Source organism: Colias croceus, chromosome 19 (assembly GCF_905220415.1).
Source record: "Colias croceus chromosome 19, ilColCroc2.1".
In the NCBI taxonomy this organism is placed as follows: domain Eukaryota; kingdom Metazoa; phylum Arthropoda; class Insecta; order Lepidoptera; family Pieridae; genus Colias; species Colias croceus.
The window spans coordinates 7,711,077-7,980,313 of record NC_059555.1 but is presented as its reverse complement, the minus strand read 5'-3'; the positions used below and the strand labels follow the sequence as shown (position 1 = coordinate 7,980,313).

Sequence of the window (269,237 nt, the reverse complement as noted above, 5' to 3'; positions counted from 1 at the left end):
ATTGAGGAATATTGTAAATAACGTAAATATACACTTGCCTGTGAAATTCTATGCCAGAATTTGGTGTCCAAACACTTCTGCAATTTTTCACAATGCAATACATTATTTATATTCGGAAAATATTTATTAAATACGCAACAATATTAACTTAAATATTCGAAGCGACGCAATTTTTTTGACACTTATGCCATATTGTCAAAGTGAGAGTTGCTACAATTTTATTATGGTAACTACCCATAATCAGGGAGTATCGCTTTTTAATAATTGGTCCGATACTTATTTTATTTAGCAGAAATAATAATTGTCTCATCCAACAATGCTTCTGAATGACGTTGTTGGCAATTTATCAACAAACTCATGTACAAAAACTAACCTTTTGCACAGAATATTACGGCATACATAGTAGCCTTGGGAAAACTTCGTATTAACAGTGGCAATACCAAGTTAGGTGTGAAAGTGATAAAACACAACAATTTTCTTGTTACACGTCAAATGTTCATACCGAAATCTCCAGTGTATAAGATATAAGCTTCTTGATCTTGACCAATCTTGAGTCTTGACACTTGACAATAGTTGACATTGACATCACTGCCTTTTGCTGCGAAACCGCTGTTAAGACAGAGCTGTTAGAGCGTTTTCACATTATCCGATCCGATATCGGATATCGGACGCCGATATCCGATATCGGAGGGAAGTAAAATGTTGAAATATGTAACTGTCTTTCACATTGTCCGGTCCGATATCGGATATCGGAGCCAACACCGATATGCCAGCGGCTATCGGACGATAATGTTCAGTGTTGCCAACTCAATTTTCGAAAAGGCAGTATACCAACAGCAAAAAAGCACTACTTTGTGTATTTTCAGTCTTAAAGGGCGCTAAATCTTTAAAAAAATTCTTTGCTTTAGGCTAACCTTAGGCTTTAACCTAAAACCCTTTCTATTAAAAGAAACCTTTTTTTACTAAGAAAACACACATTTAAGTATTTATAGGCATTAAAAATACGATTTATACGGCAGCTATTTTAATTACCGTATTACAATATTTTAGACGGCAATTAGCTGAACTGAAGTAAACAAAAATAATATCTATAGGTATTGCGTTCTTAAATTCAAACATCTATCTTCGAAAACATTAGTGTCTATCATATTTATTGTACTCCTACTCGGATGTTGGTTGTGCTGTTTATTGTATTGTTGTCATTGAGTGCTTTGTTTTTAACCGACTTCAAAAAAAGGAGGAGATATCACACCGATTTTATATTTATTTTGAATTTACAACAAAGAATACAAAGTTTGAAAACTCTTCATTCTAAAATAATTGCTTATGACAATATTATTTTAGGATGTCTTCAGTGTAATAAGAAAAAGAAAAGAAAATGTGAACAAAGATTGTATCACTCAATAAATTTATCATAGGTACTACATGACTACTACATGAACTTTTGTAAATGTATATAGTGAAAAAATGACTAAATGACTAGGTACGTCTTGCTAAAAATACATTTAATAGATTTTGAAAGGTATTTACTAATATGTATCACTAAAACTATTAACTAATACTAGGTTGTAGTAGGTATTGATATAAATTTATTTAATTTATAATGTGTTAACGTAATATAATAATATATACTATACAAATGACCGCGGATATCAAAACTATTTAGTAAATAGCACATCTAAATAATATGCAATAATTAATGATATTAAATCTTTTTTACATTTTAGTTTCCTTTTTTTTAAGTTGTTTTTAGTTATTTTTAATGTATGTACAACTATGATTGATCATTTGATTTTTTTTTAATTATACCTTTTTTTATCAACTGGCAATTTAGTTTAGTTTTCTCCGTTTTCTCTAAAAATTTCTGGCAACACTCATGATGATATCGGAACGATTTTATCGGACAATGTGAAAGGGCAAATTGTATCCGATATTGGATATCGGCTATCGGCCTCCGATATCCGATATCGGATCGGATAATGTGAAACGTTGACCGACCGGCGACCATCAGTGCGTACGTGGTGCGTACCTACCTACCGTCGGTCCTGACGTACTCAGTTATATTAATGTACTCTGTGGACGATACGCATCAACAATTGTATGACTATGACACTTGCGCATGACAATACGCGTGCGTATGGTTGGTCCCTTGTAGATAGTTACTATACTCTTTGGGTTGGTCTAGCTATGAACGGTTTAAGGTTTTATGAATTTCCATACATATGACAAGCGCGACTGACGTACGCACTGATGGTCGGTTAAGCTCTGCAACCAGCCAAGTGAACGTATCTCATTTTTATAGATATAATTCAAAAAAAAAATTTAAAATAGATATAAAAGTCCTCAATACAAAACATCTTTAAAATCCAATAAAATCGATACCTAATTTATTCACAGACAATTTTGTTTCTTCATCTGTTGTCAAATTGTCTCTATGGAAAATTTTATAAAAAGAAACCTGACATTCTGACATTGACGCATCTAATAATGTTGCTAATGTTTTAAATTTTCCCTAAAGTTATGATAAAATTAACATTCACATCAGTTATTAGTTTAAGATACGAGGAATGATTAATTATTGTAAATAAAAAATAGATATTATATTCAGAAAGAAAACAAAGAATACAAGAAATTCGATAAAAATTATTCGAAACATTTTCTAGAGTTTTCTTTTAGAATTACAAAGTAATTAAGCATTAATTTTCAATTATCAGAATTGAATTGTTAAGCCATAAATTGTATTAAAATTAAACACTGTATTAAAATAAAATTATTGATAGCCCATCTACGCTAGTAATTTTTTGTTTTTGGCAAAGTGCAGAAGAGTCACAATTGTCAGATATACTATTTTATAACATGTACATAGGATATTATATTTATACTTATGTATGTTATATTATGAAAGTTAAATCATTTATAATACTAATATCTTTAATGCTCCTCTACACTACTCGCGAAGTTGAACGAGGTTAGACGAATAGAATAATGTGGAGAGGCAGTTCGGCTTACTTCGTCCAACTTTACCTCGCCTCGTCCGACTTCCGTTTCGCACGAAGATATCCGAAGTGCGTTCTGAATGTGAACGTATGCGCTCCTCGCAAACAAACAAACACCGCCGCGCCGATCGCGGACTTCGGCCGAGTACTTCGCCGAGGAACTTCGCGAGTAGTGTAGAGGAGGCAATAGATTCCATTAAACTTTAATTTTGGGGGAAATAATTTAGTATCTGGTCACCCTGCTATCAGTCAAAAATCAAATCTTCGGATAGATGTTGAACATACTTGACGTTTCGTGATAAAATAGAGCGATTATTTCGGAATATCTATTGTTAACGAATTTAGTAATATATGGCCTTATTTTGTATTAATTCGGTGTTAAATTGATGGCGAGAGGTTTTTGGTACCGGTATTATTAGTGTAAAGTGGTGATAATGTTACGTTACTTATTGGACAAATTTTGGGATGAAGATGTGTGGTTGCCGCCGAACACTACTTGGGAGGATATAGCTCCTGGTCCAGATAAAGAAGTGGTTTATAATGATCACAGGCACCTCTTATATCCCATACCCTTGGCCCTAGTAGTTATTGCCATACGCCACGGCTTAGAGAAGTGAGTTAAATTTATTTAGAAAAAAAATTTCAGGTGTCGGCGTTACTTCTTTAGTGGGTCACTGCCTTCTTATTATCAGTTGAAAGTAACATGATAAGAGAGAATATTGGTTATTACATTTTTAGTTAGTAGGTAACCACTAGTAACTTGATGATATAAAAGTTTTAAATATTTTGGAAATATGTATTTACATTTTATTATTTGTGTTATGAAATTAGCTAGGTTTGAAAGTATTCTGTGATCCTGCACACAAATTATTTTGATAAATAAGCCAACAAAAAGGTCACATTTAATTATTTAAATATTCAATAGGTAACAGTTTTTGCCTAATTTGAAGATTTCAAATATTCCTCAAAATAATGAAGATTTAAGTAGTTACAATAATATTAAAATGTTTCTATTATAAATAATTACCATGCCAAAATTATTTAATTGCAGTAAGCAAATATAAAATTATTTACAGCTAGCTTCCGCCCGCGACTCCGTCCGCGCGGATGTCGGTCTTCGCGTGGATGGTTATTTCTCCATTTTGAGTACCTCTGTCAATAACATCTTATAAATATCTATTGGTCCCAATTCCCAAATATGGCTAGGCCTATAATAATACGCAACGTGTGTTCGCGGTTCTACGGAACAACGTCTATGGATAAAACTGAAAAATTAAGATTAATTTTTTTCTACGTATTTTTCCAGGATAAAAAGTATCCTATTTTACGCCCAGGATAATAAGGTATAATTATACCAAGTTTCATCGAAATCGAACCGCTAGTTTTCACGTGATTCAGACAAAAATTTTTTTAATCACATATTTGGGTTTGGTATCGATCCAGTAACACCCCCTGCTATTTATTTTTTCAATATTTTCAATGTACAGAATTGACCCTTCTACAGATTTATTATATGTATAGATTACAATTACCTACATGACAAACTAAACTTTGAAAATTAAATTGAATCCACATTTTTGATTCATTTCAGTTTCAGTTTCAGTAGCAAAAAATCTTAAACACAACTTTTTTTCAGATATTGGTTCGCCCCATTTGGTAAATCGCTAGGAATAAAAAACACAAGGTCCAAGAAAGCGCCCAGTAATCCAAAACTTGAAGCGGCTTATCAGGAGTGCTCTAAAATTAAACACAAACAGGTGAGCTATCATTTATCTAAATGGAATATCTTATCTTATCTAAAGTACATAATATAGTAAATTTTTCAATAAAGAGTAATATATTATAAATGAAAAATGCATTAGGTTTTTAAACCCGTTAGATATTAATAGGCTTATCAAAGAAAAGTATAAAAGGTTAAAGATATAAGAATTAATGAACTTTTATCATATACATACCAGTTTAGAAAGCATCTCCAATGTTTCAGCCATATGTTCTTAAATTATTAATATTGACTACTATTTGTCTAAAGAAATATAGGATTAACAAAAGTTTTTTTCAAGGAAGTAAATATTATGCAGAATGTTAAAAAAAAAGAAGAAAATCGTAAAATTTTTTTGTTCAAAAAATTGTTTTGAAGTTGATTTTTTGTTCAATTATTCTCAATTCAGTATAAAATAAATTAGCTATTATAATTATGAGTGTATTGTTGCATGGTTTGTCTATGTGTGTGTGATGTGTGATTAGAAATAGTTGTGTGCACTATTTCAACGATTTTCCTTGTGGATATTATAGGATAATGGTATAAAAAATTAATGGGGTTTTAATGATTCAGTTATATTAACATGTTTCGTAATTAAGTTTTAAATAATACATTGTATTAAAATTCATTCATTGGTTTGGACATTTGTGACTAAAATGGTGTTAATGGTGCTAGAAGCTAGTTAAGTTTATTACTTGTGAAGATAAAGAATGGTTTGTTTTATAAATTTCGAAATAAATATTGATGAATTGTAAAAAATCGGTAATGTTCTTTTACAATGCTAGTCTTCCCCTTTCTCTGCCATTCTTCTGGTATTCTTACCCATTAAGCTATCCTCTCCTCTCCCGTAATTTCGACCATTTGCAAAATAATTTCGTTTCTTTTGTGTCCTTTGCTTGTTACATTAAAAAAAATGCTTTCAAACTAATCATCATCATCATCAGCCCCTAATGTTCATCAGGACGTAATCCACCACGCTGGCCAAGTGCGGGTTTGCAGATGTCGTCGAACTTTTTGATTCTTCGACATGTCGGTTTCCTTACGACGTTATTCAAAGTTACATAACGGTATACCCTTAGACACTTAAAACTAAAATAATGGAATAAATTCGATCGACTGAATGACCTTCAAGACGTACAACATCTCAGTCTCCCCGTGACCACGCTCGCTGTAAAGTGTTCGAAACGTCGGGAAAATAATAGAATGAATAAATCGCGTTTAAAATCCGTTAAAAAGTCTTTAATTTCTAAATGTATAATACTCGCGTAAAATCAAACCCTAGAAAATACTAAATTCGATCGCTCTGGCGGGTCACGGGTGGCCGAGTTGGTCAGGCATCCGCCCCGGATTGGCGTGAAAGGATATGCGGGTTCGAGACCCGCCTCGTGATCGATTTTTTTCTATTCTTTATAAATTTATATAAACTTATAATATTCAAATTTCAAAACAATGAAAATCTTCCAATTAAATCCTGGACACAATCCATTGTTAATGAAATCTTGCATCAAGTACCTACATATTATCGCGAATATACTTCCGTTTGCAGTGTCTGCGATTGTTCCTGATATAAGTGTAATATTGTTTACCACACTGCACTTTATGAACATGACTCATTAGAAACTTTAGATAAGATTATCCCGTATACGAACATTTTATAGATATGAGCACAACTGTTAGATTGGTATTAGTTGAAATTGAATTAAAAGAAAACAAATACATTGTAAAAATTGAAAAATTATATAAAAATATTTGCAAACATCTATTAAGTAGGGCTCAAAAAATGTTGTGTGGTTTTATGAAACCACGGTAAAAGTGAAAATTTTTTATAGACATTTAACTAAAAATTATCGTATTTGTACGATAATTATCGTACGTATCATGCGTCACGCGACATGCGCTACACAGACCAAAAAGTTTGAGACGATGACAATTATTAAAAAATTAATTGTTATAACATATATTTCGATGCATATTACTCACAGATAGGTAGTAGAAAAATGCATAACGTACATGAAGTAGGTATAGACGAATTCAAATCTACCTGAATGTCATCAAATTACCAGCAATGACAATTTGCACTAGAGCTCAAAAATATTATCATTATGTCAAATTAACACAGTAACAACTTGAATGTATTTGAATATTATTGTACCTAATTGTATGATTATACAGCCATAATATGATAGCGTAAAAAGAATTGGTCAAGTGCGGGACGCGGGTCACACTCGCGACGGTTCAGTACATCGCCGGTATGTTTTGCAAAAAAAGTTCCCCATTCAATTTTTTATTTGTTTAAAATCAGAAATACATAAGTATATCATCTCTAAAAAATTAAAATATCTAGCTATCATGGTTTACGAGATACAGTCTGGTGCCAGACGTATGTGCAGACAGACAGCGAAGTCTCACTAATAGGGTCCCGTTTTACCTTTAACCCTAAAAAGTGACGTGAAATAATCTAACTATTTTAGTTTATTAACTATCTCTTTTCTTTTTTCCTCTGCTAACAAATTCTTTGTCTTAGCATTCATTGGTTTCAATGCATTATATTTTAAAGAAAATATAACCATTCTATTTCTTCAGAAGTAATTAAGGTTTGGTGTCGTGTGGCTTGTGTAACCTCTAACTGTGCTTCCTTTCTTTTCAGTTCTTTTTGAGCAGGGAACAGGTAATTTTTGCACTATATTTACATTATATAAACAAATTTTAAGGTCCACAAAGATATTGGTCAAGTACGTAATTTTTAACGAATATTTCTCTTTCTCTTAGTCGCGATTGAATATATTGCTTTTAATTAAGTTTTTTAAGGTTTTTTTTACATCTTGTTCTTATAAAAAAAATGAACATGACTTGTAGGACCTCAAAAGTTGCTATAACTATATTATGTAATATATGTATAATGCACTTTATATCTTACTTCTCAGAAAAATGCTGTATATGTATTTGTGGCTTGATAGTTAGATTATAGTTTGCATGCTGTGTTACTTTAGTGATACAAATGAATGTACTAGAACTTTGGTCTGCTTACTGCATTATAAACAAATTAATCTTATTCACGTAACTTAAAATATGAACGTAATAAGTCTGAGTTTTTTGAACATATAAAAAGAATTTGCGTTAATTAAACCAAGTGTATCCAGCAACAGGAAAAATATCGTGTATTGTCTATTATTATTTTGATAAAAACGATTAGTTGGGTTATTATATTTTAAAGGATATAATATTATTAATTAACATTAACGAATGGAATATTAACGTATCATATTGCGAATATTTATTTTCAAAACCACCCAACTATGTCAACTGTCCAGACACTTTTAAAATTTTCAACAAATTAAAAAAATATCCAGTGGGGTTATCCACGAAATATTTTCGGAGCGCAAAAGTTTACGCAACGGTTTTTTATTAAATTGTAAAAGATGAATTATTTTAGTTTTTTTTGTCATTATTTGTCTGGTGTCAAGAATTTGTACACATTTTTTTTAATAATCGATTTTTTATTTATAAGTACATAACATAGAGATCTAGAGAGATGCCAATCGCTTGCGCTGAGTACGAAACCGGCGGCCTTATTAGCTAAAAATCAGCAGATAACGACCACCGCGCAACAGCAGCGCGACAGGTTCGCGACTGGTCGCAAAACGTCAAACAAATTCGTATTATGTAAGCAGTTGCGTCGCTGTCGCACAACATCTGCTTTCTTCGTCCGATGCACTTGATTTTGTATGGAAAGCAGCGACACTCACAATCAAGTGGCAACTGTTGGTACTACGTATGTTTATAAACAAGCACAGACACTCGTAGTTCTCCCTCTAACATTTATTAATTAATAAACATGTTCTTGCCATTGTTTATAAAACCGTAAATTAAGATATTATTAATGTATGCGACGACAAAATTTAATACCTCCTTATTGGTACAATGCTACAATTATGTTCGAAAACTTATCAAAATTTTTAACCTAAAACATTTTGCACACTTACCGCAATATATTTTAATTATATTTATAAATATTTGATGATCTTAGTTAACAATCAATAAAATACACTATATTTGTGAGTAATTTCGCGTTTTTATACACTTTAGTGACGATAACACAAGCAGCAACTAGTCAACAACAAGTATTAGACCTGTCGCATATTTAACAGATGAATTGCTAAGTTGTTGCTGTCGTGTTGCTGTCACAAGTCATAGATAATACCGCTTGCAAAGCAACCTTTGACTTTACATTAGCGACAACTGCATTTTTAGTTTTTCAGTTGCTCGACAGAGGCAGCACTGTTGACGGCAGATTATCTGCTTGTTGTCTGCTTTTACGTAATAAGAAATAGACGATTGACAACAGCTATTGTGCAATTTTTGGTTGTTGCTTGTCGTCTGCAAGATACGTAATAAGGCAGCTGGTGTCTCATAGCAAATTTACGCACACAACAGTAAACAAAATAAAAACAATACTTCGCGTTGTGTGCGTGTCATCACACAAAAATTTGAGAGCGACTATTCGTTCGCACACTAGATTGTAAGTGACGTACGTATACAGCACCACACAGCTGCAGGATATGCGTTTACGATAGGGATTGCTTGTCGATAAAATGAGAAACGTTAAAATTAAAACAATTTATAGGCAATACAGTAACTAGGTAGAAAATAGAAATGGACACCTTGATGGTAGCATTCATGGTGATGAAGTACATAAAGCATTGCCTATTGACTTATTGTAAAGTAATATAAGTATGAAATAAGTGACTTCTTTTTTTAATCCATGTATAATAATTATTAATTACTATAAAATTATTGCTCGAGTACCTATCAAATAATAATAATACAATCAGATATTAAGCTAATAGTAATACATTGTGATATAAAAATAAGGTAGTAAAATAATACATAATACGATAAAAAATCCGAATCTTATCGACATGGACACACTCGACGCGCATCCTCAACTAACGACCGCGAGCAGCGGCCTGTACTACACGATCGAACGTTTTGTTAGCTTTAGTATGTTCATTATACATTGCGGTATTCGAACTTCGCGTTTGAATAGAGTCACGTACAGAAGAAGCATTGTAAACTATTTACATAAATTATTGTGACTGTCGTTCTGTCACATAATGAAACCAATAAATCACTCTACGTAATATTGTTTTTCAAATTTTAGTAAGAAAATCGTATAATTTTCAGTACTTACCGATGGTATATGATTCCATTTGACTTAAAGTTGCTGGTTTCACTTCGATTTTTACAAACTTTAACGGAACAACACGGCATTGTCAAATAATACCCGGCCGACGGTCGAACGTCAACTGAATGCAACAAACAGCATGTGTTCTTTTTTTGGGCATATTGCTGCGACACCGGCCCCGCCCCCTAACCATATCTCCCTTTAGTTTCTGTGATCTGTGGTACATAATATATAATCCATCGATATTATAGATGGATCTGAAATTCGTGAAATCGCTTCTGGGTAATTTTTTGTTTTGAATCACCTTGCTTTTAAGTTCGGTTGCAAATAATTTCAATCTAAATGTTAGTAAAGAATACTAAAAGTAAACTGAATTCTTAAATGTATATACAATTGTATTAAATCTATCAAAGATTCTTTTATTATAGGTGTCTACGTTTAAGGTGTCTACCATACAGTTATAAAAATACGATTTTTTTTAATAATAAAGTAGTAAGTAGTAATATGCAGGCATATTAGAAAGTTATCAAGAAATCAGACGAGAAAAGTGTTGTATGAAATCTGATAGGGGTTCATTAATACATATTAAGAGGTCTAAATCAATAAATTATAATTGACGACCCGCATGGGAATTACTGAGCAATTCTTTATTTGTATTTATTAACGTAGTTAGTTCTTTATACAATTTTATATTTTTAGTGTAGTTATTCATTGTTTGAGAATGCGTTTAGTACACTTACAATAACGCTCAAAAACTTTGTTACTTTTTTCTTAAAAAACGTATGTACAAACATTTATAAATATCATTGTATGTCGCCGTAAGGTGGTAAAAACTATATATATTTTATTTATTAATCTAAGTCGCGTTTGATTATTTCGAATAAAGCCTCTGAAAAATACCTTCTCGAAAATTTTACTAATATTTTAAAACTAGCAAACGAATTACAGTTAGTAGGTGCGCCAAACCGCCAAGTAGATAGTTTAAAGTGTTTCTGTAATGTTTGCACACGAACTTGAAATGTCGAAGGTGTCACGATGTTGCTGATAAGTCATGTCTTCGTAGTAGTACATATGCGAATACTATTGATTATGAGAAGTATACAAGACTAAGCGCTTCTTCATGATTGGGTTGAGTTTAGTTAAAAATAAAAGTTAAGTATTATTATATGTAGTAAGGTTTACACGATTGACTAGAGCCGCACGATTTTTACCGCACGGACATCTTTTAAATTACCTCATCAAGTACTCAAAGTTGGATAGCATACTTTGCTGGCTGGTCACTAAAAAAAATTAAAAAAAATAAAATCGACCGTGCTTACTGACTACTGTATACGTACGATTTTTATCTATAAAATATGACGAAACAAATTGTTTTCATCACATGCCCCGTTGTATTGATGATGATTGTCTCAATTGTCTACTAGTTGATTCTATGATGTAATTGACATATTTTTTCCCATACTGTGCTAACAATATGTTATTGATTTTTATTACTATTTTATTAGTGTCGTTAAAATTGTAACGACAATTAAAAGGGGATTCAATTTAATACTGTATAATATAATCTTGATTTATTAATTATTAATTTGTTTTTAATTTTATTTGATTAAAATTAATAATTAATTTTATGCGTTTTCATGAATCCATATTGCTAAGTAGGTACTAGTATAATTTTATATTATAACTAGATTTTTTAACTAAAAATTAGCTGTTCAAAGTTCAAACTGAGGAATAAAGAATCCCTTCTACTGTTAAAAAGAATCAGTTTAGCCCTTACCAACATATTCAAAATCAAATTTCCATTCATATGTTCTTCCATAATATTATATACATTGTGTAAGAAATTAATGCGCATTTCTGAAATATACGATTTAATAAATGCCACTGCTCTGAAGGCCCTTCAAACTCATCGGCCTCATTCGCACTAGCGCTTTAGGCAAGTCCACACAGAGCGAGCAGCCTCGTGAAGCAATTACCAACACCACAAAACACAGGACAGTTCTTTAGCATATCATCTAAAAATAAAATGTAATATGGTCATGATTTTAAAAAGAAACTTTGCAGATTCTTGCCGCTTCTTCTCCGTAGAAATGAGAAGTCTAATTGAATTAATAATTAATGTTTGAGTTTGAGTTTAAATTAGTGCCCGAAACAGCTCGGTCTGTGTGGACATGGCTCAGCCGAGGAAAGCTCGTTTGACGTAAATTTATTCACTCGAGCCGCCCACAAGGCAAGTTGCAGCAACTTCGCATAGCAATTGCTTATTGCTTCGCGCGGCAGCTCGCTCTGTGTGAATCCCGCCTAATTGCGGAACGGTTAGTATTCCTGCACTTTTTAATTAAGCTCTGCTTTACCACATATCCGCTTTTAAATGCCCAGTGTGTGGAGGATATAGTGCGTAAAATTTCTTCGTATTGAAGCCAATTATACCTACTTATAATTTGTTTTGTTTGAGAAAGAGTTTTTTAATTGTTACTGCATTTTTGTGATCCAGTATTTTGAATACTGGTTCAGGAATTAAGTGACCCAAGCTTATTAAAAGTGTAGGTTCCATTTTAAACTATGCTATACATGAGACAACTTCGCCTGGTCTCAAAAGGATATTTTTCTAACTTTTCTAAATATCTTTATCAATGCTCCGATTGGTCATAGCATTACGTTATACAGCCTAATCTTTTTCGATAATTCAACACAAAAATAATTATTCCTAAGATACTTAGATTGTAGGCAGAAACAATCAATCAAAATTTACAAGAGAAGAAACAATTTGCCGAATTTATTTGTGACTGGTGACTGGTGTGGGTTCTGGGTGCTGCTCTAGTTGCATATTGCGATGAATTACAGATTGTGCATACTGTAGTATAAATACGCCTGATATTTATGTGTTTACTTAATATCTTTGTATTATTGGATCTTCAGTTTCCATAGCAAATTTGTGCGTTAATAGCGTTTTTTAGGGGCAATATAATTTCCAATTTGGAAAAGTTATCCTTTCGCAATACCAATATTTAGAAGTTCAGAATTTTAATGTTAAAAAATGTCATGACGACTCAAAAGTGCTTTTATGAAAAGTCTAATTGGATAAATAAATGTTTGAGTTTAGAGATACTTCAATATCAATAAAATGGAACTGAACCCTTCACTTTAAAAAAAGTCCAAACTAAAATCGCGGCGATTTCAAACGCCCAAACGAATTAGGAGCAAGTGTTGTATTGTTTAATTAGAGCTCCAAGATGTTATTTGTAATGCTGTATGTATAGTGCTTGTATTAATGTGTTTAATCATTTTTACGGTCCACTTTAATTACGTTAATTGAAGCATGGAATGCGTAAGCGTATCTAGAGAATAAACGTATGGTAATGAAAATAATGACGGCTTTCAAAGTGGAGATGGTTCAGTCAATGGAAAAGCCCATACATAAGAACCGAATTTTTGTATCCTAAAATTGAGTAAATAAATCATTTCATATAAGGCGCTAACTTCGGTTATATTTCACTCGAAGTTTTTGATCTGCAGTAAAACATGAGACATAAAATTATAATATTAAAATGATTTTTAAAGCTCTCCTTCATGCCGGTTGTTCTTCATAGAAACGTTGGTAAACCAAATAAATAAATTGAAGCTGTTTTCCGAATCCGTGGTAAATGGAAGAACTATGCTATTACGATTCAAAAGTGTTTCTTAGAGAAGTCTAATTGAATAAATAAATGTTGTTTGAAAGGTTTTTTGTATATTGCAATCTTTTAATAACCTAAAGACGCTGTGAATCGCCCTAAATATAAGAAAATAAAAAAGCAAGTAAAAAGACATTCTGCAGTAGAGCTGGACAGGGGCGCTTTCATTTTCGTTCCTACGTCACATCTGAATGCGGATCGCGGATGGATGCGGATTAGCGTATATTTGACCTACTTACGCTAAATATTTACCACCCGATTTGCAAACTAAGAAAAACAAAAGAAAAAAAGTCAGATGTGAAGCTTCTTGGACAATAGGTATTCAAAGATACGAAAATCGTCGCCTTACTCCATGACGTGACGGTATTTCCATGACGTGACCTTGTAATTTTACTCTTAACGCGCCTTTAGAAGTTTCGCTTCAAAAGATTTTAACGGATTATTATATTATTATCCCGACGTTTCGCACACTTTGCAGAGACCAAGGCAGAGACCGTAGTCACGCTAAAAATCAAACACAAGAAAATACCAAGACAAATTGAATATAGCATCTTCAAGAGAAAGTACGTAATGATTAGTAATTTTTCCAACGTATTGAATTAACGCAATTGTACAATCATGTTAATACAGTTATCGATTTATTATCTGATACTCGCGATCCACGTGTCGAAGATTTGCCGTGTGAATGGCACGCAAAACTTGCGCAATTTCAATCATATTAGTGGCAATGCATCTGTAAGCTGTATGTTGGTTCATGTGTGCATATATGAAACGTTGTGGGAATAAAAGTAACAGGATTATGTAATTTCTGATAATACTCGAGATACGTTATTTCTAATTTTCTATCATGAAACATCATTTTATAATAGATGTGACGCAGTGGGCACAAAATTATTTTAAAATTCACTAAAGTCGTTTCCGCATCCCTATAATATTTTATAGCTATATTAAATATGCACTATTTAGAAATGAATATTAGTTTTAAGAAAATAAAAGATATAAATGTAGCAGATTGTGCACAAGTGATAACTGCGTTAAAAACAACCGACTTCAAACTTGCACTTGCAACATTTACAAATAAATACAAAAATGCTCATAAAATAAAAACTACTGGGCCTATCAGGATAAAATTTTTATGGGACCAATTCGACACCATCCCGCATCGAACAAAAAAAGAATCACGTAAATCGGTTCAGAAACCTCGGAGTAATCGGTGTACATACATAAAAAAAAAACATACCGGCCGAATTGATAACCTCCTCCTTTTTTTTGAAGTCTGTTAAAAATGTGCCTCACATTATTCTAGAACTACATAAACTTAACGAAAGTACTCTAAAACTCCAATTAACTATGTAAGTGTAAATGATAAAACGGTCGTCCTTATGAGCATCGTTGAGATTAATGAAGCAGTTAAATAGTAAATTACTAAAGATAATACGGTTCTTGATTATGCATATTATTATAACGGAGCTGCATGTTCACTCAAAGGGAACTTTATTCATTGGACCAAATGTAACTGTTTTATTTTTTGTAAACGAATTTTTTTCTCTTGGAGTTGGAGAGGGTCTTGGAAGTTGAAATAATATAGTATCTATTTGTTTTTTCTATGAACAGTTTCCGCATATAAACGGAATAAGCTAAATATTGACTGGTTGTAGTATGATTTCTTAATCATTTTAAAAAGCCAAAGTCACTCAAACTGGAACGTATTTCCGTCTATTTTTATAGTGATCTTGAAATTAATGTAGGATCATAAAACGTGATCATTATACCAATCAGTTCAAACCCACTTATTTATCTAATATATAAAATTCTCGTGTCACAATTTTCGTTGCCATACTCCTCCGAAACGGCTGGACCGATTCTCATGAAATTTTCTGTGCATATCGGGTTAGTCTGAGAATCGGCCAACATCTATTTTTCATATGTACCACGGGCGAAGCCGGGGCGGACCGCTAGTATATATATAAAATTCTTGACTCGAAAGAAAATTCGTGTTCCAGGCATTTTCGACAATTTCATATCTACATATATCTCTTTCAATTGTGCCGTAATAAAGCAATTTTTAAACAATTTAGATAGCGATTTATAAACCCAATTTACAACAATTCATACATGATTTAACCGCGCGTGGCCGTGGCCTCTTTACGAGAAATTAGAGACACTTAGACACTGGAGCTTACAAGATAAATAGTGAAAGATTTACTATCGTCAAAGTTTTCTGATGTGTCTAAAATCTTAATGTTTGTTTGGGATGTGGCGTCTGACGGAAGTATAAATCACTTGGACGGTTGATGAGCTATAATGGGTAGTGGGATGTGGAATTGCAGAATGTTATGGATTCGGTATATTTTGCACGAGATTGCTAATGTATGTTGTACATATTTACCTCTTTCCTGGAGAACATCGAGAATTTAAAGTCGTAAAAGTTAAATAGAGAAGCCGCTGCTCAATCTTGTATTGTCGTTGAATTCATCGTTGTCGTAGGTGGATCTTAATCTAATAAAATTTATTTGTGTCTTTTTAATAGTTGCATTGCTTCACTGGATAACGATATTCTAACATATTTAAAATCACCGAATTCCTTACACGTGAGCGTTTAGTGCTCCACTTAGTACTAGCGCATTATACACAAAAGAGCTTTTGGTCCTTCGAAGCGGCTGGCAATAGCGCGCAATTAACGCAGCTATTGGATTCTGTGTAGTTTAGAAATCTCGACGTTTAGCACAATGTGCGTTCATTGAGCGACCAATTATCACGGCGAGTACTAAAACAGACCTTGGCTTACGACCCACTTTCGTAAGCACCTCCAATAAACGTTGGAAATGAAGTCGTGTGTGCACTTGCTTTCAGGGTTTCAGATCCAGCTGTGATGTAAATGTGTTATGCTTAGTGGTGATTGTATTTTATTTTGCGGTAGCATGGATGCTTGAGTTATTGAATTCAATTCGATATATATTTATACGTAGATTTTATAATCTGAGATTATTCTCAAAATTCCTTCACATTATATCTATTTTAGATTAAATTTTATCACACCTGTCTTACCAATTCGTCCGGTTGAATTTTTATATTTTACTTTATTACATACATTAATTACTTGCACCAAAATTTCTAAATTTATAATTACTGCAGTATAAATTTAAAAGCTGTTAAAAGCCGCGAACTTTGACTAAGGCTGCTGCTGCACATAATTAATATTCAAAAGTTGCATGCTTCGATTGAAACTGCTATCCATTATTCAGATTAGAATGTCGTGTTGCGGAAACATATTTCCTACATAATGTCACTATTACATTTTGCCACATTGTCCTAGTAATTTGACCCTGACGACTTAATACTTATATGCTAGTTTATATGGTATTCCATATAATCCTGTAATTGTAGGTCAATTTCTTCTGCAGACTGCACTAGAATAAAATGTTGTTAAAATGTTTATGAGTAATTGTGAATGATTCTGTACCTAATATGTCCGAACTTCCGGCCAAAACATTTGTCATTTATCTCCTTTGGGAACGAAGATAACGATTACGGGCTGTTTTTCATTAACAGGATAAAGATCATATATTTATAATTTTGCTCTGTTTATGTTTTAGTGATTATTTTGAACTTTATTTAACTGGCTAAAGCAACACAGGCTTTATAGCATATAATATCTACTTTTGCGTTATTAATTAATCTAAATTCGATTCTCAAATGTCACATATCTCACAAAGCATAAAATTACCTGGGTTCTATATCCGTAAAAGTGTAATAATATTCGTCGTATTTCCTGTTAAGAAGGACTGCACTGAAACCCATATATGTTATCTGTAATTTTGAAATACTGAACATGTTAAAATAATTCGGAAATATCAAGAACACAATATCGAAGCTATGTAGATATGGCAATCAGAATCAGGGCGTAACTCCCTTCCATGATGACGTCAGCAGATACTTAACAGAAAATATAACACAGATAATCGAGGATTACACATATTGCGCTTTTATTGTCAAAGTGACGAAGGCATGTTATAATCATAGGCTGCGTTGATAAGCAAATCTTCTGTCCCATATTGATAGCGAGAATGAATGGGCGATAACCAGTATCAGGTGTTTCTCTGCGTTCTTTTGATAACATTTTTAAAATACGAAACACGTGCCTATCAATTTTTCAAGTAAATTCTCAATTTTTGCGAAAAGATTTCTGAAAAAAGGAAAATCTCGCTTGAGATTAGATTGGTTTCGCTTGTAGGTAGGTGGTAACTACATCATACTCTTCTTCATGTATATTTTTATGAATCATTTCACATCCTCGGATCTATCTGAGGATAAGATATGATGATCCAGACCTAACTGAAGCACTGTTTAATTATTTCTTACTAGGTTTCTGCCCGCGGCTTCGTCCGCGCAGTCAAAGAAAAACCCCTATAGTTCCCGTTCCCGTGGGATTTCCGGGATTGCGTCATTTTCCCGGGATAAAAAGTAGCCTATGTCCTTTCTCGGGTATCAAAATATCTCCATACCAAATTTCATGAAAATTGGTTCAGTAGTTTAGGCGTGATTGAGTACCAGACAGACATTAGGTAAAATTAAAATTAATGCTAAAAATATGTTTTAAATAATAATTATACAACATATAAAAAGCAAAACATGTTGCAACCTCATTAGCACATACTGAAATAAAGTAAATTAAAACGTCTGCATCTGCAGACATGTTAATGTATGTTTTCGTATGTAATTATGTTTGATTTTATATTTTACTTTTTGCGTCGTCATATGGTATTAAATAATAATCATGTAGATGAGCTTTAAAGAAATATGATTGCAATTTATATTAAACAATTATTCTTACCTTAAATTTGCTTTGCTAGGTATTGTATTATCTGCAATTTGCCCTTAATCATGCTATACTTTAAAGTGTAATAGATTATTCAGTAGAATCCTAGATGTTTTAGCTATTTACATGTACTGCTTTTTAATGATACGCACTCAGCATATTTCCTTATTCATATTTTAATTTTTATTGTAATTCTTCCATCTTTTGAAATGAATTGTGCCAATATCCTACTTTCATCTGCAGCTATGTGCGTTAGCAAAGCAGCTGGACATGACGGAGCGGCAAGTGGAGCGCTGGTGGCGGCTCCGCCGGAGCCAAGACAAGCCCTCCACGCTCGTCAAGTTCTGCGAGAACCTGTGGAGGTGTTCCTTCTACCTGTACAGCTTCTCGTATGGAATGTTTATCCTGTGGGATAAAGAATGGTTATGGGATATTGACCAGTGTTATATTGGATATCCCCATCAGGTGAGTGATTGAGCAGACACATTCATGATTTATTTGCATAATATGAATAGGTAATGTTTACAGTCAGTTTAGCTCATGTATAATAATATATACGAACTAAACTCACAACAAAGAAGTGACAGAATCACCAGAAAAACTTATTAATAACTTTGTTAGTACTCCCACTATCTCTATATTTCTTAAGTAAATTTTACTATAGTTACGAAACTTCTTTTTGTAAGTTACCCATTGTGCTCTCTATGCCATTTTCAAGAAAATAGCTCTCGTGTTCTTTCCACAGGGCGTAACGAGCGATGTGTGGTGGTACTACATGATATCATCTGCCTTCTATTGGTCATTAACGCTGTCCCAATTCTGGGACGTCCGACGCAAGGACTTCTGGCAGATGTTCGTGCACCACATCGCCACCATCGCGCTGCTCTCCTTCTCGTGGGTCTGCAACTTGCACAGGATCGGGACACTAGTGTTGCTGGTCCATGATTGTGCTGATATATTCTTAGAGGTAATTTTTTCAACTTTCGCCAGATGTAATGAGTGTTGAAGAATTTTGTTAAGCGATTGTGTATGTGATGTGTTTTCGTCAGCAAAGTCTCAATTATGTTAGTACAAAGAGACGTTTTTACGGTACAATTATAATTTGGAGATTGTTGAAATATTTTTATTAAAAAAAATGTAAAAAAATGCAAATTCAGTCCAAAGAATGAATGGAGTCTTTAAGTTATTTATTCTTATCTGTTTAGTTGATGTGTCTCGTTGATCACATCTCACTGAGTCTCCCAGAATTCTAATTTAAATGAAGGAATAAATAAATGCACAAACATTCGCAGTAAACATGCTTTGTTTGGATAATTAGACGAACATACTTTCACAATCGACGTTAAGAGAATACGAACCAAAACCGCATATGCGCTAAAAAGAGTCAAATTAAAACTTTTTTACTAATGACTTCGCGTATTGTACTCGTGGAAAATACGCCAGAAAAGCGAATACACTTAAATCTTCCTAGTTAGTCGTGTTATACGGAAGTTTTCCGCACAACATCAGATTGCATTTTGTCAGTTTTAAACTTCAAACTACAACTCTTTTCTCATAATAAGTCTTACTAGATAGTGGGACATCTATTCTTTATCACTATTAACAACTAAGATACAAATAAATCCAACTACTTAGTGAAGCTTCACTTACTCGATTCCGACCTCATGAACATTCACATTCAAGGGTCAATTAATCTTGGTCCTTTTTCTTGTAATTGCACATTCAGGACCAAGAGTAATTGATCCTTGTTTCAAAGTAGTAGTATATAGTAGATAAGTTATAGATAAACAATAGTATAACTTGTATATCTTCTATTGCACGCAGTTCTTTATCTTATCCTCTTATCTAATTCCTCGATTTCCGTACGTTTTTCTTTGAAGCTAGAAGAGCAATAAGAATTTAAGGATGTTATATGACGATATTTTGGTGTTAATTTCAGGCAGCCAAAGCAGCGAAGTACGCGAACTATCAAAAGTTCTGCGATGTGATATTCACAATATTCACCGTCCTGTGGATCATCACTAGATTAGGGATATATCCGTTCTACATTATATGGAGGTAAGGAAAAAAGTAAAATTTAGGATATAAGGAAAGGGTAAGGTTTTAACAGGCAGGGCAAATTTGTCGCAACTGAACCAAAATGTTTTTTTTAATTTTGTTCCGGCTAATCTCTGGAAAGGCTGGAAAGACTTTGTCGGGATTTGAGACATTGACAGATTGCTGATGTTAAAGGTAACATTAGGATAAAAAGAAAACTCATTTTTGCGGGTGAAACCGCGGGACGAAGATAGTTCTAAATGACTATAAGGCAACGTTATTCTATGAAATATGTATAATTTTCTAGGAAATGTGTGTTTGTATTTAAAAGCAATGGATTGCTACCTGAAACAGATAGTGTTATTTCAATTTATACATTTCCTAGTATTACAGGTGATAAAATAGTTAGTCAAGTATTTATAATATTACTAACTGTGCCCCGCGGTTTTACCCGCGTTGCTCTGCTCCTGTTGGTCTGAGCGTGATGATATATAGATTATAGCCTTCCTCGATAAATGGGCTATCTAACACCGAAATAATTTTTTAAATCGGACCAGTTGACTGAGATTAGCGCGTTCAAACAAACAAACAAACTCTTCAGCTTTATAATACTAGTATAGATTTTAATATTATTATAGATTATTATTGGCCTATTTTTAGCGGTTTCTTAGAAACGTGAAAAATTTAATGCAATCTTAATTTCTCTGAAAAATATACACACCGCCTTACACTATCACTTCCGTTTGATTTCCTGATAACGAATTGACGAATTCTTTCATCACCTAATTAAATTATTATGAAAAGTTGCCTACTAATGACTATTCAAAATTTATAGTATTTGTTTAAAAATATACACGAACGAAATTAAATGTATCCAAAGTGGGTGTCATGATCAAATTTGGTAGACTGTAATAATCACATGCACATGCACAACTCCTACCCATGGTCTAAGTATAAAAACTTATATTAGGCTGACTTTTTATTAAATTGAAGTAAGAACGTGTACGTGTGCGTACGTGGATGAGTGCGTGTGAGTGCGTGTAAATGTGTGTACGTGTGTATAAAAATAAAACATTATTATTTACAATTCCAGTACATCAATAAGAGCGCCCATGCTGTTGCCGATGTTCGCCGCGTACTATATATTCAACTCCCTGCTTTGTCTATTATTGTGCCTTCACATGGTCTGGACGTGGCTGATACTGCAAGTCGCGTATAAGGCCATTAACGCGGGGAAGGTAAGATTGTGACGTCATACATGAAATAATTAATTAATGGAAAAAGTAGGGTAGTTTTTAAATACTTACTGATAATGTTCCGAAGCCTATTTGATGTTTATTTATTTCATTGTTACTATAAATTAAGGCTGCGAGACAATTATCAGTTGGCCCATTGTCATCAAAAATCATTTTGTATAAAAAAATAATTGCACAGTGCAAAGCAACCTAAAAAATGTTAGGCCCTTTTGCTTTTCTCTAAAAACAGATTTTTTTCTGTAGTATTTTTTATAAGCTTTACATAACATATCCCCAGGTTTAATAAAATTTTTATTTTCTTTTTATCCACATATGCGAAGCCTCGATACGATCTACTTAATACTTTATAACAAATAAAAATGTGTGCGTGTACTAGTGTACACACGTAAGAAGTGAAACTTCTTTATGAGCTTATTTTTCAAAAAATAATTTATTATTTGCAACTTTACAGAAATACCGAATCCCGCGTGGTAGGCATAAGAAAAAGATGTAACGGAAAAATGTCACGCGTAACGAAAAAATGTTACACTAAATTTTTTCCAACCCCGATAAAGAAATTTAAAAAAAAAAGAATTATAATAAAAGATATATTAATAAAATATTACAGATGGAAGGCGACATACGCAGTTCGAGCTCAGACGTTAGCGAAAGTTCGCATCAGTCGAACCACAGTACTCCCAATAGATTGAGTCGTAGGAAGTAAGTGTTTGTTTGTATGTTTTTTTTTGGGAAGAAATTCCTTTTCGCGCGTTGCGAAAGTAAGGCTAGATAGAATTAAGGCCAAAAGTTGTAACGACATTTTTCGCTATAGTTGTAGAGCTCTCTCATAGAAAGCGAGCCATTTATTTTAGTAACTTCGTTCTATCCGGGTGTCCCTTGATACCTCCCACCTTTGTTTTTTGTTATTTTTATTTATTTTTTGTTATATTTATGAAAATGGTTTATAAATATATTTTTTGCTTTAAAGAATAAGAAGAATCGATCATTATGCCTGCATCCTGATTTAATTAAACGTGCAAAAAATAAAGTTTTGATAAAAAATAAATATTGAAAATTTTTAGTTTGTTGCATACAGCATTATACAATTTGATGGGGTTCTTATTTAGAATTTGATGCTCATAATTGTATAAAACTCTACTAAGACATGGTCTGTTTTATAATCGTATCTAATATAAATGATGACTTTTACAGTTATTCAAATAATTATTTTTCTTATTCCAGGGAGAAATAAACATCTTCAAAGGATTCGAACGTTTCGCAAAGGTTTTTACGTGTTATACGTATTAAAATTACTATTATTTTTCTTGCAAGAGTTGATCTTGAACATGTACTGAGTTACTATTTTTTTATATAAGTTTTATCGGCCATGGATACAAAGCTTTCGGGCAGCATTTAAAAAAATGTTGCCAACTTAAAATATTACTGTGTACTTTTATTTAACTTGGTTTAAAAATTGTCTATTTTTACTATTTTGTGTTGTGAGAGATTAATAATTTGGCCTTTTTATGAACACCAAATAATTATATTGAGATCATAAAGATAATTAAGTCCAGTATATTTAATAATTCTATTAGCTTAATAAAAAAATAATTAAATATCATTGAGATACTACGTATGGAGGAGACACCACGAACAAAATCTGTGCGCAATTTTTTTGCTCTAACTATGTTTTAAAAATTATTATCTAGTTAGGTACTTACCGATGAAAGTTATTCCTTTGCACTTTTCCGTATTATTTGTGCAATATCGTAACTCATACGAAGCCTTATTTGATGCGTTTCACTTTAAAACAAATAAAAAATGAGCGTGCAGTTACGCCATATGGCGTATGTTGAGCGGAACATAAGTGATGTAGGCGGTGTCGTCTCCATATGTATATCTCAATGTTAAACATATAGCAACAATTCGGTCATGCGTCATTCTACTGGAAAAAGTTATTTAAAGCTATTTTGGTGAATCAAATTATAAATTAAACTTAATTTTCAAATCTTTCATATCACATTTAATATGATATCAATACGACTAGTTCTCATTTTAAAATAATAACCGAAATAGCTTTGATGAATGGTTTAGAGTTCTTACAGATGAACGGCAAGTTGTGAAGTAAGCCGTTCACAACTTGCCGTTCTGCCGTTCGTCTGTAAGAACTCTTAGGGAATGGGATTATACTTGCAATATTTTTTCTTTATTTGTAACATTTGTTATTTTTATTCAAATCAAAAGTTAAAACTATACACGCACAGTCGTACAAATAATAAAAAAAATATATACAATTATACATTACGATTGTCACAAATGAACACAAATTAGACTTTAAGTACTTTAGTTAGGGTTGTTTTTTGTATGAAACTGTGAGTTTATAGTTTTGTTTAAAACTGAGATTTATCTCCTAAGGTCGCTTAATGTCGAGTGTTGAGAGCTTGTTTTAATATTTTTTAATTTATTTTTATTATTTATTTATCACGTACTAAACTAATTGTACCAGCATTTATTAAAAATGTTAGCATTTTAATTAATTTTAGCGGGACCATTTGGACTTAATTTCTATAAACAACGTGTTAAAGGTAGTACGCTATTATTATACCATAACATAATAATTTATTAAAAAAAAATTATTATTTATTAAAATTTAAATTTATTAAAAGCTCTATATAATAATAAAACTGACGAACAATTACTAAACTGCTTAAAGAAAAAAAGTGAACAAGCCTACATCTTAAGAGGCCTACACAACCGAAACTAGCGCCACCGAACATTTTATTTTTTTACTCCTTAACCAGATCAAATTTAAAAAATCTAGCTCGGTACTTTGCTAGTATATTACTTGTAGTATTTTTGGTATTACTTTTCACTATTCTAACTGTTCATTATTCTAGAGAACTTTTGATTACCGCCAAAAGTGGCCACTTTTGGCGGTAATCAAAAGTTCTCCTAATTTACCGAATGCAAAATAATGAAAAGTAATACCAAAAATACTACAAGTAATATACTAGCAAAGTACCGAGCTAGATTTTTTAAATTTGATCTGGTTTAGGAGTAAAAAAATAAAATGTTGGGGGGGCGCTAGTTTCGGTGGTGTAGTCGCCTTAAGGCAAAGTTATGCTAAAAAAATATAAAATTATAGTTTGAAAATATATCAAATTGAGGCGTTGCGCTACTCGTTGTAAGATTGACAACATAAATATATCATTTTATCTTAATAATTTATAAATAATTCATAATCTTTCCTCCCCTTAGATATAATTATTCTTCAAAGAACAAGTATGCATGCCCTTAAACACATACTTATCAGAAAGTATGTTACCGCGTTGTTTTATAAACTTAGTTGTTTATTTATTTTTATTTTTTTGTTATATTATACACACTAAATGTCGCAAGGCAAAGACGCATTTGAAAGTATGCATCGAGCTTAACAAACATGTTGTTTCTTTCGTAATTATTATTCAAATAGAAATTTAAATAAGTTAAAGAGAGATGGCACTATGTTTGTGCATTAGGTCTATACAAGTTTTCGAGTACGCTTTTGGTATGATAACAATCATACGATAAAATAGTACCAAAAAGTCCATATCAATTGATATAAAAATCTTCGCACGTTATATAGTTAGGTAAGTAGGTAATTTGCTAAATCACCCCAAAGACGCTTTCATAGGATACAAATAGTTAGGTAATGTTATTGATTATAAATATATTACGGTTGTATTTAGGTAAATTTGTTAGTCTTTACTTGCATACTTAATTTTTTCCCAATATTTTCTCGAAAATATTGTAGACGGAACCCCTTACGTTATTTTGTATCTAAGTTCAATGAGACATGTTGTGCCAGCGCAGACCAAAGAAACTTAATGCGCATAGATTTAATTTTATTATACAAATTGTACTTTCTTGTCCTTAAGGACGCTGTCACAAATCTGCGTTACTCAAATTTAGGTATCTAACGTCGCCACGTGGTTCGCGGGAACATCGCGCTCACGTAAACATAGCGCATTCCATTTTATAGACCATCTTCATACTTGATATTTTTTTTTTTAATATTTTTATTGAAATTGATTCCAGAAGATTACTGGGAACTTTAAAAATTCATTTTGTTACTATTATTAGTAGGTACGATCCTTATAAGTATTTTAGTGTATTCAACCAACTTAAAAAAGTGTGACTATTTTACAACAATTTGAATATGAATTGTATTATTGTATACAATATCGAAGCTTTTTAAGAAATGTATAAAATACTTTTTTAAGAATTATTATCATACATAATATTATATGTTACCGGCAATATATTAAACCCGGCATTGTAAGCAATTCTTAGTAAATGTATGTTATTCCGAGAAACAGTCGGAATGAAATAAATTAAATTCGTTACCACACATTCACATTACCTATATCTTTAAATATGAACTTTTCCTAAGTAGCAAACACATTTGCAAATGTGGGTGGTTTTTGGGGTAGCTATTAACCAATATGAGGTCAAAACTAAAATCCAAGATGGCACCGACGAAAATTTGAAATCTTTTCGTCATGGGTGTCATTTTCAAGGAGTTGGAGTAGCTATTAAATAAGTATTAATCAATATGAGGTCAAATCTAAAATCCAAAATGGCGCCGACGACAATTTGACATCATTTCGTCACGGGTGTCATTTTCATGGTTTTTGGGGTAGCTATTAACCAATATGAGGTCAAAACTAAAATCCAAGATGGCGCCGACAAAAATTTTATATATTTTCTTCATGGGTGTCATTTTCATGGTTATTGGGGTAGCTATTAACGAATATGAGGTCAAAACTAAAATCCAAGATGGCGCCGACGAAAATTTTACATCTTTTCGACATGGGTGTCATTTTCATGGTTTTTGGGGTAGCTATTAACCAATATGAGGTCAAAACTAAAATCGAAGATGGCGCCGACGAAAATTTTACATCATTTCGTCACGGGTGTCATTTTCATGGTTATTGGGGTAGCTATTAACGAATATGAGGTCAAAACTAAAATCCAAGATGGCGCCGACGAAAATTTTACATATTTTCGTCATGGGTGTCATTTTCATGGTTTTTGGGGTATCTATTAACCAATATGAGGTCAAAACTAAAATCCAAGATGGTGTCGACGAAACTTTACATCTTTTCGGCATGGGTGTCATTTTCAAGGTTTTTGAGACAGCTATTACCAAATCCCCAATGTAACCGTCGATAATTAGGTATATTTTTCTTACTCCTTTAAAGTAAACTTAAATAAAATAACAAAAACGTTAACAACCACAGTTTTGTAGAAAGTCTTAAAAAAAACAATTTTAAAGAACATTGAAATGCATATTTAGAAATTTAATATAAAACGCAACTCTGTGGCAATCATGTTAATATTCTGACAGATATTAGTAACTTTAAATATATTCTTTAAATATATTCGCTAAACTTTATTTAAAATAAAGTTTATCTAAAACATTTAAACGAAGAGAATAAAATAAAAAAGAACGTGTGTGCCGAGAAAACGTGTCAGAAGTGAAACTTCTTTGGCGAGATTCATAGATACCAAAATCGCCGCCTTGCTCCATAACGCGACAGTATTACCATGACGCGATCTTGAAATTCGACGACCATCTTGGATTTTAGTTTTGACCTCATATTCGTTAATAGCTACCCCAAAAACCATGAAAATGACACCCATCACGAAAAATGTCAAATTTTCGTCAGCGCCATCTTGGATTATAGTTTTGACCTCATATTCGTTAATAGCTATCCCAAAAACCATGAAAATGACACCCATGATGAAAAGATGTCAAATTTTTCGTCGGCGCCATCTTGGATTATAGTTTTGACCTCATATTCGATAATAGCTACCCCAAAAACCATGAAAATGACACCCATGACGAAAAGATGTAAAATTTTCGTCGGCGCCATCTTGGATTTCAGTTTTGACCTCATATTGGTTAATAGCTACCCCAAAAACCATGAAAATGACACCCATGACGAAAACATGTAAAATTTTTGTCGGCGCCATCTTGGATTATAGTTTTGACCTCATATTCGTTAATAGCTACCCCAAAAACCATGAAAATGACACCCATGACGAAAAGATGTAAAATTTTCGTCGGCGCCATCTTGGATTTCAGTTTTGACCTCATATTGGTTAATAGCTACCCCAAAAACCATGAAAATGACACCCATGACGAAAAGTTGTAAAATTTTTGTCGGCGCCATCTTGGATTATAGTTTTGACCTCATATTCGTTAATAGCTACCCCAAAAACCATGAAAATGACACCCATGACGAAAAGATGTAAAATTTTCGTCGGCGCCATCTTGGATTTCAGTTTTGACCTCATATTCGGTAATAGCTACCCCAAAAACTATGAAAATGACACCCATCACGAAAAAAAGCCAAATTTTCATCGACGCCATCTTGAATTGTTTTACCCCACCAATCTATTCAACAACCCATAAAAAAGAGGATCTCAGGCAAGGTAATTTAAAAAACATAATTTTAAATTACAAATAATTGGAATATGAAACTTATACAGTTTACTCATAAAAAGTATCAAATATTTCAAATCACGAAAAAGACAGTGCACGCACAATATTCTTTTTTATTTCGATTTTATTTTTGGCACGAGGAGCGATACACCCGTCCTTCCAAGAGCGCTTCTGAGCGCGGTCTGACGAACCGCGAGAACAAAATGTATGAAGAAATCGACAAGTATTTTTAATTTAGCTCATTATTGAAATAAAATTTTGATTTAGATTCATAAAAATTACACCATATATAAAGGACTATATATCCCTCAATAAGATATAGTTAAGAAGATAGATTAGGCTCTTAATTTTCCTAAAATGGTACCGGTTTAGACCCCATTTTTTTGCATTTTATGCGTTTATTGTGATGGAAAAAACGTATTTCAGCGACAATTTTGTATGACGTCGTACAATTTTTATAAGATGAACGTAGAGCTGAATATATTATCTTTAAATTAAGATATTACTATGTTCTCACGTGTAATTGCTTTAAGTTAAAATGGTACCGAAAAACAGCGTGTTTTTGTAAAAATACGTTATAGCGTCCTTAAGGAACAGTGAACAAATTATACGAAGGCTTTTCTTTTTTTTAATTTTTAATAAAAAGAAAGAGGATATTATGTAAAAAGAAGTTTTTGGCGCCTATGGTTAGAGTAAAATATACAAAATGAAGATATGCTAAGGTATCTGTGCCTTTGTTAACATGTTAATCGTAATAATTATTATTAATGTAATTAGGCGTACGTTTGCTATTTGTAATTGAACGGTATCATGAATATTTGGGGATAGTAGCGCCATTAAAAAATTGTTAAAAGCGTTAATGAAGTTAATCAATAATAAATAAATAAAAACTCCGTGCCAAATCATTTTACAATAAAACATCCGAATTCTTGAAACATTTTAGTTCCCTCAAATTAAATTACGTAAACACTCAAAAAATAATATGTACTCATGTTCATTGATAGCAGGCGCACAATTAATTATATCGAGATTAAGATCAAACTTGGAACAATAATCATATAATAATGTAGACATAAGTTTGAAAAGAGATTGAAAAAATGTGAAAAAAAACTATTTTTTAATGGCGCGGCTTATAATTTAATAAAAAATGTACAAGTGACAACATACGGTCTTATGAATACTATATAGTGAATCCAATTATATAATTGTTGATTTAAATAAATTAGAAGTACATAGAGAATTGTTAAATGTTTGGTACTATGGTAAATGGAGATTTATAATTTAAGTACATACTTAATTAATTTTTATTCCAAAGATTTTTATTGATTGTGTTCAAAGCCATTATTTACGGAAAAGAAATTTATTGAAAGTAATAAAAATTGTTTTTTTTTTTATTAGGGAAAGAAATTTGAGCTTTTTGTTGAGTTTTATTTAAGAAGTGGAAGTGTTGTAGCGTCATAATGAAAATGTATGGATGAGCTTTGTTACGCACTTGTATTACTTTGTGTATGCAGTAAAAAGGATGGAAATAAAAGATTTGATGCTACGTATGACATGTTTGTTTCATTTTATGATTACCCACAGAGTAAGTAATATAGTATGATTACCCTAATTCCGATAAGAAAATTTTCACCCATATCAAAATATAGTATGTAAGTATGATCTTTATTGAAAATATCTGAAGAAATGTATGTAATATTAAAGTTATATGTATTCTGTGCTACTGCTTTACTTAACATTGATTTTTAATGAATTTTCTAATGTCACTTCGTGAAACGTTATCTCAAAAATTTCTGGCCAAGGATCACTAAATTATTGTGGGAGTATGATTCCAACTTGATGATGATGAAATAGGTACCTAATGAGTAAACAAGGTCTAGGAAGACCGATTTTGCTAACTCTTCTTAATTGTATTTTCTAAGTATTCCCTATTGTCCAGGGAAAGAGAATTGAGAAAAGCTAAAGAAATTGGCGCCAAAAATAAAAATAAAATTCGTACAACCTTGGTAGGTAGTAACTAATACTTAATCTGTGGGTACAACCTCATGCGTTTGACAGTTTGCGCGAATACAGTACCTACAAGTTACAATAGATTTTGGGTCAGCTAGTGTGACAAAAATAAATAAATAAAATATGGGTAGGTCAGATTGGTACTTAGTTTTACAGTTTTAAAATACATTTTTATAAAATTAACACTTAAATGAAGACAGAAGTGACCGAATGTACCTGCAGTAGCTGGCAACATTTGTTTCCGTTATGACTTATGTCTAATGTCTCTAGATTGTCTATCACTATCCGTCAAACGAATGTGGTGGTCGCCTGCGGTAGTGAAAAGTAATTTATTATTTTTAGTTATATTTTCGTTAAAACGAACTGTGTGGTGAATTCAGTAAAGTGATCAGTACGTGTTATAATGCTTCAGTCGGTAATAAATACATTTTGGAGTGAATATGTTTGGTTACCGCCTAATACAACTTGGGCTGACATTGCGCCTGGCCCGGATAAGACTGTAATTTATACGGACCATCGGCATGTTTTCTTTCCTATACCGTTAGCGCTTGCTTTTATAAGTCTACGCTATGTATTAGAAAGGTAAGTGCCAAATCTTTCAATTACTCGTCGAAAAAACGTGGGTTCATTCACGAATATTTTTCACGTTACAAGTCTGGGGGCGTAAATTTTAATTTTCGTAAATTGCCGAATGTGAAACCCGATTTATTTTTATTAATTTCATTCTTTAATCGCATCATTAGAAACACGTTGCTGCAGCTTTTTGAAATGGGAATCGTGCATTTCTTGGGATTCCTTAAAAGGATTAGAACAAGAAATCGTTAGCATGTTATTAGTTAGTTAGAATTATTATATTTTACTTATTAGGTACACTTAAAAAGTAACACAGAAAGGTGCCAATTCAGGTATCAAATATTAATTAACATGTTCATGTTTAACATAATATTATGTGCATACACATTATTAATTAATAATGAATGAATGAATGAATGAAATACTCTTTATTGTACATACACAGTAGTAAATTTTGTTACATAGATAAGATAGCTTATAATATAGATGTACAAAGAGCGGCTTTATCGCTCGTGAGCGATTTCTTCCAAGCAACTCTATGTATGTATAGATATAGTGAGCAAGAATTAAAGAGTAGAGTAAGACAAGGAAAGAAGAAAGAGTAAACATAGAAAAGTATTATACATAATGAAGGACACATAAGTTGATACATTAATATTACAATAAGATTAAAATTATACAGATGGAAAGCTTAAATTTAGATTTATTTTAATGATTTGTCAGTGATCGAGCGAAGGTAGTAGTTCTTCAATTGACTTTTAAAGGAGTGAAGGGTCTGTGCTTTTCTTATCGTGACTGGCAAGGAGTTCCACAAGCGGATTGCTTGAACGGAAAAGGAAGAATGGAAAAAATTGGAAGAATGGGAAGGTATATGAAGGGTAAGATTTTCAGCTGATCGTAAGTTCGTATTCCTAGTGCCAAGGAATTCAAAATTAGCTTTTAAGTAGGAAGGTGATGTGGGATTAAAGATAATGGAATAAAGAGAGGCAAGGATATGTGTATTCCGGCGGAAGCGGATGGGGAGCCACTGAAGTCTTGACCGAAATTCCGAAACATGGTCATACTTGCGCAGACCATAAATGAACCGCACAGCAAAATTTTGTAACCGCTCAAGTTTATTAAGTTGTTCTTGAGTTAGATTAGTAAGACATACGTCAGCGTAGTCAAGGATTGGCAGAAGTAAGGATTGGGCCAGCAAAATTTTGGTGGGAATGGGAAGCAAATTACGCAATCGACGCAAACTAGAGGCGGCAGCAAATACTTTGGAACTTATGTTTTTAATCTGCTGAGACCATGACAAAGTTTCGTCTAGTATAATACCGAGATTTTTAACAGATTTACTGTAAGGAACAGTAGTACCATCAAGTACAATCGGTGGCAGAGTCGTCCAATTAATCCTAGAAAGGAGACTTTGGCTGCCAAATATAATTGTTTGAGATTTTGAAGGATTTAAACTCAGTCCAAAAGATTTACTCCAATCAGATATGTGTGAGAGGTTACGATTTATACAGTTCACAGCTTCACTTCCAATATTTAATTTATAAGAGTTTAAATGACGACAGAATTGTTTTTTTGAATCTGCTGATTTAAATGATCTAAATTTTCATGAATTGTGATTTTCATGTGTTTAGTTCCAATTTATGTGTGACTAGTGGTCCGCCCCGGCTTCGCCCGTGGTACATATTTCGCAATAAAAGGTAGCCTATGTCCTTTCTCGGGTATCAAAATATCTCCATACCAAATTTCATGCAAATTGGTTCAGTAGTTTAGGCGTGATTGAGTAACAGACAGACAGACAGAGTTACTTTCGCATTTATAATATTAGTATGGATTTAGACAAAATAAAACTGGACAAAGTTGTCTCAATCACTAAGTACAAAATATTAAGACTAAAGTGTTATCTTGAATATTTTATAGCCACAAATACTTCCTTATAGTTAAAATATCAATTTGATTAAATAATGAGTAAATGATAACAGTTACTCTGATAATGTCAAGATAAAGAAAAAATACTATAAATCTCTCATACGATAATATATTTGCATGAAATCTTACTAGATATTTGCTTATCATAGGCTTTAGAGTTTAGATTATATCTATAGAATTTTAAATTAATTTTTAAAGTTTTAATTTGATACCTGGAAACTGGTATTAAAGTATATAAACATATTCTAATATGCCTGCTATTGAGTGTTCCTGATAAACGATAAGAGTAATTTAAATAATAAATGTTGTATTATTTTACATTTAACAGGTTTTCTTGTGATAAAATAATACATTTACTTTTAATTTTAATTAAAAATTAAATTTATAAAGAATAGAAAAAATTCGATCATGAGGCGGGACTCGAACCCGCATCCTTTCGTGCCATTCCGGGGCGGATGCCTGACCAACTCAGCCACTCGTGACCCGCCAGAGCGATCTAAATGTAATTTAATTAAATTGCATTCCCAGTCAACTTTTTACAAAAAAGAATTCACAATACTTTATTAAGTATAAGCTATTAAAAGTTACAAAAATCATTTTTGCTGACAGTAACACTGACCTAAATAAAAAAAAAATTGTCTGAGACAATAAGTAAAAAAAAAATTGTGTCAGACTCAGTATATCTATAGAATACATAGTCTGTATCATGTGGGAGTCTGAAGAATAATTCACAGTTGCATTTTCAAATCTTAAAACTATGCTTCCAAAATCTGTTTGTAAACATGAAATATGATTGTATGTACGTCTGTTGATTGTATGAACTATGAAGTCCAGTTGAGGTCTGTTTGTAAACATGAAATATGATTGTATGTACGTCTGTTGATTGTATGAACTATGAAGTCCAGTTGAGGTCTGTTTGTAAACATGAAATATGATTGTATGTACGTCTGTTGATTGTATGAACTATGAAGTCCAGTTGAGGTCTGTTTGTAAACATGAAAATATATGATTGTATGTACGTCTGTTGATTGTATGAACTATGAAGTCTAGTTGAGGAAAATGGTATTTATATGGTTTTAGCATTTGCATGCAATTTTAATGCAGATTTTATTAATGTGACATTTATAGGAATAGAGTAAGATAACATTATGGTACCATCTGTAATCTTCCATGCTTTCTTTTATATTTTCTTTGAATGTATATTTAAAGGAAATATAAAAGAAATATTTTAATTTTCAGTTATAATTTTTATTTTGAATGTATGTCAGCATTGGGGGGTTATAACGGTTATCCTGATTTTCAAATTTAAATAAATCTGTCTTTATGTCCATTATATTAACAGGCTTGACTGAAGTTTAGATATAAAAAGTTTCATATATTGATTACTTTAAAGTTTAAACAATATTCATCCATATTATTTTTAAACATAAATTATATATTTTAGATTTTTCTATGCTCCTTTCGGCAAGTACTTGGGCATAAAAGACAGCAGACCGCGACGGGCGCCAGACAACCCTAAACTTGAAGCAGCTTATAGGGCAGGACCTAAAACACCTAAGCAGGTTAGAAGATTTTTTTACTTATCACCAGCTGTAGAGAAGATATTAAACACTAGCTGTCCCCCGCAGTTTCATCTGCATTGCTCCACTCCTGTTGGTCTTAGGGTGATGATATATAGCCTATAACTTTCCTCAATGGGCTAGATAAATGGCCTATCTAACAACGAAATATTTTTTCAAATTGGACCAGTAGTTCCTGAGATTAGTGCGTTCAAACAAACTCTTCAACTTTATAATTAATATAGTTTTCCACCTGTTAAGAAATTACCTTTATAATTTGACAATTAACATAAATGGGGTAACATGCTTATAATAATTTCATAGTTTGTAATGCTATAGCAATAGACCGGTTTCTGAATTGAGTATTTGATGAAAGGTAAGAAGGTAAGAATTACTTGCACTGTTGCTTAAATATTTTCTAGCATGTGACATATGCTTTCTCAAACCTTAACCCAATCAGTACTCTTTTGAGAAACCAGCTTATAATAATCTATCTACTTATTCATGAGAACCCTTTAAAATCTGACCTGCAGGACTTGTTCTCTTATATTATTGACACGCCTATAAATAAAGAACATACTTACGTATTTATCTTTCTCGAGTCGACGAGTCAAGGTAAAACATTTATCTTAAATGTGATGATTTACTGTGCTATCTTTTTGCATTTCTCAGATATAAATAAGTTTATTTACTTACGAAAAACAGGATATATTTCTTTAAGGAAGTAAAGTTTTTTATTTTAATGGATAATAATATGATTATTAAACTAATCATTGAAGAATTATTTCCCTTCTTTAAAATAATTCACACAAAATTTATACCCTGTATTTGACCTAGTTCTTTTTCTTACTCTTCATGTTTGCATATGCAAGATTTATTTTATAATGTAAAGTATTAGAACAGAAATGGTTTATCCGCCTGCTTCATTAATAGCCCCTCATCGTCGTTAAATGGTCTTCATAAAAGAGATAGTTGCGACTACAAGTACTGTGTTTGATTCCGAGATGCGGGTCGTATTGTAATAATTATTATACTAGGTTTGTAAGGTTTTTATAAGTTACTTGCTGTAGTTAGCCCGTGGTTTTACCCGCATTATTTCGCTCCTGTTGGCCCTAGCGTGACGATTTATGGCCTCAATGATTTGATTAATGGGCTACCTAAAACTGAAATAGTTTTTCAAAGCAGACCTATAGTTCCTGAGATTATCACGTTCAACCAATTTACGATTTAAAATCTCAAACAAATCCATATTTTTACCTATGTTTATCCCATCTAATTTTTAAATCAGTACCTAATTTTATATTCATAATCCTTAAGACAAATACGAGGTTGAGGTTGTCAACACTCAACAGGTTCATTTGAGGCAATTTTCTACTTACCTATGTTCCGCTTATCATATTTTATAATAGGTAGGTATGTATTATAATAATGTATAATACATAATGTATTCACTAGCAAATATGCCCTCGAAATTCTCGGCATACTATTTATGATTTTATGAATGGCATGTACAAATAACTATGATGCTATTTAACTAACACGTTTACGTTGAATGTTATATTATAATTACATGCAGTTCTTAAGATAATTAGTATTGAAAACAGACCTTTTTATATGAACCTCGATCGTAAGATATAGTTGTTTGCATTGTGACAATATAAAAACCGGCTAAGTGCGAGTCGGACTCGCGCACGAAGTGTTCCTTACTATTATCTATAATAGAAAATAATTTATTTTACACCCCCTTTAATGTTTTCATTTTTAGTATTTGTTGTTATAGTAACGAAAATACATAGTTAATTTGTAAATTTCAGCTCTCTAGCTGACACGGTTTATGAAATACAGCCTGGAGACAGAAAGCGGTGGCTTAGTAATACGGTACCGTTTTACCCTTTGGGTACGGACTACCGAGCCCTAAAAATGGATTCGTAGGTATTAAATCTACTTACGAATACTATAAAAATACGTTAAATACAACAAACATTTACATAATTAACAATAAATTCTTACCTTAGTTTTTTATATGAAAAGGTGTTCTGTTAATCATTTGGGGGTAATAACATTAAACCTTTTTTATATTCATTACATTAATGTAAAAATAGGTACCGATATTTCTTTAAACAATTGTACTTACGTAGTTGACTTAAGTAGTATCAATTCAAAATCAATTTTGTTTACGTATTAACGTGAATGTAAATTGAGAAATTAACATGATACCTAAGTACTTGAAATTGGACATTGTAACTGTTTAAAATTTATTTTGTACTGCTTTTATTATCTGTATGTGTAAAAAACAAAGTCGTATAAATTACAACAGAATATTGCTGCAGTGCGGTTTTTAATTTTTGTTATCTCTTCTAAGTATGTCGGATTCCTTTGCACCAAAAATAGCAATATCTAACTATACATCACAAGTGGAAACATACAAAAAGTATAAAAGGATGATTCATGATTATGAAGAAAATTACTGAGGTCGTGTGAAAATTGCAGTTCGTCGTACTTTTACATAAATACCATAGTCGTACTACATGTTCTAACCATCCATCCATATTTTGTTCAAATAATTCAGTTTATTTATTCAAAAAAAAAAAAAAAAAAAAAAAAAATATATATATATATTCCCTTGTGCACCTTGATAGCTTGAGACCTGACAAAGGACACAGGATAGGAATTATTCCGAAAATCCCACGGGAACGGGAACTGCGCGGCCTTTTCTTTGACTACGCGGGTGAAGCCGCTAGCGGAAAGCTAGTAAAGTAATAAATAAAATAGCACTTTAGTAGGCACTAAGCCTTACAAATGGTTCATGTATTGTAATGGACAAAAACCTATTTTTCTACAACAAACATTGTCGATTCAATGTCAAACTTACATTCATATAAATAAGGTCGATTTCTGAATAAATTATGTTAGTTTTTATGTAGTCGTACGATTATGTAAGTATAAATGGCCTGAAACCGCTATTATAGAACACAAGCTATATTCTAGTTTATCATTCATAAAAAAGTCCTTTACGATTACCACTCCTCAGTACTTATAATGTTATTTATAAATTATATTAGTAAAACTATGTATGTAGGTCTTAGATGTAGGTTATGTGACTAAAAAAAATGTAACATATCCTACTTAACCTAAATAGCCATTTGTAACATTTTTAATTAATTCACGATGCTATTTATTAACACAGCTTACACAAGAAACAATAAAATGCCTCACACGATAGTAAAACTATGTTAAAATTCTTATAGTGCGTTGGAATACTGGTTTTGGATCAGTTAATTTAATGTATTTTTCATGTATCTATCGGTTGACTTAGTTGAGTAATACGAGGCTTAACTTTGCTTATCTAAGTTACGTTTCCAAAACCTATTAATATGTATGGTTTATGGTAAAGAACCTTAGCTGCCCTTCGAAGTGTTTCTCGTACAAATCAATGCTTTTTGACCTTTTTGTGATGCAAAATAACCTAGATTAGAGTTTAAGGTATACCAACGTTACCAACTTATAACTTATCCAATAACGAACATACACAATAATTATTATAATAATGTATTGTTGTACGGAGTACGGTAATAATATACGGAGGGAAAAAGATCGCGTGGTCGGTCACCAACACGATGGACAGACCAAGTCAAAAACTCATCTGCCACTAATTTTTACACGGTCGTAAGAGACGCCATGGACAGGGACCGGTGGAGGCAAATCATCCGCTCCAGATGCAACCATGATGCTGACCACGATCATCAGACATGAGGGACCGACAAGAGAGAGAGAGAATGTATTGTTAGACTGTTACCTTAAATAGATCTGGAATAAAGATGGTACCAAGTTTGAGCAAGTATGGTAGTGTTGTATATTTTACTCTTTATCTTATAAAGGTTAAACATTATATGCTATACATCATCAGCTCCTATTTATCCCCACTACTGAGGCAAAGGGATCTAACGAATGTTTAGGCCATTCGATTTTTTTTTTATCTGCGGGGAGTATATATTGGGTATGTCCTATTTCGTCGATTTTTTTTTCTTGGACATCTTCATCTAATTGATCAACTGGTCTTTAAAATACTACAAATTATCTTGTTTCTTTTCAGAAAAAAGCTTCAATTAATGTGGTCCAAATACCAAAGCATGTACATACATTGTACATATCTATTAATCGACTCCCACTAGTCTTATATCCACGTAGGATTTCAAGGGCATAACCGCATCTATACTATTATTATAAAGCTGATGATTTTGTCTGTTTGTTTGTTTGTTTGTTTGAAAGTGCTAATCTCGGGAACTACTGGTCCGATTTGAAAAATTCTTTCGGTGTTAGATAGCTCATTTATCGAGGAAAGCTATAGGCTATATTATATCATCACCCTACGACCAACAGGAGCCACGGGGATGAAACCGCGCGGAGCAGCTAGTTAGTAATATAAGGCATCTGAGAATTGGGTCACGAATTTTAAACATATTTCCGTTACAACAATTTGTTCCGTAATAGAATACTCCTACTCTGTAATCTCACGCGTGAAACGAGATCAGTCAGTGTGCCTAATCTTTTACTTAACATCTGAAGATGTTACTGTATGAATATTACGTTTTCTTCTTATTTATTTATTTGGTTTACCAACGTTTCTTTACATCACAGATAAACATTAAATTACTAGAAGGCACCCTTAAATTAAATTTTTGAAGCAATTGGGGGCAATCAATTTTACTATTGAATAATTTCAAGGCAAAGAGTAAATCAAGAAGTACCCGACGATTATCAAGAGATGTAATTTTGAAGTGAGATAGTTGCTTTTTATATTATATTAGATATTATTCGGTACATTAACATGGTTGGCTATCCTATTAGCTTCAGGCTATCTCCTTTATATTTTATATTAAGTTAGTAGATTCCTAAGGGTGCTTTTCCACCTATAATGGTTTTTACAAACACATTCCTCGCTACACATCCTCGCACATTATTAGTGGAAAAGCACCCTAAATATACACAAAAGATGTACATAAGGTTAAACAGTAAATATTTTTAAAAGTATCATACATTCATGAATCACAACGTTTTAATTAAATAACAATACAAAATCAAAGTCCAATAAGTGTTTGTTGTCTTTTTCCACTTTTGATTTTACACGTTTATTTATTCAGGTTTGGCCAGCGGGATTACCTCATAAAACAGATTAAGTTAAATAGTGCGTAACAATTTCTAATTATACTTTGTTAACGTACTGTTGTTTTGTCAAGGATGAAATACATTCAGTCAATCAAAAAAATATGTACCGGTGAAAAAACTAGGCTAGCAAATTTACAACAAAACATAATAACAAAGTTGAAACTACAGGCAATTTTATCGCTAAGGTAGCATTTTTTCCAGAAAACCAATTGGTTTACGAGAAGCCGTAAAAAATAATGTCTAGCCCTTATGCCGCCCATTTCCATTAAAACAGTCTAGACTCTAGAGGAATTACACCTAGGAATATATGATCAGTATCTCTATATTCCTATCTCCCTTGCTCTAACAATTCATTACAAACTTGCCTTATTATTAACGTTCACGTCGCTCAACCCTAAAAATTAAGCGATATCTAAAACTATTGGTCTTCAACCACGAGGTAAAGCGCCCGGAAGCTTGCTCATATAAAAATGTACTAAAACTTGATGCGCAAACTTCCCCCACCACGCTACTTTTTGGCCAAGAAGTTTTCCGGGCGCTTTACCTCGTGGTTGAAGACCAATAGACAGATATTTTCTATACTACTTAATTTTTTGTATTAATTTTCAACGATGAGGTGGCCTCAGGTGATGACCATACCACTCTATTCTCCTTATACTGATTTTTTGCCTATTTCCAGCTATGCGCGTTAGCAAAGCAGCTGGACATGACGGAGAGGCAGGTGGAGCGATGGTTTCGACTCCGCCGGAGCCAGGACAAGCCCTCCACGCTCGTCAAGTTCTGCGAGAACCTGTGGAAGTTCACGTTTTACGTGTGCAACTTTAGCTTCGGCGTGTATATACTGTGGGATAAAGTGTGGCTGTGGAATATCGACCATTGTTATATTGGATATCCGCATCAGGTAAAAATTGGAGTATTGTTATAGTTCTCTTGTGTGTATGTATTGACACGTAGACGTGTGTGTGTATGTATATTGTATGTGACTGCTCGTATGTTTGTGAATCGTGTAGTCTTTTATATCTATGTGTGTGTGTATCTGTTAATATTTGGAACTTTACATTACGCTTTAAGGTGCTTTTGGTAAGCTTAGCTGTTCTTATGCATAAACGATATCTATACTAATATTATAAAGAGGAAAGGTTTGTAATTATGTATGTATGTATGTATGTATGGTTTTCACGCATAAACTACTGGACCGATTTTGATGAAATTTGGCACAGACAATCTTTAGACCCTGAGAAAGAACATAGGCTACCTTTTATTGCGAAATATGTACCATGGGCGAAGCCGGTTTTTAATAAGTGCGAAAGGTAATAAAAAAATAGTAATTATTAATTAAAATGTACTCGTTTGGCTCGGAGGTCAAAACTTATCCCTCATATATTTGTCGTTTGCAAATTGTGCAAAATCCTTATCTAATGATAAGCGATACGCTTCCCATATATGTAAACATGGGGATATTGGTTATATAATAATGTAACGGTACAGAATTTGTTTATAATATTTACTTAACAGTTTACTTAGCCAACATGTAGGAGGAATGTTAACAGTTGTAGCTAACAATAACTTAACAGTTCCTACCTCATAAGCAATAAATTAGTCGTTGAAATATCGTGAAAAATCTCTTCTATGGCAAAATTTGCAAAACCATGGAGTAAAATAAATAGAATAATTGGAAATATATCATTTCAAATATAACATTAATTGTATTGTGTTATTGTGAACTAGCACTCCGCGCGTGGCTTCGCTTGCTATGTAGAAAAATTAACAAATTTCCTCAAGAACCTATCTATTTATTAAAAAAACCTCGTCAAAATCCGTTGCGAGTTTTAAAGATTATAGCGTACATACTTTGTGAATTTGTTTTATACTATGCAATGATACTATTTTACTATCACTACATAGTATAAAACAAAGTCGCTTTCTCTAGATAGAGTGATTCAAGAGGAAGGTTTTAGTATATAATTTATTAGGTTTTAGACAAAGCGGGCGAAGCCGCGGGCCGTAAGCTAGTTTCTTATAATGACTAGTAAATATGAGTTTTGTTATGCCCGACACTATTCCATTTACCTTAATGATATTTATAAAGAAACGATAACCTTAGGTCATATTTATTTACTGATAAATGATGACACGACCACCATCATAGGATAAATAAAATTATTTACTATCTATGCACACTATTTTATATAGTTTATAATTTATGAGTATGCTGGGAGTAATCTCCGGCATTGCTATATTGTTTTTGAAATACTACTTATTTTTCAAACGCATAGTTAGCGACATTCAAGCAATACCGTTTTAAAGGGGCTTCTTCATAAAGAATCCAATTAATACTCATTTATTCTATGTCATGGAGTTCCTCAATACTTTTTAACTAATTTCAAACTTAAATATTTATAAGTTGATCATGATAACACTTCAATGAAAATTTGTTACTTTACTAGGCTACCATTTTTTAGGAATTACCTACCAAGATTAAGACGATCTTGGCACAATTGTTTTTATCACAGCCGTAACGAACGGTTTATCGCAGCCAATAAATTCGGATCAGCTGTTTCGTTGACGTCACGGGACATTGAACTTGTCGCCGAACGGTGGGCTCGATTGCGTAATATGACTGAATATGGCTAAGATGTTTAAAATGTGTTTTTTGAAGTAAAGTTTACCTTTTCAATGGTCAATTAACGTTTCCTTGTTATTTTTGATTGGTAATGGTGACTATGGTTTAAGTCTTCTACTATGTATAAAATAAAGTTGTTAAACAACGCAAGGCACGATCATTTTATTGATCGGTTACCGTCCATTGATATTTTGGCCTATCTAATATAGACTTGGGAATAGTCAGTCCTAAATTTATTCAAGATATGAAAAGATTATATTATAATCTAGTTGAAGAGACCGAATTTTAATTATCTCACTGAAAAACAAAAGATTATAGCCCTGGCTTAATGCAAAAATGCAAAAAATATCTCTATTATATTTGCGCATTGCTAAATTTTCACTAAATCACGGCTCAGTGCGACCTCACGCGGTGGTCTTGACATCTATGGAATGACCTTTACTAAAATAATGACTAAATGAGCCCATTACAGTGTCGTTTCTTATGTTAAAATAGAAAAAGGTACGCTTGTTAGCCGTATTATATGGGAGTTGAATGATAAAGCAAGTTTGATGAACGAGCAGAAATATAGCATTGTGACTATGATTGTTCTGCTTGGAACAAATTGTTTTCCTATAGTATTTTATGTCCTTAAAATATAATGTGGTACATTATATTTCCAGGGACCTAAGGGTAGTGTGTGTTTTAAGTTTTAAAGTATGTATTTTTTTAAAGTATTTGCGAGTTAAAATGGTATAAATGTCAAAACGTACAAAGTAGGTTATCAGTAATTTTATCAGCAATCGCTGCAACCTTTTAGATAAAAATTCTTAATTTTATCAAAAAGATTTAAATCCAGCAGAAATCGGAGGGTCAAACGCATAAAACACGCTTGATTTCCAGTAACAAAATTGAAATTTCCTATGGAGATATTAATTTAAAAAAGAGCGTTTGAAGCTGGACACGTGGAGGAAGTGAAACTTTATTGGCAAGATTCAAAGATACGAAAATCGTCGCCTTACTCCATGCCGTGTCGATACGCCAAAAACTGGCATATCGCTACGATGTGCACAGTGCATCGTATACAATAAGAATACATATTCTCTTATTCATATTTTGGCCCGTTTAGTAACCCAACATGCAGTATAATGCATGTTGGGAACAAATGTGTTAATTTACACTATTGTTTTTTGTTGCATATTCTCAGAAGAGCCTTGACGCCAATTTTTAGTGTCTATCAACATTTTATTCCTATTAAATCTATACTGTATAGTAATATTATAAAGCTGAAGATTTTGTTTGTTTCTTTGAACGCGCTCATCTCGGGAACTACTAGTCCGATTTTAAAAATTATTTCGGTGTTGGATAGCCCATTTATCGAGGAAGGCTATACGCTATAATATATTATCACGCTAAGCTGCTAAGACGAACAGAAGCGGAGTCTCGCAGGTGAAACCGCGGAGCATAGCTAGTATTCGATAATTTACAAAAACTGATAAAAAATACAAAAAAATATATGTATTGATCATAACAAGAAACGAGTAATAATCTGTGAACTACATTTTTAAACATCAAAATAATAGCTTTTTACTATTTGCATTTGTAAGTGTGTTACAGTTATTCTCTGAAACAGCAAGACCCATTTTTACTTTCACAACTTTCACTTGACGATAGTTCATGACTAGTTAATTTCTCATGCATCATATTTTATCGCGTTATTTAAGCTACATTTGATACACAATGAGCGTTGGTCAAATTAAGATCAAAAATATTTTTTCTACAAAATACTTATAATTTAACAAAATTACAAAATCTATCGTGTCTAGTTGTTTTAAGCCAATACCATGCTTTTAAAAGAAAGGGACTGTAAGAACGCACGCATAATATATGTATATATAGTTATATATAAGTATATAGTTAAAATCCTAACCAAAATAGCTAAAAAATAATACGCAGTTCTCATACGTATGTAAGTGTCGCTTTCATGTACCGCGATAATGACACATAATGGTTCAAATTACAATGCACAAATCTATATATTTTACTATTAGCCTTCCTAATAAACAGCTAATCTCTATAAATATATCATATAAAATTCTCATTCAAATGAAACGGCTGGACCGATTCTCATGAGATTTTGTATGCCTATTGGTAAATCTGTGAATCGGCCAATATCTATTTTTCATACTTAAGTTATGAGCCAGGCAGAACAACGTTTGCCGGGACGGCTAGTATACCTATATTACCTCTAGGATAAACAGCTTTTAATATTTATCAAAATGCACCAAACTATGACCTAGTTCCACAAATCGGTACTAAAATTTCAATAACAATGTTATCCATAGCATAGCGTTTCACTAGAATAGCGTTAAGTGTTACAGGTCGTCAACCGTACACAACTTGGTCAATAATAGCTTTTATATGGCCGTATGAGTAACTCGTGGTTAGTACTACTGAACTAGAGAGGGTGCGGGTTCGATATCCGTAAAAATTGTTGAGAAAAATAGTTTGGTTGACATGATTGACAAAAGTTATATTTTTTTACTAGCGGTCCACCCCGTCTTCGCCCGTGGTACATGTTTACGTTTTCTCTCCATAAGAAGAAGAACCATCCTCCTACTTCAAGGAAAATTATAAAAAAAATATTAACAAAATATGGTCCAGCCGTTCTCGAGTTGTGCGACACATTTTGCGATTCATTTTTATATTATAGAATTGAATGTAGTTAATATGTCACTATTTCACTTATACTTTCAATACCTACTATGTATGTAATAATTTTTGATCAAATCTATGTTATTTAAAAATGATATTGGTATCTAATTTGTCATTTTTTTAAATTATATCTATACTATCTATGCTTAATATTATAAAGTCGTAATTATGTATGTATGTATGGTTTTCACGCATAAACTCAGGGCCGATTTCAAAAATTCTTTCACCATTAGAAAGCTGCCTGCATCTTCACTGAGCAACATAGGCTTGCTTGCTTTTTCAAAAAAAATAGAGATCCTTACCAAAAATGCAATAATGTTACCCAAGGTGTTAAAAATTCCTTTAAAAAAATGTAAACATGTAGGTACCACGGGTGAAGACGGGGCGGACCGCTAGTACATTATATGAATAAGCTCACATTTTCATTTCACAATACTATTAAGTACTCTATGTTAGATGTTTTTAAGTGTGACGTATTGTATGATTTCATGCAATATGATTCATTTTGTATTTTTGTTACAGGTTGTGTTTTTTATCAATTACCTAATAGATATAAACAACACGACTCAGTATTATTGAATCAATAATAATTAATCAAAGGATACAACTCGGTTCAACTGACTAATGTAACACATAGAATGTTTCCAGGAATATTATTTTTTAGGAAAATTCATAGTCATTTCCTGCCTTTGATTCAGTCATCACTTAGCAATTTTAAGATATATGAGTATACATTTTAATATACAAATAAATGAATATACTACACTATCTGGTAATGCATCAATATACTGTTTGAACAGTCCATTCCATAATTTAGAAGTGGAATATCATTTTGCGAAACGGCCAGTTGTAATCACTGCCATGTTGCCCGAATTTGAGCAATACTATATTTAGTATTTTACTAGCTTACCGCCCGCGGCTTCGCCCGCTTTGTCTAAAACCTAATAAATTATATACTAAAACCTTCCTCTTGAATCACTCTATCATTTTAAAAAAAAATCGCATCAAAATCCGTTGCGTAGTTTTAAAGATTTAAGCATACAAAGGAACATAGGGACAGAGAAAGCGATTTTGTTTTATATTATGTAGTGATGAAGGGAACCTCAAAATTACCTCCCAGCACTATAACATTAATCCTGCCCAAATCTATTTATTTACTTGAATTAGTTCCTGAATTGTCCAAATATTATAATTACGACTGTACGTCTCACACAAACAGTTTCAGAACTACTTTACATAAAAAGGTATGACAAGAATGTAACGTACTCAAATCCCTACTACACTAATTCCAGGGACTCACAAGCGACGTATGGTGGTACTACATGATATCGTCCGCGTTCTACTGGTCGCTGACCATATCCCAGTTCTGGGACGTCCGACGCAAGGACTTCTGGCAGATGTTCGTGCACCACATCGCCACCATCGCGCTGCTCTCCTTCTCGTGGGTCTGCAACTTGCACAGGATCGGGACACTAGTGCTGCTGCTGCATGACTGCGCTGATATATTCTTGGAGGTACGTGATCTGTGATTATCCTACCAATAAACGATGTAAACTACTATTTTAGACGTAACTACAAATAAAAAAAACGACGTGTGGCACTCGGGGACTGCCGCGGTTGCGCTATTGCATGCTATGCCTTCAAGCCACACCTCCGCCCGTCGGAGTGGGGAGCGTGAGGTTTTTTCGTTACGGAATTTCTCGATTCGGTCCCCGCGCTCAAGGCCCGCGATAGAAGCTATGCAATAGCTTAAAAATCAGTGTCTAGATCTGTGTAAATTCTAATTTTATGACGTCATCTTTCAGGCGGTAAAAGCAACTAAATACGCGAGCTACCAACGTCTCTGCGACAGTTTGTTCCTTATGTTAGTGGTTGTGTGGATCGCCACCAGGGTTGGAATCTTCCCATTCTACATTATATGGAGGTGAGTAACTGCAAAATCTTCCATTTGCTATCTTACTATGTCGTCTTTAGCAGAAGTTACGGCCTGCGCAGATATGACGTAGCGCAGTGCAGCGAATTTTTCGTTGTCAAACTATTATCGACATTGTCCGCATAAGAATAAAATTCAAAATCATAATATAATTTATTTCTGAGGAGTATCGAAACGTTGACCGCGAATTATAATTCGAATTTTGAATTTTATTTTAATGAGAAGAAAGTCGATAATAGTTTGACAGTTAAAAGTACACTGCGCTACGCTCCGCCATATCTGCACCGGGCCTTATTCTAGGGTGGGTAAGTAATGGTTCAAGCTGTAAGACGACATATTATTTAGACCTGTTTTTGTCCACTCTTGAAGTCCAGTTACTTTTTGAAGTTATACTTCTATTGGCGCGATGGAGAAAAATGATGAGAATGAATTTTTACGATGCGCGCGCACACCGACACCTAAATTAAACAGCATGAAGTTAGTTCTAGGTGGTATGAAAATTGATAACTATGTTCAAGTTGTATATTCTAGTACTTTTTTTCCGTACGCCAAAGAAGTATATCTTCTAACGCGTGTACATAAGTACACACACTCTTTTTTTTTCACTCTGTTTTAATTATATTTTTTCTGCAAATGGCGATCAGAACATTACTTGGTATTGATGTAATCGATGAATGCTAAATTTTAAATTGAAAAAATTATTAGCCGTTTAATAAATAACTATTTGTATTATCGATATCTATCGACTTTAATAATGTATGCTTTTACAATAATAATTATAAATCATCATATTTATCGAGTAATAAAGTCCATAAGTTATTTTCTCCATCAGCTCAACCCAGAGAAAGCATTGGCCAATGTTAATAAACGTTTTCAATAAATAAAAATTAAATTTTCAGCACGTCAATCCGCGCGCCGCAAATAGTGCCGATGTTCCCCGCGTACTATATATTCAACTCGCTGCTCTGCTTGCTGCTGATGCTGCACATCGTCTGGACCATGTTCATATTGCAGATTGCGTATAATGCTGTAAAGGCTGGCCAGGTGAGAGATGGGGATGAGGTGGTTCGTGTTATAGGGGATGGGGATGCTCGGATGCTACTTGTAGTATGGACAGTATTCATCAATAAAGCTAATTTATAATGCTCTTAAGATAGGGGTGTAAACTTTCTTCAATTTAGTACAGCACTGAAATTTTTTAAAGATGTGTGCCTGTTACTAGTTGGGAAGAACTATGCTACATTTTTTACAGGATAGCCAATTTCATCCTTTCTATCCAATAATCTTGAATATTAATACAAAACTATTATAATACTTTCTTATAATTTCAAATAAAACAATTTCAGATGGACGGCGACGTAAGGAGTTCGTCGGAAGTGAGCGACAGTCCAAACTCAAATCACAGCTCGCCCACGAGGAACAAAAACAAAAAGTGAGTCAATTGTTGTTGAAATAATTTATTTTATGACGTAAATGGCTGGTAGCGTAGAATACTTGATGATTTGGTCTAGTTTACGAATTATTTTGTACACGCAAAACCGTTATAAAAACTTTGCAAAATTAATAATCTTGCGAATGTCTTGTTTTTTTTTACAATTTCATTTTATAAATCTGAAAAAAATGTAGTCATTTTACATGGGCAATTCTTGTTAATATATTGATTCGTATTAGCCAGCTATCTCTTTCACTCGTACCAAAATCTCCGTACCATAGAAAAAGACAGAAAGACGCAATTCCTAAAAATTTATTGACTTTTATATTTTTTCAGGAACAAATAATACGGATAAACGATGGATCTCGGATACTTTATTTTTAAACACCACCTTAAATAAGTTACTTTTAAGTGAAATTCACCACTCAGCAAAGCAAATACACCGGTATTTCGTCGAAAAAAAATAAAAATAAATCTTTTGGAGGTTCTATCGCAGGTTCGATTCCACCACAGCAAAGGACTCAAAGATCTATAGATCATCTGAAGAATACTACCAGTGATCATACAAAAAAAATCTGTTCTGAAACGCAATAGTTTAAATAAATAAATTAGTCATTTACCTACACTAATTATTATTTATCAGTGTTTTGTCTCTTTCGCTCTAAGTAATTTGTCGTAAGAGTGAGTGAAACAAAACATTGAAATCTATAAATATAAAGAGTTATGCCTCTTAAAGCTATTCATTTTAATAGACAAAACCAAAGACAAGGAAAATATACTGAGGTTTTAATGCGATAGAGAGAGATAGAACGATTCCGCAGCTAAAAAGAGTTTTTGTGGAAAGATATTGATAAATAATTGTTATTAATTTTATAATTAATCGTATTGAGAAACATTATGGGATATGAATGTATGTAGTTGCGGAATTTTTGTCTCTTTTCCTCTTATAGGTGTGAACACTCAGTTCTATTGTCTATGTTTATTGTTTATACATTGATATAGTATTAAGTTCGGATTAAAATTGAACTTTATTCCTCGCTGATACAGTCTTATTTGGGATAATAACTTATTTAAAAAAAATCGTGTCACAAAAATTAAGAATTAAAATTTATTTACTTTTACATCTATTACGATTCTAAAGATATGATTTGATGTTGTTTGTTTTTTTTTTGTAACTAACGAATAATCTCAAACTCGAACAATTTTTTTATGTAAAAAGACATATTTTGCTCCTGGTCAATATTTTTTGTGTTAAAAAGAAATTCTATGAGTATATTTTTTGAAAAAAAGTTTTTGATCCACTACAAATACCTTTATACTATATCAATGATAAAAGAACTTATTGTGTATTCAGTGTGTAATATTAAATGTTAATACCTCTTTTGTATGTGGATATATTTTGTAAAATACGTTTTTCGAACGATACCAGTTTGGAAGATTTTTATTAGAAAATACTGCGAAATTTCGCATTTTATTTCTGGTTTAATTGACATTTTTACAACCAATTTGTAATCCCAGTGACTATCAAAATATAAAATGGAAAATATAGATATTTGTCTTATAATTTTTTTTTCTTCATTTAAGTTATTACATTAGACAAACTGGTTAAATATTTGTTTATGTGAGTATCGTTCGAACGTTATATAGTATTTTTATATAATATACTCTATATTATAATATGTATATTCTGTCTCTGTGATCGCTCTGTAGCTAGGAACATTTTGAGGCATTTCTGTAAATTCCGAGACACCTAGAAATCATGCCATCTCTTTTCCACAAATGTATATCTGTGTTAGATAGAGTGAGATGGCATTATTTTAAGGTGCACCTTACTTTAAGTGTAATTTTAATTATAAATATAATTTAATTTTAGTACTTTTACTCGCTAGGTTTTTATTTATTTCAATTTTCTTTGTCTAGAGCTTGCAGATGAATATACGATATTATTTTTTCTTTTTTTTGAAGTGAAACTTCTTTTACGGGGTTGGAAAAAAAATTTAGTGTAACATATTTCGTTATGCGCCATCCTTTTCTTATCCCTACCTTGCGTGATTCGAGTATTTCTGTAAAGTTGCATATAGTTAATTATTTTTTGAAAAATAAGGTTATAAAGAAGTTTCACTTCTTACGTGTGTACACTAGTACACGCACACATTTTTGTATGTTATGTACCACTTATTGTCTAGTCTTTAGATGTAATAATAATAAAGTAAATAAGAATTAACAATGGATTTAGATATGAATGTTTTCTCAAAAATTATCAGCTTGAATGAGTTTTATTTGTAATTTAAGGGCCGATTTTTCAATCCTTAGTTAAAATTTATCCGTCCAATTAAGTATTACACGAACATATTAAAATGTCAAATACGGACAATTACAATACATTTTTGAAATGGTAGTTTAATACGTCATTCGATGAATAAGTTTTAACCAAGGATTGAAAAATCAGCCCTAAATATAGTAAAGTACAATAAATTAAAATCTTGTAAATTTTTCGCAATGTTGCATTTAATTTTTCATCTGCAAGTTCTATTGTATTTTCTATGATTGCGGTTATTAATAATTTAATAATAAATCTGTGGGACCAGATACATTTTATTTTTCATTTGTATATAATATTTTTTAATAAATGAAAACAGAAAGTAAATAATGCATTATTCATACTTTGGGGTTTTACGTTTTAGGCCTTAGGGGAAACTACATGATACTTTGATACCCATATTTTTTACAAAAAAAATCGCAATTCTCTTTTTTTAAACTTAATTATTTATTTTCTCTTCGATTGACATAATCTGAATATGTTTTAAATAAAAATAATAATTTGATTTTGCCTTTTAGTTTTTTACTTATCTTCCAAAATTAGAGTATAATTTGTCTTTTTATATAAAATTCAAGCACTTCCATAACCTAAAAAAATATTTTATTAAAATTATTGAAAAAACTTCAGACTTCTTTCCTTACTATTTACTAGTTGCTAAAAATATACATAAGTATAATTTAAATATTTCAATGTACAACCCGCGCCAATAAAGGATTAAATTATAGACTCGTGTCATTCGTTTCGCACACTAGCATGCTATCTCGCTCGCACCATCATGTAAATTTATTCCTATATTGGAGCGGATTATAAATAATTAAACTATTTTCAGAATAACCTATCCTATTTATATACGTGTTTTATAGTTTAAGATTTGTAGGTATTGTGTCGATTTCGATGAATCAATGTTTTACTAATAACGCGATAGTATATTTAAATAAATATTGAATTATAATGTGAATGTAGATTTTCAATGTGTTTCCTAATAAAATAATCCCATATTTTATTAAAACTTGGTAGAAAAAATACCACCGTACATCTAACTGTATATTTTGTTAATGTTTTTTACTTCTTCAGTTGAGAATAATTTTTAAATAATTGCATTTTAACAAGTTTTTTATTGAATGCACAGTTATGTCGTTTTATGATTATGTTCATTTTAATAATAATTTATTTATTCACTAAACGTTCTTTTTAGTACCTAGTTATTTCGCTAGCTATTTTTGGATCCATTTGATGATAATTTTATCAAAGTTTTTGTTCAACAGCTACATCTAGATATTATAGTCTTAAATATTTGAGAAAAATTTACTTCAACATATAGAAACTGAATATTAGTCAAATATGTAAAACTAATTGTATGTACCCAGTGTATATTATTATAGTAAATTGAAATGTAGCGTATAACCCTTTTGAAATAAGGATATCGAAAATTTTGGATGTAAAACCTTGCTAGAACGAAACTCCGAATTGTATGTGTTTTATACTATATACATAGTTGGAGCACGTAGAGTAAGTAGTGGTGAGGCGTTCGATCAATTTTATTTTATTAAATAGAGATTTAGCAAAGCAAGCTGAACTACTTTCAAGTGAATTATATTTTACACAATATTCATTGAAAAAATGCTAAAAGTAATAACTTGTTTACTCTAGTACTGCAAATTGATCAAACGCTTTACCACGTTTTTGTTTTTAGCTTATAATTTAATAAAATATAGTGCGAATGTCAGAAGTTTTGATACAGAAATGTTATAGCCTAAGCTATTTATATGGATTGGTATTTCGCCAACAAGTTGCTTGTTATCCCAAAAAATAGTTTGTAATAGTGTTCCTACGAATGTCTACTTATGGTCATAATGTTATGTGAATGCTTGTGTTGGTGTTGTAATTGTTGTCTATGTCTACGCATCTCACAAAATAAATTGTCTAAGTTATCGCTAGACTCCACTCGGTAGTCATACTCAGTGTTTTGTAAGGAATTTCACAAAATTTGTTGTGCTTTTTGCTTCGAGTTTAAGATTGTTTTGTTCAATGTGTAAAGTTCGTCTGTTTCTATTGTAACTTTGTGGAATGCTCTCTGTTTGTGAATTTCTTGTGTCGCAAGGTTTATGTGAAGTCATCTTTAAACTTTAATTACAATGATATATTTAAAACATGTAAAAGTTACCTTTTGCACATTTACCTTGCGACATAGCAATATGTTATTCTGGTTGTGTTGGTTTTTGAGAAAATAAATACACGAATTAAGTTATGAAAGTCTTTTATTTCTATTACACGGTCAGTATTCAGTATTCACATACCTAATCCTAAATTCAGTTAATTACAAAATATCTACACTAGCGCGTTTCAAACGATAACGTAGTATGGAACGTAACAAAGCCACTTATGTGCACAAATATTGTTATAATCTAGAAAACGTTCTAGATTTTCCTAAATTTAAATTCTTACACTGATTACTACAAATCGTAGTTTATTTACACGTTCACCGACCACACTTTACACCGGTGGGTTATGCGCTCGTTAAGTCTCTCACGTACACACTGTCCGATTCATCTGTACTGACACTCTCGTCAGTGGCTAGGGGCTAGAGAATCGTGAGATTGATTCGTCTATCGAAGATGGTGTTCATCTGTCGCGTCTTGACAGCTCGCTGCGCGTCGAAGGGCGTGCGGAACGCGACCCGCGCGTCGCCCGTCGGCTGACCGCGCTCGTTGTATCGCCTTATCACGTCGTCTTGGGTCAACTCGAATTCCGTGAAGAACGTTAAGATGTCATCGACAGTAGCGCGGAAGGGCACGTTCTCCATGGAGACCACGCAGCCCGGCGCTCCGAAGTCCTCGAGCGCCGGGTCCTGCTCCTCTTGCTCGTTCATCGGCATCGGCGGGCGGGGTTCGCCGTTGGTAAAGCTCCCTCGGCCTCGCCCGAAGCCACGGCCCCGGCCTCTATCGAACCCTCTACCGCGATCCATCCAACCGCCGCGACCTCTGAACCCGCCCCTGCTCATGTCGAACCCGCCGCGTCCCTGATCGAAACCGCCGCGGCTCTTGTCGAACCCGCCCCGGCCTTGGTCGAAACCGGCTCTGAACCCTCCGCGGTCGAAGCCTCCTCTATCGAAGCCCCCGCGGCCTCTGAACGGTTGGCCGGGGCCGGCGAAGCGCGGCACTTCGAAGAACGGTGGAGCGCTGCCGAGTAGACTAGGTCCAGGAGGAGGATTTTTGCCCTCTTTCGGTCCCTCTAGAGCTTCTTCGACGACGCCACGAGTCACCAAATCGACTGTGACTCTACAGCCGTCTAACATTTGACCGTGCTTCGTGACGGCTTGCCTCGCTTCTTGCGTCGATCTGAATTCACAAAAGCAATCACCGGAAGGCATTCCGCTTCCGTCCAACATTAGATGTATCCTAGCCGGAACCGCGCCCGTATCTGATAGGAAATTTACGATAGTTCGATCTGTCGCTTCTCTCGGCAGACCTTTCATAAGAACCGAGTCGAGCGGCTCTTCTTCCATATTGACGGTGACGGCCCGTTGGTTGTTGATAGTGGGCGGTTTGGCTTGGAATTGAACGTTAGGTTGATTTGGGAACGGTGGCCGGTTGTTCCAGTTAGCTGCCGCAGTTCTGGGGTCTCCTATCCCGGGGGCAGGATATGCCCTGTATTGCGGCGCCGCGCCAGGGAACGGCTGCCCCATATTTTGTGGGAAAGAAGGATTTGGGAAAAAACCTTGGGGCTGCTGGTGCACTGGCATCATTGGCGCGGCGGGCACTGCGGAGCCGTTGTCGAGTTGCGGCCGGCGCTGGCGCGGGTCTCTCGGAATCGACATATTATTTTCTTGATTATTCTGCATTGCATCTAATTGCGGACCGTCAGCCTTCTCCGCTTTCGGTTTTATATTTTCAAATTCTTCTTGAGTCAATGGAGTGAGAGACACTTGACGTCTTCCAAATGTGTAGCTCTCTCTTCGTTCGAAAGCCACTTTGGCATCTTCTGGCTTTACGAATTGAACGTAAGCAATTTTTGTCCGAGTCGTTCTACAATCGTCTAATATTATGGACAGTAATGAGAAATCACTGAACACTTTAATAATTTCGTGTTCCTTAACAAAATTGGGCAATTCAGACAATTTTAGTATGCTGAAACTTTGCAAAGTATTGTTCTTCTCTGCTTCTAACTTTGCATGGTCTTCATCCGTGTCGTTCTCAGCCCTGAAGGGTAAAAAGGAATCGACTGCCGCATCATATACACTGTCATCTAAGCTCTCTACTATAACGTTAGCTCCCTTTAGCTCGTTGTTCTTACGTTGCAATGCTAACTGTTTGGATTGGGAATCACAAAACCGTACATAAATAGTTCCGGTGCGGCGACCCATGTTATCGTTGATCATTTTGATACCGTGTTTGTCGATCATGTATGGGAAGAAGCGGCGCACGTCACCGTAGCTCGTATGATTTTGAGCATTTTTTATGACAACGCAACAATCTTTGTTCTGGTCAATAGGATCAAATCTGCTCCTACGGAAGCTTCCTCCTCCCCGCGCCATGGTAGCACCGCCGCGAGGGCTTACGAATTTATTCCCATTCTGCGGTTCACCTTGAAATGCATTAGGATTTCTTTTCTTTCCTAATTCTTGCAGTTTATTTAATGTTTCGGCCATCGTCGGGTCGTTGAATCTAGTGGCCACGTTGACGCTGGCGAGGGGCCCGTTTGGGAGGGTCGTTTTAGGCAGGGCAGCAAGTTGAGCTTGGATACTCGCAGCCATGGCAGTGTAATGTGAAGGCGAGCGGCTCGCGTCGCTCATACCGTCCATGGTTCTCTCTTGAGAGTTCTGTGGTGGAGATTTCTTATCGAGGTTTCGTCTATCGCGGGATCGACGAGGTGATCGATCGCGGGACCGGCTGCGATCTTTCCTATCTCTCTTGCGATCGCGGCGATCTCTGCTCCTACTGCGGTCACGGCGCCTCCTATCCCTGGAGCGGGAACGATCTCTGCGATCTCTCTTTCTTTCTTTCCTGTCTCTATCCCGTGATCTCGACCGAGTGCGAGATCTAGTTCGCCGCCTATCATCCTTGCGTTTTTTATCCGATTTGTCTAATTCCTTCTCCTTTTCTTCCTCAGGCGATTGGCTACGGGTAGGGCTGAAGAGTGGAATAGGTGGTTCGATTACAGCGGGCTGAGGTATTTCTTGTGGATTGCCTATACCGGGGATGCCAAAGCCTGACATGGAGTTAGAGCCGAGTGCTGCAGAGAACGGGGTGATAGCAGGAGGGGTGGGTGCCGCTGGTTGAACGGGCGCGGCTGTCACAGGCGTGGGCACCGGTGAAGGAGCAGCAAGGCTCATGAGGGGCACGCTTTGGCGCGCCGCTTCTATGACCTTGTGCATCTCTGAGCGGGAACTCAGAAGCAGCTTCACTTGAATCTCTTTGATTTTACCGCCATCTAGCATCATTGCTTGCCGCGCGTCTTCATCCGTACTGTAACAAAATGAAACAATTCGTTATTAGTTATGTATTATGAAATATTAATAAACGTTTTGCCTGCGTTCATGACGATTTTAATACCTTATTTATTTCATTCATTATGTAATACAAAACACTATAGTGTTAAGGATTTCTGTAATTTCAGATTGTAAAAATCATTATTACCAAGTTACTAGACTTAAGTACCTGAATCTTATATGTAGAATTCATATATAATATAACATAGTAGTACACTAGGTACTAAAAGCAAGTAAATCTATGGCTTATATGATTTCTGAAAGCTACTAGTTCAGGATACATCGCCCATTTTTGCAAGTGACTACTATCAAGCTAATTTTCCGTTTGTAGCTTTATTTTGATGAGACGCCCAATAATTTCGTGTACGAAAGTCTCGATTGTGGTAGCTAACAGAGATAACAAGGATATAAATTTTTGATTTGATGGTTCTCAAATATTTATTACTAACTGATTTTTTTTTTGTTCAATCTCAAGATAATTACCTAAATTATTCGAAAAAATATTTGTCCTACAAAATCTATGGTTGGTTCAGAGTCCCCCTTTCCCAAGTGTATCGATAACGAGGTCATCATAAATGATTACTAACAAGCTGATTTTTTTGTATTCACTTAGTTAATGTTTATATATTTCAACAGACATATTGTCCTACAAATTGCGTAATAAATATTTGAGAACCATCAAATCAAAAAATTTTATCCTTGTTATCTCTGTTAGCTACCACAATCGAGAGTTTCGTACACGAAATTATTCGGTGTCTCATCAAAATAAAGCTACAAACGGAAAACCAGCTTGATAGTAGTCACTTGCAAAAATGGGCGATGTATCCTGAACTATACATGTTTCTTCAGTGTCTAGTGATTTCAAAATCCGTTCAGTAGTTTTCCCGTGAAAGAGGAACAAATATACATACATCCATCCATTCTCACAAACTTACACATAATAATAGTAGTTAGATTAAGATTTTTAAATCATTTAAATTGAATTTTTGAAAAATATTTGTCAATAAATTTCTCATGTATCTAGGTAGTTACTAATCACTACCTACATAGTTAGTATAAAACAAAGTCGCTTTCTCTGTGCCTATGTCCCTTTGTATGCTTAAATCTTTTAAACTACGCAAGGGATTTAAATGCGTTTTTTTTTAATAGAGTGATTCAAGAGGAAGGTTTTAGTATAGGTATAATTTATTAGGTTTTAGACAAAGCGGGCGGTAAGCTAGTTCTTTTATGTAAACTAAGCCCTTCCATAATATGATGGTCTAATTCTAACTAGGCTCTATACTTCAAAACGTATCCTGTTGTTATGAGGATGTTATGAGGCCTTACAATATTTATTTGTCACTAGCGGTGCGCTCCGGCTTCGCCCGTGGTAAATATTTCGCAAAAAAAGATAGCCTATGTTCCTTCTCAGGGTCTAAAGATTGTCTATGCCAAATATCATCAAAATCGGTTGAGAGGTTTAAGCGGGAAAGCGTGACAGACAGACAGAGTTACTTTCGCATTTAATAGGGAATAAGTGCAAGTGTTTACTTATCGATTATGTTTGATTTATGATTACTTATGATTATCAAGATTTAATTTCAGTGAAAAGAATACTTAAACACGTAGGTAGGTGTACCTATTTGAGAAACTCATATTTTTTGATATATTTCATGAACAATAGAAAGTTAGTATAATGAATCAATAATTCTTTTAATTATTAAATATGGAAACAGACTGAAATTTGTAGCGGTAGTCGGGAACTCTCGACACACGAAAAATACCGCGAATATGGGAAAGCTTATAGGAAGCCAATATTATTAGTTAACAAATATGTACTATTCTTCTATTCTATAAGTGAAGTCCCATGTCCCCTAGTGGGGTAAGATGCATTATACATCTGTTTCACTGATCGATTTTCTTTAAGGACAAGTAGGTGATCAGCCTTCTGTGTCCTGCCAGACCGAGACATTTTTTTTTTCTTCGTCTCCACCGGGAATCGAACCCAGGACCCCTCGGTTCTACGCTCACGCGTTAACCACTGCACCAAGGAGGCGGTCTTCTATTCTATACATTATAAATCTGTAGAAGGGTCAATTCTGTACATTGAAAATATTGAAAAAATAAATAGCAGGGGGTGTTACTGGATCGATACCAAACCCAAATATGTGATTAAAAAAATTTTTGTCTGTCTGTCTGTATGTGAAGACATCACGTGAAAACTACCGGTTCGATTTCGATGAAACTTGGTATAATTATACCTTATTATCCTGGGCGTAACATAGGATACTTTTTATCCTAGAAAAATACGTAGAAAAAAAATGTAATTAATTTTTCAGTTTTATCCATAGACGTTGTTCTGTAGAACCGCGAACACACGTTGCGTATTATTATAGGCCTAGCCGTATTTGGGTCCAATAGATATTTATAAGATGTCATTGTAAGAGTTACTCAATATGGAGAAATAAACCATCCACGCGAAGACCGACATCCGCGCGGACGAAGTCGCGGGCGGAAGCTAGTATATACTTACTACTATCATTAAAAGGATTCTAAAGCAATGAGCATTTACGTTATTCAAAAAGAGCAATGGCTCGCCCCCACTTGAAACGGAATAAAATATGTAGGTAGGTAAGTATTTGTAGTTATAACTTATAACCTATGCCTATAATTAGATATTCTGCATTTTGTCGGTGAGTTAGGTAATTTAAAAATCGTTTAGCTGGTGTTCACATCTTACTTCTACAATATGTATTTATGTAGGTAGGTACATATAAACTTATTTCTCCTAGATGTGTGTTTGTCACTAAACAATCGGTTGGACCAATTTTAATGAAATATTTTGTGTAACAATTGTTTGGATTTACAGTTATTTGAATCTAGAATTTATAAATAGTGTAAATATTGTAGTACCTAAAGTGCTATAAGACTTGCTTGCAAACCAGTAAAAAATCTTTAAATACCTAACTATTCACGCAACATCCATATGTTGAGACAGAGCAAATATAAAAATAATTATTAAAAAATTGAAGACCGTATCAACCTAATTATTATAAACAATTTATGAAATACTAGTTACTATACAGTTTCATCCACGGACAAGCATTTCCGTAGGTACTATATTATTCGGGTACATACGCTACATCACTGACGAGTATCATCAAAATACGTTCATCAAAAACATATTAGGTACCTAAAACATTCAGGTTAATATTATCTAGGTACTCGCTCGTAAGATCATCATCATCATCATCAGCTCATATTATATACCTATTGCCACAGCTGGGATACGGGCCTCCTATAAGGGTTTATGCGCGTTCATTAACCACGCTGGCCAAGCGCGGGTTGGCAGATAGTTATTTATCAAATCTTTAGAAAATTTTAATTATCGATAAGACTTATTTGTGTGAAGGGAAATAACTAATCCTTATTTAATTTTGCATTATTAATCGGCTCACTCGAAGCATCAGGGTGCTTTACAATGTAGGTAAAAGTTATGCCAATTAGAGCTTATCTGTTGAATAAAAGCTTAGCTAATTATGAAACAGCGCCCTTCAATTTAGCACCTGCATGATATTCAGCTATTTATTCAAACTATTTGATTAGAGAGGAAATGGTAGCGGGGTTTTGTCCTTACCAACGTATTCCCCTAATTTCTGAATATTAGCACTAAATAATTTTGTGGATGTAATGTAAAATATTTTTAATTTAAATACTTCAAAAGTTACCAAAATTGTCTAGTATTAGCCCGCCGTAAATAGACGACTAGTGTAGACTGTAGTAGTGTACAATTTTCTAAATCATTGTGAAAAAAAGAAAAACGTATAGACATAGAGCAAGTCCTTCACATACCAATATTGTTTTTTTAATCGGTTTAGGATATCTATACATATAATAAACTAGCTGCTCCCCCCCGTGGCTCCACTCGTTGCCCGTAGCGTGATGAAATATAGCCTATAACCTTCCTCGATAAATGGGCTATCTAACACTGAAAGAATTTTTCAAATCGGACCAGTAGTTCCCGAGATTAGTGCGTTCAAACAAACAAACAAACAAACTCTTCAGCTTTATAATATTAGTATAGATCTGTAGAAGGGTCAATTCTGTACATTGAAAATATTGAAAAAATAAATAGCAGGGGGTGTTGCTGGATCGATACCAAACCCAAATATGTGATTAAAAAAATTTTTGTCTGTCTGTCTGTCTGTATGTTCAGGCATCACGTGAAAACTAACGGTTCGATTTCGATGAAACTTGGTATAATTATACCTTATTATCCTGGGCATAAAATAGGATACTTTTTATCCCGGAAAAATACGTAGAAAAAAAGTAAATCTTAAATTTCCGCGCGGACGGAGTCGCGGGCAGAAGCTAGTTAATAATAAATTTCAATGTTCCGCACAGATATCCGTCAACCTATTAAACTTTTCTCCCCTCCGCTCCGTAGAATTGTCCGAGCTAAAAATTCCTTTATTCCTCGAAGCTGTCGGCTTGCAAACCAGTATAGTTCCAAACTAGACATCTTCAGTACAAAATCATTTCCACAACTCCGCCACGCATTTCTAAGAATTTTAAGTCCGTAAGCGCTCAAAATTTTATTTATTTCGATTGTTTTCCGCGTTAATCCTACTAGGCTGTACTATTATAAAGGCAAAAGTTTGTAAGTATGGATGTTTGTTACTCTTTCACTTAAAAACTACTGAACCGATTACAATGAAATTTAGCACACATATAGAGGGTAACTTGGATTAACACATAGGATAGGTTTTATCCCGGAAATCCCACGGGAACGGGAACTATACGTACGGGTTTTTCTTTGAAAACGCGGGCGAAGCCGCGGGCGGAAAGCTAGTATTCTATGTTTGTCTCTATTATTATGTTGTATAACATTGTAATGGTAATGCTTTGCTGTTGAATCTGTATTTTTTATTGTTTTTTTTTTTCAATTCTGTAATCTAAACGCATGTTGTGATTGCCTGTTAAAGGTGTGCATTGCTACCTATTTTTTAAACCTGTTTATTATATAGTATAAGTACCTACTACAAAATAAAACAATAATTGTGCGCGCAAGAGAGACGGGCCGACTTTTCATATTATTAACTATAATCGACGAGATACTTCGCGGCACGCGATATTTTTTTACTTCACCTACGTTAAATTATGTAATAATTTTAATAAATTTTGTAAACAAAATGTAAACAGTAAACACCGTAAGTTAAAATTTTCATACATATCTGAACAATACACCTTTTACTGTAATGTGACCTTATCTCGTGCTAGGGTTTCGCTTGTAGGTATTGTTTCTTAGGAGTGAGCGCACGTGTTATATGTATTGAAGTTTAATTATTATTTGATAACTAGCTGTGCCCGCGACTTCGTCCGCGTGGAATAGTGACTGCATAGTAGTTACTAATTAACTTAATTATTGAGTAAACACGTACTACCATAAATAATTAAAAGAACTGATAGTAAAATTTATTACCGAACTGTGCTAAAAAATAAAAAAAATAAATGCCTTATTAATTTTCTATGTATTTCTTTTACATTATGTCATATTATTTTTAAGCTCCAGGGGGGAGGCGAGCAAATTTCTTCCTTCCTTGTATGGATGTTATTAACAATGTATCGTGCAGCAACTGATCAGCTTAATCGATACTCAGTTCTTATCAAATCCAGCACCAAATCCAAATCAGATCTTTCCTGTCTCACGCCTGTAGTAACTAAACCGTTTAGACCGTGCAATAAAAATTAAATAAAATAAAACCCAACGCAACGAAGAAAAGTGCATAGAAAAAGGAATAAATAATTTCACAAACTTCCCGACGATCTTTAAAAATAAATACCATTTTAAATATTTATAAAAAAACAAAGTCGTCGGGGCTGCCATGCCAACATTATCATAATATAATATCATATATACATCTATAAATATTTTTTTTAGAATGGTACTTAATTTTTAAGATCGTCGGGAAGTTTGAAAAATGATTTATTCCTTTATCTTCGTTGCTTTGGGATTTTTTTTTTTAATTTTTAAATTTTTAAACTTCTGTTTCTTATTTTCATGTACCTAATATTTTCAAGTGAGCGAGACCGAACTATCAAATGTACCTCCATATTACATTCCTACATCATATTGATTTGGGCCGTAACCGTGCCCAAATTGTAATGGACCACAGTGGCAAAAGAAGTGGTATATTTAGGAAAAAAAAATTCCAAGGGCCAGGCCTATGTGGCTTTGAGTAGAGTTCAAAATTTCCAGGGTGTGGCTATCCTCTCGCTCCCATATCTTCTCTTCTTTCACAGATTTTTAACCCTTTCCTTTCCACCCCTAGTAAATGGCAGAACCGATTTTGATGTAAACCATATCTATACGTAATTGTTCCTATATGTACATTGTACACGTCATATCCTGTCGTTTGATGCTCCATTTGGTTTATTTATACCCACTGTCGCCCCTAAAGTGCCCTAAATGTAATAAACGGATGAACCGATTTCGATAAAATATGACTAATTGTAATTCACATTTTGCCCTTTCATATGTCCCGCTTGAGTATATTATTTGACCACATTCGATTATTGTTCATTTCCACTTTTACCGCTGTAATCTAATAAATGGATTAACCGAATTGGATAAAAATATAACTAACTGTACTTCACCCGTTATGCACTTTCATATTTGACAATATTCGTTTTTTTCATTCCCACTTTTACCCATATATAGGTATAATAAATGGATGAACCGATTTTGATTAAATATGTCTAATTATACTTTACACGTCATGCACTTTCATTTGATATGTCACTTGAGTATATTTGACAAAGTTCATTTTTTTATTACCACTTTTATACCTATATCAAATAAATGGATGAACCGATTTTGATAAAATTTGACTTATTGTTACTTTCATTTGGTCGTTCACTTTCATTTCACTTTTACCCCTATATACCTAGATATAATAAATGGATGAACCTATTTTGATAAGTACACTTTATCTAAGAACCAGCGTCTGAAAATATGCTGCCTAACAAAAAAAACCGCATCAAATTCGGATTACCTGTTAGCGAGCTACGGTAGCACAAACATGTATTATAATACACATATAGTTGTCAAACACTCATCACCCATCTTTTTGCGTCGGGAGTTAAAAATATAATACGACAATCGACATAATTTAAAGGACATTTTATGTATAAAATTTACCTAGAAAAAACATAATTCTAATTTGACCCCTTCCCCCCTACTACTTCAGCTTACCCCTCTCCCCCCCACCCTTGGGGACTTTCGATATGATCACCTGGACATTTATAGGAATAACTGTAACAGATAACTTATATCGTACACTGTACAGTGTACAATAAATAGAATGCCTTAGCAAATGTTCGCCGTGAATACTTAAATGGTCATAACTTTTTTGTTTACGAACCGATTGACATGAAATAAACACTAAATGTTAAATGAAGATTACTCCAATATATTAGTGAAAACCGCATCTAAATCGGATAAGCCGTTTCTGAGATTAGCGTGCACGAACATACAGACAAACAGACAAAAATTTTTTTAACTACAGTTTTGGGTTTGTGATCGATTTAGTAATAACACCTGCTAATTTTTTTTTTCCATATTTTCATTGTACAGACACCGCTTTTCTAGAATTTTATTATATGTATTGATTGATTGAATGATTATCAAACTATATTACAATTGATTATGTGAATAAATAAATAAGTCCATCGATTGAGTTACTTTTAAATTGTAATTTTACATATTATAAATTATGAGAGCTTTCATATTATCTACAACGCACCCATTTTAGAATTCAAGTCTACACTTAAACTATAATAGAGTCGCGTTTATTATTGAACATAATGTATAGTAAAATTGTATAAATGTGAGTACTGTGAAGATGCCAGCTTTCCCTAATCGGCCTGTACACAAACACAATTGCTCTTAATTTGTTTAAAAAGTTTTTATATTATTACGATGATGCATATTATATGATATTGTTGCTAACGGTAACGAGCACTAGGTACATACTACATACCCATAATAATGCAGATTTGAATTATTATGTTTCAGCGCCGATAGGAGTAATCCTTAGAGCAGTTGGTTTAAGGACGCTATAACGTATTTTTACAAAAACACGCTGTTTTTCGGTACCATTTTAACTTAAAGCAATTACACGTGAGAACATAGTAATATCTTAATTTAAAGATAATATATTCAGCTCTACGTTCATCTTATAAAAATTGTACGACGTCATACAAAATTGTCGCTGAAATACGTTTTTTCCATCACAATAAACGCATAAAATGCAAAAAAATGGGGTCTAAACCGGTACCATTTTAGGAAAATTAAGAGCCTAATCTATCTTCTTAACTATATCTTATTGAGGGATATATAGTCCTTTATATATGGTGTAATTTTTATGAATCTAAATCAAAATTTTATTTCAATAATGAGCTAAATTAAAAATACTTGTCGATTTCTTCATACATTTTGTTCTCGCGGTTCGTCAGACCGCGCTCAGAAGCGCTCTTGGAAGGACGGGTGTATCGCTCCTCGTGCCAAAAATAAAAACGAAATAAAAAAGATTATTGTGCGTGCACTGTCTTTTTCGTGATTTGAAATATTTGATACTTTTTATGAGTAAACTGTATAAGTTTCATATTCCAATTATTTGTAATTTAAAATTATGTTTTTAAAATTACCTTGCCTGAGATCCTCTTTTTTATGGGTTGTTGAATAGATTGGTGGGGTAAAACAATTCAAGATGGCGTCGATGAAAATTTGGCTTTTTTTCGTGATGGGTGTCATTTTCATAGTTTTTGGGGTAGCTATTACCGAATATGAGGTCAAAACTGAAATCCAAGATGGCGCCGACGAAAATTTTACATCTTTTCGTCATGGGTGTCATTTTCATGGTTTTTGGGGTAGCTATTAACGAATATGAGGTCAAAACTATAATCCAAGATGGCGCCGACAAAAATTTTACAACTTTTCGTCATGGGTGTCATTTTCATGGTTTTTGGGGTAGCTATTAACCAATATGAGGTCAAAACTGAAATCCAAGATGGCGCCGACGAAAATTTTACATCTTTTCGTCATGGGTGTCATTTTCATGGTTTTTGGGGTAGCTATTAACGAATATGAGGTCAAAACTATAATCCAAGATGGCGCCGACAAAAATTTTATATCTTTTCGTCATGGGTGTCATTTTCATGGTTTTTGGGGTAGCTAATAACCAATATGAGGTCAAAACTGAAATCCAAGATGGCGCCGACGAAAATTTTACATATTTTCGTCATGGGTGTCATTTTCATGGTTTTTGGGGTAGCTATTATCGAATATGAGGTCAAAACTATAATCCAAGATGGCGCCGACGAAAAATTTGACATCTTTTCATCATGGGTGTCATTTTCATGGTTTTTGGGATAGCTATTAACGAATATGAGGTCAAAACTATAATCCAAGATGGCGCTGACGAAAATTTGACATTTTTCGTGATGGGTGTCATTTTCATGGTTTTTGGGGTAGCTATTAACGAATATGAGGTCAAAACTAAAATCCAAGATGGTCGTCGAATTTCAAATCGCGTCATGGTAATACTGTCGCGTTATGGAGCAAGGCGGCGATTTTGGTATCTATGAATCTCGCCAAAGAAGTTTCACTCCTGACACGTTTTCTCGGCACACACGTTCTTTTTTATTTCATTCTCTTCGTTTAAATGTTTTAGATAAACTTTATTTTAAATAAAGTTTAGCGAATATATTTAAAGAATATATTTAAAGTTACTAATATCTGTCAGAATATTAACATGATTGCCACAGAGTTGCGTTTTATATTAAATTTCTAAATATGCATTTCAATGTTCTTTAAAATTGTTTTTTTTAAGACTTTCTACAAAACTGTGGTTGTTAACGTTTTTGTTATTTTATTTAAGTTTACTTTAAAGGAGTAAGAAAAATATACCTAATTATCGACGGTTACATTGGGGATTTGGTAATAGCTGTCTCAAAAACCTTGAAAATGACACCCATGCCGAAAAGATGTAAAGTTTCGTCGACACCATCTTGGATTTTAGTTTTGACCTCATATTGGTTAATAGATACCCCAAAAACCATGAAAATGACACCCATGACGAAAATATGTAAAATTTTCGTCGGCGCCATCTTGGATTTTAGTTTTGACCTCATATTCGTTAATAGCTACCCCAATAACCATGAAAATGACACCCGTGACGAAATGATGTAAAATTTTCGTCGGCGCCATCTTCGATTTTAGTTTTGACCTCATATTGGTTAATAGCTACCCCAAAAACCATGAAAATGACATCCATGTCGAAAAGATGTAAAATTTTCGTCGGCGCCATCTTGGATTTTAGTTTTGACCTCATATTCGTTAATAGCTACCCCAATAACCATGAAAATGACACCCATGAAGAAAATATATAAAATTTTTGTCGGCGCCATCTTGGATTTTAGTTTTGACCTCATATTGGTTAATAGCTACCCCAAAAACCATGAAAATGACACCCGTGACGAAATGATGTCAAATTGTCGTCGGCGCCATTTTGGATTTTAGATTTGACCTCATATTGATTAATACTTATTTAATAGCTACTCCAACTCCTTGAAAATGACACCCATGACGAAAAGATTTCAAATTTTCGTCGGTGCCATCTTGGATTTTAGTTTTGACCTCATATTGGTTAATAGCTACCCCAAAAACCACCCACATTTGCAAAATGTGTTTGCTACTTAGGAAAAGTTCATATTTAAAGATATAGGTAATGTGAATGTGTGGTAACGAATTTAATTTATTTCATTCCGACTGTTTCTCGGAATAACATACATTTACTAAGAATTGCTTACAATGCCGGGTTTAATATATTGCCGGTAACATATAATATTATGTATGATAATAATTCTTAAAAAAGTATTTTATACATTTCTTAAAAAGCTTCGATATTGTATACAATAATACAATTCATATTCAAATTGTTGTAAAATAGTCACACTTTTTTAAGTTGGTTGAATACACTAAAATACTTATAAGGATCGTACCTACTAATAATAGTAACAAAATGAATTTTTAAAGTTCCCAGTAATCTTCTGGAATCAATTTCAATAAAAATATAAAAAAAAAATAATATCAAGTATGAAGATGGTCTATAAAATGGAATGCGCTATGTTTACGTGAGCGCGATGTTCCCGCGAACCACGTGGCGACGTTAGATACCTAAATTTGAGTAACGCAGATTTGTGACAGCGTCCTTAATGCTCTAAGGAAGCACTTCGAAGCGATAAGGCGACTTATATGAACTGAGTCACAGAATATTAACTAGTAGCTAGCCAACCGAGTTGTTTCTGAGTTTAGTTTTTAATTTGAATTTGCGCATAAAATACCTACCTCCACCATTTGTAAAAACATCTCCAATTACATCTACCTAACTAGTTATCTACTTATCTATACTAATATTTATAAAGCTGAAGAGTTTGTTTGTTTGTTTGAACGCGCTAATCTCGGGAACTACTGGTCCGAAAAATTCTTTATGTGTTAGATAGCTCATTTATCGAGGAAGGTTATAGGCTATATATCATCACGCTAAGACCCACAGGAGAGGAGCCACGGGGGTGAAACCGCGCGGAGCAGCTAGTATGGTATAATTTGGCCTAAAAATCTGCAATGATATATTTTTTGTTTTATAATTTCATGTATATACACAGGCGCTGCGTGTAGTGTATGCACCTACGCCTTTTTTTTTTTTTTATAGTGGAGAATGCATTTAAGCATACCCAGGGCACTCGGGGGTATGCACCTACGCCTAGCATGTATACACGCACCGCAAGCTGATCCCCAAGCCGTATGCAACTGTGGACAAATCCGTCATCGTCTACAATCTACATGATATTCGCTCGCGGTTCCAGACGTCGAGCACCGTGCCGAGCCGTGAGCCGCGCACCAAACGAACGATTTTCTTGCGGAGTACTTGCCCACTGGCAATCAAATCATATGTCAATATAAATAAGCGATAATGAGTTAATACATCACATAGGGAAGACCGCTTGGTACATAGACCTTATTTTATGTCGAGATAGGTGCCCACATGAAGTTCAAGCTTATTGCGTTCACAATAAGTAAAATAAAATTAATTTTGTAAAACAAAATTAAAACGTGAAGTATCGTAGGTGTATATTCCCGATCTCGATGGTAATTTTTTTAATTGCAGCGTGTCTGTGTTGCAGCGTTTATAGGAGAAAAATTTATGAATTATTTATGGTTTTGCAGCGTACCATAAGAAATGTTTCTTGTCATTGCGATAGGAGGCGAAGCGTACTGGCTTAAAAAATGAATTGTTATATGACTGAAAAAGTAGCTTTATATATATGTGATCCTATTATGCTTAGAGCGGCCGTACACGGGCAGCTCGAGCAACGGCTGAGCGACGTACACGGACGGCTCGAGCGGTCGGTGTCAACTGCTCGAGCCGTCGGTTGTTGACCGCTCGAGCCGTCGCTACCAACCGCTCGAGCGGTTGATTTTCTGACTAGTCGAGTCATTGATTTTCAGGGGGGGCGGGAGCTGTAGCGCAGTCAACGGCTCGAGCAGTCATGTGTACGGCGGTGAATGAATGTCCATAGTTCACCGCGCGGTCGTGGCTTCAAGCCGTCGGTCTCAACTGATTGAAGCGGTCCGTGTACGGCCGCCCTAAGTAGAAATCGTCATCTCGTCGGCAGGAATATGTCATCTTATATTGTACTTTGTTTTATTTTTCAATTCAGACAGCAGATAGGAGCAAAGACCGCTCACACCTAGGTATACCAATCACGAAAAACATTTAACTTCCGATTACTTCAGCAGCCCATAGCTGAAGTAGTTGGATATAGATAACATTTATTTATTTGATTATTTATTGTACCACACTATTGAACATACCTATGTATTAATTTAGAACACTCAATTGGTGTAAAAGCGTACCTACAGTCCTCGACTCCGGGCCCTTTTATTATTTTATTTGTTTTTACTCATTAGTCAGTAGTCATCACTTTATAATAATTATATCTTCCTCAAGACCAGCTGAACGAGCGTAGATTAGCACACTCTTTATGACTCTACCTCGTAGGTAGGTACTAAGACTGTAATAAGAAAGTTTTAGGATCCGAAAGCAACACGATAATTATTAAACTCTACTTTTCCTACTAGAACGTATCATTTACGAATCAAAATCGTGTGTATCGGCTTCGAAATGTTCTCGTTATTGTTGACGCTCCGTGCATGCCACGTGGCGGTGCTGATCGGTGGCGGAAAGATGGGCATGGTCTCATACTTTCCACAACAATTTTTTTTTGTCTGACACCTTCCTGTAACGGTCCTAGTAAGTTGGATTGGGTAGGTTGTCTCATTTTATACTGGATAGGAAAGACACATAAAATAATGTCAGTTAGGTAGATGCAACTCATATATAAATGACTCACACAATTATACCTATATTTAAAAAGTTATCGAAAAAAATACGCCTTTACATTCCCCCAACATCACCAAAATAGATCTCTCGAATTTGGTTACAGACAATAAGTGAGATAAAAATAATACCTACCTATAACTACCCATACGAAATTTTTGTTCAAGTTTATTCTTATTTAAAAGTATCTACAATGTAGAGAGCATAATTTCAGGCGAGATCGTGGTAAAGCGCTTCCTTTTGCTCATAAAAATAACGGGAATATAAATAAGTTCAAGTTCTTTATTTTTTAAAGCTGGATAAAATAACAAATTCTTTCACGTGGATTAGCTTTTTATAAGAATGTTCTTTAAGATCTCGAAGAGATTTCGATCTAAGTATTTTTAGAAAACTGCAACACTGCATTGAAACTGCGTAGTTATTAAATTACAATGCAAATAAGAAACAACATGAATAATTATTTAAAGTGAGATGGTTGTAAATCGTCTTAATAAATGCCGTGGGGTGACTTACATACACATAACGAAAAAGTTGAACAAATTCGATTGCTGAGGCGGATTGCAGGTGGCAGTACCTATAACGAAAGGTCGCGGGTTCGAATCCTAGGCCTAGTTTATCCTAAAATAAGTATGCACATACCCAGGATAATGATAAACTAGTTTAGTTTAGCCTAGGCAAAACTAATATACAGTCCTGAAATCGGGTTTGTAAGTACTCCAGTCATTCAAGAAAATCAATTCACAATAATTCCAAGTTCGAATTTTTTCGTTTCGAAGTTTTCAAACTTCAGGTGAATGGTACATTGGGACGACAATAAATCTCATTTTGCAACCTTGCCCGCAGTCCGGAACATTGTTAAAATTGCAACTAAAATATTTTTTTGCTGTATGATCGTGAAAAAAGTTCTGCAAACTTGGGGAAGTTTTCAATATATGTAATAGGTATTTCATATCACGTATTAAATTTGCAACCAATCTCAATGTACGGAACATCTTTTGATATTGAATATTAATGTTTTTTTTTTTTATTAAACTGAATGAAAACGTTCCAAAAGTTCTGCAAACTTGACACAGATATCGGAAAATAATATATACCGAACGGTTGAATAAATTTGCAACATTTTTCGTTGACCGAAACATGTTTATTTAAAATTATTTTTAATTCGTATTCATTTTTTCGAGTAAGGTGGTCTCGGAATAGTTACAATAGTTTTTGAACTTGGTTGCAAGCTTCGAAAACATCTCAGTTTGTTATTTTCCTCTTAAAAGTTAAATTTCTTACAATTATTATCTCGACGTTTCGCAATCTATAACGAGCATGGTATGAACAGCAGTCTTCTTTACTCCAAATGAAAGGCTCGCGGAAAATCAAACTACTTAAGTAGGTAAATCACTAAACTACATAAAAGTAAACTAGTAGTTAGCAGTTAAAACATAAGAAAATAAATTTCCGATAAATTTCAAGGTCCATCATGGAATAAAAAAGAAGATCCAGTATCACGGTCAGCCGGATACATACACTAGTAGTGTCAGACCAGAGAAACTGGTCGACATATAAGTAGTTACTTAAGTTTCCTGAAAAATTTAGCTTTGAGTCATCTCTTGTTCTTGTCCAGAGATGAGAGACCAAGCGTTACCGCTTGTGTAGGATAGAATAGATATTTAAACGAAAATCAAATGCGCGGTTGTATTGACTATTGTTATCTACCACTCTGCAGATCCGCGTTCACAGGAAGAGGCAACTACATTTTACGAAAATAAAGTAGACCTAATGGCTAATACATACACCGTCAGAAAACTTAGAATTATTTTGTTGTTTAGTAGCAGACAGCATTAGAATTACAAACATCTCTTTGTAACACCGTGGCATACGTTGCGTCGTAGGTAGGTACTATCGTAGTTATGAATGAAGATCCAAGATATGATAGACTCTTGGTAGACTAGTCCGTCCGAGAATGTCAATTTTTATTTGAATTTAAACATTTTATGAGAAAATTCGAATTATTTCTCAAATATTCGGGCCGTAGGTTATGTCGGACTCCCACTGCCTACCGGCCGCGGCGGAACCATAGGCAGTGGACCTACCGACTAAACTCCACTGTGTTCCGTCTCGCCACGCAGTTAGCCGGGGCCGCGGGTACTCTTAGAAATCGTCCACGACCCCGGCAGAAAACCTACCTACCCAAAGGAGTCACAAATATTTTCATTTTTCAGGAATGTGTTACTTAACTAAGATAATTTAATAACTGTGTTCATGATCATATTATTATAACGTTTAGGTTATGTACTTAACTATGTGCAATCTGTTTCGGCTTAGACCTCACTGAAGGTTAGTACAGACTTTTTTGTTAGTTCTGGGTCCATTATGTTTCGGAAAATGGTTCCTCAAGGGTTCTATTTTCACACTGAAAATAAATTTCATCTAGTTGATTTTTAACTCTGCACAATGAAAATTAAAAATCTCTTATCGAAGAAAGTAAGATAGAAAATTCCAACTTAGAATTAAGTAACTATAAAAATAGATAACGTTAAAAAAATAACAGAAACAATATTGATAGGTATACTCTAACACTGCAAAAGATTTGTAGAAGGAATGGAAATAGATAGAAGCTACCTTGAAGATAAAGTTTTATGAGACAGATACTTATATATGGAAGCTGGAATAAATAAATTTATGGAAGATCTTACCTTCGATGAGTCTGATGAATAATCACGCATTGACACAGATTCAGGTTTAGATGATAGCGATTTACTAAATGATTAAAGAGCTTGGACAACAGAACTTATTGAAAGGCATATCTATTAGAATTCCATGGGTTTTAGCAGCTGAACGTTCTAAGATCCGATTCGGATACACTATCTAATTTCCAATATCAAAATATCACTTAGTCAAACATTAAGTAAAATAAGTTCAAATGTTGAAAAACAAAATCAAGACAGATTATGTACAGGTTCGTCAGTGGCAATATTCCCTTTACATGAAAGTAAATAAATAAAACGTGCAACATTCAGACGTGGTTGCGTGACTCTAAGAAGAATGCCTCCTTTTTCTATTATGTTGTCACATCTTCAGTTGGTTGCCTGGAAGAAATCACTTATAAGTGATAAGGCCGCCATCTGTGCTGTGTCTTCTTTTAGTATAAGTTTTCTTTTTGCAATTTTTGGTTGGCAGTACAATAAAGTATTTAAATAAATAAAATAAATAATGAAATAATAAAAAATTAGTTGCCTGTAAAGTCGGTATACGGGCGAAAGTTTTACGTGACAACGACTTTTTATGTCTGTCTCTCTCGCTCTTAGGCGGGCTAACCATGCCCGAGTGGAAGAGACGCGTGCCTCTCACTCGCTCTCATTGTGAGCGCATAACGTGAGCGGAGCGTAACGCAGTTTCTTGAAGTGTCACCCGGCAAACCAATTTATAAGACGTTGTCACGTCAATAATGATATCTTCTAGTTATCCATGTTAGAAACCTCGCTCGCTAGAACTTGCAGTCACAATATAGGCCCAAGTAGCCACTATGTAGATAGACTTTTGTTTATGAGACCGATATTATGAGCAAAAAAAGAGCGTCTGTGCCGAACACACGTGCCAGAAGTGAAACTTTTTTGTCAAGATTAAAAAATACCAAAATCGTCGCCTAACTCCATGACGTGACATTATTGCCACGACCTTGAAATTTTACTCTAAACGCGCTTAAACAAGTTTTACTTCAAAAAAATCCATAGATTTGAGAAGCGTAGTGTATTTTAAATTTGATAACACTGGTCTGCAAAGAAATCCTCCTTTGAATAAAAATATGATAAACATGGAGATCTCAACCTTAGATTACAAAATAAAAATATGATAAACATGGAGATCTCAACCTTAGATTACAAAATAAAGTACAGATGGAGCATGACAACCGCCCGTCGCCCTTGTCAAAGAAAATACGAAATCAAAAACAAATACGTCGCTGCACCAGTGCTATAGCGCATATAGTGTCATGCAATACGTCAAAAAGGGTTTGCAATTTAAGTAAAAAAATGCCGTCTTGTGATAATAAAACGCTGTAAAATTTGTTCCCGAAAACAAAAAAAAAGATAAAACATCGTTTCACAGGTTTTCTGTAGATAATTTGGCTGATTTATTTCTTTAATACGAATAATAATTTTACAGATATGAAGGAATACAAAACTTCAACGTATGTTGCCAGTATTTTGAAAATGAATTTGCCATTTTTATTGGTAAAACGGTAAAATGGTTAAAAGATCTTCAGGGTAATGCTGTTGGATTTTTCGATCGTGAATGTGATTATTTGTATAGTGCACTAAAGGTTCATGATAATTATCAGATTATTTTAATAAGTATAATACATTATTTTGTTACTTTTATAAAGCTTAAAAACGTCATAGTCGTTTTCGCTAGCGATTTCATTTATGTGAACTCCATGATGGACATGATGAAAATAAAATGTCCCGTATTCTCGACTAAAAACTACCGCTATTCGTATTCATATATTATGAAAAATAAAAAATAATATAATTAGGTATTATAGTTAATATTGAAACTTTTTTTATGTAATTTATTTAATAAAAAATTGAATACAATTATTTTGTCCATATATAACTTTAGTAGGCAGATACGTCTTTATGTAATAAAAGAATTTAAATAAAAATTAAAACTTGACTTCTCATTTACATATGTATATAGCCTACGTCACTACCGCCACTAACATAATAATTCAGATCATTGCAATGAAACCTCACAACTCAAAATCGGTCCAACGGTTTATACTGCAGGGCGTGTCAAAGAAATATTATACATACATACATAAACTCGAAAAACATAACCCTCTTTTTTCCGTAGTCAGGGAAAAATTTGGGAAATTTTTCAATATCTGGCAACATTACACGCACACAGAAGCACCGTGTACGTACATTGCAGCGGCGAAATGATAGCACACATAGCTTTATTGAAAATGACGATAAATTATTCGGTTTATAGTCGAGCCAATTTAATAGGCAACATTTGACGTCTATCAATTTTATCTTCGAAGGGAGGTAACCTGGTTAAAAACATCGATTAAAGTGAATTAATCGATACGGATTTGAAACATTTGTCAATCGAATTTATTAATTTATGATGATTTTTATTCACAAGTAATCAATGCATTCGATTCTAGATGTCGGATTTCGATTTTTAGAGTAACGTCCCTGGTATTTAAAAAGAAAAAAGGTTTATTGACACAAAATTGTAGCGACGTCAGTTCTTCAATTCAGAAATTGTTTATTATGTTTAGTATGGTTTATAAGTAAAATGAAATCTTAAAATTACTTGTATCGGTCATTATTATTACAAATATGTAATCGTAATTGAAAAAAGTTGAGCAAATGTGCAGTTCTAACAAAACAAAATATCATCTTATTCTATGTCGTCGTTACTAGGTTACTTACGTTGTTGAATTTTGTTGAACTGTCAAATGTTGCCTATTAAAATGGCTCTACTATAGTTCGGCAACGCTCCATCTGTCTTTTATTTTGTAATCTAAGATCTCAACATGCTGAATCTAGATCTGCTTTCAGTTTTTTTGTATCACGTCAAAATTTTTTTTTATTGCTGTTTTAAATACCCCAAAATTCTGTATTGTTTGGTAGTCTCTCTTGCAATAATGCTATTTTATTCGGTCTTTATTATATTTTTCATCACAAAAACGACTTGAATTTATAAAACTAGAACGATATCTACTGAAGACATTATTTTTACACTAATTTGTAGGGAATTTATGGGCTTCCGTAGTTCTTATCACGACTCCGCTGCGCTCAGTTCAAAGTAAAGTTTTAAGGTGAAGGTTGATGATTTTATCCTAATAATTTGGTAAAATTTTTATATTGTACTGATATATTGATGAAAATTTGTATATAATTTCAACCATAAAGCAAAATTGAATCACGTGTTATGAATTTTTAAACGACGCAACATCGAAAGCGCTAGTCTTTAGTGTGGTCTCTAGGGACTACAAATGCGGGAGCTTAGATAAGAATTAAATTATGAAATTAAGCAGACTAAAGCTGTCAAAAGAGTATCTGGTGACCACTATGAAACATTTCACCAGAAGTTTGAGAGGAGATACGGAAAAGCTAACTGAAAATATAGTAAAATATAGATAATAAGTTGACAGCAAAGCTTGCTGATTTTACTTGATCGATTCGTCGCGAAACTCCTTATAAAATATTAAAAGAAGAGAAAACTACTAATTGAAACAATATAAATAATGTGTAATTATATTATCTTATAGTTTTTAATAGTTTTCTTGACATTATTTGTAATATTTAAACCTAATTATCAAAATAACGATGTATTCTTAGAACAAAAAAAGGGGTTTCTTTCAAATTAAACCACAAAAAATCTAAGACGTAATACAAATTTTTTAAAACTTAATTTCTGTTCAGAAGTATCACTTCTATAATAATCTTGTGCAAAAATAAGGAGCGCGAAAAAAAATTTTTTTGCAGACCAGTGTAATTAATCCACCGGTACATACCTAATTTTTTTTAAACTAATCTCACAATTTCATTAATTAATTTATGTTTAACTACCTATAGTAGTGCACCTATATCGACATTGTTCCTTACCGGGAATTTTAAAAACATAGGTACTGAACATTTTATTTGCAGGATCAATATAATAAGTAATTTGTTCTATATAAAGTGCGAGTTCTGAAATTTATTGATGATCTTATTATATTATTGTCTACGTGAGACTGTTTGCTGAATTCCTGTAAAATAAATTTGTTTGCAATAGTCGTATCGATAGGTGTATCTTCTGCAAACTTCAGGTTTATGATAATCCTTTTCTTCCCGCCACATTCCTGGAATTAGTGTCATAATCTGGATTGTTCATGTACCCTACCATTTTATACCTTTTCATCATCAATGTTGTGCGAAAGACCTAATAGACTAACGACAAAACTACCTAAACACGGGGAAAGCGAAAACGAGATGATATTTTATAAGATTGTCTTGCATAAACGGGTAAGTATCGTTCCTAATGGCGGCAGTAATTTTTTGTGTTCGAGTGTGTAGTTCGAGAATGAAAATTTGACCAATTCAAGACAGATTTGGCCAAACGTTGAACATCGTTACAATTTACACAGTCACATTATTGCTATATAATATACCTATACGGTATACCGCTTTTCAAATTTCCCAGATCCACTGGCCAATTCTTCGTGGTCGTAATTTCAAATTGCTTATTATGAAGGCAAAGGCACCTAGGTAGAATCTTATCTAGACTAGAATATGTCTAGATGTAATTTTAGATGTCACCACATTTGCACTAACATCGAAATTCAGAATAGTGTGTGTAATTATTATTGTCCAACTTGTAACAAAATTCGGTTTCATTTGAATTGACCGTTTATAGCCAAACTACTATACTTACAATATAGGAAGGCGATTTGCCTTCCTATTTTACTTTCTTCGTTCTACTCTACTTATTACTCTCTATATTTTATTTATAACTACTATTTATTATTATTTTTTACCCTCCATATATTCTATTATTCCCTTGCTGTATCGTGTAGAGACAAGAACGAAACATTCCTGTTTACGAAGCAGATAATATTTTGATATTAAAATCATATAGTTAGGTAGTGCAAAAATCTTAAGACTACCTACCTATATCTTGACAAACTGTACAGTTAGTTACAATATTTTCATAAAAAAAGGATTGCCTGGTTTGGTTTGCAAAGAGATGCATTACAAGAGTAAAATACATTAACCACTTGCACTCGCGAGTACGTGTTATTGAAATTTATTTGTTAATTATTTTAGTTCTGCAAGAACTTTTTATATTGTTTATTAGAGCCATAAATCACAAGAACCTTCTTAGGGTAGGTTTTCAAAAATACTTGATTCATTTTTAAGTATGTAAGTACGAAAATGTAGAGACGTCGCTTTACGGTTAATTATTGTGTATTCCGAATAAAGATGGCGCGAGCTACTAAATAATAATTTTTATTTAACAAACAGCAGAATTTAAATTACACTGGTATCGCTATATATTATATTTTTGTAATTGTACTTTATTCTATCTTCGTGCGTTTTATGGGCTCTCATTGCTTCTTACTTGTTACTTACAAGTTACAGTTTCTGATATAGGTACCTCCATATTATGTAGCTATTCCAGTCACCTTGTTTGTCTTCCTTACTCAAAGTGGTGTGTCATCATAAACGCCACGAAAACACATATAAAATTGCTTTGTTTATTCCTGTTTTGTTGTTAATGTTTACCCGTCGGAATACATTTTTGAAATGAAGTGAGAGAGGAGATTTTTTTTCATTCGCAACCCTCATATCATACCTGCGTTTCCTGTCTATGTTTGTCATCCAAGTACCAAAATATACTACAACTGTACGAGCTTCGACTCATAAAAAGAAAATAGATTGATTTTTAAATTTTTCTCAGCGCGATCTACATAAGTAGGTAGATGAAAAATTAAGAGAGACAGTATACATCCCAGTGGTACTCTCATATCGATAATAGAACGCAAAATCTATTTCAACATATTGTTTACTTGATCCCCAATACTTTCAAATTCCTTTAAATATTTTGTAATTTGATTGACGTGAAACATAAAGAGATTACACGAATAGCAATAGCTTTTTACAATAAGTTATTTCAAGTGTAAAATACCATCAATGTTTTTTTAAATAATATGTAGCAGGATAGGGATTTTTAGTGTGTATGAAATGACAATACAGATAACGAAATCAATCTAGTAAAATAAAATGAAGAAGGTCCGATAACATACAATTAAATTGTATCCCCCAGAGTAATCGCCACGAAAGAAGTCCTGAATAAACTAAAACTCAAATGTGTCTAAAAATCATAATGATAATGAGGTGCTAATTAATAAATAGGTAAACTTTTTACCCTCCTCATATCAATTTACCCCAACTCTGGGGTCTTTTGAATTAAATACTAATATACGACCCTATTTTAGGCGCCCAAAGCATCACTTCCTTGGGACTTCTTTCGTGGCGCGCTCTCCAGAGGAAGGCGTCCATAGTGCAGAACCAGCAAAATCTTTAAATCCCGCTCCATACGTTCCCGACTACCTTGATTCTCGAAAATAATAAAAAGTACCTACCTATTTCATTTACAAAAAACAATTCATGCGTAAGATTATTCATTTTTGTAAAATACCGTCATTCGATAAGAAGTCATAAAATCAAAAGTTCGTCGTTAACAACTTAGATCAGCCATGAGCCATCCGAAATATTTTATATTGATTAGTTTCGCGTCATGTATTTTTGTTTGTAGACAGCACGCCTCGCCACCGACGCAGTCCATGAGTATGCATTGAGAAGTGATGTATAATTGTTAATCTCCAAGTATTTTTAAGACCTAATTACATTATAAAAATAACAATACCAAACACTATTAGAAAAAATGTTTGCTCATTACAATAATGTCACTATCGCTAAATACACCTAACAGGAAAAAAAACCAGAAGTCAGATCATTGAATTGTTTACATGTATTATAGCCGAGCTTTTATTAGATTTAAAATGGAATACATATTATGTGAAAGTATTCCAAGACGAAGAAAAGATTCAGGAGCCTATTTCTAAGCATTAGAAAGAAAGATGTTTAATTATATGTACTAAAAATATCATCCATTGTTTTTGGGAATAGGGTTAAAAAGACAGCATGTAGCAACATTAAAAAGTAGATTTAAATACAATTAAAAATGAACTACTGATTTACCTACTGCAAAACTTGTTTCTATGGTAATTTGAATATGACTTTGAGTAGGTATACAAAATGTTTATCGAAATATACTATGTAATGATGTTATAATTCATACCATGAAAGCAAAATATTATTATATATTAGTATTGAATTTCGAAAAAATTACTGGGAATTACTACATAATATTTATTTCTAGAATTAATTGATGCTGCATTTGTATACTAGAAGCTTGAAGAAGTGTAGTGCTAAGCACCCAAGTATAGTAAAATTAAGGTGTGAAGAAATTTTCGATAAATTCCAAGTAAATTTGTCAGGTCTGCCGGTAATCAGGTCTCTGCTCAGTTGATAAAATCTATATTTTATAATATAGATATAATATAGTGGCTTAGAATTATTTAAAAAATCTGTTGGAATAATCCTTGCTGCTCCAAGTTAATCTACTGTCCCATGCCATATTATTTAAATCAATCAACTTTTTATTAATTTTTTCCCAGCAGTTATAATCATATTAATTTGTTTTCATTAGTGGTAATTCAATAAATTTTAAAATCTAGCAGCACTATTATAATCTAGAACAACTTAGAGGGTTTAGCTTTCAAAGAAATAGACATACTTAAATATTGAATAGTTCATCATCATGTCAACAGCATACATACCCAAGCTTTTAAAACATACATTTAAAAAATATTTAAAGAGACATACATATTTAGAATTGTTATCTATACTAATATTATAAAGCTGAGGAGTCGGTTTCTTTGTTTGTTTGAATGTACTAATCTTACAAAGTACTAGTCCGATTTGAAAAATTATTTTGTTGTTAGATAGCCCATTCATCGAGGAAGGCTATATATCATCACGCTAAGACCAAAAGGAGAGGAGTAAAACCGCGGAGTGCAGCTAGTATTTTATAAATCCCAACTTACCCAACTATTGGTCTACTTTTAAAACCTATCATGATGCAATTCAGTAGAGTATCAACCTAAACACTAACCAACAACTAAAATTTTATATAAAAAAGATGAAATTGCACACTTTATTAGCAAACTTTATGCATAGAAACTACCTACATACAAGAGGAATATTTTTGTTTAAATTGATACTCCTATTAATTACTCATTGTCAACTTACCATTGACAAATTTAAAGAATAAATTATATTGGGTGAAATATCAAAATAATTTATAATTTCCTGTCCTAAAAAAGAAGTAAGGTAATCCCACTCGTAATCTATTTAAAAAAATCTTTCAAAATGTTTAATGTGAAGATTAAATTATAAATTTTTAAACAGTGTTCAATAGTGGTGTGATGCTTTTTCCATATAACACTAGCTCATGCTAAGTTTTGTGGCTCATATCCATTGATTTCAAAAGCTTGGAGTTGGATTTAGATGGCACCAGTTCACATTTTGCTACAACATTTCACACAGACTTAAGCTTGAGTCTATTAAGTTGATCAGGTGTGAAATGCTGTTTTAAACTTTAGATTTTAGGAATTGACAGTAATTGAGGTTTTCCGAGTATGTAAGACATTCAAGATGTAAATATAAATTTATAGAGAATAAATTTATAACTACAACTTTATTAACTCGCCCACTCATGGCCGAGATGGTCAGGCGTTGCCCCGGAATGGCACGAAAGGATGCGAGTTCGAGTCCCACCTCGTGATCGAATTTTTTCTATTCTTTATAAATTTATATTTATAAAGTATTTGAATGCCATAAAACTAAAAATATCAATTTCAAAATTCAAGATGGTTTACGCCACAAACAATGTAGTGTGTACAAGACATTTGGTAGAAAGATGAGTTATCTGTGATATTTATATAGTTAATTGTATTGTTTTGTCTCCTACTGCATATTCTTGAACTTCAAACTTTGTTAATAATTTTAAGTAGAGCCCAACTATAGCTTATGACTTAGAAGAATAAATTTACAACTAGACTTCTATAAATTCTTATCTCTATTAATTAGTTTTGTTGTGAAATATTTACAATTGTTATTTTACTTCTATATCCATCTACTTATATTACATAGGTACTTATTGTAAATACTTAAAAAAGTTCGGTTTAATGGTAATTAATCCCATAACTTACCATGGTTTTATATTTACTAGCATATTTGTCCTCTAATATTGTTTTGCATTATATGTAATTGTTTCTAAATTAATAGTATAAATAATAATTACTTTTATTTAATAAAAACATCCTTAAAACTATGCACACTTATAACAGAGATCACTGTAATATATTCAGTGAATGTTCAACGAAAATATTACAGACGTTTTAAATATAAATAATAAATATAGTCTATGAAGTTTTCGTATAGCTACCTGAAGGCTATGAACGCATCGCCAAGTTCGCCACCTACGATGTGTACTCCACCTTCGGGGATAGAAAGCCCACGGAAATAATTCCTAATGTCTAGCGCATTCGCTGACCAAGGAAGGTTCTGCAGTCTTATTATCACACTCATGATTATTTTTTCACGACAGCACCTACAAAAGAGAGAAAATGCTGTCCATTTTTCAAAAACATATCCTGTTGTCTGAATCGCAGTCGAGAAATTCAAGCAACTAGACAGGTTTGAGAACCTTAAGATATTCCATTAAACTTTGAAGTGTTTTTAAACTTATTAATATGAGCACGATGCAAATGAAAATTGATAATTCTTTGATGTGTAACTGAAGTGTAAAATAACACGTAACCTAGTCATGCATACGGCCTGAGCATACGGCTATTGTTTAAGTAATTTTACAGTATTGATAAATGGTGTAGTGTACGGTTAAATAGATTTACCCACAGATTAAGATACGGTGTATTGGTATTCAATTTTAAGATATTAACAAGTTACACACAGCGGGTTGTATTTTAAAATGTTTTGTTCAATAATTAATCTTATAGCGAGGCGCCATTTCATCGCCCGTATGTATTTTACTCACCTAACGAATTATAGCGATATTAAGGACGTCACGCACAATTAATTAAAATAACGACATTCTTAAACACATAAATTCACAATCTGTATCGTTAATGATAACTTAATTAAGTTGCAATATTTAACCTAAACACAGCTTTCGTAGGTTGAATGTGTTTGGTATAACAAGATGGCGTCTGAGTTCTGACGAATGGCGATTTGATTTCCGATTTCCGATTTCGCGTATTGACAGATGCCAAAAATTTTAAATTGTCTATGGTATGTCTACCAGTGTTGACTTCTTGGTGTTGACTTGTAAAAACACAACAAAAATAATTATTATTTCTTTTGCGATTTATTTAATCTTCAATAGGCTTTGCCATCTGTAATCCATATTAAATATAAGTTATCAATTTAGCCCACGTGTGGATTCATGTGTATACACAGGTTAAGTCGACCTATTCCTGATAAGAGCGTGTAGTATGGTGCAGTAGTAGTAGTAGTAATAAATTTCATCATGCTGAATGTGTGCTGAATTAACTGCTGTCTGCTGATTAAAATTGAGGCTAGCCAAATTATAAAAATGTATTGAAAGAATAAAATTAAAAAGATACAACATTCACATTTTAACGCTTATATAGTTTTTACGGTCAGTAAAAAATTTCAACTTCATCTAAAATACCTCGTATCACTGACATCTATAACTATACGCCTCGTATCCAACAGTCTTTTTCAATAAAAAATCACATTAAGATCGTGGAGCGATTTGACGTTATGGTTTATGGCAATTGGCAAATCTGTGATTCGATTCGTTAATTTTTCTATTTTGTGGGTTAAATAATAAGTTCTGAAATTATTTCAGTATTGTTGTTATTATTAATATAAAGGTAAATATTATTTTTTATACAAAAATATTACTAAGGCTTTATTTATGTTTTAACTATAAAAACATTGATTTACCGATTGAGTAAATATCTATCTACTTACATATTTCGTTTTAATTATCATTTCTTGTTTATTTCTATAAATATTGATTAAAAATAAATACATGTTATCATTCTGAGAATTCCTGATTTGCTCTAGATCTTCTAACGAGATGTGGTATTAATGTAGCGAGCTTCGTTGTAGGGATTCCCAATTACCGGAATCAATATATATTTTTATGTTTGAGATCGTTTTTACATTACATGTTTTATTTTTTATTAGAATATTGAGAATGAAACACAACAATCTTTAAATTTATTATTTTAATATTTGCTTCTGATTATTCTATGATATATCTCTGGTGAGTTTTATTTATTTCTTTTCAGGTAATATAAGAAAATATATAAGTGAAGAAGTACAATAAGTATTGTTACACGCTGTTAATAATGAATTATAAGAGTTTATAAGGAAGGCTATATTATTGTAAGCGAGGGCCTTAAAGTTTTTCAAATGTGTGACAGATACCCCGGTTATTTTTATGGAGGAACACCCTTTAGCAGTTGGGATAGGAGTTACAATTCCTTGGAGAATGTAAGTGATTTTTTTTACTTTATACTATAATGCACTGAATAGGCTTACTTTCATGAGCATGATATTTGCCTGAGTTTTCCGTAATTTATATTCTTTATAATAAACTAGCTTAACGGCTTCGCCCGCTTTGTCTAAAACGAAATGAATTATATACTACAACCTTCCTCTTGAATCACTCTATCTATTAAAAAAAACGCATCAAAATCCGTTGCGTAGTTTTAAAGATTTAAGCATACAAAGGGACATAGGGACAGAGAAAGCGACTTTGTTTTATACTATGTAGTGATTTATGACATTAAAATATAAAAGATAAAGAAATTTTAAAGATAAGATAAAAGTTTGAACATTTGGTGGGATTTGAAACCTTGTATTTTGACATTAATAGGTTTGGTACATTTACCATTTAACAAAAGCTTCTAAATTTTAGTCTTAAATATAGTATTTTTTTACTGTAGGTTATCTACTCTATATATGTATAATAATATAAAGAGGAAAACTTGGTTTGTTTGTTTGTTTGATTGTAATGAATAGGCTCATAAACTACTGGACCGATTTTAAAAATTCTTTCACCATTCGAAAGCTAGATTATCCACGAGTAATATAGGCTAGATTTTATCCCGGAAATCCCACGGGAACGGGAACTATGCGGGTTTTTCTTTGAAAACGCGTGCGAAGCCTCATGTGGAAAGCTAGTCCAAAATAAAATGCGGAAAAGGTTATGAGAAAGGTTTAAAAAAGATTTAATCTGTATCTACTTACTGTACTTTTTAAAATAAAATAAATTTAATTCTTGAAACATTAAAAAATATATTGTTTTGATTACTTTTGTATTTGCATTATCATTTAGTAAATAACAAATTAATTAGCAATATTATTTATTAATATTTGTATATAAATTAAATTTGATTGCTTTTTTTTCTCCTGGCAACCCACATAAACAAAAGAGGGTTGCTAGTATTTTAATTGAAAGAAAATTAATTTTAAAACAGTTCTTATAAATCTAGGTGGCTTTGCTGAGAATGTTTTAGTTTTTGTTTTTTCTTTGAGTGCATTAGTTTCGCATGAATAATATTTGTTTAATTGCTTTAATGTTTCAATATCTTTATTACTGTAACTAAGATCTAATTGGATTTTATATTGTAAGTAGTAAGTACTATTGAACGTCAAACTGTAAAAAGTCTATGAGTTGTTCTCTAGCTTTACATTGTTGTGGTTTTGTTCTTGTATTTTAAGAATAATATAAAAAAAATTTTTTTGAAGGTATTATGAAATTTAAATATTATTTTGTAGCTTGTTATTTAGCTGCTTAGCTGGCTAGACTATTAGTGTATACGGGAGTCATTTCATCCCTTAAAGATTTACTTATATATTTAATTTAAGATAGATAAGTAAAACTTTAAAGGATGAAATTACTCCTGTAATAACTCAGCCCCCGGAATCACAGACACAATAGAAAATCTATTGTGTCGTGGTCAGATCGGGCCGCTCGGGTCTCAATGGGTTATAGTTATATAGTTTTACTTTACCTAGCTTTATAGTTTTACTTTAAGTTAATTATTTGGATCCTATCATCTGAAATTTGATTTAAGGTTGGATGGTTCCCTACTTACATCTTATTTTAGCCCACATTCATTTTTCATATGTTAATTATTTTATTAAATAATATGCGAGTCAAATAAGCTTTTATAAAAATGAATAGATTTGGATGTATATAATAAGTTTTTTCAATATGGAAAAAAATCTATTATGTTTCTGATAATGTCGACGTATTGGCATTATGGCGTATTTTTGGAATCCATTAAAGCCCTCATAAAATATAATTGACAAGGTACATACATAATTAATGAAGTCCCAGTAAACCGCTGTGAAACTTAAAGAAGCAACGTGCATTTACGTTGGCAACGTGCCAGGGCTGTCAGCTTGAGAACGTTCAAGGGGATAGTTTTGTATGGGGGTACCTATGTGGGGCGGGCAACGGGCCGTAAGTTAGAATGCGAATATTGTTTGTGTTTTGTGTCCCGCTTCGCGCGCTCTCATCCATCTTGATATTACAATGGAATAAAAAAGCCGGGCGTGAAGTGGACGCCATTTTGCTTTTTTTTCGTTTCGCGCGCTTTTTGTAAACTGCAAAAATGTAAAGCGACATGATGTTTTCGTGTCACTTGTATCATGTATGTAGAATTGAAAAGAAAAACGTCGTATGCAATTAGATGGAGTCGGTTAATTAGATCAATGTCGTACCACTACGATTTAAAAGAGTTTTCCTATTGCGAAGATCGTTCGCTAGTCTGTATAATTGGATTATATTTAATTATTCTAAGTGCGATAACTAATAGTGCACACATGAATAGAAGTTTTATGTGTAGATATTTACTTACAAGGCAACATAGAATACAAAAAAAGCGGACTTGGACAGTTTGAGTTTATAAGTAACTACACGTTTATTTTTTAACTAAAAAATATTAGTGCAAGTTGAGTTTTAAGCAGTGAATAATAATTCACCATAGAACAGAAAATACATAAATCTGCGTTATTCGTCTAGATTTTTCCTATCTTATCGGCTAAAATATCATCGTGAAATTTTTAAAAACTAGATTTATGAATAATCGAGCGATTTATCTCATTTACGAACGTGACCTAAATCTTGGCTATATTTATGCCAAGTTTCAACCCGATCGGTGAAATGTAGGCTTTGTTGTTGAAAATTTGTTTTAAAACTTTTTCTCCAATAAGTTTTTAAGTGCTTTGCGAAATGTTTTTGGCTCGACTAATTTGGTTTCGTGGGTCAGGTACAAACCTACTTAGGTTTTTCTATAACCAGAAAGTTTGTTCTTTAGTGTTTTTGAATTGATATTTATCGGTAAATAGGGACACGGCTCCATAAGGGTGCTTAGAAAACTTATCTTGAAGGAAATTCTGTAGAAAATGATGTTTGTTGTACTCGCCTTAAATGTTTATAAGGCCTTTAACATAATATATTATAATCAGTATAACTAATATTTTTGAAGTGAAACTTCTTTATCGGGGTTGGAAAAAATTCAATTTCAATTTTATTTTATGAAATTGATTTTTTTCCAACCCCGATATTTTTTTCGTTACGCGTGACATTTTTCCGTTACGTGCCATCTTTTTCTTATCCCTTCCACGCGTGATTCGACGTATTTTTCTGTAAAGTTGCATATAGTACATTATTTTTTAAAAATAAGGTCATTAAGAAGTTTCACTTCTTACGTGTGTACACTAGTACACGCACACAATTTTTTATATATTTATTTAAATTTTGCTTTATTTAAATAATTATTTTAGGCAGATTTTTCAACGGGAGCAGCCCTGTGCTGGTGATTTTTCATCACTCGTACATTTTTCATTTGACTTTTCAAGTGACTATGTTTCTGTTAAGAACTCCTTTTCAAACCGGTGCCTTATTGTTTCATACACTATGATATCTAAGATCCCAAAAAACATAGGATTGGTAATTCAGAAGTAGCTAGAGCTATTGAGCTGCGGTATCCGTTGCGTGAATAAAAAATAGCGTGAATGCTATTCACGACTAATCTATCCTTGTAACAAATATCATTTCAATGAGTGTAATGAGTAAAGACATATTGCAGTATAAGAGATTACAAAAAACAATTATCCAAATTTACAAACACCGGTAAAGATGTAGACATTCTACTGTGAAAATAAATTTTTAAAATTGATCTATTATTTTTTGATTGCAAACGTAATATACGAACATTTCTTTGGAAGTATAGGTATTAGAATGTGCAGTTTGTTTGCTTGTACATATATTATATTTCGTGTGTTAAGTGGGAACTAATTACAAAGTAGTCCAGCCTGTGGTTAAATTAATGGCGAATTTTCGAATTTTTTGGTTTTCATATTAGTTTGCTAAAGTCCGAAATTTCATATTAGTTTGCTAATTGCATTTATATTCGGGGCATACATCCTAAAGTATCACTCATATTATAAATGAGAAACTGTCTGTATGTCTGTAAGCATGTCACGGTGGAACAGCGGAAGGGATTTTGAAACGTTGAAATAAGAAAAGCTGCAAGATAAAATACTTTTTGTCTTGAAATAACGTAAACGATGGTGAAACAGACGATGGAAATATGTTTCGGAAACGAACACGATAACGGATCGAAATCTTGATTATTATATGTATAGACGTTTGTCACATAATAACACAACTCTATTGAACCAAGAATGTCTACAATTTAGTATGTATAAACAGATTCCTACTGGAATCGTGCCTACTATCAGACAAACAAGAAAAACCGCTGTATGTATCTAGTGTTTAATAACATTATAATAGGGATAGAGAGGGGGCCATATATTTTTATATTCAGTTACAGTCAGGTCAAGATATACATAAACTAGAACAATAATACATTATGCAACAGATAGGTGGCCGGAATGCGAGACATTGAGTTTGTCAAGTTGCTTTACATTGCTTCAGTTTTGAAAGACATTTCTCGAAGCTTTTGTAGGTAAATAGGTAGGTATATGCCGTAATAACCTGATGATGGAAGGTCACGTAAAATCTAAACGCACTTGTTCATCAAGATGAACAGCTCTATAGCTGATATATACGATACTATTGTCGTAAAGAAGAATATTTGAGTGAATTCTCCAAGTTTTTTTGGTCAGAAGATTTCGAGTTGCATTATAAAAATAATAACGTATCCAGACATAACTAAGTATATGTTAAAATATGTTGCCTACACGTGAACCAGCAAGTCGATTGCCTACCTGACTCTGAACCGTGAAAATCTCTGCGTATACAATATACATGTTTATACCACCTCTTCATTGTATACCTAAAACAGGCGAAAGCATCAAATTTGCATAACCTTCGAATATCGATGGAACTAAAAAGTGTCATTAAAATTCACACATAGTATACGGTTGTGCTTTCGTATCTTGGCAGAGTAAGCGAGATTTTAGTGATTACCGAGGAATGCAGGCGCCATAGGGGTCACGGTCGAAACGACCCAATTTTTCGACCCATTTCATTGAACTAACGTGTTAATATATATGTTTTTGTTGGAAGTTTTAATCGAGGTTTGATTTGTCGGTTGATTGATTAGTTTATTTGTTAGAGTAACTTTTTACTTTTTAGTATTAAAATAAGAAATGAGGGTAGGTGGGTTACAAGGTCAGACTTGATCATAAGGGACTTCGATTTGAGAGGCCTAAGGGAATTGTTTATTTTAGATTCTAGAACATCAAAACGTATCTTCTGATTTTTGAAATGACTAATTAACTGACGGTCTGACGGTTCTTCGACCGGTCATTTTTGTGGCTGCAGCTTTTTATTTGACAAGTGCAACGGAGTAAGACGACATGTTACCAATATGTATTATGTATCTCTCTTCTCCGTTAAGATTAGTTGCTCTCGCAGTTATTCATAGTTATTTAAACTTATTAATTTTCTATTAAATAATAAAAATTTACTTCTTCAAGATACGTAAGTAACCATACAGAGGTTTAATATTTTCAGTCGTCCATTATCTGACCAGAGGCATCAGGCATGGAACTAAAATTTTTCATTACGTTTATAAATCGGAACTAACAGATAAATTATGAATTTCAAAGATTGGCCACAAATTGTGTCTAAGAATAAAAAAAGTTCTTTTCACAAAAATGTAATACATTTTTAAAATGTCGCTTGCAATGTTTTCTGATACAGATCGTTAGCGTCTTAAGGTCTTAAGCTTTGCCAAATTGTACGGTCATAACTCTTTTAAACATTTTACAGTTTTTTCTTCAGCCCGGTTTTGAAAGTATTTCATATATTTTGCAGCAGAAATTTTAAGAAAAAATGTTTTATGCGGTTTAGTTGGTATCGTTTTACGTATGTTATCAAGTTTTTTTTATGTTTTATTATTTAAATCAGATTGCCATAAAATGCGTATATCTGCCAAAATAAGTTGAAAAATGCTATTAAGATTTTCCTTCTTCACTATCTTATAAATTTAAAATTTGTTTTAGTATACTTTATGATTCGTTTAATCTATCAGCTCAAAAATAAAATGTCCCTCCACTTTTCTATTACCCGTAAGCTTTTTAGAACAATTCGTATCGTAGTTTTTGAACGAGTCTCTTTGTTTCAGCAAATCCAACAACAATACAGAGGTAGACCGAACCCGAATCAAGGGGCACACAGGTTCTGGGGCAGCATGTCGGACGGCGGGGGCATTTCGATGGGTCATGGCGACTCGAGCAAGACGAACCTGATCGTCAATTATCTGCCCCAAACCGTCAATGAGAAGGATCTGTACGCTATGTTTGTGAGCATCGGACCGATCGAGAGCTGTAGGGTTATGAAGGATTTTAAGGTTAGATTTAAGACAGTCTGTTTGAATTGGGTTTTTTAGGCTTGATAATAGTATAGGTATACGGTTTTTCGAAACGGTGATCAATGGTGGAGGTATGACGATTCAAAAGTGCTTGTAGAAGTAGTCTTATTGAATAAAAATAAATATTTGAGTTAGAATGCATCACAATAGTGTTTCTCACCTTTTCTAGACCACGTTTCATTTCATTTCATTCACGTAGTTCGTTTTTGGTTATTTAGTGTGATTGAATTACGTAATTTTGCCAGGAAAACTTTACTCTTGTTACTTTTATATACATTAGTACGATATAAAATAGTAAATAATCCAGATGAATATTTTTCCTGACGATTTTTCGAACATCGGTTGTATTTTACACTTTTGTTTTCTTTAATATATTTCCAACTATTCAGTCAAATATCTGCATTCTGCATGGATATAACAGTAATATTTTGTGTATTTATTCTGATTTATAATATTCCAGACTGGTTATAGTTACGGGTTCGGTTTCGTGAACTACGCCCGCGAGGAGGACGCGGCGCGAGCGATCGAGACGTTCAATGGATATCAACTTAGAAATAAACGGTTAAAGGTGATTATGAAATTAAACAATATCATCTTTATCAATAATATTTTTTTTATTAAATGCAACAATTTTGTCTTTAAATAAAAGTAAAATTAGTTTAATGCAAGCAATGCAAGTTCATTAATGATTGTATTAAAATGCAAAATATACTGAAGGTAAAAATATAAAATGATGGAAAAATGTAAAACTGCCTTATGATGAACTGAGAATAAAAGAATTTTTAAAAATACGTCTTATAGATTCTGAACTTTCACAGATGCAGTGTCATAGAAATAGATAATAAGCCAGCTTGCACATTTTTATTTAGTTATTCTCAATCACTTACCTATATAACTACAGGTATCATACGCACGTCCGTCCGGCGACGACATTAAGGAAACTAACTTATACGTAACGAACTTGCCTCGCGCTATCACCGAGGAACAGCTAGAGACGATATTCGGCAAGTACGGCAGGATAGTGCAAAAGCACATACTGAGAGACAAGAATAATGGATCGCCGCGGGGAGTTGCTTTTGTAAGGTAAGTCTGTAGGATAAGATCAGGGTATATTTAGAGATAGTATTCGGCAAGTACGGCAGGATAGTGCAAAAGCACATACTGATAGACAAGAATAATGGATCGCCGCGGGGAGTTGCTTTTGTAAGGTAAGTCTGTAGGATAAGATCAGGGTATATTTAGAGATAGTATTCGGCAAGTACGGCAGGATAGTACAGAAGCACATACTGCGAGATAAGAATAATGGATCGCCGCGGGGGGTTGCTTTTGTAAGGTAAGTCTGTAGGATAAGATCAGGGTATATTCAGAGATAGTATTGGGCAAGTACTGCAGGATAGTGCAGAAGCATATACTGCAGGACAAGAATAATGGATCACTGCGGGGCTTTTGTAAGATGAGTCGAGTGTATTTGGTAGCTAATATCTGCATTAGTTGTGGAAATGATTGGTGGATGATAAAGAATGAATTATTTTTGTTTTGTTGTAAAAAATATATATATACTTAATAAAGACAAGTTTATGGGAGATAAAAACAAAATGTTTGTAGCTAAGTCGCAATATCGCTGTAAAATAAGAAAAATCTGGTAATTAGTATGAACCACGTATCACTTTGTCAATCTAGGTCAATAATAATTTCAGATTCGACAAGCGGGAAGAAGCCCAAGAAGCGATAGCAGCTTTAAATAACGTGATACCAGAGGGCGGCACTGAGCCGTTATGTGTAAAGGTACATTACTTATCTTTTTAATATATATTTGTTAAAATATATTTTAAGTAATCGGTGTATTGACATGCGAAAGAATACAAAAAAGTCATGAGATGGGATAACGAGATATTTTTGAAAAAAATAAAGAAATATCATTTATTTTATTTATTTATATAGTAATATGTACCTATAGAGTAGGACGTTTAGAAAGAGAGAGAAAATCACGGTAGGTACTTTAAACAACTTTCTTTACGGCTGGTAATTATCTTGATACTTGCTCATGCGTGAAGGAGACAGACATGGTACTGCAATTTTCTTTCTCTTTCTAACTGATTTTCAGTTGTAAATCTGATTTAATGTTAATTATATTATCGTAACTTTTTACGCATTGAAAGCTTATAAAGGTGTAATCTCAATTGAATATTTTGTATTCTTTCGTAGTATTTTAATATGATAAAAATATACTATTTCTATGTTATCTGTGGCAAAAATGTGATGTCGGATAAACGCTAGTTTATCTTCAGCTAACGTTGTGCTAAGGTCTAGGGATGCACAATGCACATTGTGTCGATATGTTACGAAATACAACACTATTTGTTAATAAATAATAAGAAAAATATATAACTAGTAAGAAAAATAGGAATGCCAGTAGGCTTAATAATTCCTATTGTTACGTACTAAATGTTCATTAATTAATATCTATATAGTCTATATTATGTAAAAAACAAATACCTAAATTACGGTTGTTTTATTCAACATGAAAAATAGTGAAAGGTTTTTCAGCATTATTTTAAAAGCATGAAATCGTTTCGGCGTAGGAATGGTTTATGGTGTAGCGCACAATATTAAATGGGTCTACAAGAAATAATCCAAAGATATAATAACATAATGTGTTTATAACCTTTGTTGAAAGAAGTGGAACTCAGCGTAGAGTTAGTTGAAAAAATCCACTAACTTAATTTTAATTGAAAAAACGACTGATATTATTATGGTATTGGATCGGAAAACGGTCACTATAACCGGACAGTTCATTAAAAATGGGTTACAAATGACATGTCAATATAAACGAAGTCATTTTATTCGACTTTTTATAAAGAATTTTATATGATAAAAATCTGTGTAATGTGTCATAATACGCGGTGGGTCAATATAACTACGTATCTACTAACAAAAAATCTTACACGCAACTGGCCGAGAGCGAGGCCCGGCGGGGGGAGCGCGCGTATAACTGTCGCGTGAGCCTGAAAAACCAACTAATTTGATAGGTACCCTTAAGTAATTCGAGTTAAGGGTGTAAAAATTTATAAGATAGACACCCAATAATTACTTCGATTGTAAGGGATGAAAACATCGACAAATTTGCCATATAACCAAGTATCTAATAAAAAAACACGTTGCACGCAACTGGCCGAGAGCGAGGCCCGGCGGGGGGAGCGCGAGTATAACTACCGCGCGAGCCTGAAAAACCAACTAATTTGATAGGTACCCTCAAAGCGGCTACTCACGACCCTAAAATCACTGGCAATATCGGGACAGTGGTGGGGAGGACCCTAGATTGTATCATAAATCGCCTGGTGTGTAGGCAAATCGTACCCGATTTTTTTCGTCCCTAAATCGCTACGGGCGAGCTCACGATTCAGGGACGATTATCGGCTCAGGGAGCGTTGTCAGGACGTGTGTAGCGAAATCAGGACTGATTTTTGCGCAGTCTGCGCTCGAGTGCTGCGGCGATGCGACGTGCTTGCGGTTACTATTGTCGCCGCTGGCGATACGACGTGCTTACGGCTACTATTTTTTATTTCGAAAATATGGCGAAGGAAAATGAGCGAGAAGCGTGGACAAAAGTCATTGATTTATTTAAAGATTTGCCATATTTGTGGGACAAAAAACAAAAAGACTATTTCAACCGCGACATGAGACAGGAGGCATTCAAAATGCTAGTGCAAATTTTTAATGAAGAGATCGGCAGAGATACATCGCTGGCTGACTTCAAGAAAAAACTTGAGAATATGCGTACTACGTATGGAAGAGAGCTGAAGAAGGTAAGATCATGTAGAATATTATGAGCCTATAACCCTCTTTTGGCGGGAAAATGAGAAAAAGACAAATATCTCGTGATTGCTTTTTTTCGTTTGTTGCTTCATTTAATAATATAAAACTTTGTAAAATGTATTAAATAATTGTAAATACAATTACCCAGTCAATGAATAGAGCACTTTACTAAAATTCCTTCTCAATCACGAGATATTTGTCTTTTTCTCATTTTCCCGCCAAAAGAGGGTTATACGCTCTTAAATAGAGCTGCCTACTTTAAGCTCACGCTTTTTGGTACATCTCAATTCACGTGTTTCAGGTGAATGCTTCCAAGCAAACAGGATCGGGGTCCAATGACATCTATGTACCAGCGTTATGGTATTACCCCCTCTTCCAATTTCTAGAGGGGACGACGGAGCCATGCCGACCTGGAACGGATACTTTGGATGACGTAAGAAAAAAATATATGTAATTTATAAACTGATGTTTTATTTGTCAGATACACATACACACTAAATTTATGTAGGAACTACTCTCAACATATCCTCCTGAAAAGAAACTCTGCCGTTTCCATTGAAATAAGTTGTAAATTTATTTCGCACGTTGTTGCCTTCATTATTGCGCTCTTTTTCACTGATTTGCGCTAGAGATACAAGTCCTGTGGTTTCTTCCCGCCAGTCACCATAACGAAAAGTAGAATCATTGATATTTTCAGCATCGACACATGTTTTTGTGATATAATTTTTTGACTTTGTTCTTAAATAATTATGTAAGGCACAACAAGCGAGCACAATTTTGTCGACATTATCAATGTGCACACTTATTCTTTGACGAAATATCCTAAAACGTGCTGCTAAAATTCCAAACGCGTTTTCAACTACTCTCCTTGCTCGTGATAATCTGTAGTTGAAAATCCTTTTCTCGTGAGTTATGTTCTTAAATGGGTATGGCTTCATAATGTGTCTATTAATGCCGAATGCTGAGTCTCCCAAAAACGTGTAGGGCACTGAAATATTTGTGCCCTGTAACGTACACGATGGTGGTAGATGTAACTTATCTGTCATTAATTTATTATACAGTGATGTATGAGTTATGACACCGCCATCAGAGACGCTTCCGTTAATGCCAGTATGTATATACATAAACTCATAATTTGCATTTACTACGGCGAACAGAACTGTACTAAAAAAGCCTTTATAGTTATAGAATAACGTGCCACTCCTCGGTGGCTTTTCTATGGATATATGTTTCCCATCTATTGCACCAACACAGTGATCGAATTGCCACTTTTCTTCAAACATTTTAGCATTATCTTTCCATTCACTTTGCGTTGCAGGCATCTGAAACAGAAAGTAAAGGGAACGTTACGTCACCAGATATATCAGCATCGACATCATCGACACAAATTATAAATACAGAAATATGTGATAAAGAGGGGCCCGCGGACTCTGGAAAAAGTTCACAGCCCAAGAAGCAGAAAATGTCCATACAAAGTAAACAAGAAAAACTGTTGGATGCTGCTCAGACACTGATGACTCGACAAGACGATGATTGGGAGATAATAGGAAAGTCAATAGGCGTTCAATTAAAAAACCTGAGTACCCATCAACAAGTGATTGCCCAAAAAATTATCAATGATGCCCTATTTTACGGAAAACTTGGCAAATTGACAGACGAATCTAGTATCACTTTATCTCCACAACACACAGTATTACATCCTCGCATTCCACATCGCTACTATCATTATTCCTCTGGCTCTTCAGTGACAAATTCATCAACGCAGCCATATCAACAATATTTGGCACAACCGTCTCCTCAACCATCTCCACAATATGCGATACACCCGTCCCCTCAATCATCTACACAATTTATTATACCACAATCCCCTCAAACACCTCCACAGCATACGGTACAACCTTCTCCTCAACCACCCCAACATCATATGATGTCACAATTCCCTCAAGCATCTCCAGAGTATAACTCCACTGTACAACCATTTCTACAGTCTATCCCACAATATACATTTGAACAACCTTCTTCTGAATACGTAAATCTAACCAACGCGACACATTCATCGTCGACCGACATAAAACTTACCACTGAATTTCCAAACTGTACAAGTGACACAACAGTTCAAAGAGGAACTGGCTCAGACATGAAGGACTTTTTGATCTTTAATAAAAAATAAAATAAATAGTATTAAATACCTTGTAACTATGTTTTTGCTTAATATAAATAAATAAAATAAAACTTTTAAATTGATGTTTTAATTATTCTATAAGAATTCAGTCTACTTACCTTAATAAAGTGTTTCAAACAATTATAGATAGCACAACATGTCTCTGGAATCATTGTGGACATAAGTTGCGGCGATATTATGGCACTGAATTTCAAATCTTCATAGCTTTGTCCAGTTGCTAGGAAACGTAAAGTAACTGTAAGTCGTTCTCTCGGACTTATGGATTCTCGCATTACGGTATCCTGTTTCTGTATAAATGGTGTCACCATATTGAGGAGCTCTTCAAAACACTCAATATCCATTCTTAAAAAGTTTCTGAAATCATCTGCTTCTAAATGTCTCATGACGTTCATGTGGCTTAATTCATGGCGTTTCATTAACCAGTTTTTAACCCAGATCCTCCTTTTTCGTCTCTGATTAGGTGGCACCGTAGTAAGTGCCAAGACAATTCCTATTTTCTGCTGTTTTGAGAGCGTCGGCGGCATTTCGGAAAAACGAGCAGTCTGTAGCACGGTCGGTTACGTACTGACAGGCAAGGACGTGTGTAGAGTAGAGACAATTTTATCGCCGATTCAGCCCCGATTTCACTGTCTCGATATCGCCAGTGATTTTAGGGTCGTGAGTAGCCGCTTTTAAGTAATTCGAGTTAAGGGTGTAAAAACTTATAAGATAGACACCCAATAATTACTTCGATTGTAAGGGATGAAAACATCGACAAATTTGCCATATTACCAAGTATCTAATAACAAACACATTGCACGCAACTGGCCGAGAGCGAGGCCCGGCGGGGGGAGCGCGCGTATAACTGCCGCGCGAGCCTGCGCGCGAGCCGCCCGCGCCTGCACAGCGACACCACGGTGCGGGACTGCGCTAGTGTACGCACTGTGCGACACGCGAATGTGCGTTACTGTCTCGGGTTGTTGGGGGGGACGCGTGGTGTGTAGTGCGTATACGTGTACGTGTTTGTTGAGTGCTGTGCGGTCCAACTAAGAATAGAAGCGAAAAAGGGATAATACGATTTATGTATATTGAAGTCCTGTTTGCGATTGCGGTTTATTTCATTTTTCTTTAATCTGTTTTAAGCACAAACTTTCTTAACTTTTCAATACCCATGAATTAATACCAAATATGACGTCTAAAATGGCGTCGAATCGATCACACTCTCAGTTGAACTGCATAGTACACACACGTGCACACTTATATGCACACACAGTAAAGCGACACACGTGCGTGTATGTTTTCATGCGCATGTGTGCGTATGTAATGTACATGTGTACGTAAACTGACGCGTGCGTGTGCTTTTTTGTGAACGCGTCACGTCTCTTCATTAACAACCCGGCTTGAATGCGCAAGATTGTTTGATTTTAATTTTTCAAGGTCGATTGATAATATTTTGACCACATTTGCTGCATTGAACGAAAATGTTCTGTTTTAAATTATTGTTTTTGATATTTGTATATGTCTCTCTCTTTCTCTCTCCCCCTCTCCCTCTCTCTAAACCAGTACCACAATAATTTAAAATGTGTTTTAATTCATTAACATTGTAATTATATTTTTAAGGAAAACTGTTATAATATGACAAGAATTATTTATGAAATATTTTTTTCCCATATTAATGTACCTTTTATTCTGCCATAGTCTTAAAATGAACCAGGTTAAAGAATTACATATTTAGATATGTCTTGTCATTTCATTTACCACGATTTCGTTATACAATTACAAAGAATAAAAGCAAAGGTGTTCAAAATATTTGAAAATATGAGTGTCACTTTTAATCTTGACCATTCTGACGTAACGTATTTTCGTGATTCGTGCACAGCTCGATTTTATAGGCTGGGCTGCTCTTTTTTAGTTGGTTGGTTAGATAAGCTAGCGTGCTAGAGATTTTAGTGTATAGGTGCCAAATTACCATTTACCAAATGGGTTTTAGCTTGAGAGTGGATTTTGTTAGATATTTAAGCACTGCTAGTTATTTGATGAGTATTTTGAAATAATAAACATAGGTATACCTAAATATTACATAGAGACACGATGATCTTCTAAAAATGTTTTCTTTATATGAGTTGATATAAAAAAAAGGAGATATTTTTTTCTACATCTAGAACTCATAAATAATTTATTAGGACCGACCTTACACTACATATTATTAGTTTTTGTAGAGAAGTGTCTCATGTATGTATAAAAGTTTTTAAGACATTTTTCAACTTAAACATATTATTCAAGAGCATTAGATTTTTATTAGATAGTGTCATCAACTTTATTACATTACATTTAGTAAATAATATGATTAAAAAGGCTGATAAAACAGACACATAGAAAATAGACGTGCCAAAAAATTAGGGATTTTTGTAGTAAAAGCTACCTTGGAAAAAATGTTGCTAGCTATGTATAAACTATAGAAAAAAAGTGTGTTTCTTTGTTTCGAAAGTTTCTTGTCTGCTGAATGGATTTTTTTAGTATTTTAATTAGAATTTTTGTAAGAGTGATTGTAGGTGTGGTTGAAGCTTTTTAGATATTTTATATAATTGGTGTTTGTTTGTTTGGCTAAATAATGGTTCAATTCTCCTTTTAAATAACAAATGTGTGACTTGATTAATATCTAGTAACTAGAGTTATGAAGGAAAGATGTGCATTCCAAAGCAAGTTCTTTTGAAAAGTTAACCTTAATGTTAATAACATTAGGTTTAAATTTTAATAAAATTTTCATTGTATTCAAATTAAAACAGTTTTGTTTTGACATTATTATAGATGTCTATTTATAACAACATCAATGAGACTAACCTACTAAACAAAAACTAACCTATCAATAGTTTTGAATTTATGAAATTTACTATAAAATATACAATATTCTTATTATTATTTGCCAATATAAACTCACATATTAGATCCAGATCGTTTACAAAAATAGACTTTAAAGCTTGTGAAATAAAGTACATTTTCCTCTACAGGTGGCAGAGGAACATGGAAAACAAAAGGCTGCATATTACGCGGGTTGGTCAGCTGGTTTTCATCAGAGCCGAGGTGAGAAAACATCAAAATGTGTCTAATAAGTGCTTGAATATATGTTTATTTGTGTAGTTTATTGGGTGGTGCCTTTTATGTTTATTTTTATCATATTATGTGTTAAATGTTTTCTTATCTGTGTATTTGATTGTATATTTATTTTACGTTTACGTTACGGTGTGATTAAGTGCATTATTTTTCCTTAAATTAAAATTCTAAATTTTTTAAAGACAACAAATAGCAGTGTAAAATCTGCTCCGAAATTATTTTTGTAATGTTTTGATATTCACGGCAACAAATCTAAGAAATTTGAATATTAATGAACTAATTATAATTTAAGTTTCTTCTGTATTCTTATTATATGTGTGTTTCTACACGCAATTGCTATGTAGGCTAGTTTTTCAAAATAACCGTAATACAATGTGCTTTTGCACGAGCTTTGTTATATATAACTTAACAAGTAACATAAGTAAATCATCGCTTAAAATACCGATTTGTGTATTTTTTTGTTTTTTTTTTTATTGTGAATAGGGAAGCGCTTGACCACAATCTCGCCTGATGTTAAGCTGAGATGTGGTCTAAGATGGAACGCGCTTCCCTAGACCTGTTCACTTTACAGTCTACGCTTGAAGACCCATATTGTATCCTAAATTCGTACATCAGCTCGCTTGATTTGGTTCCAATTTAAACAAAAGGCTATTTAAAAAATATGATATGTATTATACCCCGAATGTTATGTGCACGCTGCATGGATAGCACCGCCCGCGATCCCCCAGCGCCACCACAGCCTCGACCAGCTCGACATGCTGCACAGCCGGCACGACTACACGGCCAACTACGGGATGTACAACACAATGAACAACAGAATGTACCGCCGCGACTATTACAACCAGCCGTCTTACCACCATCGTCCATTTTGAAAAGGGCTGTACTGCAAGAAATTCCGCCTGTCCGATACGAGGATATAGGCGGGGACTTTTGTTTTCGCTAGTGTTTAGTGCCGGTGTTGTGGGCGGTTGGGTGGTCCTTCGAGGCTCTGGGTCCAAAGGTCTGTTCTGTGTTCGCGACGGTTTGTGTCAACGAGTGTAAGTATAAGCTTTATTCCGCTGTGCCCCCATGTTTTGTCCGTGACGATCCCCCGAATGTTAATGTCGTGTATGCGATCGGTGTTTGAACGTGTTACCTCTGATTTGTCCCACAACACTGCGATATAGTCATCATTTGCTCGTACGTATATTTGCGGTCTTAGAATACTCATCACAAAATTGAATAGACACAAGTCAATTGTATTGTTTCATGACATAAAGACTAATTTTCTTTGCGGTACTACTCTATATTTGGAACGTGAAATAGTTGTTACGGAAGCTAGTTTTAGACTGATTAATGTTTGGAATGTTGAACGGATGGGCAAGTAACTATTACCGCTAGATGTCGTTAAATACATTTTTGTACTTCGGAACGTTTTAATTCTAAGCGTGTAAAAATTTAATTAGTTTACGAGGGATATTAGACAACTATACTAAGTAATAATTTCACGATATTATAACTGTCGTAGAAAATTTCTCAGCACTGTATTCGAGTAAACGTTGGGACCTTGTACCCGCACAAAATTAATTGTTGACTTTCTTCTAGAACTTTTTAAATTGTAAGATGTTCTTAAATAATTGGACGTTATCCTAAATGGAGTAATGGTAGAAGAGAGATATTAAAAGGTGAACAGTTATAATGATTCCAACTTGCTTTTTAATGACAAAGTGGCCATAGCTGTTGTGAAAATATCGTGGAAAGTAATTAAATGGGTCGTGTGATCTAGATTCTAGACTGTTTACAAAAGAAGAAGCTAAGAAGCAATAAGAGCTAGCGCGCAAGAGCAACTTTTGTGTCCGCAACTATTTTGTCTCTCCCATCAACTCTATGGGGAGTTGCGTCGCTACGTGCGCGCACTTTCTTACTAGCCCATAGAGTTAATGCGAGAGACAAAATTGTTGCGGCGACAAAAGTTGCTCTTGCGCGCTGACTCTAACTCTAAGTCTATAGAAGGAAATTTTACCATGAACCAATATATTGGTCCATGATTTTACTTCTTAGCTGAACGTTTAGTTCCATATATGTTATTCTTGCTTGCCCCGGAGAAAGAAAAAATCCTGAAATGTACAATTTTTGGTGTCATCATGACGCTCGGTGCTTCTCTCTGCCTTACAAAAAGTTTGTATGAGCGAATCATAAATAGAACTACACAATAATATCTCTTTTTCACCATTCAAAGATATTAAGACTAGTTACAAGTCTTATGAATTTTTAATGGCAATAGATGGATTACTGTTAGATAATTTTGGTGTATAAATTATTTAGCCGAGTTCATGATGTATGGCATTATACCTCTCAGTTCTAGATTAACTAAATGTCAATTTGTATTGTACAACACCGTTGCTCTATTTATTTTATACTAGCTTATCGCCTGCGGCTTCGCACGCGTTTTCAAAGAAAAACCCGCATAGTTCCCGTTCCCATGGGATTTCCTCGATAAAACCTAGCCTATGTTGCTCAGTGAAGATGCAGCTTTCTAATGGTGAAAGAATTTTTGAAATCGGTCCAGTAGTTTATGCGTGAAAACCATACATACATACTTACATACATACATAATTACAAACCTTTCCTCTTTATAATATTACTATAGACATGACAGTTTTATTTGGTCACCTTAAAATTGACCATCACAAAAAATGGCGCTTTAAACCTGTGTTTCATATCTTGACATCATTGGGTTTTAATTCGGTACGTCTGTAGAAGGAAGGTTTACGGTTATTTCATTGAGCCTAATGAGATAACTAGATAAGGGCAAATGCATTTAACAAGTATGAATTAAATTGAATATGGCTTCTTCAAGAGGACATGTATACCATTTTTTATGCGTCTATCTTTTCTTCCTCATATTATTTACTAGCTTACCGCCCGCGGCTTCGCCCGCTTTGTCTAAAACCTAATAAATTATATACTAAAAACTTCCTCTTGAATCACTCTATCTATTAAAAAAAACCGCATCAAAATCCGTTGCCTAGTTTTAAAGATTTAAGCATACAAAGGGACATAGGGATATAGGGACATAGGGACAGAGAAAGCGACTTTGTTTTATACTATGTAGTGATTTGAATTATAATAATAACTAAATTTAAATATTTTAATCCTAGTTATTTAAATTTTGTCTAAGAGCGACGGTGTTGCCACCTATCGGCTTATGAAATATGCTCAATAGTTACTATTGTATTTGACAGATGTCGTTAGCGGTTAGGTTAGATTCGTCTAGTGTTTTGCATATTTATATAGTTTACCTATAATTATTGTGTATAATCTAATTAACTTACATATTTTAGTATTATGAAATAATTTTTTGCAATATTCTACGGTTCAATACATATTCTATGTTTGAACATTTCCACGTAAGATAAATGTTTAATTTCATAGAATTTCAACCCATGGTTCATTTCATTGCATATTTTTTGACATTTTATAGGTTATTGTTATAGGCAACTTTTAGGAATGCGTTCACTTCAAGTTAGGTATTCTCCAGTTTTCACAACATATAGTAAATATATTTTCTTCATTCTTTATTATGGATATATTCACTAAGGCTTAGGCTGGTTGCAGAGCTTGACCGACCGTCAGTGCGTACCGTCGATCCTGAGTCTGACGATACGCATCAAGAATTGTATGACTATGACACTAATGCGCATGACAATACGCGTGCGTATGGTCGGTCTAGCTATGAACGGTTTTATGAATTTCCATACATATGACAAGCGCGACTGACGTACGCACTGATGGTCGGTCAAGCTCTGCAACCAGCATTATAGAATATTTTTCAACATTTTTCTCACACTTCATTGTCTTCCTTATAAATATTCGAAGTCATTATTTTCTAATTATATTTTTAAGTATTCATTATAGCTTAGATAATTTATAATTAATATTTTAAATAAAATCCAAATTAATCGTATTTTGCGTCTTGTTATCTACCACTTATAAAATAGTTTCAGAGTAATATTTATTCTATGTATTGAGGATGTAAATTTTATATTTTTAATAGTTCTATTTTGTAACAGACAAATATATATTTAGTCAGAGTTAATAGACATTTTATTTTGTTATGAAGTTTCGAATAGACATTGTATTAGTTGTTTACTTGCGAATTTGAAGTACAGTACAGTGTGTGTTGTTGGAAATATTGTTACCATGAGAAATAATAAGATGATAAGAAATATCTTGATTTTGAATATTTACTTGGTTTTTATCTGTCCATAATAAATATTCCACTTCGGGCGAGAAAAAGCTGGCACAGAGAGGGTAAAACGAACTCGATTCGGATCTTTGTGACCCTATAATACTTGTATGAATTCCTCACGTTTGATACGAAACTTCGCGAATAGTTAAAAGGCATAGATATTTAAGATATCATGCCGAATAATCAAAGGTTGCATATACATTTGGTACAGATAATATAACATGCACTGTAATTCAGTTCGTTACATTGACAATATTTAACGGTGATTGTAAATGTTCTGTAGGTGTTTGGAATATATTACTGTTGTCCCTTTTATTGTGATGGGTGCCATTTTATATTTCATTTAATGCTTTTATTGCTGCTTATTATTTATTGTTTAAAAGTAATATAGGGTCAGTATTATTTTATGTGCATATGCATATTCTATAGCTGACTATTTTCTTGGAGTAATTTTCTGACATATGTTTTATTTAAGATAGCTTAAAGTACGGCCAACGAGAAGCGATACCAAATGTAAACAAAACACATGCAAGGTCATTGGGAATTGCAGGGGTGCGTAACTTTTTGAAAGTTGGATTTATATAGTTTTAAAAAATATCCGGAAAATTGTAATAATACCAAAAAGGATTGTCTATTTTTATAAATTTTATCATAATTTGAATTATTGTATAATGTTAAATTAAATAACGCGATTACGCGTCTAATAATAATTTTCTGAATCATAAAATATAATAAGAATAATAAAATTGCCGCCCGAATGTTGGCGAATCCGTCTTGACGTTGTTATCTTTTGCCGGGAGAACGAGACATTACGACAAAGGCACGAGATGGAAAGAGATAGATATTAGATTGTCAACGCCACAGTTGTTTTTTAGGTGAATGACCTTTTGTATCGCTTCTTGTTGGCCTTACTTTACATCCAAATGAGGTTTAAATTTTATTATTATTATTTCTATAAGAGTTAGTAATAGTTATAAATAGGTAGATGGCGTTGTAATATATTATTGAATTATGGCATTCGTCACTGCTTTCTCCTTCATAGGTTAGTCCCTGTATATTTATCCATTATATTATAATATTACCTACGGTTATATTTAATTAAATTCGTGAACTAACATTAGGTTCGGTGAAATTCGGAAGCAATATGACATGTGAATGGATTTTGAATCTTATTGTTGTAGGTTAAAGGCGAATTTTCACTGAATGCGAGTGGTAGGTTAGATTGCTAGAACTAGTTTCCTTGTGAATTGTGCCTAAATATCTATGTAAGGGAATCACGACTCACCGTTTGAAATGTTTAGGCGTAAGCTTCTTAAGACTTATAGTTAATTTAATTTAAAATATGTTTATTCAGTATTATAATGTTTCTTGAAAATATATAAGATGATTACTTGTTACATAATATGTTTTTGAAGTTAATGTGTCTGTTGTCATATGTCCAATATGCGACTTATATTTGAGATTATTAAAGTTGAGAAGGAATTCAGAAAGGCTTATCATATGCTAAAACATTATGTCTTCTTCTTCTTCCAAGTTGTTGAATTTCTGATTAAATTTGATGCGAATATTTTGTTTAATTCAAGAACAATTTATTATAAAAAATAGATTACTCGCAGTCGTCCATTTTGAATAAAATACATTTGTTCTACTAACGATTATAATAATGCGAAGCCTTTCTGAATAACAATATGTGAAAATATAGGATTGAGACTCTTTTGTGGAACGTACCTAATTACTTTGACATCCAAGATAAGTCTTAGAGGTTTAGTATTATTAATTTAAGTTAGTAAGATACCACTACAGCCTTTCCAATCTTATTGCTATAACAGTCGGTCCATCTGTTTATGATAGACTAAAATAACTGGGGTTAGAAAAACATTTTGATGTTAAATCTTGCTACTTTAAATAATTTGTTTTTTGTTATATTTTGTGTGGGTATTGCGAGAAATGATATGGTATTGAAGGAGAATTTATTCGCAGTAAAAGATTTGTCTGATTGGCAATTCTCTATCTAGCTAAGGGGTTGTTTAGTTCTCTATGGGTTTATAATATATGAATGGTGTCTTATAGAGTGTTGAATAAACTACAGTTAAGAGATGTAGGGTTGTAAAATTTAAAGGAAAAGGTGGACCGGCTCTTATACACATGTTTTTTCTCGTAACTCTACTTACATCTATCAGTTATGTTTTAGGCAATTAAAACCCGAGCGCTTAAAACTGGGTTTAATGAAATTGTTTTTACAGAAGTTAACCTATAGGTAAATTAGCTTGGAGAAATTTTTGCGTTTGTAGTAGTGTATGGTCAGCAAATAAAATAAAACAACATTTTATTTTTAGTTATTATTTTATATATATATAAATTATATATAAGTATATTATGTGGGATTTTAAATTAAACTATATGTGTTTCTCCTCTTACAAAATGACAATGTTACTAAAATGAAAAATTTACTAACCTGAAAAAGAAACGACATTTAAAGTTTAATTCTTTAGTTTGAGAAGTCAAAGGCTTGCCTCGACCATGTTTTAACACTGGAGCCATTTTGAATTAACAATATAAAGTTACAACAAATACAAAAGATTGCCCAAGTGACTATGGCACTTGCTATCGCAATCAAACTTATTGTTTCAAGATGAAATGCTCAATTTAAAGCTTGATGTTAGTACTTTTAGAAACGATTAAAGTTTTTATATAAATAAGCCGCAGTTCGCGACAATAAAAATAAAACAATAGTTTTATTCAACACTTCAAAAAAATACTTTATCGAGTTTAAACTAACGATGAACGTTAAGTTTTACATTTATTACATAGGTAATATTTTAATTTACAAGACAAATGTGAAAAGTAAATCGTAATAAACATTACCTATTTCAAAAAAAATTACGTCGAACATTGCGTCGAACACATTCATTCAAGATTCATTTCAAATAGAAACTATGACATAAGACGCAGGACGCTTGCAAGAGAGATAGATATATGTGTCAAAACAAAAACTTTTACTTTTATTTCTATTTATTTGGTATAATTACGACTTAATAGTGATAAATATGATCATTATAAATACAAATAGGAATTAACAATATCACGAACACGTGACACAATTAGTATTTTACCGATTCCATACGTGGTCATACATGTTTCAAAACACAAACTTTTAATATTATTTCTATTTATTCGGTATAATTAAGACTTAATAGTGATACATATGATCATTATAAATACAAATAGGAATTAACAATATCACGAATACGTGGCACAACTCAAATTTTACCGATACCACCCGTGGTCATTCTCCTTTATCAATTAAACTACGTACATAATAATTATAATTTTTGAATGAAATGTGTGCTTTATGTTCTAACGGTACCAAACAACTGCATCTGGCACCTGCGGACAGCGTAAACTGGTTTATTCTGGTTTTGTGCGTGTTTCCACTTTCCACTATCAAGTGACGATTTATTTATTTGTTTTGTTTCGTAATTATTATGGTCAAATATTAATTATGAAACAAATTATAATGGACACGATATTTTATTGTTTCACGGTAGTCGCCTTGTCGTTTGCTCAAGGACGTGAAATTGAATGATATATTTTTTTTATAAAGTCAAAACCATTTTCTTTCAAATTAAAAGTTGTTTTTATTGAAAACAAAAGTGTTGCTAGGAATAAGTATAAAATTAAATAGTAATGTTAGGATATCGAAACATTTTTGTATAGGCCTGAACGATATAGTGGAAACGCGCTCTAAGATCTGAGTAATATACACACCACTACATATGCAAAAATTTCTCCAAGCTAATTTACCTGTAACAAGGTTTATTAAGTCACTAATAATGTTGGATTGAGGGAAAAAATCCCGAGGGAAAAATGGGTATAGCAGACAGTTTTTTTGCCTAAAGTCTTATGAATATAGGTACTCATAAACGCAATATTTTTGGCTCTAAAAAGTACATAGAAAAGCAAAAGGTGGTGTAAAATGTGTGAGCGTTTGATCAAAAAAATTAAAGTAATTGAATAACGTTTTAAGTGCTCGGTTGTAAAGGTTCTATTTTTATTTAGGGCCGATTTTTCAATGCTTGGATAAAACTTATCCGTCCAATAAATTATTACACGATAATATTAAAATGTCACGTAAAATGTCAAATACGGGCAATTAGAATACGTTTTTAAAATGGTAGTTTTATACATTATTCGACGAATAAGTTTTATCCAAGCATTGAAAAATCGGCCCTTAAAAAAATAACTATTTAATATGAAGAAACAGATTGTTGCCATATGTTATTTTCAACAACGATATTAAAATGAAAATGAAATATTAATATACATCCGTCACTTCTTTGACTTCGTGTATAGTTTAAGAAAGTTCTAGTCGTTATATTTTAATAGATAAATAAGTTGAACGTTATTAGTTATCGATACACTGACTATAGCAACGATGTATTTTTATGAAGGTGGATACAATAGTTTTTCTGGTAATAAATTAGATTTATTAAGGGAATATACATATTATGTATGTAGTGTAGAAGATGAAAGGAGGTTATAGACCTTTTATGATTTATTTTGAGCGTGATAAAATCGATTTAAATTATTTTATTATTTCGATTTTTATTTCCTGCACATAGATGTGCTTCCATTTGATATAATATGTTTAATGAATTAACATTATAGAATCTAGTCTGATCTCTCTCTAATCATCTCTCAGAAATCAGAAAAATGCGCTGAAAGATAAAATGTGGATATTTTATGATTTTGATATTAGTGCTGATAATTTTTATTGCTTTTGAGCCGCGTGTGTCAAGAATAATCACGTTAATTTAATGATTTCATTTAATACATTTAAATCAATGTCATTTTACTTATATCTTAGAGCTAGCGCGCAAGAGCAACTTTTGTTTCCGCAACTATTTTGTCTCTCCCATCAACTCTATAGGAAGTTGCGTCGCTACGTGCGCGCACTTTCTTACTAGCCCATAGAGGTGATGGGAGAGACAAAATAGTTGCGGAGACAAAAGTTGCTCTTGCGCGCTAACTCTTATGATTTCCTTATTAGAAAACTATTGTCTCCACCTTCAATGGTTGTAAGCAATCATTTGGTTGCAATTATAATATGTACGTGAAAATGCTTTAATATTATAAAACATTAAATTGTTACTTCACTTTTTTCTTAGTGATTTGATTGTATAAGATTCGTTGGCGTAATGAAATGATATAATCTTCCAGAATTGGCCAAAAATGGTAGTTATTATGTATAAATAAATATTATATTACAACGGTGTTGTTATTTATTATTATTATCTATAGATTTCATTGTGTATGATTACTAGAATTTCCAAATTTAAATTTCAGTTAAATTATATTACTGATAGATGGCTTTTTAATAGTCTTATGTTTCTTTTATCAAAAAATATGCCTGATGTAGAGAGCAACCACTAGTAATACTAACTTTAGTTTTGCTCATAAACTGGTAATTTTACTGTAGCATGACAAACATAGTATTTTTTTACCATACCGTAGCTAGTAAAAAAAAAATCACATTCACATTAACGCATCCAACTCTCCCAGGCGACTACACGTGGAGCTGCGGCACGTGCATGATGCCGAACGAGTGGGACTTCTCCCCCGCACTAGCGCCGAACGCACCCCGGTGCAGGCCCGGAGCGTGCGTTAACGTCCGCCCCCCGCACTACGGGAAAGCGGGCCCCCGGCCGCTCAGGGGCCGCGCGGGGCAGGGCTTCCCCTGGGGGCCCGGCGGGGGGGACGGCCACAAGGGGCAGCGGTGCAGGAACGCGCCCGCGCCGTACTGGTAAACTTTTTTTTTTTAATTTTTTTTAGTGGCCAGTTCTGTGTTTGGCGCCGAAATGGTGATGTTTTTTTTCATTTTTTTTCATGGTTAGTGCCAAGTTTATTTTTTTGTGTTTGGTGCCGTACTAGTGACAATTTTTTTTTATTTGGCACCTTACTAGTGACAAGTTTTTTTCTTTTTTTTCACAAGATCATTTTTTTATTTTTTTTTTCACGTGTTTGGCGCCACTTTGGTTTTTTTTTTGGTGTCAATGTGTTTGATCTCAGTGCTGTTGTGATATGGTGTACGGTGGTAAAGAAAGAAGAATGGAAAACTTTTTGTTACAGATGCAATTGACTGTGGGGGTGCGAGGATTTAGGCGGGAAAGGCAGTGCTCTGTTAGGTTAATGTAGGTTTCGAAATGAATTATTATCGTGTTATATGTGAATGGGGAATAAGACAATACGAATAGTTGATGTGGTTTTCTTGGTAATTATTAATGAAATTAATGAAAATGTTAACAAACAGACTTTTGGCAGGATCAGTTAACCAAAGTATCATGTTATGTCCTATATCATGGTATATTTTACTATAGAATGAACTAAATAATGAAATATTTGAGCATTTTTAAAATCAAAATAGTCCTAAGTCCAAAGTTGGTAGCAAAAATAATGCCTCATTACGATGCTATAAAGGGCAGAAAACCACAGCAAAAGTGCTAAAACAACGAACGACCAAAGGTGAATTGTGAAAGAACACCCCATATACGGGAGAATCACAAGTAATTTGTACTTGTAATGTTTTATATCAATAGAAATTTTCTATGTAAGTGCGGATTGGACGCTCTATAGTATAATTAGTGAAATATGCACGTATACTTGTGTAAAAATGAAATTTGTTCAGCATGTATGCTTTGTTCATTGTTTTTCCTCGAGAAGGCTGTATATTTTTGTGTGAAGACGGTTTTATTTCTTGTATTAGATTGTCTATGTTTTAACGCGACCTCTTTGGAGGGCTTTGTAAATTTCTTTTTTTCTTTATTTCTAATTTTAAAATATAGATATTATTGACGAGTTTGTTATTTTATTTTTCATTCTAATTTATGACTGCTTCTGTTCTATTCTTAATCACTACATAGTATAAAACAAAGTCGCTTTCTCTGTCCCTATGTCCTTTGTATGCTTAAATATTTAAAACTACGCAACGGATTTTGATTCGGTTTTTTTTTTAAATAGATAGAGTGATTCAAGAGGAAGGTTTTAGTATATAATTTATTAGGTTTTAGACAAAGCGGGCGAAGCCGCGGGCGGTAAGCTAGTTTTGTATAATAACAGTTTTTTGTCTTATTTTTGAAGAAACTAGTAATATAAGTTATTATGATAAACTAGCCTTTCCGTTACGACGTGAAATAATGAAATAAGTCATTCATATAATGCAATAAATAAAAATACATATTAGAATTCATAATTTTATTTCCATACTCTTACAACAGTATTAATAATTATAAGGTCTGTTATAAATTAAACAGTCAATTTTTTGAGCAAATAAAAAAAGTTATTTAAAACACAATTTTCTGTGCATAAGGTCTAGAAATAGGCTTTGATAGAAACTTCGATCTTGTCTTAAAATTTACTACGTATATTTTAATTCATAAGAAACAGAGAGCTTTTAAGGGCAAAGTGCAGTTAGAACAATAAGCTCAAGCTTATCACCCAAGAATCGATTTACAATTTTATTTAATAATCTCAGACGGTCAATTCTAATACATTAGTTACGAATCACGATAAAAGATGGCGCTGTTTACTTAGGATACATAAATTGACGTAGAAACGGTATATGCGAACAAACTAGCAGTTAAAGCCGTTCCACGTTAGACAAAGATAGAATATACATTTAAACCATTATCCGAAAAGAGTTAGCAACATAACCGACTAAACGCAACCAAGCTAAATTAACTGACTTCAAACAGAACATGTTTTTACGCGTATGCCGCTTCTACCTCAGGTTATCTAATTATATTTTAAGGCCGTTTAATAGTCGCTTATATGGTCCTTGATCCAAGGCAAGAACTTGGCTAAGTCGGTGAAGACAACGTAATGTGTGGGGTCGCATCTGAACTCGTTGTGCCTGGCCACAGACAGTGATACAAGACCGCGCAAGTACCAAATGTCGTGCATCTTGAAGACCATACCGCCGCCGCTGTCGCCGTTGCAAACTGATGTACCTGTGATGAGATGTTTATTAAATATACAGGGTGTCCCGCATGCGGTGTACTTAAAGGAACTTGTAGCTTTGCATACGCTGATTATTTATTAATTAAATTAATTATTGCACACACAGAAGAAATAGAAACACATAAAGAAGATAGAGTAAGAGAAATATATGCACAAACGGTGGCCTTATCGCTAGGTAGCGGTCGTTACGTAAAAATTTACGACAAAATGACGTAATGAAATTTTGTTGATTTTTTTCTTGCACTGTTTGCTTTGCAGTTTAAAGTATGTAAACGTTAGAATTGATCATAAAGAAAAAATAAGATTTTATGAATATTCCCAGCGTAATCAGCTTATGAAAAACTAAACGTTCCTTTTGTCTTAGTACATCACTTGCGGGACACCCTGTATATGCAACAAAGAGTACGATAAAACTATTTAGTTTTGATCTTTCAAAACTGCTTCATTACTATTGTTTGAAAAATCAAGTAGGTATTTTACTGACTTTATTGATAAGGAAAGGAAAGAAGTCACAAATACAAATAGTTGACAAATAGTTAATCCATCGGTTTATAAAGAGTAATGATTATCATGGGTTGAATGTTTTAAGATGGAAGATCACTATTGTTCCTTTATTCTGAGAAACAACCAAGGTATATACTAAGCTAGGAAAGCAAATTCAATCCCAGACTATGGAATTTTAAAATAATAATGTGTTAACAGCTAAAGCATAATATGTACACACACATTTGTAAACATCCTACAACACACTACAAGAGTTATAAATGTACTTGAATTATTAAAATACATATATCCGTTAATACCTAAAATAATATAGCTTATATACTTATTATAAGGCCGGTTGCAGAGCTTGACCGACCGTCAGTGCGTGCATCAACAAAATGTATGAAGATGCTAATACGCATGACAATACGCGTGCGTATGGTCGGTCTAGCTATGAACGGTTTTATCAATTTCAAAAAAACATATGACAAGCGCGACTGACGTACGCACTGATGGTCGGTCAAGCTCTGAAACCAGCGTAATTATTGATAATAATTGCGTCAGCAAAAATAGTTTAGGATCTGAATACGATTTAATAATGTTAATATTGATGCAAAATGGTTAATGAATATGGAGGGTAGATAAATCTTACGAGGATAATGTTGAAAGTCTCCGGTAAAATGAGGCGTAAATAACCGCTCAGAAACATTTCAAAATGGTGCTAAAAGAGGTATTAGTGTAGCAGTTGTTGCTGATTGGGAATACAATGATATAGTAGACTTAACAGTAGGTTTAACAACTTCTAGATATGTTCAGTTTAGCTTATCTGCCGAATGATTTACAAACATATACACGTTGGTAGTCCTGAAACTGGGCCTATATATTCTAAACCAATTTTTAACAAACATTACAGAAAATTTTCTGTAGTGACGGTGGATTTTGTAACTACCCTCCATATTTATGTATATATATAAAGCTCGGCGAAACAAGGTCCAGTGTGTGTTAAATAGCGAACAAGATAAAAAAATGTCTATAGTTAAATAGATATAGTATATAAAAAAGTTTAAGATAAACATAAATATTAGTTTAACTATAAAGAAATAATAAGAAGAGGGGAGAAGTATTTTACAGATAGTTAAAAGCCCGAACATGCCAGGTTAATAGTATAAGATTATATTATAGGGAACATACTTTTTTTCCTATTTCTACCGCCGCTGGACCCTGTAATAAATAAGCGGGAATGGTGAAATATATACCTCGTGAAACTGCGTTGAATATGTTGACAAATGCATGACCGTCTGGTTTGATATATAAATAAATAATCGTGATTTTGGATATGATATACTTCAGTGAATATAATACTGTTACAGGTAACTAACTGATAGCATTATTCCGTGCCTGCGTTTGTTCAACAATAAAAAGGTATTCTTCAATTGCTCCAGATATCAGAAAAAATTCAAAACAAAACATGCGACCAACAACTAGTTCGTTTCAATTCCTAGAAGTACAAATGTTTATTGCTACTTCACTTAAGAACTAATAAACTGAAAGTGACAATTTGGTATACTATATTTTGAAGATGCGCCTAAAAAAATTTCCATTACTCCATCAATAGTGCTTCTAGAAGAAGTCTTATTGAATAAATAAATGTTTGAGTTTGAAGCCTAAAGCGGTCTAAAGATAGCCATAAAATGCGACACTATCATTGGTAAATTAATGACCGAAACTTCACATCTGGGCTCTGGCTACAATTTGGTCAGACATACATTAAACAAACATACAGAGTAATTCCATTAACAGATTAACAGTCCATAAAATATGCACAGAGCCTTAACACAAATAGAACTTAGGAGTTAAAACGGTCACAAGTTAAAGTTACGAGGCTTGTCTTATTAGTTATTGACCACTTTTTGTCAAGTGTTAATGTGTTCTATTTGTTTTGTACAGAGATATATACATTCCTTTATATAAAGAAATCTACATAATCTATGAATAGGCCAGTTCATGTTTCTCTCGTTGCGATTCAAGCCTTGTAGAAAATTACTGTTAAATTATGCTTAGTCCAGTCAACTTACACTATTATTAGTACATATTTACATAAATATTATAATAGGTACAAATGCTTACCATCTCTATATCCGGCGCAATAAGTATAGTCTGAGGTGAACCTAGCAAAGAATTCGCTGTAGGAACGAATGCAAGTTTCCTGGTTGACCACGGGCATCTCGACCAGGGTCAACTCTTCTGTTGCTACGCCTGTCTCGTCGAAGCCCCAGCCAACAACCTAGAAATTATTTTTAGCTATGAAAATTTCGTTGTCTTTTTATTTTCAATGGAAACGGTACTTCGCTTGATGGAACTAAAATTTCCAGACCATTAGACATTTAATTTTAGTTTTAAGTATGATTTAATCGTTTTGCATATCGTGAAAAAAGTCTTTTTTGTCTAGGATGCAATATATGTATAAACATGGACATTACTGAATTTTAAAATTACGTAAAGTACTTTGTATTTCTATACAATTTGTTAGTTATTTCATCATAATCCTACTAGTATTATAAATGCGAAAGGTTGTGAGGATATGTGTGTGTTTGTTACTTTTCTACTGAACCGATTACAATGAAATTTAACACACATATAGAGGGTAACTTGGATTAACACATAGAATAGGTTTTATCCCGGAAATCCCACGGGAACGGGAACTATAGCCGCGGGCGGAAATCTAGTACAATATACATACCGATCCCTTCTTCCCAATGACGTTGTTCAAATCAACTTGGTTGTCTGGCCACAAGCACGCTGGTCTCACAAAGTCCGTGTACTGCACGGATTCTCTCAGCCTCAAGATGCTGAGGTCCCTGCTGAAGGAGGATGCGTTGTATTGTGGGTGCACTGTGATTTCTGCTACCTGAAATGTGAAATACAATTGATAGAAAATATACATTTCTACCGTTAATATATGTATATAACTACAGTAATTATTACAAGAAAATTGTTAACTTTACAGTACAAAATGGATATAGGTATCCACTCAGTGATTTGAGAATGTAAGGACGTTTATGAAATTTAGATTCGTAAATAGAGCACACAGGCTAGAAAACTGTACATAGGCTTGAAAATTCAATGCAGGGAATAAAAGCTTAATTTCTTTCTTTTTGTCTCTTTTGTATAATTGTAAATACATATTGTTTAATTTGACCATTCTTATTGATTGTGTCCTGTGCCTAATCAACGAACCGACCCAACTACCCTCAAGATATTAGTCATTGTGATTAGCTGTGATTGGTTGATTAATTGACAACCACGATTGGTCGGATGTGTACAAAGTATTTTTTTTCTTTTCCATATTATTTCTACGCCGGCTTTATACATCATAGACATTTAGGCCCTCGACACATTGTGAAGAGGGGCCATTACAATTATGTCGTATAATTTTCATTGCGATACATGCTATGTTCAATTGACATTAGAACGTTCTCGAATACTTCTATAATCTTTAAAAGCTACATACCAATCTGATCTGTACTCCCTCCACCGAAGTCCTCAAATTGTGTTTACCCAGGTAGACAGTCAGGGTGTTCTTGTTGACTACCCTACTCGATTCCTTGAGTGTAACACAGTGGGCTGCAGTGATGATGTGCTTGTGTGTCACGAGGGTACCTCCACAAATGTATTTGTTGTCTACCGTCTGGAAATATATAAGTTAATGTTTAAAAAATATTTAGAAGAATAAAAAAAAGCATAGATATGTATGTGCATTGTGCGTACTGAAAACTTGAGAACGGCAAATACGGCCACTTTTTTCACGTTTTAAAAGAGGCAATAAGGCAAAGAAACGTCTGCTGGGGCAGTTAGTAGATAAACTAAAATATACTTTAACAGAACATAATATTAGGTGCCACATTTAAAACTACGCTACAAAAGTAGTAGACATAGGGAAGATAATAAATCAACCGTTCAACAAATATATCATGTTATATCTGTTTGCGTGATTGATTTATTTCGCATAGGAAATCGTCCTTTCTCGGTCGAATAAAAAATACATGAGAAATATGTAGAACGTTTTTTCAGTATCGAGTCTCTTTTTGAAGATACTTAAATGTTATAACTACTTATAGATTTTTAGGTACAATATATGTTTACAACAAACAACGGACGATTTTTTTTATTACTGAAGATATTCCTTAAAATAAGGCTTTTATCGTTATACCTATCTAATATTAATTGAAATAAATTAATTGCCTAAACAGACTTGATAACGATCTTTTTAATAGTTTGAACGAAGTAAACCTTTTCCTTAGCTAAACTATCATAAGTAATAGTTGATTTAGTACCTGCGTTTGATACAAAGCAATCTGCCACGGCCATTGCCCTTCCAAAGTAGGTTTCCCGTTCACCACCAAGGGGTTGGGGTTGTTTCTAACAACCTTGCCACATTGGTCCTGGAAAAAAGCAAATAAAAAATAGGTGTTTAAAAATATATTGACATCATAATATATGGCACATTTATATGAGCGTATAAATCATAGCATCCTACACTAGTAAAACATTAAAATTAAATAAAATATAATAAAATTAATATACCTAACTTGCGGGGTAGAAAATGTCGTTCAAAACGAATGAGTTAGGTAGGTACAAGATTCCTGAACATATCCTCTTATATCAGCGATAGAAATTTTGTGAATTTAATGGAACAAAGTCTTTTAAAGTTTTGCCTCAATTATTATTTGATGTATTTTTTTAAACCTTTTATTTGTACATTATGTACCTATTTAATTATTTATGCTGCTATGCGTTTAATGAATAAAGGAGGAAAAGTTATTAATAAATTGATTTAACTGCGTTTAAGATAAACGTTGTGTCTTTTATAATGATCGATACTATCCACAGATACTATCAATATGATCAAATGACGTAGAAAATTATTGCAAGGGCGTAGTTGACACGTTTACCGTATATTTGAGTTATTTACACAGAAGATACGTTTATGTATTATGAACATTGAGATAATATTACTATGTAGGTATGGAGGAGACACCACGAACAAAATCTGTGCGCCATTTTTTTGCTCTAACTAAGTTTTAAAAATTATTATCTAGTTAGGTACTTACCGACGAAAGTTATTCCTTTGCAATTTTCCGTATTATTTTGTATTATTTGTGCAATATCGTAACACACACGGATGCATATTTGATGCGTTTCACTTTAAAACAAATAAAAAATGAGCGTACAGTTACGCCATATGGCGTAGGTATGTTGAGCGGAACATAAGTTATGAGCGGAACTTCGATGTAGGCGGTGTCGTCTCCATAATATGTATATCTCAATGATTATGAACGCATTTTTTGTATTGAAGACAAGACAAGTACTATTTGTTTATTACATAGCTATAAGCTATACCATTATTAATGTAAGACACCTAGAAAGTTTATGTTATCCAAAATAAATATTCTTAAAAACCTACGACATTCTACATAATATTATATGCCCCATAAAATGGCCATAAATTGTTTTATTGATGTTGTTGAAGTTCTAACAAAATATATTATAATTAATGAGTAAGTTATACGTTTGGAAACTGGATATAATAAATTAATTAGCCTTGTGGTCGACTGGGAACAACCTAAATCAGGTATTTAAGAACGAGTTTTGGTAAAAGGTCATGTAGGTGAATCTCATTAAACTTATTATATAATTACTAGCTTCCGCCCACGACTTTGTACGTGTATTCCCGTTTTTCCCCGTTCCCGCAAGAATTTCGGAAAATCCTTTCTTAGGGGACGCCTACGTTATGACATCTGCCTGCATGCCAAATTTCAGCCCGATACGTCCAGTGGTTTGGGCTGTTCGTTGATAGATCACTATATCAGTCACCTTTGAGTTTTATATATATATAGATTATCTTACTAGCTTCCGCCCGCGACTCCGTCCGCGTGGATGTCTTTGCGTGGATGGTTTATTTCTCCATTTTGAGTAACTCGGACAATGACATCTTATAAATATCTATTGGACCCAAATACGGCTAGGTCTATAATAATACGCAACGTGTGTTCGCGGTACCTAGGTACTACAGAACAACGTCTATGGATAACTGAAAAATTGAGATTAATTTTTTTTCTACGTATTTTTTCAGGATAAAATATCCTATTTTACGCCCAGGATAATAAGGTATAATTATACCAAGTTTCATCGAAATCGAACCGGTAGTTTTCACGTGATGTCTTCACATACAGACAGACAGACAGACAAAAAATTTTTTAATCACATATTTGGGTTTGGTATCGATCCAGTAACACCCCCTGCTAGTTATTTTTTCAATATTTTCAATGTACAGAATTGACCCTTCTACAGATTTATTATATGTATATAAGATTTCTGTTGATGATATACTTATTTAAATAATCAACAATTAATGAATGTATCTCATCCAATTTATTTAACTATCTTTATTAGAGTAACCGACAGTAATAATAATTTGCTCGACACCTACATCACGACATTTTCGATTTTTATTTATTTAAAAGTTGTTTTTTTTTTAACTATACTTACAGGACGATTTTAGATTAGTGAAATCTATAATGAAGCCATAAGCGAATAAAAAATAAGTGTTAGGTACTTACTCTTGTATTCCGATTATTGTTATCCGAATATTCGTTGCTACTGCTGGAACTCGAACCTGGTACGATAAAGGTGGGTTGACCTCCCTCGAAATAGTCGCTAGGGTCTGGCTTCCTGTAAATTATAATATTGTTTGAATTAACATTATGGTTATAAATTATTTTGGTAAAAGGATATATTGTAGTTACAAATAATTGGTACGGCCTACGTGCTCCAAAATTAGCAAAATAAAAAGTAGCAGTAAAAAGGGAACGCAAAAAATATCTTTTGTTTTGTTTACCAATGTTAAGGAAGCTCAATTTATATGTTTGGGTTTTTAATTGTAAACATCGGAATTTATTACCTAATAGATACTAAATGAAATTAAAATATTTTTTTTTTCTAAAAGCTTTTTTTGTCTAAAATATCGTAGTAGTAGTATTTTATCACAGTACCTTTATGATACAAAAGTTGTAACTATAATATAGTTATTATTATCTATATATTTAGCTATTTAAGTAAATTAAGAAGTGCAAAAGAACCATGCGAAGGCTTACAATTTCATACAGACATGCGCCTTTGTTTGAGGTAGGTATGCCATCACCGATAAACTTACACAATCACATTCTTACCTGTAGCCTAGTATATTTATCAACAGGATGAAATAATCTGTATATAAATTTTGAGAATTTTCTGTCAAAACATTTCTATCGATCCTTTGTCTTATTTTTGGTGTACTTCAATAATTGTTTTACTACATTCTAAAAATGTCTAGCTATGACGCATTCTATTCTTCTTTTTTGGTGTACTTCTATTATTGTTTCACTACATTCTAAAAATTATATGAGGAGCCAGTTAGGAGACAAAAGAGCTTATGCTACTAAATTATTCGAGCACTTTGATTCGATAACGTCATATTTTTTTGGCGGGAAACTAGCTGCTCACCTGTCATCCTCATCATCATCCTTGGGCCGGTACGTTGAAGTGGTGATCTGGTAAGGCCGCTCATTTACGATTTGCGCCTGGCTACCACCCTTGTTACTGTTAGGTGCCATATGGAGATATGAAAAGAAATAATATGAATCATGCATTGCGTAGCTTGTTATATATGTACTTAGTAAATATACGTTAGGTATATAAGAATTTTGTAAGGGACTCATGTGAACGGATCGGAGTATTTTATAGATATATGCGTAGCGATATTTTCAGGCAAAGCGTTATGTGATGGCTTACATTACAGTCTATATTAGCTTAAACTAGCAGTCCGCCCCGGCTTCGCCCGTGGTACATATTTACGTTTTCTCTACATAAGAACCATCCTCGTACTTCAATGAATATAATAAAAAAAGAATTAACGAAAACGGTTCAGCCGTTCTCAAGTTATGCGCTTACCAACACATTTTGGGATTCATTTTTTATATTATAAGATATAAAATATTATTAGCTACATAACAGTCTATGACGAGATAAATATATATTTATAAAGGTAACATCATTAAGAATCAAAATAAACGATTAATCAGTAAACTGAACAAAAAATACAATGAATCGAAGGCGTATCCGACAAATGGCGGGATTTCCATGTCTCCTTATTTGTTTAAGTAGATAGTAGATACCTAAGCATGTATCACTATGACCACAAGTCGTTTTTATGGCACAAGTAAATATTATTCTAAACAACATTTTTGATGAATACCTATCGTTCTAAACCTTTTTAGAATCGACATTACTTTATAGGTTAATCATGTAGGTACCTAGTTATGTATCGTTAGAATCCAATTACCTAGGTAGTTAGGTAAATTTATTTTCTATTGCAAATAAAAATTGATAAAAATTTGCTATGCAGAGTCAGATTTATATTACTTCCATTTTAGCAATCGATTAAAAGTATGCATATTATTTGGAATATACACCACCAATTTGCCCTGTTATACGCAGAAGTTTGACCTATAATACAATAAATTTTCATTTCCATTCTCGTATTTCATTTCGTTTGCATATAGGTATAAGTTTTATCTATAGCAGTGTGGTAACAGGCATGGCCGCAAATTTGAGTCTCAATTAGTTGAATCTAAAATTAATTTGTAATTTTCCGTTCATGACGTTGAATGCTAATTAGAGTTTAATATAAATAACAGGAGGTTTAACTGATTCAATTTCTATATAATATTGATTGTGAGTGGGTGTTGCATATTATGCTTAAAGCGCGTCACACACGGTGAAGATACTATAATATTTTATGTTATGATTCTCTAATATAAATCGTTATAGTACCTATCTTAAGGTATCCGGTATCAGCGTTCTGACCATCATTATTCTTTTTGTCATTGCGTACTAAGACCCCTGTAGAACCGCCAACCTGTTACAAATGACCCGAAATTTTGTGGGTCATTTGTAACAGGATGGCGGATACCTTAAGATACTATAACGTTTTATATTAGAGAATCTTAACATAAAATATTATAGTATCTTCACCGTGTGTGACGCGCTTTAAAATGAAATACTTGAACGATGTTTATGGCATATGTAGTACTAGATTTTCGCCCGCGACTTCGCCCGCGTTTGCAAAGGAAAACCCGCATAGTTCCCGTTCCCGTGGGATTTCCGGGATAAAATCTATCCTATGTGTTAATACAAGTTACCCTCTATATGTGTGCTAAATTTCATTGTAATCGGTTCAGTAGTTTTTACGTGAAAGAGTAACAAACATCCATACAAACTTTCGCATTTATAATATTAGTAGGATTAGATAGGGACTATGTACAATGTACATGTAAAGCCTTTAGTACTTACGTATTAAATAACTACCATAGTGGACTGTGTATGATGATTTCTTCAATTCAAGTATAATTGTGTAAAATATATTGTTATTAAAAAAAGTGACTGCAATTTATAAGTTAAGTTTTTTGCTAAGCTCAATTTTCGCTAAAGCATAATAATAATGTATTTTCTTAAAATTACATTTAAATTTAAACTTAAAAGCATAGCACTGCACTAAAACTAACAGAGTGAGCATTAGGATGATGATGATCTAATTTAATTCTCATGCGACTAAATGTTAATCTACGTAGGATAAGCAATGAATGATAAACTCACATGCTATAAGGATTCACGTTGCTTTGTTGTATTGGTGGATTCCTGGTAGGAGTGTATACCGGACCTTCTCCTGAAGGCTGGCCATACACAGGCTTTGTGATTACATCTTCCGGCCTAACATTCGGCCTGCTTTGGTCTGGTCTGGATTCAGGTCGGTCAACTGGTCGGCTCTCCACACTTGGCCGTTTTACTGGCCTGTCAACTGGTCGGTCAACCGGTCGGTCAACTGGTCGGTCAACTGGTCGATCAACTGGTCGATCGAGTGGTCTAGTATCGGGTCTTGAACTGCTGTCCGGTCGTGAAGCAGTTATTTCTGGAGTGGAAACTATATCAGGCCTGTCGACAGCTGGCTGCGGGTTGTTGGCGTTACAGATCTCTCTGCCGTTCAGTCGAATAGCTTTTAGTCTGGGCGCTTTGCTCAGTTTATCGTATCTGACGAAAAAGCGCACGGCCACCGCAGGGCCGGGGTGGATCTTCATGTTTGTGTTCTCGATTTTGAAGTCTATGTTATCGTTTGTGGTTACATCACCGACCCAGTTCTGAAAAATAGATTTCCATGTATTATTTTGATAAATGTTTTGAACTTTTGAGTTATAAATTAATTTTGACTAATTTAAGTAACACATTTAAGCCCATAGAAGCCATTCGATGCGAGATTGTGTTGTATCAAACTTGGATGATGTTGTGTATCAAAGTTAATAATGGACAGGATTATAGTGTGACATAAAATTAATGAGAGATCCTTACTTGTTACTATCTAACACTAACAAGCATCGTTAGGACGATACTAAGAAAAATTTGAAAATATAAAAATAACATAGAACTACAGAGAAAGTCTGATAAAAATAAAGCAATCTCGTTTAATATTTACCAAACTAAAGTTTATTCTTTTCTGCACTATCCTCACTCAGTATTTCAATGTAAATTCAGTAGTAACATACCCAACTGCACGCCACATTTAATAAAAAAAAATTGTAATAAAATTTAATAAAAATGGTTAATAAATTATGGGTTAAGCTATAATTTATTAACCATTTTCACCAAAACCAATTGTATCACTATTCCACTCCACATTTTTCACCATATAATCTATTATAATATCTATTTCACCAAAACCAATAAGTCAATTACTATCAACGACTGAAACTTACCCCCAATATATTCGCCTTGCTGTCCAGCACAATATTCAGCCACAGCGAATGTAAAGTGCTGTCTGTGGACAGGTTAACAACGCCATACCACTGGCCTGGCTCGAATCCAGTCTGTTCATACTGGAATACATTGGGGCATGGCGATATTGGTATGCTCTGTTCATTTGTTGGCGCTAGCAAAGCAATGACTAGAAGGACGGAGGACGCTCGAATCTGGAAAAAGGTGTTAAGTATGTTTATTTTGAGGTAATTTAAATTATCTTTGAGATGAGATGTGTTAAAATCGGTCCTAGATCTTATTAGTTGGACATTTGCGCACATCCTGTACTTGCGTGATGTAATCTTAAAATATTCATAAAAAAAGAAAAAAGGCATGTTTATATTTACATGTTTTTTTTTTTTTTTTGGTGTGGTGTCTCTCAATGTTAGCCAGAAGGGCTTTTACATTTTAACGCGGACGCGGGGGTGAACTGAAGGTTCACCCTGGTAGCGACATGCACAAGGGCGTCCCCCCTTGACGGGGATCACGAACCTCGGCTTGAGCTGTCGCTTGAGTGGAGGAGGCCAGAAGGGCCCTAATCGGACGGGATTTATATGGTCTTTCGGTGAAGATATATTGAGCTTAATCTTAGAGCATTAAACCAACTTAATGCTCTAAGAGCTTAATAGCAGTTAACAGATACGTTAATTGTAGCGTCATAGGTAGGTACTGAAAATTAATCTTTGTTGAATTTTCTTTTTTTCTAAACAACTTGGTTTTCGTATCTTCCATTCTTTTAATATTGGTTCGTGTGTACGTTAAATTGAATTTAATAATAATCAATTTTATCTCTCACATGAAATCACGTAGGTATGAATCTACATTGCTAGTAGTTGGCTATCAAATCAATTCGTTTGTATAGAACAGTCTGATGGACTATTCATCTGAATGGTCATAGATTTGAAAACGATCGGATAAGTGTGATAGCAACGCGATATGTAAGTACATTGTACGCTTTAAAAGGTAGCTATTCAAATAGTTTGAGTACTTAGCTACATAAGTGATAACTGCGTTAAAAACAACCGACTTCAAACTTGCACTTGCAACATTTACAAATACAGACAAAAATGCTCATAAAATAAAAACTACTGGGACCAATTCGACACCATCCCGCATCGAACAAAAAAAGAATCACGTAAATCGGTTCAGAAACCTCGGAGTAATCGGTGTACATACATAAAAAAAAATACCGGCCGAATTGATAACCTCCTCCTATTTTTGAAGTCGGTTAAAAATATAAGTAGACACAAAAATGAAATGGAAATAGAATTACTTTTTTGTGTCACCATGTTTAAAAATAATTTAAAACTTTAATGGAATATTATATCGACACCCTTTTATCATTTTATGGAATTTTCTAATGAAAATGGCTATTTTTAATACCTAGGCAAGCGAGGTAAAATTTCTAATAAAATAAATTCCTGTTATAATAAGCTTTCAAATAAAATAAGTTACGAACTGTATTGTATGATGAAATTTAATTGATAACGAAGTAACTAGGTAGGTAACTAGGTATTTAAAATTGATATTATGATGGACGTCTTTTCTTGGATTTTTCTTTAAAGGTGCATTTACATCAAACGAACATAGAGCTACAGCATTCTTTCGTGATTACGAGAACGAGAACATTGCATATAATTTTTACGAACGCACTAAGAACAACGAAAGAATGCTCTTCGCCTATTTACATTAAAATAATTTGACGTTTGATCTAAATGCACCGTAACATTATTACAATTAAATAATATAAAATCTGTCTAGTTTTTAAACATGTACTGAAGTGGATCGAGATAATTAGCGAAACCCGCAAACTATTCATTAGTAATTAAGACAAACCTAAGATCCTAATGAGCCTGACTCATAACTTAGATAATGACGTAGTAAATATAAGGCTTCATCGACCATAAAATTACTTACTGATCAATAAAAGATATTAATAAGTCTTTTACACATAAATCTTTCTAGGAATAACATTTATAAATCATTTTAATATGAATCAATTAGCGATCGATCGATTCTCACAAATGGACAACACATAAAACGTATTTTTTATATACCTAGTAATTTATACGGAATTGTATTGGGGAAATTCATTTTATAATTTACCGCACTATATTTTAATGATAATAGTTGGTATATACACATTTTTATCTAAAAGTTTTTCTTGATATAAGTACCTTATTCCCTAGTCCCCAGTATTTTATCATTTCGTCCGTGAAAAATAAACAATTGTATACATTTTTAACACTACCCCGATGTTTGCCACAATTCACTTGCTTACCAGTGACACTCGGAACGAGGGAAAAACTTAGAAACATGTCCGGACAGCTGTGAAATACACAATGCTTTTAGTAGTTGAATTTCTTATATTGTAATGTATTGCTTTGGACTGCAAAACCTTGCCAGTAATGTAGAGGTGCGGAGAACTGTAAGTTCTTAATAGAATTATTCGATTTAGTTTTTATTTTAATTCCTACTTACCATTGATTGAAACATAATAATTATGAAAGGTATTAACCGCTATTGAATGGTAATGTTATTACCACAAAATTAAATTTGTAACTTAGTGTGCCTGATAACTAAACTAGCGATGCATTGATTTAAAACTTTATAGAACTTTGTTTTTTCATTTATATACTTTTATACAGAAATAAAGCTCATAACAATTAAATATTTTCGAATATAACATTTAACGAGCTTTACACCACGCTAAAATGAGCCTAATATGAAACTCACTAGCCTATTTTGCTACGTTGCGTTGTTACGCGAAAGAAAGAAAAATAAACACTATCGAATTAATAATAATATTGTTAGGATACCCCAAGTAGATCCCTTTTCAATAGGTACACATTTGGATAAAAACGTAAGTACCAAATTCTATTATCTATATTTGTGTGCGTGATAGTTTACACTTATAATCTATACTTCTATACTAATATTATAAAGAGGAAAGGTTTGTATATGTATGTATACAGTATGGGTTTCACGCATAAACTACTGGACCGATTTTGATGAAATTTAGCACAGACAATCTTTAGACCCTGAGAAAGAACATAGGCTACCTTTTATTGCGAAATATGTACCACGGGCGAAACCGGGGTGGACCGCTAATACAATATACAACTTAGTAATCCTCTTTGTATGACCTAAATCTGAGGGCTCAGAAACATCATCAGAATTTAAGAATCTACCTATCAATAATTATTAATTACCTACTACTTATACTACGTATATTTAAGTAGCCGCTCCGCGCGGTTTCACCCCCGTGGCTTTTCTCCTGTTGGTCGTAGCGTGATGGTATATAGCCTATAGCCTTCCTCGATAAATGAGCTATCTAACACCGAAAGAATTTTTCAAATCGGACCAGTAGTTCCTGAGATTAGCGCGTTCAAACAAACAAACAAACAAACTCTTCAGCTTTATAATATTAGTATAGATTACTATACTTATACTACGTATAATATTACTACGTATATCTTTGTTGCCGCGTAATATTGATTTTATTTACAAGTCAAAACAATAATAATTGTGATCTTTAATCCGTAGATTCTATTCTATGAATGATTGCGAGATAATCGCGACCCTGAAAATAGCATTGCTTATTACCGGAAAATCGTAATATAATATGTCTGTTATTCTCGTTATATTCCGTTTTTATATGAGGAGAGACACGTGTCATGCATTTACAAGATTTTAGCAATAGAAATGTGTTGCTTTTTTCAGTGAACAAGCTTTTGAACAACTTCATTGACTTTCTTTTCTTTACTTTAAAATATGGAAATATGTGTACACGTACGAAATATAAAATTAAAATTGTTACATAAAGTCTCAAAATGGTATCGTGGCTTAAATTGATTTGTTCATTAATTGTTAAAAATAAATGTCGAATCCTTGAACCAAATCCTTTTCGAAATCAGCTCATATAGGTACGTTCCTACTGCTGGGACACGATAAGTACAATTAATAAGTAATAGATACTTATTAATTGTACATTTTTTAATGTAGTATAAATTAGTGTGTAACGGTTGTAAAAATACATTGGGTGTTCGTGTTACCATAAAAAGACTACGTAATTCGCAGAATTGTCTTAAAATACCTGTATTTTTTTCCTTATTCATGTTAATATCATACTTGCAAGATGCCTTGTATATGATGTAATATTATGTATTACAACTAAAATTTGAGCATGTAAATAAAATCTGTTGATGATGAATGTTTTGAATAAAATATCGATATACATTCAATGTAGATACAAAGTATAGTAAATAAGTTTAGAATTTTTATCTGTTTGTCTGTAAACATGTAACTCAAAAAGTACTTCATGGATTTTCTTTAAATCTGGTACAGATATAGCTTGAGACCTGAGAAAGGACATGGGATAGGTTTTATCCCGGAAATCGCAATCCATCCGCGAACTATGCGGGGTTTTCTTTGACTTTGACGCAGACGGAAAGCTAGTAGGTAAGTAAAGCCGAAGAGTTTGTTTACTTGAAAGAGCTATTATCAGGATCTAATGAGCCGATTTGAAAAGTTATTTCAGTTATAGATAGCCTAGTTATCCTACCTAGATATACATCATCACGCTAAGACCAATAGCAGCAGAGCCGTAGAGGTAAACAACTAAACAGTGAGGTGCTATCACAGATGTCTGTGGGTGCTATAGTAGTTACAAATATAAACCTGAGCCGATTTTAGCTAACGAGATTACCAAAAAATTCAAACATCGTCAGATAATATTAGGAAATGTCAGTAGAGATTACTTTATTGCAGACGCGGGGAAAAATAGGTACTACGAATTTGAAATAAATTTCAGGAGATTTGCACGTGCTCTGAATAAGAGATACGCAGGTACAATAATGTGATAGAGGCTTTTGCTGGCTGTGCAAATTTCGTATTTGCTTGGGTTTAAAACGAGGGGTAGAAACCTAACTATACGTCCGTCTTACGTAGCATTTGTATTCTCTTTGTACGTCCGCGGCGTTGCTTGATAAAGGGTAAGAGTATCGAACTAAGTCGACGTTTTTTTTTTAAGTGGGGAAATCTTCCAAAAATACCCACGGGCCCCGGGGAAGGAGCCGTGGGTTATGTCGGATTCTTACTGACTTTTTAGTCAGTGGGGTTTTCCCCACTGTTCCGTCGAGCCGCTTTAATGATGGGGCCGGGGGTATTGTTTGGAATTCTTCCGCGACCAACTGAGTCAACGTCCTGGCGTTGCTTGATATAGAACAAGTCAAGTCGGGTTGTCAAAATAATATTCCATACAGATTTGTTTATTTCTTTTTTGTTATGATGAGTGCTACGCTAATCCATATTTTTACTAAAGTTATTCATATTATCATATTTTACATGGCCTATGGTTTATATTTATAGACCTGTTCCACCGTTTTGACATTTCGACTTCAGATATCAAACCTTTGCCTGTTGCAATTTGATAAACTCAACGATTTCTCAGTTATCTTATAGTTAAGTAACATAAGTAACAGTCAATATACAGATGGGAGTACTATCTATTTGAATTGATCGCCTTAGTATTCCGTAGGGCGCGTAAACAGTCATTAAGAAGAACGTCGTTAAGACAAATAAGGGCCTGTGTGCGTCTAACAATAAATTAATTAAAAATACTCCCCAAATTACATGATACGAAAGATCTTAAAAAATACGAGTGTTATATTGTTGACTCTCTTACTCTGATATATTTGCAAACGTTTTTCAGATGTGTGTGACAAGGACAGAGTTATACATAACGTTGATAATTATACTACAAACTATAGGTTGTAGAAGTACTACAGTATATAGAAATAAATACAGTAAATAGTAGTATTATATACGTAGTAACTATTTAGTAATTTGTGGTATTATACAAAGTCTATGCATGCCGATGTAGTGTAATCTTTTTAAATATATATTTTTTCAAATTAAATAGAGGTTTTGCTGTTGTAGGTAACTTTTTGATTTTGCTATAGTTATGAACCATGTTTTTAATTCTCTTTTGCATATTTTTATTTTCAATTAATGGATTCTGGCAGTTGTAGTAAAATGTATTTTTATTTTATTATCATCTTTATAATAATGAAGGACCAAAAATACACGTTTTTACAATTTTATTATTTATATTTTAAATATATTTGTTTTCAAGGTGTTATGATAATAGTCTTCTTTATATAATAATTACTGATAAATTATTATTGTTACTTCCATTATGTTATCGATCGTTAATTGAATATTAAGAACTTTAAAGTATTCGAAGAACGTAAGTCCCAAACAAATAAACCGATTCGCTGTTTATAAATGGGGGATTACCCTACTTCGCAAAAACATAGTTCATTATAACCGGATATAATATGAGGTAAACGGTCACAACCATCACAACAATTCAAAAAATAATGTTTTGGAAAATAGGCTCTATAACAGACGTTTTTGGTAAAATATCTGGATAAAAATCAGAAGTCGAGAAGTCTCGAGTCCCGCCTCGTGATCGAATTTTTTCTATTCTTTATAAATGTATAAATTTATATGGATAAAAATCGTCAATTATTAAAATTGACGCGGGTGAAACCGCGCGGCACAGCTAGTGAGAAATATAAATAAAATGAAGTGGACCTAGTGAATTCTCTAAGTCAGTGATAAAGTAATGTCCTAGGAACTAGAAAATTTTAGTTGATTTTATACAAAAGTGAAAGTAAGTTTGTTTTTATGTTGGCCTACATTTTGGCAATGGAAAATTTGGAGGATTCGTTGACATAGGAATCAGTTAACTAAATATATGAGGACTTCATAAATAAAATAATAAACATTACAACTCGATTAAAAATTGATTTGCTTCTTTAAGAACTCTATTTACTTCCACAAAATTGATGTGATTGTGTTGTTAATTTGCCGAAACATATTGACCGATTTTTTAAACGTTTAGTGAATATTCGGAAAGTTTTTTTTAATACTGTTATGTGCTGTCCTAGCAACGGCATTTTCCGGGTCAGTTGATTTAAAATTTAAATTAAACAGGAATAGATTTATATCTATGGCATAAGCTTAGTAACTGCAAATAAGAAACAACCGGAGAATCTGGGTAAAATTGGGTTATGGGGTTTTTCCATACGGAATTATCAACCGCAAGCTTGGAATGCCGATTTACATCCGGATGAATGTAGGTGTTCTATATATTATTTAATTATTTATATGTATATACCTTTAGTTATCCTTACCTACTTAGTATCAGGGTATGACTTTGTGCTATTAAGGGCTATTATTATTACTAGGTATGTATATATGTTTTAGGGTGAATGTAATAAAATAAAAGGCATATGATATAATATGATGACTTTCATAATATAAGCAATATTATGAAAGTCTTTTTTCCCACATACATCAGAGGCTAAGGCGTTTACGTATTTCTTCTCCGAAAACAGTTAACTGCAGCTACTCAGAATCTCTCCATACAAAATTTATCGCCAGTCAAAACTAAGATAAAATATCCCGTTAAATCATTTGTTCGTTAACTGAATAACGGTGGACAGACAACAGTACCTACAATCATTTCGCAATTCGATTGCACGCTAATTATAGTGATTAAAAATGACATTTGCGATTTTCCACTATTCAATATTCATTAATTGCTTGCATAAGAACGAAATATATAGTTCACTAGCTGTGCCCCGCGGTTTCACCCGCATTGCTCCACTCCTGTTGATCTTAGAGTGATGATATATAGTCTATAACCTTCCTCGATAAATGGACTATCTAACACCGAAAGGATTTTTCAAATCGGACCAGTAGTGCCTGAGATTAGCGTTCAAACAAACAAACTCTTCGGCTTTATAATATTAAGTATAGATTGGACTTGTTTACTCGCAATGTATTGCAAAAATGCAACATTTGTAAACCTACAGAACCTTGAGTCAAGGTTAGAATCAGCCTGGCTTTGCAACAGGGCTTTTGGTTACGTTTACGAGGGTAATCAAGGGTTCATTGAACTTTCGAGGTTATTAAAGGTTACTAGGAAAGTTATTTAAATGTATTTTATCTAAATATATTGATAAAATTGTCTGTTAAGATTATTAAAGGGAAGCAAAATACCTAGGTATCTATTGCGATGTTGTTGGAATTTAAAATTTACAATAAGAAGTACCTAAATTAATTTAGGAACATACATATTCAATATTATCTTTAATCACGTGATTTATTTAGGCTAGTTCCAAATAGACAATACTATTTTTTCCTACAAAAAAAAATAAATTTTTAATTGATAGTTTAAAGTTTTAAACGCCTCGTCTGAACTTAATTCTGTTCTGTCTAAAGAAACTGCATATTTTTCCGTACTACGGAATGAATGTGAATATGCAAAAATGAACCTTGTGCTAGCGTGTATTTAGAATTAAATTAAGCGTTTAAAATTACGAAGATCCTTTCATTATTATTTATTTGCATAGACACAGGAAATAAAATTCTGATTTGTCTAGTTAATCACGACCGACGCGACGCGACGTTTATTTATCATTTAGGATTTAGGTAGGTATTTTCCTTTAGTTCTGATATAAATTCTAAGAAACAAGGCGTGTAAAAAGCCCATTTTAGAAACCAAAACAATTTTTTACATAAAGACAGAGGAATAACTAATTAGGTACCTATTCATGGTAATACCTACCAACTGGATTTCATAACAAGTGATTTAATCTGACGTTCGATGACGTTGTACCTAGGTACAAGTATCTTTATTGTTGATTGTTAGCTTTGTTTTGACATATAAATCGTAATAAAAACAGTCTCAAGCTCCCTTTGATTTGTGTTGTTCTTTGTTAGATAAACGCCAAATCTTCACAGTATATAAGCTTTTTTTATGCTTACATATCCTTCTATGTCTACACTTTTTAACCGGTTCGAATCCGCCCAAAAGAAAGTTCGCAATTCGCACTTTTTATCGTCATTTGTTTAAGATAATTAGGTTAGTATGTATCACACTGAACGCAAAATACGTCGAATCTCACACTTATGACTTTATCACAGATAAACGATTTATTTCCTTAACATAAATACTTATGCAATTGTTTCCTTAACGCTCCGTCAACACACAAAATCACTGTTCGCACACTTCCTTACCATTATATCAATTACGATAAAGTTTTTTAAAACAATACACTTGAGTCGCCGTCCCGCGCGTCCGACGCGGCAATATTATTACACTATAATAATCGAAAGGTCAAGTTTGTGGTAGCCAAAGAAAAGGGACCTGTGATAATAATTAAATGTAAGAGAGAGACGGCATGTGTCAGTATGCGCACACGCAAACTGGTTGGCAATGATGATCAAGACGATTAGTTGGGAAGCCTTCTAGAAATATGAAACGGGTCTATTCAAATATCTAGTTTTGATGATTGATGTGTTTTTTAAAATAATTGGATGTTTTAAATGTTTTGATGAGTTTTTAGTAATTGAGAAGATGAGGTAAATCGGAGACAGATGCAGGACTCACAAGTTTCAAATATGATTTTATAAGATATTCTATGTTAATCTGCATTCTTGAATATGACTGTCTTGGGATAAGATTAAAATCTGCTTGGGTTTGGGTTTCTTGAATAAACGCTTTAGGGCTGTATGTAATGACGTCACTGGGGATTGCCTGAAGTCTGAAGAGTTTTGATATGGGTCAACATGCATCGTTATGTAATATTCCAATGCAAAGAGTGACTAAATATACATAGTTAGTTATTAGCTTTCATCTGTGAATCTGATCTGTTAATTATGTTTTATTCTTATTGGCATAAAAAAATGATGTGGTTTAAAAAATACGATCATAGGTAGGAAGCGTTGGTAGGAAGTCATCTTCTAATTTGAATTTATGAATAATCTATTGGTGATTTTTCGTCCAATTTTTGACATTGCAGAGTTCCTCGACTATAAAATTAAATAATTCTTGTACCGACCTACTTATATGAGGCTTAAATTCTAATGATATCGTTATAGGTAATAGGAGAGCCTAACAGTCATTGGTAAAGAGTAATTTAACTTTTGTAAAGCTTTAATAAGCACGTTATTTTATGTGTTCAAATACTTACTTATATTACAGTATCTCAAAGACATTTCATATCTTTAAAATATAAAAAGTTTCTGTAGGTATCCGTGAATAGAAGAAGAAGGCAAACGCTTCCCATCTTTGCGGTTAAGTTAAACGAACATCGGTATATGTATAGAGAATATTAAAAAATATTCCTTTCAAATAAAATCCCTCGCGATTTAATTTTAAACGGCTCGCTCAAACATAGTTTTTAATTAATGACAAACATGAACATACTGAAAAACCAATTTATTTGCGAAGTGACCGAAAACGTTGGTTTTAATATAAATTGGAGCGAGATCTGTGGCTAACAGCAAACATGGGGACGGAAATTAAAAATATTTAATTATTTATACATTTTGTACCGTATTTTAATTCCTCCATTGGTTTTGTTGTATAATGTTGAAAGCTATCTCAATGCTTCTGAGTTCGATTCCTAGTGGACAAATAAATACAAAAGATTGTAGGGCATATGAAGTTGATTGTTTCTATAAAAAAATAATAAAACAAAAGGAAATTTGTTGTTTGTTCCCATCCTTGTCTAGGATTTAACTATCAGATCGTGATTATACCTTTAAATTGCATTTTTAAAGTGAAACTTTTATTACATCGCATCGTCTCAAACTTTTTGGTCTGACGTGTAACGCATGTCGCGTGACGCACGATACGTACGATAATTATCGTACAAATACGATCATTTTTAGTTAAATTTTATTGTTTTTTCGTTTAAGCATACCTACAATTGGATGGCATTTAAACTTTAAAGCTTTTGTTGCGATATAGAGCATTACTAAATCTATTTCTTACTATAGAAAAATTGACTGAGAAAGATTTTCGTCTAAAACTAATCTCTAATGAGTATAATATTTAAATTATGGAATGGTTTTTAAATTGATCTGTGATAGTACCTAATTGGTATTGTCATCATGGTTTTCGAAAATTCCTTTCATATTTAATATTTAGGTACGATTTGATAGGTAAGTAGGTATTTTTTTTTATTAAAGAACAAATAAAACAATAAAGGTCAGTTTAATGGGTATGACTATGAATAAGTCATTAAGTGATTTTATTTTTGAGTGACATTAAATACTGTATTCTTTAGGTAGTTTTTATGGCTTTTCAACCTATGCGGAGCTTGGGCGGGCTCAGTAATTTTATTTTAAGATTGTATCCTAAACCTGCCTTTAACCATAAAATAGGGTTTCGTTAATAGTCATTCTCCCTTTATCTTCGGAGACTTAGTGAGATCAATTATAGTCTTATCGGGAAATTCCATTTTTACACCGCTTATTTTATCTCTAATATTGCTTACAAAGTCTCAAAATTTTCTTACGAATCGTGAAATTATTTAATTAATCGTAGTTCAAGATAATATCAGCTTTGCAGCGACGTATTAGACTGAATATTTGAGCAACACGGTGAATACGCGTCTTTGCTAATAATTTTGATCAGGCGTTACTCCATTTGATAAGGAAGATTGATCATGGATTAACGAAAATGTACCTTAGGCTGAAATTACTAGGGAGTGTGGCGAGCTTTTAATGCTGCTAATCTATTGCGATGCTAAATTGGTTTCATGATGAATTCTTCTTAAGCTTTTTTATAAAATACTTTTTTCTTGTTTGCTTTCCGCCCCTTTTTATCAACTTTCGTATTAAGCCAAGCAAATAATTTTATGCTTAGGCATAACACTACGGATTATCGTTCACGTTATATCCATACTAATATTATAAATGCGAAAGTAATTCTGTCTGTCTGTTACTCAATTACGCCTTAACTACTAAACCAATTTGCATGAAATTTGGTATAGAGATATTTTGATAAGCGAAAAAGGCTACTTTTTACCCCGGGATATAGTTTTATGCCGGAAATTCCACCGGAAAGGGAACTGCGGGTTTTTCTTTGACTGCGCGGGCGAAGCTGCGGTTGGAAAGCTAGTGTGTTATATTTCGAACTACAATAATCATTAAGGTTATTAAAACTACATTCGTTTCAATCCAAAACAGTTGTTGAAATGCGAGCGTGCCTTTTATCGCGCCTAGACTGAATCTATTAGCCTCTAAATAGCGCAGATTTACATGGAACTATTCATTGTTGGAATTAAAGACATTTTGATAACATGTCATGCCGATATCCTCGTCACACCCTCATCGCGTGACAAATAGTACCCCTGCGATAACAACTATAAATCACGCAGAATACAGCCGTATTGTAAAAACAGTCTTTATTATAGATGTATTAAATAGGTGTGATAATATAAATGCGGGAGTAAAGGAAAATTTATTTTCTGTAAAAAACGTATGCATCCATGTATGCCAATTTGACTGACCGGTTGGCTTGGTTGGTAGTAACCCTGCGTTATCGAGTAAGGCTATAACCTAAATAACCCTAATAGGGTTCGATTCCCATGCAGGGCAAATATTCGTGTGATGATCATCGATGTTTGCTCTGTGTCTGGATGTCACCGAGCGGCCCAATGAGACCACGACACAATAGATTTTCTATTGTGTCTGTGATTCCGGGGGCTGAGGGATTAATTATCTAAGTATATGTAAGTATTTATTTAAAATGATTTATGTATGTTTATCAGCCATTTGGTTTCCATAACACAAATGAAAGCTTAGTATGGGAGCAGATCGTGTCTTGTGTGAAAAAAGTCCTGAAATATTATTTATTGCAAAAATTACACTAAGGCAAAATATACCTAATTAAAACGTATTATGTATGATACAGGCTCGTTTTAGATAATGGAAACTACCGTTACTAGGACATAAAAGTATGAAGTATCAGTAATTAACTCAGGTACAACCTTTTTTATGGAGACCTTGAAGAATGGTTAAAAACTTAAGAGACACTTCAAATCATTTAAAAATAATTCATCGATAGCAATGTTTTAAATTGTAGAGAAATTCTAATATAAAATTTCTCTACAATTTGAGACCAAAATGTTCAAATCTAATTGTTCAATTATAGAGACTTCATTTATCTTGTTTTGTTGATTAAAGTATTTGTCATGTAGGTGGGAGTAAATTAAGTGTTATTTTGAGTTAATTAGAGCGAGTTCCTCTGTATTGGAAAACTTACTGATTTGATGTTGGCATCCTCTCCTGTTGATCGTAGCGTGATGATATATAGCTTTCCTCGATAAATGAGCTATCTAACACCGAAAGAATTTTTCAAATTGGACAGTAGTTCCCGAGATTAGCGCGTTCAAACAAACAAACTCTTCAGCTTTATAATATTAGTATGTTTAATATCGCTAACAGCACAACCGCGCCAAGACAACTGAACCTGAAGGTTTCCAGTTACCTCACATTAATTCGCTAAATTGGCCAAGTTGTTAACTTCCACGTGATACAAATACTAGTAAATCTTCAGAAAGACAAGGAACTTCTAAGAGTTCTTTCTTGGTTGGTTTCAAAATTGTAATTGAGTATAATGAACGTGTGTCGATGTGGTTTATGTTTTTGTAAAGAGATTTAAACTAGGGATAAAATAACTAAATAATACGATGATTAAAGTACCGTTTCAACTCGGGTTTAATATTAAATCTGTCTAGAATAACAGAAAACAATGTTAAATGCGTTTTATTTAAAAAATAAGAAAGCTTATTTTATTGTTATATGTTGAAAGTGCTAATCTAATGAAAATTACGATTCAACTAACCTAAACGTACCATGTACCATGTGCAAAAACTACTTAGTATACAATGTATACATAATATATAAAGTATGTGTTAGTACTTGTATCAAAAAATATCATTTTTGTTAGATAAGCCAAGATTCTCTCGTCTTAAAGAACGCTTTGTTGTCGTATTTACGATGTAATAAAATGTCATTTTATAGGCATTCCCGATAGAATGGGAACAGCTTTCTAATATGTTATTATGAACGATATTACTATGGCAAGATAAAAGTTTGTGAATGGCGTTATCGAGCAATCTATTATCATATATCGCCGTCCCCGGAGAATAAAATGATAATCGCCATTACCATAGTTTTATTGTTTTTCGATATTTGAAGCCTACGTAGCCTAATACATCTATACAATTTTTTTTGTATTTTTTCTCCTGTAATCCACAAAGTTATAAGATATTACAATAATATTCACTGCTTTTTCCCACAACATATTCGTACTAGAAAAAAAAGATAGTACTATGATAGCGAAAAAGTTTCTTCACTCTTTATGTGGTAATAACTTTTACAATAATATTCTCGGAAGAAAGAAACGGCGAAATAATGACGAACGCCTATTATCATTTTATTCTCGTAAAAATATGTTTTGGCGCCATACGTATGACCATGTACATTATGATCACGATGATGATCAGGAAGACTGATTTTTATTACTTTTTATCGTCTTCATTTTTTATGTAATAATAGTTGATTACTCTAATATTGTTTAAAAAAAAAACAGAATAAAAGTTCATTGGATATTATCCATTAATGCATATGTCCAATATAAACGAGAATAAAATGATAAGTGTGTATTAGTAAATTTACATTTCAGTAAAATGCTACTAACTTTTTAAATTTTAATTATCTTCAGTTCTCTTAAAGTTATTAAAAATATTTTGAAACATAATAAAAGGTTAAAAAATTAGCTACCTCTGAGCCTTTTTTTATCTCTCTACGTCTATTGCTTTGCGAGATAAAGACAAGTATTGGTTTTTTATTTCTCCTGAAAAGTTATGTTTTTGCTATTATCATTTTATTCTCCGGGGACGGCGATATGTGATATTAAATTTTTCATTTTTCATCCATCAGACATAGACATAGAAGGATATTTATTTGCTGTGTTTATTTGTATTCATTTTAATACCCTAAAAAGTATATATATAAAAATATTATGCAAAGTGTAATGATGTTACATTTTTTACAGGCATTACAACATTAAGAAGATTAGTGAAAATTGTTTTGTTGGAAAATGTGATCTTTATCAAAACGACAAGGATCATGCCTCATCACAACTTAAAAGGTTCTACTTTAGCTTTAGTATAGATAATAATATTATACCTAAGTAGAATATTAGATATTTGTCTATACTTTATATATTATTATTTCATATCTCATCACAAACATATCAAACAGGTCCAATATTCGGTAAGTGTAAATTATCGTTACAATATATAAATAAACATTACACGATAAAATAAATCAGCGCTTCGATAAAGATTTGTGACCCGCCCGCAAATTCCTCCGCTTGATAAAGGGACCATTATTTTTCTTGCGAATTTTCCTTTCACCAGACACGTCGATTCGGTCACTATTAAGTATGGGGTGATTTATTTTTAGCGTTATACCATAGGTTATTCTGCAATCACCTCCGTGGATGATTTTGGTAAGTATTGCTCATAATGATCACATTTTGTGATGGTTCTTCTGAATAACGAGGATACTTATAAGACCCTGTTTATGTAAGTCGTGTCATATCTCTTCAAGTTTCTTGATACAAAGTGCAAGAATGGTAGGGCATTACAATTTATAAAAGAGCGTGTGTGCCGACATGTGTCAGAAGTGAAACTTCTTTGGTAAGATTCGAAGATACCAAAATCGTTGTCTTAATAGTGACGTGACGGTAATGCCATGACGCGATCTTGAAATTTTACCTACTCTCAACGCGCTAAAGAAGTTTCACTTCAAAAATTGCGAAGACAATTGTAAAATTTTAGAAAATAAACGGAAAGAAAATAAAGTGAATTCTCTAACATGTTGCTTATAAAATATAATTTTAACTTTTAAGTATAGCGATTTTATTCCTGAGAGTGGACTTCACGAGACATCAGATGTACAAGAATAAATTATTATATAAACCAGTAATTCTGCACAGGGAAAAAGTTTTAATGAGGTTTCCACTTTGAGGCCATAGGTGCTTTCTAAGAGATTTGATAAAAGTTGTTATCTTGATGTTCTCTGTTTTGAAATATACCGCACCAAAGTTTCATGACACTGATATTTTCATGTAATTTTCGGTCATAAATAAACAAGGGTTAGCAAATAATTTATCTAGTGTCGTATTTTATGTGTAAAATATTATTTTACAGACGTTTTATTATTTATAATTTATAATATATACTTATTTATAAATAATTGATATTAAATTATGATGTCGCGAAAATCAAGTTTTTATAGTAGAGCCATTTTAATAGGCAACATTTGACATTTCAACAAAATTCAACAACGTAACCTAGTAACGACGACATAGAATAACATGATATTTCGTTTTGTTAGAACTGCACATTTGCTTAACTTTTTTCAATAACGATTACATATTTATAATAATAATGACCGATACAAGTTATTTTAAGATTTCATTTTACTGATAAACCATCCTAAACATAATAAACAATTTCTGAATTGAAGAACTGACGTCGCTACAATTTTGTGTCAATAAACCTTTTTTCTTTTTAAATACTAGAGACGTTACTCTAAAAATCGAAATCTGACATCTAGAATCGAATGCATTGATTACTTGTGAATAAAAATCATCATAAATTAATAAATTCGATTGACAAATTTTTCTAATCCGTATCGATTAATACACTTTAATCACAACTAATCGATGTTTTTAAGCAGGTTACCTCTCTTCGAAGATAAAATTGATAGACGTCAAATGTTGCCTATTAAATTGGCTCGACTATAGTGTTTGATTCTGTATAATAATATTTAATATGTGTAATGTATATTTTGTGTGTATACACAGTATTTATAAGGATAAATAATTGTTACTTTCGCAGTTTCGTGGGACTTTGCAGGAGATAGATGATGATAGATGGATTTGCGTGGAATACAAGCATGTTTATTAATTTAATAAACTTTGTACAGTGATCACATATTCTTGAAACAGTAACTTCATACCGCTTTTAATTTAATAGATTTACATGAAATTTGATTTAAGGTACAAGTCCGAGACGGGCCGCAGACCGCAAACTGCAACAGCAAACTGCAAGTGACACCACTTGTTTCTATGAACATCTATGAAATTGATTATAAGCGCGGCGACACTGCTGCCTGCAGACGCAACGCGCAGCGATTCATAGATGTTCATAGAAACAAGTGTTGTCGCTTGCAGTTTGCTGTTGCAGTTTGCGGTCTGCGGCCCGTCTCGGACTTGTACCTTTAAGATCTTAAAAGTGGTAAAGTTGGCATGGACAATTTGAACCAGGCACTGTCATGCGATTACGTTGACTAGGTGACATTGCATTTACATCAAACGAGCGAATGCTCATAGTAACCCCACATGCGCACTCTTTCGTTGTTCTTAGTGCGTTCGAAAAGATTCTATTCTAATACTGAACTACAATACGAGTTTTCGTTTACACTAAAAGATCACGAAATAATGCTCTAACTCTATGTTCGTTTGATGTAAATGCATCATAAGATGATATTTGGGAATTTCATACTACAATAAACAAAACCTTGATTTGTGTACAATTTATTGACAAAAACAGTTAACAATATTGTTTATCAATCAATCAATCAATTAGTTGCATTCTGCTTCGTGCAACAAAATGGCGCGGCGCACATATCTGAAGTGATAGAAACTGAAAACCACCATAAACGAGAAGAAGTACACCACTGGAAACAATAATAATATATTATTTTTCTACATGAAGAAAAACGTAAATAGTCACCTATCTCAAACACAAGTAAACAATCAATTGAACATAACTATTAATTTCAATTAAGAGGTTAAAACTGACTAATAGACTACAAGCCCGCATAGAAAAAAAATATGGGTCAAATGAACCACCAGGGGACATATCTAGAACAATAGAAGAGCATAAAATAATAAGATTCATCACTATGCCGTCACTTGTAAGCTGTCCAACTGAGTGCAGATGAGAATTGAAAAGTACAGGTAGACTCAGTAAATTTTGGTCATATATTTTTGTACGGCATTCTTAACCATCGATAGATCCATTAAAAATAATAAGAAACCGCTCAGTGCCGTACAAAAATGGTGATCCACAAAGTCGGAATTTTTATTTAATTTCCGAGAGTTACCGGGGGTAAATTTGGTCATTTGACCATGTACGGCATCTGTGTCATACTATGCCTATACTGCTTTTAATCCATTATTCCGCAACGCCGTACAAAAATCATGGGGACAAGGGGAAAAAATCGAGAGTTGTAATCCCCTCTCTTTCCCCACTCCAGGGGGTCATTTGACTAAGTACGGCTTCGGTTCCAAAACATTATCTAGCACTCAAAAGTACTATTAAAATCAATGCCGTCAAAAAATAATTGTTCTTTTAAATGTATACCAATAATCATCTTAATTTCATCGAATTCTTGATATAAAGAGCTGTAAGGTCATTTGACCCTGTACGGGAACTTTTTTTTAACATGATATTGTAAAATTCAATTGTTGTATAGTATTGCCGTTCAAAAGAAACCGTTCTAAAAAAAGTTGTAGAGAAATGCAAAAACAGAAATTTTGTAAAAGTTTAAACATCGTAGATTAATGAAATATAATAGTTTTCTACACTTTATTCGTTGTTTTAAAATAATAGTATTAACATAGATAAATTAGGAAAAAACGATGCCGTACATTTTTGTGCAGACCACATCTTTTAGGCTGATGAAAGCGACGAAAGCTACAATTTTAAGGGTGCTTTATGGCCATTTGATACAGTACGGCATTAAAATATTTTTACCCAACTACGGCAAAGCAAAAGGAGGGTTATGATTTTGACAGGTCATGTATGTATGTTCATCTATTCCCTCGTAACTTCTAAACTACTTATCAGAATTCGACAAATGACATATCATTAGAAGCGTCTGAATTTTTCACTGGATAACCAGCGACCAGCTAGCTAAAGGCTATATGGGGTTTCACAAAATCTAATGTGGCGCCCTCTAGCTGACAAAACATACAGAGTAAAAAATAAAGTTAAGATAAATATACCGTGTTTGGTATCATTTGAAAGCGCTTTACTTGTACATTTTGAATATGTATATATTACTAGCATTTGCTTGTGACTTTACCTGTATTCATGGGCTGATTGCTTTTCGTTCATAGCTTCTTTATTAGTTCATCAATTTAACGGAGTCCATTCCACCTGACTCCGACTTTCCAAAGTGATAATTAACCACCTCGAGCTTCTTAATGTATATTTATATTTTATTATCAAAATATAAAGCAAACATTTCGTTATATGGATTTTGTCTTTTTCAGATTTTTCCCCTTTGAACCAACGAAAATGTACGGCACATGAAAAAATATTATCTATGCATAAAATACTTTAAAAATAAATTTATTTCGTGTTGTGTCAAATGACCCCCTGGAGTGGGGAAAGAGAGGGGATTACAACTCTCGATTTTTTCCCCTTGTCCCCATGATTTTTGTACGGCGTTGCGGAATAATGGATTAAAAGCAGTATAGGCATAGTATGACACAGATGCCGTACATGGTCAAATGACCAAATTTACCCCCGGTAACTCTCGGAAATTAAATAAAAATTCCGACTTTGTGGACCACCATTTTTGTACGGCACTGAGCGGTTTCTTATTATTTTTAATGGATCTATCGATGGTTAAGAATGCCGTACAAAAATATATGACCAAAATTTACCGAGTCTACCTGTACTTTTCAATTCTCATCTGCACTCAGTTGGACAGCTTACAAGTGACGGCATAGTGATGAATCTTATTATTTTATGCTCTTCTATCGTTCTAGATATGTCCCCTGGTGGTTCATTTGACCCATATTTTTTTCCTATGCGGGCTTGTAGTCTATAATGTTTAAGAACCGAAAACACGACATTTCGACAAGTATGATAATAATTCATAGAAAGGTTTGATAAAATGAAAAGGATTATAGATTTCGAACAACTGTCGTCTATAATTAAAGTAGTTAGTAGAACCATTATTTTATCTATACCTAATTATTATGTACAGTTAGTTTTGGGTACGTCTGTTTAAAATTGGGAGTTTCGCATTAAAGCTACGGTGCTACGTATGCTACGGTGTAGCTTTGCCTAATTTACACTGAACGTACACCTTTACCGTTTTGTGTTTTTTAAGCTATTGCATAGCTTCTATCGCAGGCCTTGAGCGCGGGGACCGAATCAAAAAATTCCGTAACGAAAAACCTCACGCTCCCCACTCCGACGGGCTCGGAGGTGTGGCTTGAAGACATGCTATGCAATAGCTTTACCGCGGCAGTCCCCGAGTGCCACACGTATTTTTATATCTTTCGTGATAGCATAGCATAGATAATAATAAATCAGCTGGGTTTATTAATTCCTTCTTAAATAAGTAACTTTAAAGACTGTTTCTTTTTAAAATACACTGTATTGGAATTCGCAACGAACCTTAGAGATGTCGTTTATGTTTATGTTCATTGTGTTTAGAGCAAAAGCTGATACTATCAAAACACCTTTGCTATAAGCAATAATATTTCACCACAAAGCCAAGTATTCAGCGTGCACCAATCACGATAATGGATGCATTATACTAATTGCTAACGCGCAGTTTGATCGCATGCACACACGATCTATATAACCACTCATAAACATCGCTTTTGAGGCGTTTTAATAATAATGTGAAATAAGTTTTAAAAGATATGGACTAACATATTAACAATATTTAAAATGAGCTTTTAATCTATTTCACTAATATACCTAATAATATGTTTCTGTGGTGTTTGGTATATACCTCGTAAGTGCAAAAATGGCCATTTTTTGTTTTCTGGCCATCTATACTGATAAAAACGTCCTCTTTCGTTTGGTCTATGTCACATAAGCCTACTGATAGTAGAAATACCTTAAATAGGTTGTATCAAAACCCCTTAAGTACAAAAAAAAATATTTTTATTTGATACAAATATATTAATATAACTTAACATAGACTTGTAAAACGAATACTCAATCAACGAACAGTCATTTACAACGTAAGAGCACGTAACATAATTAGACCAAACTTGAATAATTATTATCATCACTTAACTTATTTGTATCAAATCAAATAAAATTATTTGTGAACTTAACAGGTCTTCTCCCTTACTTAAATATAACGTTATTTGGCACATAATTTAAATCTTCAGACATTAGGTCTGAAGCCTATTATCTATAAAGAAACATGCATGTGATGCAAGATCTCTTAGACTTAGTGTGTTCAGAAACGTTTACCAATCTTTAAATCGATTTAAAGATTGGTAAACGTTTAAAAAGCCAAGTAACGATACCTACATGCACAAGGTTTGATTCTTTGTCTCTTCAAATTCATTCTTTCGTGTCAGATTAGAATAAATTTAGAAAAATCGGAGCATAAGGCAACATTTCACTATGAAACTAAAAGATAAAAGCTGTTTGTTTACAGATTCCAAATTTAACTGCATCTGTAGCCTTTTAAAAAAGAAACTTTGGACTTTTAATTTAAAAATCCGCAAAGTTACTACTAAACGAACATTCCATTATGTTATCATGTATGAAGGAATAGCTCAAAGAGGTGCGGATGAAATCACTTCATGCTTATGGCATTTTATTAACGGTTTGGCAGAAGAAGTAGAGTAGCTTATTTTATATTCAGTGTTGTCCAGGTCAAAAACGGAATAATATCTTGCCTGTTAAGCAGATATTGAAAGATTCATTCAAAAAAGAAACAGCACCATCTCCGTTCCCCGAGATAAATGAAAATGACCAGCAATCGCCATGATGTAAAATTAATGAATGACTCTGACTTCTTTCCATTTTCAGACAGACAAAACTACATTTGGTTAGAACTGTATTTTCTGGTTGACGTATGAAAAGTCTAATGACGTAGATTTTAAATACTCTTTGAGTGAAAATGAAGAGTTTCTGCATTTCTGGTTTAAGAGAACTGAGAAAAGGGAGAAGTCTCCGAAGTGGCTTTGCCATTGGCCTCTAATGAGCCTATCAATATCGATGCTCTGAAATTCAAAGATCTCTTAGATCTCCTGCCAATAAGTGATCAAATTTATGATGATTATTTCAAATCATTGTCTCATGGTCCGACTAGAAACAATCTTATGACTTTCAGTGACAGTGACTATGAATGAATGTTGTAGTGGTACGTTTTACAAACAAATTTTATTTGACTTGATCCAGCTCGTAACTATTTCCAGGGTAAGGGCATCTTCTCACAAGGAGAAGGCATGAGCAGTAATCACCACGCTTGCTCACTGCTGGTTGGTGATTTCAGACCAAAATCCCGGTTGCCATCACGATGTTTTCCTGTGATTAGAAATGATGATGTTTTCTTGTTATAGAAGATGTATGTCTGGTTATTAGAGACTCTACTTATGCATCCGAAAAAGACACATTGGTACATGTCAGTTGATGGGATCGATCCTGCAGCATCTAGCACGGCAGGCAAGCGAACTACCGTGACTTCTGAACCACACACACACACACACACACTACTTTAGGATTTTACTTTGTAGAGGGAGTATCAGAGAATTGCATATTGCACGAAAATCACAATATTTCCTGGCTTTTTTATGAGTACTTATTTGTGGCAAATCACACTCCTATTCGTTTTTGTATGGTTAAATCTATTTGTATGGAAGACGTTTCCCCATAATATTTTTTTTTTTTTTTTATTTATTAATTTACACTATATTTTAACACTATATAACCTTAACAAATTTTCGCCAAACTGTAAAACAGTTTGTTGGCGATGCGCTCCTACTTATTATAGATTACCCTGGGTTATACATTGCCAAATTAGTTGATAAACAAACACTTAAATACCGCTATAAATGACATACATAGTATAAAACAAAGTCTACATAGTATAAAACAAAGTCACATTTCTCTGTACCTATTTATACCTAAATCTATAAAACTAAGCAACGGATTTTGATGCAGTTTTGTTTTTCTTCAACTGTTAGAGTGATTCAAGATGAAGGTTTCAGTATAAATAATCCTTAGATTACAAAATAAAGTACAGATGGAGCATGACAACCGCCCGTCGCCCTTGTTAAAGAAAATACGAAATCAAAAACAAATACGTCGCTGCACCAGTGCTATAGCGCATATAGTGTCATGCAATACGTCAAAAAGGGTTTGCAATTTTAGTAAAAAAATGCCGTCTTGTGATAATAAAACGCTGTAAAATTTGTTCCCGAAAACAAAAAAAAAAGATAAAACATCGTTTCACAGGTTTTCTGTAGATTATTTGGCTGATTTATTTCTTTAATACGAATAATAATTTTACAGATATGAAGGAATACAAAACTTCAACGTATGTTGCCAGTATTTTGAAAATGAATTTGCCATTTTTATTGGTAAAACGGTAAAATGATTAAAGGATCTTCAGGGTAATGCTGTTGGATTTTTCGATCGTGAATGTGATTATTTGTATAGTGCACTAAAGGTTCATGATAATATTAGATTATTTTAATAAGCATAATACATTATTTTGTTACTTTATAAAGCTTAAAAACGTCATAGTCGTTTTCGCTAGCGATTTAATTTATGTGAACTCCATGATGGATATGATGAAAATAAAGTGTGCCGTATTCTCGACTAAAAACTACCGCTATTCTTATTCATATATTATGAAAAATAAAAAATTATATAATTATTGTAGTTAATATTGAAACTTTTTTTATGTAATTTATTTAATAAAAAATTGAATACAATTTTTTTGTCCATATATAACTTTAGTAGGCAGGTACTTTATGTATTAAAAGAATTTAAATAAAAATTAAAACTTGACTTCTCATTTATGTATATACCCTACGTCACTACCGCCACTAACATAATAATTCAGATCATTGCAATGAAACCTCACAACTCAAAATCGGTCCAACGGTTTATACTGCAGGGCGTGTCAAAGAAATATTATTCATACATCCATAAACTCGAAAAACATAACCCTCTTTTTTCCGTAGTCGGGGAAAAATTTGGGAAATTTTTCAATATCTGGCAACATTACACGCACACAGAAGCACCGTGTACGTACAGTGCAGCGGCGAAATGACAGCACACATAGCTTTATTGAAAATGACGATAAATTATTCGGTTTAGTTCGGCAACGCTCCATCTGTCTTTTATTTTGTAATCTAAGAAATAATCTATATTATGTTAAGTTTCAGCCAACGCGGGCGAAGCCGCGGGCGGAAAGCTAGTACTAGATATTTGACAAAATGTATTTTTTTAATTTACTCTTTACAGATCCTATTTTTAATTTATTATCGTCTAGTAAAATCGGGTACATGTTACAAATTTTTGGTATATAATATTTTCTAGATCGCTGGTCATAACAATTTTTTGTTATTGGTACATAAAATTTTCTTACTTTTGACGCTCTTGTATTAAATCTAAACTGTTTTACAATTTTAAAGTCATTACTATAATATGTATCTATGGCATTTAAATATATAGCCTTATAATTTACAGGTAGGATGTTACAATATGGAAATAATTTGTCATAATTATTTTTAAACTTCTTTCGAACTTTCTTATGAACTAAATACTTAATTAATCTTACTTGTAGGTTCTTAATTTGATCTAAGTATGTTTTAAACTTAGATTACAAAATAAAAGACAGATGGAGCGTTGCCGAACTAAACCGAATAATTTATCGTCATTTTCAATAAAGCTATGTGTGCTGTCATTTCGCCGCTGCACTGTACGTACACGGTGCTTCTGTGTGCGTGTAATGTTGCCAGATATTGAAAAATTTCCCAAATTTTTCCCCGACTACGGAAAAAAGAGGGTTATGTTTTTCGAGTTTATGGATGTATGAATAATATTTCTTTGACACGCCCTGCAGTATAAACCGTTGGACCGATTTTGAGTTGTGAGGTTTCATTGCAATGATCTGAATTATTATGTTAGTGGCGGTAGTGACGTAGGGTATATACATAAATGAGAAGTCAAGTTTTAATTTTTATTTAAATTCTTTTAATACATAAAGTACCTGCCTACTAAAGTTATATATGGACAAAAAAATTGTATTCAATTTTTTATTAAATAAATTACATAAAAAAAGTTTCAATATTAACTACAATAATTATATAATTTTTTATTTTTCATAATATATGAATAAGAATAGCGGTAGTTTTTAGTCGAGAATACGGCACACTTTATTTTCATCATATCCATCATGGAGTTCACATAAATTAAATCGCTAGCGAAAACGACTATGACGTTATTAAGCTTTATAAAGTAACAAAATAATGTATTATGCTTATTAAAATAATCTAATAATTATCATGAACCTTTAGTGCACTATACAAATAATCACATTCACGATCGAAAAATCCAACAGCATTACCCTGAAGATCCTTTAACCATTTTACCGTTTTACCAATAAAAATGGCAAATTCATTTTCAAAATACTGGCAACATACGTTGAAGTTTTGTATTCCTTCATATCTGTAAAATTATTATTCGTATTAAAGAAATAAATCAGCCAAATAATCTACAGAAAACCTGTGAAACGATGTTTTATCTTTTTTTTTTGTTTTCGGGAACAAATTTTACAGCGTTTTATTATCACAAGACGGCATTTTTTTACTAAAATTGCAAACCCTTTTTGACGTATTGCATGACACTATATGCGCTATAGCACTGGTGCAGCGACGTATTTGTTTTTGATTTCGTATTTTCTTTGACAAGGGCGACGGGCGGTTGTCATGCTCCATCTGTACTTTATTTTGTAATCTAAGGTTTTAAAAGTTAATCCATAACAACTCAGTCCATAACTTATTATTGAGTCAGCAAGTGCATAGTAAACAACGTACAGAGTATGTTTATTTAAAATCCGACTTAGGTAGTAAAACTGTCCCAAGACTGATCTCAAACGATTACACACATAATTTACATGTAATTTCCAATTAAAGTGTTTATCAATTGTCAACCCCAAATATTTAATATTGTCAATGACATCCAATTTACTACATACACAGTTAGTTTTATTATTATGAAAACATTCATATGTGTGGCCTATTAAATTAATTTGAAAAGCTGAGTTTTTAGCATTTTTATTGTGTGGTGAATAAATATATAGACACTTAGTTTTTTGTATATTGAGAATTATACCATTGTCATGTGCCCACTTACACACGTTCTCGAAATCACTCTGTACCTTGTCCACCATGACTGCTGTGTCGTTGCCGGCGAGCAGCAGGCACATGTCATCTGCGTACATACAGACCTTACAGTTCTTGACCACATTCGACACGCTGTTCACGTGCATAATATAACCAACCGGGCCGAAAACGGAGCCGGTCGGGACTCCTAGCTCCACAGGTATCTCAGCTCCAGTCGTTTCATTGATGACGGTACGTAAAGTTCTATTCGCCAAATATTCTCGGAACCATTGGTTAATTGGTCCCCTTACCCCACATTCGGTTTTGGTTCTTTCTTTCTCTTTCTTTTCTTTTTCTTTGGTTCACATTTGGTTTTTTAATGTCTGTTTATGTCTCCATCGAAAAAAAAATGAAAAATCCTTTCCATTAAGGTAAAAATAGGAATAAATATTAATTAAGAGTACAAATAAATATGCTCTAATCCACTTAAGTACACACGTTTTAGACATTTTCACATCATTTTCACATTTTTTTCTTTTGGTACAAGCATGTTAAGTAACAATTACTCTTGAACTAGAACATTTTTTTTATTTTTTTTGTAAGTGTTCAAAACTTGAACATAATAGACATTTAAATGTCATAAATTTGTTTTACTCAAGTGTTTATTCCGATCTGTAGCAACAGGGTAGCAACCGTGAAAACTTTCAAACGCTCATACTCAAAAATCACCATTTTGCACTTAAGTGGTACGTACCAAATACCACAGGTTTATAATGTAGAAAAAAAGTGGTTAAGTAAATATAAGCATGTAGTTTTTGTACCTACGCATTTTGAAGAACTGTCCCTAAATTATTAGCTTTATGTGATTAAGACGATTTATTTTTCGTTTTTATTGTATTAAATACATAAAAGTAACGTAAGTCAAAAGAACACAAGTCAATAACTGCGTTAAAAACAACCGACTTCAAACTTGCACAGACAAAAATGCTCATAAAATAAAAACTACTGGGCCTATCCGAATAAAATTTTTATGGGACCAATTCGACACCATCCCGCATCGAACAAAAAAAGAATCACGTAAATCGGTTTAGAAACCTCGGAGTAATCGGTGTACATACATAAAAAAAAAAAACATACCGGCCGAATTGATAACCTCCTCCTTTTTTTTTGAAGTCGGTTAAAAATATAGTAGGTAATAACTAAAATATCATACAAAATTTTCATACCCTTCCATCGAGTTGGTACTATATTTCGAGATCTCAAATTGCTACTAAATCCTATCCTTGGAATCAAACCCCTTTTAAGAGATTCTGTAACCTGAAAATCACTTTACTACAAGTTTCAGAATTTCAGCTACAAACATATTACTTTGAAATTTCGGTAGAATTTGCTTTTGCATATCAAAATATATGGTTCTTAAACACATGTTTATGAGTATGATAATTTAAATTTTCATTTTTAAGCTTTTAGAAATACTAATTAAGTTTATTAATTACAAGCGTACAGGAATGTAAACAAAATTTGTATTTTTTATTAATTCTACGTATCACATGAAACAAAATTGAAATTTAATCAAAATAGTTGTGTTATCATAAAATACGCGGGCAATTTTGAACAGAACTAATAGCCAAATGAATTTACATATTCGTCATTATTCCTGCAATCCATACTAATATTATAAATGCGAAAGTAACTCTGTCTGTCTGTCTGTTACTCAATCACGCCTAAACTACTGAACCAATTTTCATGAAATTTGGTATGGAGATATTTTGATACCCGAGAAAGGACATAGGCTACTTTTTAACCCGGGAAAATGACGCGATCCCGGAAATACCACGAGAACGGGAACTACACGGGTTTTTCTTTGACTGCGCGGGCGAAGCCGCGGGCGGAAACCTAGTATAAAATAAAATACGGTTTCAGTTAAAAAAACATAAATCTTTTTTTGTCATTTCTTTATCATCTAAATGCTTTCAAAGTATTATTTTCATGTTCAGTGAAAATAAAACGTAGGAAATATAATAGGTTTTTCCCGAAATAGGCTCCGCGATCCGCATTGTTATGTTAATACTGAATCGAATGAAATAACATTCATAAGACAATGTTAAAAAACGTAAAAAACTAGACTGTAAACAATTATAGAACGGTGAATGTTCATTTCTTTTCAAGAGAAATTCATAAAATAGCTTTCCGCCCGCGGCTTCGCACGCGTAGTCAAAGAAAAATCCGCATTGTTCCCGTTCCCGTGGGATTTCCGGGATAAAACTTATCCTATGTCCACCTCAGGTCTCAAGCTATCTATAGATAATACTCTTCTATTTTTTGTATTTGTTATTTTGCCCTTTTCAACCTACCAATTTAATTCCATTGAGCTGTAGCTGTCCGTCCGTCCCTATATATTTTAATCTTTAAAACTACGACATGGATTTTTGTAAATAGATAGAGTGACTCTCGAAGGTTTAAGTATATAATTTATTAGGTTTTAGTCTAGACTATTATATTATTCTAGCTGCGCTTCGCGATTTCACCCGCGTGGCTCCGCTCCTGTTGGTCTTAGCGTATTTACATATAACCCTTCCTAGAAAAATGTGCTATCTAACAGCGAAAGAATTTGTCAAATCAGACCAGTAGTTCCTAAGATTAGCGCGCTCAAACAAAAAAACAAACTCTTCAACTTTATAATATTAGTATAGATTTAGTATATGTATAGGTTCACCGCCAACCGAGTCCCAAATACACTTTGAAGTAAAAACGTGCTGCAAGAAACAAATTGCCTTATGAGAGAAATAAATACCAGTAGGACCCACCCTTTGGAGTCCATTAGAGCTAAAACCACTCAGCAAAGAACCTAGATAAATTTAGAAAATGTTCTTTCTATATATTGATATAACTATCTCAAATTCAAAACACTAGACTATAATATTCTCATGAGTATACGCTATATTTATTTGGAATAACTCCGAGCAAATATTTTTCTGTAGACAAACGGTAGACTGTTTAATAAAAACAAATAAAAGAGGTATTATTTTCGTAGAATGAACTTTCTTTCAAACTCAGACAGAATCAGATTAGAAATTACTTTGTAAACTTTTCCTTTCGCTTAGGTTCCTTGGAAGATTATAAAGGATTACAATCTTTGGCATTTCTTAAAGAAATCATGCGTATCTTAGTCTCTTTTTATATAAGTTAAGAAAAAAAAATCTGTTTATGTGTTTGTGTGTATGTGTTTAATTGGTAAGCAACTTTTGTCTCCGCAACTATTTAGTCTCTCCCATCAACTCTATGGGCTAGTAAGAAAGTGCGCGCACGTAGCGACGCAACTGAAAATCAGCACGTAAATAGAGGTTTGAGTTATATAAATTCGTGTTGTATCATTCGTAGTCGCTTCTACATGAAGAAGAAGATGAAACTTTATATTTTTGTTCTCTCCATTAGCAATGGAGAGAACAAAAATATAAAGTTTTAAATTTATTTCCCTACCGTCTATTGTTCAATAATTATACTCTCTATTCACAGTTATAAAAGTTTACATGAAAGTCGGTCTGACTTCTTATTGTAACATTTCGGTAAGCTTTCTGTAAAGTTGAAGTAAATTTAAACAAGAACCGGTCACAATTGAAGGAGTAGTTTCTGAGAAACGGGTTGGTATTATTTATTTAAATTATTAGATACCAGATATAATTTGGTTAGTAGAGTAAGTTATGTTGAATGTTGATTTTAAATTGAAATTTGTGAAATGAATAAATTATGATTTTATAAATGTACAACACTCTTTATGACCTCATGAAATTATTGTTTTGTCCTTGATAAGTACAAATTTAAATCTATCTGTTTATCTATACTAATATTAAAAATCCGGAGAGTTTGTTTCTTTGTTTGTTTGAATGCGCTTATCTCAGGAACTGCAGGAGCGGAGCACTGCGGGTAAAACCGCGGGACACAGCTAATAGAGGATAAAATCGAGTCTAAAGTAATCGATTGCATACCGACATACAGGTGACGCTAATACACACTACACTTTCAAATAACCTCCTGTTTTAAAGTCGGTACGAGTTGCTTATAAACACATGTACTTTATATTGCAACACACGTGTTCAAGTCATGCATTTAGCACTAGCTGGTCTCCCCTGAGGTTCAAATTCCATTACATGTTCATGATCGAGTCGAGAGATGTTATTGAGTGCGAATGCATTGATGCATCTGTGTTTGTGTGCAGAATAGGTAATGTTACTTAGTTTTATGTTATGGATAATGTTTTATAATAATTTTTATGCTTATTATTAACTCGTGGTACTTGCTAAGTAACCTTGTTAATCTAAGAAAATTAATAATGTAAGAAAATATGCTCTAGAATCGTCTTTCAGACCATAAAATTCCTGATATGAAGCAAAAATTGTACCCACTTTCTTAAAGTATAGAAATTATTTGGTCTAAATTCTTTTATATATCATTTCTATATTCAATCGCATACCGACCAAGGGACCATAATATAATCCATACTAATATTATAAATGCGAAAGTAACTCTGTCTGTCTGTCTGTTACTAAATCACGCCTTAACTACTGAACCAATTTGCATGAAATTTGGTATAGAGATATTTTGATACACGAGAAAGGACATTTTATTGTGAAATATGTACCACGGGCGAAGCCGGGGCGGACCACTACTATGCATATAATATGCAAAAAACAAAAAAAGGCGATCGCAAGTTAAAATTATGTAAATAACAGAGACGTTAAAAAAGAAGTTATACTTTTTTAACGTCTCTATTCTCCAATCTTTTTAGATATTTTCTAATACCTGAATCTGAATAAAATACATACATATATGCAAAATATACGAACCAGCTCCAAGGAAAGTGAACAATCCACTGACGCACGCCAAATTGTCCAGTCTGTGCTGATCGTCCTTTATCTTTGGGGCTGAAAACGTTGGAAATATCATCAATACTTGACTTACGAGAAGAATGTCTGAGATTCTTTATTGCACCTATCTTTAATTGGCATTTGATAACACTGATAACTACTGGTATGTCCTTTCCCAACGTCTACATTATCTCTGTACCAAATATCATCAAAATCGGTTCAGTGATTTAAAATTGAAAACGAAAAGACGGCCAGATAGAGCTGTTTTTGTATATATTAATAGTGTTTTATTTGTCTGTCTATATTCAATAATATTCAATTCCAATTAATCCAGTTAATATCTAGAAGCTGTAAAGACAAACTTATAAGCAAAAACTAGGGTAGAAACGTTCAATTAATCAACGCTGAGCATTCCTTGTTTTGCAAAGTGTAAGTTTACAAATAACTTGCCGCTAACGATTCCATTTCAAACTTATATTAGCACTAACGGTACACTTTATAGGGGTTTCTTTCAAAGGAATTTTTCATGCCTTTGATTTCTTGCCAATACTGTAGTGTTCGTTCACTTCTATATTAAATAAAATTATTCTCAGTAAAATATATTTGTATTTTTTTGACTCTATGTGGCTTAATAGCTCTCTATCGAATATGTCGTTTGTGATGATGTTTTATTATCTATATGTCGCAGTGGTCTGGTTGAATCTGCTATTTTATTGAATGACTAGCGCGTTCATTGAATGACTATAATTAATTGAATGACTAGACCGAACGTTGGTATAACAAGCGTCACGCAACTTCTAACTAGTAAACGGATTATATCATAGCGTTAGATTCACATAATAATAATCATTACATTTAGGGCCGATTTTTCAATGCTTGGATAAAACTTATTCGTCAAACAATGTATAAAACTACCATTTTAAAAACGTATTCTAATTGCCCGTATTTGACAGTTTACGTGACATTTTAATATTATTGTGTAATACTTTATTGGATGGATAAGTTTTATCCAAGCATTGAAAAATCGGCCCTTAGATAATTTAAAAGGGACAAACCATTTTGAAATCTGACACAAGCTCGTCCAATCTTAGTTACGGCCAATGATATTACTCCGAACCAAACTAGTGTTGCGACCAGGAGATACACCTGAGAATTTTAATACGAAAGTAACGACAAACAATAACTCTAGTTTTGTGATCGACGATCACACGAACACGAACTAACGATCACTGATCGTTTGTTATTTCTACTGAACATAAATTATACATATTATATTTTGTTAATATGTAATAACTAATAAGTATGTAATACTAAGAATTTTATACTCTATCTTTATTTATACTAATATTATAAAGATGAAGAGTTTGTTTGTTTGTATGTTTGTTCGAACGCGCTAATCTCAGGAACTACTGGTCCGATTTGAAAAAATATTTCGGTGTTAGATAGCCCATTTATCGAGGAAGGAAGCTATATATCATCACGCTAAGACCAACAGGAGCAGAGCAATGCGGGTGATACCGCGCGGAACAGCTAGTCTCTCATATTTTTAAACACTCCTTAGATCGGTGTTATTCGCTATAAAGATGAAGATCTTTGTAGTGAATAACACCAAGCTTAGTAGTTGCTCACCAACATGGCTCGACAGTTTTCGGTGAGTGCTACAATAATGAGAAGCACGCCCGCTCCGATGAGCCCACTCAGCACTGTGCCCGTCGCTACACTCATAACTGTAACCAACATATCTATAATAGTTACAGCCTGTGGTTTTGTTTGCCATCTAAATAAATCTAAATAATCTAAAATAACTTAAAATTAATTTAACATTGATAAGTTAAAAATAGTATTTCATAAAGATCATCCAGTTATTCTTATTATTTATGTTAGCACTAACGGTACACTTTATAGGGGTTTCTTTCAAAGGAATTTTTTATTATTACTGTAATTAATTGAGAATGATTCGGCAGTGAAAAATAACATAAAAATATAGCGAAGACAAATTTATTAGTTTAATAGAATTTAATATTGCGCATAAGTATAATAGAGTTTAATATTGTTTATTATAACATTACCAGGGTATAGTTTAATATTTTTTTTATCTTTTTATGTAGAACCTTAGATTACAAAATAAAAGACAGATGGAGCGTTGCCGAACTAAACCGAATAATTTATCGTCATTTTCAATAAAGCTATGTGTGCTGTCATTTCGCCGCTGCACCGTACGTACACGGTGCTTCTGTGTGCGTGTAATGTTGCCAGATATTGAAAAATTTCCCAAATTTTTCCCCGACTACGGAAAAAAGAGGGTTATGTTTTTCGAGTTTATGGATGTATGTATAATATTTCTTTGACACGCCCTGCAGTATAAACCGTTGGACCAATTTTGAGTTGTGAGGTTTCATTGCAATGATCTGAATTATTATGTTAGTGGCGGTAGTGACGTAGGCTATATACATAAATGAGAAGTCAAGTTTTAATTTTTATTTAAATTCTTTTATTACATAAAGTACGGCAGGTACTTTATGTAATAAAAGAACTAAACTAACTAAAGTTATATATGGACAAAATAATTGTATTCAATTTTTTATTAAATAAATTACATAAAAAAGTTTCAATATTAACTATATTATATTATTTTTTATTTTTCATAATATATGAATACGAATAGCGGTAGTTTTTAGTCGAGAATACGGGACATTTTATTTTCATCATATCCATCATGGAGTTCACATAAATTAAATCGCTAGCGAAAACGACTATGACGTTTTTAAGCTTTATAAAAGTAACAAAATAATGTATTATGCTTATTAAAATAATCTAATAATTATCATGAACCTTTAGTGCACTATACAAATAATCACATTCACGATCGAAAAATCCAACAGCATTACCCTGAAGATCTTTTAACCATTTTACCGTTTTACCAATAAAAATGGCAAATTCATTTTCAAAATACTGGCAACATACGTTGAAGTTTTGTATTCCTTCATATCTGTAAAATTATTATTCGTATTAAAGAAATAAATCAGCCAAATAATCTACAGAAAACCTGTGAAACGATGTTTTATCTTTTTTTTTGTTTTCGGGAACAAATTTTACAGCGTTGTATTATCACAAGACGGCATTTTTTTACTAAAATTGCAAACCCTTTTTGACGTATTGCATGACACTTTATGCGCTATAGCACTGGTGCAGCGACGTATTTGTTTTTGATTTCGTATTTTCTTTGACAAGGGCGACGGGCGGTTGTCATGCTCCATCTGTACTTTATTTTGTAATCTAAGTGTAGAACTTACACTGTGACGTAGCGGTATGGTGCATTTCATCATACGCCTTCCCATGGGTCAGAATCAGCGTAAGCAAGATGGAACCTACTAGAACCTGGCAGAACGCAATCAGTAGCACCCCTGGGAACAGGTTGCAGATCCCGCAACAACTCTCGAAGTGACATCCCGGCTTGTGGAGCGCAAAATGCGCGGGAACCACGGTAGAGCGGCTGGTGCTTCGCGGCCTTTTGTCGCTGTGCGTGTAGTCTTCTATGCTTTTCGCCATTTTGACAGTTGAAACATGTTTTTTTTTCAAGTTGAGCGGCCAGTGTAGGAGGGGGCGAAAGAAGTTTTAATAAAAGAGAATTTATCTTCTATATGACAGTGATTTTGTTAAGAAGGGTACCTATATTATGTAGTTTCATTTAATTATATTTCCTGTAATAATATTATATTGAGGAAGTAATAGACCGTACATTAAAATTAATACGTTGCTTTAGTTATTTTTGCTATGTATGTAAATTATATTATAATACCTACGCTACTATTATATTTAAAAATTCCTTGGTTGTATGCGCATAGAATTATGTCTTTTTCTGTAATAGCAAAAAAAAATTAGGGATTTTTTTTGTCGAAACCCGATTTATATATCAAAATTCACAATCCATTGATATTATGATATTAATCGTTTGCAAAGTGGCTTACACCTGAAATGGACACAGAATACCTGTTGTGCGTAAATACTGTTTTTGCTGGAAATGCCATGATCCGCAATTTGAAATACAAATAAGACAACAGAGAGGGACTTAAATAAACAAAATAACAAGAATTATATGATTTACTATACTCTAAACTTTTAGAAATAAATTCTAGTTTGCGTGCAAAATAATCCTTATTATCATTACAGAACGCAGATATTTTAGAACAAAGAGGATATAATTCAACTTTATGTAGAGAACAATTAGTGCAGAATAATATGTACTTATAGTTACTGCGCAATTACTGTAAAATCTGTATGCGAAGAACGTTGTTTAAATGTTAAATTATATTAATAATTAATGTTTCTGAAAATGTGAATCTAGAGGTTAATTAAAACGTTATTCTGTAAGTGCAATATTTCATATTTCAAACTATTATAAAGAATAAAGCATTTTTTTAAACTGTGAATAAAATTGTGTCTCGTTTTCTAAAATTTTTGTAAAACTTTAAGTAAAATTTACATTCATGGCGTCGTCCTCCTGGAACACTAAATTATTATTTCGCTAAAGAGTTGTGAAATTCTTAAATTCCTTTAAACTTATATGGTCTAAAGATATAATGCAAAAATGGTGTCTGGAATAAAAATCTCAATTTGTAATCTCTTTTCAATAAACTTTATATTATATTTTAGACTAGCTTCCGCCCGCGACTCCGTCCGCGCGGATGTCGGTCTTTGCGTGGATGGTTTATTTCTCCATTTTGAGTAACTCGGACAATGACATCTTATAAATATCTATTGGACCCAAATACGGCTAGGTCTATAATAATACGCAACGTGTGTTCGCGGTACCTACTACAGAACAACGTCTATGGATAACTGACAAATTGAGATTATTTTTTTTTCTACGTATTTTTCCAGGATAAAAAGTATCCTATTTTACGCCCAGGATAATAAGGTATAATTATACCAAGTTTCATCGAAATCGAACCGGTAGTTTTCACGTCATGTCTTCACATACAGACAGACAGACAGACAGACAGACAGACAGACAGACAAAAATTTTTTTAATCACATATTTGGGTTTGGTATCGATCCAGTAACACCCCCTGCTAGTTATTTTTTCAATATTTTCAATGTACAGAATTAACCCTTCTACAGATTTATTATATGTATAGATACTATTATAATACGTTATACTTGTTATTATTTACTAACTGAGTCGTCAGACTTCGCACAAATGTAATGTTAGTGCGAAGACCAAACGACGTCTACAATATAACAATATCTTTTGCAGAAACCTGCCTGTAGTGTTCTTTTTATGACCCTAGTATCTATACGACGCTTTTGCACGTCAAACAGATTCGTGATTATCTCTCATCAATAAAATAAAGCTTATATTTGTTTTATAATTAGTTTATAATCCGTCCCTGGTATTGAAACTCAACATACGCAAATAGGACAACCCTTCAATTTCAATTTCAAACCTGTGTCCGACCGCTGATTGCGGATTACTGGAAACTTTATCCTTCCAATATGAGAAGTTTACAATTACAGGTGTATGTAATATTAGCTAGGATTTGTATAGGTTTCCTAAATATTTTAAATCTAAGTACATAATATTGTAACTTTAGGACAATATGGACAAAACACTAATAATCCCGGATATTTTGATCAATCAGTTTGTTATATTATTATAATATTGTGTTTTCCTTTCTTAATTGTCAAATATAATATGTTATTATCTTATTATCTAGTAAGTATCTTATGACCTTTTTCCTAACATTTCCTTGAAATGTTCGTGATCAAACTTAATTGATTCATCTTTAGGTCACAATATAATTATCTTCGTTATGCGCTATCTATATACTTAGGTAATTAATAAAATTCCCAATTTTTATTATTAGACACTTAATTCACGAATAAATGTGTATAATATTAAATTTACAAGTACCACACACTGCGCCACTCGATGCGCCCTAAATAGCGCTACATATTAAGCTTACACTTCTTACTCACAAGGCAGGTATGTACCACTAATAATAATTATCGTATCTAGTCATAATAATTGTATGTATCCATTTAAAACAATAACCTCTATGATGAAGTGTCATAAATTTGGAGTCGTAAGTAGCGTTTAGCTACTATTATGTATTCTGTGGTCGTAAGATACGATAATTGCTCTATTCATTTTATTTACAACAGTTAAAGGATAACTTAATCACCAATTTCTCCTTTATTCATGTCATATTTAAGTTCAAAATTGATTATTTTCTTTCATTGAAATACACTAGTTCAAAACTCAAAATTTCCTAAGAAATAAATAGAAAATATATAAATGCGAAGTTGAACGTAGACGTAGTTTAATAAAAGGAAATGGCTACGATGTTGCTACGAATTTCATAATTAAAGCAGACAAGCTTTGAGCAAGTTATTATTTGTACAATATGTGAAACATAATTTGTATCTATTTAGTTTCTCTCTGTTATTTTGTTACGTAATTATATACTTTCTATCTAGGTATACTATTTTTATTTATAATTAAAGCTTCCAAATCGGCTATTTGGATGAAAATTTTCATGAAACTATTTTAATACAGAGCCAAAGTATGATTTCTTTAAAAAATCACTTACTTAAGGTAAAGGGTTAAAATAGGGAATGAAAGTTTTAACCCGTGGTCATTTCGGGGTACATAGCTTGTATTACCTGTTATTATAAAGCTAAGTAAACCTTAACCATCCTTAACGAACTTCACCTACCTCTAAATATAATAACATGATTTAAAATTTTACATATCTATTAAAATAACAATAATCATATCAAAATATAAGGTAAAACAGTTTAATAAACTGTATTAGCGGTCCACACAAATGCATGAAATCCTCATGCATTTGTGTGGAATATGGTCTATGAAAGCACCTAATTTGAACAATACTACTAATAAGTACCAATAATGACCTAATATAATATGTAAATGCGTTACATTTATTACCAAACTAAACGTGTTTAGTCAAACATGTAATATCGAGTGGAAATTTCAATTTCAATCAGTCAGTTACAGTGATTGACTGTTTAGGAATGGGACGCAGTTGCAATAAAGTGAATGTAGTGACTAGAACTTAGAAGGGGTTAAATAGTAACCAATAGTAATTATAATAAAAGCGGTTTTGTTGAGATACTACCCGCATTGCTACGGTCCTGCTGGTCTTAGCCTGATGATATAATATTATAGCCTATAGACTTCCTCGATAAATGGGCTATCTAACACCAAAAGAATTTTTCAAATCGGACTAGTAGTTCCCGAGATTAGCGCGTTCGAACAAACAATAAACAAACTCTTCATATAATATTAGTAACTCGCTTTATAATATTAGTATAGATTTATGTGTATTGTAAAGAGTGTGGAAGGTATCTGTACTATAATATTACAAAGCTGAGAGATTGGTTGGTTGAATCTCAGGAACTAGTCTATTTGTCGAGGAAGGCTACAGGCTATACGCTCCTATTGATCTTAGCATGAATAAAACATATTTTATTATTTAGGGATCGCAGTTTTTTTAAATTTAAAGCATAATCTGGTGTAGTGTATTCAGAGCTTGCAAACAATAGCATAAGTTTTTAGCCCAACTATAACATTAGAGGGTGGAGCTCTCTGGAAAAGTTACTTAGTTTGTTGATTCGTTTGTTGATAATATTTATATTATTATGACATTATAAAGGGTTTATTTAAAAACTTTAATATTTATTTTACACTAGGTTTCCACCCGCGGCATCGCCCGCGCAGTCAAAGAAAAACCAGCATAGTTCCCGTTCCCGTGGGATTTCCGGGATTGCGTCATTTTCCCGGGATAAAAAGTAGCCTATGTCCTTTCTCGGGTATCAAAATATCTCCATACCAAATTTCATGAAAATTGGTTCAGTAGTTTAGGCGTGATTGAGTAACAGGCAGACAGAGTTACTTTCGCATTTATAATATTAGTATGGATTATTTGAATAACATCATCCGCATTTAACTGAAAGCACCTTATTTCGAACGCTTTATCAACAGAATTATCTGCCTATTTCCATGATTAGCAATAGAGATGCAGCCTGTTGTATTTCGATTAACAGCCTATCTGTACTGTTGTGTATCTAAATTTTAATCACTATCAATTTGACGCGGCGGTCGGGGAGGTAATGGGATTGCATAAGTCTATGGCTTTCAAGCTATTGCTAGGGTTACCACAGTTTTATATACTATACTCATAGAGCAAGAAATTAATAAGTTTTTATTTAGTATTTAAGGAATAAAGAAAGTGATTAAAACGTAGAGACTGAAAAATTGCTTATATACTATTAATTAATATTCATACTTAAACTATTTCAAAATTACGATTCTTAGATTATGCTTTAAATTTTGTAATTCGAGTGCCCTCTCGGCAATTTGGTGTATTAAAATGTAATTCGTTTTTTCCTGCCATAAAATTCGACATGATGCTTATTTCTTCTTACATAAATTTATTTATTAAGCTATCACTATGCGTAGGTACTTGTATATTTTATAACTTCACTAGTAAACAAAACAATTGCGAATTGACAACCCTAACACTAACATCTGACAGAGTATGAAAGCCGATTGGCGGTAGAGCGCTTGTGGTTTATGGATAACGTTTATGATTGGAGTAAGTATTCATAAATTAAAGAAAATCGTGCTAGTTTCACCAGTTATTACACACATGAAAAACTGAACGGATCTTAATTATTTAATTTGATAAATTAGTTAAAACTGTAAATTTTTTTAAAACATGACCTGAGCAAATACAAATACAAAGACGACGACGAATACAACACAACACACAGTATTTCTGTATAAAAATTTGTTAAGAATAAAAAAGTGCAGTAAAATTTACGACAAACATAATGATTAGCATGTTATCAGACCCTTACAACTAAATGTATAAGACGACTTATTTGTGAAATAATCGATAAATAGCAAACATAGTGTAGGTGGGTCGATTTTTTTGATGACCAGTGTATATGTTACAGTCAAAACCCTGAACCAGTCAATAACGTTATTGACCGGTAAAATCAGTTAATAAGGATATTGACTAAGGGCGTCGGTTAATATCCTTATTAACTGATTTTATCTGATTAAACCAGTTAATAACGTTATTGACTAAGGGCATCGGTCAATATCCTTATTAACTGATTTTAAGTCGAGACATCTAGTCAATATAGGTTTTAACCGACGTGCCCAGTCAAAACTCATAAAAAGTTTTAAGGACGCTTGTGAATTTATAATAGAAAATCATTTTAAAAGGTTCATAAATCTTTTTAAAGTGCAATATTTAAGAGTTTTATGTTTTATTAATTAATTCGGGGTATTGTTTGTAAACTGCAACCGCGCGAGAATACGTGCCTCAAAATATTTTTGAAGATGGCAATTGTGTTTTAATAACAACTAGGTTTCCGCCCGCAGCTTCGCCCACGCAGTCAAAAAAAAACCGCATAGTTCCCGTTCCCGTGGGATTTCCGGGATTGCGTTAGTTTCTAATTTGATGGAGTGACCTGCAGGTGTACTTCGAAGACTGCTACTGGATCTAATAGACGAGTAGAGCTGAGAATGCCGAGTTTGGGCTCGTTTTGTAAGTTATGTCGAGACCTTACCTCCGGACTTGATGTAGTGACCTGCAGGTGTACTTCGAAGACTGCTACTGGAACTATTATACGAGTAGAGCTAGGTGTGCCGAGTTTTGGCTCGTTTTGTTAGTTACGTTGAGATCTTACCTCCGGACTTGATGGAGTGACCTGCAGGTGTACTTCGAAGACTGCTACTGGAACTATTATACGAGTAGAGCTAGGTGTGCCGAGTTTGGGCTCGTTTTGTTAGTTATGTTGAGACCTTACCTCCGGACTTGATGAAGTGACCTGCAGGTGTACTTCGAAGACAGCTACTGGAACTAATAGACGAATAGAGCTAATAGACAAAACAAGCCCAAACTCGGCACACCTGTGCCGACTGCCGAGTTTGGGCTTGTTTTGTTAGTTACGTTGAGACCTTACCTCCGGTTGGATGGAGTGACCTGCAGGTTTACTTCGAAGACTGCTACTAGAAAAAATAGACGAGTTGAGCTAGGTGTGCCGAGTTTGGGCTCGTTTTGTTAGTTACGTTGAGACCTTACCTCCGGAATTGATGGAATGACCTGCAGGTGTACTTCGAAGACTGCTACTGGAACTATTATACGAGTAGAGCTAGGTGTGCCGAGATTGGGCTCGTTTTGTTAGTAATGTTGAGACCTTACCAAACTTGATGGAGTGACCTGCAGGTGTACTTCGAAGACTGCTACTGGAACTATTATACGAATAGAGCTAGGTGTGCCGAGTTTAGGCTCGTTTTGTAAGTACCTGCTGGTCACTCCATCAAGTCCGGAGGTAAGGTCTCAACATAACTAACAAAACGAACCCAAACTCGGCACACCTTTTTTTTTTTTCAAGTGGGGAAATCTTGCCTAAGATACCCACGGCTCCCAGGGAAGGAGCCGTAAGGTCTCGACATAACTAACAAAACGAGCCCAAACTCGGCACACCTAGCTCTACTCGTCTATTAGTTGAAGTAGCAGTCTTCGAAGTACACCTGCATGTCACTCCATCAAGTCCGGAGGTAAGGTCTCAACGTAACTAACAAAACGAGCCCAAACTCGGCACACCTAGCTCTACTCGTCTATTAGTTCCAGTAGCAGTCTTCGAAGTACACCTGCAGGTCACTCCATCAAGTCCGGAGGTAAGGTCTCAACATAACTAACAAAACGAGCCCAAACTCGTCACACCTAGCTCTACTCGTATAATAGTTCCAGTAGCAGTCTTCGAAGTACACCTGCAGGTCATTCCATCAAGTCCGGAGGTAAGGTCTCGACATAACTAACAAAACGAGCCCAAACTCGGCACACCTAGCTCTACTCGTATAATAGTTCCAGTAGCAGTCTTCGAAGTACACCTGCAGGTCACTCCATCAAATGAGAAACTAACGCAATCCCGGAAATCCCACGGGAACGGGAACTATGCGGTTTTTCTTTGACTGCGCGGGCGAAGCTGCGGGCGGAAACCTAGTTGTTATTAAAACACAATTGCCATCTTCAAAAATATTTTGGGGCACGTATTCTCGCGCGGTTGCAGTTTACAAACAATACCCCGAATTAATTAATAAAACATAAAACTCTTAAATATTGCACTTTAAAAAGTTTTATGAACCTTTTTAAATGATTTTCTAGTATAATTTCACAAACGTCCTTATTTTTTTATGAGTTTTGACTGTTAAAACCTATACTGACTAGATGTCTCGATTTAAAATCAGTTAATAAGGATATTGACCGATGCCCTTAGTCAATAACGTTATTAACTGGTTTAATCAGATAAAATGAGTTAATAAGGATATTAACCGACGCCCTTAGTCAATATCCTTATTAACTGATTTTACCGGTCAATAACGTTATTGACTGGTTCAGGGTTTTGACTGTAACATATACAAAGTTTCATTTACACGCAGAAATCAATAAAACTTATGTGCTATAATGCTTACATTATTATAATATGAATAGTGCTCTCCTCTGTAGAATTCACAGAGAATAAATAATAAACATTGTATAAAAAATTGCAAATGTAGATAGTTCCTATGATCTTACTTTCATATTGTATCTATGTTATGTTGTTTATTCGAACAGGTAATCGATCTCTCTTCTTCAAGCCTTTAATAGCTTTTACATCTATCTCATTTTGTAAAAACAACCTGTATCCATAGGTACCTTGTTTATTGTCGAGTCGGCCACCGTGAAATTGAAATGTTCTAGACTGAAAATATTCTAAAAATGTACAAGATTAAACAGAAAGAATGAAACAATTTATCCACATTATAAATTCGGTCGTGTTTCGCAAATTCAGAATTAAGTAAGCTTCAAAAACAATATTTATAATTGCTTGGGTAAGGTATAATTTGGTTGTGACGGGTGACACAGAAACAACGCAGATATTGTTTTATTCAATACATTACGGCTAAGCCCGAAATGTGTTATGAGAATGTTAAATGGATTATGAAAATGTTTTTACTGAATGCCTGTTTGATGCGGAGTTTCTTTATTTTATATTTAATGTTGGTAATTTTTGTTTTCATTTTGTAGGTAATTTTGATACGTGATTAGGTATTTTTAGCGGTAAAGTATTTCATGTATCTAAAGAGTTTTTTTTTTAATCTATACTAATACATATTATAAAGCTGAAGAGTTTGTTTGTTTGAACGCGCTAATCTCGGGAACTACGGTCCGATTTGAAAAATTCTTTTGGTGTTAGATAGCCCATTTATCGAGGAAGGCTATTTATTATCCATACTAATATTATAAATGCGAAAGTAACTCTGTCTGTCTGTCTGTCTGTTACTCAATCACGCCTAAACTACTGAACCAATTTTCATGAAATTTGGTATGGAGATATTTTGATAACCGAGAAAGGACATAGGCTACTTTTTATCCCGGAAAAATGACGCAATCCCGGAAATCCCACGGGAACGGGAACTATGCGGGTTTTTCTTTGACTGCGCGGGCGAAGCCGCGGGCGGAAACCTAGTAGGCTATATATTATCAAGCTAAGACCAACAGGAACGGAGCAATGCGAGTGAAACCGCGGGGAACAGCTAGTACAACATACATAGAGATGTTGCATTACGTAAACAATATTCACAATAATTATTTGATTATTTTAAATTTAAAACCAGATAAATAAGTACTATTACGGCAAATAGAATATACTTCACTCGTTTTCTTCCACTATATTGTTATGATAACTTTGTAGGTGCCACAGATGCTTCCAGATGCATTTAAATGTTATAAATAAAAACTTTCTTTGAGATAAAAGCTCAGATGTCGGAAGCTCAAGTTACTTGTTAGCGATAGCTTGAAGAGCCTCTCACTAAACTACATGTCAAATCTTTCATTACCTCTCTCCGTAATGACGGCTTACGTAACGTTTCTTTTCAAGGTTACCTTGGAGCTTTATGCTATTAAGAATTGAGATATAAAATATAAAACAGAGAAGTGGACTAACATTCTTTAGTAGGAAAATATGGTCTATAAACAAAGGTATTATAAGTTTAAAAGTATAGATAGGTAAAAGCGCTTCGAGAGTGGCACGTCAAAATGTGTTATAATTTACTTCAGTTATATCTTTTTCATCACAATAGTTTTAAACTTTATTGACCTGATTACCTTCTATCCTGGTTGCCTGGAAGAGATCATTACTTCACTTAGTAAGACCGCCAAATACTAAACTGTTTCTTTATGTATATTTTGTTAAGTTGTATTAGTATTAAAGAGTAAATTTATAAATAAGTAAAAATTACATCTTCTCACATTCATATCTTATATCTTATAATATATATATAAATCTCGTGTCACAATGTTTGTCCTCCATGGACTCCTAAACCCCTTAACCGATTAGGTATAATAAAATTCGCACACCATGTGCAGTTCGATCCAACTTGAGAGATAGGATAGTTTTTATGAAAAAAAGTTAATATGTAGGTACCACGGGCGAAGTCGGGGCGAAAAGCTAGTTATCTACTAAACATACGAGGTGGTTAGGTAATTAATTGTAAATTAATGTTTAAATTAAACGCTGTCCAGTTGAACTGCTGACCACGTTGCGGTAAAGTATGTAAAGCGTAAATCTCGTTTTCAAACTGATAAATCGTTTTATTTTAATAGTTTAAATACACACAAATTTAATTTTTAATTTATCATTCAAATAAAAGCACAAGAGACAATAATTATTTGAAACTGTAATTAATAATTCTCCATAAAGTGTCCGTCTTTTGCATAGATATCCATGGTTTTTAAAGCAATATCACTTACTTGTTTGTAAGTTTTAGTGTCCGATTAATTTCCACCATGAAGCAAAACAGAAAAATAAACTGATGTTTTTTTATTATTTTTTTATAGTTTTACTAGCATACCGCCCACGGCATCGCCCGCTTTGTCTACAACCTTATAAATTATATACTAAAACCTTCCTCTTGAATCGCTCAATCTATTAAAAAAAACGCACCAAAATCCGTTCTGTAGTTTTAAAGATTTAAGCATACAAAGGGACATAGGTTCAGAATAGGCGACTTTTTTTATACTAAGTAGTAAGTATGTAATGATAATGATACCATTCAAATGCTTTATAAATTAGAAATCAAGCTATTTTGCATTTCCTTTTAAAACACAAGGAAGGAGTATCGTTACATAACATTACAGAATGAAATACTCCAATCCAATTAGCTTGATGCATGCAAAATGCTATATATATATATAAACGATAAGCTTGACCGTGTAGGTACCACTCGACTGTTACATCAATCATCGTTGTTCTTTATTTAGTGTCATTAATCAAAAGATAATTTGATTGCTTTATTGTAACGGTCATTCCATTGTGAGGGATATTTTTTCATATTCTGAAGTTAATCGGTTTTCTGTTTATTTGGAAATGACCTTTGAACCATGCGATATTATTCAACAGATACGTTTTGAATTTGTTTTGTTGGACAGAATTTGTGCAAACTTTATTGTGACATTTAATAGATTAATTAGCCTTTAGGATTGTTTATATCATTGCGTCTTTAGTAATATTAATCACCACATAATCTTGATTTTCATCAATTTTGAAGTGAAACTTCTTTAGGCGCGTTAATAGTAAAATATTGGTCGCGTCATGGCAATACCGTCTCGTCATGTAATAAGGCGACGATTTGGTATTGCACGCCTCATAAGCGAAGCGTTGAGGTGGGTACTACTGTCACTTCGCGCAAAACATCTGATTTTTCAAACTTAAAATGTCTTTATGTATCATACATTGCCCTTGTAAGATAATACATACACACACATATTAAGAAAAAACACTATTTTTAACATTCATGATATTTTTGATGTCATTTTTGTTATTTAAACTAGTTAAAAAACAGTTTAAAAAAGTTCTGTCTTGGACGTCCGTGTGTCTGTATGTGCGGAGGATTTTCTTGTTAACACGATAGCGACCGAAATACTTTACTAATCGAGTCTTTTTTTTTTCTCTTACGCTTGAGTATGCTCAGGAATAGAACCCTTTCATTTTTCAGGGTCTGATTCGATGTGGTTTAATTGTTATTAAATAAACAAAAAAAAATATCGATTGTTCTCCATAATTTTAGTATATCTATATATATTATATTCTTTATTTACACCATATACATAAATATCTACATACTTATATTATATACACCTTTATAAATAATCAATTTTATTGTAAAGGATGAGATTATGAGGCGTGCACTTTTGGATTTTCCAAACTTTTTATTAATCTTACCAAAGAAGTTTCACTTCTAACACGTGTGCTCGGCTACCACGCTCTTTTTATTTTCTTTTTCTATTTGTTTAGAACTATTGAATTATCAATTACAGTACAACACAAAAGTAAGTAGGTAAGTATAAAAAGTTTATTTAAGCTTTAAAGTATTCATAACCAAAATATCAGACAAAACCGAAAAGCACAGGCATTTCAATAATTTATCAATCGTACTTAGGTGTTTTTCTTGTCGCCGGAAAACCTCTTTAACCTAAATATGATAAATTGAATCATGTCATCTCATGGTATTAAAGCGTGTGTACACGCAGTTACACAAAAATATGTCAATACATATTATTTCCTTTAAATAGGCTGAAAAAGTAGCTTCAATGCATAAATGACGAGTTATCGATTCAGTCCTTTTTATATATTCACCAATAAATCTATACTAGTATTATAAATCTGAAGAGTTTGTTAGTTTATTTGTTTGAACGCGCTAATCTCAGGAACTACTGGTCCGATTAGAAAAATTCTTTCAGTGTTAGATAGCCCATTCATCGAGGAAGGCTATAGGTATATCATCACATATAATGCCTTATATTAAAAGTAACTTTGGATAAAATAATAAGACGTAGGGTTGCTACTGACTGATATTATAGATTGAGAGTGCCTTTCATAAGTTGCGGACAAAGTTACAGTACTTATTTAGTATAAAAGTAGATACTTATATTTACAAAGAACCTAAGTGATATTAATCCATCTACACGACAAGTTATTTCTCTAGCTGCAACTCGCAACTTTGCTAATGCTCTTTTATTTATCAAAGTTAACAACTTACTGGTCGAGCTTGGTAACTTGAGGGGAATTAATGGGCGTTTTAATTGTCTTGAAGTTTTTATAAGATAATACTAGATAGTATGGATGCAAATACTGAATTATGTGTGAAGTTTATGTTTTATGCGTTGCGGTCATACATGACCTGAGCCGTGAGCGGCCATTGTTGGTTGTCGAAAATTGATATTGACCATATTTATTGAAATATCATATCAATATTTATCTATGCTAGTGTTTAAACAGCTTTTTATGTTTGTAGGGGCCATCTGCGGAACTGATGTGATCGTAAAAATTCTTTCTCTAAAGTCTAATAGAATAAACATTACGTATCTACTAAAAATACCTAAGTAGGTAGTTAAAGAACACTACAATGCCTAATGTGTTTTTAGTTAATGGCCGTTTAGCTGTAGAAAGCCACATTCACTGTTAAATTAAAACGTTCCGGATTAGCGAGTAATTATCAAATACCAAGCTTTAACTAAATCGCACACCTGGAAATTACTAGGAAATAAGTCGACAACAACTGTGCAATTAACATTTTGTTTAAAGTTATTCTGTTTACACTAAAATAACAATTTTGTTATTTACAAAATACAACCCTTTCTTGAAATAGATAAAATGTTAACAATTATAGAAAGATTACAAGATAGGAAAGCAAAGGTTTCTAACTTGCAGCAGTAGTCGTAAAATAGAAATAACACGCTTTTTTAAATGTACGTCAAAATTAATGTTGAAGAATTAGTTTCTAGAGGTAGAAATTGATACAATTTTAATTTACTTTATTTTTTTTATTTCAGGTGAAAACGGAACCACTCATCGGCATCGCAGAGTAATAAATATACTTACGTAATAAATATTGTGTTTTTTTAGCAGATAAGAAATAAGTCCTCTTTAAATTTTGTTAGAACTAAAATAGATTATTCATGTAAGCTTTAGTGCGCCAAAGTCGAACCAGCCATATCTATCATCAAACAACATTTAAACAACACCTGTTTACAACAAGCATTCACTCACGTTAGGAAATTAATAACGTTTCACATCAAAAGTGTGATCTTGCCAAAGCGTCTAAGAAACGGAAAGCCTACAAATTCCTGTGAGTTCTACAGCCTTAACTTAAGTGAATGTTATGTAGAAGCGTTAATGATGTTCTAACAACCTGCGTGTGCATATTCAGGTGAACATTCAGGGCTTACCTTTCACAATTTTAAGTGCTACTATTTATTGTCGATCGTAAAATGAATTTGTTTTGGTTCGATTTCATCTTTTGGATTTTATGAATTTAGATTAGTGATTTAATCTGGTTACTCATGTTGTGCACAGACTGAATTATAATTTATAAATAATAAAGAAATGTACGAAATAATAACTTCAAAATTAAAAACCTAAACCTTTGTGTCACAACTTTTGGATGTAATTTGTTTGTTACATTGCACCAAAAGCGTTGTAAAATGTATGAAAAGCAAGCCTTTAACAATATATTAATTTGTTTTTTATGTTTTGATGCTAAAATTGACATCAAGAGAATTCGAGAAACTTTCGAGATTATGTCAGCACCTAATCCCGTAAGTAAGGGCCACATTACCGTTATAGTGTACAGAGAGGAGGTAAATTACTCCAATCTATTTATGAGGGGAACTGAAACGACTTGCTTGCTGAGATGACGATTTATGAAGGCCTTGCGGTTGTGTTGTATTGGCGTTTTGAGGAAACACAAGATTTAATGGAAAATGTACTGGGTTACGTATTCACATACATACCTGTTCGAGATGCTTTGATGTTATTTTGGGATATTTACATAATATAATGTACCTAATGTAGGTGTAAGTGATTGCTATGAAATGGTTATTTCTGGTTTTAATCGTAGTTTTATTTTAACTTGTTTAATAAAATAATAAACCTCGGTGAAACGTTTTGAAAAAATACTTTTCCGAGTAATATACTTTTTTGATTTGATTCAGTTTTGTTTGGAAAATGTCTGCAAAGTTAACAATGATTAAAGGGAATGCGCCTGCTTGTAATTTGATAATTTCATGAGCAAATAAACATATCAATCAAATAAGATTATTCCAAGCATAAGAAAGTTGTAAGCCCAAATTAATTGCACCTTTAACTCGTAATTAATGTCACACGTCCAAACTGGAGTGAAATTTCATACAAATCATAAATCACGGTGACAGGCCTACGTGAGAACGAATGTTATGTAATTGAAGTGTCGTTATGCTTCTTGGTCATTATATTCAAGCAGAACACGTGTTTTGTTGGAAGTATAGTTTTGGGAGTACGCATGGACCAAGATAAATGTCCTAAAGCTATTGTAGTAGCTTAGGTCATAGGTCTAGGTATATTCCTATATGATGAAATTATAATGTATAATATGGTATGAAGTGGGAGGTAAAACTGTAAGTTTTATTCACATTGAGTATATTTTATCTTTATTTATTTGTGAAAAAATGATAAAAAAAGATATGTTTGTTGAAGGATCTAAAAGGCATTTAAAATTTTACAAAAATAAAGATATAATTTTTAATTTAGATTTGAAATCCCGTGCAATATAACTTTTTACTAATTTATTAATATTCTTTATTTATTTATTTAAAAAGGCGCATTCTTACATTAGGAAAGTATAGCTGTGAAAAGATTATAATATCGGTTTAATTAAACACATTAAAGTTCATATATGCGATGCCGTTATGAAACCTTTAATTCTGAAATTAGCACATAATTAACTGATAGATAATTGGATACCAATAAATCAGTACTTGATTATTCCTGTGTTGGCATTACGTTAATATTGGTGAATTTATTGACCATAATATAGCAAATAAATAATATTTGGTCGATACTTTATGGACGGGAAACCTATCCTACTAATATTATAAATGCGAAAGTTTGTAAGGATGGATGTATGTGTATGTGTGTTACTCTTTCACGCAAATTCTACTGAACCGGTTACAATGAAATTTAGCACAGATATAGAGGGTAACTTGGATTAACATATAGGATAGATTTTATCGGGAATTGCACGGGAACGGGAACTATGCGGGTTTTTCTTTGAAAACGTAATTGTCTAAGGAATAAATCAGTTTTTAGCACGCTATAAATTCCTTGTAAGTATTTTATCCAAAAAGTCTCAACGGGGTGCTATGAGAACCGAAAATCTTATAAGATAGCAAAATTATAATTGATTCTAAGAAGGAAAAAATCATATGAAAAGATCAAATGAAATATATTAATGGTAATAGCTGAAGAAAAGTGCCTTGAACAAAGGTATCTATAATTAATAGAAAACGGGCATAAGAAAGTACGGTAAAGGTAAGGTCATACAGACCATGTTTTACTTACAAATTATGTTCATTTTTATATTTTACTAGCGGTCCACCCCGGCTTCGCCCGTGGTACATATTTATGTTTTCTCTACATAAGAACCATCCTCGTACTTCAAGGAATATAACAAAAAAAGAATTATCGAAATCGGTCCACCCGTTCACACGTGATGCCGTGACAACGCGAAACGGGTTTCATTTATATATACCTACTAGCGGTCCGCCCCGGCTTCGCCCGTGGTACATGTTTACGTTTTCTCTACATAAGAACCATCCTCGTACTTCAAGAAATATAATAAAAAAAGAATTATCGAAATCGGTTCAGCCATTCTCGAGTTATGCGCTTACCAACACATTTTGCGATTCATTTTTATATATAAGAAGATATAGATTTACTTTATTGACAGGTAAATTGAAATGAAAGGATAATTGAAAGTTCAGGATAGAGAATTAATTATTAATAAGGAATGGTTAGGTACAAGATAAAGAAAACACAGTCATAATAAAAATAACTTTATTTACTTTTCCCGAAACAAACCCCGTGTACATAACAAATAAATACAGTTACATATAACTCTTAAATAAACAGAATCTAATTAGTGAATATTTATTTTGGTACTGGTCTTCACTTGAAGAACTTATAACTTAGCTAACCTAACAGATCCATAATAATAACTTAAATAAATTAAGTGTGCCTCTTATCGTAAAAGGAATAAGTTAATTCGTCAAAATATAAGGAAATTACTTAAACCTGAACAGATTTTTGTTTTTCCACCATATTAGTTACTACGTTAGTAGAAGTTTTAGGATTGGCGTCTTTATTGACGATTTTGTTGATAATATTGGCACAATCTTTGTTTTCCAATATCGTATTGTGGTTTCCTTCTAGATAATGTACAGTAACACTACCCTCAGTTAATTTATCGAGACCATAATTTTGTTCCAGAGTTAAGAAAGGTGGGTTTTCTTTCGGACGCAAGAGGATAATGGGGGCTTTAATTTTGGGGAAGTCTTCTGGCTTGTAATTATTGACCATTTTGAGTCTGTAGTAGCAAGCGACGGCCATGTTGGCGATGAATTGTTTGGAATAGTCGTTATTTTGTATGGGACAGACGTCGACTGTGTATTGGACTCTATCTGTATAGGATTCTATTTCGTTAAGTTTGTCTATAAGAGTAGCGGTAACATCGTTGTTAGGAGCGACTATGTCTATACAATGGCAGAGGAGGTTGTTCTGTAACTGTGTGTCGGTTTTGAAGTTAAGGTTCATTGAGAGGATTGCGTAGAGGAACTCGGGTGCACCGTCTATGCAGAATACTGTGCCTTGGTGGCCTGTGGAGATACATAATTATTAATAAGGAGAAGTAAAAATTGATAGACGAATTGTATTTTTAAATATGTGATATGATTGAAAATTTTTGGTATATAATGGAATTTGAACTTTTATTGCTATTGCAAAGTTAAAGGTAAATTACAGGATCTGTCGTGATGAATTTCAAATTTTAAATTTCCAAAAATATATAAAAGGATTCAGAAACTCTATAAGTGTTTGATAGGAACTATAAGCGAAATTACCTTCTTTTTCGAGTCTGGCAGCGAGTCTCAAGGTGGCCATAGTACCGAAACTGTAACCCAGCAGAATGTATGGAGCCCCGGGGTTCAGGCGGGACTTCATGTTCTGTAACCAATTAATTTAATTAATAATTTTTGATACGTAACAGAAATGTAGTTAGACTCATATTTATTGTTTATTTAGTTGTAGAGGAAATAAGTAGCAGAAAGTAAAATCTCATCTCTATGTAGAGTGGTAGAGCATACATTTCCATGACACCAACAACTAGACATACATTTATCTTGCGCAAAGCTCATTCACCGTGTAGAGCACATCTTATACATTTAGTTAACGCATGTAGAGCACAGAGTTCTAGTTTCTCGCATACATAGAGCGAGAATCTAGATGACACATGTTAAATATATACATATATAGTACGTTCCACACCTAGTTTGTGCATGTAGAGCTTACTCACCACGTAGAGCACACTCATATAGAGCACACACACGTGTAGAGCACACAAGTGTAGAGCACACACGTGTAGAGCACACACGTGTAGAGCACACACGTGTAGAGCACGCACGTGTAGAGCACGCATGTGTAGAGCACACACGTAGAGCACATACATGTAGAGCACCCACGTGTAGAGCACACACGTGTAGAGCACACACGTGTAGAGCACACACGTGTAGAGCACACACGTGTAGAGCACGCACGTGTAGAGCACGCATGTGTAGAGCACACACGTAGAGCACATACATGTAGAGCACCCACGTGTAGAGCACACACGTGTAGAGCACACACGTGTAGAGCACACACGTGTAGAGCAAACACGTGTAGAGCACACACGCGTAGAGTACACACATATAGAACACACACGTGTAGAGCACACACACGTGTAGAGCACACAAGTGTAGAGCACACACGTGTAGAGCACACACGTGTAGAGCACACACGTGTAGAGCACGCACGTGTAGAGCACGCATGTGTAGAGCACACACGTAGAGCACATACATGTAGAGCACCCACGTGTAGAGCACACACGTGTAGAGCACACACGTGTAGAGCACACACGTGTAGAGCACACACGTGTAGAGCACGCACGTGTAGAGCACGCATGTGTAGAGCACACACGTAGAGCACATACATGTAGAGCACCCACGTGTAGAGCACACACGTGTAGAGCACACACGTGTAGAGCACACACGTGTAGAGCAAACACGTGTAGAGCACACACGTGTAGAGCACACACGTGTAGAGCAAACACGTGTAAAGCACACACGCGTAGAGTACACACATATAGAACACACACGTGTAGAGCACACACGTATAGAACACACACGTGTAGAGCACACACGTGTAGAGTACACACATATAGAGCACACACTCACCGTGTAGAGCACGTCCACCAGCTCGTCCAGCTGCTGGCTGGGCGCGTCGCCGGCGAGCTGCAGCACGCACATATAGAGCACACACTCACCGTGTAGAGCACGTCCACCAGCTCGTCCAGCTGCTGGCTGGGCGCGTCGCCGGCGAGCTGCAGCACGCACACTCTCACACGCAGTCTCTTGCACAGCGGCTCCAGCGCAGACGCACAGCCCTCCAAACCGGGCACCATGAATATTACGCGCTCTTCCTCGTTTATTGTTATCTCATTCTAGAGAAAAACAAAAAAAAAGTGTAAAAAAGTATCGTACAAAAAGTGGACCAAGAAAAAAAATGGTATATGAATAAGAGTGGACCTAGAATGGATCCCTGGAAACCTATTGGACCTATGGATGAAAGAATGTTTGATATTATGTAAACTAGTTTTTTTTAAAGGTATTTTAATAAAAAAAGAAACGGAAATAATTATAATAATATGATGCATTGCGTGAAATTTGTATATTTAAAAATTATAAACGTTACGTTACGTCAACGTAATCAAATACTTTCACAAATTCTAAAGTTGTTGAAATAACCCAAAACACAATAATAATATATGGATTCGGTTTTTTATAAATGAAAAGTGTAATACATTGATTAGAAAATCAAAGTTTAAATCACATAAATCTGGGTAATAAAACAAATTTGTATTTTTTCGCTTTCCACTAATATCCATTTAAATTTTAACATTCCAACATCGCATTTTCCATACCTCAGTGCCATCGCTGACCATAGTGGGCATGTAGATCAGCGGCTCGCTAGCAACCTTCTCATCCCCGAAGTTCCTGATCAGCACCCGCAGACCAACTCCACCCTCAGCGGCCACTGGGACTGCGGAGACTGATGTTGATGCTGCAGCTTCACGTTGTGCTGTTAGTTCTACTAATCTGTGAATAAGTTTAGGTTAGATTCTACTAGCCTTTAAAAAAAATATTTTAATAGTAAATAATAGAAAAGTTATGACTGGTTTTATATCTTTCAACACCATTGTGTTAATTCTGGCTAAGGATAATCTGGATAAGAGTAATGTTTTGTTATTCAAGAATAAAGAAGAAACAGATGGAAAAGTAAAACGTGTTTGAGGTTGATGAAAAAGTATGTATGTAATTGAGATGGGCAAATAAAAGGTCATCTATATAAACTCAGTATTCTGTTTTGATTATCGATTGTTATTAAGCTTAACACGGAGAACTGGGAATATAATTGTTGAGAGGGTTTTAATAGAATTAAAAAAAATATTATTTACAATTTAAAGTTGTCCAAAATTAATATTTCCTAAAATATTCAAATTAATCCTCTACGTACATCTATTTGATAGTAATTTATACCTATATCAAATGTACTTCTTATTTCATATAAATCACTTACCTAGCGAACGTCAGAGTTCTAATATCCTGCGCTGTGAGGAAGATCTCGAACTCTCTCTCAAGCGTCTGTTTGATTTCCACAGCCATCATACTGTCCATACCGAGTTCAGCGAGAGATACTTGTTGGGACACTGTCTTGAGATCCTTGATACCTTTGGAAGAAATATTTATTATATGTTTGTGGTCAATTATTGTCCAGGAAATATTCCTTAGTTGGTATGTAAGGTTAACGTTCCTCTTTCGTTCATCTTCCATCGATCGTCGAGGCGCACAGATTAATTATAATTATAGGCAGCGCCATATGGTGGACGTTCCATGTACCCGGACTAAGCGGTTCGATTCCACGTTTTTTATCCGAACCGCTAGGGACTGGAACATGCTTCCTGAATCTGTGTTCCCCGACGAGTACAATATGGGGGTCTTCAAGCGTAGAGTGAACAGTGAAGTTATTTTGTCAGATAAAATGACGATTGGAAGTATACGAATACTCTTTACACAAGAGCTAACAAATCAGCGGAAAAAATAAGCAATCCAGAAAAATACCAAGCTCAAAACTGGATATTTCCTTTTCTGGTAGTGTGTTTGTCCTATATGAAACTCACCCATGATCTGAGCCACAGCATCCACAATGTTGCCACAACCAGATCCTCCCGCCTTCTTCTCAGCAACAACGATAGAGGAGACGATCACAGCATCCTGCTTCAGGAACTTGTCGAGCGCTAACAGGCAGGAGGAGATACGCTGTTGTAAAGTGCCTCCGATTTCAAGCTGGACGTCTTCGTCCTGCATGTCTGCTACTAGACCCACCTGTGTTAATGGTTGTTTATTGTAGAAAAAGGTTATGTGGTAAATTAATCGTGTGTTGGTAATTGTAGAAAGTATATAAAGGTTATGCTGTATCCTATTATCATGTGTTGGTTTTTGCAGAAACAAGTTAAAGGTTATGTGGTATCTTAAAATGTTTGAAATAGACAATACTCTATTTAAAAAATAACCCGTATATAAGATTCTAGATTACTTTGTGTGTTGACCTTTTTAATCAATAATGTCTTGCAAGTCTATTATTTTTGCTGTTTTTATGTGTATAGCAATATCTGGAATAAACACTTTTTCAGAAATAGATTCTGAGTACACCGAAAAAGAATTATTTTGTAAAATATAATACCTATTTTTTAATTGATATGTGATTCGATTATTTTATCAAATCATGTTTCTTTGTTTTATTAATGTCTAATATGTTTTGAAGATAAGCTCAAACACAGTTTTCTGCAGTCTTATCTTAAGATTCAGAACTAAAAGAGTTTGTCTTACAAATGTTAAACATGAAAACAGCGAGCACTCTCAGCGACGCTTGAAATTCTCTGCAAAGCGACGCGTTAGGTACAAAAGAATAAATTCAGGTCACACGACGGCAAAGGCTTTATACCTAATAAGTTTTGAGGAGCTACGAATACGAATAATTATTACGTTTTTTAACGATAATTACTGAGCCTATATGGGAAAGAGTTGTGTGTGTGTTGCTTTGAATTTATTTTTAAATTTAAAGAAAAATGTAGGTAGGTATGTTTGTGATTACCTAATTAAATACGAGAAAGGTTGAGGAAGGTAGTTCGCAAAGAAGAAGCTTGCTTTTAAATTAGTATGCTCATTTTTACTTATACATTTTTTAATTAAATAAATTATTAGACATCGTATTATGTAACTTATGTCACACCACCCCTTGTTGTTGTAAGCAGATAATGATTAAAACATCTACTTGATCATAAAAATATGACTCCTTCGTTGATATTAAAATAATATAAATTCAATTATGCAAAGGTATTGAAATACATTTAATTCCACTCTTGTAAATATGTGCATTTATAAAGGTAAAAAGCTTATTCCATTGTAACCGTTCAAGAGCTGTGAAAGGAACTTTTGCTAAGAGGTGTTGCGAGCTGAATATTTTATTGGTTTATTTATTAAATTTATTTAATAATGACATTTTGTTTTACTCACAATTTTATTTGAATGCTGTTACGGACTATTTATTATAATGAAACGAAATAAATGTATATACTTACGAAAGTTTTATACGAAAATAATAAGAATCAGTTGGCAAGTAAGTAGTTGGCAGTAGTAGTAGTAAGTTCGAGGAAATAGTTCGAATCGAGGAAGGCAAAAAGACAACAAAATTGAAGAGCGGTTCTCATAGTCGGTCTCAGTTTTCTGTTGAGTCGTGTGTAGTGCAGTGTGAAGTGCAGACTACTGTGTAGTGCACCACAGTGCAGTATGTTGCAGTGTATATAGTTTAGAGTCACACCCCGGACACTCCATACAAAATTATCGTTTTGACAGTCACACTGTAGAGACTGCAAATGTGTGTGTTAACGCTTTATGGTTGGCACATTTGTGACTAGCGTAAAAAAAAAATCGCGTTTTTCTGTTGAAATACATCCGTAAACAGCACAATATTTAACCATTTTCTACGAAAAACGATAATCACAAATCCAAAATAATAAAATTACTTTAAGTCAATTTGATTAATGTTGTCAATCTTCGTTGCGTTTCGTCTAAGACGTCGTTGGTATCGTCCTTGCGGGAAATGGGTACCATAACATGGCTGATCGTGCGGGGTGAGGTAAGTGTTTAATTTTGGTGGGAGGCGGAGAGTGTCCGTTCTGTAGCGTTTAGCTACTATTATGTATTCTGTGGTTTAGTGCAGTTGTAGTTAACTGTAGTTTTGTGTGTAGTATGCAATACTCACATCACCAACAGCACCCCATTGCACAGCAAGGGCCGGGAGGCCAAGCTTCTTACGCCACTCGCAAATACGCTCCATCACAGAGTTCGACATACCGTAGTTGGTCTGGCCGGCATTACCGCGACCGCACGACACGGACGAGAATATTACGAAGTCCCTAGTAATAATAAATATTTTTTGTTATGTCGATAATACACTTAACACACATAAAAGTCAGCAGACTGCTGATGAACGTGTAAACTTCAAAATGTGAATTTTAACTTATAATTTAGCATATCCGTAACGCATTTATAACGATATTTCCCTACGACAATCTCAAGAAGTTCTAACTTAAAAAAAAGTACAGAAATCGTGAGAATCTCTTATAGCTTTACCTGGCAGGACCAGGGCGTGTAGCTATTGCTATTAAAAAGTTAACAATAAAAGATTTTAAACATTCACAATTATGGACAAAAGGTGATAATGGAATGGAGCTTCTGAATAATACATTCCTGTCTAACAAGACTTTGTGGTATTAATCGGTACTATAGTAAAACATGATATTACACTTCAGAATTTAACATAAATTAATCAGTAAACATAATTTCTAGAAATTAAAGATTTTAACGGATTTTAAACGCGATTTATTCATTATATTATTATCCCGACGTTTCGCGTTTAAAATCCGAAATCTTTAATTTCTAAATGTATAATACTCGTGTAAAATCAAACAAAAGAAAATACAAAACAACCTTTCTATATTATACTCTATGAGTTTTTTAGCAACATAGTCAAAAACAAACTCCATAAATAAAACAAACAATTTTCCGTTATCCATTTCTACCTAATAATAGGCTGGATAAATATAAACAAAGAAAATGTGCTTCAAAACTTTTCGTAATTTGTAGTTCAAAGTTATCCAACTTTTGGATAGCTGACGATTTTCCAAATATTTGCAGTACAAATAAAATACAGATAGAATAAAAACTAACACTTTGAACTGATAAACCGAAGTTGTATTGATTTTATAAAACTTGTATGTTTGCGTACAAACAAGTTTAATTCGGCTTCGCGACGAAATGAAAAAGTTTATTCGGACGGAAAAAACTATATAAGTTAATAAATATAGTTGATTCCATGATGGCTGTTGGTTTTTGTACATCCGCTCGTCAAACGTTCAATGTTTATGGTATAATAAACATACGCTTTGATATGCCGTGTTCGTTCTTGGCAATTCAATATGGTATCTATTATACAATTTTTACGTGGACACAGAGGGGCATGTTATTATAATAGTTTTTTGTTTGGTCGATTGTAATAATTATTCCACGTTCACGTTCTATGCGATAAAAAAGAGACTGTCGTCTAAAATACTAAAAGATTGTCTCATGTTAAAAATACAAATTATTAATCAATTGTTGTAATCATCAAATTCACCATTGCATTTACTAAAAAATGTTGTTAAGGTACTACAAAATAATAAAAAATAAGAAAGCATAAGGTTCAAAAACAAATAATGAAATCACGAGTTCGACTGACATAAATAAAACATTTTCATCCACTTTTCATCTAAAAATATAAACGCTGTAAATCGTTTAAATACTTAAACCAAACACCTGTTAAACACGCGATTAAACCTAAACGGAGCGTTACCGTGGCAAGTAAATCAGAAACATTTGTTAACAAGAGATTTATGGCCCGAGTTCAAAGGTTACAAAAACGTCAGTTTTATAAGTTTACCAATGGTTATGGATTTATCGTTTAACTTTTGTTTTTGCTTATTGTTTACTTGTATTTGATATTGGAATAAGTTTCCTGGAAACGAGAGTAGAAATATAAATATTTTCAGAGAAGTTACGTGCTATCTGATGGACAGACAGACAGAGAAACTGGGTTACTAAAAAATTGGGGCTATTTAATTAATTATTTTATATTTTCAATGAAAATTAAATTAATTTTCATTAATTTTCTACCAAGAAAGTAGGGACATATACAAACTTTCACGCTATGCTAAAGTTTCTGCTAGAAGCCGTAAGTTTATCCAGAGTTAGTTTTCAAAAGAGTTGGCTTCTCCATTTGTATTCCATAAACATTTATTAAAGGAAAACTTGCATCGAATTTCCAAACCATAAGAATTTGCTTTTCTTTTTACTTGTATAGAAATAGCTTTTATTAGCTTCACCTGTATGTTTGTAACCGACTCCTTTAGACTCGATTTGACCCACTTTAAAAGGACAAATTTAATTCAAACTTTGTACACTTAGGGCCGATTTTTCAATCCTTGGTTAAAATTTATCCGTCCAATAAAGTATTACACGAACATATTAAAATGTAACCTGTAAACTGTCATTTAAACGGACAATTAGAATACATTTTTAAAATGGTAGTTTAATAGGTACGTTATTCGATGAATAAGAACGATTGAAAAATCAGCCCTTATTAGAATAAGTGCCAATACAATAATTTATGCGTGTTTATTTTATAATTATTATTATCACTTGATTCTATAGCATTTAATCCTCTAAAAAAATATATAAATAAAATTACTTACTTCAATTTCGGGCACAATTTCTTAGAGTATTTGTCCAAGTTCATAGTGGCGACAGCTTTAGGTGCGAACGATGTCCTGAAAGTTTCCGGGGTTTGATTCTGGAAGATGGAGTCCTTCAAAATGACGGCTAAATTAAAGATGGCTTCCACTGGGCCCATGGCGTTCGCCATTTTTAGCATTTGCTCACAGCCTTCTTCGGTTGTGATGTCGTGAGTTGAGATTTGGACATCAGCTTCATAGCCTGCCCAAGCCCTGAGAAAAAAATCAAGTCGTTTTTTCTTTGTTTTTTTTTCTGATGGAGTGAGTTTCTGGTTTGTGAGGATGATTGATGATGTAAAATAATATGATTGTGATAAGCTACAATTATTATTAGCTGTGAAAAAAATGCGTCATCATATAAGAATTGCGTCGCATAATATCTACTGACACATCCTTCTACTATTATAAAGGTTATTTATTGTCGGCGAATATATTATGGTAGGTGATGTTTAGCTAATGGAAGTGATATTGAAGATGATGGATGATATTTTATCAAAGATAATGGTGATGATTGATGAACAATCCCTCTTTTGCGCTTTGTATCCATTAGTAATATTTCTTCTCGAAATAATCAGCACCTTCAAGCTTATCATTACTGATCTAGCAACTATGAATATAACTTATGATGATTGGTGATGATCGATGATGAAAGTGACACATACTGATTTTGGTGATAATTAATGATCAGCACCTTCAAGCTTATCATTACTGATCACTAGCAACTAAGAATATTACTGATAATAATTGGTAATGATCGATGATAAAAGTGACCCACTGATTTTGGTGATAATTAATGATCAACTCACCTCAACCTCGACGCCTGGTATCCATTAGTGATCCCTCTTCTTGAAGTCAACAACACTTTTCTAGCTCCACGCAAAATGAGCCAATCAGCGAGCTCAAGACCGAAGCCTCCAAGACCACCGACCACTACGTAGCACATGTCATCTGTGCACATGTACCTGGTGGAGAATATAATGTTAAATAATCACTTAGACTTAAATTCAAGTTAAGTTAAACTGAAATTATCACTTAGAATTAAATTCGAGCTTATTATGTAGCTCAAAATCAAAACAAGTATTTAAAAATGTGTGCGTGTACTAAGTAGTGTACACACGTAAGAAGTGAAGAAGTGAAACTTCTTTATGACCTTATTTTTCAAAAAATAATTTACTATATTATGCAATTTTAAAGAAATACGTTAGAATCACGCGTGGTAGGGATAAGAAAAAGATGGCGCGTAACGGAAAAATGTCACGCGTAACGAAAAAATGTTACACTAAATTTTTTTCCAACTCCGATAAAGAAGTTTCACTTCAAAAATTAATTGGCATATTCGTTATAATGAACTAAGTTAATGCTATAATTTGTACTTGTCAAATCAAACCGCGTATTCAATATATGAGGTATATACGTGATCATCATCATCATCATCATCATCATCATCAGCCCATATACGTTCCCACTGCTTGGACACGGGCCTCCTATGAGGGTACAGGCCATAATCCACCACGCTGGCCAAGTGCGTGTTGGCGGATGACACATGTCGTCGAACTTTTTAATTCTTCGACATGTCGGTTTCCTCACGATGTTTTCCTTCACCGTTCGAGCAGTGGTGATGTTACAACATGCGCAGATAAATTTAAAAATCAATTTATTTCCTGCGCGCTCGCCTGGTCTCGAACCACGGACTTATCGATTCGAAGTCCGAGGTCTCACCACTGAGCCACCACTGCTCAATATACGTGATCATGAATTTAAAATTAAAACACTTTCTTTAGAGTTAACCTCGAGCTCAAAGGTCGAGTTTAAACTTAAACACAAGATCAAAATAAGCTAAAACTAAATATTAATTTAAGAAACTTGAGTTACGCACAAATTTAATCAAGACTATTGATGATTGGTTTAAACTATAAAGTAACGTAGCCAAAAACAAGGAAAAAGTAAAAATAACTAACCTTGGTAGAGCGTTAACAGGCATGGCAGTAGGTTTGACTGGACGGTTTGCGCGTTCTTCATCACGGATCTTTACAATTACCTAGAAAACAACAACAAAAAAAAATATGATTTAATTCTCGTGAAGATGATGATAAGAATGGTATTTATGATGATGGATGATGATGATGTAGATTTTACTATTGTTTTATTTTGATGATGAGCAATGATGATGTTAAGCTCACAACTATAGCATTGGTTGATGCGGAAAATAATGATGATTTCGATGATGAGAACTTAATAATTATGATGATAATGGTAAAATAGAGCTCAAATTCTTTCTTAACAGATAAAATGTGGATGACAAAGACGTATGCAATATTGACAATAATGATTGTGGTGATGCTGATGAAGTGAATAAGAATAATGGTTATAGTTTCAATAATTTTAGTGATGATGATGATGAATGATAATTATTTTAATTCTTAAGAAATAAATACTGATGACAACTATAGATGTGATATGGCGAAAGACGCGGATTCGAATCCCGCTTCGTGATCGAATTTTTTCTATTTTTTTTTTTTATTTATAACGATAGTAGTAGTTAAGTAAAAATTCAAAATTTATAACGATAGATATAATAAAATATCTCACTTTGCCAATATGTTTGCCAGCAGCCATGTATCTGAAGGCGGTTTCCACCTCATTCTTCTGGAACGTGCAGTATGTGAGCGGCCTAACTGCACCACTCTCTATACCAGTGAGGAGAAGCTCTTGCAACTTCTGCAAGGAAACATTATAATTTGAGTTAGGGAAATTTTGGAAAAGAGCTAAAAGGGAATTTGGAAAATAAAGAACTAGTGTTTGACTGGGTGATGATATAGAAATAAATTAAATTTAAATAAAATAAATTTTAAAATTTAAGCAAAGAGATGAATTTTGTTCATGAGAAAGCTTCGTAGTTCGTAGTAAGGCAGGGGTAATATTGGAAAAGAGACAAAAAGGGAATTTGAGTTTGACTGGATGGTGTTATAGAAATAAATTAAGTTTAAATAAAATAAATTTTAAAATTTAAGCAAAGATGAATTCATGAGAAGACTTCGTAGTAATAACGAAGGCCTAGTATTCATTAAATAAAAATTAAAAGTCGTTTGTATTTTGAAGAGGAATCACTGTTTGGGATAAATAGGACATTAATTTTAAATGCAATTATTTACGTAAACATAGTAAAAATTAGGACAAAAATCATCAATTGTATAGAAAAGTTTTTTAAAATGAAAAATATTGAATTATTAGCGGTAATTTAAAACAAACGAACCTTTCTGAACTCGAAGCTCTGGTCGAAGATGTAGTCCAACATGATCCCGTGGAAGGAGGTCTCCTTGAGGAAGAAGTACATGCCGATGGGCGTGTTGTTGCTGATGTCGAACTTGCCGATCTCGAGGAAACGACCGCGGTAACCAAGGCAACGGACTGACGCCTGGTGGGGACAAGTTAGTTAAAGTTAGTAAAGTAGTAGGGAAATAAGTATTGGTAACACAGAAATATAATAAGATGCTGAAAAGGACCTCGTAAGAAGTTAAAGTCAGAAAATAATTGGTTATATATTTATGATGTAATAGGATAATATAAACAATTCAAGAAATTTAAAAAGTTATTTAAAAGACTGTAATGAAAGTAGTATTTAGGAATGATTTGTATGGATTGAATTGAATGCAAATATTACCGAAAAAAAAATATAATAAAAGGAAAACTTAAGTCTTAAAAATTATTGTTTAAAAGGTAAGTTAAAAAACGACGACGACTGATGGTTTTTAATAAAAAACGAACCTGTAGTTTGTCATCAGACAGCGAGTTGAGAACCATGTCAACACCCTTGCCGTTGGTCTCGCGACGGATCATGTCCTCGAAGGACGTGTCACGGGAATTGCCGATGTGGCTGTCTGTTGGGATTTAAAATTATTATTTTTATTTTAAAGTGTTACTTTTTCACGTATAGGTGCAGAATATAGAACAGTTTACAAAGCTTTGGGAAATTTCTGTTTCTTCTGTACTGTTTTTCTTTTAGAATAAGTTTTGTTTGTATTTTATGTATTTTGGCAGCACAATAAAGAGTATAAATAAATAAAGTTTTACATTTTTTGCGATTACGCGTGACCACAAAGTAAATTAATTATATTATAGTTGATAAAAGAATACTTAATTTGTCGGAATCTCGTAAAATATGGGAACCAGAGGAATAAATGATGGTTTAAATTTGCTGGAAGTACTATTCTTATTTTTAAAACTTCCAATTGTGGAATTAACCATGTCAATCAAAGGTCAGGTCAATAAATAAAACCTTACCCTTCAACTGCGGGAACAGCTTCTTGATAAAGGCCCTCTTCTCTGCAGTGCCCACGGTGGTGAACACTTCACAACCATAATGCAGCGCCACGTTAATGGCGGCCTGCCCCACGCCACCAGACCCAGCGTGGATCAGGATCGACTCACCACGTTGCATTTGACCCACCATTACCTGGGTAAGTGGGGTAAAATAAAATAGTATATCATCTATATGCGATATGAAAAAGAAATCATCTAAATATGATTAAAATTTGACGGATAATTTAAATACGCTATTATTCAATGGTACCAAAAATTCTGTGAAAATAAACTATTGTCACTTTAGCCTCAAAGCTTTAAGTTTGCCTTAAGTAAAGCATAGCAAAATTTCTGATATAGATTAGTATTTGGTGAAAATCCTAATGCAAGTCATGACAATTTTGCCACTTAAAAATAAAATAAAAAATAAAACGGTTTAATCCCTGTCCAATAAAGTAATAGAAAGATATGATTTTTTTTTATTTCCACAGTTAATTGCTTTCAAACTGTATTGTATATCCAGCAGAGCATTTCGTATCGGTTACTCTGCAATCTAGAAATATGTAGATAAGATAAAGTATTGATCAATTTCATCTAAAGACAGTACACTTACCATAGCATAGTACACAGTGCCATAAGCCACAGGCACAGTAGCAGCCTCTTCAAACGTCCACTCATCAGGTATGCTCCAACAGAGCGCTCGGTCCCCACGCACCATGTTGGCCATACCGCTGTTCTTCACCATCGCCATTACGCGGGAACCACTAGATTTGAATTTGAATTTAGAATGTGGATTTTTAAGGAGGCTGGCTGCTGTTTTTTGAATTTAGAATATGGTGTTTTTTTTTTTTTTTAATTTTGTTATGCTTCTTGCCAGGAAAAAAGAACCTGTAAGAGGTTCTTTCTCATTTTCTTCTTTCACATGGGAGTTGCTGCTTTAGCAGTGGTATTTGGGAAACGTATAGATTGATGGATTGATTTTAAAATATTTGAATACTAGTTGTATCCGGTAGTATAATATATTTACTACGCAAAGATCGATTTTTACTATAATGAAATAAATTATTATTATCAACAAAGTGATATGCATCTGTCTTAATCTAATTTTTCTTTAGAAATGTTTTTAATTTTGGAATTGCAGTTGAACTTAAAGATAAAATATTTTTTTAAATGAATTTTTGTTCCGTTTTTAATATCATTAAATTTCAAAAACTTAAACACAGCAAGACAATTTTTACTTACTTGGCAGTTCTACCAACGATTTCGAACCCTTGCACGCACTCCTGCGCAAGCCGACCTCTCGCCACTGCGTCAACGGTCACACGACCCATGGCCGTCATGACGTCACGGAAGTTAAGTGCTGCACAGTATACCTGTTTGTGATTATTTATTTAGAGGTAATTCTTGAAAATTTAAGTGTTGGAATATAAGTGTGTTATAATTAACAATAAATAAATACCTTCATCAAGCATGTTTTTTCTGCTATAATATAAAAAAAGATGATATGAAGTAGGCAGCTGATATTCTACGTAATTCAGTTATACTAAAAATTCTTGACTTGATAATATAAAAAATGCGATCAAATAGACCTTTTCCAAAATATGGCCATAATATACTGGTATTAATGTTTATGTTTAGGGACATTACAAACGAAAACTTTCTTCTGAAAATTAAAGTCTTAAAGTCATTTTATGGTCCTTCGAGTCCTATCAATGAAATTCTTCTACACGCAAAAGTCTGTAAGAAATGTAACCAACTTAAATGAATAAGTAAAAACCTAAAATATGAATAACTAGCTTTCCACCCGCGGCTTTTCCCGCGCAGTCAAAGAAAAATCCGCATAATTCCCGTTCCCGTGGGATATCCGGGATAAAATCTATCATATGTCCCGGGGTAAAAAGTAGCCTTTCTCGGGTATCAAAATATCTCTATACCAAATTTCATGCAAATTGGTTCAGTAGTTATGATTGAGTAACAGACAGACAGAGTTACTTTCGCATTTATAATATTAGTATGGAGTAAACTTACATGTATAAGCACATGCTCTGGGTTCTTGAACTCCTGGTTCTCTCTAATTGGTCCTTCGAGCCACTTGAGTGAGGATAGATCTCCGATAGTCACAGTATTGACGAAGGCGTGGTTAGCGCGGACTGTTTCCAAGTCCCCGAGGAGTAAGTGACGGTAGGTACCCCATTGACCCTGGATGGGAAATATTAGGGATTATGCATTTTTGTAATACACATATCGATCGATTTCATTTTTTGTAGTGTTTTGACTTCGTACTCGATAAATCTTACGAGACAAAAACTGGAACATTTATCAAAATGAAGACATAAAGATAAATAAGATTAGGTTGCAACATTCAAAAACAATAACAACAGCTAAATTGTCTAGGTAGTGTCTAGTAAATTTTTAAATGTTTAATTTATGACTACGATTAAAAAGATACAAAGATTTGCCATTTTTATGAACACAAGTAGAAAAACATTTCCTTACTTTAATTCAAACACAATACTAAGTATCTAGATTCTATATTATCAAAATGTATACTTACATCCTGATACACATTGATAGCCAGATCCTTATCCAACTGTTCTTCATAGAACTCCAAATCCGGGTTGAAAGCTGGTGCTGCAGGGTCAGCAATAAGCAGCCCATATACAATTTCACCACCCGGCTCCTTCCGCAAACAATTGACCAATCCGAGCAATCCATTTAATGGCTCATCCTGGCTATAGATGACCAGTTTTTGCCCATTCTTCAATTCTTCCTTCACTTTATCTATCCACGCGTACGTCTGGTCGGCTGTGACGATTTGGATGAATTTTGCAGGTTTGGCTCCAACTCGTTTTCTAAAGAGGACGAGATATTCAGTGCCCGTGTCTTGGATGGTGAGGATGTCGTATTTGTCGGAGTGCTCTTTGATGTCGGGGCGGGTCTTCTCGCGGGAGATGAGGAAACACTTGTCGCGGAGGGTCGATACCGCTTGTTGTAGGATCTGGATAATAATATTAATATTAATATTGTTTATTTCTACTGTAAAATACATACACAAACTACATTACTGCCTACTACCACTAAATTACATTTTTCATTTTCTTGAATTTCTTGTGTATGATCGGTTAGATCGTAAGCGTCTATTGTAAGAAAACATAGTTTTCATTTCACTTTTCTAATTGTGTTAAATTATTTTATATATTTTGTTTTGTATGTAAAATACCCATTAATAGTATCGGGTCATATATGTATATTATTATGTACTCGTTGGGTAAATTGCAATGTCAAATTATTATTTATCAGATTGTAAATAAGTACTGTTATCATTACCTCAGGCCTTCCAAACAGGTTAGCACCAATAAACAGCACAGTGTTCGTCTCTCCAGATATCTTCTTATTCTCAACAGTGATATAGGACGGCATTTCAATAGCTTCTTCAGAGATCACCAATAACTCTGGTTGTACTAACGGAAGGTCACCAAGCATGTCACCAACTTTCTCTAAGAGAGGTTCGTAGGAGTTGTTCTTGTATTCCTCATCTATTAATTCTATGCTCTTCACTTTGTATGTTTGTACGTTTTCTAGGATTAGTTGAATGTTCGCTCGGAGGATGTCTTCAACCTGTGATGGAATTAAAAAAAATAAATTATGTATAAAAGTTTTTGGATGGTCAAATAAATAAATATGTGCAAACCTGTTGTTTTATTTAACGTGTTCTTAGACGATATTAAATTATCAAATTTTTCTATGATACCTATTACTTAAGGCATCTACAGTTTTAGGTTTGTTTATATTTTAAAATATTATGAATTTGAAATAATTAAAGTAACTATGTACCTTTTATCAGTAACAATAATTTTCTCACACTTATTTGTAAAAACTCATTTCCTATAAGAAGTTCTTTTTCAAAAAAGAATAGACAAAACTTACAGCCATCTTGGTCTTTCCAAAGTTGGGGACGAACTCATTCTTTTCCAGCACGGGGATACCGAGAGGAATCTTCCTGGAGATTGGTGTAGCGTGAAGACCACGGACTTCAACACCACCAGCCCTATTTGCAAAATGTTATTTATTAATAGCTATAATTTCTACTTCTTTATTATAATAATCTTTACGATCCATTTTATCTATGAAATTAGTAAAATCTAGGACTACTTACATTACTATTATGAAAAAATGTTTTTAATCATGACAATAATGTGAACCAGTTATTGTATGTTTTTTTTTACACTTAACTTCATTTCATCAAAATCAATATTGCTTATTTAAAAAGAGATATACAAACAACTTACATTTATTCAACTCTATCTAATAAATTTTACTAAATCTCCATTTATTTACCTGATAACATCCACATCCGGGTACACCCTAACTTCAAAGGACTGTCTATTCGAATCCGGGTTCATCTTGGAAACAGCATCATAGTGCATATTGGCATCGATCGATAATTTCTCAATTCTTGTTGGCACAAAGAGACCTCTAGTATCATTGCCCACTATACGTAATTGGAGCATACAGTCCATGAATGTGACCCAGTTGTTGACCCAGGCTAGACGACCTCTAGTTCCTTCAATGTTGCAACCGATTACTCCACGGAAGAGACCGCTGTGAAGAAAATTTATAATAGCTATAGAAAATGATATTTTATAGTTGGTGTAGAGAAAAAAGATAAAAGATAATGATTTATTTTAATAAAAATGAGGTATTGGAAGATGATAAAGAGGTGGTTGATAATGCTCTTTGGACAAATATTACTCACATTACAAAGGCGAAAAAAACAGTAAAACAAGCAGGTAAGTATAACTACTTACAACGAGTTAAATAATTGAAAATTGATAATTATCTAAATTTTACAAAACTTCCCATACCTTTGATGAGATTACAAAATAATATTATTAGAAATAATATTATATTAAATCTACAATCACCACTTCTGCCCTACGTTCTTTACGTAGATACGGGCAAACAAACACACAAACTCACCTATATTGATAGCCTCTAAGCCTAAGCTCCTTGTAGAAGTCCTTAGTGAGCATGTGCTTCACATTGGGGCCAGTTGCTTCTGGTGCCGGTTGGAGCTGCCTATATTCCTGGCCAACGTTCTTCTTGGCGTAAATACGACCAGTTACTATGGATGCACCGCTTTCTACGATCTGGTGTTTAAGAATATTATTATTAATTTAAAATTTAATTTAGTTTTAGATTTGTTTTAGCTTTAGTGCAAAAAACTCGAATATAGTTATCGATTGGACACAATGTGAGCTCACATGAGCTCATGAACATCGGCTTATTTTGACTCGATACATAAATTAAGATATGTCTAGTTTTTAAGTTTGTAAATTTTATCTTTATTTCTTATTTATTTAACTGAAAAGTAGCAGAGTTTATTCTTAAGTTTTTATTAACACTCAAACAAAAATACTTTCAAATAATATTTTTGGTTATTACACGTTATCTATCGCCTTACTATTAAGTATTCTTTACAATTTTAATAACGCTTTAGGTAAATATTTGCTGGAGACAAAATTTCCAAATTCTTACCTCGAAATTGCCACTGCCCTTTTGGATCATAATAACAAACTCCAAATTGCCCTCCTTAGGAATGTTAGTGGCCCTCTGGAATCGAACGTTCTCGAATACAACAGAAACCTCAGTGAAGAGTTCTCCCATCATCATACCCAGAGTTTCCCAGGCAAGTACTAGGTATCCAGTGGCGGGGTAAAGGTTACGACCTAGGAATTAAGTTTTGTGGTCAGAAAATTGTAAGGTTTTAGGCAATTTTATTGAAAATGTTCTCCCATCGACGACCTAGATTGGGATTTTGATAATTATGAATTTTGATAATTATATTATGGATATTTTGATAATTATATAATTATTGAATAATTATTGATTTTTGCTAGGACTTTTAAGCAACTTTACAAAAAGTGGTCAATTTGAGTATGCATCTCTTGACTATTTATACGCTAAAAGTATGATTTATTTTTAATCAAAATTTGAATTTGATCAAAATTAAAAGCGCAGGTTTTTAATTATCTTCATGGATATCATTACTAGAAGTCTTATTTTAATTAAAACTTTATGAAAAAGTAAAACAAGATTTTATCAATATTTACCTTAGATGTTTACGTTCAAAGATTATTTCTAAGCTGTGTGTCTATTTTAAGATCCAATTCCATTGTTTGTCCTGATATTGAATTTCGTTTATTAATATTTGTACAGCAATTTACAAAATATCTAAATAGTTGAAGCGTAGAACCGAGGAGTCCTATGTCCCATTCCCGGTGGAGACGAATCTTTGGTCAGATACAGAAGGCTGATCACCTACTTGTCCCTAACGAAATACGCATCTGCCCCATACCCCATTAGGGGACGGGACTTCACTTGTTAAATCTTTAAGTAAATATAACTTACCGTCAACAACGTGACCGATCATGTATTCGCTGTCTTCATCAGCAATCGACATTCTAACTGTTCTCTCACCAGACTTCATCTTTTCTTGTGCCTTGTATGAAGTCACATACCTTTTAAATAAAAATGCCTTTGTAAGTATGATTTTCTTGTAGTTTCCATATCAGTACATAGTATAAAACAAAGTTGCTGTCGCTGTCTATGTGTTCCTATGTATACTTTTTTTAAACTACGGAATGGATTTTGAAACGGTTTTTTTTAATATTTAAAATACCTATAGTAATTTGTGTGTGACCTTAGACCTATATGATGTATTATAGATGAAGGTTTTAGTATATGTATATTTTGCTATTTTTGTACAAAACATGCAAAGTTTCGTACTGAAAGCTAGTTATTGACTATGCTAATATTATAAATGCCAAAGTTTGTGAAGATGTGTGTATGTGTGTGTTTGTTACTCTTTCACGCAAATACTACAGAACCTATTACAATGAAATTTAGCACACATATAGAGGATAACTTGGATTAACACATAGGATAGGTTTTATCCCGGAAATCCCCCGGGAACGGGAACTATGGGGGTTTTTCTTTGAAAACGCGGGCGAAGCCGCGGGTGGAAAGCTAGTATACTATAGTTGTTTTTGACATTTGATATTTTATTGATAATGATGTTTAGATGTTTCCAAAACAAACATTAATTAATTGTGTTGTTCTTATTCTAGACAATAAAAGATCATAAGCTTTTATCATCTAGACAATATGTTCTATAGAGCTCTTGACCTAAATATTACGTTACATTGAAAACAAAAGCAGCTTGAAATAAATTACTTATTTGTTGTATTTGTTATGCTTATCTTTTCATGTTGAGAATGTAATTGAGTGAAACGAAATAATTGTTCTTTATTTTCTTATTATAGGTAATATATTAGTAAGAAGTTAGTAAGTATATTGTTTCAAATGTCAGATAACTGATATTTTTGTTGTAGTTCGATGTTTTTGTGATTTTGAATGAAAGCCACATTGATTATTACCCTGAATTACAGATATCCAAACTAGCTATATTGTTTCAAGCTCATCGCGTTAATCTACATAGTATTTAGTAAGAAGTTTCACTTCTGACACGTGTGATCGGTACAACGCTCGTTTTTTTGTCATTTTTTTTCAAATTTTTTATTTAAATCCAAACGATACAATCAATCACTAATCTGAATTTAAATACAGCCTATTCCTATCAAAAAATACCGTCAAATGATGTGAAAACATCGCATGCATTGAAAACACGGTAGAGTCAAAGAACGCAGCGGATCACCAGCTATTTGTTTGCGGTCCCCTGATTGATGGGAGCTATTAATAACAGTTGGACTCTTTATTGCATGCTGGCTTAGGAGTTAGGGAACGAAAGGTTTGAATATATTAATCTTTATGTTTAGTGGTGAATGCTATTATTTGCAGAAATGTTAGGTAATACATAATGTATGCGTCTAAGGCTGCATTAATTCCTAAATTCCATCAAGCCAGAAATGCTGAAGGCGTAGCGACGGTTACCAAGTTGATATTGGACATTAAAAAAAAAAATTCTATGAGTAATCCTTAGATAAAATATACCTAATGGTCGATTATCAACATAATAACCCTCTATCCTAATAGTATCGCTTCAAACACTAAACACTTCAAACTAAATGAAGCGATATGATAGGTTATTTAAGACACCTTCTTCGCTACACATCCTCGAACATTATAAGTGGAAAAACAACCCAATTAAGAATCATGAAAAACCAATAAATAATGATCAGCAGCTCCTAAACTGCTAAACCAGTTTCGGCCAACGCGTAAAGAGTTTGCGGCCTCGGAGCGTCGCAATAAGTGATGAAAAATGAGATACGACTTCCCGTTTGACCCGATATAATGATTGGGATTTTGTGTCATTTTCGGAATATGCTGGTGATACATAGGCACTTTTAATTCGTCATTTGGTTTATTACATTGTTCTGTAGTGTGTGTTATTATTCACAGTAATCAAATATCGTCAATTCAGCGGTTTGTGACGCGGCGAATGGCGACACTCCTGCGAGAGCCAGTCGCCTGCCACTCGCCTATCTAAGTTAACGTGTAATAAATTATAAATTTATAAATGTAATAAAGTAGTTCAGCATATACAGTATTTTATTGGAAGACCCCAGCCTCTGTACACTAAACTGGTGACCCCGACGAAGAACTCTCGAAGAAAGTTTGTAGTGAAGGGAATCGGCGTAATTAGTGACATTGGCTGTGGGGTAAGTTTTGTTCGAGATCAAATTCCACGCGGCACGGCGACAGGAAGTTAGCGTGACGCAATCGAAGAGCGCGCGTGGCACGTGGCGAGTACAGCGGCAGGCGGCTCACAAGCTCATCGGCTAGTAACTCATCGGCTTAATAATGAATAAAGCAGCAGCTTCAGACACGCAGATCAAGGAAGAGGCGTCAGGCGCGGCGTTGGCATCGATAAGCGTGTCCACCAAGCTACCAGAATTTTGGACAGACTTGCCAAGGTTATGGTTCGCACAGTTCGAGTCTGTGATGGCCCCACAGAAGCAGGGGGAAGAGACCAAATTCAACCTGGTCATATCGAAACTCGGAAAAGAGGCCATTCAGCAGGTCAGCGACCTCGTGATGTCACCACCCGCCCAGGACAGGTATACGGCGCTTAAGGAGAGGCTGCTGCAGGTTTATGAAGAGAGTGCCGAAAGACAAATGCAGAAGTTGGTGTCGGAGCTGGAATTGGGTTCGCAAAGACCCTCCCAGTTTTTAAGGCGCATGAAGGATCTGGGTCGCAGCGCACAAATTGCGGACAACACACTCAAGAGCCTGTGGTTGTCGAAAATGCCGTCATCAGTTCGAGCAGTCATGGCGGTTTGTGAAGATCAGTCTCTGGACAAGCTGGCGGCCATGGCAGACAAGATTACCGAATACACCAACGTCGGGGATGTGGCAGCCGTGTCATGCAAGAAGGAAACAGATGAGCAGCCGGACGAGAAGATGAGCAGATTGGAGCTGGAGGTTGCAGCGCTCCGCGCCGAACTGAGGGGTCGCGAGCGCTCTAGGAGCAACGACAGACGGACCGACTTCAGGAGAAGATCGACATCGCGGCCGAGAAGAGCACCTGGAGACCCGGACTGGCTGTGCCGTTTTCACTTTCGGTACAGATCGAGAGCTAACCGCTGCGAGCAACCCTGCGCGTGGCGAGCCAAGCAGTCGGGAAACTAGACGGAGTACATGCGGGCGCGGTGGACGGATGTACTCAAGGTCAGGTAACCAAAAGCCATCGTTTATTAATTAGAGATAATTTAACGAAATATAGTTTTTTGATCGATACAGGCGCTAACATTTCCGTCATTCCAAAGTGGTGTGTTAGAAAGCCTATCGAAAAAGTCGATCTAAAGTTGTATGCTGCAAATGACAGCGAAATTAAATGTTATGGAATATGTAATTTAGAGTTATCGTTGGGCCTAAGACGGTCATTTAAATGGCCTTTTGTCGTATGTGATGTAAAACAGCCAATAATAGGTGCCGATTTTTTGAAGAATTTTAAATTAAATGTAGATTTGTATAATAATAAGTTAATCGATTCAGTTACCAGTTTAAATGTCTGTGGAATTAAAAGTACACATTTTTTCGGCACTATTAAAAGTATAAATAGCAACCATTCTTATGCGGATTTACTGGAACAATTTCAGGACATCACGCGCCCGCCAGCCTTCAAGGATGTCCCAGAGCATTCCGTGTATCATCACATCGAGACTACTGGACCACCTGTGCACGCGCGTGCCAGGAGGTTACCGGCCGACAGGTACGATAGGGTTAAAAAGGAATTCCAATTGATGCAAGAGCTAGGCATATGTAGACCTTCAAATAGTGAGTGGGCCAGTCCTTTACATATTGTACCTAAAAAGGATGGTGGTATCCGACCCTGTGGGGACTACAGGATGTTAAACGCAATTACAAAGCCAGATCGTTATCCGATACCTAGGGTACAAGATTTTACGTATGGGTTACATAATAAGAATTTTTTTTCAAAGTTAGATATTTGTAGAGCGTATCATTTTATAGGTATTAATCCAGACGACATTAAAAAAACAGCCATTATTACGCCGTTTGGGCTTTTCGAATTTCCAAGAATGACGTTTGGCCTGCGTAACGCGGCACAAACATTTCAAAGATTTATCAATAATACAGTTTTATCAGGCATAGAACAATTGAATTATGGCAGCGACTGTACAGGGGGCAAAGGTCAGTCAGTCGTGTTCGGTTACATAGATGACGTCATCATAGGATCGGATAACCCCGATATACATAGAGAACATTTACGATTAATATTTGAGAGGTTGAGTAAATATAAAATGTCTATTAATTTAAGTAAATGTGTTTTTGGACAGTCCTCTATAGAATTTTTAGGCTATTTAGTTTCAGAAAAGGGCATAAGTCCGATGCCGGAAAAAGTTAAAGCTATCGAGTCATATCCGAAACCGGAGACAGTAGAACAATTACGTAGATTTTTGGGCATGTTAAATTTCTACAGAAATCATATTCCTAACGCTGCTCGAGTTCAGGGAGTTTTAGATAGGTATTTACACGGGACTAAAAAACGAGATAAGACGCGTATAGATTGGACAGACGAGGCGAATAGTGCATTTGAAGTGTGTAAAGAAAATTTAAAAAATGCCGTTACTATTGCGCATCCAATATCTAGTGCCAAATTAGGGTTAATGACCGACGCGTCAGATTTTAGTATAGGGGCAGTGTTAAATCAGTGGGAAGGAAATTCTTGGAAACCTTTAGGATATTTTTCAAAAAGATTATCGGAATCGCAAAAGAAGTACTCCACATATGACAAGGAGCTTCTAGCGATTTATTCAGGAATAGTTTACTTTAGGGATTTAATCGAAGGCAGAAATTTAACAGTTTACACGGACCATAAACCTCTCACTTTTGCTTTAAGTAAATTAAGTTCTAATAAAGAGTTACCTAGGCGAGCGCGTCAATTGTTGTATATTAGCGAATTTACAAGCGACATACAACATATTCAAGGCACTGAAAATCAAGTGGCCGACGCTTTATCGAGAATCGAGAGTATCGTATGTCCTAGTTCGAGTGAATAGGTACGTGGAGGTTGCGAGAGCACAGGCGACAGACGCTGAGCTCGCAGATTTGATGAAAACAAATGATAAATTGCAATGGAAACAGTTAGCGCTCGATAATAATGACGATATTAAAATATATTGTGAAACATCAGCTCAGAATATTAGGCCGTATATACCAGCACAGTTTAGGAAAAGTATTTTTAATAAATTTCATGACGTTTCCCATCCCGGAGTTAGAGCATCGCGTGCGTTAGTTAGTAAAAAAGTTTTTTGGCCAGGCATGAATAAGGACGTGGGGACCTGGACCAGGACGTGCGTTAGGTGTCAGAAAAGTAAGGTTATTAGGCACACTGTTTCAAAACTTAGCGATTTTAACAATAGCGAGCGTTTTGAACAGTTGCACGTGGATCTGATAGGACCTTTACCGGAAACCGAGCACGGTTTCCGTTATTGCGTCACTATGATCGATAGGTTAACGCGGTGGCCTGAGATTTGCCCTGTGAAGGACATGACTGCGGAGTCGGTAGCTAGAGCAGTTTATGAAGGATGGATTTGTCGTTTCGGTTGTCCTAAAGTTATTACCACCGATCAAGGTAGACAGTTTGAAAGCGAATTGTTTACAGATTTAATGAAATTATTAGGTATTCAAAAAACGAGAACTACCCCGTACCACCCGCAGTGTAATGGTAAGATAGAAAGGTGGCATAGGTCCTTGAAGTCGGCTCTGGTGGCTAGATTGAACAATAATCTAGCATGGTTAGTAGAACTACCTACGGTCATGTTAGGATTGAGAGCAGCTTGTCAAGCAGACACTGATAATATCAGCGCGGCGGAATTTGCTCTGGGTCATTGTTTAAGGTTGCCGGGAGAATTTTGTTCGGATAAAAGTACGAAAATTGATAATCCACATTCGTTTATAAGTAAGTTAAGAGACACTTTGAATAAAATTAAGCCCATAAAAAGGGCATGTAAAAATAGTAATAGTACGTTTGTGCATGCTGATCTAAATTCCTGTTCACATGTTTTTCTAAGAGTGGACGCGGTACGGAGACCGCTGACGCCTCCGTACAGCGGACCATATAAAGTTTTAGAAAGAAATAGTAAAGTTTTTAAAATATTAATTGATAATAGAGAATGTAATGTGTCGATTGATAGACTTAAGCCTGCGTATATTTTAGAAGAAAATGAAGTTAGACATGACAGTAGATTAGATCAGCATAGTGAGGCTAGTGTGTGCACGCCTTTAAAGAAATCACGTAGTGGCAGAATAATTAAAAGACCTGTAAGATTTTTGGACTGTAATTAGGTTAATGGTGCATTGGCATTTTTGTTAGAAGTAGGCACGCGAAGGTTGCGTAATGTCATCTCAGCACATATTAATGTTATAAGTAAATGTTAGGAATATTTGTATTCATTTTATTTCAAATCTCGGCTCAACCAGTTAATTATATATAATATTTTTTTTTTTTTTTGATATTTGTCAGTTATGTAAATCATTTTTTTTTTAGAAGGGGGTGTATGTAGTGTGTGTTATTATTCACAGTAATCAAATATCGTCAATTCAGCGGTTTGTGACGCGGCGAATGGCGACACTCCTGCGAGAGCCAGTCGCCTGCCACTCGCCTATCTAAGTTAACGTGTAATAAATTATAAATTTATAAATGTAATAAAGTAGTTCAGCATATACAGTATTTTATTGGAAGACCCCAGCCTCTGTACACTAAAGTTCTATTAGAAAGTATGGTAGCGAGTAGCGAGATTTGAAAAACTGATAAAAAAGTTATTATTCACTAAATAACACAAAATTTGATACAAGAATGTGTCCATACAAGTTTTTTTATAAATATGTGTAGGTACCTAACTACCTGAAAATTTAAATGTAAAAAATAAAAAATCCAAGCAATTTTTTTTAAATGAGGGTAACTTAAGAAAACGAATACAAATGTCACTCACCAATCTTCACTATGTTCCCACTCAACCAAATGCGAAAGCATCGGTGTGCCGAGTGATACAGGGAACGCCACGGGCGGGTATATAGCTGCTAGCTTCGGGTTCAGACCCGCTTCGTATAACCTATGGAAAATAGTTATTCATTTAAATCCTGAATATAAATTTATAGTTGGCTAATAAACATACATATATAATTTTAAATAAATACTCATATGAACACCCAGACTTAGAGCAAACATCTATGTTCATCACACACATATTTGCATCGGGTGGGAATCGAACCCACGACCTCTGGCTTGGAAGGCAGGGTCACTACCAACCAACCAACCAACCTGTCAGTCAGATATTTACTATTATTTTCTCCACTTAAATATTCCTATAAGAGCTTTAAGAATAGACACTCACTTGCCAACCGCAGTGAACAGCACTTGCACGTTATCTTCTCCTCTCTGAGTGAGGGGAACATTAATAACATCCTTCTTCAACGATCGGTGCAGAATAGCTTGCAGAAGACCGTGTGGGGCTATCTTGATGATACTTATCGACTAGTAATTTACAATATACACTCACTTGCCAACCGCAATTAATAGCACTTGCACATTATTTTTCCACCATTAACTGATACGTCTTCAGGACACATTGACGGCGCTATTTACTATACTCCTCTCCACCTAATCTATTAAATACTACAGAACATATTTCTATAAAATCTTTAAGAATAGACACTCACTTGCCAACCGCAGTGAACAACACTTGCACGTTATCCTCTCCTCTCTGAGTGAGTGGAACATTAATAACATCCTTCTTCAGAGATCTGCGTAAGATGGCTTGCAGAAGACCGTGTGGGGCTATCTCAATAGTTAGCGCGTTTTGGTGGATCAAACGGGAAGTTTCCTCGAAGAGCACTGGGCTCTGGGGATGGAAATTGAGAAGTTTTTAAAGGGATAAGACAAATTTTGGCAGAAGTTTTTGAAGAGGTAAGATTAGTTTGAGCCTTTTAGGTACATTCTTGGAGCATTGAGCTCAAGTTTGTGTGTGTAATTTGGAAATGGGGAAATACATATTATGTACTATAAATAAATATTGTGTTTTATTAGTGTGTATGTATGTGGTTATGTATACTAAAATTAATTTTCATAATTTCAATACGGGAAGTTTGAAAATTAGATGAGATTAGGTCTAGATTATTTTTAATAAATACATTTTTTGGTATTGGAAAGTAAGTTTTATACTCATATCGAATGTTACTTTTTAAGGTATTTGGTATGATTTCATATAAAAACAATTATTTGAAACTGTAACTTTAGACAACAGTAAGAAAATATTTGACCAGCACCTCAAAGGATATCTCTAAATTAAATTCATAAAGTACACATTCCCGTATGTTGCAAATCCTCGACATAACCACAAACATCACAATTCGGGGAAAATCGAGTATTTATATTGAAAACGATTTAGAATATCAAAATTTTATTATTAAAGAAGTTTATGTCATTCTTGTGAATGGCAATTTTTATGAATATAATAAATAATAATAAATATTTCGGGACTATTTTCACACACAGCACGATCCGATCCCATACTAAGCTTTCGCTTGTGTTATGGAAACCAGATGGCTGATAGGTAAACATACATATATAATTTTAAATAAATACTTATATAGATAATTAACACCCAGACACAGAGCAAACATCTACGTTCATCACACAAATATTTGCCCCGGGTGGGAATCGAACCCACGATCAGTGACTTGGAAGGCAGGGCCACTACCAACCAAGCCAACCGGTCAGTCAGATATGATATTATGGTCATTTAATCATTCATAGTGGATTTAAAAAAAAAATGAGACGGAATTAAAATTCGAGAAAAAAATGCTACGGCACGGAAAACAGTGGTAGATTTTTTAACAAAAAATAAATATTAAACACACCGAAAATTGAATATTTATAAGCAAAAAATAAATTTACTTACCAAAAGGTTATTGGTGTGGTATTCAGCTGAAGATAATTGTGCTTTAGGATCCTTCCACAAGTGCTGTGGTACAGAAGTTGAGACCCACTTGTCGGAGCGAGGTTTGGGTTCCGGGATCACTTCCTTCAGGTATTTTAGTAGTTTAGGACCTAATATAAAATGAGTATTTTAAAAATATTGCTTTCTATAAAAAATTAATAAATTGTGGCTAATTCATTAATTACTGATATGGACTAAGTCAAACGAAAACTATTTCACAATTTTTTTATAGAATTAGTGATATCCTATTCAACACTTAGGGCCAATTTTTCAATCTACGACAAAATCTACAATGTACGAACGTTTCAAAATGTCTCCTGTAAACTGTCAAATACGGATAATTAGAATACATTTTTATGAAATGGTTGTTTAATACGTTATTCGTTGAATAAGTTAACCAAGGATTGAAAAATCAGCCCTTAGTCAATTGAAACTATCACATAACTAAATTTTCTATATTATGTTAATATAGAAAATTTGTAGAAAATAAGAGATGAGCAATATTTCGATACAATTGATATAGCACAGACAACAGAAGATAAAGATCAAAAAATAGTGTTGAATGGAATGGATTTATATAACAAACACAAACAAAAAACTCACCAGCCTCAGAGATATATCTCGAATGATACGCAATATTGGAACACGGAACTTCCTTAGCGAAAATGCCCTTTTCTACCAATTTGGACACAAAACTGCGCATAATGTCCGCTGGGCCAGAAATGGTACTAGAGTCGGGTCCATTATGGCACGCCACTTCGATCTCAGGGGGACAGAGTTCTTTGATCTGGGGACAAAATTGGAGGTGCCATTAAATATGCCATTAAATATTTTTTAGAGAACACAAAAAAACAAAAAGAATGAAGAAAAGTAAATTGAATTTGTAGGGAAACCACCGTATAATATAAATTGAAATGATTGAAATGAATTGATACCTACTATACAAAACAACAATAGAATGGATTAATATATCGCACCTTCGGTAGAACAAGGGCATAATTGTCATAAATTGCCAAAATGACTTAAATATGCAGAAATACTTTAAAAAGGCCCTTTCAACTGGAGGGACAAAGACATTCGTTTAATTCCTACAAAAAACAGCCAGATTGAAATAGTGGCGTTGTCATTTTGGCGCTATTTTGTTTCTCTCTTGGCGAGACAAAGTCTCATCAAATTAGTTGTGCCATCGGCGGGGACTGAGCTAGCTGTCACTTGGAGCGCTAACGTCGTTTATGTAAATATGCCCTATAATGTTTTTGATTTCTGGAACGACAAGGCCATATCTGTCACACTTATGCCTAGTTTACGATTTAAAAATTGGGAGGACAAAGTCGTTCAGACAATTGTGCCCTTGTCTGTCCAAGATTTGTTATACTCCATGGTTTTAAAAGTAACATTTTATTCCGATAATTGCTGTAGAGAGCAAAAAAACAAGTTAGTTTTTTAGAAATTTAAACGATAGGACTGCCAATCAAAATACAACAAACATACCCTCACACCCACAAATCTATCCTCAAAAACTTTCGAGTTTACATAATAAATAATAATATTAGTAAGATATTTATTCGTAAATAATTATTTTTCTTTTTCAAATTTGTTTTTGGAATGTATTATTTTGCTGTGAACACATTGCCTATAAAATCGATCATACATAAATTAGGGGAATTATTTAATGTCAAGGAATTGAATTATGATTCTTTCTTGTTCTGTTATCTTAATATAATATTATTCCAATTTTTAAAGCGATTCCAAAGAATTTTGCTAGGAAACATAATAGTTTCAGATTGTTTAAGATGTGTAATGGCTGATTAGTAAGTTTTGATATCTATTTTTGTGATAAAGTACTGCGGCTTTCTAAAGTGTTTAAGAAAATAAAACATTTATACAAAAAATCACGTTATTATCATTCCAAAATTATTAACTTAAAGCTTTACATATGGCCATATTTACAAATTAATTTTCTTGTTGGTGGAACAAGGGCACAAATCTGTGCCTCCAGTGAATAAGGGAGTAAGACGAGTTATTCCCTTTGGTTTTTATTGCACCATTGGATTCAGCTCGTCAAAATACACAACATATCAAAAGGTCATATCTCTAGCTGCATCCTAACCCATTTTTTCGAATGACCCAAACGGTATAAGTAGGGTGTGATTAACGGTATAAGTTACCTTATCCATCATTTTAGGCAATCGCAAAGGAACTATTCGTCTCGAGTCAAAATAACCCACGAACACAAGGACGTATGTGTAGTTATACTTTTTTAATAAAGACTTAATTCATTTTGTTCCATCCGTGCTAACACTATTTTAGTATAAACGCATTTGGGTCCTTTTTCTAACATGAGCATAAAGGAACAACTCTTTTAGTGTGATTGGTTCAAGTGACGACATGAGACAGTTTCGCATTAATGCCGTGTTGCTATTGGTCTATTTGAATACATGGAAACGATAAACACTATTCCTTATTATTTTTAAATCGTTTTTTCAATAAATCTGCAACAACAAATCTTTATATTTTTTAAAAAAGGTATGAATCAGTTAACTTGGGATACTAATATATTTCTATGGAAATTAACTATTTTTTGCAATAGATATAAAAAATACAGTTTTAATTAACTCTTAAGTGCATTTAATGATATTATACTCTTTGTAAATAAATACAGAACGATAATGAGACATCTAAAAAAAGCCAACAAAAATGTTAAACTTATATTTTCTTGTTGTAATTGGGTAAGTTTAAAAAAAAACTAGTTTTTAATCTTCTTTTTATTTAATCTAACCAATAATACTATAATTATAGACGCATAGAAAAAAAAATTATAACCAGTCTTGACAATTATGAATATTGTGTTCTCTCTCATGCCACCACTGTAATTTGCCTTTTTTATAGGAAAAAAATCCGCAATATCGATACTGTTTTGGTCCTGCATTATCGTAAACATATTATGGATACTCTGGTACCACATATTTTGAAAAAATTGGGATATTGTCACGTAGAGTCTCTTCAAGTCGTATTTGCATCCAAGGCATCTTCAAATCTGTGCTTAATTTTTTCATAAAATCTTTGCGGCTCATTGTTTTTTCTTTATTTATCTATATTATTTTGATATTATAAGATATAGAAATTATTAAAATTTCATATCATGCCCTAAAATATCGCCACAGACCACCTATAACTTTCCCTGTAAGGTAACTGAACATACAGGAATATGGTTTTCGAGCTTCTCTTATCTCTTTATAGTGCTTGTATCCTCAATGTATAACCACCATGACATATTCGGTTTTTCTCCAGACAACATCTCAGCCACCCAATCCTCTTGCTTGGAGTCCAAATCCAGCGGAGGACAATAATCGTCATTTACTAAAATTGAAGGTTTTTCGTCCTAGTGTTAAAGTTTTCTGGATCATATTTTATACTCAATATATAGTATATAATAGGTACTATAATGATATAGTATATACGTCATTTCCAAGTCACGTTTTACATGAGTAAAACGTGACTTGGAAATGACGTACAACATCCTCTTTTTCTACAAAATGGCGGAATTTACCGGGAAGAGCCAACTATGTACTGCTTATAGGTCTCGACGGGTAATGAGTTGTTTCTGGATTTCGAAGCGATTCGATGGTAAATATAGAAAAGACAAAGTTATTTCGCCGCGGTGTACGTCAAATTTACGTAGATTGGACTTCTAGGGTTAAATATATAAACACCTAAATGTTGTTTTGTTTTTATAATATCTAATAACGATAAAAAATCCGTTGATTTTATTCGTTTTTCAAGCTACATGCATGGTTGTTCCACTAAAAGGCCTCAATTGAGTCATAAAGTACACAAATTTCAAGCATAATAAGTCGCATTATTTCTATAAAACCAAAACTGGCAATAATATAAGTCGTGTTATGCGACTATGAACATAGTGCATTAGGGCATAAGTCGTTATATTGCAAAGAGCAAAAAAAAATTATGTGAATACATTGAGTTATTCCATGAAGTACTCGTTCATAAGGCCACAAGTACAAAAAAACTCGAAAAAAGTATATTTATGGGGTTGTTACAATATGTGTTCATATGTAAAACTAAAGTCTAACATCATATCTTACCCATACAAGCTTAAAAATTTGAAGTTATAAAGATTTAGTGTTGATATATAGTTTTTTGTCTCTCCTGAAAAGTGCTGTTTTTGAGTTATTCCCTTATTCACTGGAGGCACAGAAATGTACACCTACTTAAGAGGGCTTATTCAATTTAACGCAAGTCAAAATCTCCGCGATCTATTACGATAGATCGCGGCTTGCGCTATCCTTTTACTATGAATAGCATAAGTCCACAGGAGAGCGCCGAGCAACATGTCCTCTCTCTGGGAAGGCTCGCTGCCGACTGATTTTAATCGGGTCGCGCGCAGTGTTTTATAGTACTTTAAAAAAAGTTGTAGAAAAATAATAGAGGTACCTTAGTTGATTTTTTAAATTTTATCTTATAAGTAAGACGTTCTTTTATTGCAATATGTAAAAATAATATTAAACTAAGTCAAATATCTTGGTGAAAATAATCATTTTGTCGACTATAATTTCTAAAAAAATTCACATTGTTCGGATTTTAATTTCGTAAGTTAGGAGTCCAAAATAAAAAAATCTTTTAACTAACTATTTTAATAAGGATTTTTGCAGTTAGTTAAAAAAAATTGTGTGTTAGATCTGTCAGCGATTTCAGATATTTTTAGCTTCGAAATTGACACTAAAAGCGAAATCAAGTAATCATCGGCTCAGTTATCTTGATGGTATTCACAAATACTGTATTAATTGAAAAAAACTCTTAACTAACTATATAGACAATAAAATTTCCTAAAATTATTAGTAATTCATATGTTTGTAAGATAAGTGGTTGATGGACAATCTGGTTTGAAAAATCACATATTTGAGCCAAACAGCGCACGGACCGCGTACACGGCCTTAAGAAAAAAATATTATTAAAAAAAACTAGCAGTTTTTAATATTTGTAAACGATACACCTAAAAGAATATAGTATATAGTTTATGTCATACAAAGCAGAACAACCATAAAAAAATTATTATCATAGCTAGACCACATTAAGTACTACAAATATCTTAAAATGGCTCTCCTGTAAAATTGCAAAAACTGTAATTGTGCCCTTGTTCTACCGAAGGTGCGATATATCGACACTAAATATCATTGAAAATAATCAGAAGATTAAACAAATTATTAAAAAAATTAAATTACATAAAACCAACGAACGAGCATAGTTATTATTTCAACAACAACGCGATAAATAACAAAAAATTATAAAAAAATAAACAAAAATAGATAATACTCTATCTTCAGAATATAATTTAATTCTTCTAATCTCTCACCTGTGTATAACCCATTCCAACAGCAGCCATAGATCCCTTGATGAAGGGAGTCTCAATGGACGCTAGACCTCGGCTATAAGCTGAGAGGATCATTTGCTCAGCTGTGAAACAACCGTCTGCGTATGCGCAACCTAATTCACCTACACTGTGACCTGATAAAGACCGGAAAAAGGATATAATAAAAAAAAACATACTAAAGTTTGAACAGTACCTAAAAGAATACTAAGGAAAAGTGTGAATAGACTGATGATGATGAAAACTTGTGAACAGTAGAAACTTCAGATTTTAAACGTTTATTCATGGTTTTAAAAAATAAATAGAAAGCAATTAGTAAAGATAATTTTGACCTTAACATATAAAAAGAGCTAATTGTGAAACTAAAATAGATAACTTAGACACAAAAGAATTAATACGAATCAAAGAAAAAAAAACACAAAAAATAACTAGATTCAAATAAAACCATTAAAAATAAAGAACTCACCAATAATATAATCAGGTTCGATGCCAATTGTCTTCAAGACGTCAGTGAGACCGATTTGTACCGCGGCGATACCGATGAAGGAATTTAGAATGTTGTCATAGATCTTGGGATCTTTTTCTGTGATGATCTTGGTTAGATTAATGCCTTTAGGCTCTAGGGCTTTGTGGCATCTGTTGAAGAATATTAAATAATATTATCCAATACTTGAATAAAATAATAAAGAAATAAACTAACGATAATAATTTTAATAATATGATTTGAGAATTATTTAACAATTATTCATTGACAAAACATTAAACAGGCAAATACTAAAATTAGGATGACGAAGCAAACGTAATTCTATAAATTAATTTGTACATAGGAAAAACTACAAAATTCAGTTTGTGAATAAACAAAAATTGTAATGAGAGGAGCAATACCTTTAAAAAGTTGTAAATATTTCAAAGCAGGAATTTAATCAAATGAAATATGCCAAACGGAAGTAGGTATGCAGATAAGTCCAAAATATTATAAAAAAAAGGAAGATTGTCCTTTGCACGGCCGCAGCGATCACAGGTATTCACGAATCACATTGGCCGCCGCACGCTGGTGAAGTATTGGGTGTTACGAGAGATTGCTTTGATTGGACCAACATTTTTATTCAGAAAATCATCAAAATTGTTTAACCAATAAAACAGACCTTTTTCTAGCTACAGCGAACGACGGAACCTAGAAACCAACCTATCCAAAAAATTTCAGAAATCATCCATTTTCCCCAAAATCTTGACCTTTTAATATATCCTAAAATCCCCAAAAAACCCACAAAAACCCACTAAACCCACCTCTGTATGGCCGCAGCAAACACAGGCACCCTCATTAGTTGCTCGGCCATGCCGGCCCACTGCGAGCCCATGCCGCTGTACACGAACCACACCGGACGACGTACTCCGGAGAAGTACTGGATGTCCCGGGATAGGGATATTGCTTTTGTGGGGGTTGATCCTGGGGGAGAAATTGGTAATTAAATTGGAGATTTTAGATAATCTGTAGTGAATCTTCTTCTAAATCCCAAAAAAAATCGAGTAAATACACTTTCCTTCCATACAATAAACAACGAAAGTTTTGGTCCATCTTTTTTTTGGATATGGTAAAGATTCAAATGTTGAGGTCAATTTTAAATTGATATTGTTTCAAGGGAAATTTAAATTAATAAGTAGTGATGAGTGAAATTTTAATTAGAATTGTACTTATAAAGATAATTATTATTGCGACAAGAATTTTATTTTTGCTAAATACTAGAAGGTCTACGCGCATAAGAAAGTTAAGCCTTAATTTTTGGATTCGAAAGGTTTTGTTAAAAAGTTTGAAAAGTATCGAAAAGTTCAAGTATAAGTTCAATATTCAATTGCGCATAAGAAAGTTAAGCCTTAATTCTTCAATTCAAAAGGTTTTGTTAAAAAGTTTGAAAAGTATCGAAAAGTTCAAGTATATTCAATTAGTCTTTAAAGTGAAATCTAAAACAAAGACATCACAAATAACTTCATTTTTAATATTATGCTCACCCAATAGAGAATATCCTCTAACAACATGACCCCCGATATCCTCATCATGGATCGAGTGCAGCAGTCTGACGAGTTCCACGTCCACATTCCTAGACTCTAGATCATCTAGGATCTTGGCAACTGCGGATTCTGTTCGACCAGACACGCAGACCAGACGGGGCAGGTTGTCTGATGGGATGCCTTTGTTCACCTGATACAAGTAATTCATTTATTTATTTAGTAGTTTCTTAATTGAATTCTACATTAGTTCTAACATCGTAATTGGTTTTACATACATAACTTTTTATTGGAGGAAAATTCATTTGTTCTAAGTATATGAAAAGTTTTGGTCAGTATTAGACATTTATTAATATGCAGGAATTTTAACCAGTGATTCTAGATCCGAATATTACTGTAATAATATACTTTTATTGTAATAAAATGGGTATAATTTTTATCATTTTACAATATACACAATGATAAAACATAAAGAGTAGGTACTATCTTCTATACCAGCTACAATCTCCATCAGATCACCATCTAACTTATTTATTGCATTCCTCTAATACTTCAATAAAAACCCAACTAACCTTAGCCGGAGCAACATTCTTCAATAGAATATGGGCGTTAGCACCCCCAAAACCAAAGGAGTTGATTCCAGCCATTCCTCTATTCCATGGAGTCTTCTCAGTGATCACCCTAAGTCTGTTCTCTTCTAGAGCTTTCACGCCTTCACGTTTTTTATTAAAGTGCAAGTTGGGTGGGATGTAGCCTGTGCTGTAGGCTATGCAGAGCTGTGGAAGGATACTAAATATAAATCCATACTTAATATTATAAATGCGAAAGTAACTCTGTCTGTCTGTCTGTTACTCAATCACGCCTAAACTACAGAACCAATTTGCATGAAATTTGATATGGAGATATTTTGATACCCGAGAAAGGACATAGGCAACCATTTATTGCAAAATATGAACCACGGGCGAAGCCGGGGCGGACCACTAGAAAAAATTTCCACAACATTAGAGGTAACAGAAGCATCAACATATGAGATTTCAATATACAGGATACATCGCCCATTTTTGCAAGTGACTACTATCAAGCTGATTTTCCGTTTGTAGCTTTATTTTGATGAGACACCGAATAATTTCGTGTACGAAACTCTCGATTGTGGTAGCTAACAGAGATAACAAGGATAAAATTTTTTGATTTGATGGTTCTCAAATATTTATTACGCAATTTGTAGGACAATATGTCTGTTGAATTATATAAACATTAACTAAGTGAAAACAAAAAAATCAGCTTGTTAGTAATCATTTATGATGACCTCGTTATCGATACACTTTGGAAAGGGGGACTCTTTGAACCAACCATAGATTTTGTAGGACAAATATTTTTTCGAATAATTTAGGTCAAATCTTGAGATTGAATAAAAAAAAATTCAGTTAGTAATAAATATTTGAGAACCATCAAATCAAAAATTTTTATCCTTGTTATCTCTGTTAGCTACCACAATCGAGAGTTTCGTACACGAAATTATTGGGCGTCTCATCAAAACAAAGCTACAAACGGAAAATTAGCTTGATAGTTATAGTCACTTGCAAAAATGGGCGATGTATCCTGAACTAATAAAATTATTGCATGAAATTTTGCATTCCTAAAATTCGATCTTGGGCTATCACCAATAAATATATTATAAATAAATAAATATAATATAATATAAATAAAATATAAATATTTCGGGACAATTTTCACACACGGCACGATCTGATCCCATACTAAGCTTTCGCTTGTGTATGGAAAAACCAGATGGCTGATAAACATACATATATAATTTTAAATAAATATTTATATAGATATTTAACACCCAGACACAGAGCAAACATCTATGTTCATCACACAAACATTTGCCCCGGGTGGGAATCGAACCCACGACCTCTGGCTTGGAAGGCAAGGCCACTACCAACCAAGCTAACCGGTCAGTCAATTGAGCAATTATTAGACACATAATAATTACCTTGGCCACAGAGCAAAGCCCAGAAGCAGGTTCACTGTGTCCCAAGTTAGATTTGATGGAACCAATCAAGAGTGGCTCTGAACGGCCCGTACAGAAAACTTCGTCAATGGCTAATAATTCTTCAGGGTCTCCTACTTTCGTACCTGCAAACAAATTATTAGTATCACTACATAGTATAAAACAAAGGCGCTTTCTATGTCCTTATGTCCCTTTGTATGCTTAAATCTATAAAACTACGCAACGGATTTTGATGCGGTTTTTTTAATAAATAGAGTGATTCAAGAGGAAGGTTTTAGTATATAATTTATTAGGTCTTAGACAAAGCGGGCGAAACCGCGGGTGTTAAGCTAGTTGAAATTAAATACATTAATGGTGAAAAAAAGTTCACATTGAATTTTAAGTTGATTGGTATGTATGTTAATTAATTAAGGTTGGGCAATTAACATTTATATTTGTGTTTAATTATAAAATTTTCAGACATTATGTTTGTATAATTATCATGGATGTAATCATCTGTAAAATACAACATTATTTCACAAATTATTTATTTCATTATATTAAATCTAATCAAGTTTTACAGAAATATAGAGAATATAACAAAACATATTACATTGGATTCGTTGATTTTAACAAAGCGTTCGATACCTTGGAACATGAATTTATATGGGACGCTCTAAAGAAACAAGGGATACATGCAAAATATATAAGAATAATTAAAAACGTATACACAGCGAGCACAGCACAAATTAAACTTGAATCTACTGGCAACGAATTTCCTATTCAAAGAGGTGTACGCCAAGGAGATCCTATATCACCGAAGTTATTTTCAGCAGTGCTGGAGATGATTTTCAGAAATCTTGACTGGACCGAAAATGGCCTCAATATAAATGGAGAAAATCTCAACCACCTGCGCTTCGCGGACGATTTAGTTTTATTATCAGAAGATGCAGGAACTCTGGGTGTAATGATGCAGCAACTATCGGATGAAAGTGCTAAGGCAGGACTGACAATGAACTTAACTAAGACCAAAATTATGACGAATTCTCAACGAACAGTAACAAACGAACGAATAACAGTAAACAATGAACAAATAGAATTTGTAAATGAATATATATATTTGGGCCAACTTATATCGACAGTGGATTGCATGAATAAAGAAATAGAACGAAGAATTAATAATACTTGGAAACGGTTTTGGTCTCTACGGGAAATAATGAAGAATAAAGATATGCCTATGAAAGGAAAAAAGAAAGTGTACGAAATATGCATTATGCCATGCTTACTTTACGGGTGCCAGACATGGGCGTTAACAGATTTACAGGAACATAAATTAAAAGTCTGCCAAAATTCAATGGAACGTAGTATTCTGGGTATAAAACTAAAAGATAGAGTGAAATTAGAAGAAATTAAAAATAAAACTAAATTTAAACATGCACTCACAACCTACAGACAGCTGAAATGGCGTTGGACAGGACATATTTTTAGAGAAAGTAGAGAGAAATGGACTAAGTTAGTAACGGAATGGTATCCAAGAGATAGCAAAAGGAATAGAGGTAGACAAAGCAAAAGATGGGAAGATGAATTTAAGAAAATAGCCGGTCCTGTATGGACCCGCTTAGCAAAAGATAGAAATATATGGAAATCTTTAGAGGAGGCCTTTGTCGACAGACAAGCTGTTCCTTATAAACACCCTGTTGCCGATATTATAAATAAAAATTAGAATAAGTAGAATTAACTTAGTTTTTAAATAATTGGCATGTAATAATTTAAGAAAATAACAGCAATAAAGGCTATTTTATTTATTTATTTATTTATTAAATCTAATCACTTTTATTTATTTATTTCTTTTTCCGCTTACAATATGTTTAATTGTTAATCTACTTCTAATCCTATATCTGTTCGTGAAACATAATTAAAAGAACGCTGAGGCATAATCTATGTTTAAATCGATCTCAAAAAAAGCTCCATGGATCTTAATTAAAAATTCCCCCAAGCCAAATTTGATTAAGATAACTTTATAATTTTCCTCAATCGAAAATCTATTTGAGCACAGCGCGACACGCCAACAAATCCGGTAGTTTTAGGGTGCTTTTCCACCCCGCCTCGCTCTGCTGAGTCGTTTCCATAAGAGCTATCTTATGGAAACGACTCAGGCCTCAGCGGTTCTGGGTTTTTTTGCGAATACAAAACATGCGAGAGATGTGCAAGGTATGTTTATTAATTTTAGAATTTTGAGTAATAGAAGACATATCAACGCATTCCAGCAGCGTACATTTTTGATGGAATCCCCCCGCACGGTTTACACTGCACAGCTAGATATTCACGACAATTTTCCTCGCATATAAAGGGTGGAAAAGCACCCTTATTAATGTTTTTACGTCAAACGAGTTTTTCCTACGTTTATCTACGCTTTGTGCCTCGAACAATGGTGAGTTAACGATGAAAGAGCTTTTTAATTTATGTCGGAGTGCTTTAGGTAAACTTGTTGGAGTAAGTTTCGCTATCTCCGTTTAATTTTTGCATTTTTATGAACGTGCTGTTGGCTGACGCGGTTCCTGTAATGACCTGTCGTTTGCCGTAATGGTGGTGTGGCTTCTTGTTACTGCTTTTATTTTTTATTTTGATTAGTGTTTACATAATTTAGAAATAATTTTAAATTGTGGAAGCATTAGCTGTGTCAGTTTAGACAAGGTTTAGACCTTTAGACATTAAAATCATTGTTGAATTTAATATTATATGGCATTCAAATTCATTTAACTACATGTATCATTAAAAATCATGTTTATTATAGAATTGCTAATTAAGTTCTCTATAAAATTGAAGAGTCTCGTCTTATTTTTGTTATCTTGTTATTTTAATTTATAAAAATATTAAAAAGCTTCTAGATAAATGTTTATAAAGATAATAAGCACAAACGTATTACTAAATAGAAAGGCCTTTCCGAGAATACCTTTGTACAAAGAACAAAGGGGACTAACAATCAGCTAAAAAGAAAGTTCGTTAAAAATGAACTAGATATCACGTTGATCTTGCTTGATGAAGATTTGATTTAATCTTGCCAAAAAAACATTCAATTTTTTATATTGTACCTGACGTTAACTAACATAAGCATTACAACAACTTAATTTTTGTTAGGTATATTAATTTAAATACAAAGTTTTTTTAAATATGGTCTACAAATTTCCTGAAAAGGACGAGACAAAGGGCGACACTAAACTAATTGTCACTCAAATCCTTTATGAATTCTACATTCAAAGGTTTTTCTTTTCTAGTGTAGTCTTTAAAAATGCTAAACTGAATTTTATAGTAGTGACATTTTTAAACATAAAAGTTGATAAGTAGGTAGACAAAATAAAAACTTTACGTATCTACTTTATCCATATTAATATTATAAATCACGCCTTAACTACTGAACCGAGAAAGGACATAGGATAGGTTTTATCTCGGAAATCCTACGGGCGAAGCCGCGGGCGGAAAGCTAGTATTGTATATGTTATAAGTTTAGGTGGGGTCTATCTTGTATCATACAGACAAATCTAGTCATATGTATTCATTTTGGCATTGAAAAAATCTAATTTATATGTTGATAAAATGTGTCTAGAAAGGTGTCTTGTGAAAGGCAATTCCACTCCGTATGGCGTATACTGGTATAATATTATTATACTTATTCGTACTGCAAAAAATACAGGTTGAAAGTAGATGAAAACTCAAACATTTATTTTTATTCAATAAGACTTCTTCTAGAAGCACTTTTGAATCTTTATAACATATTTTAACATTTTATTGTTTTTGTATCCATCATAATAAATGTTATTGAAGTGAAACTTTTTTATCTATAGTCAGTTAATCGCGGAAGGCTATAATAAACTACGTCTTATATCACGCTAAGACCAATAAGAAGGGCAACGGGAAAAACTGCGGGACACTACTAGTATAAAATAAATAAACAATGGAATCCCTACTATGCCGTACATTCGCAGCGCATTGAATCTATTCAGCGTTCCTTCACGAGACACTTGGCTTTTACCTCTCGAGGTATATCACATCGCTGCCCATATGGTGAACGCTTAGATTTTTATAAAATGATTTCATTACGTGACCGTCGCAAATTACACGATTTACTATTTCTTCATAAATGTGTAAACGGTGCTGTTGTCTGCGAGGACATTATTTCTAACATCGGCTTTTCAGATACCGTATCGCTTTCCCAGAAAACCGGTAAAACACCTTTTTTTTGTTCCAGTTTGCAAAACTAACCTAGGCAAACATGCTCCATTATCGAGAATATGTACTACTTATAACCAACAAATAATGCTCTTACCAGATCTTGATATATTTTTCGCATCTCTCGCACAGTATAAGCATCAAATTATTCACAGTTTTTCCAGTAGCGTATAAATAATGTACCTAGTATATTGATTATGTTTTTCTTTCGTTTATTTTAATTGTATAAGTGCTAATAATGTGAATGTTGTGTACACCTATAATTGATAAATACATTCGATACAATGAATTAGATAATGTCTACTTATATATAATGTAATGTGTATTTATTGTTGTGTGTTCCATAATTAATAAATAAATAAACAAATCTTACCAGTGCCGTGGGCTTCAACAAACTCCAGAGTATTTGGTTGTATAGAGCACTCTTCATAGAACTCATTTAGCAGAAGCTTCTGGATATTTCCAGCAGGATACGTGATACCTTGTTCCTTGTAACCGTCGCAGTTGGTTTTAGCGTGGAGCACTTGGGCGTATACTCTGTAGAAATATTCTTAAATGAATTATTGACAATGGAATAATAGATTTTTTTAATGAATATTCTTAAAAAAACGATGAAAATTTTCTAGCGTTATAATGTTGCAGTTGTAAAGAAAAATAATTTTTAATGTTTTAAAAGTGGGTATTTGGATGTTTGAGGAAGATAAATTACTTCGACTGATTCCAGTGACGCGGACGTAGTGAGTAATAGAAACATAGTTATCAATAGAACACAGGTAAGTACGGTATTGTTACCCATAGACAATTAATCGGTAGAAATAGATATATTTAAAGAAGATTAAAATAGAATTGAAATATATTTTTATAAGGTTAATATATTTTTTTCTAAAGTGATATCGTTGTAAATTAATAAGTATAAAAACCTATACAAATATACCTTCTCGAGTCTTTCGCCTTCTGCAGCAGACAGACCACAATAGCTTCAGATCTGGCGTATCCATTGGCACTGTTGTCGAAACTCTTGCATCTTCCATCAGGTGATAGTACTCCCAATCTGTTAATAAATGGTAAGAAAATTTGTATTAAATATATCTATTAGTGTTTGTGAATCTTAGCAATGAAGTTTACTAGCTAACTAGCTGTATTTATACAAAATAATTGATGAGTCGATATTTCAACAAGACTGCAGGATAAAACAGAAAAATAATTAAATACAAAAGAGACAAATACTTGTTAAAAAGCGAGAATAAGATAAAGAAGTCGCTTAAAAAATATGGTTCTGCCATCAGAATGGTTGCGATGGTTAGAATAGCACGTGATATTCTAACCTACTACTTACTCAAATGGGCTAACACATTTTAAATGGCTATATAGGATCACTTAAAACATCTTCCTTCATCAGTACGTATAGTGAATAAATATCTCTTAAAATCACCTCTTACTTTCTCTAAACTTTTACTACTTTTAACCTATTTCCTTACCTGGAGAACTGCAGCGACACATAAGGATGGAGATAGATTGGAACCACCAACAATACGTCACAATGACCATCTCTGATAGCTCTGAACGCGTGTTCTATGTTGTAAAGCGAGATGTTTGTCTTCTACCAACTTCTTTTAAACCTTTTCCTTACCTGGAGAACTGCAGCGACACATAAGGATGGAGACACAGATTGGAACCACCAACTATAGCAGCATCACAGTGACCATCTCGGATAGCTCTGAACGCGTGTTCCATGGCGTACAGCGAGCTGGAGCAGGCTGAGTCCACGGTGTAGGAGGGACCGGTTACTCCTAGCCAGTAGGAGATACGGTTCGCTAACATGGCTCGGGAACATCTGTTGGTAAGATTAATTCATTTTTAAGAGATTCTAGAAGAGATCCTGTAGTTTTGTGAAGATACTTGATCAGTTTTGATGTTATTGCATTCGCAAGGTTAACGGAAAAATAACGATGTATAAAATCTATGTTGTATCTCTATAAAAAACTAAATATCTTTCCTATGACCAAGTTCCGCTGTAAAAAATATGTTACAAATTTGCTATTAAATCTAGACTACTTAGAAACTGAAAATCTCGTTACAATAATATCTTGATTAAAATATAAATTTAAACATTTACCGACTATTAAAATAATCACTCATACAACATCTACACATACACATACACACACACTCATATACACGCACGCATACACACACGCACATATGCACACTTAATATTTAAATGGCAATTAAACTTTGAAATATTTTTATGTACCTAATACGGCGAAAGAGATTGAGCCCCACAACACAGGGGATCCTAGTGTGGGGTTCAATGCAGCACATGTAACTATATTATGTAACATTTCTTGTAATTAATAAAGAAATTTTTCATTTTCATTTTCATTTTCATTTTCAATCTGTGTTGTAATCTATTCTAAATCTATATTGTATGTAAATTTGTTATCTGGTCGTCGTCGTCTCGGGTTAAGATATTAGTCCACCGTTGGACGTAGGTCTCTCCTACGGCACGCCATTTGTTATCTTTGGTGTTTTTATTTAATTACTGATTAAGTATACCACTTTGGATTAAGAAACAACTAAGGTATCTTTCAAAATGGACAAGCTTTTACCGCATTAATTTATCTACCTATAGGCTACATTGGGTAAATTAAATTTTGTCACGTATTCAGATATTAATTATTTGACATGTATTTTTATTCATATATTTCACATGTAAACGGTATAATTATTGGATTTCATTCATTTATTAATAACTACGTATAGGTTTCCGCCCGCGGAGTCAAAGAAAAACCCGCATAGTTCCCATTCCCGTGGGATTTCCGGGATTACGTCATTTTCCCTGGATAAAAAGTAGCCTATGTCCTTTCTCGGGTATCAAAATATCTCCATACCAAATTTCATAAAAATTGGTTCAGTAGTTTAGGCGTGATTGAGTAACAGACAGACAGAGTTACTTTCGCGTTTATAATATTAGTATGGATAGTGTGGATTGTTAAATCTAAATGCGTTAAAAAGTAGGATATCAAGAAATTTCATACGTCCTTAAAATTCTTATTAAAAATCCCTAAGATATTAAACTGCACTTAGCTGCAATCTCAGAAATGCAATGTATTAAATAACATAAATCCCAGGGTTTAGTACTGCGGTAGGTACTGTGGGTAAGGCGGTGGTTGTATAGTCACATAAAGTGCAGTCTTTAGAGATTATATGCTAAGGCAGATGCAAATTGTCTTAATAAATGCAGTGTGCATACAATGCCACGACTATTTATTATGTTTAAATACTCTATTAAAATAAAAAAATAATAATACAGGAATCCTAGTCTATTTCAAAGGACTATCCTACTAATAATATGTATTATAAATGCAAGTATGTGGGGATGGATGTTTGTTACTCTTTCACGAAAAAACCAATGCACGGATTTGGATGAAACTTTAGAGTTATAGATACATCGGAACAATACATGATCTATAGAAATAGGTACTTGATTTTTGAATACGATCGGCACAATTAATATGAAATATAATGTAATTGAGCTATCATTTTTAGTATCGTACAATTACGAGTGCTAATTTTATAACTCGAAATCGATCGACCAAGCTTTCTTTTCAAAACGCCCTTTAAGCAATGTAAAAAGCTTTCCTTTGATTAAAACCCGCATTAAAATCAATCATTCGATGCAATGCTGCAGATCCCGACTAATTTTGTAATCAAGAAAGTTTGTGAGGAAGTGAGTATCTGTATACGAATGTCTGTTAATTAGTTAGGCTTTCTGCAAATATCGCTGTTTGTCAGCAAAATAGTTCAGTGAATTTGCAGACTGATATTTAGTTTTTATTTATTCAAAGAATACATTTTATATGACAGCTAAGAGTTATCTGGAGTATTAACTAAAGAAAAAGTACAAAAATTCTACAGGAGCCGGAATTATGCGGGTTTTCCCTTGAAAGCTATTAAGTACCTAATAACACAAACTGATACTTACAATATTAGTACAATTCGGTACTACATACTAAAATACCAATTGTATACCAATTGTAATACCAATTCTGTTATTGTGTTTCTAAATTCTTTCTCATATATCAAAAAATACATCAGACAATAACAGTATTATGTGTGAGATCGTTCTATCTTAAATTACGTCACCGCGTTGCGTTCAAAGATTTCAATTAACTTTTCCAATACCGATAACAAGAAACGTTCAAAACGCGCCTGGGGGATAATATAAATGAAATGTGCGCTATATATTGTCTTTATTCTCTTACTCCTTTGAGTTATAACGAGGTATAATCTGTTTGTAGATGATACTTTATGAAGGTTATTCTCTATGGCCGGTTTCTGAATTCAGTGTTTTCTCTATACCTACTCCTTCTACGTAAAAAATGCATAAATATTTTCTTGTATATTATGACCTTTGTATATGAGATAAACTTTCTCAAACCAATTCTCAGTAGAGAAATCGATTGTGTTGGTATATGTTGTTGATTATTGAATGGGCGTTTTTCCATTACCCGGCCCGGCTCCGGCACGGCAACGGCATGGTCGGGGACCGGTACCGGCACCGGGACTTCGTTTTTCCATTGCGCCGGTGTCGATGCCGGTTTACGCCCGGTCCCTCCGCTCCGCTCCCTCCTACCCGCCCCGCGCAGTTACACACTCACACGGCTACAATTCAAATAAATATGCAATACATATGCAATTTTGCCGGCCGGCACAAGTGGGAAGCTTGCTACCCCGGCGCCGGCAGGACTCAATGCCGTGCCGGCACCGGCGCCGGTAAGTGAAAAAGCGAGCCATACATTTTCATACATTTTTGCTTCCCCGGCAACGGCACGGTGCCGGGTAATGGAAAAACGCCCTTAAATGTAATGTGGTTTTGCTTGATTCATTAATGGAAATAAAAGATTAATAATTTAAATGTTATCTATTATACATAAATAAATGATGAGAAAATGTCTATGACCTCTGAGATATCTTCCAGAATAAAAAAATGGTTTTGTTAACTTGGTTTTCATTTTCATAAGTAGAAATTGGATGAAACTGTCCACCTACGATACTTTTACTACTCTACTGTTATGACTAACACATTCCAAATATATTTCAGCTTTTATTATTTATTTTTATATTAAATGTTATATTTTTATTAGCTTTTTGAAAAACGTAGTGTATTGAAAATTAAATATTTATAAACATTTAAATGAACATAATAAATAAGGATAATGTCGATGGAAAATAGTAATTTCCCATCCTGAATACGAACAGATATTTGAATAAAGCTATATTTCATTAATTTTAAAATAAATCCACAAAAATACTCTCATCTTTAATAAAATTTGCCTTTCGGCTACGTTGAAATCGGTCGAGTTGGTTCGTACCCAAAAATGTTTGTATATTTTTCAAAGTTGATTTTAAGTGAACTTTTTAAATATGCAATCAGTCGAAATGTTTCCCGTTTGAAAGTAACTGAGCTGTATTCATTCCATTCATAGCAACGTGAATTTGTATAGAGTAGATTTAAAGTTTTTCACTTGGGCTGAATGAGCATTTTAGTTTATCGATATTGAATTGCAATTATCTTGATTGGAATGTCAGTTTGTTTGGAATAAACTGATAGAATAACGATTATAATTATAATATTATGAAGACTAGTGGAGAAAAGCTTTATTTCTAAGTTTTTATTCATGTTTTAATGAGCTGAAATAATTGCTTAAGTATTTTGTATTTTAAGCGTACCTACTGCGAAATATACTAAGCATTCTAGGTATCCTCATTAATGTGTAGGTTATGTAAAAGTCAATTTTAAGTACGATCAATGGCTCTTTAATAAAACTGAATTTATATTTCGAATGCCATTACGTTGTTGTGTACATTGCCATACCTACCTGGTTTAACACAAGAACAAAATAGATTAATTCATAATATGAATTTAAAATTGTATAACCTAACAAATCATCATCGTGATGCATTTATTTACTTTGACATTAACTTATGTATTAAATCTTTTACTTTGACAAAGAATACAGTGTATCTGCCAACTAGATATAAGCGAGAACTTGCTATGTTAATAGCATATAACATTAACCAGTCTGGTAGATACATGTTCGGTATCAGACCATCAATCTACTACAATTTTATGTAGTAGTTATTATAATATACATCAACCTAGGTTAAGTGTTGACAGTCAATCTAGCCCTAAGCTAGATTTAAACTAGTATATAAGACAACAGCTAAGCAGTCTTTTACTATAGTGCATCAAAATATTCAAGGCTTGGCTAGCAAATTGTTAGAAATAGAATTGTTTCTGAATGATAACAATATTAAAATATTTTGTGTAACAGAACATTGGCTTAAACAATGTCAGTCGTTAGTAAATATTGAAAATTACAAATTAAAAAGTATATACTTTAGGACGCAGGCTATTCACGGAGGTTCTGTTATTTTTGTACATGATAGTGTAAAATGTAAAGAACGAACTGACATTGTTAGTCTTTCTGTAGAACGGACCATTGAACTGTCCTGTGTGGAGCTGGAGCGTTATATTATTGTTTGCGTTTATAGACCCCCTTCCAGTGACTATAATATGTTTGAGAAAGTCATGGAAGAAATATTAAAGCGTCTAAGCAGGAGTAAAAAAAAAGTTATAGTATGTGGTGATTTTAATATTGATTTACTTTTACAAACACAAACGGCTACACGAATTGTTAATTTATTTCAGTCATTTAATCTATATAAACTTTTTAACGAACCCACACGAATTACACCTACTTCTGCAACCTGTATTGATAATATATACTGTGACTGCATCTGTTTAGAGAAAAATATTCTCAATACATTGACTTCGGATCACTGTGGCCAGAAAGTAGTTTTTGAATGGGATTGCATACCTACATTTAAAAGGATTAATGTTAGGCCTATAACTAAAAAAGGCATTAATAAATTTAGGAATAATATTAATAAAAACCTGCCCGTACTAAATGATCAATCCTTTCCTAATAGTCCTTGTGAAATGTTTAAAAATCTTTTTAATTTAGTACATAATGAATTTGAAAAAATATTTAAAGTTAAATCTTTAAATATTACCAAGGATTTACCATTTAGTAAATGGGCGACAGCTAGTATACATAGGTGCAGGAACATTCTTTATGAATTATATGGTATGAAGCAATATAATAAAGACCCATCTTTTCTTAGTTATGTTAGAAATTACTCAAAAATTTAAAAAAAAGTTTGTTTTACTGCAAAGCGTTTGTATATCAAAGAAAAAATACGCGACTCTGATAATAAAGTTAAAACAGTTTGGTCTATTATTAATGGTGAAATGGGTAAAAGCAAATCAAGTAATACCATAAAACTTGTAAATAATGACAGGGTTATTGACAAAAGTGCTGATGTTGCGCTTGCTTTTGAAGAATTCTTCAGTAGTGTCCCTGCTACTATTACTAATAGTTTAAATTCGTCTTCAGCACTTGCAGAAACCTTTTTGAGGGACCATGTTGCGGGGTGCAGTACATTATTTGAATTACGACACGTAACTGCTAGTGATATTGTTACTGCCTTTAAGACGCTTAATCTAAAAAATACTTGTGATCTTTGGGGAATGTCCGTAAATTTAGTTTATTTATTTATTTATTTATATTTATGATTTTCCAACAAAGGATACAGTCTATATTATTTTACATAGCTTACAATTGAATACAATATGGTCTACTGCACCTTCAATAACAGGAAAATACAACATTACATTAAGCTAAAATCAATATGTCAATTTGCTGAAAAATAATATAAAATTTTAAACTAATTTTTTTATATAATAATAATTTTAAATTTTAATATAACAATATTTTGAATGTCGTTAGTTAATAATAGAATAGAAAATATTGCGAAAAATTTAGCTTTCATATTTAATAAGTGTTGTGACTATGGTACATTTCCTAATTTACTAAAGCTTAGTAAAGTTATACCTCTATTTAAGAAGGGCGATCAAGAAGACTGTAACAATTATAGACCTATCTCTATTTTACCAACATTAAGTAAGGTATTCGAGAAGTTAATATTAAACCAATTGAGTAGTCATTTTGCATCTAATAATTTACTGCACACCAAACAGTTTGGTTTCACAAAGGGGCGCTCAACCACAGATGCTGGAGTTGCACTTCTAACACATATTTATAAAGCATGGGAAAACTCAAAAAATGCTCTGGGGATATTTTGTGACCTCTCCAAGGCATTTGACTGCGTTGAACATTGTACTTTGTTACGTAAACTTAATCACTACGGAATTACAGGAAAAGCCCAGAACCTCATAGCGTCATACCTGCATGATAGGATACAGACTGTAGTTGTTAATGGAGAACGTTCTAGCGGTGCGTCAATTAACATTGGTGTTCCACAGGGGTCCATTTTAGGTCCCTTCTTGTTCTTGGTATATATCAATGATCTTCCCTATTATTTGCAGGATAGGTGTGAAATAGTTCTGTTTGCAGATGATACCTCATTAATTTTTAATGTGGATAGGCATGACCCAAATGTTGACGAAGTGAACAGTGCTCTTTTACACATATCTGAATGGTTTACTGCCAATAATTTATTATTAAATGCCAAAAAAACCACTTGTGTTGAATTTTTACTTCCTAATGTAAAAAAGTTGAACAGAGATATTACCTTGAACGGGGAGGTATTGCATCCTACTGAGTCTACTGTATTTCTAGGGTTAACATTGGATGAGAAACTACAGTGGGGAGCCCATGTCAACACCGCTGCAGGTAAGCTCAGTTCAGCTGCATATGCAGTCCGAAAAATAAGGCATCTCACCGATGAAGATACGGCTAGATTGGTTTATTTCAGCTACTTTCATAGCATTATGTCCTATGGAATTCTACTGTGGGGCAAGGCTGCAGATATAGAAACTATATTTATCTTACAGAAAAGAGCCATTCGCTCTATATATAATTTACGTGCTCGGGACTCACTAAGAGATCATTTTAAGAATACTGGTATCCTTACTGTACCATCACAGTATATATTTAATAATATTTTGCATGTTCACAAAAACGCCGACTTACACACAAGAGTAGGAGATAGACACGATTATGGCACAAGGAACAGGAATAGAATTGAAATGCCATTTTTCCGATTAGCTAAAGTTAAAAATTCATTTATGGGTCAAGGTATACGCTTATACAATAGAATTCCTCTCAATATTAAAGAGTTTAGTAGTTCTAAATTTAAAACTTATATAAAAAATGTACTAGTTCAGAGAGCGTACTACAGTATTCAGGAATATATGGACGATAAAGACCCATGGAGGGTTGTCGCGTAAAAACCACAGGACAGTTCTTTGGAATATTATGATATATTATGTATAAGTTAGATATAAGTTACATATTATGTAATATTGACATGATTTTAAAAGAGCAACTATGGAGTTTCTTGCCGATTCTTCTCCATAGATACTGCTTTCCGAATCGGTGGTAAATGTTAAAATAATTATGTAATGACGATTCGAAAGTGCTACTAAATAGTAGTCTAATTGAATAAATGAATGTTTGAGTTTGAGTTTGAGTTTAAGGCTCAATTACCTATTAAAACTTTTAATAATATAAGAGTCATAAGCTGTGGTTTTACAAAGAATCTTCAAGTTGTAAGGACTTGTTAAATGCTTTTAAAAGCTCATTGTTAGCTCAGCTTTGGTAGCTAATTGATGGAGCTGCTTTAAATCTATTTTGTAAAGTTTCGTCTAAACGTTCTGTACAGGGTGCAATTCATGTAACGAAGTTATGAATTCTGTAGCAATTGAATTTTGGTAATGCGAAATGAATTGTAACGGATTAGGATCTGATATTAAATGTTGAAATTTAGTAGTATTTGATCAGGATAAGATCGTAAATGTGAATTTTATTGCGTTGATAAGATGTTATATTGATGTGAGAATTATAAATTAACTAGCTTTCCGCCCGCGGCTGCGCCCGCGTTTTCAAAGAAAAACCCGCATAAGTCCCGTTCCCGTGGGATTTCCGGGATGAAACCTATCCTATGTGTTAATCCAAGTTACCCTCTATATGTGTGCTAAATTTCATTCAAATCCATTCAGTAGTTTTTACGTGAAAGAGTAACAAACATCCATACATCCATACAAACTTTCGCCTTTATAATATATGTTAGATGTTAGATTAGATGTTAGATGTTAGATGTTAGATTAGATGTTAGATGGTGGGTTCAGACGCTTGCGTTCAAAGTGACACTCAACGAGCACAAGCACGGGCACAAGCATGTAAACATGTTGTATGTGCATGCGCCCGTGTTTATTTGTTTGTACCGTAAGCGCAGGGGCAGCTTGCCGGGCTACTTGTCGGACTGCCAGGCTGCTTGTCACGCTTCTGAACGTACCATCAAGATTTCAGTTTGTATACAGGACCGTGAAATGGACTGACAATTTTGACGTATCGTTCTATAATTCTTGATATGAATAAAAAAAAACGAATCAACAAGTTCGATGTCTATTTTCAGGAGTTTTCCGAGAGCTTTGAAACTTATTTTCAATATAATTGAGCAATTTATTAGAATCCTTTTATATAAAGGAATCCTAAATATTTATCCTTTTATCTTTTTTTTATAAGCGAATATGCAGTAGAAAACTGTACAAAAAGCGCTTTGAAGAGTCTATCCAGTAAATCGGATTAACAACCGTCAATAACTGAAACGAACTACTTTACATCTTAGCCTGAAAATCTGATAGAAAAGCTTTTTATGTTAAATTTTATTTTAAACGATTCGAATATTATTCATGATTTTTATTATAATATTATACTAGCTTTCCGCCCGCGGCTTCGCCCGCGCAGTCAGAGAAAAACCCGCATAGTTCTCGTTCCCGCGGGATTTCCGGGATAAAACTTATCCTATGTCCCGGGGTAAAAAAAATACTTAGCCTATGTCCTTTCTCGGGTATCAAAATGTCTCTATACCAAATTTCATGCAAATTGGTTCAGTAGTTAAGGCGTGATTAAGTAACAGACAGACAGACAGAGTTACTTTCGCATTTATAATATTAGTATGGATATTGATTGCAAGATTTACTGTGTGTGCTTTTCTGTGTGTCTTCCGTATCTTCGTAGAGCAGAAAGTTATCTATATTTTATGAAACAAACTATGATAACTTGGTAATCTATACATATAATAAATCTGTAGAAGGGTCAATTCTGTACATTGAAAATATTGAAAAAATAAATAGCAGGGGGTGTTACTGGATCGATACCAAACCCAAATATGTGATTAAAAAAATTTTTGTCTGTCTGTCTGTCTGTCTGTCTGTCTGTCTGTATGTGAAGGCATCACGTGAAAACTAGCGGTTCGATTTCGATGAAACTTGGTATAATTATACCTTATTATCCTGGGCATAAAATAGGATACTTTTTATCCTGGAAAAATGCGTAGAAAAAAATTAATCTTAATTTTTCAGTTTTATCCATAGACGTTGTTCCGTAGAACCGCGAACACACATTGCGTATTATTATAGGCCTAGCCGTATTTGGGAATTGGGTCCAATAGATATTTATAAGATGTTATTGACAAGGGAACTCAAAATGGAGAAATAACCATCCACGCGAAGACCGACATCCGCGCGGACGGAGTCGCGGGCGGAAGCTAGTATTTTATAAATCTCTAGAGCAGATCTAACGAGACCCGAGAGAACGTTTGATAAAAGCCACTTTTGCAATCTGAATACCTATCAAGTTTTTTGTGCGAATTTTTCACGACAAATGCAACGTCAGCGATTTTTGATTAGCCACTTTGACTAATAGTGTAACCCCATCCTCGTCACCATTTAATTGTTCCTCAAGGGAATGTCAAGTTTAAAATTGTAGACAGTAAATTCAATGTGGAATTCTTTTTATGAAAAATATGATCTACATTCTAAGGCCGCGTTTCCACCTGCAAGAAAACTTCCGCGAGAAGTGTCCGACAGTCTGTCTGACAGCAACTTGCAAGTCTACTTGCAGGTGGAAACGCCGAGTTTACACATGCAAGCTGCTGTCAGACAGACTGTCGGACAGTTCTTGCAGAAGTTTACTTGCAGGTGGAAACGGTGCCTTAGCATATCTACAGGCTGAACCGTATCATATCATACTATCCCACTAATATTATAAATCCGAACGTTTGTGAGTATGTATGGATGTTTGTTATTCTTTCACGCAAATACTACTCAACCGATTACAATGAATTTGACACACACATAGAACTAACCCTAGTTAGATAAACCTATACAATATGTTTACCCAAGTTACCTATAACTTGGGTAAACATATTGAATAGGTTTTATCTCAGAAATCCCACAGGATCGGAATCTATGAATTTTTTTTTTCTTTGAAAACGCGAGCGAAGCCGCGAAGAAACTAGTATTATAAAGTAACCATGTCACTGAGCATGTCTCATTAACAGATACAAAATACAAATAAAGACACAATGAATAATTATCAAAGTATTTTTGTATTTAGCTTTCAAATGCAAACACTATGGAGATGGAATGTCTGTGAGAACGACAGCAAAGATTTGATTTATAACGAGAATTTATTACATTTTAACAATGCTTGGAATATTTTGATAAAGGGTTTTCAACATTGGGGTTGAGATATGAAGAAATAATAATATTTCTTCTCCTGGCGTAAAAAAATGTGATAATATCAATTATCATTGATCAATAATTTCTCTGTTCTGAATATATTTTAATGAAGAATGGGTTTGTTTTTAATTTTATAAAATCACTTGTGTCGAAACCGATAATAAGAATAAAAACTTTATTTACAAAATGAACGAAAACTTTATTAATTATTTCATAAATCTTTTTATATAAAAAATGATAGCTATAATAATATTATACTATAGCAATAAAATTTAGTAGCAAAAGCGTTTAAAACTATGGTAATTGTTATCTAAGCAAGAACGTTTACAGACGCCCATTTCGCATTGAGATAATATTACTTCGTATGGAGGAGACACCACGAACAAAATCTGTGCGCCATTTTTTGCTCTAACTAAGTTTTAAAAATTATTATCTAGCTAGGTACTTACCGATGAAAATAATTCCTTTCCACTTTACCGTATTATTTGTGCAATATCGTAACACACACGAAGGCATATTTGATGCGTTTCACTTTAAAACAAATAAAAAATGAGCGTGCAGTTACGCCATATGGCGCATGTTGAGCGGAACATAAGTGATGTAGGCGGTGTCGTCTCCATATGTACCTCTATATATCTCAATGGTTTCGTCGCATAGCGGTGTCGTCTCCATATGTATATATCTCAATGGTTTCGTCGCATATTCATCAACTTGCATGAAACCATAGCGAAGTTGTATAACTAGCAGTAATTAATATTGCTCCTTATGTTATATCATTATGTTGAGAATTTTCGACACTTCAAAGAAGATATTAAACATTCTGAACAATAGTTGTTTATGAATAGTTTAATTAACGGTAGAATTCATTTTGTTATGAACATTATGAAGAAAATAAACTGTGTAATAATGATAAACGTTTCGTTAAAATTGTTCGCGTTTTCATTACGAAAATATTATATTGATAAATCCATTACATACCTATAAATCCTGTTATAAAAAGAGCTTTTCGATCGAAATCCCACAATTTATTTTCATATTCCATACACATATTGCAATAACTTTTTAACAACGCAATTAAAATTTTTACCGCGCATTTGTGACAGTTGTTTTTTTTTTATTCGCTATCTGGCCGATACAGTTTTTCATTTATGCGGCCAGTTCGAATTTGTTTAGCGGTAAGTTATAAATTCTAGCACTTATGAAATTGAAAAAGATAATCTTTTAAAGATTTTAAATACTTTACCTAAGACTTTACCTAAATTATATCTCTAAAAATAATTTATAAACAATATGTTTATTACATTATATTGTAGGTAGAAGTTTATTTTGGTTAAATTTAATGGCTGTTTGATTAATTTTTGATTATATTATCTGTATCTTGTAGGAAAAAAATATATTTTAGAATAAGACTGTCGATGGAAGCGCGGGAAACTTCGAACGAGGCGGGAGCGTGTTTTAAATTTTAATTTTAAATTAAACTTAATTTTATGATCAGAGGAGTAATTTGTTGTAAATATATAGTATTTAGTGTAAATAGTTATAGTTTTATATTATATTGGTAAGTTTTATTGTTAATATTATTTTTTATAGGTACCTATGTAAATTGTATATTTGAATTGAGTCTCCTTCATAGAAATCTATGAAGGATCCTCCTGATCCTTTGAATGAGGGATCAGGTCTGGGACCTGGTCCCTCCGTCGCTAGCTATGTAACACTATATAGCAATGATGACAATTTTGATAAAGATATACTTGATTGGGAACAAGAAGGTAATAGAAAAAGGAAGCGTGGTAAAAATATGAATACTATTAATAGCCTAGAAAATTTAGATAGTGGTCGCCAGAGTGTTAACTCTAATAGCAACTCTGTATCAGCTAAGGAAAATATTTCTGTTGATTTACAGTCTAATTCCTTAATCAGAAATATATATACTGAACATGACTCTTATCCATTTGTTGTTCATGTCCAAAGATGTGAATCATCACCCGGTGATGGCTCTACGTTGCATCCAATTACATTTGGCAATTTTTTGAAAAAAAATAGTTTTAAAAATATTGTAGCAGGTAGTGTCAAAAGAATAGGCAGGAATAGATGTGTTGTTGCTTTTTCAACCGCTCATGATGCTAACACATTTATTAATAATAAAGCCTTAGAAACATTCAATCTAAGAGCAAAAATACCATCCTTCCATGTTTCTCGGATAGGCTTAGTAAGAGGCATTCCATCAGAATGGTCTCCGGAAGAAATTAAAGAAAATATAGTTGTTCCTAATGGATGTGGCTCTATAATAAAAGTACGCAGAATTAATTATAAAGTTATTATTGATGGTACAGTTACATGGAAGCCTTCACAATCTGTAATATTAACTTTTGATGGGCAAACACTCCCGTCAAGAATATTTATTTGTTATAATTCTTTACCTGTAGAGCTATATATATTTCCAACCATTCAGTGTTATAATTGCTGTAGGTATGGTCACACAAAATCAATTTGTAGATCCAAGCCCCGTTGCTATAAATGCGGGCAAGATCATAGTGGTGAAACTTGCAATGTTGAAGAGGATGGTGCATCATGTATAATGTGTTCTGGTTTACATTTTGCAAATAATAAAAACTGTCCTGAATATAATCGCCAAAAACGAATTAAACTTACTATGGCTCAGAAGAACTTGTCATATGGAGAGGCACTTAAATTACACCCACAGGTAAAAAAACCTTATGCCGAAGTGCTTAACACTTCAACATTACAAGTCTCACCAAAGCATAGTTTACAAAATACAAATATAAATACATCTCATAAAAAGACTGTTTTTAAAAAACAACGTTCGCCACCTAAAAGTAGCCAAGGATATGATAGAGCTGCTCATGAAGCTTTAATTAAAGAATGTCAAATGCCTACACCTGACAATGGTTGTGCCTACAAGACATCTTCATCTAATGATACTCAAAATGGTGCTATAATGGAAATTATACTCGCTTTAATCAATTTATTACAACAAGGTAAGACATTAAGACCGTCCAACGTTGCTTTACTTAATAAAATTATTAATAACACAATAAAAAACAATGGCTTCGAACATAGTACATTGGAATTGCAGGAGCATTCTTCCTAAAAAATCTGAATTAATTCATATCATTAATAAATATAATCCAATATTAATCTCACTAAACGAGACCTGGTTAAAATCATATTTAAATTTTCGTATTCCCGGTTACATTTGTTTGAGGGATGATAGAACTGACGGATACGGCGGTGTTGCAATTTTAGTTAAAAATACTCTTACTTTCAAAAAATTACAACTTTTCCAACATACCGATAAAAGTTTCAATATTGTCGGAATAAGACTTAATAATACGATTTCCATTGTTTCCATTTATATTCCTCAGTTTTCGAATTTAATTAAGCATGATATACAACATATTTTTTCCACACTTGAAGAACCCTATATTATCTTAGGTGATTTTAATTGCCATCACCAATCTTGGGGATGTAGTATATCGAATTCAAATGGAGTACAATTACTAGATCTTATCGACGATAACAATTTATGTTAATAAATTCAGGGGAGCCGACACGACGCACTCATGTGAATGAGAACTTGAGTGCAGTAGATTTAACAATTTGTACATCGGATGTAGCTTCATGTTCATCCTGGAATCCCTTACCGTATACGTTTGGTAGTGACCATTTCCCTATTTTAATTACTTTGCCGTTCAAAAATAATCAAAATTATAAACAAAGTTCACGTTTCAAATATAGACTGCAAAATGTAGATTGGGACAAATATAAAAATACAATTGAAAATGAAGTAAGGAAACTTCCTGATGTAAATATCAATAATGGAATAAAATGCTCGGAAGCGTTGGCAAAAACGATTTTGCAAGTTGCTGAGGAGTTATTCCCTGTTAAATCGACCTCGAACACGTTCATGTCTTCTCCACCTTGGTGGGATAAGGATTGTACAGAAGCGATAAAGAAACGAAAACTGGAAGAAAAGAGATATGCTGAGAATATGTCCATGGAGAATTACAATAATCTGATTGCTACAATAAAGACAACACGATCACTACTCAAGAGAAAAAAACAAGAAGGGTGGAAATCTTTTTGCACATCCATTTCACCGAATACTTGTCCCTCTGAAGTGTGGAAAAATTTAAAACGCTTCAGGTCAGCATTTGCTGAGCAACCATATAGATTTCCAGAGTCATTGGCTTGTGATTTTATGCAAAATATAGCTCCCGATACAGTTCCAGAGAATAATATATTACCCGTGACTTCTGTTTCATTTGATCATAACTACTTTCGCATTGATTCCTTTTTTTCTCTATATGAGTTGAAGGGAGTACTGTCAAATGTAAAGGATTCCACCCCCGGCCTAGATGGTATACCTTATTCTTTCTTAAAAAACCTCGGAGATACTGCATTACAATACTATCTTGACATAATAAATAATATAATGCTGTCTGGAAATATTCCGTCCGAGTGGAAGACACAAGAAATTATACCTATACTCAAACCAAATAAACCATCTGACGAGCACTCATCCTATAGACCGGTAGCTTTGTCATGTGTTTTATTAAAGGTAGCAGAACATTTGGTGAAAAATCGTTTAGAGTGGCATATCGAGCATCACGATTACCTCTCAAACAGTCAGTTTGGTTTTAGAAAAGCAAAAAGTACAATAGACAGCATAGGCATTCTCACAACAGACATACGTTTAGCCTTCTCGAACAACAAGTACTTAGTAGCTACTTTTCTTGATATTTCATCTGCCTATGATAATGTTATTATATCTATCCTCAATCAAAAACTTTTAAAATTAAATGTTCCTTGTATACTAATCAATTTCATAATAAGCTCATTAGTGGACAGAACTATATGTTTAAATTTAAATGAATCAAAAAACATTTCACGTAAGGTTCACAAAGGACTTCCGCAAGGTTCTGTACTTAGTCCTCTGCTGTATAACATTTATACTTATGATTTGGAAAAGTCACTGAATGATACTGTAAAAATTCTGCAATATGCCGATGATATTGTTATGTATAGTGTAAATAATAGCTTAGAAGAAGCATGCAATTGTTTAAATAACAATCTAAACAAACTTAGTATGTGGCTTAAAGATAATGGTCTTGACTTGTCAGTAGAGAAAAGCTCTGTTGTAGTTTTTTCTCGAAAGAGGTCTTTGCCTCAAGTAGATGTAAGCTATAACGGTAGTATTTTTCCCAATAAAAATGAAGCAAAATTTTTAGGAATAACATTAGATAGTAAATTAACAGGAATGCCTCACATTGATTTTGTATCAGCTAAATGTGAGCGTATTTTAAATATAATAAGGTGCTTATCTGGCGTGTGGTGGGGGGCACACCCTTTTTGTCTCAAATTAATTTACAATGCTCTAATTAGAAGTAGTCTAGATTATGGAATGTTTTTGTTGGAAGGTGGTAACGTTAGTGCCTTCAGAAAACTTGATAAGATTCAAGCAAAAGCAATTCGAATAGTTGTTGGAGCTATGAAATCTAGTCCCAATAACGCACTTCAAGTTGAGTGTTGTGACGCTCCGCTTCATCTAAGACGACAGTTTTTATCCGACAGATTTCTTTTCCGAGCGCTGCAATTTTCCAACCATCCCTTATTTCATAAATTGAAGGACTTGAATGAATATATATTAACATCTACGTATTGGCGCTCTAAAAAAGTTCCATGTTTGATCGAAAGTTTCCGTAGAGTCACATCCATTACAACACGTATATATCGATCTCCACGCTTATCATTGTTTAGTCACAGTTATGATAATTTGTTAACTTATCCAGACATTAAGTACGATATAGGAATCATCAAGAATGATCCTCTAGCCAATCTTAATTTTAATACAGAAGTAAATAAGGAATGGAAAGATTGGAACCTCATTTTCACTGATGCATCTAAGATGTCTTTGTCTGGGTGCACTGGAATAGGCATATACCATACACAATACAAAATTATTCAAAAAATAAAATTACCACCTCAAGCATCAGTATTTACTGGTGAATGTTTGGGCATTTTAAAAGCAATTGATTATATATTATTAGCGAAGTTATCACGAACTGTTATTTTTACTGATTCTAAAAGTTCTTTACAAAGTCTTGAAAAATATCCATTTAATAATAAGCCATTTTACCCTTTCATTTTTGAAATTAGAAACAAATTAACACTTTGTAAAAATAAAAATTTAACAATAGTTTTTGCATGGATACCCAGTCACACCGGTATAAAAGGTAATGAAAAGGCAGACGCCTTAGCAAAAGATGCCATAGATAGTGGTGATATGTTTCCATATATCAATTATTGCCACGATCTTAGTAACCTTCCTAAAGTTTATCTCCATGATACCTGGACTAAACTTTGGGAAAGTAGCGGAATGCAAAAGGGAAAACGTTTCTATTCTCTTCAACCACGGATTCCAATGAAGCCTTGGTTTAATAAAACCAAGGGAAGTAAATTAGCTACAAGTATAATCATTCGTATGCGACTTGGACATGTTTGTACTCCTCAACATCTTACTAAAATTGGCGTATTAGATAATGAAATGTGTGAGTGTACTCTAGATGTGGGCAACCTGAATCACATATTTTTTGCTTGCCCACTGTATGACCATTCCTCTTTGTATTTATCTCTTGAATCACTTGGTGTACCCTTTCCTATTTCTATTAATTGTCTCTTGCTCAATCCTGCCAAATATTTTGAAGCCATTGACAAATTTATCACTCGAAATAATATTAAATTGTAAATATTTTTCATTTTTTTATCTACATAATATAAAGAAAATGCAGTATGTTTATTTTTAAAATAGAATTGTTTAGTTTTTGATTTATTTATAATTTTTAATTAATAGATAAGTGTTATATAATATATGTAGATTAGTGTTTTAGATTGTATATTGCTACTCCTCTGATGATGCGCGTGCGTAAAATTTTCTGTAATAATCATTGTAAAAATTTATGTTTCCCTACCTTTTAAAACTTGACACTGGCAAATAGTTTAGTCTTATTGCCATGATAAACGAAAAAAAAAAAAATAAGACTGTCATCTACTACCTATATAAAAAAAGAAGTCGGGTTTTCCTTCCTGACGCTATCTATAACTCCAGAACGGACGAACCGATTTCCACGGTTTTGAAATCGTTGGAAAGGTCTCGGGCGTTTATAGCAAAGAGAAGGTGTCTCTGGTAGCGAAACGGAGCTCGCCCGGTTTGCTAGTAGGTTATATTTTTTTCGTAGGTGTTGTAACACATTTTTATACGTACCCAGTGACACCAAAGCCGTTGACCTGCATCTTTTCGTAGAACCATGTCTTCTCCGACTCCGAGAAACAGGCGCCAATGAAAACGCCTGTCTTTGTGTTACGAAGCTCTTTTGGGTTTAAACCTGTAAAAAGATAATGTTATATATTCATGTAAGTAAGATATTTTTATGTTAAGAATAAAGAAATGGAGAAAAATTTTTATTCATATATTTATTTCACAGAATAACGTTGCAAACATAATGAATGAAATTGTCATACATTTTTAATTATTTCTATGATAATTGCACTATTTATTGTTTTAGTTAAATAAATTAAAATAACACGAGCAGAAATTTTATGATGCGATTTTGTTTGTATATATGTGATGCATAAATTCAAAAACCACGTAAGTAAGCAATTTTTAACTAAAATTTATAATATAAAGTCTTATATCAAAAGTCTAGGAATAAAGGAATAATTTGACTCCAAAGCTCCAATCGCTGAACAAGCACAGATTGTACTAATGCACTTTGGCGGGAAAATAGATGGAATACGGCAATGTCAAAATGTGCAATCATTTGTTATGTCTGTAATTATTAACCATTTTTTATCTGTACCTTTAGAGTTTAGGACATGTATTTATTATTTGTTGTTAATTTACTATTACCACAGATTACTAGATATAGTTACTGTTACTATTACTTTTTTTACTTAAAGAAAGAAAGAAAGAAAATACATTTATTTGTACCGATAACACATTACAAGATAATTAAATTGTATGTAATCCGTACTAATATTATAAATGCGAAAGTAACTCTGTCTGTCTGTCTGTCTGTTACTCAATCACGCCTAAACTACTGAAGCAATTTGCATGAAATTTGGTAGGTATGGAGATATTTTGATACCCGAGAAAGGACATAGGCTATATTTTATTACGAAATATGTACCACGGGCGAAGCCGGGGTGGACCACTAGTATAATATAACTTACAAAATCATTAAAATTAACTTATAGGTAATCATATTTATTTTATTAATATTAACACGGCACAAAATGGATAATATTCACTCATTGATTTGAGAATATAACGACATCTTAGGAACTTGACACTGGTAAAATATATTTTCGCCATAAGAGGAAAAAAAAAAATAACTGTAACATATACGCAAGTAGGTAAGTATTACATAATGATTAGATATTAATTTTACAGTGACAATATTGAAATACATAGCCAACCACATTATTTCCGTGACCATAAACCATAAATATGTACTTGAACTAAACAGTTTATTTAAATAACATTTGAAACGTTCAAATTTATCGACAAAACGACAACAATGAATAATTTTGCTTATTTGGCCGTTGAATTATTCAGATTTCAACCATTGATAGAGATCTTTTATCATTTTCGCGTAATAGCGACGAGCCGACGAGACACATTGTTTGATTTTACGGCTTATTCTATAATTTGAATAGTTTAAACTTAGTTTAAATAATTAATATTTACTGTGATTTATGTTTTATTTGGTGAGTAGGTATTGCATGATTAAGACGGCAATAACACTTTAACTTCATAATATTATGTGCACTTTGTTACCTATTTACGATTGCATTTGTGCTTTATAATTAAATAAAAATAATAATTTGAAGTTTTATGTAAGTAATATGATAATGTCTAATTAACTACTATTTGACGCTCGCGACTTCAAGGATTTAAAAATAAAAATAAAAATCTAAATTCAAATATACCTAATGGTAGCAGTAGACCAGCTGTTGGTCCGTAAAAGCGACAATTTGAATTCAAGATCTATAAATAATTACTTATCTTTAGAAAATATAAAATATTTTAAAATTTTATCAGAATAACACCGTTTAAAGTCCACAATACATCTGAATGCCAATTCCAGTAAATTCTGAATATTAACTCAACAAAATTTGAATTTAGAAGCTGTGAATCGCATCGCCACAGATACAATATTAAGCTTTTTGAAAGTTATTGTTGTAGATATTTTAGTTTCTGTGAATGTTTGAATATGGCAATTTAATTTTGAAACAATATTAAATCTGTATTAATATTTTCTATAATTGTTCTATTGTGACTAAAATATTGCATTATATTTCCTTCATTTTATGGTTCTAAATTGACATCTATATTCAATTTTTTCAATTATTATTTTCTTATATGTACATCACTACATATCTAGTATAAAACAAAGTCACTTTCTCTGTCCCTATGTCCCTTTGTATGCTTAAATCTTTCAAACTACGCAACGGATTTTGATGCGGTTTTTTTAATAGATACCTAGATTGATTCAAGAGGAAGGTTTTAGTATATAATTTATTAGGTTTTAGTCAAAGCGGGCGAAGCCGCGGGCGGTAAGCTAGTAAATGATGAAATGTTTGTTAAATTAAACGTATTAAAAGGTCAGATTCAACTTCGAATCAAACGTTATCGGAACAATAAGAATCGTCCAATTTGCTAAAAGCCCGGAGAACTTAAAACGGTCGAAATGTCCTTGATATAGATACTTCGATGGCCGAGCCGAATAATCCGTGAATTTTCGGATCAGATAAATTGCGCTCATTACTACAGCTACGGGAAGAAAAGCCGAGGTATACGGGCTCTTTTTACACCGGGTTGTAATACATGCTACGAACAAGTCAGTGTATCGATACAACTAAACCTATTTATATGTAGGTACTACATTACACTGGGCTGTAGCATTCAACTGTCGATACTTATGCTACGAACCGGTCAGTGTAACAGTACTATTATAATAATTATTGGAACGAAGTTCCTTATCGCGAATTGTGAAAGGGAGCTAGACGGAAAAAATTCTTACGAAAAGTTGTCATGACACTTTTTGCTAGAGTTGTAAGCCGTGCGCGTGGTTCTCTATCTGTCTCTCTCTAACTTAAGACTTTGTTCCATCCGGATGTCCCTTGACATCGCTCAAGTTTTTTATTCTTTCTATAACAACAACAAGAAGCAGTAGCCTAGAGGAAATTTAGCTTTTCGAGTTACAGGATCTCAATATCTAATTACTTATGCTAATAATTCTAAATTCTGATTTCATAGCACTACTTCTTTTGTTTTACTAGCATTTTCAAGGTCACTTCAGAAATATAGTGCTGAGCTGTTGTAGGAAACATTCCTATCAAGGAAGTGTTTATAGCAAGGTCGATCTTTTAATTTAATTCAAATTAAATAATACCTATTATAAAAGTTAACGGTGTGACACGCAGTCGCTCGGTGTAATTTCGTCGGTACACATACAGACAATACAATTTCAGGTTTTCCGCAATATTATTCGGTCCGAATATCTCCTCTCTCAGTGAAACTTTTCTTTCGCTTATTTTTGTAACGCGCGACGCATAATGATGCAAAAATAAGATTTTTATCAATTTTACAACTGAACATTTTAGAATAGAATACTTACAGTTTATTATATAAACGAGTGATGATTATAAGTAAAAACACATAGATATATTAATAATATTATAAATGTGAAAGTAACTCTGTCTGTGTGTCTGTTACTCAATCACACCTTAACTACTGAACCAATTTGCGTGAAATTTGGTAAAGAGATATTTTGATACCCGAGAAAGGACATAGGATAGATTTTATCCCGTAAATCCTACGGCAACGGGAACTATGCGGGTTTTTCTTTGCCGGGCGATGCCGCGGGCGGAAAGCTATTATCAAAAAAATTGGGATGGTTAAAGTATCGTGAACTAAAAAATGAGAACTGAATTAAATGATGGCTAAATAACGAGATTTCGAAGAGCTAGTCCCAGAGCGCTTATTGCAAATAATATATCAATGCGTGTGATATCTAAAGTAACGTAAGTTTCGTACTCTTTTGAGTTTGGTTTTGGCGCCCTTTTGCAGACAGATTCGTTACTTAATCATACAAACCTTGTTAGGTATTAGGTCGTCTTTTTAGTGCCAACAGAATTTTAAAATCAGCATTGAATCGATTTCCTTTATTATTCACGCTAGAATCGCTTGTGCTAACAGTTTGATTTCATGTTTCAGAAATTTTACTATTATCAAAGTACTAGGTACCTACTTACCTATTACTGTTCAAAGTTATATTAAAACAATTTAATAAAGCATTTATTAAGGTACTAAATCAGCGAATTTGCGCAGACATCTATTCTTAAAAAAATTTAAAGAATAGGTACCAAAATAAAAGAAAGCTGATATTTAATTTTACCAAGAAGTTTTAATATAAGAAAGTAATCTATAAATTACACCTAATAATAGCTAAAACATATAATGAAAATAAGCCTGATTCTTATCATTCTTAGCTTAATATAAATATAGGTAGGTACTTAACGTAAGAGGAGATCTAAGAAAACATTCCCGTAATATGGTATAATCCCTCGCTAATTGTCGAACATTCGTGGAGAGATCAAGGATCTATTAGCTTAGATTACGTTATACATTCTGATAATGAATATGGGTATTCGGTATAGTAACTATAGAACGCGTGTGTGTAACTATCTTAATATATATAAATCTCGAGTCACAATGTTTGTCCTCAATGGCCTCCTAAACCACTTAACCGATTATAATAAAATTCGCACACCATGTGCAGTTCGATCCAACTTGCGAGATAGGATGGTTTAAATCTCAAATCGTTTTAGAGAAAGCGGGCGAAGCCGCGGGCGGTAAGCTAGTGTTATATGTGTGTGTGTGTATATTGTCTTTGTTCGGGTGGGTTAGTGATAATGGTTTATAACGCTTTCGAATCCATTATGAGTTTCAATTGTATGTGTTACTAGCTTTCTCCATGCGGCTTCGCCCGGGTTATCTAAAACTTAGCAAGTCATAAATACATTAAAAGCTCGCTCTTGCACCGCTCTACCTATTCAAAAATACGTTGCTTAGTTTTAAAGATCTAAACTTACGTAGGGACAGACAGACAGTCAGCGGGAAGTGACGTTGTTTTATATTACACTAGCTTACCGCCCACGGTTTCGCCCTCTTTGCCTAATAAATTATATAGGTACTAAAACCTTCCTCTTGAATCACTCTATCAATTAAAAAAAACGCATCAAAATCCGTTGCATAGTTTTAAAGATTTAAGCATACAAAGGGACATAGGGACAGAGAAAGCGACTTTGTTTTATACTATGTAGTGATGATGAAGCCTATAAACTATAATAATCTAAATAAGTATATCATCTCGCTAAGACCAACAGGACCTCACCAGCATCAATCACAGCCTCATACGCCTTCTCCAACAGGATCCTGCACATGGGGTCCATAGTGTGGGCCTGCTTGAAGTGGACTCCGAAGAAGGAAGCGTCGAATTTGTTGACATTATTCACTTTGCCTGTCCTCTGCGGGATCTCGGGGTGGGCGAGCTTCCATCGACGACCGTCCCCGGAGATTAGGTCCACCTGATTAGTGTTAAAAGATTAATGTTTGATAATTTTCTATTTTACAATTCACTTATTCTTACGTTTTATAATAATACTAGCTGTTCGCCCGCGTCTTCGCCCGCGTTTTTGGGAAGAAAGGAAAACCCGCATAGTTCCCGTTCCTGCGGGATTTCCGGGATAAAACCTATCCTATGTGTTAATCCAAGTTACCCTCTGTGCTAAATTTCATTATAATCGCTTCAGTAGTTTATGCGTGAAAACCATACATACATACATACCTTTCCTCTTTATAATATTATTATAGATTATATATTGTACACCTTGTTTATAATATGTAATCATTCTGATTGGGTTTTTATAATTTTCCTACGTGTGTGAATTATTAGTAAGAATGTAAGCTTGCTAGGTTTCAGCTAATCTATCTCATGATTTTTATTCGTTTTTGAAGATATGGTTTTTACTTTTTAGCAAGTTGTCTGACTTTTTTAAATCACTCGAAAGAAGTCGTTTTGAAACTAAGTTTTATATACATAACTGAACTGATGTTTTGAGATATTTAGAAACAATTATCATTATTTTTTCAAACTTGCAGTGCCACGCAAATTCGTCCATTTATCTTGCAGTATTAGTGATATCTGTATTATCTAACATAATCAGGTACTCTAGCATAAGTAAATAATCACCTTATTAAACAGATTCTCCTGCAGGTGTATAACGGAGTCGGAATCCGGGAAATAGCCAGAAATACCACTGATCAGTACTTCGTCACCAGGCGGTGGGTGTGACAACCGGTGTCCAGACGTTAGACGGTCTTCTGAGACGGGGGTAGGCGCCATCTGTTGATAATAAAAAGATTAAAGTAAAAAGAGTTTGTGCCTTATAACTAACTGCAATTATTGATCCCTGTCTCTCCCATTGGACAGTGGCGCAGTCCCTTCTTAATTGGTAGGAGATATTAATTAAGAGAAGAAGAAGTGTTTGTGCCGAGCATACGTGTCAGAAGTGAAACTTCTATGGCAACATTCAAAGATTCCAAATCGTCGCCTAACTCAATAACGTGAATATCGCCGTATTGCCACGACTGTAAGAAGTTTCACTTCAATAAAAATGGTGTTGTTGTGTTGGTATTACATTCTACATGGTAGCCCTCGCTACTACATCTTGTACTTCAAAAAGGTGTAATTACAAACGCTTTTATTAATATAGAGAATAGAGTTATACAATACAATGTAAGATAACTACAGAATGGATACTAATATTATCAATACATAGATTCATTTTATTATAGCTTCTAATAGAAGAAACAGAAGACAAGATTTTTTTCTAACGAAATCAATGTAAGTAACTATAATATCTACAAATGTATTAAAAGGTCACTAATCGCGAAACCGAATTATTGATATATAACAAATAAATTATGTACACTTTATAAATACAAAATTAACATTAAAAATACCTCTTTGCGTCAATATTATTTAAATTAATGAAAATAATTGTAATATTGATTTTTTCCACTGTTTTATTCCATGACTTATTCCAATTTTGCAAGTATAATTACATGAATGAAATTCTGTGTGGCATTTTCATGTTTATTTTTTTTATATAAATTAAAGTAATAATTTACCACGTAGGAACCTAAGGTACCTACAGACCTTTGGAATGAAGGGTTTTTCTAATTTTCGATTACTTATGACTCCTTAGTAGTGACTTTTTTGCATTCTTTTTAGGGTTCCTTACCCAAAGGGCAAAACGAGACTCTATTACTAAGCCTCCGCTGTCTATCTGTCTGTCTTCAGGCGGTATCTCATAAACCGTGATAGCTAGGAAGCTGAAAATTTTACGAATGATGTATTTTCGTTATCGCTATTTCATCAATTACCTACTACGAGAAAAACCGGCCAACCGGTACAAATAAGCTACAACAAAAAAATTTTGTCACCCATACAACCTTTCCTTAACTCCTATTTTTAACCGACTTCAAAAAAAGGAGGAGGTTATCAATTCGGTCGGAATGTTTTTTTTTTTAATGTTTGTACACCGATTACTCCGAGGTTTCTGAACCGATTTACGTGATTCTTTTTTTGTTCGATGCGGGATGGTGTCGAATTGGTCCCATAAAAATTTTATTCGGATAGGCTTAGTAGTTTTTATTTTATGAGCATTTTTGTCTGTATTTGTAAATGTTGCAAGTGCAAGTTTGAAGTCGGTTGTTTTTAACGCAGTTATCACTAATTGTATTATTTCATATTGTAGTGGCATCAGAAATACATCATCTATGAAAATTTTAACTGTCTATCAGCCTATAAGTCTAGTGACAAATGGTCGGACATACAAACAGACATATTATAGCGAACTTTCCGTAGCGAAAAACTACAAAGAAGTTCATTAATCAACTAAGACCAATTTTTCAAAAACATAATGCTGTGCTGAAAAATGAAAGGCAAATCTAATCTTGAATTTCTAAATTTCGTCATTCCAAGACTTTTTAATAGAAAGATTTTAATGGTATGCATAAAAAGCTACAATACATAATATTCAATAATGCAAATGTATTGAATAACTGTCCAGTTGAATAGACGTAGCTCCATATTGACATTGCGACCCTGGTACATATTTATAAGTTGGTATTATTTAGAACCTGATTAAATATGCACATTAAACAGTTACTACTACGTATATGCACATTAATTGGAATATTTTTAACAAAAATTCGACTTGTTTATTTATTTCTATGTTAAATCATTTAACTGTAACAATGAAACAAATATAGTTGCCAATTGCTGTATCCTTAGAGTATATTATATACTCTAAGGCTGTAGGTATCAAATACTTTCCATAGATAGAAGAGATACTTTTTTTGCATTCCCGCCAAATTTTGACATGAGCTGTCACTTATTTTTTTTTTAATCCAACACGGAATCGTGCTGGCAAGTTTACAGAAGATTAACATTTTAAAGAATTAAATTGTTGATAATTATCTGAAATTGCTACGGATATTTTAAAATCCGTTCTTTTAAAACTGTAATAAATATGTGAAACCTTAACACCGAATTGGCGACAGTCCAAGGCGGTGTTAAGTGTTATATTCACGATTAAAAAAGAAGCAAAATGTAGGCAAATCCATTGAAATTAAGTAGACGAATTTTATAATATTATCGAATTATAATTGACAAAATAAAGCAATGAAATATGGTATTCCCAAGTCATTCCATTTTTTTATTCAAAAGTCGAACATATCAATTTTCATTGTTAAAGATTTAAAAAAAGCATTTAAAATTTCTTTGATTGTCTGGTAGCGTCATTAATATTTAATTAAAAGTAACAATAATATATTTTAATTATGCGTTGGTATTCAGTTTTTATTAACATATTCAAATATTGCATAATAGCTTAACAATGAAACTTTTAATGAAGTTAAACTGTCTTGAAAAATAAGGTTTTAATATTAATTACATACGCAGTTAAGATGCGTTTTTTTTAATATTCTTTAAGTATGGAATACATCTATACTAATATTATAAAGCTGAAGAGTTTGTTTGTTTGTTTGAACGCGCTAATCTCAAGAATAACTCGTCCGATTTGAAAAATGCTTTCGGTGTTAGATAGCCCATGTATCGTGGAAGGCTTGTAAGCTATATCATCTCGCTAATACCAACAGGTGCGGAGCAATGCGAGTAAAACCGCGGGGCACAGCTATTTCACAATAAAACAACTACATGAGCAGTGGAAGATGAAGCTTTTAATAGATATTAATTATTGGCATTTGAGGAATGCTTAGTTGCAGACATTATTATAAGCTGTACAAATAAGTTATTCATGATTGCAAATGGAAATTTAAATCTTCAATATTAATTACATAATTATTAATTATTACTTGAGTTTAATTATAACTACTACAATAGTATTTAGTTATGTATTATATTAAGCATAATATCTTTTTATGGGAGTTAAAGTAACCTCAAAAATTATAATACTGTCTCATTTTATTTCAAAGGAAAAATAGAGATAGATGGAGTAATTCTTAGAACCTTACTTTTACCTTTCAGGGACATTGGGGTCCTTCAGAAGTCCAAAAGTGTCGTGAAAACGATTAATTTAAATTAACAACTTTTAGAGGAGAAGATAATAGGACTGTTGAGAAACCCACGATATAATTTTAATTATAATTATTCGAATTATTTTTGGACTCCATATTTTTTTTATATAATTTGTACTAGTTGTGCTCCGCGGTTTTACCCGCAGTGCTCCGCTCCTGTTGGTCTTAGCGAGATGATAATTATATAGCCCTCCTCGATAAATGGGCTATCTAACACCGAAATATTTTTTTTTAATCGGACCAGTAGTTCCCGAGATTGGCGCGTTCAAACAAACAAACAAACTCTTCAGCTTTATAATATTAATAGTATAGATTATAAAAACGAAATTTAGCTATTAGAATGATTTACATGAGGATTTAGAATTACTATAAAGTTAATACGTGAAATAAGTTAGAGCATAATTTTAAATTCATCAAGGTACCTTCTGGAAGGTTTTCCGCATTTTTATTAAATCGATAGGTAGCATTGTATATATTATATATTAATATTGATGAGGCATTTCACTTAAGGAATGCGTTTTATACAACGATACACATTTCTCTTGGTAGGCATTATACATTATTGTATTAATTTTAGACACCCGTAATTGTTAAATTGATACACATAAAAAAAAAATTAAAAACTAATTAAATTAGTACTAAATTTATGAAACATTAAGATACTATTTTTATTAGAGTCGATTAGGCATTGAGGGTCTGGTTCTTAGGCTTAGCACATAACTTAATTAGAAAATTAACAAAGACTACAATAATTTTATTAAATAAAGCCTAAATGCAATCATTAGATAATAAAAAGATGTAGGGTAATGTGAAATCACATTGATTTTCACTTCAGTACCTATAATATAACATAATATAACAGCTATTGTCTTATCGTTCAGTAATTAAAAAATGTCCCTGAAACCGCGGGGCACAGTTAGTATATATTCCATGACGTCACTGAACGTAAATGCTAATTATTATTATAATCATGACCTTAATATTAACACTATCACGTGAATGTTTTTTAATCGATTGCTTACTGATAAAGTCACTGATAGCTTATTTAACACTTTTTTTACTTATATTTTCATACAATATTTTTCTTTTTAAGTTACACAAGCTAGTCAGAACTTGCTGAAATTGTGAGACTAACTATTATCCTAGTAAAATACCTTAATTAAAAATGTTGATAGCACTTTTACTTATAACTAATTTCAATATAAAACACGACTCACCGTTAAAGTAGCGCTTTAGGAAATCACAAAAATAATATAAAATCAATTCGGGAATAGAACCTGTGGACACCGGCCGGACACCACTACGCGTCTGGACTCAGGTAACCACAAACCATGTTTATAAAATGGATATTTTAAAAATATTTATACGGGGTGTTCACTTTTTGTGACGTTTAATCTGTTCGAAAAAAGTTCCTAGCTTGATTCTTTCCAAAGAAAGAGTTCGTAGAATTAGAATTTTTATAAAAAAAACTAGCTTCCGCCCACGACTTCGTACGTGCATCCCCGTTTTTCCCCGTTCCCGCCAGAATTTCGGGAAATCCCTTCTTAGGGGACGCCTACGTTATGACATCTACTTGCATGCCAAATTTCAGCCCGATACGTCCAGTGGTTTGGGCTGTGCGTTGATAGATCACTATATCAGTCACCTTTGAGTTTTATATATATAGATATTCTTTCATAGTTATTTTTATATTAATGTGCAATATACGTATTAGGTACAGACTATAATCTTCTTTCCCGCTTGTTTCAGTGGGCTTATGAAAAAGAAAATGGAATGAAAATATAAAAGAAGCTTGCATAATAAGCTAGGATCGCAATCTCGATCCTATTGTTGCAATTTACTGGTAATTGTGGGTAATTGCTTGCCAATAGAAAATCTAGCAGCTTTTACCCTTTATTAAAATACACTTTTTTATTATGCTTTATTAAGAGGTAATAAAGCACACTATTGTTACCATTCTTCATGTTTATGGTGATAATTTCATCGGTCATGTAAAGTATCTGAGATTTTGAGACCGGAGATACAGTTCAGAAAGATTTTATTTTAAAATAAGAAAACCGTATCTATTTTTTACAAAAATCATCTGTTATAGAAAATAGACTCTTTCAGGTACGTAATTTATAATTTATGAAGATACCTTTTTTATGACCTTTGATATTTTAAATAAAATTCCACTTCGAATGCTAAAATAAACACGTTACTTTCCTAAAATAACTCGTAAAGATATTTTTCATTTATTTACATAAAACATTTTGTACGACAACACAACTGGAGCACGATGTGGAAAGATTCGAACCCCCACATCTTTCGCCAAAATCCTGGCTCATGGTCGATTTTTACTCTATTCTTTTAATTTTTTTTATTTGAATGCTATTTAAATATAAAATAAAAAATGGCACTTGTAATAGTTTAATATAATATAATAAATATTTTTAAACCAACTCTCTCAAAGTTTTGACATATTGTTCCATGCTCCTTCGTCAGCTGTCACGAACACGACGAGAACTTTTACAGCCTACGATATCCTACGTTATAATTTAATTGAAGGTATTTTACCTTATTAATGTAAACCTCTATTTAAATTTTTCTACATTATTATAAAACTAGCTTACCACCCGCGGCTTCGCCCGCTTTGTCTAAAACCTAATAAATAATATACTAAAACCTTCCTCTTGAATCACTCTATCTATTAAAGAAAACCGCATCAAAATCCGTTGCGTTTTAAAGATTTAAGCATACAAAGGGACATAGGGAAATAGGGACAGAGAAAGCGACTTTGTTTTTTAATATATAGTGATATGTTGTGCTGGAGAAATGTTTCATAAATAACTGCAATATTAAGTTATGTTTATAATCCTGGTGGTAAATGCTTTAAAATTATGAAGCCTAAGAATCGAGCTTAAAGCTTCTTGTGAAAGATTTAATATATTATAAGTATTTTATTTTACTTTTAACAAATTGTTTGCGCGTTGTATTTTGTGGAAGAATCTAGTATTAATTCATGATTCATGTAGTTTCAAATGAAGCAGTCTTTATAACCTATATTTATTTAATCATAATTTTTAAGTTAGCGGAGAGTATTCTACTATTCTATTCTATTTCTATTCTATTCTAGATGATTTATGTATAGCAGTAGTATTATTCGTTGAATCGTCTAGTTCTTAGTTGAGAACAGAGCTAGTCAATCGATACAGGTACCTGGACTGCGTGAAATTCAGTTTCAACTGACTTTATTGAATTCCAATTTCTATGTGACTCTATCATTCGTAAAAGAATGTTTACGAATAACTCGGAAGAATTCAAAATTCAAAAATTCTTTATTTGAAACATAATAACAAATTGTACATTACCTAACTTAAATTACGATGACATCCGTAAAAGCATAAGAGCTGTGGCACGGATGCTTTAACGCCCACCTTCTTACATGAAATAAGTTCCATCTTATAACAAGTTTAACATTCTTTACTATGTAATATGTTCCAATTAAAGAATTTTTGAATTTGAATTTTTGAATCATTCGTAAAAGAATGTTTACGAATAACTCGGAAAAGATATTCTCTTTTTACCTGACTTATTTGTTGTCTTGTTAAGAACTGAAAAAAGTTTAAGCATTGGCTATAATATTAGCTAGAACTCATCGTCATCATCATCAGCCCACTAAGTCCCCATTGCTGGGACATGGGGCTTTCGTCATTCGTGAGGGATCCGGAAATCAATCAGTCTAAAATAAAAATAAAAACTTTGCACATCTCTTCGCAAACTCTAAGACCCTTCGTAACTAACAAAGCCTTATTTAACAAGAATCCCATTGTTTACAAGACAGAAGTCACGCAATGTCGCGAACATCGTACGCATATAAAACTCCCGCCATAATCCACAACTTTTCTTAAGCCTGACGCTGACGTTTGGCTCATTTGATGTGTACCGAAGTTAAGCCGGAGCCTTAATTTTACACGCATTGCATATAAATCTAGTTACCTTGGGACTTTTTAAACTCAATTATTATATCATTTATGTAGAATAGGGTATATGAATTGTTTTATTAAATTAATAGTATGTGTGGGTACTTTCGTGCCCATGTTAATTGAGGAGCCATTTTGTTTCCTGAAATTCGTGAATAATTTGAAAGTTATAGAACACTAGCTTTCCACCCGCAGCTTCGTCCGCGCAGTCAAAGAAAAACCCGCATAGTTACCGTTCCCGTGGGATTTCCGGGATAAAACCTATCCTATGTCCTTCTTCGGGTATCAAAATATCTCTATACCAAATTTCATGCAAATTGGTTCAGTAGTTAAGGCGTGATTGAGTAACAGACAGACAGACAGAGTTAGTTTCGCATTTGTAATATTAAGTATGGATTTAAAGTGGTCTGTCACTCCTCTACGCAGAATTGTGGAGACTTGATAACTTCTGCTCAATTATATATTTCCTATTATCACTAATAAGTGGAATTTGTATTAGAAGATTGCACTGTGTAGTAAACTTTATCAATATAATATGTATTCATAGTGCAAACATGAATTATTACAGTAAATTAACGTAAATAGACCAAATTGATAAATAATTTACTGTTGCTGCTATTAAATTTGAGTCCTGATGTTTGATGTCCAATTTTGAACTCCTGGCTTTTCCATGTCAATGAACAAAGGCATTCCTTTGATTTAGTATACCACGTATTGCTTTCATAGGTTGTACTAGATTATGCCAGCGATTTAACCCGTGTTAAAATACATTTTTTGTGATAAAAAATATGCGAAAAGTAATAACCAGTGAAAGCTTTTAGAATTGTCCAAAAGTTCTTTGGGAGATAGCCTAAATTAATAAAAAAAAACATAAATATTTTTATGTACATTTAGTTTTAAAAAAGGTTGCTCATTCATATACGTCGAATTTAAAAGGTTGTTAATAAAACAAAGTATAAAGGAAAACAAATTTATTTGTTATATAGAAGGGCTTTTAAACTCCTAAATTGCTAATACGATTTTAATTAATTAGGAAAATGTGATTAAGTGAAACCCGCTAAGCTATTATCAAAGACTAGGTTCATTAAAGTTAGAACACCCTGTGTGTTACGCGTCAATTTCGGTCTATACTATGTCGATGGTATAATTAATACTGGGCGTTTTGAATACTGCCCAGTTGTAACGGATTCTTACAGTAACAGCTGATTTTGAATCGTCTGATTTGTTGTGGAAGCATAGGTAGCATAGTGTTGTAGGGTTTAGGAAGTCATTTGTAAGATGAGGTATAATTCGAAAGGATCAAACACAGGCCTCTCAAAAGACAGTATGGTATAAATTTCCCATAAATATAACAGCTTGGGGATATTCTAATAGCAACACCAATCAAACTCTATATATTTCCTATGTAATGTTTATCAGAAATTAATAAAATAAATAAATATTTTCTGAACAAAATATACCTCATCGACATCCAAGCATCTTATAAAATGATTTATTATTACTAATATTAAAAACATCACAAATATAACATTAATATTAAATACGTCATGCATATCATACTATAGTAATGAAATATGCATAATATGTTTAACGAAATATGCTTATTATGATATAAAGAACACGGGAAATTTTACATAACTGAAATTTAAAAGTTGTCATTTTACATTCAGCCCAGTTCCACCACTTGCACCGCAACAATTACGGCGTACAGCAGGACATTGTTTGTAAATGAGGTGTTTTGAGCCGATAGTCCCGTGACCCCTGCCGGTCGACTATATTACCCTAATCATATATTAAACACTTGACCGTAATTTGAAGCTTACTTATTGAGAAGGTACCTAGCTTTTTCCGCCTATTTTCCCTCTCTTTCTCGTTGTATATATGCTATCTCTCTCGCACACGGCACACCTCTCACCAGGTGGCGCGGCCGGCGCACGATAATGTGCAGGCGCTAGATCTTCTTCATTGGCGTCTAGCTTCCGCCGCGAGAAGGTTGTCTACAAGACTACAACCTTGGTGCTATTAAGTATTAAGTATTGCATATTGCAAGTGCTAAAAGTGTGAAAAAGTGTATCCCGTCGGATCGGTACAGTGAGTTATTTTTACATCTATTGTAATGACATTTTACTTAAAAATGAGCAAAAATCTTTTAAATCGACGGTATATCCGTTGGACTTTATTTAAAATGCTGAGGTCTTTTAGTGAATCCTTCAGCAATAGTTTATTTTTCAATATGCTTTAAATACTTAATAGCATGTTAGATATTTAAAATTAACGATACAACCGTTACATTTTACGTGAAATAGTAACTTTTCTTTTGAAATATTTTATAAGTAATGCAATATATAGTAATGAATATTTGAATTTCTAATACTGTGAGTAAAGCAGATTTTAACGGATTTACCGTTCGGCTTTACTCGTATCGTTAATATTACTTTTGTGATTATTTGATATTGACTAAATATATCAAATACCCTCTCTTTTATATAGATATTTTTATTTTATTTCATTTTTAATGTGTTTTTATTACAAGGTTACAAGTGAATATTAATAGTATGTATGGATAAATCCAAGGCTAATCCTATGAGCCAACTCAAAGCTTAACAGGCATGCAATCCATTGCTTCGACTTTATTACATTGTCGTTATCACTAGGAACGGTTCGGAGTATAGTTTATAACTAAAAATTATCGAACGAGATGAGTCAGCTCAAAGAACAAATTATATAGGTATTACCTATAACAGGAACAAATTGATGTTAGCGTAATTGCACGAATCACAACGTGTCCGAACATGTCGAGATATGTTATAAATCGTCCGGGAGTTAGCCGCTCATCTGAATAATGATGGAATACGCACAATGCACATGTTCAGTAGGTACCATGAACGTACCACACATTCAAAAGTATCCGTAGTCTATACGTGTCCTTTTATGAGTATTAATCTGATCCGTATATAAGCGAAAATAGACATAGGTATTACACACAGCAATTTTGGTTTGAAAATTACTTTTATTTATATTACGTTTCCTATGTTTCAAATGATGCAACTTTTTGGTTAAAACGAGTAAGTGCCAAAATTTTACATTTAAATTTTCTAGTTTGGAAAGAGACGTTATCGTATAGTTATCGAGATACCTTAATTAGAAATTAAATTTAGAGACATTTCAAAGGATTTACTATTCACATATTCTAACGTTTTAGAATAATATTATAAACTTGTACACCTTGACAAAAAGTAAAAAATTGCGGGTGAGCGGAGATTATTTTGTGCAATAAAACCGTCCTACGATGGTATGGCCACGTATGGCTGCGTTCGTAAGGAATATTAACGGATATAAAGCAACTGAATGTGACATCGATTGTATGAACTAAATTAAATATGAATCGAAGTTCATTTTAAAATTTTGTGTAAATGATTTGAATTTTGACTTTATTAAATAGTTAAAGCCTTCTTTTTATATACATATACATAACAATTAATTACCATTGTCAAATCAATTCTTATTTCATCCTGGACAGCTGTTGCTAGCATTGGAAAATAAGTTAAAGTACCTTGTTACTATATTATTATTTTAAATGATTATTAACTTCTAATTTTATATTAGCACCTTAAATCTTGCTCGAAGCAGATTACATAAATGTGGCCGCTAGGTTTAACCGCTACTCCTCGCAGGTTAGGTTCGTTAGCCAGGTTAAACCCACCCTCGCAGGGTGACTATTAAGTATTTTTGGGAAGGCCCTACTTATTTCAAATTACAAACATCCCTCGCGCAGCTGTCGCTCGCAGGGAAATAGGTGCAAATATATCAGCCCTCGCGGGGCTTTGATTACAACCGCCCTCAAGGAGAAATGGTGGAAATATATATCAGCCCTCGCGGGGCTTTGATTACGACCGTCCCTCACGGGGAAATGGTGCAAATATATATCGGCCCTCGCGGGGCTTTGATTGCGGTTGGTGCAAATATACAAAGGATTGATCATTAAAATGATCATAGATATTTGCTTTCGTCAACGAGGACCCACGAAAATGTTAGAGATGACAGTAACGGATCTTCACTCTTCTAAGGTAGGTAGAAAAAGGTTTTGAAATCTAATTCACAGTGGGCCATCTATACAATATAAGTATAGTAATATAACCTAATAAATACAATAAAATAGGTAAGAGACGTTAAATAATGGACGCATGAAATGAATACTTTGTATCCTAAAAGGTTAGCTTACGCTTATTTAATCAGGAAACCACCATTGGTTTATCAATTATGGAAATTGCGACTTGAACAAATTGTATTTACCAATGCAGAGCCTCACAATGCAGAGAATCACAACAAAGGGAGGCGAGTCGGATCAAATATCATCTCGCAGATGATTTGTGGCGGTGGTTTCCAGGATTGTCACCAAGCCTTGTGTCAATGGTATATTTGTTATCGTAATTCCATGGCACTAGCCGACCAATTTTCACATAAAATCACCTGAAGAGATTTTTTAATCGCAAAGCGATTGAATGTAACAAATTACGATTGGTTATGTATAGTTGACCTCTCATAGGCCTACTTTAGTTGCCCGATCTTGTAGGCAATTTATTCGACTCGTTTATCAACCCGTTTGGCCTCATTATGGCACCCATGAGTTTTTCTTCAGGGCTCAAACAATAAATCGCTGAGGGATTAGGATAATCATTTGCTTAGACAAGTTTCTTGTCATCCCACCAGGATTATTATATTATATAATAAACTTATATGCAACTATTAACGTAAAACGTTTAAGGACTCAACGAGTGCTGTGAATTCTGACTATTGAGTTACTTAGGATAGAGGATAATTAATAACGGAAGGTCAATCCTTCCAAACAAAAGCCTCGTATTATTAGATATTACTTGGAACCCCTACCCTTCACGAGAAAGCTCTGCCAGATGACTTCACATTTCTTTGATTTGAAGGGGGGGGGGGGCAATAAATGCAATGCAATACAGACTATACGGCTTTTGAAACATTATAAATATACCAGATAAGCGAACTAAACCTTTCTGGTTTAGTTCTTGCTATATCGATATCCGTGCCTGCTTCTCGTGGTTGCGGTTGAATTAAGTTTATCAATGGTCATAAATGCAATTCTATACAGATGATATACTGCATTTTAAACATGACAAAGTCTAGTAAGCCAACTAAACTTTGCTAGTTTAGTTCTTACTATATCACTGTCCGTGGCTGCCTCTCGTGGTGGTTACAGATGACTAAAGTAACGTCCTGTCTTCGCATCCACAACCAACTGTCCTTTCATAATCTTAAAACAGATTCATTCGACATAGATCCCCACGAGTTCAGTTCTTCATTTTTGCACTCGAAAAACTGTGGACAACCCACGAGCAGTGCCTCCATTGGTAGCAGTTACAATCAAGGGGTAACTAAGGTAAGCTAGCCATATTAGGGATGTTGGAACAACCGACCATATTCAGGGCAACTTTCTTTGTCCAGTTTATCGTTTAGGCAGTCGTAGCATTCCTACGGAACAAAAATGGGATCAGATCTGCACCCTTAATGCAGTTAATCGAAAGGAGATACCTTCAGACGACGATAGTATTCAGAACGCACCATATTCCTGAACATAATAATGCATATTAATCTGTTGCCATTGTCCTGCAGCAGAATTCCTTAGCGATAATTTGTTCTCGTTAGAGCGAGCGAGGGTTGTAACGATAATATGAGAAATCCTAGTCAGTTCGAGGCCTGAACGACGTGTAAGAGTACTGCTATTTCAGTAGTAGTAGCACCGAGAAGGGCGAAGGTATTCTGGAAAGCAGAACTGAAGGCCCGGTCAGCAGCACCATTCACCTAATAGACAGTGTTTAGTGCTGCACCACTAGAATCTGACTCTGAAGGTATACAGAAATGTATACATTTTCCAAATATCAAATGTTATAGTCGGAAGAAAAATCCTATTTGCCTCCGTCTACCCAAAAGACATACGGAGTAGCTAGTAGAAGTTGGTTGAATTAGAATAAGTATAATTAAAAACCTTTGTTACTTACTGGATAAATTTGGCTCATTTCCTATCTGACGTTCATATAGCTGTTGATGGCCTAGATGTTATGCACAAACACTTTCATTATAAATAAGTCACGTTATGTAGTCCCGAGACTTTTGGTATATAAGTTCTGATGTAAACCATAACTATACCTTAAAATTAATTTGATTAAAACTTAACGTACTTAGCTGTAGTAATTGCAGGTTTGGGACACAGATAAGCTCTTATCATTTTAGTCTCTAACTTCTTGAGTTCATTATATGTTTCCAGTACAGAGTTTAAAACCTATCAGTTTTAAATAAATAATTCATGCATTGCACTGAAAGTACCAGCCATGTTTATATTATGATCGGTGGCGTTGGCTCTAAACATTAATAGACACCGCACGCTTTGGTTGGATGTTACATATTATCTGTATTATAATTTAAACCGCTTACCTGGTTTATTTTATTACCTTATCCAAGGGATGACCTTTTAATTTATTTGACCCTAAAAGTAAAGACCAAGGTCTCTACTTGTCCGCTAGTAGCAGGTTGGGTTAGAACTGTGTGAGTTGAGACAGCTGGTAAATCTATGTTATGAGGATTCAATGGTGCTTCTACAGAAGTCTAATTGAATAAATAAAGGTTTGAGTTTGAGGTATTCTTGCCTCGTCGGTGATGAGCTGTTGCTTAATTTTGTAAGTAACATCTAAATGCGTAATTAAAAGTCGTTACTTGCTCTTTCGCAGATTTACGCTAAAGATAGTGGAAATTGTAGTAACTTTAACTTTTCAAGCCCAAAAGGTTAACTAAGGTACGCTTGAACCAATCTCATAAGTTCTAATACTTTTAATCATTATGATTTACTTTTTGGTTCTTATTTGATTAACTTTTTATTGTTAATATAAATAATATAAAAATTTAAAAATTTGTGTGATTTATTGGTATACTATCTGCACACCTTACTCTTTCAAATAAAGAAATAAGTAATTACTTATGTACCTATTCAAATTCACATTGGCGTCCATATATTGTACACCAGGTGGGTAACAAACAGGTCTCAATAAGTAAGCTTCAAATTACGGTCAAGTGTTTAATAGCTGTGTTTTACCTGAAATAAAACACATATTAAATACTTACCTATATTTGAAGCTTACACTTAACGCCCACCTGTTGAGTATTTCGACTCAATGAAGAAGATCTAGCGCCTGCACATTATCGTGCGCCGGCCGCGCCACCTGGTGAGAGGTGTGCCGTGTGCGAGAGAGATAGCATATATACAACGAGAAAGAGAGGGAAAATAGGCGGAAAAAGCTAGGTACCTTCTCAATAAGTAAGCTTCAAATATAGGTAAGTATTTAATATGTGTTTTATTTCAGGTAAAACACAGCTAATACTTGCCTTGGAAAAACTTTAGTGTACGGGGAAAAACTACCCCAGAATTTCCTACATTACTTCAAAAAGTTATTTCTTCTGTTACGATCTTTTATCTACGTAGGAATAGTAAAGAAAAAACTAAAGAAAGTTAATTCTTATAAGCTATAACACTTATAAAAAGAAGATATAGGTATTAGGTAGTCTTCTTTGTTTGTAGAAAAAAGGAAAGCGTGTTTGAATATTTCCATACATCAACATTTTTAATTTATACAAATTAATTTCTTACAGAATGTTTGGATAACATACGTTTATTATAGCTGACTACACATAATATATGATAGTGACATGAATATCAATGTAACGAGAACATGAAAAAAAAAACATTTTAAAAGCAAATTGAAAAACAAAAAAGATGCATGGAAGCATTGACAGCTGGTGACGTATTAAAAACATAAAATATGACATTGAGATAATATTAATATGGAGACGATACCGCCTACATCACTTATGTTCCACTCAACATACGTCATGGTGCGTAACTGCACTCAGTCGCTTGCTCGCTCATTGGCGCGAACGTCACGCTCATTTTTTATTTGTTTTAAAGTGAAACGCATCAAATATGCCTACGTGTGTGTTACGATATTGCACAAATAATACAAAGAATACGGAAAAGTGCAAAGGAATAACTTTTCATCAGTAAGTAACTAGATAATAATTTTTAAAACTTAGTTAGAGCAAAATTTTTGGCGGGCGACATTTTGTCATAGATTAAAAATTTAAGATATGACATTGGGCATGAAATAAGTGTTGTTAGTAATATTTGCTGGCGTATATTTTTATAGTATAAAATAATAATTTTACATATTATTTAGAAAAGCATAGACTGGTTGTTAATTGAAAAAAGGTGAAATCATGAAATATGAAAATCAATTACTCAATCACCAATTTTTTTTTGTTAATTGATTTTAATCAAGTTTTTAATTGATATTGTCTATGCTACTGACTTGAACGTATAATTGAATTATTATTTATTTATCTGCACTAATATTATAAAGAGGAAAACTTTGTTTGTTTGTTTGATTGTAATTAATAGGCTCATAAACTACTGGACCGATTTTGATGAAAGGAGAATGCCCATTTTTGGTACTGGTTTTTCTCATGCATCAAGACAACAATACTATTAAAAAAAATCTCGGCAATTTAGAGGCCTTCTTACCATCGGAAAATATATTTTGAACAGGGAATGTTTTGTAAAATCTAATAAGACATATTGTAATTGTTTAGATCCGTTATTATAGATTTAGTGTCCATTACCGGTTACCGCGGTAACTTTTTACATTTACTATGGTAAATAGCTAAATGTATTAATATCGATTATTGTTTCAAAAAAATCAATTAACATAAAATCACTCTTTAAGGTATTGTTTATACACTGTAGGTTGTTTTAACAAAGATAGTGAAGTAAAATAATATAAATATGTATATATAAAAAAAATATTATTATGACATAGCTTGGTAGGTAACCAGTTATTTCTTATTTGTTTCTTTCTTCGAATATGTAGTGAAAAAATGATTCAAACAACAACAACAACAACAACATGTAAACCGAATAAAAACTCAATTGGCATTTTTTAAGTATATATTTAGGTTTTCTTGAAATCCGTCCCGGAAGATTTCTGGTGCCTACCTACACTAGCCGATGAACAGATAGACTTTGTCTGAAAGCATAAGCTCTACGCATAGATTAAATATGTTAATCGAAAAATAACCTTTGGACGATAAAATGTTACCTAAATCACACATAAACCTAACTAAATCGGTGTTATTTAAGTTTTGAGGTTATTTCACATTTTTCTCAATATCTTGAAAACCCCTGTTTTTATCACAAAAAAATCAATTGGTAAAAATCTTTTGAATATTGAAGAACCCTCCAAAACCACTCTGGCATTGACGCAACACTGTACTGTGGTCCATACTTTCATGGGCATTCTCCTTTGGCACAGACAATCTTAAGACCCTGAGTAAGAATATAGGCTACTTTTTATTGCGAAATATGTGCCACGGGCGAAGCCGGGGCGGACCGCTAGTTCAGAGATAAGTAATTAATATTTTTTCTATTCAAGGTTTCCATGTCTGGGCCGTGAAGAAAGGGAAAAATTATTTTTTTTCTAAAAAAGGCTCAATTTGTAAGGAATAAAACTTCCCATAGCCCTGACTGAACCTAAAACACGAAAAAAATTAAATTATTCCATATGACGTCACTATTTACATCATCCTATATTATATGCCAGATATTGTTAGCCCCGCGTAGTAAAGTCAGTTTATACCTAAAATAAATATTAAGTAAGTGGGTCATTGTCAAATTTTGCGCAGGTAAACGTAACTGCAGATTTCAAAAATGTGAAAAAGAAAATATTTTAAAATTGAACTTTTCTTTATGCCCGTGCCTGTTAAAATAACTGAAGTATCTGTAATTCAAGTTGGCCGAGATGTTTAGCTAATAATTTAAGATTTATTTCAGATTTAGTGCGTCAGGGTGGAGAAAAAATACAACTCTGTTATTATTACACTTTACCTTTTATCATTAAATTAAATAAGCCAGTCGCACATATTTTGGCTTTTATATTAATTACAGTCTTATATCTTATAATCACCATTAGAAGCACAAGCTTTTTTTAAGTTTAACGGTAATTTATTTACAATTTTAGTCAACTCTGTTACTTTATGAATAATAACAAACCTTAAATTCTACACTACTCCATGAAATATCTGTAAATTAACAGCTAATTACAACATATAACCGCTTCATTAACTGACAAATTAACCTATTGTAATTTAGCAGTATTATATTGAATAGCTTTTCCTAAATTTCGTAACTAAGTTCTTTAATCTTCGGGACACGAAAGTAACAGAGTTGTAACACAGTAACTTAGTTGTTCTTTTTTTACTATAAGTGAATAAATTGCATACTCTTGATATGTCGTCACGTTCGAAAAGATTGATTTTGGTTCTAAAAACATTTTTCTTACATGTGGGCTGATTTTTTTCATATGAAACTTTGATCCACAGCAAGACACTCTTGTATAATTTGTATTTCCTGCCTAGAAATTTTAACGGCCTTCTTGTCGAATATTTTATCAATAGCATACTTTTCCTTCAGATTCTTAACTTTTTCATGGCCATTTTTAATAGCATTTACTGGATTTTCTGGATTGCCGTCCTTATTTTTAGACTTCTTTCGTTTTTCTCTGTTGCATTGTTTTTTATACGTCTCCTATCTCTTGTTAACTGTTTCTAATTGTTACTTAAATTTTATATAACCTGTAAATAACTTCGATCTGTTTCTGTTAACTTGCTTGCTTCTCAGCTGGCGTGAGAGGCATTTTAAGGGCGTTAATAACGGCAGAATAACCTGTAACAATATCTTCAAAGTTACATTTAATTAAATATGATTTATTTACATATAACAACTCAAAATTACTTTGGGAAACCGATTCTTAAGAAAAAAAATTATTACAAATATAAAATTTCAAACAAAAGTTACAGAATACATGCTTACTCAACTCTGTTACCATGAGCTAAGTAACAGAATGATGATAACAGAGTTGTAAATTTTACATTCTAAAAGACATAAATCATAGAATAATGCATTTAGTTATTTTTTTATTTCAAATTGAGCATAATTACCCCTTAAACAACAAAGTGAACGTAAGTTAATAGAAAAAAACGGTTTTACTTACTTTAATAGGTAGGTAACAATGTTGATGCGGAATAAAAACACGCGGCACGTTCAGCGCCACGCGGTCGACTGAGATTCAATGTACCCCACCCCCAGACCTAACGAACGACCACAATGGCTGCAGAAACCTCGCTCAAGCTAATAGAAAGTCGAAAACAGCGCCACCTCTATTTTGAGTAATGATTTATTTAGTAACATAGTAGTGCACACGATTCCAAACACTACGTGGGACAAAGTTAAAATATTTTTTATAAAATAAATCTTAGCACTGATCGGGTTGAAGATGTACTTTTAGAAATATTCGCAATATTCTGTTTATATTAATATTTTAATTGATGTGGGTTGGTATATTGGAAATTGTAGTTATTTTATATTTTCTGTAACGAAGTGCTACTTGGGACAGGTCAAATTTGTATGGAAAACCCTTCTGTTACCAGAAAAAACCACAATGTTACTTTAAAAAATAAAATAAAAAATGAAAACTAAGTCTTTATTTTATTAATATCTGTTTATTAATGCGATTAAGTTTGTATTTGCTGTAAGTTTTTAGTGACAGTTAATTTTTTAATGGTATAGAAGTAAAAAAGTTTTGAGGGACAAGTTAACCTGCGCAAAATTTGACAATGACCCAAGTACAAAGAAAATTTAAAGTCAACGTGCATGTAAGGAGTGGCACCCAATAAAATAGACAGAATGAAACAAAGTGTCGCCTCTATAGCGGTGAGTCAGTGACATCGCATAATCTATGACTGTCTAGCCGTCATTCGCGCGCCCCGCGCCGCCGCGCTTGGCGCACAGATTTTGTTCGTGGTGTCTGCTCCATATTAATATTATCTTAATGAAATATGAAGACTATATACGTTTTCAGACTCTTGTATTCAGAATTTCTATTGGTGTATGTATGTATGTAATATCAGTGTATTTAGAACCGATTTTATAACTTCCTGTAGTTTATTTGTTAGTTAAATTGACACAATTTGCATGAAAATTTACGTCAAAAAGTGTCAAATAGATAATTTTTATATCTGGAAGATTATCAAAAAGCAATGAAAGCGGGCCTAAAAAACATTACATTTCAACCTTATTTCAACGATGTTATTACATCCCTATTACATACTAGCGGTCCGCCCCGGCTTCGCCCGTGATAGATGTTAACGTTTTGTCTACATAAGATCCATCCTCGTACTTCAAGAAATATAATAAAAAAATAATTATCGAAATCGGTTCAACCGTTCTCGAGTTATGCGCTTACCAACACATTTTGCGATTCATTTTTATACAGGGTTACTTGTAAAACACCAGCAACCTCGCAGGACAAGATAGCTAACATCATAAGTAACAACATTTGTTCTACGACTTTTGATAATTTGTTAGATTTTATTTTCATACAAAAATAAATATTAATTTAATTTTCCGTTTGAATATTATAAACTCTACGCGCATCCCAAAAATTACGTAAACAAGAAGCGAAGGAGAGGGGAAAGGGATCGTCGCGTCGTCCTTTCGATAATGAATAGAACGTAGACTTACAATTAATGTTAGGAGAGTACAATAAGGCTTAAAAAATCATTTAAAAATAATTTATTGCGTTATGCCAAAAGTCGTAGAACAATTAATGTTGTTACTTATGATGTTAGCTATCTTGTCCTGCGAGGTTGCTGGTGTTTTACAAGTAACCCTGTATATAAGATTACATCCTATAATCATTGACATTAAAATGTTACAAGTAGAGCGATAAAATAAATGTTCATCATTAATTAATTACCATTAAAAGGTAAGAAAAAAACAATAAAAAAAACGATACGTTGAAAATACGTTAAAAATAATATTGTATAACCATTAACCATCTATGCATAGACTATATATACATGATAATATAAAATATTTACTTAGGCTTAAGTTCAGAGGTCGGGAGGAAATATCTAGCGTGAATTTCGATATCTGTAAAACTGAAAACCCTTCACAAAAGTTAATTAATTGGAAGAGGTTGAAATTGTAATGAATAGATCCTTTGAGCAGTATTGAATATCGTAATTTTTAAACACGAAATGGCTCTTGAAAACAATTTAAACTATAAAGGTAGCGTTAATTTAAATCGACTATTATTTTCGTTTTCCTTTCAAGTACAGGAGGCAGTAAAAAAAATATATATGTTCTTCATATAAAATGTCTTCAAAATCCCTGAAATTTATAAAATTATTCAAAAATATTGCTTAATTTGTCTTGACAAAGCCAGGTTAATTTACTTGAGAAAGGCTGGGCCGAGTTTATTCATTAATTTATCTTTTGTTGAGGTCTTTTCTTCAACGGAACAATAACTATTCCATCTTTAAATTAAAATTCAAGACGCAATACGGCAATACGAAGTTCCTAAGGTTATATTTATTACATTTTTGTTGGATAGAGTGTAATTTTTTTATCTACACTAATATTATAAAGAGGAAAACTTTGTTTGTTTGTTTGATTGTAATGAATAGGCTCATAAACTACTGGACCGATTTTAAAAAGCTACATTATCCACGTACGACATAGGCTAGGTTTTATCCCGGAAATCCCACGGGAACGGGAACTATGCGAGTTTTTCTTTGAAAACGCGGGCGAAACCGCAGGCGGAAAGCTAGTACTTGATATAATATTAAATACAATTTGTATTTTTTATTTGTTTAGTTATAACCATTTACAAACGAAAGAGCAGGAAGCCCAGGCACCGTACGGTAATTCGAAAGACTGCCACGATATATATTTTTTCTAATAAATTTATAAGAGACTATAGCTTTCCACCCGCGACATCGCCCACGCAGTCAAAGAAAAACTCGCATAGTTTCCGTTCCCGTGGGATTTCTGGGATAAAACCTATCCTATGTCCTTTCTCGGGTATCAAAATTTCTCTATACCAAATTTCATGCAAATTTGGTTCAGTGGTTAAAGCGTGATTGAGTAACAGACAGACAGACAGAGTTACTTTCGCATTTATAATATTAAGTATGGATTTTTATGGTACAATATTATGCTATCTTGTAAAATGTAAGCGATACGCTATAGTGCTGGAAACATACATAAAATGTAAATAATACCTGAATCTAGTTTGATAATAACGAACATTTAAATATTGTAGTTATTGAGTATTGACCCTGACTATTGCCAAAAGGTGAAGGTTCGGTTACTGTTACTGTATAGTTATGTACTGTATATGTATTATTCTGAACATTTTCTATCCTGATGCATGTATAGTATTTGTTAAATCTTAAAATAAATAGGTAATCAAAATTATTAGGTATATTATAATACATTAGTTCTGCCCCGCGGTTTTAGCCGCATTGCTCCGCTCCTGTTGGTCACATCGTGATGATATATCGCCTATAGCCTCCCAATAAATGGGCTTACACCGAAATTTTTTTCAATTCTGACCAGTAGTTCCTGAGATTAGCGCGTTCAAACAAACATATAAACTCTTCAGCTTTATAATATTAGTGTAGATTAGAAAGTAGTGGTAGTTATAACTCAAGACCGGCTTAACAGATTTCTTTATTCATTTTAGTTATGTTTTATTTGTCTCCAAAATTTGTAGAAATTAAACATTGTAATCAATTCATAAGTTGCCACAATAATATTGTTTTAATGTGAAATAACAATAATGTTTAACTCAGGAAATATACGGGGTCAGCTAGTATAATAATAAATTTGCACTATTACAATAGGTCATTAATTTACGGTGAAAATTTTTACAAATGGTGACGAACGTGTTATTAATTTAGGATTGAATAAGTCATTGACCCTTTCAATAAAAGTTTTTTCTACTTATTAAGAAAAAATCTGAAAAGCGCTGTAAAAAACTTAAATAACTGTACCTATTTTTAATAAGGCAATATCTTAATTTTATTTTAAATTAACGCTAATGAAAGTTATAAACATAGAAAATGGCAGGTGTAGTCGGGCTAAATACTTCTTAAAAATATCTCAAATAAAGAATGTTCACAATTACTAACCGTTCGAAACTATAAAAGTATAATTAATGTAATAAATAACTGTAATAAAAATTCTATTATTTTTTCTTAATACTTATAAAATAACACGTTTTAAATGATAAAATTTTGTAGTAATTTTCAAAACGAATTTACTAAAGGTCAGATAGACCTTTCTTGTGCCGCTTGTATAAATCTACATGCATGCATGTGTTATGCTAATGACTAGATATTGAACTTCGAATTAAGGCATTCATGCATTTTATTTATTTATTTATTTAACGCTTTATTGTGCAATAAACAAAATATACTTATAGGTTACAAAAATAAGATTTAAAAAAAGTACAAAGGGCGGCCTTAAACCATATGTAGTGATCTCTGCCAGGCAACCACGGGGAGAAAGACAAAGATGCGCAAAATGTTGTAAATCAAAATAAAACATATTTTTAGAATAGGGTAGAAATAATAAAAGAATACAATAAAATATAATATATTTTGTGCATGAGATTAAGATTCTGATACCTAACTGAAGTTGAACTGAAGCAAAAGAACCATCTTCAAAATGGGCGGGAACTGTAGTTGTTGTCAAAATAGAACCACAGATAATATAAATACCATAAGATAGAACACTGGAATTCTGCAATTCGAAAGAGCAATAGCGTACACATAGAGAAAAAAAATTAAAAAATGTTCTCTATTTAAAAAAGGCGCCAAACACGTTTCGTTTCCATGGAAACCTTTAATGTCCCTTCCCTATATTGTAAAACGATTCCTCTCGATTACGCAAGGTTGAACTTTGACGTTTTCTCATTGAAGTGATCAAAATTCATCAGTGCATAAAGAAAACGTAAGAAATAAAAAGGACTATACTTAAATTATTTACATAGTATTTCGTCATTTTGCTCTTTATCTTCTGTTACAGATTTTATGTAAAATATTGCGTATGGCAATTTAATTTTTATACGTATTATAATAAAGTTGAATGTAAACATGATCACGCTCAGGTTTTCGCATAACGATCAGTAAACACATTATAAAGACAAACTCAGCGTATGTATCTCATCAAATATTTTGTTACGCATAAAACGCTAGTGTGTACCCACTGTGCTTACAAGCGTCGCGGTTTTAATTGCGTTTAGGATTAATTAATATTGACCTTTCTTATTATAATAATAAAATAATATATTCCTCATTTTTTACATCTTAATTTGTTGTTGTTTCAGCCGTGGGACGTCATCTGCCGGACAAAGGCCTCCCTAAAAGATTTCCATCACGATTCGTCATCGGGGCCTGCAGGGCTTTATTTAAATGTTATTGGTGCATTCAATTGAAAACATAAATGTATCATACTGGTATACACATATTTACCTACGTTAAGACTTCCAGAAATAAACCTATGATTGTACTTATTGCTTGCTTTTTATTTGACCTTTTCACTTATATCCCAAAATATCTTCAATGTACAAAATTCTACATAATATTTTATTCATATTTATTACAACTTTTTACAAAAGTGTATTTTATCAATATACTTTTTGTCATTATATTGTAAAATGTAGCGTTTTAAATAACCGTGAGTAAACCATACTGTAATGTAAAGGTTTAATTAAACAGGCACGACGTTTGTAAAGCGAGGTTATTGTCGGAATTCGTGAGATTTAAAGACATTCTTCGACATCCACCTTTAATATCTGTTGCAAAAATTTAAGGCACCCCATTGTTTAAAATATCTCAAACCTTAGACCCTTTTGATGTTATGTTTTTATGATGTCTTTTATTAGTTTATAAGATAGACTAAATAAAAAACCATTAAGCATTCAACTGTGCAAATCTATACTAATATTATAAAGCTGAAGAATTTGTTTGTTTGTTTGTTTGAACACGCTAATCTCGGGAACTACTGGTCCGATTTGAAATTTTTTTTCGGTGTTTGATAGCCCACTTATCGAGGAAGGCTGTATATAATTACGCTAAGACCAACAGGAGCGGAGCCACGCGGGTGAAACCGCGAAGCGCAGCTAGTCAGAAATATATTATACAAACTTTTTGAAAGGTTGACTGCAAAGAAAAAAATAATGAAGAATTCGAATTTCGAATTTCGTTCGAAACATATGGGCAATGTCAAGCTGACAAAACTCATTTATGTCAGCTTGACAGCTTAGGATACCTTATCACTAACTATAACCTATTTTGATACAAACCTTTATCATTTGCCCTTATACCCTTTGATTATATGCTGACTAAAAACGGACCAACATTTATGATTCCCTTTGTGTGGAAAATTGCTGGCCAAACGTTGGGTCACAATATTTTCAACTCGTTAAAACTTCTGTTTATGTAGAGTCACCTTACTTGGTGTCTGATTTCAAGTTTATTTTTTACTTTTATTTTAGTTGAAGTTCTCTCTCTCTCTCAACATATACTGACATTCATTTTATTATAAACTAGCTTACTGCCATTGGCTTCGCCCGCTTTGCCTAAAACCTAATAAATTATAGATATACTAACCTTCCTCTTGAATCACTCCTATCTATTAAAAAACCGCATCAAAATCCGTTGCGTAGTTTTTAAGATTTAAACATACAAAGGGACATAGGGACAGAGAAAGCTACTTTGTTTTATACTATGTAGTGATTTACAACTATTAAGTATTTTATATTATAAGTATGTAGGATCTAAGTATGTAGGTATTTTATTTTAGACTCTATTTTTGATACTTTAGTTGTATTCAGCATTTCAATGATAAATAAGTTTTTATTCAATTATAAACAGTGTTCTCTTTCGTAAATTAAACATATATTTAACTGCATTGCCTCTATTCACACTCAATCTTAAGAAATGTAATGCTAACAGTATGAAAGTGTAATTAAATTAAGTACCTTTGTCGCAACGGCATTCTCGTTCTGACAATGTTATATTGCATTGTTAAAGTTACTTCGCATGCTTTGTGAAGGCAGGAGTAATGTCGAGTTTGTTACCCGACTTCGCTTGAAGGAGGGTAAGGCTTTGCGAAGTGGGTTTTGTTGAACTAGATATAAACTTATTAAATGTGTGACAATTTGGTTCAGTATTAGTAGTAATAATTATATTTGACTTCGATAATTACGAAATTAATAAGATTTTTTTTTCTAATGTAAGCTGTAACTATGTAATTGTAGTTTTTTACCGCAGGTTGCATCGTAATTACAAACAGTATGACTTTTTTAACTTATTGTTTTTTCTTGTTACATATTTTCAATACTGAACGTTGCATCATATTAATTACAAAAAGTTTGACTTTAACCTATTTTTTTCTTGTTAATTTTTTTTTAATTTCAATTTACTTGATTGTTAATTCTAATTGTACATTACACACAAATAAGACTTTCGACAAATACATTTTAAAGTAAAGCTAGGCTACTATTGAAAAGCATGGTTTGAGAGGTTTTTATGTAAAATACTCAATTCAGAAACCAGCTGATACTCAAACCTTAACTCCCATGTAAACTTGAGCAGTATATTATGTATCATATAACCCTAGGGTACCCTAAATGGCTAACAACGTAAGCACTGAAGCGTGGCTGCAAGCCTGTTAGATAAAATATCGCTCAATGGACAGAGTTGTGGCATAATCGATATAAGTATTATGTATATAAATAGTAGAATATTGTTTAAGATAACGTAGGTAGATACTGGAATAAAGACATTGTTCAAAGCAAAATGTTTTATACATAATTTATGATTACTCTAGTATTTTATTAAAACAGAAATTTTGACTAGCACGTAAACGATTAAATAGGTATATAGGTAGGTATTAAGTAGTAATAATACTACGCACTATTTTAATTTATTTATTAATTACTTAGGTCTTATCATTTAATATTAATTATTACTCACTTCTCTGCATGACAACCAGAGAAAAAAGGGCGAGAAAATAAAGTTGAAAATAAGTCATAGCCTACAAATCTACTTAGCTAATGTACACGGTACACCGTAACCTTAAACATTCTACAATAACTTTTCTTAACTCCTAACAATTCATTTATAAATAACTGAAAGTGAAAAATAACACGAATACCGTTGGTAAACTTCAATTTCCCGTAAACGACAATACAAGGTAAGGCGAGACGAGATGTTTTTCTCTTAAATATAAACAAACTTTGGTCTCTTGTACGGAATTTTCCTCTCAATTACTGGAAATATTCAAATTATTTAATTTTGTAAACTGAGATGTGTAATTGATTAGATAATTAATTTGTTGAATTCGATTATAGCTTTGTAGACGGGGAAAATAACAAAAATAATGGATAAAATTATGTCATGTTTTACCGTACTAGGACGTTAATATTTTATTAATTATTGAATATTAAAATTTACTCTAAGCATCATGTAGCGCAAAATTTATAGGTATAATGTGTACATACATATTCCAAAAACATTTTGCGCGTTTGTATTGAGTTTCTGCTTAGCTACCTGATTAATTATTTTGTGACTCTACATAATATGAGAAGTAGATTAGCTAGATATCTCTAAGAAATGTTCATGTTACACTTTAACTCTGGGTCTTCTTCTTCATACGATATACTTCACTTTTACGTCATCTGTGTTATGTGCCCTATTCACAATGGGCAACGTTGGCCCAACAAATAATCGTCGATGTTTGCTGCCATTACGGCGATTATGAATCTAAAATGATGGTCTATTATAGACATTTAGGCCTTACTATCGTGATTGCCTCTATTCGCCCATCGCTGCCCATTGCTTTTCTACCGATAATGTGCGAGGATGTGTACCTAGCGAGTAATGTTTTTGTAATTAATAACCAATCTTATCGCTTCAAACTTCA

General features: G+C 33.3%; 10 protein-coding genes across 15 annotated transcripts; 5 read left to right on the top strand and 5 right to left on the bottom strand.

Annotated features, from left to right (window-relative positions):
- The first annotated feature begins 3,129 nt into the window (after window positions 1-3,129).
- Window positions 3,130-23,337, top strand: LOC123700584 (ceramide synthase 5-like). 2 transcript variants are annotated; one of them, XM_045647842.1, is made up of 9 exons: window positions 3,130-3,609; window positions 4,633-4,753; window positions 7,403-7,423; window positions 18,677-18,898; window positions 19,179-19,400; window positions 20,373-20,491; window positions 21,564-21,708; window positions 22,334-22,425; window positions 22,948-23,337. In XM_045647842.1, exons 1-9 carry the CDS (start codon window positions 3,431-3,433, stop codon window positions 22,955-22,957), a joined length of 1,131 nt encoding a protein of 376 aa, XP_045503798.1. In that variant the 5' UTR covers window positions 3,130-3,430; the 3' UTR covers window positions 22,958-23,337. The 2 variants fall into 2 exon arrangements, with proteins under 2 accessions (XP_045503798.1, XP_045503799.1); XM_045647843.1 differs by lacking the exon at window positions 7,403-7,423.
- A 7,157-nt stretch (window positions 23,338-30,494) lies between these two features.
- LOC123700585 (ceramide synthase 6-like) lies at window positions 30,495-48,115 on the top strand. Its single transcript, XM_045647844.1, has 7 exons — window positions 30,495-30,787; window positions 34,149-34,266; window positions 40,109-40,330; window positions 46,039-46,260; window positions 46,552-46,670; window positions 47,579-47,723; window positions 48,026-48,115. Exons 1-7 carry the CDS (start codon window positions 30,609-30,611, stop codon window positions 48,113-48,115), a joined length of 1,095 nt encoding a protein of 364 aa, XP_045503800.1. The 5' UTR covers window positions 30,495-30,608.
- Window positions 48,116-52,671: 4,556 nt separating this feature from the next.
- On the bottom strand, window positions 52,672-82,200 carry LOC123700579 (RNA-binding protein 12). The gene is made up of 3 exons (XM_045647836.1): window positions 82,031-82,200; window positions 81,422-81,586; window positions 52,672-55,896 (listed from the first exon to the last, which is right to left on the bottom strand). The coding sequence occupies exons 2-3, from the start codon at window positions 81,562-81,564 to the stop codon at window positions 53,013-53,015; spliced, it is 3,027 nt and encodes a 1,008-aa protein (XP_045503792.1). The 5' UTR covers window positions 81,565-81,586; window positions 82,031-82,200; the 3' UTR covers window positions 52,672-53,012.
- Window positions 82,201-82,766: 566 nt separating this feature from the next.
- LOC123700586 (sex-lethal homolog) lies at window positions 82,767-110,059 on the top strand. Of its 4 annotated transcripts, XM_045647847.1 has the most exons (10): window positions 82,767-82,892; window positions 83,316-83,520; window positions 89,640-89,864; window positions 90,346-90,453; window positions 90,787-90,909; window positions 91,160-91,218; window positions 91,583-91,670; window positions 98,871-98,943; window positions 108,767-109,007; window positions 109,334-110,059. In XM_045647847.1, coding segments are annotated over exons 2-10 (999 nt in total). In that variant the 5' UTR covers window positions 82,767-82,892; window positions 83,316-83,439; the 3' UTR covers window positions 109,335-110,059. The 4 variants fall into 4 exon arrangements, with proteins under 4 accessions (XP_045503803.1, XP_045503802.1, XP_045503801.1 ...); XM_045647846.1 differs by lacking the exon at window positions 91,160-91,218 and having other exon boundaries at window positions 90,787-90,968; XM_045647845.1 differs by lacking the exons at window positions 91,160-91,218; window positions 109,334-110,059 and having other exon boundaries at window positions 90,787-90,968; window positions 108,767-109,011.
- On the top strand, window positions 93,237-95,941 carry LOC123700582. Its single transcript, XM_045647840.1, has 3 exons — window positions 93,237-93,691; window positions 94,003-94,134; window positions 95,020-95,941. The coding sequence occupies exons 1-3, from the start codon at window positions 93,380-93,382 to the stop codon at window positions 95,869-95,871; spliced, it is 1,296 nt and encodes a 431-aa protein (XP_045503796.1). The 5' UTR covers window positions 93,237-93,379; the 3' UTR covers window positions 95,872-95,941.
- Window positions 93,617-96,552, bottom strand: LOC123700583 (putative nuclease HARBI1). Its single transcript, XM_045647841.1, has 2 exons — window positions 95,982-96,552; window positions 93,617-95,023 (listed from the first exon to the last, which is right to left on the bottom strand). Exons 1-2 carry the CDS (start codon window positions 96,405-96,407, stop codon window positions 94,202-94,204), a joined length of 1,248 nt encoding a protein of 415 aa, XP_045503797.1. The 5' UTR covers window positions 96,408-96,552; the 3' UTR covers window positions 93,617-94,201.
- Window positions 110,060-110,468: 409 nt separating the features above from the next.
- LOC123700598 (serine protease 7-like) lies at window positions 110,469-131,815 on the bottom strand. Its single transcript, XM_045647860.1, has 10 exons — window positions 131,681-131,815; window positions 122,548-122,760; window positions 121,397-121,935; window positions 119,246-119,341; window positions 118,324-118,435; window positions 116,038-116,145; window positions 115,215-115,391; window positions 114,444-114,611; window positions 113,831-113,987; window positions 110,469-111,210 (listed from the first exon to the last, which is right to left on the bottom strand). The coding sequence occupies exons 1-10, from the start codon at window positions 131,681-131,683 to the stop codon at window positions 111,017-111,019; spliced, it is 1,767 nt and encodes a 588-aa protein (XP_045503816.1). The 5' UTR covers window positions 131,684-131,815; the 3' UTR covers window positions 110,469-111,016.
- Window positions 131,816-140,117: 8,302 nt separating this feature from the next.
- LOC123700592 lies at window positions 140,118-157,057 on the bottom strand. The gene is made up of 5 exons (XM_045647855.1): window positions 156,802-157,057; window positions 155,138-155,235; window positions 154,564-154,654; window positions 153,488-153,565; window positions 140,118-140,212 (listed from the first exon to the last, which is right to left on the bottom strand). Exons 1-5 carry the CDS (start codon window positions 157,055-157,057, stop codon window positions 140,118-140,120), a joined length of 618 nt encoding a protein of 205 aa, XP_045503811.1.
- A 16,393-nt stretch (window positions 157,058-173,450) lies between these two features.
- LOC123700596 (fatty acid synthase-like) lies at window positions 173,451-246,669 on the bottom strand. The gene is made up of 41 exons (XM_045647858.1): window positions 246,587-246,669; window positions 241,957-242,109; window positions 241,099-241,291; window positions 235,902-236,022; window positions 217,631-217,834; window positions 216,935-217,051; window positions 216,374-216,537; window positions 211,777-211,919; window positions 210,353-210,556; window positions 209,784-209,973; window positions 209,064-209,223; window positions 208,243-208,412; window positions 207,762-207,913; window positions 202,994-203,177; window positions 202,352-202,500; window positions 201,111-201,292; window positions 200,384-200,503; window positions 193,317-193,426; window positions 192,444-192,634; window positions 191,886-192,055; window positions 191,244-191,507; window positions 190,833-190,953; window positions 190,233-190,523; window positions 189,460-189,903; window positions 188,934-189,104; window positions 188,148-188,278; window positions 187,519-187,669; window positions 186,888-187,059; window positions 186,372-186,484; window positions 185,860-186,021; window positions 185,196-185,324; window positions 184,565-184,644; window positions 183,413-183,568; window positions 182,568-182,819; window positions 180,041-180,194; window positions 177,897-178,101; window positions 177,296-177,446; window positions 176,640-176,814; window positions 175,983-176,159; window positions 174,526-174,628; window positions 173,451-174,282 (listed from the first exon to the last, which is right to left on the bottom strand). The coding sequence occupies exons 2-41, from the start codon at window positions 242,107-242,109 to the stop codon at window positions 173,696-173,698; spliced, it is 7,266 nt and encodes a 2,421-aa protein (XP_045503814.1). The 5' UTR covers window positions 246,587-246,669; the 3' UTR covers window positions 173,451-173,695.
- On the top strand, window positions 195,684-197,139 carry LOC123700589. 2 transcript variants are annotated; one of them, XM_045647852.1, is made up of 2 exons: window positions 195,684-196,595; window positions 197,027-197,139. In XM_045647852.1, exon 1 carries the CDS (start codon window positions 195,729-195,731, stop codon window positions 196,554-196,556), a length of 828 nt encoding a protein of 275 aa, XP_045503808.1. In that variant the 5' UTR covers window positions 195,684-195,728; the 3' UTR covers window positions 196,557-196,595; window positions 197,027-197,139. The 2 variants fall into 2 exon arrangements, with proteins under 2 accessions (XP_045503808.1, XP_045503807.1); XM_045647851.1 differs by having other exon boundaries at window positions 195,684-196,600.
- Window positions 246,670-269,237: the final 22,568 nt, after the last annotated feature.

Bases quoted from the DNA above. Each gene is read 5' to 3' on its own strand.
- LOC123700584 (XM_045647842.1), top strand. From the start codon at position 3,431: ATGTTACGTTACTTATTGGACAAATTTTGGGATGAAGATGTGTGGTTG. The intron at 18,899-19,178 runs GTGAGTGATTGA...TTCTTTCCACAG, and splicing joins ATATTGGATATCCCCATCAG to GGCGTAACGAGCGATGTGTG. The intron at 21,709-22,333 runs GTAAGATTGTGA...AAAATATTACAG, and splicing joins AGGCCATTAACGCGGGGAAG to ATGGAAGGCGACATACGCAG.
- LOC123700585 (XM_045647844.1), top strand. From the start codon at position 30,609: ATGCTTCAGTCGGTAATAAATACATTTTGGAGTGAATATGTTTGGTTA. The intron at 34,267-40,108 runs GTTAGAAGATTT...GCCTATTTCCAG, and splicing joins GACCTAAAACACCTAAGCAG to CTATGCGCGTTAGCAAAGCA. The intron at 46,671-47,578 runs GTGAGTAACTGC...TTAAATTTTCAG, and splicing joins CCATTCTACATTATATGGAG to CACGTCAATCCGCGCGCCGC.
- LOC123700579 (XM_045647836.1), bottom strand. From the start codon at position 81,564: ATGAGTGTGATAATAAGACTGCAGAACCTTCCTTGGTCAGCGAATGCG. The intron at 55,897-81,421 runs GTAGCTATACGA...ATTTTGTTACAG, and splicing joins GATGCGTTCATAGCCTTCAG to TACGGATGAAGACGCGCGGC.
- LOC123700586 (XM_045647845.1), top strand. From the start codon at position 83,440: ATGTGTGACAGATACCCCGGTTATTTTTATGGAGGAACACCCTTTAGC. The intron at 90,969-91,582 runs GTAAGTCTGTAG...TAATAATTTCAG, and splicing joins CGGGGAGTTGCTTTTGTAAG to ATTCGACAAGCGGGAAGAAG. The intron at 91,671-98,870 runs GTACATTACTTA...TTTCCTCTACAG, and splicing joins CTGAGCCGTTATGTGTAAAG to GTGGCAGAGGAACATGGAAA.
- LOC123700582 (XM_045647840.1), top strand. From the start codon at position 93,380: ATGCGACGTGCTTGCGGTTACTATTGTCGCCGCTGGCGATACGACGTG. The intron at 93,692-94,002 runs GTAAGATCATGT...CACGTGTTTCAG, and splicing joins ATGGAAGAGAGCTGAAGAAG to GTGAATGCTTCCAAGCAAAC. The intron at 94,135-95,019 runs GTAAGAAAAAAA...TTTGCGTTGCAG, and splicing joins GAACGGATACTTTGGATGAC to GCATCTGAAACAGAAAGTAA.
- LOC123700583 (XM_045647841.1), bottom strand. From the start codon at position 96,407: ATGCCGCCGACGCTCTCAAAACAGCAGAAAATAGGAATTGTCTTGGCA. The intron at 95,024-95,981 runs GTAAGTAGACTG...TTTCTGTTTCAG, and splicing joins GTTTGAAACACTTTATTAAG to ATGCCTGCAACGCAAAGTGA.
- LOC123700598 (XM_045647860.1), bottom strand. The intron at 118,436-119,245 runs GTGAGCAGCTAG...TATAATTTACAG, and splicing joins GATGATGATGAGGATGACAG to GAAGCCAGACCCTAGCGACT. The intron at 111,211-113,830 runs GTAAGCATTTGT...ATCTCATCACAG, and splicing joins TTGCGCCGGATATAGAGATG to GTACATCAGTTTGCAACGGC.
- LOC123700592 (XM_045647855.1), bottom strand. From the start codon at position 157,057: ATGGCGAAAAGCATAGAAGACTACACGCACAGCGACAAAAGGCCGCGA. The intron at 155,236-156,801 runs GTAAGTTCTACA...TGTTGGTTACAG, and splicing joins CCATACCGCTACGTCACAGT to TTATGAGTGTAGCGACGGGC. The intron at 153,566-154,563 runs GTTTGTCCCTTT...CAACGTTTTCAG, and splicing joins TTGTGTCAGATTTCAAAATG to CCCCAAAGATAAAGGACGAT.
- LOC123700589 (XM_045647852.1), top strand. From the start codon at position 195,729: ATGAATAAAGCAGCAGCTTCAGACACGCAGATCAAGGAAGAGGCGTCA.
- LOC123700596 (XM_045647858.1), bottom strand. From the start codon at position 242,109: ATGGCGCCTACCCCCGTCTCAGAAGACCGTCTAACGTCTGGACACCGG. The intron at 207,914-208,242 runs GTGAGTTCTTTA...GGTCTTTATCAG, and splicing joins CGAACCTGATTATATTATTG to GTCACAGTGTAGGTGAATTA. The intron at 186,485-186,887 runs GTAAGGTTTTAT...AAATCCCAACAG, and splicing joins GCTGTTCCCGCAGTTGAAGG to ACAGCCACATCGGCAATTCC.